The sequence below is a fragment of the Zeugodacus cucurbitae genome, chromosome 3 (assembly GCF_028554725.1).
Source record: "Zeugodacus cucurbitae isolate PBARC_wt_2022May chromosome 3, idZeuCucr1.2, whole genome shotgun sequence".
In the NCBI taxonomy this organism is placed as follows: Eukaryota; Metazoa; Arthropoda; class Insecta; order Diptera; family Tephritidae; genus Zeugodacus; species Zeugodacus cucurbitae.
In genome coordinates, this window is record NC_071668.1 from 15,236,991 (window position 1) to 15,501,843 (window position 264,853).

Here is a 264,853-nt window from a genome sequence, read left to right on the forward strand (position 1 = left end):
CTAGCAGCAGTGTAGAATTTATGCCATGCGTTTTTCTTCCTCCTCTTCTTCTTCTTCGTTCTTTTAAAGGCATTTTGTTGTTGTAATTTTAATTCGAATTTGTGCATAGTTTGTGTCTACGTAGATTCGCACATCTCTTTCAATTATTCTCCTTTCTGAGCTGTCCTTAATTTCATTGCAATCGGATTAATTTTGTTAGAAAAGCACTGTTTGCAGCTAAGACAGATCATAGCACGGAATAATTGGGGACTTAGACAACACATGTATACTGAACAGAAAAAAATACATATATTTTATCAGATCCAGTCTATAAGGTGGATGCATAAGAACTTCTGGAGCTTCTGGTTAGTCACTATCGCTGCAAGAGGTGTATTCAAAAAATAACGGGAGTTTTCTATTTTTTTAAACGATTTATTTTTTTCGTATACACTAATATTGTCGCCTGTTAAAAATACCGTATTGGATATTGGATATAGCGATCTTTCCGATCGTTGAAACACTTATCAAACTCGATTTTTGGGATAGCCTTTGGCGCTTTCAGCAAGTTCCCGTATGTATGCTTGTAAAACGTACGCTGTGTAAGTTGGCGTTAAGCAATACCAAAAGTTACGTCATGATTGGGAAGGACCGCTCCGAGCCGTTCGATACCAAACGAGGTTTCCGACAAGGTGACTCACTATCGATTTACTTCTTTAACTTGATGCTGGAAAAAATTATACGAGCTGCAGAGCTGAATAGAGAAGGTACAATCTTCTATATGAGTGTACAGCTGCTGGCGTCCGCCGATAATGTTGATATCATCGGTAGCAACAACCGCGCCGTTAGTTCTGCTTTTTCCCGCCTGGATAAGGAAGCAAAGCGAATGGGTCTGGAGGTGAATGAGGAAAGACGAAATATCTCCTGTCATCAAACAAACAGTCAGCGCATTCGCGGCTTGGCTCCCACGTCACTGTTGACAGTCATAACTTCGAAGTCGTAGATAAATTCGTATACGTGGGAACCAGCCACGATGTCAAGATCATATTTATGGCCCTCAGAACATTGGCAACGGCGAATACCTCAGACGATGGAAGAGCTGTACGAGTTATACGACGACATTTACATAGGTCATGTAGTTCGAATGGACGAAAGTGCTCTAGCTCTAAAGTGTTCGATGCAGTACATGCCAAAAAATAATTGTTTTCTTCTATAATACCTCATATATAGAATATCTCAATCGGATCTAATGTAATTTGATGTAGGATCTATGGAACGAAAGATCAAGGGCGGACTACCATGAACTACTACAAAAAACTAGGATCCCAAGTCTATTTTCTAAAACTCGCTCACAATTTTTATAATTTCCACTCCATCAAATACCCTCTAATAACTGTTATAATCAGGATTTGTTTTTTTTTTTTTCAACAACAAGATATTAAATGAAAATGTAACCACAAAATCAAGTTCAACGTGAATAATAATAAGTAGCTGAGCAATTGTCCCACGACAATAAAAAAACAAAAACCACAATGAGGTTAGAAATGACGGGGAAAAATAAAGAAAATAACGTAAGAATAAATGAAAATTAAGTAACAATATAAAACAAAGGATACAAGAGGGGGAAAACAGGAAGGATTGTTGCTTTGAAAACAAAAACGCACAGAGCAACACACCAGCAGGAACTCGACGCCGAGACGTCAACCCAAGAAAAGTTGTACATATTTGTGTTGTTTGCACGGAAAAAAGGGTTCAAGGACATTTTTTACACACAATTTCACCAGCTAAATTTGTAAGGAAATATGAAGAGTACAACAACAACCATAGCACAAAGTAGCAGTAAGAGGAAAAAAATTAAAAGAATGAATGAATGAATTGACAAAGCTTATGTAAACAGGATATTCACCACCTTTTCGGCGCTGTAAGAAGAACGCTTAGTAGCACAACAACAACAATGACGAACGTATGCTAATGTTATATTTTGCGTGATTATATTTGTAATTTTTTTCGCTCAAGATTTCCTTGATCCCTTTACGTTTGGTAGCTCCCGCGCTTTTTCGCTTTCCCTCACCATTTATCTTCGCCTTATTCGAGATGCTATTAAGTTAATGCTCTATTACACAATAACTTGTTGTAAAGTGGCTCGCTTTCTTGCTTTCTTATTGCTGTTGTTGTCGACTGTTGTTGTCAAGTTAAGCACATAATTTGTTTGGTATTGTCGTGATTTTTTCACAGATTTTTTTCGCTTCTCATTCATTTTCGTTGCTTCTTGCTTATTAAAAACCCGAAATGTTGTTGTTGTTGTTGCTGTTGTCCTTAAATCGATTATTAACGACCTACTTGAAGAATTTAAAGTGATTTCTTCTTTATTTTGGTTCCTTCAGCTGGTACTTTAAACGCTTCAAGTGTATTAGAAAATATGCAAATTCGGTGAAAATATTAAATGCTAATGATTGCTGATTAGAAGAAAACTTGGTGACAAAATTGTTTTTGTGTTGGATAATTTGAATGATTAGTGGGTGATATTTGAGTTGAGTGCTTGTACGAGTGTTTTGTAAAAAATTAAAATATATCATTGATGAAATCGCTTTTGACTTTAATGTAACACCTAAGGTTACAGGAAATGATTTCCTTATATTATTTTGGTATAACGGGGCAATGATGGGGCTATGGATAAATTAAAATGTAACCATGAGACGGTTGGTATGGGACAAAATCGGACCACTGCCACGTCCACAAAATTGCGAAAACTGAAAACATATGAAGTGAGAGAACTAAGTCAAAAATAAAGCTATAAAATTAAAATTTGACAGAAGAGGACTATAAACAATTTCTCAGGAACTACTTGACCCATTTTAATGAAATTCAGTATATAATATATACTTAACACACTGATGACACGGATGGAAAATGGGTGAAATCGGTCCACAACCGCGCCTACTTTCATTATAACTCAATTTGAATTCCATCTGATTCCTTCATCTTATAGTATATACATTAGGAACCAATGAAGATGGCGGAATAAAACTTTACGCAAATACTGTATTTGAGCTGTGATCACTTGTGGAAAAAATTTTCGAAATCGGCCTATAACTTTTCAAGGCACCGGTTATCGAATATGAAGAATTCAGTGTCTAAGGTTAAATTTTCACCGAAAATATTGGTTAATCTCTCATTTATTTTAATTTAATTCAGAAAGAATCTTTTTCTTTTTTTATAGTAGGGGGAAGCGTCGAAAGACGGAGTGCGGAACTTTAATCCGCTAAACCTAACCTATTCCCAAGTCAAGACTCTCCCACCGAACCACCGGATTAAGTATTACTTCGTGGGAATCTTTTTCTTCTAATAATGTGTCTCTCTACCAAAAATGGTTGAAATCGGGTCATAAATACCCCATAGCTCCTATATATCTAATTATAAGTTTTTCAAAATACCGTGAACTTTATTCCGCCTATAACGGTTAATATGTGAGATATCTTAACAAAATTCAGTGAGCGTTTAGTATTGAGTATAGTGTGCTTTGGTGGTGCAAATGAGTAAAATCGGATCAAGAATTACCTCAGCCCTCATATGCTATATATAATGATTTTCGTTCTTCTATTGGACATTTCTATTGTACCGAATATTTGGGTCAAATTGTTTTATCTTTAAAAAATTACATCGATGAATTGCGAGATTATAAAATGTTTGGTTGCACCCGAACTTAGCCTTTCCTTACTTGTTTTTGAAATATGTTTATTTTTTAAAATCTATCGACAAATATTTAAGTTGTAAGAAAATACAATAATCGTACCTTATTTAAATTTCGCGGAATTTGTAAATAATTCAAAATGGCTGCCGTGACCACCTCAATGCAATAATTGCCGAAAAAAGTATTTATACCCAAAGATACGCCTAGTTGCATAAATGGAGGCATAGCACAACCCATTTCCCTCAATTCAGCCATCACGTGCATGCAACTTAACTTTTCTCCCCAAAAAAATTTGTATGCGTTGACCCAATTTTGATGTGGAAGTGATTGCATCACTTTCACTATTAGGCATACATACCTACATAAATATATGCACTTACTGGTACATACATACATGTGTATGTAAGTATGCACCTTCAAACGAGAGTGAATATTTACATAAAAACACTGAAATTTTCACACCAAAGGCAAAGGGAGCAGCCGCAGACCGTTTAGTAATTTTATGACGACTGCAAACAAATACAATGTTTACACATGCACATTTCTACACGTATATGTACATATGTATATATGTTTGTTAGTGTATGTTTGCCCAAACTTAGGTGTGCTTGTTCAAATGGAATTGCAAAAGGCATACGAAGGCAGGAGATAGCCACCGAGACGTGATGTCGTCATTGCACGAGACCGCCCAAAAATAGATTCGAGGAAAACGGCAGATAGCGACATGCTTACATATGCACATACATCTGTATATGTTTGTAAGCAATTTTTATGCCTAAATAGCCAAAGCGTGTAAAGCGTTGTAAGAATCGTTCGAAAGCTGTGGCAGCTGCTGGCGCATACAACGGATGTGCGCTTTAAATTACATAACTAAAATTATATATACATATGTATATATGTATGTATATGCAGGCGCAAGCTTTTCCAAGTATCTCGCTGAAATGCGTGCATTTTAATTCATTGCAAGCAACGTTTCTCATACCTTACATATGAAGTGAGAGAACTAAGTCAAAAATAAAGCTATAAAATTAAAATTTGACAGAAGAGGACTATAAACAATTTCTCAGGAACTACTTGACCCATTTTAATGAAATTCAGTATATAATATATACTTAACACACTGATGACACGGATGGAAAATGGGTGAAATCGGTCCACAACCGCGCCTACTTTCATTATAACTCAATTTGAATTCCATCTGATTCCTTCATCTTATAGTATATACATTAGGAACCAATGAAGATGGCGGAATAAAACTTTACGCAAATACTGTATTTGAGCTGTGATCACTTGTGGAAAAAATTTTCGAAATCGGCCTATAACTTTTCAAGGCACCGGTTATCGAATATGAAGAATTCAGTGTCTAAGGTTAAATTTTCACCGAAAATATTGGTTAATCTCTCATTTATTTTAATTTAATTCAGAAAGAATCTTTTTCTTTTTTTATAGTAGGGGGAAGCGTCGAAAGACGGAGTGCGGAACTTTAATCCGCTAAACCTAACCTATTCCCAAGTCAAGACTCTCCCACCGAACCACCGGATTAAGTATTACTTCGTGGGAATCTTTTTCTTCTAATAATGTGTCTCTCTACCAAAAATGGTTGAAATCGGGTCATAAATACCCCATAGCTCCTATATATCTAATTATAAGTTTTTCAAAATACCGTGAACTTTATTCCGCCTATAACGGTTAATATGTGAGATATCTTAACAAAATTCAGTGAGCGTTTAGTATTGAGTATAGTGTGCTTTGGTGGTGCAAATGAGTAAAATCGGATCAAGAATTACCTCAGCCCTCATATGCTATATATAATGATTTTCGTTCTTCTATTGGACATTTCTATTGTACCGAATATTTGGGTCAAATTGTTTTATCTTTAAAAAATTACATCGATGAATTGCGAGATTATAAAATGTTTGGTTGCACCCGAACTTAGCCTTTCCTTACTTGTTTTTGAAATATGTTTATTTTTTAAAATCTATCGACAAATATTTAAGTTGTAAGAAAATACAATAATCGTACCTTATTTAAATTTCGCGGAATTTGTAAATAATTCAAAATGGCTGCCGTGACCACCTCAATGCAATAATTGCCGAAAAAAGTATTTATACCCAAAGATACGCCTAGTTGCATAAATGGAGGCATAGCACAACCCATTTCCCTCAATTCAGCCATCACGTGCATGCAACTTAACTTTTCTCCCCAAAAAAATTTGTATGCGTTGACCCAATTTTGATGTGGAAGTGATTGCATCACTTTCACTATTAGGCATACATACCTACATAAATATATGCACTTACTGGTACATACATACATGTGTATGTAAGTATGCACCTTCAAACGAGAGTGAATATTTACATAAAAACACTGAAATTTTCACACCAAAGGCAAAGGGAGCAGCCGCAGACCGTTTAGTAATTTTATGACGACTGCAAACAAATACAATGTTTACACATGCACATTTCTACACGTATATGTACATATGTATATATGTTTGTTAGTGTATGTTTGCCCAAACTTAGGTGTGCTTGTTCAAATGGAATTGCAAAAGGCATACGAAGGCAGGAGATAGCCACCGAGACGTGATGTCGTCATTGCACGAGACCGCCCAAAAATAGATTCGAGGAAAACGGCAGATAGCGACATGCTTACATATGCACATACATCTGTATATGTTTGTAAGCAATTTTTATGCCTAAATAGCCAAAGCGTGTAAAGCGTTGTAAGAATCGTTCGAAAGCTGTGGCAGCTGCTGGCGCATACAACGGATGTGCGCTTTAAATTACATAACTAAAATTATATATACATATGTATATATGTATGTATATGCAGGCGCAAGCTTTTCCAAGTATCTCGCTGAAATGCGTGCATTTTAATTCATTGCAAGCAACGTTTCTCATACCTTCCTTTTAATTAAGCGACCGAGTTGCTTCGGCAACAACAACAACAGCAGCATTAGACATAATCATCCCTTTCGTTGCTAAACTCCTACACGTGCGTCAGATTGCCCTAAAAACGCGCACACATTTTGGGCTAATAGAGTTATCATCACAGTACACTATGTGCATATAAAGGGTGTTTTTTCTATATGTGGTTTACAAGAGAAAGGTAATGTCTATAATATAATGTTATGGTCAAAAATTTAGCTTTATTATAAAGATAATGATTTGGCATTATGTTTTAAAAATGATTTCGGACATCTGAGCCTCAGCTGGCTCGAAAAAATTCCACCCGAGTGTCCCAATTTTTGACAATTTTTTGCCGCAATTGTGGGGCCGTATGTCAGCAGCAAACGTTGTTCCGGAATAAGTTTGTTTATTATAAATTGGCAAACCAACTAATCAAGTGACAGCTGTCAAATAGATCGACTCCGAAAAAATTATCGACTCATTGAAAATCACACGTCTAAAAAAACATCCGTTACATGAGTAAATACATTGCATATTTTACAGATGGAGCTTATTAACATACAGGGTGCCGCGCTGAGGAAATTACGAATATTGTACCTCTTCAGGATCCATGCTATGTATGGATTAAGATCAATCACAAGCAAAAGGGAGTCTTAATTTTTATTTTTTTTTGCGATTTATACATTTTTCTAGACTAAATTGAATCGTTGAAATTTCCTTTTAAAATTCTCGCCCCTCAATCTTATAAGAGATAAATAGATAAAACTATATGTTTTCGTTTACCTTTGAGCTAATTAGACAAATAACTTCCTTGTTTACAGCCTCGACTTTAAGGAAAAAAAAGATTTTTTTCAGATCTCTTTTTAATATACTCTCTCTCCTTAAATTTATGGTCTATAACTTATCTTTGGTCTATGGCTTATAGACTATAAGTCTACATCAAGATGGAACATTTAATATACGACTAAATTAGGAGACTCTTTGGGAAGTCTTTGATTTCACTTGTACATAACTAAATTGTTGCTAACACCGTCGGGTCCACGAAATCAGAATGGGACCCAGATTTTAAACCGGTTAATGAATATCAACTCGACAAACGTGCCCTCTAAATTCAGGAATGTTTTCTGCCGCTACAACAACAAAAACGGCTATTAGATATTTCGACTCAGGTAATCTGCCTTCAATAGCATCGCATTTCTACAGCGATTATTTTTAACTACAACCCGAAATAGCAACGGTGTTCGGTTAAATTAATAACAGGCATGCAAAACCATTATAAATAAGCATTACTCAGTTTACATGCACGTTTTTCCGGCCCGTTAAGCAAAAATCGATACACCTACCACCACCACTCAACAGGGGCTCAACCCTTTTCTCATCTGTACCAACAACAGATTTGCTGCATAGCTGGGTTTTTGACAAAACGCATTTGTTCTGCCTTACATTTTATGCCGAATACAAAATTCAATTGTTGTTGGACAGTGTGTATTCACCATGTTGTTTTTGTTGTTGTCGGTTTTCATGTTAATCGCTGGACGCTGCTGCTTTTGTTGTAGTATGCATTTACATGGCTGTTGTAACACGATTTTTACTGCTGCTGCTGCTACTGCCACCGCGCTTGTTGTTGTTGTTATTGTAATGTGATGACCTAATTTTTTTAACCCCCACTTCGCCTTGCTCCAATTCACATAAAATTTGGTGTGCATGCAAGTATAAACGAGCGTGTGTGTTCTGCGTGGCAAGTCGAACATATTCGATGCCAAATGCATATAATACTATATATAAACATATGCACGCTTGTTGGAATGCTTGCATACGGAAGAGCTTTTTTGTTTTATTGGACGTAAGTTTGTAGATATGTATTGCTTGTTGTTGCATGCAGCATACATTTAGACATGATATACATACATACACATACGTATGTATGTACATACCTATGTATATACGTGAGTGCGTAATTACAAGAAAAAATATGCTAATAAGCCTCATACATATGTACATACACACAGGTGCACGGAAATGTCTACACATATTTCAAGATTATTGACTTGATAATGATGATTACGAACAATGATCTTAAATCATTTGAATACTTCTTATGTAAGTACAGTTTTGGGAAAAATAATAGAAATACGCTAGTTGCAGCGCTGAATTCCCAGCACAGGACAGCATCACCTTCTACAGTGTATTGAAGTGGGTTTCAAAAAGTTATAGCTTAGGGTCATATCCATTTGTATCTTTCCTCAGTAAAAGTAAATGAGATTTATTGAACGAAATTTTCTTGCTGAACTGTTTAGCATGACTTCCTTAAGGGAAATCCATTTTATAACGAAGGATAGATGAATTTAGAACTCATGGGAAGGGAGTAAATTAATTTCCTATACAAATTTTACGAGACATACGAGGAATTACCAAGAGAAATTTCAGTAAATTTTTTCAAAACGCTGACAAATACGGAAATATTCGCAGAATATCAGAATATGTAGTTTTTTTCTAGTTAAACACTCGCAAACAAGTTGAAATCGATAATAACCACGCCCTATGGGAAGGTTATGTTGAAAATTAATTAAAGTGTACAAAACACAATATTTTACAGAAGAAGCTGCACTCAGAATTAAAAAAAAATGGAAAATGGGCATGGCGTCGCCCACTTTTGGGTCAAACTCCGTATCTCAGGAACTACTGGACCGATTTCAATGAAATATATATATATATATATATATATATATATATAATATTTTCTTGAGTCCCTGATAACACATATGAAAAATGGGCATACTTCCCATATAACTCAATTTTGAATTCCATCTAATTCGTTCACTTTATAATATATGTATATCAATGAAGATAGCGGAATAAAATTTTACACAAATACTGTATTTGAGCTGTGGTATCACCTTCGCAAAGATTGTCAAAATCGGACTATAACTTTCCAAGACAGAAAATTTTCACTAATTTTTTTTTCGATATTCTAGTGGGTCACATTGTGTGTTATCTCAATAAAATTATATCAATAAATTTCGGGAGTATAAAATATTCGGTTGCACCCGGACTTAGCCTTTCTTACATGTTTTTAATATTATTACTTATTAATATTGTTAACTCCCATTCAAACTCTTTTTTGAAAAATGAAAAATATATTTTTTTCTTAAAACAACTAATTAAACTTCAAATATTACATAAACTACTAATCTTTGCGGTTACCTTAATTACTAGGCAATTTGCCACGGTGCAAATAGAACAAGCAAGAAAACAAGGTAGGTACATATTTCGCCATAACACCTTGTAATGAGCAAAAGTTCTAAAAATAATAAACAACATAATTGTAGCTGAAACACCAAAAACAAACTTATTACAACAGTAACTGTAAGTAGCATAACGAATCGAACACAAAAACAACAACAACAAGCTAAACTATCGATTATATTTGCTAAAATTCCCACGACACCTAAAGCGGCGAAAATTTTCTAAAATAATGTTGGCAAAAGAATGTAAAACGTTGTAAGTAGAAAGAAGAAAAAAGCTATTAACATTAACTATTTGCTAATGTAAAGTTTGCACAAAAATTCTAACTACCACTCAAAGTGAATTTAGTGTGTAACATGCGCGTGAATATGTACATACTCATACATAGATATTTTCATAAATCCATATTTTCACATATCATCTATCGGTCGCTGTAATCAATCATTTGATAATTTTACATGCCAAAAATTTACAAAACAAATCGCATGAGAGATTAAAAATACTTCTTAGTAAGTGCGGTAGGTGTTACTTGCACGCGTAAGTCTTCTTCTTTAAATTGTTCTAGACTAAAATTTTTCTTTTCTTATTTTTGTGTATCCCTGAACCGTTGGTCAATGTTTAAGATTAGTATTTTCAAGTCAGAAATACACTCGAAGGTTTTAAAAATATTTTTTTTTTTCATTAATTGGAGCCCTTGTCGCAGACTGAACTCGAATCCACTAGCAAAGTGTGGATTCAGATGAAAGGAGGGAAGATTATCTGAAAATACCACAATTAGAAAAAACTCATAACCTTTGTATCGGAGATAGGCGTGGTTATAATCCGATATCCTCCATTTTTAGAAGTGTATAAAGAAGTGCCTAAAAAAACGAGCCTAAAGAGTTTGGTTGATATAGCTTTAGTAGCTTACAAGATATGTACAAAAAACTTGGAAGTGGACGAGGCCACGCCAAACGATCAATTGTACCAAAGTTCACTTTCATAGTTTAATTTATGGCTTAGTTATAGCTCTTTATAGGTTTTCGGTTTTCGCCATTTTGTGGGCGTGGCAGTGGTCCGATTTTGCCCATCTACGAACTTAACTTTCATATGGTGACAAGAAATACATGTACCCAGTTTCATCAAGATATCTCAAGTTTTACTCAAGTTACAGCTTGCACGAACGGACAGACATACGGACATCCGGATTTCAACTATACTCGTCTTGTTCTCATGCACTGTTGTACTATATTACACATATATGTACGTGTGGCTATAGGTATATTAAGAATATATTTAATTTTTCATTGTAGACTTCTAAAAGAATGGATGAAACTGTAAAAAGAAGCCTAATCGTTCAAATAACTCCCAGCAAATATTTGTACCCATTCTTTTAACGCAACTCCCTTGTAATTATGCGTTAATTACATTAGCGTTAAATGCCAAAACTAAATTTCACATAACCTTTTCACATTATTCAAATAATTTTCCCATCGCAATAAATCAATTGTTCTCTTGTGCTAATAGCTAATTTTGCGAGTAAATGTTGTTGTTGGTCATTTTGAAGTAGCAAGAACTCGTGACTTCACGCAAGTTATTGCACTTTTGCCCCCTTCCACCAAGAAAACGAGGTTCTGCTACTTTTTCTTTGTTTTATGTGGTTATTATTGTTTTTGTACTTTTTTCCAGCAATCTCTCTTTTAAGTGCCTCCATTTTGTTAAGCCTTCGGCAGTTTGCATGCGTTTAATTGCTCACACTACATTTTGCAGACACTCTTGTTGCTGCTGTTCTTGTTAGTGTTGCATTCATATGCATGCATATGAGAGCACATGAGAGTGGGGAATTCTAAAGTGCCTGTGCTGATTGGTCAATTGCTTGCGAAATTTTTATTTTCATTTTATTTTACAATAACAACAAATGCTGCTGCAGGTGTTTGTATGGCTCACATGCAAATATGCATGAAGCTCTCGTGTATAAAGTAGCCTATTGGTTGATGGTGCTTTGGCACGAATGCATGAGAATGCAGTATTTTGTTTTGAGAAATGTATGGCTCACATGCAAATATGCATGAAGCTCTCGTGTATAAAGTAGCCTATTGGTTGATGGTGCTTTGGCACGAATGCATGAGAATGCAGTATTTTGTTTTGAGAAATGTTGATAACGAATATTGCACAATAAAATGGTGCTAACAACATTGAAATATTTATTGATTTTCGAAATAGATGAATTATGCAGTTTTAATATACAATTTTTTATAAGAAAAAATGTGCTAAAATTAATAAATTCCATAGAAAAGAAAATGAAATATGAATGATAAATAATGAATTAAAAATGATAACACTAAACAATGTGTGAATTATAATATTATTTTTTTTTAATAATCTATTATATTAGGTTGGCAAATATCTCTTCCGCCTTTTTGTCTTTTGAATTTCGCGGCTATGTATAAAGCGCTACAGAGCTCGTATCTGGCAATAATATACATCCTTAAAAGGTCTTAAGGCCTACAAAACGATGCCGTGATTAGTTTGGATATTGCGTTCAACAGTTATAGACGTGTAAACATGGAGTTCACTAACCCCGAAATTTGCGCGATTTTAAAGTTTTCCTTCGTTAAAAGCAAATACGCTAGAGAAACGTTCCGTGAGATTAATAGTGTTTTGGGGGATGATACTTTAACACTTCGAACTGCGGAGTAATGGTTTCGACGATTCAGAGCGGGTGAAAACGACACCATGAATAAGCCAGCCGGCGGAAGACCTCTGACGACGAATACCGATCAAATCATGGAAAAATCGAACTAGACTGGCATGTGGCATATCGTGACATCGCCCAGAAGATGGGAGTTAGTCACCAAACCATTTTAAACCATCCGCAGAAGCCTGGATACACAAAAAAGCTTGATATGTGGATGCCGCATGATTTGACGCAAAAAACCTTCTGGACCGAATCAACGCCTGCGATATGCTGCTGAAATGGAACGAAGTCGACCCATTTCTGAAGCGGATGGTGACTGGCGATGAAAAATGGATCACATACGACAAGATCAAGCGAAAACGGTCGTGGTCGAAGGCCGGTGAATCGTCCCAAACAGTGGCCAAGCAGGGATTGACGGCCAGCTGTGTGTTTGGTGGGATTGGAAGGGAATCATCCGCTATGAGCTGCTCCCATATGGCCAGACGCTTAATTCTACCATCTACTGAAAATAACTGGACCGCTTGAAACAGGCGATCGACCAGAAGCGATCCAAAATTTGCCAACAGTAAGGGTGTAATGTACCACCAGGACAACACCAGACCACACACTTCGTTCATGGCTCATCAGAAGCTACGGGAGCTCGGATGGGAGGTTTTATCCACCATATAGCCCGGACATAGCGTCAAGTGATTACCACCTGTTCCTGTCCATGGCGACCGCCCTTGGTGGTGTAAAGTTGAACTAAAAAGAGGCTTGTGAAATGTGGCTGTCCGAGTTCTTCGCAGATAAGGTGGGGGCTTCTACGAGGAGGTATTATGAAATTGGCGTCTAGATGAAAACAGATTATCGAACGAAACGGCGCATATTTGAACTAAATCCGATCACTGTAACACTTTTTATTAAACATTGAAGAAAGAGCAAAAAATAGGAAGGGAGATATTTGCCTACCTACAATTAATTAATCGCAATGGAAGCCATTACTTTGGTATAATATATAAAATAAAATATTTGTATAGTTATTGATCACTGTAGGCGTCTTTTAGATTTCTTCACGATGCGTGAATGCGTGCAAGCGAAAAATAATCTCAAAAATTTCTAAATCCAAACGCACAATCTTTTCTATGTCCAAATATTTAACCGCAACATACATATATTAAATATGGTGTATGTACATATGTATATTGGTGTGTATTTTTCAAATCAACAATGATAATGAGCCATCGCAGCTTTATTTTATACAAACACACATACATACATACTCATGTAAAAAACGCAGCACACACACATTGCGCTTGTGTGTTGAAATGTTTGCAGGCCAGCAAAGGGCAAATCATCATTTCGTAGGAGCGCGGTAGGCGGGGTGTTGTCATTGCGTATACGCATTCTTTGTAAGTGTGCAAATACATAGATACCATGTGTATGTATGTACATATGTATATCTGCATGTATAGATTCAAGCGATGATTACCTCATGGCGGAAGCAGCAGCAGCAGCAATAGCAAACGAGTATAACAATAAAGAGCTAGAAAATAAAAAAACTAACACCAACAACAATACGCAACAAGAATGCGAACAACTGCAATAACACGCGGCAATAACAATACAACTACAACGGACAGACAAATAAATTATGCGTAGTTGCCTAGAACGCTTGAAAGCTTCACGTTGTTAGCGCTTTATAAGCATATGCTGTTGGTTAGATTGGTTCTCGTGCCAGAAGCGGCAGCGTTTTGATACTGAGGTTCAATATTTAACATTTAAATATATTTAAACATATAATTATACAAATTTTCGAAAATAGTAAAGAATTGGAGAGTATATAATAAATTTTAAAAAGGTAATGTGATATTGAAGAATTGCTTCGAAGTAAGGAAGGCAATGGTCTCAGGAAGTTAAATTTCTTAAAGATATATTTTTATAATTTTTTTTTTTAATTGTTTTGTATTTAAAATTTTTTTTACTTTGACCACTTCACAGTCCACATCGTCCCACCGTGCGTTACGCTGAATGCGTAAACAGCGCAGTTCTGTCATCAATTGGCAGCAAAAATAAAATTATGCGTTAAAGCTTCTGAAATTCTAATTATACTATATATTGCTATGCTGCTACACTCCATTTTATATTCAGCTATGGCGTATGAAATTGCACTGTGCATGTAGTGGTGCAGCGGCAAACTGGTTGAGCAACATTTTAATTAATAGAATGGACGCTTATGACAATAATGATGTTGTTAATGATAATGCTCATTACTAAGCTACTAATGTCGTTCATTATTTAATTATTATTTTCGCTGCGCTTCCATAAGAAGAAACAACAAAAGTGTGTACATACGTACGCTCACGGATATGTGTTGTAGTTGATTATGTAAGCGATTACTTACAAATAAATATTTGTAATTTTATGATGCCTCATTTGGTTGGCAGCATTTTGGTGCTGCCATCTCTTCTATCTCTGTTTGTGTGTTTTCAATCAAAATTGTTGCTGTTGTTGCTGAGCTTTTCTGCTTTGGTGTTGTTGCTACTCAGAATATTTTTTGTTAAATGTAAAATGCGGTGCCGTAGGTCATATTTGTGGCATTTTGTTGTTGATAATGCGTTGTGTTGGCGATTGCGTAATAAAAAGTAGTTTCTGTTCGAATGAAATTTGAAGATGAAGATTATGGGCTGTTTAGTGCGTTATCGAAATTTTAATAGCTGCAATTCGTTGTGAACATATGTACATATGTATCTGTCTTCCATGTGTATGTAGTATGTAAAAGCATACTTCTTTTAAATTGCTTTTGCTGACAACTAGCAGCTGGAGCTGTATATATTCGTAAAATGTATTACAAAAACATTTATTTTTTGCAGTTATGTATTATTTTATTTTTATTTCGATTACAGCAGGCCTGTTTTAGAGAATCTTTGCTTTAAATGTTTGTAAATATGCAGTTGGCAATCATTTCACCAATCTATCGATTGAATTTTTTGTGTGGTTATGTTTGATGAAATATTCATATAAGGTACTACATATAATAGAAATAAATCCATTATTTGTGCATTAAATTGAAGACTTAGCAACATTGAGATTTGATCAATAACTTATTGTTAGTTTAAGGGTAATTCAAAAATGCCTCTCTCATAGGAACCTTAGTCCCTATTGCCACACCAAGGTGGGTCGATTTCCACAAACTTTTCTTGCGGCGAATTCACCTGCAAAATCATTCGCCATAGACAGGAAGAGGTAATAATTACATGATTCGAGGTCAAAACTATAAGATAAATGCTTGATGACCTCCCAACCAAGTTTCTGGAGATTCTGGTGAGTCACTATCGTTGTTTGTGGCCTGGCACTGTCTGTTGGAATACAATTCCTCTGCTATTGGACAAAACTGGCCGCTTCTGGACAGTTGCTTCCTTTAGACGGTCCAATTCTTGAAGGGACTGATTCGAATTAAAGGCTTTGCCATAGGGGAGCAGCTCTTAGTAAGTGTTTCGCTAAAATATAATCTATCTAGACGGCAACTTCATTATATCCCCCTCGTGAAAGCCACCCTCGTTATTTGCGAAGAACTCGGATATCCACTTTTCACAAGCCTCTTTTGAGTTCAACTTTACACCACCAAGGGCGTTCGCCAGGGACGGGAACAGGTGGTAATTACTTGGCACTGTATCCGGTCTTTATGGTGGATGCGATAAAACCTCCCATCCGAGCTCCCGTAGCTTCTGACGAGTCATTAATGAAGTGTATGGTCTGGCGTGGAACACTACACCCATCCTGTTGGCCAATTCTGGACGCTTCAGGTCGATCGCCTGCTTTAAGCGGTCCAGTTGTTCGCAGTAGATGATAGAATTAAGCGTCTGGCCATATGGGAGCAGCTCATAGTGGATGATGCTCTTCCAATCCCATCAAACACACAGCAAAACCTTCCTGGCCGTCAATCCTGACTTGGCCACTGTTTGGGACTTCACTGGCCTTCGACCACGACCGTTTTCGCTTGATATTGTCGAATGTGATCCATTTTTCGTCGTCAGTCACCATCCGCTTCAAAAAGGGTGACTGACAGATCTTCCGCTGCCTGGCTTATCCAGGTGTATTCCATGGTGTCGTTTTCACCCACTCTGAATGATCGAAACCATTCCTCCACAGTTCGAAGTGAAGCGGATTTGTCTTTAACGAAGGAAAACTTAAAAATTGTGCGAATTTCGCCTTTAGTGAATTCCATGTTTACACGTCTAAAACTGTTGAACGTAATTACCGAACTAATCATGCATAGCGTCGTTTTGTAGGTTATGTGAAGCCTTTTCAAAGATGTATGGTATTGCCAGATACTTTATTCAAAATACAAAAATGCGGAGTTATTTGCCATCCTAATATATAGCAGAATCTTCTGGGCCCTTTTTATCGGCTTGATAACCGTTTGTCCGTGCTCGTTTCGGAGGCACGGCTTGACAGTTTTCGCTTGACTTTATCGTAAGTGACTAACTTTTCATCACCAGCAACAATCCGCTTCAAAAATGGTATTTAAATGGTTTCGATGATTTTATTGTGCAATGTTTACCACCTCTACTAATCGAGATGGGGCCTACATGAGATTGGACTCGAACGATTTCCATATCTTTTTCGATAATTTCGACAGCCTCTGAATTTCCATCCAAATTACAGGAACAGAATCGACGAAATCAAAATTGCACGTGATTGGCTGTTACAGTATCAGGACCATAAATTCACATTTTTAGACACCTGACACCGCCACCATCAGAGAACTTTTGACCCAAATATCTTAGCTTACTTCTATCCCATTCAACTACCGTTAAAGGAATACATAGAAAAACAGTTACCAGTAGCAATTGTTGCATGTTTCCGGGCGCATACATTTCCTGCAAGAACAATAACAACAATTAACACAACGCGTGCACACACCTGCAATTAGAGTGCTAATAATAGGCTATAACATTACCGCAAGCGACAGCGCCTTTGAATATGCAACATATAAGCTATATTAACCCTAAAATTTCGACACATAAAACAAGTCAATTTCACCTCCGAAATAATGGAATACAAAAAAAAATACGAAGAAATTGGAAGCTCAAACGAAAAATAACGCCACAAGAATGAGCGTAAAGCAAAAATGGTTAAATAAAACGCAACTTTGCAATAAAACCAATGAGGAAATTGTAATTCATTACATACATGGAAGAAGGATGAAGGGCGTAAAGGGCAGCAAACAAACATGAAAGCGCAAGAATTCCGAAAAAGAACGTGAAAAGTGTAATAATAGTGCGTGTGCATAAGGGGTCACAGGAAGTGCGTACAGGATATGCGAGGACATGCAAACAAACAAGTGTAGATATGTATATATTATTTATGCGAGGAAATTTTGTATTGAATGAAGTACGATATTCCTAAATAAAAGGTTGGACACGCAATTCCCTTCATGGAGTTGCATTGAGAGAGTTTGTGGGAGTGTATGAAGACTGTGCTGGCTAGTTGGGCTACTATTTTCAAAATGTACATTTTTATTTTATTTTTTTTATATTATTTTTTTCTTACATACATTCCAACCTGCTGTGCTGACCCACCTTAAAAATTGCTCAATTTTTCAAAATACTCATACATCGAAATTACAAAATGTCCTCAGCGCCATCTTTGCCGAAACCGTAAAAATTGTGTAACAGTATGTGTGTGTCACATTAACACCGAAGGTGGTCGGCAATTACCCGTTAGCTGCGTGTCGAAATTTCCATTAAATTGCAATAAAAGCGCCACACACTCATGGAAATATGGCCAAATGAAATTATTCAAAATATTCTACATATGCAGAATATTCTAATGTCATCTATTAAATGCCAAAATGTGAAAGCTCAGTTAATAATAATAACAACAAATTGTATTAACCACAGGTTGCCGTGCAAGTATTGCTATTAAATAGTTATTATATATTCCTGTGTATGTATTGCCACATTTTATGATTTGCCATTTATGCTAATTTTATCACTTCACCAAGTCCAAGTCCACGTATGTGACGAATTAACTCGTAAAGGTGCGTATACGCCCCGTCGTTGGCGCAACAAAAATCTGCAAATTACAAGGTGTGTTTACATTCTTATGCCCGATTTATATTACTATTAGTTTTTAATTATATAATTTTCATGTATTTTTTACTATCCACTGTCCTCTTCTACACAATTCACCTGTTTGTGCTCGCACTGCTTTTTAATGTGATTTATTAATATGGGATTTTCATGATATTACTTTCATTTCATGTTCGTGATTTTATACCCAACGCATGTATTTATGCAAGGGTGACTAATGTCCATGTTTTTTTTTCAACAAAAAATTTTGTAGAGAAAGCATATATAAGATCAAGCTACTTAACGGATTAACGATAAATTTGTAGAAAATGTCTCTTCTTCCTGAGATCTCATTCCGTCCGAATTGCTCATTGCCTCAAAAAAGCTTTGTTGGAAGAAGCTTAAAAAGTCTTGACTGAAATCTCTCCACAGTTTCCAAAGCGAATAAAAGTACTTCTTCAGAACCTTAAAAAGTCTTAAATGAAATCTCTCTTCAGTTTCAAAATCTAATAAATTTACTTCTTCAAAGTATTCATTGGATTGTCGTTTTTTTATAATTTTCTTTCTTGAAATATTGATGTCGGTTTCCTAGTCTGGTGTATCATTTTTAACTTGCAGATCGAGTTTTCGGTGGTTGATTGACACCAAAACTTCATAAAAAGTTCCTTTTAGGACCAAAAAAGCAACTAGGTTTCGGAGCTCGAGACTCGATCTTCTTCTTCATTTGGATTATATTAATCCCTTATGACTTGGAGACTTTTATTGTTGATTTCAAGATAATTTTAGGACAAATGAGACCATAAACTCATGATCGACAACAAATATGTATGTGATGTATGTGATTGACGTTGAAAACGTTTAGCCGAATCGATGATAGCGCGCCACTCCTCTCTTTCCCTCGCAGTTCGGCGTCAGTTGGAGATCCCAAGTGTAACCAGGTCGCTCTCCACCTGGTCCCTCCAACGAAGTGGAGGCCTTCCCCTTCCTCGGGCGGGTACTGTATCGAACACTTTCAGAGCTGGAGCCAGCGTAGCCGCTGTCTTTTTATTCCCTGAACTATGTCAATGGCGTCTTATAATTCATACATCTCATCGTTCCATCGTCTGTGGTATTTGCCGTTGCCAATGATCTGAGGACCATAAATCTTGCGTAAAATTTTCCACTCGAAAACTCCTAGTGCCGTCTCATCTGATGTTGACATCGTCCATGCAGTCCAAAGTAGCACCTGTTGGCAAGAGTGATTCCGCGCTGGATTTCGAGGCTGACATTGTCGGTGTTGTTAACGCTGGTTCCCAGGTATACGAAATTATCTACGACTTCGAAGTTATGACTGTCAACAGTGACGTGGGAGCCAAGCCGCATAGGCGCTGTCGGTTTGACAGGAGATATTTCGTCTTGTCCTAATTCACCTCCAGACCCATTCGCTTCGCTAATAATCTAATCGTTTACATATAGCCAAATGAGATTATCAATTGTCAAATGTGTTGCATTTGTTGTAGTATTACACATATTTCTCTCGCTGTCGGCCATTGTTGTTTACATTTTCATTTGACATTTCTCCTTTTCTTCGCAAAATTATCGATAATCCTAGGAATAACACCGAAAATCTAGTTGTATAAAATGAGATAATTTTATAATCTCGGATTATCCAGAGAGCAATTTTGTAGGGGAAATCACGTTTCTTAATTACAGATTATCGAGTTAAGCTCGTAAATGGAGATAATCTCGTTATATGTAAACATAGTATTACACTCAATTCCGGATGAGAAAAAGAAATATTATTTAAGAAAGTGTAAAAAAACGTATAAAAATCCAATAGACCTCAAAAGGCTTCTAGTACCAGTATTGCGGGGTGACAAATGGTTTTCTATTGGTTTCTCAACTCTTTGCTTTGGTAAATTGCTCATAATTTAATATATGCGTTGGGTATAAAAATGCAAATTTTCATATTCTCCACCCACTATTTTCAAACATTCAAATACATACATGTATGTATATGCATATATGTATGTATACTATCTATATGTGGAAAATGTAAATATATGTACCCACAAAAATATTATTGTATTAAAATTGTAATTACAAAAAAATATATCAAATACACATATGTATATCTGTACATATACGCATTTATTAGTTAGAGCACACCTAGGTATTTCTTTGTTATTAAAATGTGTTTTATGCAAATGACTAAAAATGATGACCGTTTTTGTTCTATAATTTGGGTTGAGCCTGCACAACTATTTGCTAAAACGCAATTTTAACTCAGTTCGTTGGCCATTGGAATGACCATAAATGCAAGGCCCGTCAACACATTAAGTCTTCTACTCAGTTATGTATAAAGCACGCAAGAATGCGTTTAATATAATAAACATTAAATCAGTCTTTTATGTGCATCGGACTGAGCTACAAATTTGTTAATTATTTTGAGTATTGCTAGGAACATAGCTCTTTCAAAAGAAGGTCTATTTCCTTCAGAGGGCTTTTAGAATATGTATCCATGTCTTATGTGAGAATCGTCCCACATACCGCATCTATATCTGAAGATTCTTTAAATTTGCTACGTCGAGGCTTTCCAAACTTACGAAAAACCGTATCCGTAATGATTATCTAGTCTTGGATGGATTTAAGGGTGCTCTAAGCAATATGAATAACGTTACTTCCTCTTTTTCGATATGGACCGAGAGAGGAAAAATTTAATTTCGTTTTCAACCAGCCAGAAACTATCATTACATCCACAGAGGTGAGGACCACATCCGGACTTCTACCAGTTACGTTGAATTCGTCTTGGAACGGGTAGTTTTTAGACTTCTTTGTGTGTTTAAAAGGAAAGGTTTAAGAATCCAAACGCAAACCCAGATCTCACACCATATTTAAAATCTAACTGGCCAGTTACCATTTCAATCTGAAAGCAAAGGCCGAAAAGTAAACAATCTAATAGCATTCGTGAACAATATGAAGCTGAAATGGGGTCAAGATAGAATGGCAGTTGCATACATATATATGTACGTATATATAAGAAATGTGTTGGTTGTTGACTTGAAGGCATCTGCTGTACTCTTACTCTAAAATTAAAACGCTCCCTTGGTTTACTGACACAATTGAAAGCCATAAAAATTTGCTGTCAAACACAAAAGTTCCAATGTCAGTGTAAACAGCAAAAAGAAACGAAGAATAAAAAAAGTAAAAGTAAAAGCACAACATTAAATACTGATAAACACAAACATACATACATACACATATACAACTATTAAAGTGTAGTAAAGTAAACACACAACTTAAAAGAAAAACAAAAGTTTACATTTTAGAAGCAAAATGAAGGAGAAGAAAAGCAAAAAAATCAATTGGCCAAAAAGTATTAGATTGTGAAAAACACAATGCGAAAATATTATCGCAGCGAAACTTGTAAGCAATAATAAAACCATCATAAATCGCATCAGTAGCAAATCACTACATACAACAACAACACCAAAAACATAAAAATTATAAATGGCGAGAAAAAATGTCAAAACATCTTACAAGCGAAATGACAGCAGCAGCAGCGATAACAACAACACACAAAAAAACATTTTTAGTAACTGTTTCAAGAAACTAGCAAAATGCTGTGCTAATCGCAGTGGCAAGCACAAAAGCAAACAACAACAACAAGAGTGAACCAGTAGTTCTTAAAGGACAGCATGCTCACCCCCAAGGAATGTCATTTTATCAATAAAAAATATTACAACTTGATTTTATTTTCTATTTTTCTTTTGACTTAATTTTTTTGTGATTTCATCCCTCACCCCATTCCGCCCCCTTACATGAGTTCACAATGCTGTAGCTGCTGCTGCCTGGCAAACTTTGTGGCATATTACTTTATTGCCACTCATACTAGATTCTTATATTTGTTGTTGTATACATACATACATATCTACAATCAGATGCTTTAGTTCGCTACACCGCAGGATGCCAATGCTCATTTCGTTGCCATTACTTTTGTTGTTGTAGCATCCTATCAGATTTTTGACTATGACTATTTGAAGGGATGACAACACACTTAACTGAATTGGTTTGTTATCGTGGCGATAGCAATGAAGAAACTAGTACAAACACACAAACATACATTTACTACTTGTCAGAGTGATTCAGTGGAAAATAATTATTGAATGGCTTCAAATTCAACTTCGGCATTGTAGTTCCTTAAAAAATCTCTGGGAAGTTATCTTATCCGAAGTAGACAAGGGTTTTTAGTGGGGTAAAGTACCTAAAGAATATTTAAGGAGAGCCTTACACTAATTGTGATTCTATATTCAAGGTCTGAAGGCACCAAACTAGTTTTCCTTAAAACTAAAAATATTACCAAAACTCTTTTGGAAAATGTCGTCGAGTTGATAGTTTTTGGTCGAGTAAAAAATCGGAGTCAGTTTCGGGTACGTAGACCCGATTGTCGTGGGACAGTCATGCCTTACTTTAAACATTTCCAACACATTTAGAAAATACATCTCGGATGAGATCTATACTTTTTTTCTACACTATGATAAGAATTTACCATATTATCGGACTTTATATATAATTATAATTAATGAGGCTAATAATCAAACTGTACGGTGCACGTGATTTTTTAATTTTTTTCAATCCTTTTCCTTTTTGGGAAATTCTCCATGATGAACTAAGATCCTAATTTTATTCGATTTTTCGCACAGGTTATGTTTATATAAATTTACCGCTACGTTTATACCAAGAAGAAAGATGATTTTCAAAAAAATATGAAGGGAAGCATTATAAATTTCATTTTACATTTTGCTTCCATAACAAATTATCACTCTGTGGATGTATTGGCTTCTCCTCTTATACGTATTGTTGGGGGTTTCCGAATCCACACAGTTGGAGTTTAAATTTTGTTGTTTAATACCTCTGACAGACGGCGGCGTCAACTCGGAATAACTGCTTTAATCGGGAGAGTGTTCGAGAGTTATCTCAGTTAACTCCGTTTACTAATCCCATTTAATCCTCAAAAATTTAGAGAGTTAGTGGGAGTTCGTGGTATTTTCGTTGGCAACATTGTTAAACATGACCGCTTTTTATCTATTGTGAATGAAAATATGCAATACTGACAGATGTTTTTCAATTAAATGTAAACAAAAACATACGCATGCTAATTTTTTCTAAAATGGAAGTAATAATAATAACGTATTTATAACTATTTTTTAATAATTAGTGATTTTGTACTATTTGTGCGGCTAACAACCGCAATATTTGCTTTCTATCCAATTTTATTTCCCCAAAATGGAAATATTATTGCCAATCAGCTGTTATGGGAGTTTATAACTCGCTTTGCTGCCGTCTGTCACCCACAAAATTGGAACTGATTAAAAGCGCAGTTAATCGGGAATAACTTTGCCGTCTATCTAGCGTATAAGATATCTATTGAAATGGTGGCCTCCATCGTATCTCAAACCGGTTTGACCAAATGAGTTGAAATTTGTTGGGTACATTCAGCATGGAACGCTCTATAATTATTTAATATTCCAAAAACTTCGATTTTTGTATAGCAAAAAACTCGAAATTCGCAATTTTTTTTCAAATGTCTACCAAAAGTCATCGCTAACCTTTTTCGTTTCCGATAAGCCAATCAATCGGAATCGTGGAGGAAGTGCGATCCCATTTTTTCGTGACGGGGGTGTTCAGAACGTAATATATGTTAAAAAATAATAATAAACCTAAGGTTCTATCTATTATATTTACTGGTCGTAGAAAAAAATATTCTAAAAAATCACTAAAAACAGACGGTCACACGGGATTGACCCCCTTAAAATAGATCATTGATAACTATTAGCCATGTAGATCACTTCTTCTTAAGTGGGTTTGAATACAGCTAAGAATCAAGGCATTGAGCAACGGGTTTGAATGATGACGATGTTAAGGAAGTTAATGTCTTTCTATTATTTACTACTTCTTTCTTTACCATATGAATTCTAAAATCTTCATGAATACCATGACTACCAAGGTGCAAGGAGATTGGCATTTTTGATCGGATATGATTGATTGGAACCTTTTTATTATAATGTTGGTTACATTGGTTGAATACCATACATCTAAATCGGCTTTATGACCACGTTGTATAATAGAACTTTGTTGTTAAGGCTAAGTTTTGTATTTTTATTTATCTTATCTAGTCGCTAAGATATTGTTCATTTGAACTGGCGAGTCAATTCACTTTTGGTCCAACCTTATACAATTATCATATCTTGCAAAACCTTCCGCTCAGATTTGGTGAATATAAACAAAATAACACGAGTATATGATGAAAGCAAGATTTATGGATCGTTATTTATTCATACTAAATGGAAAGGTTTGCCAGAAGAAGAAACAATGTATTAATTTTAAGATTACGGAAAAGGTTAACTAGAAAATAATTTAAAAATATTATTTTCAACCTACTTTTGGATTAATTTTGTTTATTTGTACATCCAAATTTCATAAAATATAACACCTTCACATAATACCTCAATGATGCTGTCAACCAAATTGAGTTTGTGGCGTCAGTTAACGCCTTTCGTAGCATTAACACACACACACACACACAGTACAACACATAACGCATTTTGTATATCTCTTATCAATTTTATGAGCGCATGGCGACGCAGTGGCAATGATGACGTCGAACGCTAGACACACAGGCACGCCGACAATCATAACTAACGGTACACATAACCACCCACAGCCTAAAATGAAGCGAAACACACACCAAACGCCTAGTAAATTGCCTAATAAACTGTACAACTGCAAGTTTTAACTTTGTAGGCCCATTTACCATACAACAGCAACAACAAAATACACATAATATTGTATTTATGTATTTATTGCACTAGCAAACTTAAATTCATGCAGAATTGTTGACGCCAAGCCGAGGAAGGAAAGAAAAAAAAAATTATCGCAAAAATAGTCAAAATAAGCGATGGAAATAAAAAATATTATAAAGCTCAGCAGCGAGGTGCACAGAGTATAGAGTAGCTGCAAAGCGCGCAAGGAAGTGCGTCCATTTTGTGGTTGGGCCGCGCCGGAATAGTGTCGCCTACAAAAAAATAAATACAAACATGCGTAACTGCACACTGAATTCTAGGCAACCGCCAAGCAGTCAGGCATATTTTTTAGTGCTGAGCATTAAAATGATGATACAAAACAATAATAAGAACAACCATGCTAACAACAATTGCCATTCATCCTATAAAGACAAATAACGTAACATTACATAAGAAAAAAACAAAAACAATAATATTAAAATTTCACCAAAACGGAAGCTCAATAAGGAAGTTAGCTGCTTAGTTGCTTCGCTGTTGTGAGCAAAAATCGCATGAAATAAAAATGCGTTGCTTGCGACAGCAAATATTATTATTTGCGTTCACAGCCTCATGCACACTTCCTTACTCACATACTCACATCGACATGCATATGTAATCATATTATGCCAAAGGATGTGAGCCGCTGCTGCTGGTACTAGCTTATAAATATCCGCTTGTATTTGCGCTTTTGAATAAGCAGTTAGCTTATTTCGCTTTTAATGCCTCCCATAAGCTAGTAGGGCTCTCTTGCCTACTGTCTTCTTGAAACGTTTCAAAACATTTTTATTGACTTGAAGATTTGTCTTTGGCGCCATTCGGCCTATTACGCTACAAATAGCATAACATAACGCATGCAATAATAACAACAACAACAAGAGAAAATAGTTGTTTAGTCAACTTCAAAACAATGTCAGCGGCGTTAGTTGAGGGGGTGGTGTTGATGTGTGCGTGGTTACACTAAGGCAATTGATATCCGAGTGGCTGCTGAGGATACTCTGCTGTGCTGTGCCATGCCTAGTTAGTTCCGTTGTTTGTTTTATTGTTGTTGTTTTTGCTTGTGAATAAAACTAGAACTTTCACTTTTATGCACACCTAAAAGTGCAGAAGAAATAGCTTTAATGGATTCGTTAGTTGAGGCAGACCCAATGAAAGATACACTGAGGGAAATTTGTTGACAAACATTGTTTGATTTGTATTCGCAGTTGCTTTAAACTGTATATATTAAGAGGCTTTTATTCATAATATTTTTATGCTTGATGGAAATTAAAAACATGTTTCCTTGAAGGAAGATGCAGACAGTAGTCCTTTGGGTTCTCTTTAGCTCTCAGTAGTAATAATTTTAGGCTGAAAACGATTGTGTCGACCAACAACACTTTAGTCAGAGTCGCTAGGGGTAGTCAGAGATATGAAAAAAAGAGAAATTTTAGTGATTTTTTTGCTATTAAATCATGTTATTTTACAAAAGTAATAATATGGCATTATTACACAATGTTTTGACTTCACGAAAAAATTTATAATTTCCAAAGTTATAGCTGTTTGTGTTGACTCAGTTCCAATAAGAGGTCATTGCGGTGACAATCATAGGTCCTTGGAGATTCCTCTAAAATCAATCGGATAAGAAAAATTAGTTTTATAAATAGATAGTCCTAGGCCTGATCGAAGCTTTTTTGATTTTTTTATTAGCAAAATGGTGGCTTCAAGAATTTTTAAGATTTTCAGGAAAAAATCATTAATTAATTGGTCCTAAAAAATCGAAATTTTTAAAAATAAAAAATATCGATTGGGCCCAGGATTATTACGTATTCTAATAGGTGCGTAAATTTCATTAAAATCTACTGTGCGGTTTTCGAGTCACAATTGTCACCAGTTCAAAAACATAGTTTTCAGAAAAACGCTTTTAAAGTTCCACACCAGTGTTTTGGAGTGTCCGAGCGCTCTTTGTTATTTGTCGAATAACTCGAAAAGTTTTTATGGGATCAACTTCAAATTTCTGGAGAATATATATATTTAATATATTACATAAAATTGATTTTTGGAAAATCCTGACGACTCTTAACCCCTTAGGGTTACAAAAAGGTAAAAAAGGACTATTTTCAATATTATTTTTTCTAGGTAAAAAATTATTTATTTATTACAAACTTTTTTCTGTCTTATTGATACATATTTAAATAATACTTTCTGAAATTTTCAAAAAAATACTCCTCTATTGCGACGTCATTTCCGGTGATCCCTCGGAAGGAAGATGCGTCCGCGTGGTTAGCATAACTCCTGACAGGAACATTCAAAATGAAAAAACAAAAATAAATGTTTTAGTTAAACCATGAACGAAGGAAAGACGAAAAATTAAAAATTGGAATTTTGGCAGACATTTTTCCAAAAAAATAAAAATTTCGGTCAAATTTACTTGACATTTTTTTTTTTTTTAGAATAATTGTAATTGAAAAAAATATCCTTCGTCCAAACTCGAGCAAATTGTATCTCGAAGACCTGTGCAAAATTTCATCAAGATCTGTTGAGTAGTTTTCGAGAACATTTGACAAGCGACTTTGAAAATAAGGTTCCGAGAAAAACGCGTTTAAAACCTGATCTGGAGCGCACCCCTTCCAAATCGATTTTTTGAACCCACGACGCCCTTAAGCTAATACATTAATGTTAGAGCTTGAAAATCCGCGCATAACTTAAGAAATTTCTTCAAAACAGTTCAATAATATAGCTTGGAATGTTTTTTTAAGGATTGAATGGTGTTGGTCCCAAAGAATTTTAGATTTTTTACAGTTTTTTCGTCCATATTTACCATAATTGAAATACGCTCAACTGGTGACATTAAATCCGAATATAAGACGGTAGTGTCAACTTCATTGTTTTACCTCAATTTTTTTCAGTGTACGAGTATACTATTATCAAGTCAGAAAGTCGAGCGCCTAAATTTGGCATTTTCGATTGCTTCACACTGATTTGCAGTAGGATATATGCCCATTATATCTAGCTGCTATAGCAATGTGCAGAAGCACACATACACCCATACGGATTTTGTGCGAAATTTATTTGTTTGTGTTGAAGCTAATTTCATACGCACTCAAGCGATTGCCGAGCATCGTTTGGGGATTTTCGCTGTTTTGACACAATTTTGCAAATGTAATATTTTAATTTACGCACACACACATACATTCATGTAATCACATACTACAATTTATTTACATAGAATGTGTATTTGTGGCGTACTTTTGTTTTCCCTTTGAATATGTAGCATTACATTTTCAATTCATTTTCCTGATGCCAACGCTTTGATTTTCATTTTTGAGGTCAACTGCTTTTGGGAATTGCTCAGCGTCTTTCATGCGTTTCTACTTTATTGACTATTCAAACTAACTGTGAATATATGCCGTGTGTGTTTGTTGTTTATTTAGCTGAGCGAAAAAAAAAATTATGCAATTGTAGCGATAAATTCCGAAAACAAATTTAGTTAAAGAATATAGGGATATGTAAACAGTTATTTGGCACAATCTATGTGTTAGTGTAGCGGAAAAATTAATGTTCATGCAAATACAGTTGTATATAAACATACAAATATGAATATCGTACAAATTTAGAAATTTTCTTCAATGCATATAATTAAAAAAATCTGATGCAGCAAAAATTTGATTGGAATTATGAGGATTATATTTTGTATATTCATAAATTATGTGCCATAAAGTGCTATTCTTGAAAACTATCGAGAAAATTTTGGGCAGAGTTTACATGATCCATATGCTCATATGAAAGGCTCGAAAGCTCAAATCACTTCTAACAATACTTTCCACCAAACGTCTCCAGATGAGAGGCATACCCTTGAATCAAAATGTTTGCGACTACTTAGTTGGATCAGACCATTAAATTTTATTAGACTTGTCTTATTGTACTCTTGGTTTAATTCTGGAGATTTTTTGAAAAGCACTTTTTGAAGACCTTTCAATGTGATAGAGTCTGAAACATGTGCCAATGTGACACAAACAAGGCTTTGAAACTCTTTATCAAAATCTTTCCCTCTATATATCCTTCTGAAAATACTAATTTCTTCTTTCCGGACGAGGGAATCGGAAGAAATAATTTAAACTGTTTATTTTTTAACTATTCAACATAATAGGACCTGGAACATTCAGTAGTATGATCTGAACAAGATTTTCCACTCTTTATCATACTTTTCTCTCTCTATATCCTGCTGAATGTTAGTTCTTATACCGAAACTTGATTTTTGTCGGGTTTTACGAGACGAATGAATTGGTTAAAGAGAGAGAGAGAGAATACAAACTTTCTCTTTATAGTAGAATATTCGATGAAGCGCGAACAAAATGAGACAACAGAATTTATATACAGCTATACGATGTCCAATAAAAGGCGGAATTGAAGTAAGTGCACAGATTACCAAATTTTGTTTGTTCAAGCTAAGCGTTAAGGCAACGGAAGATTCTTGTCTGCTTTAGGCAGTATATTGTTCTGAAGTCTCTAGGTCCATCCATTAATCAATCACTGAGTCTCCATTTTATAGAAATTCTGATACTTCAAAAAAAGAATAATGAGGCTTCTAAAAAAATGAAATTATGGTTCTCTATGTTTCGTATGTACATTATTGCATTATAAACTCTGATATCTGTCGAAACATTATTGCATCTACAAGTTGTGTTAAAAACATAACGGGAATTAAAAATTTGGCGGGTTTGAAGATAGTAATTGACAACATTTTTTATTATGCTATAAAAGCATGACTCTGTGTGATATTTTTCCAAAAATAAAGACATCCTTAGAGGGTCATCGTTTTACAAGCAAACGAGAAATCATTGAAAGAGCCAGATGTTATCCCAAAAATCGAGATTGAGATGTGTTTCGACTACTGGAAGAAGCGCTTGCATAAATTCATAATATCAAATAGGGACTATTTTAAAGGCAAACATTTCTTTCAAAAAAACGAAAATTCCCATTATTTTTTGAACACATCCTGTATTCTCGCATTCATGCTATATCCATAACTTCATATCCATAACATACATATTTATGTCTAGGACTAATATAATAAAGCACAATTGTTCATGTTTCGCGATCAGCGATTTTTTTCCGAAAAAGCGCACAGGAATCTTAATGTTGAACTATTATTAGATATGTATATTCCCATATTTTCAACTTAAATTAAGATATCTAATTAAAATTGTATGTTGTTCACATTTTTCTTAATTATTGTTTATAGTAAAATTTGCTATGGCAGCGTAAAATTTAGTTTCGTAATGGCAAGCCCTTATTTTGAATTTCTATTTTTTTATTGTTGCATAATTTTAGTTATTTCATTAGTTGCGGCTAAAATTTGATAATTTATTACTACGCGTTTGTATGTATGATGTGTGCTTGGTTATATCATGATACTAAATTCTTACACAACATTAGAACACATATATACAAAAACTTCTATTGATAGATGCCGCAATATTTTTCTGTATTGTCCATACTTAACGAAACGCAGCACTTTGAGCAGCCAAAAGCAGCAACAAATAAAAACACCTGTAACATTATTGGGAGTTTGCTTGCCTGTCTATTTTCTGCATGCGTTGTTGTAATTTCAGATAAAAAAAAATTTGTAAACATAGTGAAGAACACAAGTGTTCTCGGTTCTCGGTTTTCTAGATTCTAGATTCTTGATGCGATGCTGTTACTACTTAATAAACAACATTAGCCTTGATTTTTAATGATTTTGTAACTTCAGTCGCCTGTTACCGCATTGAATAGCTATCGAATTTGAATTGAAATTAGTTTTAAGCAGCATATGCGCTTTTGTTGTTGTTATTTTGTATTTTTTTTTCGAAAGACTTTTTTGTACATTTTTTACTATATTATAATTTTACATCGTAAACGCGTGAGTCTAGGCGTGTGTCGCGCTTTCAGTTCTTCTTTTTTTATATGTAAATTAAAACGGGTATTTGAATTTTAATAGAAATAGTATTCGAAACGCAGAATTAGAATGTCTCGCTACTTAATGCAATAAAAATTTAAATTAAATAAAAATTTACATTTCCACATTAATTTTGAAAATGTTGTAAAGAAATCGCTCACAGCGAGCAATTTGTTATTGTTACCAACATATTGGCTGCTAATTTTTTTTTCAATGTTTCTTTTGTAGAATGTAGAGATTTCTAAATTGAAAAAATAATCCGAGCAGATTATGCGAAGAGATTGTCAATTAGAATTTGTGAACTAAAATTTCTAGCGCTAGCGCAGTAAATGTAAACCACTGAAGGTCAAGTAAAACTGTAAAGTACAAATATTCTGGAAAGAGAACTTAAAAAAGTTCAGCCAGCGCCAAATAAAGAACGCTCATTTTGAATATTTTCTTTTTGAAAGAGCGGTGCTTTAACAAGGATACTTGATTAAGAGTTACAGTTTATTGGTCTTAAAAATCGAAATTTTTGAAAAACCAAAAAAGCTTCTTTCAGGCCCATGATTATTATGTATTCTAAAACCTGTATAAATTTCATTAAAATCTACTGAGCGATTTTTATAATCTTCCAACAAAGTTGCTAAAGAGATATAGTTTTGTTCACATAACGGTTGTTTGTGTCACCAAGAAATAAAAGAGTTAGATATTGGGTTATATATACCAAAGTGATCAGGGTGACGAGTAGATTTGAAATCCGGATGTCTGTCCGTCTGTGCAAGCTGTAACTTGAGTAAAAATTACGAAACTTGGCACAAATACTCCTTGGGACCATGAGAGGGAGGCTTTCGAAAATGGCCACGCCCACAAAATGGCGAAAACCAAAAACTTATAAAGTGTCATAACTAAGCCATAAATGAAGTGATAAAAGTAAAATTTGGAATAAAGGATCGCACTAGGAAGGGGCATATTTGGGTGTAATTTTTTTGGGAAAGTGGACGTGGCCCCGCCCACAAATCGGTTATTTGTATATAACTCGCAAACTTTCTGCAGTCGGTTCTCTTACGTACCCCACCACACACCAAGAAAATAGTTGTAATCGGATAATAACCCCGCCCACCTCCCATACAAAGGTCAGTTTGAAAATTACTAAAAGTGGGTTACACTAACAAAAAACACCAGAAACACTAAATTTTACAGAAAAAATAGCAGAAGGTAGCTCAGATTTTTTTTCAAAATGGAAAATGGGCGTGGCATCGGCCACTTATGGGTCAAAAACCATATCTAGGAACTACTCGACAGAATTCAATGAAATTCGGTATATAATATTTTCTTGACACCCTGACGGACAAAATGGGCGAAATCGGTTTACAACCACGACTACTTTCCTTATAACTCAATTTTGAATTCCATCTTATTCCTTCACTTTATAATAAATACATAAGGAACCAATGAAGATAGCGGTGAAAAACAAATAGTGTATATCATCTCCGGCTTCATTTGTGAAAAAAATTGTCGAAAGCGGACTATAACTTTTCAAGGCCTCAGATATCGAACATGTTGCACTCAGCGCCTAAGGGTAAATTTTAACCGAAAATATGGGTAAATCTCTCAGATAATTTAAGGTCATTCAGAGGAAATTGTTTTCTTCTAATAGTGTGTCTCTGTTCTAGCTCCTATATACCTAATTATAGGTTTTTAAAAAATACGGTGGGCTTTATTCCGCATATATGTATTGGTTAATATGTGAGATATCTTAGCAAAATTAAGTGAGCGTATAGTCTTGGATATAGTGCAGCTTGCTGGTGAAAATGAATGAAATCGGTTCAAGAATTACCTCAGCCTTCATATACTATATATGACGATTTTCGTTATTCTATTAAACTTTATGGCGAATTTATGGGTAAATTTGTGCGTTATCTTAATAAAATTTCTTCAATAAATTGCGAGAGTATAAAATGTTCGATTACATCCGAACATAGCCCTTCCTTACTTGTTTGAGTTACAGTTGTCACCAGTTCAAAAAACATAGTTTTGAGAAAAACGCATTTAAGGTTTCATCCGAGCGTTTTGGTGTGTCCAAGGGCTCTTTGTTATTTGTCGAATGACTCTTCAACTTCAAATTTTCAGAGAATTTTTTTAAGATATTACACTTAACGAAAATACAAAAAAAAAACCCTTAAATCCCTAATCTTAGAATTAACTGAAGCTTATTTTAAATCAAACAAATGAGGTTCAGCACCTTCTTTTTTAAATTAAACTATTCAAATGTATTCATTTGTAATCCATTATCCTCCAAAAGAACAACGTTTTTAATTTTTCTCTCACCTTGAGTCTTGCTCACATTAAAAATCGCATGCAATTTGTTTCATAAATGCAAATATGCCAACACATTTTTTGTATATATGTATAAATATTATATATGTAAGTTAAGACGACTTCTTTTAAGTATTGAAAATCAAAATTTCGAAAATGAACAAGTTTAAGATAACTAATTTGTATAATTATTTATAATTAAATAATCTCCTTTTAATATTTCACTCTTGTGACTTGATCACATTATATGACAATAAAAATCGCATGCAATTGTTTTATAAATACAATTATACACACACATCTGCTATATATATGTATATAATTTTCGATGGTTCTGATCAAATACAAAAGTTTCGTTAAATTTTGCATTGGAACGCAGCGGAAACGAAATGATTATCTCTTGCATATGCTCAAGTGGACGCCATTGCTTATTCGGCCAGTTTTGATTGGTTTGCAGCTCGAATGTGGGTCAAAAGCGCACTGCGCCAAAGCGATTGCTGAGATAGTAGAGTACAGTGCGCACATTTGCTAAAAGCAAGAATACGCGAGTGAAATAAGCACTTCTTCCATTGTATACTATTATGATACGTGAGCGCATGACAAATTTCAATTTGATTGTGCATAAGCGCGAGTGTATAGAATTTATGCATTTTGCATAGATGTGGGTGAGTAGTGCAGGCAAGAAAGAGCGCATTTAATTAACGAAGAGATAAGAGTATTAAAAGTGAAAAAAATAATAAAAATAAAAAATGGGAGTATAGTCAAAAATTGAATTGTAAAAGATTTTTTAAATTTCAATTTTTATTTAATTATTATTTTATTAATTTATTTTATTTTATTATTTTTTTTTCTAGTTAATTATTAAAAAAAAAATTATTTAATAAACATAGTATATGATAATCAAACTCTCTTAAGTTATGACTTAATTTCACTAATTTATGCAATTAATTAACCCATAATTAATAATTAAAACGAACGAAATATGCTCGAAAGGCAAGTGAGCAACACATTTTCTCGTTTATTTGCTTATTCAGTATATTTTTGTGCTATTTTTTTTCTATATTCAAATTCATTTCAACTCAATTTCGTCGGCCAAATGCGGAAGTGTGTTTGAACAGCTTTAGAGCGCGTTGTAGCCAAACAGCCTATGGGCCTACTTGACAGCTTAGAAAAGTGCGTTTTGTTAGTAATGAATATAAATATATATTTTTGCTTTATGAATTGCCAGCTAGCTCGCTAGCTTTACTTAATTTATGTATTGTGCGTTTTTTATATTATTTTAAGCGCCTATTCATTTTCGCCACTCGGTCGCCGCCGCCGTCGCCACTCTGCCAAAGGAATTGTAGCCATTTTGCAGCTTCAGGCAGACGTTAGACAAATTCATTACCGGTTATGTTAGACCAAGTCATTGTCAGTTATTTTATGCGCGTACATTGTGCTTCAATATCTGTATGCTCTGCACTCTCCCCTCCTCACCACATTGACCTTACGCATTTTAAATTGCGCCGAAAACGCACGCAGAAAATACAACTCAACTGCGTCGGGCTTGTTGCTGTGCTGCTGATCTCACTTGTGACTTTAAATTTGTGTTTTTTCTTTATTATTTATTTTTGTATTTTTAAGTTTTTTTTGTTTTCTTATTTTTTTTCTGTTTTTGAAATTGCTTTGGCTTATTTGTTCAGCTTCGGCACTTGAAATGCGATCGTGCTTAGTGAAGTTGCTTGGCTGCGCCGACTCAAGCGTTGATTGGGGCGAGCTTGTGTTCAACGTTTGTGCGTATACGCATTGTGCAGTTGATACTGCGCCCGCACCTCGCCTGCGTTTCTTTAAGTCACCTCATTCTTTATTTCTTTTTTTAGCACATTTGTTTGTAGAACGCCTGACTAAAGGCACTAATAGGCGATAGGCGTAGAGTGCAGCATGGAAACTGTTGTGCGTCGCTTAATGAGCGCAATAATGCGTACTTTGTGGTGCGTTTCAAGTTGGGAGGTCAAGAAAATATTGTTCTTGGAGCATAAATAAATTTATTTAATATTATTTTTGTATAATTGAAAGCCTTAGAGACTATATAAATATATACGTCTATTCAGCGATCAGAAGAAACTAACTATATGTTAGACTTCACGGAAGCAGTCAAACTTTAAGAACATAATTAAACAATTTAGGGACATGTTAATCAATTGAAATAATATGGCATTAATTAATAAAATAAAATAAAATAAAATAAATTAAAATAAAATAAAATAAAATAAAATAAAATAAAATAAAATAAAATAAAATAAAATAAATTAAATTAAATTAAATTAAATTAAATTAAATTAAATCAAATCAAATTAAATTAAATTAAATTAAATTAAATTAAATTAAATTAAATTAATTTTATTTACATGAGTGAGAATTTGAATACAAAATAGAAGATTATTAAATTTTACGAAATTAAAACAAACTGTCTACATAAAATATTACGGTTTGAAAATAGAAATGTAAGAAAAGCAAAATATAATATCAGTGAAGCCAGTTTTTATTGACTGCTAAATAAATAAAGCCAACTAATTGTTATTATTGCCTGATTAAATATAAAATAAATTACATCAAGTGAACATGATTTTTTCTATTATTTAATAATGTTTTGGCTTTCACTTGTAAACATTTTCAGCAACAACGCGCTGCCTATATTTGAATTTCGTTTATTTCCCGGCGCATATGATGCCTAAAACATACAGATATATGATTCCATTGTGTGTGTGTGAATTCTATGAACGCATAATAATATATGAATGTACATATGTATGTATTTATAAATATATGTACTAAGATATACTTATATGCACATATTTTATTTATTTATTTCACTTTTGCTTCCTCTATTGCTCGTTTGTTCGTTTTTTCTTCATTTTCGGCGCAACTCTTGCGAGTTGGGTTATATTTAAATGGCAAAGCTGCTTTTTGATGGGTGCTAAAAATGGAACAAAAACGCACTGAACGCATAATATTCAAAGCGGCGCAGCGCTTAATTTCATTTTCAACTGATATATTAGGCACACACACAGACGGAGGCAAGAAAACATGCGTACGCGCTTATATTTGAATATCTGTACATGCATACATGCGTATGAATGTATGTATGTATTTATTCAAATGAACTAACAAAATTTTAAAGTCAACGGCGACTAAATTTCAAGGTTATGTTCAGGGCTCTGCGCACACGCAGCTAACGCATAGCGATAGTTAGCGTAAGCATTAGCCACGAAGCGGCGAGCGATCGCTAAAAGGTGGGGAGTGCTGAAAAGTGCGTTTTTTTGGCGTTCGAGTTGTTGGAAGTGCGTTTGGCAGCGCGCCACCGCTGCGATTAGCAGCTCGGAGTTTGGCGGTGACACTGCGATTTTTTTTTCAACTCTTCTACATAATTATATATATATATACATACATATGTATATTATATATAGTAAACAAATATATATAGTATATATATTTTTTGCTGCTGTTTTACTTTATTTCTTGGCATCGCTTCACACTTTTTCATCATCGCATCGCTGACTAATCACGGCGCCTTTGTTTGACCGCGCATACGCCATTTGTCTATTGTTGTACAACAATTTTAGCTCTTGACTGTTGCAGTAGCAACAGCTGCCCATAAATCAGTCGGTGTTACCAACTCACGCACAATTCAATGCCTTTTTGAATTTTTTTGTTTAACATAATTATTAGTGTCGTTGTTGTTGCACGCACGCAGCTAACAAAATATTAATAATATGTATTTGAGACAGAAAAGTAAATAAGATGTGAAAAAATAATGTGTCGGAATACATACTTAGTGGTAGCGTTGAAAATGCGACACGCATTATTTACTCAACTGATTTGTATTTGCAGCGTAAAAACGCGCAACTTTTGCCTAAATGCTCTCTGAAGCTAATAAGTATGTATGTATGTGCGTACATGCGCGTAGTTTGCAATTTACTGTATTATATTTACATACATATGTATGTATTTACATAAGCGCGCACATGTGTCCTTAGTTTTTGGGTTTTAGGGTTTTTCTACAGAAAATATATGGAATTATACAATTTGGGGACCATTTAAAAGAAAATAGTAAACAAATTTATAGGCGTATATAGGTTATATAAAACAAATATTTCCTAGTTCTAGTTCTTTTCAAAACAGATGGGAAGAACAAAAAATGAGTACAAACTTTCAATGACATTGTTCATGCAACATTTTTTTCGGATACCGTTCATCTGGTCTCAGTGAAGCTTGCTGAAAGCCTAACATAAAAATTATGAAAAAATATTTTTCTGTTCGTGATTTCTTTTTTATATTTTATATTTAAATTATATGAATCTGATTAAATATTCACACGAGCTAGTAGGTTCTGATAAAATCAGCTTTAGGACTATATATTTCGTATATTGGAGGAACACTGGAGATAACAGTTTTTTAAGATTGTATATTTTCAAAAAAGTATTCAAAATTATATTTTCATATTTTCATTATTACACTGCGTATAAGTAACTTTTTTCAGGATATTTTTTTGGAGAGTTTTTTAAGGAATTATAGTTATCAAAAAGAAAGAGCTAAAATAATATATGAACTTACTCCGATATGTGTCGGATCTACGTACCGGAATGGACCCGGATTTTTATCTGACCAAGGACTGGCAACTCGATATTATTTCTCAATTTAATAGTTTCTTATAAAATAAATTTTTTTCGTTTTTTTTTCAAGTTATCCTTTAAAATCTAATTAATCTAAACGAAAATCGATTGTGCGGTTTATTGATAAGAATAATTTAATACTTGTTTTTATTGCATATGTTTTTCTATTGATTTATGTTTTTAATCCAATTTGCTCTACCAGAATTAATTTTAAACAATTTTAATTGTAAAATATAATTTATGGTTAATAAATAAGTTTTTTCTCAATATTTTTAACTTTTTACAAACGACTAATGATTTGTATAGTGCCGAGTAAAAATATGCTTTAAAATATAATAAAAGTTTGATTTATTATATATTAAAGCATAATGAAATAAGAATTAAATTTTTTGTTAATATTAACAATCCTGTAGAGACATATGTATGCAGTTACTTATGTTTATGCACATAAATGGTTTTTCAAAAGAGACGCTACAAAAGTAGACTCACAGAGACAGCAAACGTTGCCATATTCACGCTCTTTTGACATTTCTCTTCGGTAAGGTTTGCCATTTCATCATGGAAAGATATACGATCCAACACCGAGTCGAAATTATTAAAATTTACTACCGAAATTCAGAGTCAATGGCCTCAACTTTAATAGCGCTACGTCCACTTTATACACGCTCAATGACAACCGAATATTTTTGGCCCGAATTGGATGATATGGAATTGGACAATATGTGGTTCCAACAGGACAGCGCCACAAGCCACACAATCACAATCGATTTATTGAAAACCAAGTTTGGTGAACGTGTTATCTCACGAAATGGGCCAGCCAATTGGCCGCCTCGGTCGTGCGATTTGACGCTGTTAGACTATTTCATGTGGGGCTACTTCAAGTCTATGATCTATGCTAACAAGCCAGCGACGATTAGTGAACTTTTTGCGAATATCGAACGTCAAATTGCAGCAGTATCGGTCGATTTATGCTTGAAAACCGTAGAAAATTGGGTTCAGTGTCTGGACTCCTGCAAGCGTGCCGTTGTGGGCATTCAAAAGAAATCGAGTTCCATACATAATGGCATCGAATGTACTTTTACAGGAATAAATAATTTCTTTGATATCTCAAACCGTTTTTGTTTTTTTTTTTATCTTATTGAAACCCCCTTTATATGAAGGTATGTATATATATTATGTATATCCATATGTACAAGTCCCCAGTATTGTAAGTACATTGCAGTAAAATCAATCAAAAGTCAAATTACAGAATTACTAGCAATCACCAAATATAGGAACACTTAAAGCATATACGTATATAAGTATAATATGTACATATGTACATGTGAACCTATAATACATTGACATGCATACCAAGTATGCAGAACACGTGATGACCTTTAATATTTCCTGTTCAACGACTGATTAGGAGCCCTTCAATTTCAACAACAATGTGAAGATGGTGAATAAATTAATTTTGAAGGGAGTGAGGGAGGTACGTGGTGTATGTATGCTGAAAAAGCATTCGTGTGCAGTAGCGTATAATTATTATAATTATTCAAAAGTGTACTTAGATATATAGCTACATATATAAAAATATATATAAATGTATGTAATCAAGTACTTTTTTACTGCACTATATATATTTTTTTTATTTTTATGACTTTTTACATATAAAATGTGCGTGAAATGTTCATTATCAAACAACAGTGCACAGCAACAATTGCAGCACTACAAAAAAACAACAAATACGAGTACACATTAGACGCAACAAAGCGACACAACTGTCAAAATAATTTTGTCGCCACTACAACGACTTGAAAAATTGTTTAAATTGTTGTAACGAATGCTGTGGCTGCTATCAAACACAAATGGTTTTGTTGTGGTTGTTGTTTTATGTTAACCTTGATCGTCGCAATGTAACAGCAACAATTAACATGTTAGCCGAAAAAACGTATATACAACAACAACAATAATATTTTTTTATTAAATAGGCATACATACATATATACATCAACTTTTATATGAATATGCAGCGATAAATATCTACATGCTTGTGTGTATATATAGTAGTAGGTATATATTTAACTCTGTCCAACAACAACACTTTAGGGCCGCTACACAGCTATGGCTGCCCTTCAAAAATGCACGCACACTAATGCGAAGCAGAAAAAAGCACTCATACGCACCGCCGCCGCTGCCGTTATAATTATGTATATATATGCTTGTGTGTGTGTGTGTGTGTTTGTGCAGGTACGCTGGTATCGCTGTAGTTGTCGAACGTGTTGGCGCAGCGCTCAAATGAAGTGTCTACAACTTTTTCAACTGGTCAATTGGTCTAACGAACGATTGAGCGCTTATTATGCGTTCGATCAGCCGACTTACATACAAATATATGTATATTTGTACATATGTATATATGTATTTATGTATAAATTCATACTTATCATTCAGCCCTGCGAATTATTTTCATCGGCTACATTTTATTTATTTATTGCTCATTTTTGAATTACAGTTTTGTAGATATGTATGTTTGTATGTATGTATGTTTTTATTTTTAGGGTCTCGTGCTTCATGCTTTATTTTATATGATATGGTGTATGAATGTACATATATAATTGTATTTTAAAGTGCGTTTATTTTTTCGTATTTCCTACTCGCAGATTTCTATATTTCCTGACGTTGAACAAGTTGTTACGAGCAATACATACATACAAATTGGAATTCAAATAAACCTTAAGTATGTTTGTATGTACTTTTATTCAGAAATACAAAAAATATCATTTTAGCTGGAAATTGCTGATAATATTTTGAATATTATTAATGGGTGTAATACAATTTGAAGCAAATAAGATGCATTATATGCAGTTTTCAGTTGAATATTGTACACTCATTTTTATTATAATTCTATTCTATTTAGAATTCTATTCTATTTTATTTTGAAATATATTTAAATAATATGATATTCATATATGCACATATTTAAATTTTTTTGTTAAAAAAACTTAAATCGCCAATTTTTGCAGGCAAAATTCCATAAAAAATATTATGTTAGTAAAATTAGTCGCATTTAAATACCATCTAATGTTTATTTTTTCACTTGACTTGCATGTTGACTATGCTCCCTGGCATTTGCATTATTATTCACTTACTCTAGGATATTTTTTTCTAAATATTATATTATAAACAACAAATATTGTCTTACCGCATTTCACTTTAAAATGCAATATATTAATTGTATTATCAAAATCTGTCATTAATAGAAATGCTGGTAATGATTCATTGTCCAAAAATCGATCGAAATTAGTTTTTTTCCATTCTGAATATGTACATACGAGTTTATCTCGAATATGAACCGAATCGTATGTTTGCTAAATCCGGTGGTATCATAGTATATAAGTTACATACAAAACATACACTTGCTTAAATGTAAGAATACCAGCTAGATTAAAACTGGCTAAAATTCGGAAGTTGAATGTATATAAATATATTTATGGCTTTACATAAATAAATTAACGAGTTTAACGAGTTCTATCTATACAAAATAAAATCTAATATTTATTTTAGACATATGAAATTCTATATGGCCCTATATACATATATTATATTCTATTTAAATCCATATTTAATATATTAGTTTTTATCCATATTCTCATTTTTCTTGTAAAATTTAAACTGTAATATATTACAGAAATATTACTCTTCTCTTCTTATAATAAGATATCATTACATATTTGCGAGTCGCGCGTGAGTACTTCCATTGCTTCCAAATAGCGCTGAAATATATTACATTTTCTATATGCCATTTCTGAACGGTCATGCTAACTCAATTGCCATCAAGAAAGTCCAAGTAATAAAGTAATAATTTAATTACTTTGATAACATCATTTACCGCCACTACTGCTCTATTCGAACATTACTCATACGCCTAGTGTACCTACCCACGGTATCATCCTGTATAAATTTGCATGTCAGCAAGAAGTCAAATCAAATTTTTTTATTTAGACATATTGCTTAGATAGTATGAGAGTCCGCGTTTGTGAAAATTAAGCGATTATAATTTCTGTGCGTGATATTTTTTGTTGCAGATATTACACATGGTATAAAGTATCATGATATAAATAAATTGGATAATTACCGAGAAATTCTTAAGATAGTAAAAATATATATTTTTCATAATTCATTTGAGAATTCTAAACACCACTGTAGAAGAAAAAGAACGATTTTTGAATAACTAAATATGTATTTGAAATTATTAAATGTTAGAAATTTCGGAAGGCTTGAATATGTAAAAAATATTTTATTAATTAATCGGAATATTTTTTCGGTTTTCATATACGCTTTTGTATCAATCTACTATCTATTCATATTGCTTATATAAAATAATTTTCTGTGTACATTAATCCGATATCATTTTTCTTTTTTTATTGCAGCAAATTCATATAAAGCGGTAAGTGCTTACAATACTTTAAACAAACTTTAAATATTATTTAAAATATTTAATGCTGAATTTTTTATAATTTTATAATTCGACATTTTTATGGAATTTATTAATTTGTATAATATAAACAAAAATAATTTTAACCCTCATTAATTGAGTAGTTTTTGATACTGGACTGTACATGTAAAAAATAGAAAATACCAATACAGAATTGAAGTAAATTGCGAGCGGAAAAAGGATTGAAGTGCCATCTTAAACGACTCAGTTTTAAAATAGAAAGACTTCCTTCGAAAAACTGTTGAAAAAAATTCGTTTGGAAGCTTGATAGATAAGATTTTTAGTGTCAAATGAAACCTTGTTGAGTATATGGAATTTTGGGAAATATATACATATGTATATAAATCAATGAGCATTTTTAACCAAATTTCATATCATACTAAGTGAAATTAACTAAAAGAATATTATTGTTATATCACACATTTTGATTGATATTCGAGAACGAAACTTCTTATAATAAATATATTAGGGCCAACCGAATTATATTCAATTGTAGTACCAAATCATATTACATAGATATGTATGTATATGAATTTACTCTTTTCTGATCAACATTTCTAATGATCATCTTATAATTTGATAATCTTCATTTAGTTCTTAATACTGAATGTTAGTAGTGATAATGATAATCTAATATGAGCATATTTACATTGAGGTTTGAACTCCATTGACCGCTTATGACGCTGACAAAAGTTGTTGTGTCACTAATATATTGGTTTTTATATACTACATAGTATGTAGATATGAAACCAATTTATAACTTAGAACGAGAAAAGACTTTGCGTTTCTATATATACATATGTATATGTAAGTATATGTATTTTTTAGCATGATCACGAAAAGTATTTGAAATCTAAGTACCATATATTGCCATAACGCATATGCCACAGAGCAAATTCCACTTACATGATTATTCGTGTGGGTGTTTTCTCTAGAATACTTCATCTGCCCACATAGCCCTAGCAGTGGAAATACTTTTGTAAACACATACACACTTACTTCTAATATACATATAAGTATATATGTACATATGTATGTTAGTGCAAATGTATAGAAGTCATGATTTTATGAATAGTTATGCCATTCAAATTTTTGGAACAATGTAATTAAATTGTATGTCACCAGCCTTTTTTTTGCATACGTATTTACATACATACATATGTACATGTGTATAAATATGTATATATATGCATGTAAAGCACTGCTATGAGTTGGAATAGGCAAAAAATGTGCGTGAAACCAAAATATGCATGGGTGGGCTTTCATTTTTTCCTCAAAACACTCAAACATACACATGCAATGCATACAACCTGCATTCACGCTGGGTGCGTGCCCTTACGCACCTTTGCAACACACATACTCATAAATCATTACAATTCGGCTTTTGATTACTGTTACCGTTGTTGGTGTTGCTGTTGCTGCCGCTGCTGTCTTTAGCACTTGTTAAGTACACGCTCGCACAGCGGTGGCATTATTGTTGGTATAAATTGTTACTACATTGTTGCCTTTGTTGTTGGGCGTAATGTTAGCTGTGTTTTGTTTTTGTTGTTGTTGTAATATTATGACACTTTTTCATCGTCTGTTGCGTTATCGCACAGCAATTTTTTATATTTTTTCATTATCACTTGTTTTTGGCATTGCTGTTGTTGTTATTATTGTTGTTGTTGTATAAAGTTAGTGACGTTTGTTTGCTTTGCTGCGTGTATGCATGAACTTGGGCATGTCTGTACGCAGTTTTTTTGTTTTTTGTTTTTGTTTATTACAATACATTTCGCCTTTTCGCCAAATCTACTACATACGTGACAAAATGAGTGATTACAAATGCGGCGAACGCATGAAAATAAAATAAAATAATAGCGAAAAAAAAATTATCAAGATATGCACGCATATTTAGCTTATTTATTTACGGGCTTCTGATAATTCATAATCATACATATACATATATATGTGTACAGATGTGCATAGAGTCAAGTCATATGTAGAACTACAGGTATGTAGGTAACTTCACATACATATACTTATGCACATACATATATATAAATATATAAAAAAAATGTATGTAGGTGTATATATACTAGCTTAATATTTATAAAAAATGTTAGTAGACAGGCTTCAGATAACATATTTACAACAAATTTTTGTAAGAGTAATTGTATGAGTCCATGCATATACAATATCGCTGTTTATTTATGGTGAAACCGTATGAACTAGAATATATACATATATAACTGTTAAATTTTGAAATATTATATTGAGATCGCCGACAGATTAAAATATTATTTAATTCCGAGAAGCTAGTAAAACTACACAAAACCCTGAGTAGTCGATTCCTAGTATGATAATATTGAGCGCATAACTGATTTGAATTCGTTTTTCATAAAAATTTATTTTGGATGGTCTAAAAGCTACAGGCACCTCATTAAGAAGCATATTAAAAGTTGAACCATATAATTAGAATAAAAATATTTATCAAAGATAAAACGATTAGGCATTATTGGCCATCAAAATCTGATTCCTCTTGTCTCAGTCATGTGTACATACATATACATATATATATGTACGTATATAATATATAATCTATTTATCAAAAAACCCCTATTTTTTCACTCATATTTCATTGAGGATTAGGTTTGGATACCATAGATGTCGAAATCGTGCTTCCAGTCTTTACCATGAGTCATGACACATAGTTTAACATAACCTCATTTTTATATGACCAAGAACTTTCAACTTACCAGTATTTGACAAATAGATTGGGGACTATTTTAATATTCCACAGAAGATCCACTGAACTACTTGCTATCATATATATTTCCGTAGATCCTAGGTGGAACATACATTTCATACAAAAATGGGCAAATGTCAACCTCACCTTCGCGAGGTACCCCCTGTTCACAACGAACGAGGCTCTGACGGCCGAGTAAAAGTGGTATAACCTTAGCACCTGCGAGGAGGAAACTCCCATGTCACAGCCCACCTAGAGGCGAAACCGGCATCCCCGGAACAAGGCTCGGATGCAGAAGGCTAATCACCTACTCATCTTAAACCCGCTGATTAACGAAATCGAAGTAAACAAAGTTAAGATTTAGAACTTGTTGTTAGCAAGGTTCAACTCGCCGCAATAGTAGGAGGACACTGCCCAATGGGCTTACATGTCGTGAGGCTAAACATCCTTCAGGATGCAAGTTGCGGTTTTTGTTTGGAGGAAATTGAAACATCTAGACACTTCCTCTTTCACTGTCCAGCTTTTACTAGTCCGAGGCTGAAACATCTCGGCAACACTAGTTTTGGCAATTAGATATTTACACCAATTAGAATTTAGATATCAAGCGCCTTAACTGATTTTTAACAGATTCAAAGCGTTTGTCGACGTTTGAAGCTCGGTGGTGTCCATATTTAGGAGTTTGTGTAATCACAAAGGACTGGCAGCTGTGGGTTTGGCTGTCTAGGTGATATCCATTGTACCTTTGTTTCAAATTGGAGCATTGTATATGATTTGGAGACTTTGATTCATATATTTTCGGTTTTTTCGTTCGGCTGGAATCCGTTGAAGGATCTTGTGGGCACAGATAGGCTCTAACGTTGTCTTGTAAATAGTAAATTTCTTTGACCCAACTCTTTGACTACTTATTACGCGGTAGCGGTTTACAAAATGGAGGTTGCACTGAATTCCCATTGTTGTTGTTGCATACCGTAAAATCCTCATCTCAGTCTGCGAGTTTAAAAATGCAAATTTTGGTTTAATCTGAGTATTAAATTAGCTAAATAAAATCATACTGAGCTAAGTTTCTTTTATTTCTTTTTCTATATTAATATTCATTCATTTACAAAAATTGTAATATATGTATTTCCTGCTTATAATTTATGAGGAGCTTGAATAACCTGCGTTATAATTTTTACTAATTTTTTCGGCATTATTTCTTGCACTACACTTTGCAATTGACCTATTTCCATTCGAACACTTGACCCTTAAAAAATTAAATTTGAATTCGAAAAACTTAAAAAAAAGTTGATGCATCATTTGAAATGCATTTTATGAGTGCCCTTAACCTTGAAATTACATGAATAAGTTAAAGAAGAGGAAGAAGAAGTAGAAGAAGACAAAACTTGAAACTTGAAACTTCACGTGCTGCATTTCATAATGAAGCTGGTTTCGATAAAAGAAAAATCAAGAAAATTACAACAACAAAGGAATATTAAAACATAACTGAGCAAAAGCTGAGAAACTGGAAAACTGAAGGGAAAGGTCAGCATTCATCATTAATGCAGCAGCAGCGGAGGCATTTGCAGTTAAGCCGTACACGTGCCGTTGCTCGAGGTCAGCGTTGGAGGCAGGGCCTACAAAGACAGCGAAAAAAAACTTCAAATAAAATAAAATCTGACCAAACTGCATTAGACAATGAAGGCACACAAAGACAAAACACCAATAAAACACACACAAACAATCCAACGCACAGTGTAGACCAACAGCTTATGTTGACCTTGAAGTACAGAAAACTCGCCGTCGATTGAAGAAAACTGAATATTCAGGCCTAAAACGCAGCGCATAAAGTTTATAATTTATGTATGTTTTGGATTGTTTGTTCATATTGAAGTGTGTATATATGTATGTATAGGCTTATATTTGTATGCATATATTTAAAAAACCACACTTGAACGCTATCTATTAAAGCGTTTTTGACGGATTGCATTACACGCCGAAGAACGATGTGTTCGTGCTGACAATTTAGCTGCCGGAACAAGGCCTACTGCGCGTTAACTACCAGTTAGCCCTTGGTGCTATAAATTTGTAATATTGTAATAAAATTAAAAAAATGGAAAAACTGGTTAATTTTGGAATTATGTATACTTTTGTTACCGTTATTTAGAATAATTACAAACTCCTACATATTTATAGAGAAACTTGTAAAATTTGAAGAAGCAGGTTGACTATATTTTTCCGGTCTGGATCTGGCACTAGTGGTCATCAAAAAGTGTTTCTTCTTGTTTTAGCCCTCTATATATTATATAAATAATGTATATATTGAAAATAGATGTCGAAACCTTGATTTAGTCGGGTCCCGGAACTGACCCAGATTTTTATAGGGAAGCTTGTAAAATATGGGAAGTGAAGTACTACTTATGTAGGTATTTTGTCAAAATGGCAACAATTTGCCAATGATTGGTCCAAAGGTCCACTATTCATAGCATCAAAGTCACATTGTGCATCGTTCCCAAGTTGGGGAAGTCTTTTTGACATCAGTTCTGATCACATCTCTATTCGATAAACAGAAGCAAAATTATTTTTTGGAAATACTCAATAAAGTCCCAAGGAACCATAAGATATCTGAAACAATATATTCACAGAACAAAAAAGGGGCCTTTGAAAAGGCTTCTATTCTTCAATTTGACTAATGAAAATATATTAAATACTCTTAATGGGGTTAGACAGTGGTTTCTCAATTCTCGATATTGTTTTCACATAATTCGCTATGGTTGACCGAGCTTTTAAACCACCTTCTAATAGCCGACTAAATTTATTGAAAACCTTGTTAGATCAGCAATACCACCCGAGGTTGGACTACATCTTACAAGAGTTAATCCCCTCGAGAAAGAATATTTTATGAAACTTTAGATGACTCATTGACCTCGTTTTAAATACATGACTCTCCGACAGCATAGAACCCAAATTACTTGATTGAATAATTTATAATTCTTAGAGAAGTCTGTGGGGTCTTGTACTAGTCGGTTTAAGTAAGTATTGACCCAAAGTGTTCCATATCGATAAAGCAAGTGGTTATTAGCAATTAAAAGTACTTCGAAAGACATAAATAAACTCTCTAAATATAGATGACACAAAAAATATTCAGTAGACTTCCGAAGCAATTGGTTTTAGTAAGAATTTCTCAATTGAATTACTATATAAAACTGATTAAGGTTCTAAGGTTTCGAGATCACTATTCTATTAATCTTATCATTGGCATTATTCAATCTCATTTCATCTATCCTTATAAGTTAAAACGAAACTAAACTGATTAAGTTTCGTTTTAACTTATTGAATATCTTTTCAAGGTACAATATATACTCAGTATAAATCGAGTCTGAGTTTTAATATACGTTGTACTAAATTTTATATATTTGTACTCGATTAAATTCCATTTTGTACAACAAGTTATATATATATATATATTAAAGAGTTGATTATATTGGCATACCTCATTATTATCACTTCAATTCTACTTCTAGTAACTTCATGCTACGAGTATAATTGATATAATAAAGTACAAATCAACCTTGTTCTTATTTTGTTTTTGGTTTTGTTTTTATTCTTCGATTGCTTCTCATTGTCATTCGAATTGTTGGTAAATAATTTATTTATACAATACTGAAATGCAGCAGCGACATTTGTTTTAGTTCCCAGCTGCAATGCTCTTGAGAAGCCAAACACAAGTGTAGCTATGTTTATCTATGTTCAGTAATTGTCGCTTGACTTTGAAAAGCCGTTGAAAATTTTCGATAATTTCGATAGAAATATAAGCGTCATTTAATAGCCATAATTGTTGCAGTAATTGTTGTGGTAGGAGTGATAATGATAAATTTCCGTCAACAGAGGTTTAAATTGTAAACGTCAAGAATTTACAGAAATCCATTGATTATTCGCTTTTGACTATTTGATTTATTTATATTTGTTTTAGGAATATTATGATTTTTGAGTACATTTCTTTACAATGCTTCCATGACCTTGCAATGACCTTTTTATTTCATTTCATACGTAATGAAATTCTCAAACTCAAGGCTGTTCAAGTGAGTGATGAAATGTTTTACTATGTATCGTCGTATAGTACCTGTGGTTCTTCCCAGTCCTCATCCACTAAAAGATAATAATCCCAACTCAGTTTCAGTATAATATTCACTCTCTCTAGATTCATATAAGATCTTGTCTAGCAAAACTAATAGAATGCGAAGTTAGGTGAAATAACTGTTAATTTATCATGTATAATAGTTAAAAGCAGACGAGAGAACAGTCTTTGGGCTCCTTATTTTTTTTTCGAAAGCAAATTCTGTGGTTTCTTATTAAGACAACGTTAAGACTTCGATAGGCATTAGAAGATAATGTAATGAAAGTGAATTCACCAGACGTTTTGATCTCAAGGACAACAAAATAATAATTTTGTAATTTCTTTATGGCTGTCCGGTTATGAAGGGTTTTCAATAGGGTCGCTACAAAATAATATAACGCTAGGGGTAGCAAACTACGCCATATTTTTCCCGCTCTTTTAACATATCTCTTCAGTAAGGTTTGCCATTCCATCATGGAAAAGTATACGATCCAACAACGAGTCGAATTTCGGGGCGCTACGTCCAATTTATAATGAGTCTCATTTCTGGCTGAATGGCTTCGTCAATGAGCAGAATATGCGTTATTGGTCAGACACCAATCCACACGTACTCTATGAGTCACCATTACATCCTGAAAAAATACGGTTTGGTGCGGTTTATGGGCTGGCGGTGTCATCGAGTCGCACTTCTTCTGCGATGATCAGGACCAGCACGTTGTTCTGAATGGGAATCTCTACCGCTTCATGATAACCGAATATTTTGGGGCCGAATTGGATGATATGGACTTGAACAATATGTGGTTCCAACAGGACGGCACCACAAGTCACACTGCGATTGTCACAGCCGATTTATTGAAAACCAAGTTTGGTGAACGTGTTATCTCACGAAATGACCCACTCAATTGACTGCCTCGGTCGTGCGATTTGACTCCGTTAGACTATTTCCTGTGGGGCTACGTCAAGTCTATGGTATATGCCAACAAGTCAGCGACGATTGATGAACTTTCGAACGAGAAATTGCAGCAGTATCGGCCAATTTGTGCTTGAAAACGTCGAAAATTTGCTTCAAGGTCTGGACTTCTGCAAGCGTGCCCACGGTGGCCATGCAAATCGAGTTCCACACATAATGGTATCGAATGTACTTTCACAGGAATAAAGCATTTCATGGATATCCCAAACTTAGCGCTCTTATTGAAAACCTCATTAGAAGACTTCAGTAAGCCCCATGTTGCTTTAGAATACTAAATCACAGAGAGTGCCAATTGTTTTGGGGACAATGAAGGATCTTAGAAATACGAAATAATGAGGTAGTTCCATGACAGTCTGTCAAGATTTGAGTTCGGAGTGTCAAAACTCTGTAACCGTTCGAATCAAGAACCTAATCATGTGTTAATAATGTTAATGATATTTCATTTTAAAGCTAGGCAGGATCTCCTCTGCACTGGAACATAAAAACTGAGATTACGAAATCTGGAATCAAGAATAAAACAGTCCACCTGTAAAGCACTTTTGAGGCATACCTCAAACAAAAGAAACTTAACATTTAAAGTGGTTAAGATAGATGTGTACGCACTCGGATAGCCGAGAATAATACAAAAATAATGTGTAAACAGCTAAACACACAAAACGTACGAGACCTGCACTCGCGAGCTTGCAAAAAGCTCCAAGCAGTTTGCCTACGATCACATAAAAAGCGAAAGAGCGCGAGAATAGCTGAGCGCGCTGAGTAGTATGAGTGTGAGATAATAGATACGTGAGTGCGAGCTAACTGAGCATGAACTATAGCGTTAATAGATAAGCGGTGGGGAGCAGCAACATCAATAACACAGCTTGCATTCGCGACCGCCACGCATAAACGAATACAATGGCCGGCCGACGCCTCTCACCCGCGCGCTCTACCCACACACGCATTCGCGCAAAGTTCTAATCGGCAATGTTCGCACGATCAAATCTTGCTTACGATTGTATGGCGTTCGGCGTCGGCGTTTTATGCGTTGTGGAGCTTTTCTAACGCAGCAAAGTACATACAAAATGCGTGTATGTTGGTTGTGCTTGGCGGTTGGGTGGCAGTGTCTTTGGGGGGCACGAAGACACATGCGAATGGTTGTTTGTTGTTGTTGTTGCTGTGTTGATCGCAATGGCGACAGCATTTGAAAACGCAGCTAGTTTTATACTATGTAGAATGTTGCTGTTTCTTTCATCCAAGCGAAGCTTCTTGTCGCACACGCACGTACGATCGCAGTCGCAGTCGCAATCGCACAAACAGCAATAACAATACGCACGATGGCATTTTTACATCTGCACATAAAACTTCAAGGTTAGAGGGTTAGTGACTTTGAAAATAAAATTAGGCATACAAGCACACATGTCTACATATATATTTGTATCTATGTTTATGCATATACTAATGCATGCGTACGTGTGTTCGTGTGTGTTGGTGTGCCAAGAAGTTCGTTGAAATAAAAATTAAAAATTCTAAGCTTTTCGCCTTTACTATTCACTCTTTCTGTATATACTATATACATATGTATGTATGTATATGTATTTTTGGTATTTTTCATGCGTTGCATGCGTGAGTGTATGCGTATACGCTTACTTATCTACATACATATGCGTTGCTAACTAGTATTGCAAGTATTTTTTTAGGAACTATACGTTTTATTCTATTTCTAATGACATTTTTAGTTGTTGATTGTAGTTGTTATTGTTTCGAAAAATATACTATACAGAAAGGTGCGTTAGTGTTTGTTATATTTTTTTTGTACTCTCGTATATAATTTATAAGCGTTTGTGCGTCTGCGAATGACATTGACGTTGACTGCGTTAGCTACTTGTAGCTTGCGCCCTTCGCCTCTACGTCCCGCTTCCCCCACCATACCATCAACCATTTGCATTCCTAATTTATGCTTTCGATAGTTGTTTGTTTGTTTGTTTTTGGCTTTTTTGTTGTAGTAAATTTTATTTGATAAATTTTTGTTGGTGAAGTGATGGTGAAGAACTCACTCACAAGAATTATACAACCATAGTGTGGTACACATATGTATGTAGAAGAACAGGTATTACTTTTGTTGCTTTAACATTTTAATTGCATATAAAAATATACGCTTCGTGTATATAAATTAGCAAACTACAATGTTGTATTCACCATCATTGCCAATTCTATCGCTAGCCAGGCCATTCTGCGCGTATGCCTCTCGAATGTACTAAGCATATACATTTCGCTTTCTACCAGCTTCGTTTCGCATTCACTTTAATTTTATTTTGGTTTTGGCTTTTGCTTTTAATTGTTTCCTATACATATTTTATTGTGTTTTTTACTTTCCTTAACCATCATAATAATAATAATAAAACCGCGAATATGCTTTGCTTTCCGCAATTTTGCACATTTTCATTCATTTTCGTAAACAACTTTGTCATAATTCTCTTTCCCCCTTCGTTTGTTGTTGTCCTTTGTGGCTTTTTTATTTGATATTGTTTTTAAAGTGTTTTGTTTAGGGAAAAATAAATGCTTCGTTTAAAGCTGTTTACCAACGAAGCAGGTAAACATACTGGATGGTAGTTCTAATATAACTAAGTCTTTAAAAAGAATCATCATATTACAGTTGAATAACAGTCTATTAGGTCTATATTAGTATATTTAGTCTACAACTTTGCTTCCGCCGTTTTTTTTCTTGTAAATTGAAGGCTTTTTTTGTATAAAAACGGTTACAAAAATGTTATTCAAAATATTGGCCGTCGCTAACTACTACTTTTGACCATCTTTCTGGCGGCATGCGTATCCGTGCAAATGTCGAGAATTCGGTTCAAAAAGTGACATTTCTTCAGTTGAGAATAAGTTTGGGATGCAAATAGATCTCTACAAATATTTTGTTGAGTTAGTTTTGGCAAAAATGTCCAAGATCGATATAAAAAGATTTAATCGATTTAATAGACCAGTGCTTCACCCTAGAGACATCTATTGGAAAACGGCGGAAGCAAAGTTGTAGATAATATTACAAGACAAAATGAAGTCAAATAAAATTAAATCAAAGAAGTTGGAAGAAAAATTTAGGTTAGATTTTCTGGTTAGCATGGAAAAGAGATGTAAAGAGTTGGCTGAACTGAGTAAAATATACGTAATGATGGTTTAAGAATAATCGCTTTGCGGTTAGACACTCTTCCGACCCTCCCTTTTAACCGACTAACCAACCAAAAGGATATTAAATTGATATTAGAACCTTTCATAACTCCCGGCTGATTTAAATGTACCATAAAGGAGATGGTGGGAGCAAATGTCAGTAATCAGTTTTAAATCAATTATTCTGTAATCTTAGTTTATCATCGGTGTGAAGACTATTTTTTGTTCGTGTTTTGTATAATTACTAAGACTAAATCCTTTCATCTCCACTTTGAAGTCTTCTATATAGCTTTTCCTCGAGTTTTGCTAACAACTCTTGTCTTTTCAGTCCTTCCACATATTGGCGTAACCATATATTATTCCCTATAGTTGGTGTTTTTTGTCATTCTCTCGGGGCGAAAAGTTAACCAGTTAAGCCATAGAGGAATTCTTCTAAGTTTACCTAAATCATATACAGTGTTCTTGAAATATACTCTGGAAAACCGTCAAATCATATTTTGATAAAAAATTATAAGTCTCTTGCCTTTTTTCACACTTTTCGTACTGAAAACTTCAGCGGATGGAATTATTAAGTATTGGGAGCAATAATCATTGAAAGAAAGTCGCGAATATTTAGTAGTTCTTTTATGATAATGTCTTTTGGGTCTTAAATTGGGTACTACGGATAAAAAGGCAGCAGAAGCATAAATAAGTTAGTTAGTAAGTAGAGAAAAGTCAAAAGGGATTGCAAAGGAGTGTTGAAAGACATTTGCAAGGAACAAATTCGGAACAGAGGACGTTAAACTGACAAGTGAACTGTAGCTACAGTGCAGTACATTTGAACGGGAAGAGTAAATTCAATAAATGTGGACTTTAAATGATTATCTTCTATAAGTATCTATACTCAGTACTCTTTTACCATGTACATAGTTGCTGTAGATTTAGATTATATACAATTTATATAAAATCGAAACATGTCTTATATAATTTTATAAATAATTGCAAACATTTAATGGTCTCGAGTTAGCTGCGCAGCTTGATTCATTCGCAATTCCGGTAATTCGAAAAAAAGTTCGTTTTCTTGCGCATGTGAGGTTATTGCACTTCGCAAGTTAAAAATAACAATTAAACATACAAACAGATGTACAAATGTATGCAGGCTTAGCTATAAAAAAATAAAAAAAAAAACTTGTCGAAATATTCCACTAAACACTTCGGCAAACCAACAACAACAAGAACAACGACAAATTAGCAATAGCAACAGCAGTAACCGCATTAGAATAGCAATAACAACAAAGGCAATCGTCGCATTCGCAGCAATCAGCAACGCATGAACAACAACAGAAATAACAACAGCAACACAACGATTAGGCAGCATTAACGTCAGCAAAACGCAGAAAAAACCCAAAAAATTCTCCAAAAAAAACATCAGCTTTCAGTTTAACTTAGAGAAATGGCTAGTAAACAGGCGAGCTGTTGTTGGCCAACAACAACAATAACGGCAATAACAAACGTTGCAATAAACACAAAGCAACTCGTCGTGGCAGCAGCAGCAACAGCAAACAACAATCAAATCACATGGCGTGCAAAAAAGAAAAAAGAAAATGGAGAAGGAATACGCGTAACTGAGAGCAGAATTCACCACACAGTGGGGTGTTTTCAATATTGTTAGTGGGAAATTTGAAATAAGCAGACAAATTTAAATTATAATTAAATAAAAAGTTAAATTTTAATTTTTTTATGGAGGTTATTAATGGTATTTTCAATAGGTGAATTGGCTTGAATGAAGAACATATATCCTTTGGATCCCTTTATGAAACAATTGCTTTTTCAAAGAAATGAAAACTTCAAAGTCTAGTTTTCTCAACTTAGTCTAAAATATAGTCTCGGGAAATATGGTCTTGCCCCCAAGTTTTCTGTTTACAGTGATCTATTGAACATGAGTCAAAAAGGTCTCATTAGATATAATTTTGGAGATAAAGACGTTACATAAAATTGTTTATTTAAAATAAATAAAAAAATATTTAAAAATTAAGGTAAAGCAGACTACTGTGCTTTACAGGCTTCAAAAAATCGATTTTTTTGGTTTTGTTTTAAATCTCTTCAAAAACTATCCAAGAATATGTCTTTAAAATTCCAGAGGCCAATTCGACATATTTTCGAAGCTAGAGCAGTTTTAGTGACCGAGCGTCGAGCAGGTGCGAATGCTCAGACAGACCTTTAAAGCGCGTTTTCTCGAGTTTTCATTTTCACAAGTGTTAGAAAACGGTGCCGGCGATAGCACAAATAATATATGTCCGATCGGAAAAAACCAAAGTGATCTAGCTTCAGTATTAAATTATCTTCTATTTGAACTAAAAAAGTTGGACAAAAATATTATTTAAACTACTTGCTTTGCAACTTACAAGTCAATTTTTTCTTAAAAAAGTGAATTTTTTTTTAAACTTCGAATAAATGTGTAATTTTATAACTTCTTCGGTATTTTTTTTAGTTCATAAAGAAAAGAAACTTATAAAAATTAAAAAAAAAAAAATTGCTTCGACTATTTCAGATGCATTGCACGACCTCCATCACCGGCACGGATTTACAAGTGCAGACTCCAGGCGCTCCAGAAAAATACTTACAACTTAGAAAAAATTTCAATATTTCTTAATACTAAATATTGTTTTTAAGCCTTAAATATAGTATACTATCGTCTTAAAATTCCGTTTCCCGCAATCATTTCCTTCCCTTTAAAAAAAAAATTGCTAAAAAAAAACGCTTTTTTTCGGCTTCTAAAGCAGACTACTGCCTTAAATTAAAATATTATTATAAATTTTTTTTCTTTTCTATTATATTAAAATATAATTTATAATAAATATATTAGAAAAAAATTAAAAAAACAAAAATTAATTTTGTCCCACTGTGCAACTGAAGGCGATAATAATATAGGCAGCTTGACGAACCGAACAAAACGCAACGAACCGCTGCCGAAGCAACGAAAATTCGCATATTCTATGCTACTGCAAAGTTAATGTAGGGACGGAAGCGGACAGGAGGTGCCCACGCGTGTGACTGGTCCAAGCAGTGGGAACACCGGGTGTGCCTAAGCAACAAAACACAACATACAAATGCGTATAGGAAATCGCACGACTACATACATACATATACTACATAAATAGGCGTACATGTATTCCCGCGATGATGCAATACTTGGCAACCAAGTGCGTTCTCACCGAAGTGTTCTTACATAGTATGTTTGTATATGTATGTTGTTTACATTTGCATGAAGGCGTATGTATTTGTGTTCATGCGTTTCCAAGCTTCCCCCACATTCCCTTTTCCTGCTCGCGCCATTGTCATTCAAAACGCCATGGCACCAGAATTCACTTAGCTGTCACACACTTCTTGCTGTCACTCTCTCTCACTCACTCACACTCTCGCTCTGGACTCTTCTGGGCTCTCTCTCGTGCTTTCAAGTTTTTCGCATACAACGACGACAACGAATGTATTTTTTTGCAATAATGCTTCTTGCGTTTATCGGCCATTTGCTTGCAACACTACTTCACTACACTAACGTAGTTGTTTTTGTTTTTTGGTTTTTCTCTTTTTGCGTTTTTATGTGTATCCGCCTTAGAATGTTGGCCATTTCTAATCGCGTTGCCAAGAATAGGCACTCACATAACACAACAATAACAATAACAACAATGCAATGCGTGCAGCACACGCAAAAAGTGGTCAACAACAAGCAAAAAAAAAACAACAAAAAATGGCGATTCATCATCATCGCTTGGTTGGCTGTTTGGTTATTTGGTCAGCCGTTTGATTGCTGCTATCTCATTGTGTTGTTGTGGTGTTATTGTTGTATTCTGTTGTGCTGTCATTCTTCATTATTATTTTTGAATTTATTTTGTTTTAATAATTTTATAATATATAATTTTTATTTTATTATTGCTGCTATTATTGCCCGCTCAGGTCGCAAGTTCCTGCAGCAGAATCGTCGTTTTGGAACTTTTGAACCGATCTATTTAGTTATCTCTCTCTCTACAATTTTGTTGTTCCATGAAGATAATACAAATCATCATTAATTTTGTCTATGGTACTGTAAGGCGCTATTTTGGGAGAGATTTTAACTTACATATTTATGTACATATTGCTTCCTTAAGAGGATCTGGATTATGCTTGTATGTCAAGTCGTAAAAGTTCTCAGTCAGAACTAGGAAGTTCAATTTTAGGTAGCTAAAAAAAAGTATATCGAGTCTATTGACATTATAAACCTATTCAATATTATTTAACCATTATTGCCCAAATGCTTTAAATATAATATAAGTACATGAAAATTATAGGTTTTGTAATGCCTTATTAGTTGTTTCTCCTTATATCTTTCGAGGCAAGTACTTTTTTAAGTCAGTTCAACCATTAGGGTTTTTGAAAACTTATAGATCCAGATAGAGCCCCACTCTCCACCTAGGAGGTCATCGTACCTAATTGAGCTGACGGAGAAGCACGATGGACGATAATAGAAAACGAAAATATTGCACTTCCTGAAAAAGAGATTATAGGAATACAGAACTCTGGAAGAAAATGTGTTTTAGGTCATAGAGGATCATCATATTATATTATATTAGGTTAAGAGTTGAGGAACGCACTGCGCCCTAAGGTCTATTGTGCTCTCTTCTGTTATCAAAGAATACCAAAGTGGCAAAGTCCCTGCAAGTGGAACCAGTAACGGGTCCTACTTCCCAATTCATCTTCTAGTAGTCAATTTCTGAGAACATGCCGACCTACAGAAATGAAGGGCTCCTGCCCTGACCTCAGCACATTTGATAATAGCATAGACCTCAGCTTGAAAGATACTGGGGAATCGTCCTATGAGCACAGACAGCTTTAGACGTGGTCCCGTTAGCCCATATGCTGTCTTAGAGTCGTCCATGTACCATTGCGGGGTACTTCTGCCTTTAACTTCCTTAAGGGAAGCTTTTAAAGCATGCTTTTAAGAGAGACCTCTACTATAGCATCGATTTTCGGAAAGCTTTTACTTAGTCGGAGGTTTTCTATTGACTATCTAGGGTTACTTATTTAATGCTAGGTTATGCGATATAGCACACAACTCAAACTACTACAACATTTCTATTGCAACAAAACGCTTAATATTGCTATTAGACCACATGACCCGATGACTTTATCGTTTGATTACTTTTTTAAGCGCAGATTGGTTATACTACTCCTTTGGTTTCTTGAGGAATCAAAAATATATATGTATGTATATCTAGATAAATCAAATAAAGAGAGGTCGAAGAGTCATTACTATATTTTAGGGAACAAGTATTATTTTATAAAATCGGCAGACTTCTTCGGTTCCAGGCAATGTAAGCAGTTTTTAGGACGGTTATAATAACGGTTCTTATAATTACGATAAAAAGTTCTTAAAAATAAATCGGAGTATGCTTATTATACACTTATGTATGTATATACAGATATCTTGATACTCTATCTCCCTTCTCAAATACGTTGCCCCAATTCTTTTGACTGACAGATTGTCAAAAAGTTTTGCGTGGGCCATGCAGTAAACAGCTGACTTCAAAAATACGCTCACCAAACTGAATGATTGCGCTGGTGCTATCTACATATGTATGCATATACATACATACATATATCGCTGCAAACGTCAGAAGAAAGCAAGCAATTCTTTTCGCTGAAATGTTTGCCACTTTAATGGCAAATTATTATTGCTAATAACATCGCTTTTGTTGTGGTTGTTGTTGCAGGCAGGTCTTGCCGGTACAATTGTGGTACTCCAGCAGTCATTGCACTCGCCGAACACACACACACTGGTACACCTACAGCACAATTGATATGCATATAATTTATGAAGCTTTGACGATTAAAAAGGTGCTGCCGTCGAATAGCTTAACGCCTCACATGTTTGTTGATAAACACACACACACATATACACATACATGCAAGTGTTTCTTGCTGATATAGGTGATATAATACACGCTACTTGACGCGATTTGACGGCAGAAAGCAACAAATTTTTTCCCTATAGAAATTTTATTTTTGTATATTTATGTTTTTTGTTGCGTTTTTTATTTTGGCAAATTACCGCATCGCAGCGCCGAGCGCATAAAGAGTTCATTGACACTGCTGCTGCTGCTTCTGCTGCGCCGGCGAGTTAGACAAAATAGCAGCAAATAGCAGTTGAATGTTTGTTTGTTTGTATGTATGTTTGCATAAGTACATATAGCAACAGCAAATAACGACAAAGACTGCAAAAGCGCCCAAGCAACGCAGTGAATTTCTTTTTATTTGAGTTATTTATACATGAAACTATATTATTTTTTTCATTTCATAGTTGCTTTTTAATTTCTGATATTTTTTGTTATTTGACCTGTTTGCATTTTCGCTCCGTCACTTTTGTTGTTGGTTTTCTTTATTGTCGCTGAAATTAGAATTGTATTCTAAGCAGCGTGCTGCTGCTCCGCGTAGGTTTTTTTTTTGCACGCATTGTGTATATGTGGGTATAACTGTACATATTTTAGAATGTGTAATTTAATCAATTATTGCAATTGCTTTAATTTCTTTAATTTTCATGCTTTTCCATTATATTAGTCACTTCTTTTGTGCAATTATGACATTTAGCAAAGGTCGTTTAACTTCAGGGTATGATTAGGGTTTAAAATAAATCACTGTGATGCTATGAAGAAAGTGAGCTAGAATTGACTAGGCTATCAAAGACATTTTAATGTTACCAACTGATTATAAAACTACTTTCTGGATATGGATATAAATATGTAGGTTTATATGTATGTGTTCTGTAAAATAGTTCCTTACGCAAAGAACAAGAATTGCATTGTGGGTACCAAACGAAAAGTATTCTGAAAATGTTTAATTTCATAGCATTTAACATGGTATAGAGATGCCACTTGTAAAGCAAACCATCGCTAAACGTAAGGTGTTTAAAAAAATACTTGTAAAATATTCTAAAAATACGAAGTATAGTCATATGTATGATATTTATTATCAACAGTGTTGCCACCTATTCAAAAAAATTAATAACAAACAAGTAGGGAAATGTTAAGTTCGGGTGCTCTCGCAATTTATTGATATATTTTTATTAAGATAACACACAATTTGACCTAATTTGAAAATCCTATAATTAGGTATGTATATGAGAGCTAGGGGAAGTTATGACCTGATTTTAACCATTTCTGGTACAGAGACACACAATTACAAGATAAATATTTCCTCTAAATTAAATTAAGATACCTGAGAGATTTACTGAAATTTTCGGTGAAAAATTACCATGGGGCACTGAATTCTTCATATTCGATTTTCGGGACTTTGAAAAGTTATAGCCACAGATCATATACAGTATTTGTGTAAAGTTTTATTCCGCTATCTTATTGGATCTTTATGTATATATTATAAAGTGAAAGAAAAAGATGGAGTTCAAAATTGAGTTACATGGGAAGTTGTCGTGGTTGTGAACCGATTTCATCCATTTTCCAAACGTGTCATCAGGGTGTCAAGAGTTATATACCGAATTTCATTGAAATCGGTCGAGTAGTTCCTGATATATGGTTTTTGACCCATAAGTGGACAATGCCACACCCATTTTTCATTTTGTAAAAAAATCTGAGTGCAGCTTCCTTCTGCTATTTCTTCTGTAAAATTTAGTGTTTCTGACGTTTTTCGTTAGTGAGTTAACCCACTTTTAATAATTTTCAACCTAACCTTTGTATGGGAGGTGGGCGTGGTTATTATCCGATTTCAACTATTTTCATGGTGTACGGTGGGGTACGTAAGGACACCGACTGCAGAAAGTTTGATTTATATAGCTTCATTAGTTTGCGAGATATATACAAATAACCGATTTGGGGGCGGGACCACGCCCACTTCCCCAAAAAAATTACATCCAAATGTGCCCCTTCCTGATGCGATCCTTTGTTCAAAATTTTATGGCTTAGTTATGACACTTTATGTTTTTTCGGTTTTCGTCATTTTGTGGGCGTGGCAGTGGTCAGCCCAAGGAACATGTGTTCCAAGTTTCATTAAGATATCTAAATTTTTACTCAAGTTATCCTGATCATTTTGATATATATAACCCTATATCTATCTCGTTTAGTTTTATGACTTACAAACGACCGTTATGTGAACAAAATTATAATACTCTCTTAGTAACTTTTGTTGCGAGAGTATAAAAATGGGAACCAAAAGGAATAATTGCAAAAAAAAATTATAGATTCAAGTCCTTGTAGATTGTAAATCGGAAGAGTAGTTTTCGAGAAATCTTACAAACCACTTATAAAAACAAGTTTTAAGAAAAAAAAAAACGGGTTTTAAAGTCTTGAGCTACACTGGAGAGCCCAACTTCTTGAGGCTGAATCTCTAAAACTATTACTCGGATCAACTAATAGTATTTTATCGACCAGAAATTTTAGGACAATTAAAATTTTTGAAGTCTTGTAACCCCATAAGGTTTGTGAAGCTTTTTCCGTTTGAGAAATATAGTTAAGAGGTTAGGGATTGTCGGAGACACGAAAAAATGAGAATTTTCATTAATTTTTTTTGCCTTAAATCATGTTATTTTACAAAAGTAATAATATGGCATTCTTCCTTAATGTTTTGACTTGAAGTCACGAAAATTTGAAAAAACTGTATAATATCCAAAGTTATAGCTGTTTGTGTTGACACAGTTCTCAAAAAAAGGCCCTTGGAGATTCATCAAAAATCAATCGGATTAGAAAAATTAGTTTTATAAATGGATAATTCTCCTGATCGAAGCTTTTTTTGTTTTTTTTTTCAAAAATTAACAAAATGGCGGACTGAGGAAGTTTTTTTCTAGATTTTCGGGAAAAAATCAATTGGTCTAAAAAAATTAAAATTTTTGAAATAAATAAAAAGCTTCGATCAGGCCCAGGATTATTATATATTCTAAAAGCTGTATAAATTTCTAAAAAATCTACTGAGCAGTTTTCGAGTTACAGTTGCCACCAGTTCAAAAACATAGTTTTGAGAAAAACGCTTTTAAAGTTTCGTCTGAGCGTTTTGGTGCCCGAGCGCTCTTTGTTATTTGCCGAATAACTCGAAAAGTAATTATCGGATAATATTTTTAAGATATTACACTTCATGAAATTAAAAAAAAACATGATTTTTTGAAAATCGTGACTATCCCTAACCCCTCAAGTTTTTCAGCGGTCCGCCGCTATTACATAACATTTACGAAACAACTTCTAGTCCTACCACGTAATTCTTCGAGGAGGTGATTTCAGAGCACGTTTTTTTGAAAGCATAGGTAATTTTGACAATGTTTAGTGCTTTGTAAACGTTTACTTCCATCCAAATTCATTGATTAAATTAATACATTTAGATTACATTTTCTATGCCGGAATTTTTACATTTCCTTTCCTAATTACTATCAGTCAATCACCAATTATATTGGAATATTAGTTAATCATATATCATGTTTCGAGTAGCGCTTAGAAAGTCTTTAATTAAACCTTCTGATTTATTGTGAAAATCACAAGAACAAATCAACAATAATCTTGCCTTTGCTGTTACCGTACCCCCTCCAGACTTTATAAATTGTCACAGTCCGACTAAATTGATAAAGCATTATTAGTTCCTTGACCATGTTTCTATTGCGAATGCCTAAAATAGAAGTGATTGCAAAAATTTCAATTTAAACAGGCTTATTTGTAAATGTTAAATGTATGTAAGTCATTAGGTTATCAATTTCATAAGCCAATTAATGAAAGTCCCTTTCGTTGAATATAGCAGCTTGATGTGTACAACAAACTAAGTGTAGTGTAGTTAGTCAGCCGCGTTTTAAAATTAACCTAATTGTTTTTGTATTTTTCCTCAATTTCGCTCTAATGAATCTGAAATTCAAAACAAACAAAAAAGTAAAACACTTTCACTGTTTAAATACATATTTATGAGACAAATTCTAAAATTTACCAATAAAACTATTACAAAAGCAACCTTGAAACCTTGAAAACAAAACTGTACTATTGCCACTGTCTGTCTGTCTGCCTGGCACAGTACGAGAATTTCTTGTTTTTATATTGTATGCTTTCATTTTTTTTAATTTCACTCGCATATTTAAGTTTTATATTTATTTTTTGCTTTAATTGGGCATTGGCAATTCCTTTCAACACCTCTCTACGCACATTTCTCCGCTAGTGGGCATAATTATACATATACATATGTATACTACAAACATGCGTTGGTAAATATGTTTGTGTGTAGAATAGTATGTTTGTATGTTGTTGCCCACTATGCGCTTAACATACTAATTCTAAGCAAGCCCAAATTTTTTTAAGAATATTTGAATTATAAATTTCTTAGCCATTTTTACAGGCTTTTGGTTTAATTTTAAACCAATTTCAAGTTGTTTGTTTATTGTAATTTTTTGTTGTTTTTTGAGTCAAAAGTTGCGTTTATATATATATATATATATATATATAAAGCTTGCGAAAATATTCAAATAAGTACATACCTACATTTCTATATACCTTTTTACACTTATTGTGTGTTTGTTTGTTGCCATTTAATTCTTGTGTGTGGCACGCATACACCATTAACACACAGCCAACAAAGTTTATAATGAATAGAATAACAAAAATGTTTTTTTTTTTTATATATAAAAACAAATAGGGAAATGGAGCAATAGCGAAAATAAAAGTCGTTTTGGCCAAACGTAATTAATGAAAATAACAATAACAATAATATGGCTGAAAACTATAAACAAAATTATTACAATCCGCAGGCACTCAGACAGACATATGTAATTATATTCATTCATACGGTCGTAAATAATTTTAATTGTAGTACACTCATGAGTTTAATTTAATTTTTCAAATGAAAGTAAAAACGCCTAACAAAAAATCTATAATTCTCAATGGATCCCAGCAGTTATTTAACTTGTTTTATGTTTTGATCATGGTCTTCATCAAACCCTAAGACAACTAGGCAATTAGTTTATAACTCCGTCTTCACAAAACAACAAGTTTGAAAAATCATTTTTAATAATATTTTTAATAATTCCACTTATTTATACATATGACTTGACTTTTTTCGTTAAATTTTCGCAATAATTACAGTAAAGGCTTGAAAAGTTCCCTTCTTAGAACTTATTCCTTAAAATTCTTTTCATTTGTGGTGCAGATTTAGGGAACCACCATTTGTAGGTTTCCTATGTTTCTGATATGAATTAGTTAACAATCTTAAATTTAAGGTAAATGTTTCTTGCAAGATCGATTACTTGAAATATCGTGCCATCTTTGACGACTCTACCTTATACTATGGAATACTTATAGGATAGCTTGGACCCTAAAATAGATATACATATATCTTAATATCAACCTCAAAACATATTATTCAACAAAATTAAATTGTCCATCGAAGTATAATCAATATTTGTGTTCAATCTTATATTCCACATCTAAGTTAAATGGATATTCAAGCTTGGAATCAAAGCAGGGCCTTCTATTAAGGAGTTAGGGGTAGTCAGATTATAATTTCCAAAGTTATAGATGTTTGTGTTGACCCAGTTCGAAAAAAGGTCCTTGCGGTGACTATCATAAGTTCTTGGAGATTCATCTAAAATCAGTCGGATAGAAAAAAATGGAGATCTCAGGAATTTTTCTTGTAAATTTTCGGGAAAAAATCAACAACAATTTTTGGAGTTCCCGAGCGCTCTTTGTTATTTGTCAAATAACTCGAAAAGTAATTATCGAATCAACATCAAATTTTCAAAAATTAATTTCTAAGATATTAAACTCAACGAAAATGCAAAATAAAAAAGACTTTTTGGAAATCCTGACTATCATGCCTGAACCTCAGAGAAGACAGAGAATCACTAGTTATAGCGATTGGCTTTAGCTTTAGAATATAGCCAAATTGAAAAGTAGTCCAAATTACAATATACTTTTGCTACCTAATAGAATTAAAGATTTAGTTGTTGTTCAGTTCTTGACCGAATAAATGTCGTGAATTTTATTAATATAGTTTTTTATTATGCAAAAAACTATCAAGGGTATTAACTTATCAAAAACTTTCATACAGTTGTCTGCAGACTTGCAGAAAGTCCTTCAGTGTTTCTAGGTAATTAAGTTCCGAATAGGATATTTACATTATCTAACAAATATCGGGGATTTCATGTATGATCCAAACAGTTTTCGGACCAATTTTGATAAGACGGAAGACTAAATAACTTTAAGAAACGATCAGTGTCATATCCCATCTTTTGAGAGAAATTTATAAAATAAAATATTATTAAGAAATGAGTTACAGTAAATGGGGTTACAGTATTGATTAATATGTCTAAAAAGATTAAAAATTTAATTGCAACACATTTTTTACACGTGCGGTTAAATATTGACCCTCAAAGTGAAATAGAAACACAAAACAAAAATAGAATCAAGTACAGATCATACATAATATACAGATATGTTTGTATTTATACTCGTCCTAAGAACCGACAATCTAAATAGATTTGTATAAGCTTACTAGGCCTATGAGATTGAGTGTGAACTACAAACAATAAAAAAACATATTTAAGTATGTATTATATGCTCATACATAGTATATATTAATATGTATTTCTATGTGCGTAAATATGTCTGCATGTGCGTATGGCACACATGTTTTGTTGAATTGACACACTTTTTGCGTGAAATAAATTTATTTTTAATTATTTATGCGCACCCTCTGCCATTTTAATGAAAGTTATATATGTATGGTTGTATATATGTATGTATGGATCTAGAAAAAAATATAGAAAAAAAGGCGCTGTGTGTGACATTTTAAAGTACATAAATTATAGACGTTTGAAAATAGCGAATTTGAAATAATAAGTAGTATTATTTCTTTTTTTTGCAAATCCTATTGAATAGATGCTGGATGACGAATTTCTCAGGCATTTGTCAGATGGGACACACAAGCTTTAATGCAAAAATATTAAGTTTGAAAATTAATTAAGAAAATATTCTAATACATACATACATATGTACATACTTATGGTGGATATTTATGTAAATTCGAAAACTGTGTGTGGGTGGACCAAATGGGGGCATATGTTGTCGCGTGTGACAGTTTACTGAACTGTTAACTCAGCAAAGTTCAATAAACGTTGCTGCGTCTCTATTAGATTTGAAAACTAGGCATTCTATTTAATTTTGTTGCAGAATTTTTTTTGGTTAGGGGGCTTGCTGTTTAGAAACAACAATATTTTTAAACTTAAAGTTCCCTTTGCTTTTAATTTAAGGTCCACATGGCCAATGTAAAACCTCTTATGTGTCAATTCGACTGCTTATAAGAGCTTTGCTGCTATAATCTACATACATATGTCTTCGTTAGTGGGTAGTCTTATAACAATGATAGTAACAGTAAGGTTATGTTTACTTTTACTTTCATTTTAATTGCAATTTAATTTTATTTTCATTGAAGTTCTATGTACTCCACTCAAAGCCTCCTATTGGTCACCTCTACTCCATGTTAGTGCCTTGAAAGCTTTTTATAGACTCCGTTAGAGGAAAACCTCACAACAGTCATGGTAGTAGTGAGGTTATGTTGACTATTTGAGCTTTAAATATGGTTGATGAGATTTCGATATTGTTGGCTATGTCATCGGGCTTAAATTTGCTACTTTCTTCAATGCTTTTGTCCCAGCAGCATTTAATACTACTATAACTTCTTGGCTTCGACGAAGACTCCCACTGAAAACTATTTCTTCGTCTGGGCGTCAAAAACATTGAAAGAGTATATTTTGTAGCTAGCTACTTAAAACTCTATTTTGGGATGCAGTGTGCAGGAAAGTCTATCTTACCTTACCACTGGTTTAAAAATACTTGTTATACAGTAATTTTATAAGAACATTGATACTTTGTTTAGAGGTTTGCATTGATGTTTCTTAGTGTCGAAAAGGTCTTCACTTTCTCCTCCTCCTTCTAATATATTAATAATTTAATAACACACAATCAAAATATAAATTGATATAATCGGTTAATAATCACGCCCATCTCACATACAAAGGTTATGTTGAAAATTACTAAAGGTGTGTTAACTCACTAAACGAAAAACACCAGAAACACTAAATTTTTCAGAAAAAATGGCATCCCACTTGGGCCGATTTTAATGAAATTCGGTACATAATACTTTCTTGACACCTTGATGACGCGGATGGAAAATGGCCGAAAACGGTACAACCACGACTACTTTCCTTATAACTCAATTTTGAATTCCATCTGATTCCTTCTCTTTATAAAGTATAGATAAGGAACCAATGAAGATAGCGAAATAAAACTTTATGCAAAGACTGCATTTTAGCAATGGCATCACTTATGGAAACATTGTTAAAATCGGACTAAAACTTTTCAATACCCCGAATATCGAACACGAAGAACTCAGTGCCTAAGGGTAATTTTTTACCGAAAATATCGGTAAATCTTTCAGATATTGTAATATAATTCAGAGGGAATCTTTTTCTTCTTTTTTATATTCGTTGTGTTGTTAAAAGCATTTTGTTATCTCAAGGAGTATTATTTTACACTTCGTTTATTTTTTTATGTAAACAGCTTTCTAAATAGATTTATTCAGAATCAAATGAGTTGTAAATTTAAAACCTCAACTTGTATAACAAAAGCCAGTATTATCTTAAAAGTCTTGCGGATTAAGAGAACAAGAATAACGTTGTCTTAACTAAAAACCAAAATTAATTGCCAAGCATACTAAAAATAAAGAATTATGCGAATCCTAAAAAAGATGCGTGAGATCGTCGAACAAAAGTGAAACACAACACATACAAAATTTTAACAGCACTTAAAAATAAAAAAAATTCTCGAATAAAAAAGCACCAACATTCTAGATCATTAATAAAAGCAAAGACAGCAACCGCAGGAAAATAAAAAAGAAATAGCGACTAATCTAAAACTAGGTTGAAGGCCAGCATACAAAAAAATATTCTATGGAGAATTGCGCCTACCAAAAGCATGCTTCGAAGCATTTCAGCGTTTCGGCGCTGCACACTGTACCTGATTTGTTATCTGAAAGCAAAATTCAATTGACTTCAACAGAACAACAACAACAACAACGCTTTTTTTTCGTTTATTGTATTATTATTAACGCTTAAATGCGTGCGCAACAACAAACAACAAAAACTATGCACAAACGAGCGCGCGGCATTTGCATAATAGCAAATAGAGAATAAAAAAATGCGTATTGCGAGCAGAGCCGAGCCGAACGGCCGCAAAACGGCAGCGATAGTTAAAAGTATAAATTATATGGTCTAAGCGGATGCGTGCAGAGCCGAACGCATGTACATAGGAACTATATAGCTGGTATGCAAAGGCAGCAAAGTGAAGCAAAAAAAAAAAAGCTATAACCTTGAAAAGTGTACAGGCGATCATTCCACTCGGCATGCAAAATTTGTCACTGCGCGCATAGCGTCAATTAAAAAAGGTAAGAAAAAACACGTAAAAATACACAAAACGCAAACGAACGCACCGAAAAATAAAACACTCAAAAAAGCTAGACAAAAATCGTAGAATGAGCAACAAAAAGTCACAGAAAACGCACAAAAACGCATGCAAACGCACACCAACAACAACACCAATAACACAAAAATACCCACACACACACTCACGCAAAAGTTAATTAACAAAATAGACGCAACATAGTGCACAACAACAATAGCAACAAATACGCAATGGTGCTAACATAAAACCCAATAATAGCAACATCAGTCACAACAATGCTGACCGGCCGCGTCAGAGTCAGAAGCGACTGCGAACGCACCGCGCAAACAGGTCTCGAGCTCCTGACCAAAAACAAAAAAAAAAAAGAATAAATAAATAAAATATAAAGAACCATTAAGAGTGTTGAAAAAGCATAACAAACAAATAGGTGGAAAAACGCAACTAGTGAGGAATAAAATAGAATGCGAATTATGGCACATAGCAGAATTGGCAAACAAGAACTTTTGAATCTGTACAAATATGTATGAATATGTAATTACGAAGGCGGTGTGAAGATTATTTTGTAAAGAATAATGTTTGATTTCGAAATCTTTTCAAGCTCGTTAATGTTGTAAGTTTAATGATAGTCTTCTTCCACAATAAAAACCACATACCATTGAAGTATTTTTCTAGTTTAATCTTCATTCTATTCTTCACCATTTCTAAATCTATGTTGTGTCATAAAAGGGGGCATCCATCCTACGTCAATTGTTAGGAAGCTCTAACGAAGATCCTTGATATGACATATCTCCTAATCAAGGATGAGACTAAAGAAGTAAAATACTTTTGGTCTATTAAGTATTGATTAGTTGTAAAATTCATTAAGAAATGATCCTACAAAGCTGTTGAAAAATAATGATAATTTTCTTTTTTTATATTCTATTATTCGTTTAAAATGTAGACTCTACATTAATCCTGCCGCCATTAAAAAAATCCACATTCGATATAATATATTTTCGCCAGCGTTTCTTCCATTCATCGAAATATTTCTCATAGCCTTTGGCTCTTTCAGCGACGGCCAAACGTATGCTTTTAAAACGACGGCCCTTTAAGATTCTTTTTATACTCTCGCAACCTGTTGCACAGAGTATCATAGTTTTGTTCACATAACGGTTGTTTGTGTCACCAAGAAATATAAGAGTTAGATATGGGGTTATATATACATAAATGATCAGGATGACGAGTAGATTTGAAATCCGGATGTCTGTCCGTCCGTCTGTCCGTCTGTCCGTGCAAGCGATAACTTGAGTAAAAATTAAGATATCTTAATGAAACTTGGAACACATGTTCCTTGGCACCCTGAGGAGGTTGCTTTCGAAAATGGGCAAAATCGGTCCACTGCCACGCCCACAAAATGGAGGAAACCGAAAACCTATACAGTGTCATAACTAAGCCATAAATAAAGTTATGAAAATGAAATTTGGAACATAGGATCCCATTAGGGAAGGGCACATTTGGATGTAATTTTTTTGGAAAAGTGGGCGTGACCCCGCCCTCAAATAAGTTTTTTTGTAAATAACTCGCAAACCAATAAAGCTATATAAGCCAAACTTTCTGCAGTCGTTTCTTTTAGCCATTTCCTTATACAGTCCAAAAATGAAAGAAATCGGATAATAACCTCCCATACAAAAGTTAGGTTGAAAATTACGAAAAGTGGGTTAACTCCCTAACGAAAAACGCCAGAAACACCAAATTTTACATAAGAAATGGCAGAAGAAAGCTGCACTGAGATTTTTTTACAAAATGGAAAATGGGCGTGGCGTCGCCCACTTATGGGTCAAAAACCATATCTCAAGAACTATTCGACCGATTTCAATAAAATTCGGTATATAACACTTTCTTGACACCCTGATGACACGGGTGGAATATGGGCGAAATCGGTTCACAACTACGTCTACTTCCCATATAACCCAATTTTGAATTCCATCTGATTCGTTCACTTTATAATGTATTCATAAGGAACCAATGAAGCTAGCGGAATAAAACTTTACACAAATACTGTATTTGAGCTGTGACATCACTTGTGGAAAAATTGTCAAAATCGGACCATGACTTTTCAAGGTCCCTGATATCAAACATGAAGAACTCAGTGCCCAAGGTTAATTTTTCACCGAAAATATAGGTAAATCCCTCAGATATTTTAATGTAATTTATTCCCTCTGAATTTTTTTCTTATAACAGTTTCTCTCTGTACCTGAAATGGTAAAAATCGGGTCATAACTTCCCCCAGATCCTATATACCTAATTATAAGTAATATTATATTAAGTGATCGTATAGTCTTCGATACATTGTATCTTGGTGGTGAAAACGAGTGAAATCGGTTTAGGAATTACCTCAGTCCCCATATACTATTTATGATGATTTTCGTTATTCTATTGAACTTTATGCCGAATATATGGGTCGAATTGTGTTGTCTTTATAAAATTACATCAATAAATTGCGAGAGTATAAAATGTTCGGTTACACCCGAACTTAGCCCTTCCTTACTTGTTTTATATTCTATTATTCGTTTAAAATGTAGACTCTACATTAATCCTGCCGCCATTAAAAAAATCCACATTCGATATAATATATTTTCGCCAGCGTTTCTTCCATTCATCGAAATATTTCTCATAGCCTTTGGCTCTTTCAGCGACGACGGCCCTTTAAGATTCTTTTTATTTCTGGAAATAGTAAAAAGTCACACGGAGTCATATCTGTCGAATATGGAGGAGATTAGAACCTTGTTACAGAATTGGTTTTGGACAAGAATTTACGAACAAGCAACGAAAATCGTTAAGCTCATAAAAACAGGTCTAACCTCTTAGCGGCTACTACAGCCAAAGTAAGCACACCACGTATATCTAAACTTAACTTAAACTCAAAAAGGTCCACTAGAGAGACTGATGCTCAGAACAATCTCAGACCAACACCAAGACTAGATTGTTGCACTGATTGAACCCTACACTCTGAACCCGACAGTTATGATGACACCATACACCCCAAACAAATAGGTATTGATACCTAGACAGATCTAAGACCGAGATCGTACTATTACTTATAGTAAGAAAAATAACCAAATTGGTTTTAAACCCGATTGATATCGATTCAAACATAGAAACCTAGATCTATGCCTTCTGCCTGCAACTTAAGCCCAAGAAATTGAAAGAAGAATGGAAAGAAATGTTAGATATATGTACATATAGGTCGAGACCAAAACTGCTGACTGACACAAGGAGACCCACAACAGTTGGGTTTATATAACCGGGATGGTCCTGGATTTTTGTCCGCCCAAAGGCTGTTAACTTGACAGCATTTCTCGACATTATTTAAGGAATGTTTTCTGACGCTACAACAAGAGGGAAAAATAAACAAAAATGAAAAGGAGAAAAATAATTTTGGTCATTCTAAAATTACCAATTTTTCTATTGAAGTTCTCAAAATGTGCAGCACCATATATTCAAGTGGCTTTTTGCTATTTCAAGCACTATCCCTAATAATTTCGTAATTTCGTTCTGCTGGCATGTCTTTATTGTTGTTTTCATTATATTTTCGGTGCGTCGAATGCGACCAAAAGGCATTTGGCTACGATCACCTTGAAAAAGTTCATTCACGCTGAATATTCAAACGCATGATCGTGAAAAATGACATAACACAACAACAGCAACAATGACTAGATTACTAAAAATGACAAGAAGACAACAATAATAATAATAATAACGCATTATATACGCATATTGCATACATAGAAAATACTATTTAATATACGAAGATATTAATGTGAGACAATCTGAGTCCAAAGCAACTTGCATGGGAGTCCGAAAACCATATTTTTTCAATTTTTTTTGCAGTCAAAGTAACAAATTCACGAATAGCTATAGCAACAACAACTATGACAAACACTTTAACTAACGCGCAGCGAAGAATGAAGAAAACAAAATTTGTTTAAGAACGCCAAGCAGCGCGTGTGGTGCGTCAACGCAGCGGGGCGTCCAACATATGCGTTTCTGAGTAGTATCTCTACTTATCATATAATATTGTAAATTTACTCGTATGATTGTGTTAGTTGGACTACGAATAGTGTGAAGCTCGTAAAAAATGCAAAACTGAAGAGAACACGCAGTCTGAGACTAGATTCTAGAATTATGCGCGAGCATTAAAATTTGTTTTTGTGTTTCCATCTTTTTTTCTACAATCAGTGTAAAGAAGTCAATTTGCATTAATATTAAATGTATCTACCAGTTCTTTAATGGTTTGCTTATTCGAGAAAATTCGATCCGGCTTTTTAATTGCAGATTAAATAGAAATTAATGCCAAAGCTTTAATTGAAACCTGAGTCAGGCTGCCATTTTATTTTTAACTTGAACATAACCTATTACTAAATACTTCTTTCGTACTAAATTCTAAATTGTTTTGACTAAATGTCGTTTTATAAGTCTAGATCCCTCTAAACATGACTTCTTTATAACTTTGGAAGTCGAAGCCGGGTCGTATTCGAAGTTCTGTCGAAACATTTAATGTATTTAGAAAAATAAAGTACTCAAAAATTTAAAGATCTTATATCTCAGAAATGAAGAATCCGAAACGATCTTAAAATATTTTAGACTTTTTAAATAATCTGCCAGACGCTTTATGGTTAACTTCCCCAAATTATCTAAAAGAATGTTATTTTTTCATGAGTATTATAAGAGTTCAAGTATTTATTCTCAGATTGAAAAAAACCTCGACCTTGTAAGACCCTATAGATCTCTTAGATGCAGGCTAGAATAAATCATGCCTTTATCAACGAGAATGCACTGGCTTTTAGGTCTAAAAGCTCTGTTTGCTTGACATTTTATTTCTCGGTACCTTAAGTAGTTGTTATTTTCCCAATTAGATCGGGCCTAAATCGGTATTATAGTATGAAGTTCATACTATTAACCGAGATAATCCAACTTTAGATAAGACATAACAGTTATAGGAACACACGTTACCCGTCATATCTCCCTTTCAGACTGTAAAAAACTTGAAGAGTTTCAGAAATATGACAATATAGACCGAGCTGTTTGTTGTTGGAACGACATTTGAAAAGTATAGGAGCATTTACTATGATTTGTATTTGAGCTTCCAGACGATATCTAAAATATATACTATACTTTTTCTGACAAGCTAAGCTAATGGGAAGTTACGTAAATAACACAGCCACACAAAATCAGCGACCCCTAAAACCACCGACTGTCGAGATTCAAGCGACTCCGCTGAATTTTTCAAAAAAGCCTCTGCCATATTGGATCCACCATTTTGAATTTTGAAAAAACCGAGAATTCGAATTCGTAATCCGTGACCAAGAAAACCCCCGAGTAGCGAGTTTCAAGTGAATCGGATGAATTTCAAAAATCGCTATCCGCCATATTGGTTTTCTGCGGTTATGTCAAAACCTTGATATGTGGTTAAATGGGCCTCGGATTTGGATTGAGCAACCCCAAAAACATATGGCACTCATAGTAATACCCACAGGTCATATCAAATTTGTTTTGTGTTGCTGTGTAATTATATGACTTGGAAATCCAAATCAGCAACATGATCGCACCAATTTAAACACCCTCTACCGAAAATATAAAATATCTCAATGTATGTGTTCATGTGAATACTCGTATCTAGAAAACTAGTCAAACAAAACAAAATGCGAAAATTCGGTGAAGTTCAAGGTGTAATCACAGAAAAAAAAACAAAACAACAACACATTCAATCACCGACCGCGGCAGAAAATACGACAAATACAAACGTGAGCAACAATTGAATTTGACAGTGAATAAAATAACCGCAAATAAAATTGATGAATGTAAGAGAGGTCTGTGGCAAAGTGTGGTTATGTGTATGTATGCATGTATGTATGTATATAATAAGAGTGACGCAACACATATAAGGGTACTGGTTATATACATATGTAGATCTAATAGATAAATGATGCTGAAGTGATAGGCAACTTATAAAAAAAATAGCTCTGCAGCAATTCATTAGTTCTCAATTGTTATTGTTCTTGGGTTTCTTGGTTTCACGGCGTGACGATGCGTGGGAGCTGCAAATAATTGATAAATGAATAGTACAACAAAAAATCAGCGAGAAGATACTCAGACTAGAGAAGGGGTCTTTAAGAATGAAATATCTTGTAAGCCTATACAACTTTGTTAATGAGCAATAAATGAAGAGGCTGCTATGAAGATAAACGAAGACAACACAACAAAAAGTGTTGAATTACAACGCTTCTTGTAGCCTATAAAAGCAGAAAAAACTTCCTATATATTAGGATGAAACTAGCTTCAAGCTTTAGCAGAGCACAAAACGAAGCTTTAGCACAATACAAAGGCATACGATTGTGCTATATCACAGTGTTTAAGCTTTACAAAAGCTTTGACAATACCTAGCTTTTGTCTGTGGGTTCAAGTCAATCGAGCTTTTTTATGAAGCTTAAGCAACAGCGTGTAATCAACGTGTTCTGTAGGACGGTCTTACTATTAATCAATATATTTGAGCTTTTGTACTTAAGCGGACTTTTGAAAGCCTAAAAATTATTTTATCCCTCCTCAACTTTAACTAAATCTTATATTAAATCTTCGGCTGGGTATTCTTCTAAATTTTACCAGCTCTTTAAGGTCGATAGATTTTTAGGAATATTTTCCTTGCAAAAATTGAGTTCTTTGTCGCTTTTAAGGCAGTCGTCTGCTTTAGAAGCCGAAAAAAGCGTTTTTCTTAGCAATTTTGTTGAAAGGAAAGGAAATGATTGCGGTAAACGGAATTTTAAGACGATAGTGTACTATATTTAAAGCTCAAAAAACAATATTTATTATTAAAAAATATTGACATTTTTTCAAAGTTGTAAGTATTTTTCTGGAGCGCCTGGAGTCTGCATTTGTAAATCGGTGCCGGTGATGGAGGTCGTGCAATGCATCTGAAATAGTCGAAGCAATTTTTTTTTTATTTTTATAAGTTTCTTTTCTTTATGAACTGCAAAAATACCGAAGAAGTTATAAAATTCCAATTTATTTTTGAAGTTTGAAAAAAAATTCACTTTTTAAGAAAAAAAATTTACTTTAAGTTGCAAAACAAGTAGTTTAAATAATACTTTTGTCCAACTGCCACTACTTTTGTCTAGTTCAAATAGAAGATAATTTAATACTGAAGCTAGATCACTTTGGTTTTTTTCGATCGGACATATATTCATTCGCACCTGATCGACGCTCGGCCACTAAAACTGCTCTAGCTTCGAAAATATGTCGAATTGGCCTCTGGAATTTTAAAGACATATTCTTGGATAGTTTTGGAAGAGATTTAAAACAAAACAAAAAAATCGATTTTTTGAAGCCTGTAAAGCAGACTACTTCCTTAAAGCTCATTCATCATTGTAAAACACCTTTTGGAACAACAATAATTTTTTACCTAAGCCACTATCTTAACACATGGCCTTTTTTCTTCTGTGAATACAATTAGCGGTACTTCATTCTTACTCGTGTTCATACAATCTTTCGCAGATGTTTTGGGTTGTTTTGAGAACATTTGGACAAGTGAAGAAGGTGTGTTGCTCTGGAATTGAGAGTTTGGACTAGGTCTTGCAGCTATAAATGTTTGTATAAAAAATTCAGTCGGGTCTATACTAAACTGGGGATAGATCACAGTTGTAATTCTATATGTTCTACTTTAAAATGGGTTGCGAGTCGATATGATCTCCCATGTAATTGGTCGTTTGAGCGGAAGCAATGTTAAGCCTTAATTGAAGCTTTTTAGATAACATTCCAAAGAAGTAGGTATATCTGAGGATAAGTCGTATGAACATTCCTTATTACCCCTTTATTTGTTTCAACATAAGATCTCAAAGAATCTCCGAATACTAAATTGAAATTTGATACTAAGTGAATACTAATAAAAACTCATGGTTGCATTCAAGAACTAGTAATGCCCACCGAATGAATATAAAGACGGAAGGCAGCTTCCAGAGAAAAAACTTATTGTATTGAAGAATCTCTTTCTTCAGACAATTTCAGCCCAGCCTTCGTACCAACCCAAAAAAGTTTGGGATAAACCTTGGGTACTACAAACAATTCTTTAAAATTATTTAATACGAAATAGCTGTACAACTGTAAGATTTCAGCTGAACAAAGCTCACTTTATATTTCACTTCATTCATTGAGAAGACAACCGTTTTATAATTTATTTTGTAAACTTTTCAAACTCACAATATAAAAACATAAAACCGACAAAAATAAACGCAGACTCGTTTCGAGATGAATAGCTTAAAGGTTCGGCAGATCACACGACTTGCGCGCAACTTCGGCACAACCACGAAAGTATGTTGGCATTTAATAACGAAATTTCTCATTTAAACATTTAAATTATCTCTTAGAATAATTTTAAAGTGGCTGTGGTTGGTGCTTCTGGTGGCATAGGGCAACCATTGTCTTTGCTATTGAAGCGTCACGAACTGGTGTCTAAGCTCTCCATATACGATGTTATGCGGACGCCTGGTGTGTTCACAGATCTGTCACATATCGATACAAAGGCGAGTATTGAGGGCTTTCAATGTGCCGAAAACTTACCAGCCGCTTTGGATGGTGAGTTTTACTTGATATACGAGAAATGCGCTTCATATTTAATTCCTTCTCTGCATATTCCTTGAAGAGGCGCAAGTTGTATTGCTTGTCGGCGGTGTGGCACGTCAGCCCGGTATGAAGCGTGACGATCTATTTAATAAGAATGCGAGTGTTGTGGAGGAGGTTACAACGGTTGTGGCGGCAAAATGTCCGAAAGCGCTATTTGCCATAGTAACAAATCCCGTTAATTCTTGCGTACCGCTGGCAGCTGAAATTCTAAAAAAAGTATGCAGCACCCAGCGACCTATAGTTTCTTTATAAAAATTTAAACTTCTCATCTCAATTCACAGAAGAATGTCTTCGACCCCAAACGTTTGTTTGGCGTGACCACACTCGATTTAGTACGTTCACGCACTTTTATTAGTGAAATATTGAAGGTAGCGCCCTCTAAAGTACTTATGCCCGTTATTGGTGGTCATTCTGGCATAACAATTGTGCCAGTACTCTCACAATGCAAGCCGCCGTTGAAACTCGATAAGGAAAAGACAAAAAAATTGGTCGAACGTATACAACATGCCGGCACAGAGGTAGTTAAGGCTAAAGATCTGGATGGTGGCGGTTCCGCGACGCTCTCAATGGCACATTCAGCGGCCGTCTTCACAGATGCTTTGCTGAAAGGTCTGAAGGGCGATTGTCCGCCGGTGAAGTGTTCGTATGTGGCTTCCGATGTTACTGAGTGTGCTTTCTTCTCGACGGCCTTGAAGTTGGGCAAAAATGGTGTGGAAAAGAATCTGGGTTTGCCGAAGTTGAATGAAGATGAGGAGAAATTGTTTTGCGCAGCGGTGGAGCAGTTGAAAAAGGATATCCAAAAGGGTGTAGATTATTTTAAAAAGAAAAACAAAGATGACAAGAAGGGTAAGAAGTGTTAACGGGCGGAGATATCACGGATTTAAATTTAGTTTTCTTTGTATGCTCTCATTTTGCTTTGAACCAAAAATATGAATCTCTTATGTATGTTTGTATATATATATATTTTCAATATATTTCTTGAGTTGCATTCGAAAATCGACATTTTTTTTTTGCATCACTGGATCCACTATCATTGCTTGAGAGAACAGTTATCGTTTACCTTAAGGAGCTTTTTGCCATAATTTCCAAAGAAAGGGCTAAACGGTGTTCAGCTCTTTTCTTTATCTAATGGCATCCGCCATTTTGCATTCACCAAATAAGGAGTTTCGCAGTTTCAAGCGAATCCGATGAATTTCAAAAATCGCTGTCCGCCATATTGGTTTTTAGGGGTTATGTCAAAATTTTGATCTGTTGAAGTTTATATATAGCACACATAGTAAGACCCCGAGGTCATAACAGTTTTTTTTATTGTGTGGCTGTGTAATTAGTGTTGCAATTTAAAAGTTATTTAGGACCTAAGATCTGGGTCAAGGCCTTGGAGATCGACTGTTAAATTCAACAGTCTGCTCTGAAATAATTTTTAAATCAATCTCGAGAGATCAGTATATAGTGGCTAGATCTGATTACGGAGCATTATGCGGTTGTAGAGTTATTGCTTTGAAGTTTTTTTCTTCAAATCTCGATGATATGCCTCTCTCTACTACTTGATCTCGCTGTAACTCGTTCTCTTTAAATTATTTAAATTACTGTATGTAACTCTGCATAATATTATGAAATCGTGATGCGATTGAAAAGCTTCCTCAATATTCTCGTTAGCAATTATGAAATCAGCTTCTCAATATATGCACGCCTGAATTCGCTCCCACAAAAGGGATTTACTTTCACTTGCATCCTTCGTTGTATGTATGTACATGAGTAGTTGCTCTATTTGGGTTAGAAACCTTACTGCTCCATCTAACCGTTCAAAAAAGTTTTTCATATACATATGTAAAGTAAGTGTGGCTTTGTGTACGTTCATGCCGGCTGCCGTAAATAAGCTATTCACGCAAATTTCCACTAAGCAGCAACTACAATGAAGCAACCCTGTAGGGAAAACGATGGTTTAAAGTGGTCCATTGTTATGAAAACAAATATTATTATAAATTTTTTAGAGAAGAACTGAAGATATTTGCCTTCAAAAAAAAATGTTTTTTGCTGAGGGTCCAACTAGACGTGTCTTTTAAATATTTTTCACCTAATACACCAACTTTTTCGCATATACATACATAGAATAGACTTATATAACTTAAGATAACTTAGTATAAAGTCCGTTGAAAGTTGGAAACTATAATATCAGGTAGACGGGAGCTAGGTGAAGTTATGACCCGATTTCACACATTTTCAGACATTTTGGCTTCAAAATATCTGAGAGATATGTACGTACGATGGTATTTTCGGTAACAAAAAATAGAAGCACTGATGTGCTCATGTTCGATATAAGAGTCCTTGAAATCTTATGGTTCGATTTCGTCGATTTTTAGAAGGGCGATGCTACACTGTAAATGAAGTATTTGCGCAAAGTTCTGTTCCGATATCTTCACTAGTGCTTACTTCATATATTGGAAAGTAAACGATTCAGATCGACTTCAAAACTCTGGTATATCTCTGTTGTGAACTGATTTGGCCTATTTTCATAACATATCATTGGGAATATATTATAAACAGAATTTCATTGAAATTGCTTGAGTAGTTTCGGAGATGTGGTTTTTGACCCATAAGTGGGCGGAGCCACACCCATTTAAAATTGTGTATACCACTTTGTGTACAGCCCTGTTGTAGCATCTTTATAATGAAACCTAAGGTTTCTGGCGGTTTTCTTTTCTGAATTGAAGAATTTTTAGTAGTTTTAAACATAACCTTTGTATGGGAGGTAGATCTGGTTATAATCAGATTTCGTCCATTTTTGAACTGTATAAGGTAGTACCTAAAATAAAAGACCCTAGAAAGTTTGGTTAATAAAGCTTTAGTAGTTTGTAAGATATGTACAAAAAACCTATTTGGGGGCCGATGACGCCCACTTTCCCCAAAAAATTGCATCCGAATGGGGCACTTCCAAGTGCGATCCTCGGTACCATAGCTTTATTTATGGCTCTTTGTGGGTTTTCGGTTTTGTAGGCGTGGCAGTTGTCCGATTTCGTCCATGTTTCAAAAACGATATCTTATTTTTTACTCAAGTTACATTTTGCATAGACGGACGGACGGATGGACGGACATCCGGATTTGAACTCCTCTCTTCCCCTGATCATTTTGGTATATATAACTCTATATCGTTCAGTTTTGGGTGTTGCGAGAATATAAAAATTTAATTTCTTTATATAAAATATAATTTTGGAAGTTTTCTACACTTAAGTTTTTAAGCAAAAAAAATGTCGACTTTTTATAATCAGGCTAATTTTTCCTACAGGGCATCACTAAAGCGCGTTATAAAAGTTTGTTCGCATGTAGTGGCAACTATTCGACACAGTTACCATAGCTGTAAAATTCATAAACGCTCAAGTGGGATGAAAGATTTATTGTTTGTTGTTGTTGTTATTTTTGCTTAGCAACTTCAAGGGTACGCTTTCTCTGCATAATAAGCACTAATATTCTCATATAGTACACACACACAGTATGTGTGCCACTCACTTTATAATGCCCAAAATCACTATGAAGCTTACTGGTAGTTGTGCAACAACATATTCATCTTGTTGCCACGTCCACCCATTTCGATATGCCCTTGCAGCTTTCGACGCCATGTACAAACGCTTTGTCTGTGGAGTAGTGATGTCCTAGTTATGTAGTTGTTGTGTCCCATTTTTGGTTTTGCTTTTTTTTTGTGCTTCTGCATTTTGGGTTATTATAGATTCACACTTTTCAGCTTGTTTGTTAACTTCATTTGCTGTTGTTGTTCTTTTTGTCATATTTACTCTTGTTGTTGTTGTTGGTTTTGTGCTCCAGATTTTGCGTGTATGATTTTTAGGTTAGTCTGTTTTATATAATTTGACAGTGTTTGTATGTGTTTGTCATTTTTCAGTTTCCCTTTTTAATGCTTTTCTATATTTTTCATGTGAAAAGTTTTTACCGGTTTAACCGCTTCTCCCTTTCCCGCTCAGCAAATTATTTATTTGCAAATACATTAAAAATAGATTTGTTGTGTAATTCCGGTATTACTGACATACATTAGATTTGTTGGAACTTTCGGTTTTTATCTAATTCATGCATTTTTAAGGTTGAAAGATATATTTTATTGTATTCTTCAGTTTCGAGTGCAGATTGTCAATAAACTCTTCTGAACTTCGATCAACATACAATTTCATTGAATCCTTATTTTCTTTGTAAAACCGTCTAAAATTAGGTTAGGTAGTCGCCTTCTCACAGTCCCGATTTTTCGAATATCAATCAGATATCAGATAACGTAACGTAAAATGACATATCGTATACGTCCGAGTATCGGTACTAGTTGAATGGAACAAAGATATATTTTTTGGTCTTTTCTGAAGTTTAGCATTGCTTTTTGCTCTCTTTTTAGTTTTTTTAACTCTAAATTCCAAAATTCCAGTTTTGGAGACCGTTCCGAAGTCGATTCTCTCTCTCTTTCTCCCTCTATCTATGTACATCTATCTCTACCTCACTCTCACTCCTATCTTTCTCTTTCTCTCTCTCTCTGTGCGTCCTTTTCGACCGTAATTCCGGTTTTGGAGATCGTTCCAAAGTCGATTCTCCCTCTCTCTCCCTCTATCTATGTACATCTATCTCTACCTCACTCTCACTCCTATCTTTCTCTTTCTCTCTCTCTCTCTCTGCGTCCTTCTCGATCTTCAGTTATATAGTATTTCTTACCCTGTTATCTTATTGTTGGGTATCAGCACTCTCCTTGTCATTTGCACGAGCTCAGCAGGTCCTCTAATGATTTCATTCTGGCTCAAGGATTCGTTGTAAATATGTAAATACGGTATGTTTAAAAATCTAGCCTCCATATTGGACTCTAAGTGAGTAGGAATGTGCCGATATTGATGAACCTATATTTTGGTTAGAACTGGCTCTGGTAGGAAGTTTTAGTTACAGAATTTGAAACGGAAGTGTACACAAAAGCCATGTAACACGCCTACTCTCAACTTTCAAGGTGAATTGCAATTAAAAACGGTCCTGGACTTCCGCTATGCGAAAGGTAAATACCTTTCAAATTTGTCGCTTATAAGTATTCGCCATCATGGCATGGCATTCGATTTAATTACAACAACATCAAGTACTTACACAGCAACAACAACAACGCATTTTTAATTAATTTCCTAAAAAGACATCTTAACGAAAAGCTTTTGATGGATTGATTTTCAACGAACGTAATGAATGTTTGTATGTATTGTATGTACGAACAATATTGAGCGCCACGCAGCAGCAAACGCACTTTTTAATTACCGTTATTGTATGTACATGCTTAGCGGCTGTGCCATTCACACAGTTCTGCAGCTTGAAGCTGGAAGCATGAAGCAGAGCAGTAATTTCAATAATGACACCACCATCTCCATTGAGTAGGTGGTACGCAACAAATGCTACAGCACACCCACACGCAGCCACGCAATAACACCAATATTTGTGTGCGTTTGCATGCGTTTCCAAGCGTTTACTTAACTAACCATACCGTGGCCAACGCACAAAGCAACCAAGCATGCATCCAGCCATCCAACCATCCATCTACTTAACCATCCATTTATAAAACAATTCAGCACACCCAACCACCCATCTCCCATTCCTCTCCTCTCGCGACTACTCGCCTATACTTGACTACCAAATATATAGAATGCGTCCCGTTAAAGGATAAAATGAAATTGCGTGCGTTCACGCGGCAGGATGTCATCCTGTCAGGCGCACATCACATCACCGAAAAACGCAGGCAGCAGGCAGCAGCGGCAACAACAAAGAGCAGCAATTATGGCTGTCAATGATGAGAGATGAAATATTTTATATAAAATTCACTGCAGAAGTTGGAGAAGCGAGCGTGGAGCGGGAGAAATATTTCATTGCAATCGCATACTTTTTGTTGTTCTGTTGTTGTTGTCGAAATAAGCGCGCATAATAATAACAATCATAATCATAATAATAAAAATTGTAGGCAAGCAACAGTATTAGAATTGTAGAATAATGACAACAACAAATAACAGCAACAAAAATTAGAATACCCCGTCTGCATGTACCAACTCACAGCGGGGACTTAATGCCAACGCAGGCAGCAGCAACTCTCAGTTGTTCCAAATTTGCGGCTTTGCGTTTATTTTCTTGTTACTTTTTGCTTTGGTTATACAGCTCTTGTCACTGTCGACAACGTCGTTGCTGCTAATTAATGATTAGACGCAACATTTGCCGAAACGACGCGCGCGCCACATGCAACAACACGAGCGCAGCTGCAGAAATTATATATCCCGCACGAGTATGAAAATGAGTTCGTGTGGAGGTGGAACTTGTTTTTGTACCCAGTGGTAGTTCACTCAACTGATGATAGCATCTGCCGACGATGTCAGGTCAGGGCAGAAAAAGTAAATCCTTTGAAGCCCATGGTCTTCCGATAGGTTAGGTTATATGATCGAGCCTTGTGCTCGAGATCCGAAACTATCCAATTTGGATATTTGTGAATGCTGCTCCATTGTGATGCCAAAAACACTTCTAGCAATTTAGTATAGAAAGGCCCTCGCATATCGACAAATCGCTCACAAGTCTTTACACCAATATCTATATGAGGGCATTGCGATGAAGTACATTAGTGAGGTTATAGTCGATATCTTTATTAGTCAAATCATCTTCCATGTAACCATTTCAGTCAACGAGTAATACAATCAATCTGATTATAAAACAGAATATGGGATAACATAGATGTCACAGTACCGCAACGGGCAACTTACTGGAAACTCGGGGTTTCTTGTGGGTTGAAATGGGATGTTGAAAAATCTTCTAGATTTTGCTCCTAGAGGCGAACACCCGAACACAGTGTAGAGTGTGTATTATTTGGCCCTTCCTCCTCTCGGTACTTCGAAAGTAGAATATTCTTTCCTCATTTACAACCATCTTCAGAACATAAAGCTCCGGCATGAAAGTAATCTGGAACATCCCAGGAGACGTCCCAACAGAAGTGTCCATTCACCTAACCAAATATCTTTAGTGAGTATAATACTTAAAAAATACGATCTTCTATTTAAGGGCTGATCTTAACTACCATCGTTCACTGGACTACATACGAACATGCTTGGTCATGTTTTTATTGGAACTATCGAAGTTCCTGTAAATATATGTAGATACAAATTTGTTTATTGCACTATATTCTCCAGTTCAACTTGACTGGATCGAAATGGAACCAAGAGCTATAATTCTTACATCTCTCGAAATGTGGACTATATTATGAAAAACTATACACAAATATGCATTTTCCCATCCGAATCCAACAATCGTTGGGTACAAAACCTGTAGTGTTAATGAAAGACGCCTGAAACGCATGACAACCCCCGCAATTAACGCACTGCACACAAAATTTGATTGTGTACCAACTGGAACAACAAAAATTAGCATTACAACAATAGCAACAGTAAGCTTTCTTTGTTAAAATTGTCCACAAGTATGCAGAAAAAAACGGGAAACGGGAAACGGTCTCTGAAGCAAGAAGGCAAGAGGCTGGATCTCACAATATGCGAAAGCTGCGCGCCACACGCAGCAAGTAGTCAATAACAATAACAACAGCAATGCTGAGACGAAACAAAAAAAAACAACCAACCACTCTTTTCAATTACTTTGCCACATTGAAACTCAACAACAGCCGCACCAACACACTCCGCTCTTGCCACACATCGTACACGCTGAACTGTTCGACTCACACCACTCCACCAACGGCTGCTGACACGCCTGCATACACACCTGCAATTCCACCACTACCAGGGCCAATGCGTTTTCGTTACCCCTCTCTAATCCCCTCACTCTCTCTCGTGCTCACTCTCTCTCTCTAAGTCTACTCACAACATTTTCCGCAATATTTTTGGTGAAAGTTGAAAACAAAAGCATTTCGGCAGCCAACAGCCAGCAGAATTGTTACACTAAGCAGGTGGTGAGCCAAGTAAGGTTAATGGCAGCGGAGGAGGGTGCTGCAAGGGTAAAGCTGTATATAAATGAGCTGCGTTGTTGGCGACACCAAATGCAAGTCCAGAAAATCAATGTACCCAGATGAGTTTTGCACCGAGTAATGGAGTAGTTACATACAACAACAACAACCATTAAAGCGGAAACCCAGCTGCGTGTGCGTGCCCCACAGAAGATTGTTGATGACAGCAACTTAGAGCTGACACTAGCACTGCCCAATCTGACACTGGTAGCGGAGGCCAACTACGGGGCAGCAATGACCGTTGTAATGGTTTCAACATATAAATCAATAAACTGGAAAGACTGTGTACACGTCTTCTTTACGCACATTCATCGTTTTTCCACTTACATTTTCAATTACCTTCCGTGTAAATGTACTGTGTGCAATCAGCAATTTAGTTTACTACATTCTTAGTAAGCGTAGAAAATTTGGATAGACTTGCAGACGGGAATGCTTGAACAATCAATGTGAATGCTTGTAAGAGATCGGATAAAGACATATATATACATATATAATATAGGAAATCTTTCTCTTGAAAAATATGAAGTCCTGTAGTCAAAATGGGCGCTTGAGTAGAGTCTTCCTGATCGATATCACAAAAGTATTGCAGTTATGTAGGTCGAGAAACCTATGTTTGAAACAGGATTTATTGTGGGAAGTATTTATAATCATCCATCCCGGTTAAAGGGTTACAAATCTCTTTACAATCAAAATGTGTATAGTATTCTTCAGCATATCTCCAATCTGTACCAATTTCCCGATGCAGGCAAGTATGAATTGTCCAAATGATTTATATGAGGTCCAATATAGATAAATTTAGTGTACTGCAATTTGATGTACTTGTTGTTGTTGTAGAGGAATATTCCTGACATAATTTTGTGCAATGCTACCGAGTCCTTAGTCCTTGGTACGAAGTGCGGGTCCGCTCCGGTTACGTAGACTCGACTGTCTTTGGAACTGTATAATGTATTATTCATCAACTTTCTGGTCCTCAATATGGGCAAGGCATAAGAAGAAATACATCACCCTTTTCTTTTCATATATCGAATATTATGACATATGAAAGGCTTAATGTCTCGACGTGGTTCCAATAAATCCACTAACTGCTGAAACAGAATATAAATTTACTACAACAGAGACCAGATATTACTTTGAGTATATTATGGCAGGATTATTATAGGCTTTCGAACCGTTCACATTATGAGTTGTTTATTCAAGCTATGTTAAATTCTTAGACTTCCCTTTCATCTCTTACGTGATCTCATTAGTCTATTAGCAGACATAAAAACCATATCCATCATATGTTCGATTTCAATTCAACCCTCCATAATTGTCAAACTGATTCTCCTTTCCATATAAACTAGGTTAGGAGAGATTAGGTATAGTAGTTCTCTGTCGATTCACCTTTAGAATGTCTCCATTGTGAACCACCGAGACTGGAATACCCTTTCACTATTATGTCCTATCTGAACCATCCTGTGATCCCTAACTAAATAATGACTAGATAACTAGATAAGAACGATACATGGATTTTCCTTATATATTGTACGATTTTCTACAAATTATAAGTATTTTTCAGAGCTTTAAATCAACCAAAGCTCGCGGATCTAGGGCCCGTTATATGTACGTTTGCTTCATAGTAATCTGAAGAAAATTTTCAAGACAATTTAGAATAGTAGTCATACCTCCTTCAGCAGAATTTGAGGTTAACAAATGGTTCTCGTTTGATTTTTACCAAAACCTACCACCCTGTGTGTGAACTGATTATAGTTTTTTCTAAAATGGGTGATTTCTGATAGACAATTGTGCTTATATTATATAAACAAACTTTCTATAATTTTATTCCCTAAAATTTTCATAAACAACATTCCAAGTATGTACACTTTAAAACCTTTAAACAACAACATTTCTACTTTCAATTTCGCAAATTGCAAACTCACGTTACTCATACGCACTGCCGCACCGGCGAACACATATCGAAATTAAACCAAAACACAACCATGCTTTACAATAACTTAGCCAAAAAGATATAGCAATGCTAAAAATACACATACAAGTAGTTGTAATAACAACAACATTTCGGTAGTAAAAAATAACAATAACAAATCCGTATCGGTCGCTCAGCATCAATATGTGGGCAATAGCCAAGCCGTCGCTGGCAATGCGATATGACCCACGCAACCGCGAGCAACGAATGATTTATTCACAAATTTCATACACGTCGTTATGGCCATTAAATTAATTGCAATTTATCGATTTTGAAATTGCAACACACCGTTGAAGCGACTGGCGCGTCGCGCATGAGATGAACACGAAATGAATGTGCGCACGATGCGGCCAGTGCCAGCAGGCAATGCATGGTAAATGAGAAATACGGGATTTACAGCCGGCGGCGCTGTCGAATTTTCGGCAAGCAAAGCGCGGTGCAAATGTTAAAAAAACGCTTGTCAATAAAAAAATGAGTGAAAGGAATCGGGGAATGCGGGTAGTTGGTTCAGTGGTAAAAAAATTAGCTGGGATGTGTGTACATGTACATGCATATCGCTTGCGATACAACAGCTGCGTTTCGCCGTCCAATTCGTTGAATTTGATTTTGCATTTGGACTTTTGAACGCAACATTTGCTGTTTCCCACTGCTGATGGCTACAAAAATGTTAAAATTCAAATGTCACAACATGTTGGTACTTGGTTGGTTTCATATATGTAAAAGGACATGATAAAAAAGTCTTGACAATATTTATGGATTTTTCAGCATGCATGCTGTTTTAAATTCAAAACATTCTGTGTCAGTCTCAAATAAGGTTGTTTTTAAAAAAACAAAATTAAAATTAAAGTCATCTATTGCAAAATGGATGGAACCAAAAAATTATGAAAGTTCTCTGTGATCTGTACTAAAAACACGCAAAGTTTGTGGGCAGCTGTCATCTAGAAACAATTTTTAGTAATACACTAAAGATTATTGTAGAAATTATGCATTTCAACAGATCAAAGAAGAGTAGATATTTACAGATTTTTTTACTCTATAGCATTACTCAGATCTGCTTCATATTACCATGTCGAGGACTTTTGCCCTAAAGCTGTAGGATATCCATATTTTCAATGACACATGAGAGACAGTTCTATGAATCTACTTTGAAAATATAATTTTTAACAGCAAAATAATTCAGTTTGAAAATAAATTAATACAGATCAAAGCTAGCTACCAAAAGTCACTGAATTAATGCTCGATATTACACCAGTATCGAAAAAAATTAAGATTTGTAATAAAGGGGTTTTCAATAGGACGCTACAAAAGTAAACTGATAGGGTCAGCAAACGACGTCATTTGACATTTCTCTTTAGTAAGGTTCGCCATTTCACCATGGAAAGATCTACGATCCAACAACAAGTCGAAATTATTAAAATTTACTTCCGAAATTCGGAGTCAGTGGCCTCAACTTTAAGAGCGCTATGTCCAATTTATGGTCATCATAATCGTCCTGTCAGATCAATAATTTAGCGTCTAGAATCCAATATTCCTGCAGCTAGCGCATCAATTGAGGAAGACCCAAATTAGTCTCCCACACGCCGTTCTCAAGTGGTGGACAGCTCTGTGACGTCGTTGTGGCGAATTTTGCGAAATAATCTTGGCATACGTCCTTACAAAATCAAATTGACACAAGTACTGATGCCGCTTGACCGCCAGAATCGTCGTATGTTTGTGAATTTGGCTGAGCAACAACTTGAAAATGATCCGGATTTTCATCGAAAAATCAGCTACAGCGATGAGGCTCATTTCTGGCTGAATGACTTCGTCAATAAGCTAAATATGCGTTATTGGTCAGGCTGAAGTCCCGAAAAATTACGGTTTGGTGCGATTTATGGGCCGGCGACGTAATTGAGCAGTACTTCTTCCGTGATGATCAAGACCGGCACGTTACTGTGAATGGGAATCGTTACCGCTCAATGATAACCGAACATTTTTGGTCCGAATTAGATGATATGGACTTGGACAATATGCGGTTCCAACAGGACAGACGCCACAAGCCACACAGCGAATGTTACAGTAGAATTATTGAAAACCAAGTTTGGTGAATTTTAGGAGCATAGCAAGAGTTTTACCAGTTTAATTTATATTTTCGTCGACAATTTTATGACGTCCTTTAATAGACGCGTCTTGCTTAATTTTTCAGATATTACCGACTATTTACTTGAGAAATACACGAATTTATAGAACCCTCCAATTCTTACTGCTTTTACGAAGTATGTTTGCAGCATTAAAAAACGCATCGTAATCAAAAACAAAAGATTGAAACATTAAAAGCTGAAAGCAAACAACTTCCAAAAGAGTAAAAATCTTCCATTTTTCCTCTCAGCCATGAAATTTAAGTTTTTTCTATATAAATATGCACGATACACCAGGAATGTCTGTATGTAAAGGTGTGCACGCATATCCACCCATGAATGTCATTTTCATTGAACAACAACTACAAATCAAAGTATCATTATGAATGTGCGTGTGCAACTTTTTCATATTTTGCAATCATTCGCATTTTTTACATTTGGCTCATTTCTTATTCGAACATTTTTTGTTTGTCATCACATCTAACCACACGTAAATATGTGTATGTATCTGCGATTGGTCAGTTAGCAATAATGATAAATATATGTGTGCGCCATTAAAATACATCAGATACTCGTAGCGTGGCGGAATGAAAAACGCGTCGCTATATTACAACAACAGCAAACAGTCTATATACCTCTATAGACTTGTCTATAAATATAAATATAAGCACACTTACAAACTTATACCTCTAGCCACTCGTGTGCGTTCAATATTTGAAAGACTTCGCATATGAAATCCTTCAATAGCGCTTAGAGAGTGTGTGTGTTGGGTTAATGTGTGTGGTCACTACCAGCAGCACTGGCAGCACTGGCAGCAGCATCAGCACGTTACCGTTATCTATGCCAACACAGCTCTCTAAAAGGATACTCTAAAATGAGTGCCCCGGTGCACTTGTGTTGTGTGTCTAATGCTTTATGAGCGTCGCTTGGTGGTGGTATACCATGTGGTATGAGTAACTTTTTGGTACAACCACTAAAACTCATATAAAAAATGTATTTTCTCATTCTCGTTAGTGCAAGCAGTGAATTTGAGTTGAAAATTTAATCGTTTTTTAATTACGTGTGCTTTTTATTCGCTCTTTTTATGGTGTATAATAAATATATGTGGTTAGTGGTAGATTAGTAGATTTAATAGGTCTAAAGCATTATTCATGCAGAACAATCAATTAGAAGTCTAATGAATTAGTTATACATCAGTTTCTCATGCCATTCGTTTGAAGATGCTTAAATTAATTATATAGAAAGCTTGTATGTTGCAGTTACTGGGATTATAATACCAGCAATAACGAGGTAAAATACTGATTTAAGAGAGCTTTTCCTACCAGTGTTTAAAGAAGCATATTTTGGTGAAAATTCGCAATCTCAAGATGTTTAAGAACCTTTTATATTACCGAAATTTGAGTCACAAGGCCAAATAGTCTCTTTTACGTTCCTCTTTCTGAGGGTTCAGGGAATCGTTGACGCTAAAGTAGATATCTGCTGCCAAATAAGTCATGAGGAAGAAAAGAAATAAATTTAATTTTGATGAAAGAGTTTGAGTTTCTAGTAGATACGAAGAAGTTTTATAGATTTGGGTATTTAAAAGGAGCAATTTTTGTCAAAAATATAAGGAGAGTGAAAGAAGACATGGAGGACCCCATTTTGTGTATTTTTTTTAATTTTAATTCTCTTTAAAATTGCATTAAGTGAAATACTTTAAAATAAACGCGAACCCGCTGCCAAACATGGACGTGACATGACTAGTTTCGTACGAACCAAAAATCCTTATATCCTTCTCAGCATGAGAGAATGAAAAAGGTAAATACTCATATATGTTAGGGCGCGTATAAACCAGCCCTACTAAGGCTTATTTGCAGTGCGGCGAATGAGTGTGTGCGAATTATAGTCAAAAATCGCATAGCCGTGGGATAGTAGAAAGACAAACAAAATAGAAAAAAAATAGAAAAACAAAAAAAAATAAAGCGTAAAGTAATTTTTAATGGTATTGGTAAGTGCGTGTGCACAAAATGCCAAAAGGGATGTCATGCAAGTATATGGCTATGGCTTAGATAGCCAGCTGGCACCAGCAGCAACAACATTTCGTATAACTACTCACACATACATATATATATATAGCTAAATGTGTGCTTAAGCCACGCAGTAGCGCCTACTTTTTGCAACGACTGCCATTTTGAAGCAATAGTGTTTTTGTTATATCTTTGTTGTTGTAGTGTGCTTGGTCCATACCATACCGTTGACAAGCAGCTGGCAGCTGTTTCCATGGTAAAAACGGAATTGCGTCAGTAAATGTGCTGCCACATTGTCGGCCTAACAAATATCTCACACCAAAGGCCGGCCGGTCGGTCATCAACAACTACAACTACATATTAGAAGCCTAACGCAGTCTCTTTGCGTTTGCTGCGTGCCTGCACTTCGAGGAAACGGCAGAACAACCAACCGTTATTACCACTTCATGCATAGATATGTATATACATCCAAGTAAATGCTCCACCAGTCATATTTAAACACACTCGAATGCCTAAAAATGTCCAACGCATTGCCAACGCAACGCAACGCCATCAGCATTACAGCATCGCAGTTTGCCCATTTTCCTCATTTTCTCTACCTGCATCGAGCATATTGCCACTCTACTGCTGTCTCTGTTTCTTGCTAATTCGCCTTGTAGCACTCTTGCTGATTCTTGTTTTTTTCTTCTTTTTTCCTTACCAGCATCTACCATTGTATTTCGTTTTCGTCCAGCTATTCTGTGCTTTCGGTCACTTTGTTCCTTGGTTTCTAACATCGCCAACGCTCTAGTGACTTCCTTTCTTGCTTGCGCTTCATTTCCGTTTTGTATGGGTGGGTCATCTGTGTTCCCCCCAGCGCATCTATTCTGTTGTTGTCAAGATTTCATGCGTTGGAACACTATGTCCCAGTTAAAGTCTTAGCTCACTCACTACTGCCTTTTGTTGACATTCTTATTTATCGGATTGTCCTTGCATTCTTTCTTGATGCATGCGAACTCCCACTCTCTGATTTCTATCTTTGGATTTTCGTGTGTAATTAAAATTTGTGTTAGTTTTATTTGAGAAACTGTGGCGACTGGCTTTTCTTGGAGTTATAGATTAAAGGTAATTGAGATTAAAGCTTCTTCTGGTGTATTTTTTTTAATTTCTTAGAAAGCAAGTGACAAATTATTTTCACAATCTGAAGAAAGAGATTTATCACATAATGTAAACACTCTCAAAACAGATTCTATTCCATATACATATGAAGTCCACTTCATTTCCTTAAGTACTATTTCTCTCTGCACTCGATTGATTAGAGTTTATGAATTAGAGGCGACACATGTCTATATCTCTTTACATTTAACTCTATTTTTATGTTAGCTTAAGGATTGACATTATTTCAACTCGAAATGTCAACTACTTACAGATGAAATATATTTATAGAATTGATCTGAAATATCAATCTTCTGGACTTGTACACACTTTTCTTTTATGGACAAAATTAGTCCACACATGAGTGATTAAATAAGATTTCTTACAAAATATTGTTACCAAGCATATTTGCTCTTTACCATATGTCCATAAATACATGCATAGCTATATACTTAGGTATATAATATTGTGCCGATAAGCCTTTAAGTTTCAAAGTCTGCACGTACGCTTTTTTACTAGTATTTGCTGAAACGCGAAAAAAGAAAAAAAAAAACGAAGAACATGCGTCGAAACAACAGAGAAGCATGAATGATGCATTACAGATTCAGGCAATTTTTCATGGAAATTTCTAAGCGACGAAAGGGAATGCAAGAAATAGAAGAAGTGGGAAATTGTAAGATGACTAATCGGGAAACCCGTTGTAATTTTGTTCGTGGTATTTTATTGGTAGCCTGCAATTTCTGATTGAAATGTTATTGTAGTCATACCAAATTATATAGATCTGCATATGTACATATGTATTTACAGTTGAACTTCCCTAACTCGAATCACCATAACTCAACAAAAAGCTTCGAGTTAGAGCTACTTCCGAGTTACGGAAGGTAATTTGTATGAAATTTTATTTCTATTGTCAATTCAAGAGTTCGAGTTATAGAAGTTATACAAGTTCAGCTGTATACATATATTCATATATTTAAATATACAGTTAGTAGTAACAATAAAATCATAGTAGCTGTCTTCAATTCGCAAAGCGTTGGAGAGTAGTGGTGCAACCCTACGCTTGCAAGTAGTCTGACATGACCAATCGAAGACAGTTAATATTTATTTCAAATGTTATTTGATTAGTGTTAGATTATGTTATATCGATTTTCGTAACATTCTTTATAAATACTAAAGTTTTAAGTCTAACATAGTGGTATATACTCACCGTAATTTTTGGTATTTTAATCTGACAGTATAGAGACGAATGTGGACAATATTGATAAGGCACCCGAAGACTTACGAATCCTGGTCCCAGTACCGAAACTTGGGAAACATGTCGATGGTGAGAAATAATTTCGCCTGATAGTTCTTATCTTTCCACAACAATGAAGGCATAATTTATTCCCAAAATGCACTAACCACCAACCCACAATCTAGAAATTTTACAAACACTTGCAAACCTAATTTACAGACAGTTTCTTCGACTTACTATGGATACTATTTATTTTTACCGTTACCATAATAATCTCGCCGATGTTAACTTATCTCACATTTTTCCTTACTCAAAAAGAAAAATAGTATTATAGTACTTTGGCCTAGAGCGATTCCAACTTTTAAGTTTGTTCCCTCAAACGAAAGATAAGGGCTTGTTTCAGTGATAGATCCAATAAACGAGTCGCTTATATCAATTTGATATGTCTATCCATCACGATAGTGGTCATAAAACATCTCACACTAGTTGGAAAAAGATTAAAAGAGGACTGGAAACCCTAGCAGCTTACAAATAACTGGTGCAGTGGGAATTTCATACCAAAATAAAATGCACCATCAACATAATATTTCATACTAATTTTATATCAGTTACATAACTATATCTAACACAGTTGCACATCACAACATCACAATCCACCACTGCAACGTATGCATAAAATACATTGTTCATTCCCTTAAATCTGCCCTAACAAAGCGTAGCAAATGCGAATTGCTATTAAATGACGTAGAAACTAACGAAAATGATATTCCACCAGACACTAAAAATGAAACTCTGTTTATCTACTGTTTTGCATTGCTGTGGAATTTTTAATACATTCAAAATCCAATGATGGTCGCCGCAAGTAGACTATGAGCGCCGTACATTACCAACGCAACTTAAAGCTCGAGACACCACCGCTAACACATAGCTTTTTAGCATTTTAACACACTTACCTAGTTCCATGCAGCAATCACCGGCAGTCAAAACTTCACTCCAGTCTCTCTGCTCAATGTTAATTTCTAGCTGACAGCATTCCATCATTTGCATAATTTTACAGCCATAGTTATACATTCTACCCAACCCCTTATCGCATTTGCGCCATGCCATTCAGCGCTAGCCTCCAGTTTTATTAGCTGCCACAATCATAACCGAGCATTTGTTTTGCCCACAAATCTGCTGCAGAACTTCTGAGTTAATGTCTCAAATGAGTTATGCCACTCTCTTCCCTCTTCTCTCTTCCTGCTGCTGCTGCTTCAGCGCTATTCATCCATCATTAAATTCTATTAAGTTAAAAATACTGCTGGACTAATTTGGAAAATTATTGTCGGTTAGTTGCCAATGACATCCTTAACTGGCGGGTATACGAAGTAATGAATATGAATAGAATGAAGAGACTGAGGAGCGTGAAGTGTATAGAAATTTAACCAGTGTATAGAAATTTAGCCGTTAATTGAAATTTTGGGTTGATTTTATTGAGCAGATTTTGAAATTTTTTGGAAAATATAGATATGCTAGATTAGTTGGATATTTGAAAAATTTTATTTTAGAAAACTACAAATCCATCAAGGAAAGAAATCGTGGAATTATTATATACAGTAGAATTCTGATTATCCGAACATCGATTATTCAAAATAACCGATTATCCATTTCGCATTCGTCTCGGCCCTAGTTTGCAATTTAGAAATGTTTTAAAAATGACATGTTTATTCTGATGAAGAAATCATTGAGAATTTGAACAGTAAGGAGAGAGAAGATGGTGAAGAGACTGAAACTGGAAATCTCATGTACCATCTCACGTAGAAGCTTTTGAAGCTCTAGATGTTGTTTTGAGTGTTGTTGAAAGACAAGATGAATCGGATCTCATACAGTTGCAATTGAAGTGTTTGATTTGCTTTGAAATCGATTATCCTGATTTTCGATTATCAGAAATATCTCTGGTTTTATTTGATCCGGATAATCGGGATTCTACTGTATATATTGTTAGTTTGGAGTTTGAGGTGTGGGATCATATCATCATTCGTCGTAGGAGGTAGTCTATTTTTGAAGCCCACAAAATTTGAATTCTATTTCACAGTGTTCCTATACATATATCATTTGTTCATAAAGAATAAAGATCTAAGCAGATCCGATCTCTTGGTACTCGTTCCAATCTTAACTAAAACAATCGAGATGAATTAAACCATCAAGAAAGAGAGAGAAAGAATGATAGATCCGTTCCCATTCACCACTGAAAAAAGGTTGTTGCATACCAGACACGATCAACAAATTTTTAGTATCCAAGTAAGCTGGCGCTAAATCTAAATCCTTAAAGAAAGGTGATCGTAATTATTTTCAATTTTAGGAAACACGGTACATTCTGGATTTATACCTCGAATTCATCGCTTTAACCGAACATTTCACTTTAAGATTTCTTTTCTCATTCTTCTGTAACCCATTGATGTAAAAAAAAATATTTCAGAACAGCAGTGAGAGACAGGTAAAGAATTAAATAGGTGACTGTTGTGATCTCAACTTCCTCTCGACCTGTATATTCTAAATGATTTCTTGGAAGCATGGGATCACCACGATACACTTAGTTCTCTCGAATATTGAGACAGATCTCTCACCGCTTTCTTTGGCATTCCATATTACCATTAAACATTCTTAAATTAGATAGATCTGCAGAACTTTCGATCATTATTAGCTTAACTCACCGCTCAAGACACTTATATCTGTTAGTCATGGCACTTTTCATATTTTTATATGTGTGTAGTGTTCCGTATATACATTTGTATGTATGTAAGTGTAAGCGTATAAAGGAATTTATTTACCCCTCAACTTAGAGAGAACTTTATAATAATAACGGTAAAAATATAAACAGCTAAAGCGCAACGACATTGACAATGGCAATGGCATTGACAACGACGACGGCAACAGCAACAGCAACTACCATTATAAAAGTAACAACAAACATTGACACTACTGACAGCAGTAATTTTCACGGATGCTTAACGGTACGTGTAACCTGTGTAGTCTACATTGTATATAAATACAAGTATGTATGTATTTTCGGTAAATATGTAACTTTGGAAACATGAAATTAATTAGGGCACTGAGACAAAAATCCTCAAATTTCAATAACACGCGCTCTTCACTCACATATACACACTTACGTACAAATATAGATTGGCTAGTACTCGTGTATATGTATTTATGTATGTATATGTATGTAATTCAGCATAGCCAGCGGTGAAAGTTGACAACAACAACAAACACTTTCTAGCTGCAATTGTGTAGCACATTTCGTTGGCAGTTGGCGTTGTTGTTGTTATAAATTGTTATTGTTACTTCGTTTTCATAGTAGTATACGTTGTTGGTGTTGCATAAATATATATTGATAATACCTTATCAAACATCCTTCGCTGCCGCCATCAGCGCGCTACCTACATTATGGGATGCTGGTAATTTCAACAATTTCCTTTTGAAAACTATCAACAGCAATAATAACAACAACAAAATAAAGCTTATGCCGCCATGCTGCCCACGCAATTGTGCTGACTTGTGTGTGTTATAGTTACAAATACATATGTATATATATATGGCCAAGGCTGTGTGCGTCTGTCGGCAAAATGTGTAGTCCTTCGAATTCGGTTCGGTTGATTGCCACAATGCAGTCGCTCACTTTCGTTGCGTCTATGCCAAAGTTTTGTCAACAAACTCTTCAGTGCTTATGTACTAAAAGCTAAACAACTACATAGACATATGAACATACATTGATATATAATATAATATAATACAAACAAACTTATTTCTCTATATACTATATATTTGCAACCGCTGCGTTTGTTTCTCTTACGCCCGTAGCATTAGTGTTTTCAAAATGTGTCGCCACAGCCACCAAGTTCAGTAACAACTATATCGTTGAAGTTGAATTTTATCCTTATCAACACAGTCATTTGTAGCACACTTTTAGGCTGCACAAGCACATTTTATGCTTAAGCGTTGTTGGTATATACTCATTTAGTTGTATGTGTAGCCATTTATATACTGTAGTTGCGCGTTGTTTTTAATCTATGTTGAAAGTTTTTAATTATTTAAGATAGATGAAATCGAAGCTGAATTTGGACCCATTCTAAAGCTTTCAAAAGATTTGAAGTATACATTTGAAGTATACATTTTTTATTGACTTGATGTAGAGATATATAACTGGTTTGGTTATATCAGTAGGTACATAGATATGTTATATAAGGGACTTTTAAACCAAAAAAATTTCGAAACAAGGAATAAAGTGACAAATTGAGTTTTCTGGCTGATAAATCAAGATGCATATATATTTATGGGACTTTCTGACTTTTCTGATGTGGTTAACTATCATGAAATTTATCATAAGAAAAAGGTAGTCAAGTATAGGGATTAATCATATGAAGGAACCTTCAATTAGTACTTAACATATAGTCGATTCCCAATCGATCATATTCAATGGAAACCTAATGATAGTCATTCTGGATAGGCTTGATTCACTTTGAAACATCCTTTTTCGTTTCGAACTCATATACATATTCATTTTTAAAGATAACTCTTAATTTTACCCATATATTCGGTATAAACTCTATTGGAATGAGGAAAATCATTATATATTGTATATGAACACTGGGATAATTCCTATATCGATTTCACTCAGTTTCGCCACCAAGCTACATTATATCCTAATTTAGGTCTACAACTTTGCTTCCGCCGTTTTCCAATAGATGTCTCTAGTGTCAAGCACTTGTCGATTAAATCGTTTTATATCGATCTTAGACATTTGTGTCAACATTAACCCAACATAATATTTGTAGAGATCTGTTTGCATCCCAAACTTATTCTCAACTGAAATTGTCACTATTTGAGCTCAATTCTCGACATTTGCGGGAAATTGATCCGAATGCTTTCGGATACGTACGGTGAGGCTGTCCTAAGTGAAAGAACATGTCGCGAATGCTGAATTGGAAGCATTACTCAACCAAGAAGCGTTTCAAAGATGATTCAGAAACAAGGAAACTGGGTTCCTTACGACTCGAATGCAAGAGATGTCGAACGGCGCTTCTTTGCATGTGAACAGCCGCTTCAAAGGCACAGCCGAAAGGGATTTTTACATCGCATTGTAACTGGCGACGAAAAATGGGTCCACTACGATAATCCTAAGCGAAAAAAATATTTGGAGAAAGATGGTCAAAAGTGTAGCTAGCGACGAATAACATAACATTTTTGTAACCGTTTTTATACAATAAAGCCTTTTATTTACAAAAAAAAAACGGCGAAAGCAAAGTTGTAGTCTTATACGTTCACCGATTTTGCTAAGATATCTCACTAAAGGTCACCGTATGTTTGAAAAAACCCACTATTTGGTATATGGGAGCTAAGAAAAATGTTTATCCGATTTCAACCATTTTCGACACAGATGCATATTATTAAATATTAGGTATATGGGAGCTTAGAACCACTTTTTTGGCACAGATATATATATATTTGGGCTGGGATCTTAATTGTATTCCGATTTCGGCGAGTTTTAGACAGGCGATGTCACACTAAAAATGCAGTAATTTGCAAAGTTTTGTTCCGATATCTTCATTGTTTCTTGATTTATATATTGTAAACAAAAACCAATCAGATCGAATTCCAAATTATGTTACTTATATAGGCAATACGTGTGTTGCAAGAGTATAAAAAATTCAATAAATAAACTTCCAGTACTTCAATATTTAGTTTTATAGCATTTTTTTATTGTAAAAAAATTAATTTTGAAGTTAGCATTGAATATTCAAATTTTTAAGAAATTTTAACACAACTTACTTTTAGCTGAGCACTCACGATGTTTAATTTAAGAATTCGAAAACTTCTATTTATTTTTTATATATGCACTTCCTAGTGAGTTAAGTTCTTCTTCAGCATTGGGTTAAATCTGGGATAATAAATTTGTATTATGCCCGGAAATTAACAATTATGTGTTCATATAATAAATACTCAAACACCTTATTATTATGAACTATAAACATAAAATTATAAAAAGTCAATTTTATTGCAAAAGCTTGTGAGCAACCAGCCTTTAAAGCGTTTCACAAAACTTTAATACACCGCCTCCAACTATACACGCACACGCATTTAATTTTTGCCTTTTTTTCTCTTTTGGTAAGTGCATGCGTGGCATTAACAACTTTCACCAACCACCCAACTCCATCCACAAAGTTCCCACTTAACTAAGCGTTACATTCCTTTCAACTCACGCAACTACTACATTCTATATATGTATATAAATACAGACAACAACTACAAACTAACAGCAGCACCATTCCCTATCCCACATTGCCACAACGCTATATAGTGCACTAAATTTTTGGAAAACCCACAACAAGGCATGTGCCTCCATCTCCAGTGTATATAAATATGTGCTGCAGCGCAAACCCCCTTCCACTGTCATTTGTACGAAGTACGAGCGTACTTCAGATTTTAAATCAAACTAAAAACCTTCTGGTCGCTTATTACTATGCAACACAGCGTAGCGAAACGGACGACAAACACACATACGCACAAGTAAACACAACTACATAGGCGTGTATAAGTAGTAAACTGGTTTTCTGCTGAATGCGCCCGTTGGCAAATGCAACCCACAGCTACACTCAAAGCCTCCAACCACCAAAACTTTGGCAATCAACATCCTTCAACCATATATACTGCTGAGATATACAGACACTTATACATACATATGTATAACACGAACGCATAGCGGCTGCAGATGCGAGTGCATACATATAAAACACGCACACACACACAGTTTCATTTAAGTGAGTGTGTGTGAGCCAACGCAGCACCGCCATCAACCACTTGCGTTCGGTTGTATTGAGTTGAAAAAGCAGCACAGCAGCAGCGCAGTAGCAGCGCAGCTACGCACTTTTGTCAAAACACGAATAGCAACGGCAACCACCATCAACACCACCAACAACAACAACATTTAACCAACTATGGTTGCTTTTCCGACACAGTCTACTTTTCGTGTAGCATACTTTGCGGCGCTCTACATATTTAATTCTTGTATGTGCAGCGAAGTACATAGTTAAACTCACATAATAGCAACAGCAACAACAATAGCAACAGCAATACATTTAAAGTACAACTGCAGGCCTAGTGATTTTCTCGTTGGTATTGCTGTCGCGCACCCGCATCGACGCACTCGGTGTTCAGCCCAACAACGAGGAGGAAAGTACGTACAAAAGAAAAAAACGCAACACAACACAAAAATGTCATTGCCTAAAAGGCGAAATGCTCGCTTCGCAACCTGCTTATAACCTCTCTTCGTTGGTTGGGCCCTCTAGGAAATTGGTTTCATATATAAAATTTAACTAGTTTGAAGTCTCAAGATTACTAAAGAGTTCATGTAATATAATTTGGTTTAATAAAGAGCCATCTGGCCTTATTCAAAATCTGAAACTTATTTTATCTTCTACACCCTATAACACTTAGAGGAATATATTTCTAAATCTATTGGACTGATAAAAAACTGGAGAGGCGAACAAAAATGTACGTGAGAACTCGAAAATATGAAACTTCTATGAAAATAGGGGTCTACTACCCTAGAGATTTCCTGTTTCTCCATTTTAAAAACTCTTATCCACAAAATCTTTGGCGATACTTTTTTCTAGCATGACGAAAGAGTTTATATTACGATAGAAACAGTTACGTCCCTTAAAATTTTAAGGGGTTAGTGGTAGTTAGAGACACGAAAAATGAGAATTTAGGCTATTAGGTCTACAATTTTGCTTCCGACGTTTTTTTTTGTATAAAAACGGTTACAAATGTCGATATGCCTCAGCCGCACTTTTCTTGAAATTAAAAAAGAAAAGCAAAAATTCTTGCAATTGTCGAGAATTCGGCTCAAAAAGTGACATTTTCAGTTGATAATAAGTTTGGGATGCAAACAGATCTCTAGAAATATTTTGTTGGGTTCATGTTGACCCAAACGTCCAAGATCGATATAAAAAAATCGACCAGGACTTGACCCTAGAGACATCTATTGGAAAACGGCGGAAGCAAAGTAGTAGACCTAATATTAAATCATGTTATTTTACAAAAGTAATAATATGGCATTATTACACAATGTTTTGACTCGAAGTCTCGAAAATTTTACAAAAAAAATATATTTTCCAAAGTTATAGATGTTTGTGTTGACCCAGTTCCAAAAAATGTCCTTGCGGTGACAATCATTAATCCTTGGAGATCAATCGGATCATAAAAAAATAAAATCAATCGGATAAAAAAAATAGTTTTATAAATAGATATGTATGTATGTGATTGGCGTTGCAACCGTTTAGCCGGTTATAGCCGAATCGACGATAGTGCGCCACCTCTCTCTCTCCTTCGCAGTTCGGCGCCAGTTGGAGATCCCAAGTGTAACCAGGTCGCTCTCCACCTGGTCCCTACAACGGAGTGGAGGCCTTCCCCTTCCTCGGCTTCCTCCGGCGGGTACTGCATCGAACACTTTCAGGGCTGGAGTGTTTTCGTCCATTCGGACAACATGACCTAGCCAGCGTAGCCGCTGTCTTTTTATTCGCTGAACTATGTCAATGTCGTCGTATAACTCGTACAGCTCATCGTTCCATCGTCTGCGGTATTCGCCCAGACTATAAATAGATAATCCAGATGAAAAATTAACAAATGGCGGACATTTCAGGACATTTTTCTCTAAATTTTCGGGAAAAAATCAACAGTTAATTGGTCTTAAAGAATCGAAATTTTTGAAAAAAAATCCTTCGATCAGGCCTGAGGTTATTATATATTCTAAAAACTGTATGAATTTCATTAAAATCTACTGAGCGGTTTTCCAGATTACAGTTGTCACCAGTTCAAAAAACATAGTTTGGAGAAAAACGCATTTAAGATTTCACACTAGCGTTTTGCAGTTTTCGAGCACTCTTTGGTATTTGTCGAATGACTCGAAAAGTAATTATCGCATCAACTTCAAATATTCAGAGAAAATTTTTAAAATATTACACCTAACGAAAATGCCAAAAAATTTATTTTTTGAAAATCCTGACTACCCTTAACCCCTTAACGGTAAAAACTACTGAAAATACTCCATCTCATCTTTCTGAGTCATTAGTGAGTTAACTTGATTTATAACCACTATTCTATTAGTTATCGACGTTCAACTCTTCTGCAAAAACTAGGATTCGCAGAAAATTGCACCCCCTATTTCCTACTGGGTATTATGTACATATATATATGTATTGTAACCAACAGAGGCCTAAATCCATATGCAAGCATGCACAACGAAGAAGTGCACATAATATTCAATCTACTCGCCGAATTCCACCCCACCAAACCTTCACTATGGCCACTCCACATCCATCAGCCTGTCAAGCCGTCAGCCCTTTTGACATTGCTGTGCCTAACTATCAGCCCGCTCTCAAAGTCTCTGTATATATAGTACATATATTTATAAAGAGTGCGATTCACTTGAAAATGCCTGCAATCTAATGACAACAACAACAAAAACAACAGTGACGCCTGACGATAACGATAACGATAACACACGAAGGCTCCAAAACAGAAATAGCACCAACAACAACAGTAAGAACTATAGTGACCCCCCTACTCTCCCTTGCGATCTGCCTAAAAATGCGAATGTAGCGCACACGCATCGCACGAAAAACGCAACCCGGCCATTATTAATGAAATGCCACGCATCTGCCTACCGCATACCACATGCCACCAAGCCGCAAGCCCGAGCTGCGCGCAGCAACCCTTCCCACCAAAAACACACCATCCAAAACAGAGTTTCTCCTACCATATCCAAAACCTAAACCGACTCACTCCATAGTAACCCCAACTTCCCCTTCCCCCGTCCGGCAGAAGGCAGGCAGGCAGTATGCGCATTATGCAAACCCCCCAAGAGCCAAGCAGCAGACGCCCCCACCGCGCTCTTTTGAAGCGCCAACGATTGTACGAGTGTCGCCGAAAGCGCAGCAGTACACTAACTAACTAACTAACGGCATATAACGCATAACAAGTAGCTGTGGCATGTGGCAAGTACGTGCATGCGGCATAGTGTGTTGCATGAAAAAAGGCGCCAACAAACGCCAGTCACGAATGAGGCAAATGGCAACGTGGCAGCATTTGTAGGGCTGCGCCAGCGTAGCTTCAACATCCTGTGAAGCTAACGAACCGAGCAAACTCTCTCAGTCTACTTAACGACTCATGCCTCTACGTCTTCGGCTTGGTTGCAACGACTACATATTTTTTTACAGAAATGCAAGAACAACAAGAAAATACCATTGAGCGAGCGCGGTGGTCGTCAGGCGTCAGCCTAAAAAGCAACAACAATAAGGTACATTTTATACTTTGAAATATTTAGCGGTCTTTCTCAGCAAAAACTACTCCCACACTGCTTCACTCTTTTCGCATAAAAGCTATGAACGTCCTTGATCCTTACGCAACATGCGTTTGGCCGCACTGCGCTTGCACCCTTAAACAGTTTTGAGAGAACATCAATTCGTGCAAAGTGACACTCACTCTCTCGTAGGCCATAGAGCGAAAGAGTGGGAGAGTGCATATAACTGTTCAATGCGTATGAGCCGAAAAATAAAAGGATAAAATAAAATGCACATATCTCTCAATATTCTCTCTCTCTCTCTATTTTCTTAAGCACACTTAGCTTTCGCTCTCACCACATTCTCGAACTGCATGTGAGCGAAGAGTGCATTGCCATTCTCTCTTGCTCTCAAGTTTAGTCGAGTGCGTTCTTATCAGCAAACGACTTTCACACAAACAACAACAGTAAAAATATTTAACAAAAACAAATGTGATTAGGAAATATATAAACAAAAGTCGTCGTGAGGGAGTAGCAGCGCGGCAAGAGTTGGACGAAATTGAAGGCAAAGGCGAAGGTAAAGCTAAAATGGCATTCGTGTGTGCCGGGTACGTGTACGCGTCGCCAAACCGGAAGCCATATAAAAGACGGAAGTCACTGTGTGTGCACGAAGTGCGTGTGAGAGCGCACAGAACACAGAAAAAAAGTGAGAGTGGCACTATTGCCATTCTGCCAGGCACACATTTCGCTCGCTATCAATTTGATTTACGAGTGTTTGGTATTTGTTGATAGTCGAGTGTAAAAGTTGTTGTGCTTAGTCGGAAATATATAAACGTAGATATATATAGTATAAGTTTGAAACGGCATTAGGCGGGTTACAGTGGGACTGATTGAGTGTAATTTTATATTTTATTTCAGGTTTTGTTTTCTATTATGAATTCATATGATGAGCGTACAAAGTCTCATTCCTTCCAATAATTCACGTCGAATATTTCGAGTGTTCTCATGTAAAACAGTAAAGGACACCCAGACTTAAATAAGATTCAGAGAGAGATTATCAACTTAAAATCGAGGGGTTTCTGTAGGCCGATTAGATTATCATTGTCACAGCCTTGATTTTGTATCTATTCATTCGTTAATAATACTAAGGTCCATAATCTTCTTCAGTCTGAGGTTTTCAAGTACCAAAGAATTTCAGGGTCTTTCTTCCTAACAGTAGCATATAAATCTGCATTCCTCCTAAAGGATTGTTGATTCGACGGACCCGCACAAGACTTGAAGAGTTTTCCAAACCTGCCCATTATGTTCTTTTTGAAAGATGTTTTATGAGATTCGGTCCCATTCATAAAATCATTTACTCTTTTAGGTTATTTCTGCTTCGAATACACAAGGGGTTTATCACCAATTTGTATCTGAAGTACTTGAGTTCTCTGTTTCTTCGGAAACTCTTGATATTTTTTATTCGATTTATCACTGATAACTCAATCAGTCAATATTTTCATCTTCTTGATCCTTTCCTTATCTGAAATATAAATATTTGAGAAAATAAATCTTCAGCAACAAAAGTAGCTTTTTGTAGACCCCTTAGCCTTAGAACCTAGGTTGTAAAATAATGAGGATTAGCTCAAGCTCCCCCGGTATTTTTATAATTCCCTCTTTTATTAACCAATTTTTTTACTCCTTGCTTTACTGTACTCGCCGATGGCGCCGCTAATCACGAACACCAACCATTACTATTTGCGGCACTCATGACATAAGCAACCAACAACAATACCAAAAATACTTCTTGCAATGCCATCGAAAGCGCCATGCAATATATAACAACAACAACTACAACATAAAAACATGCTAAAGATTAATATAAATGATATGAGTGGCAGCAGCACGGCGCCAAAAAGGAAATAAAAGTGAAAGCGGCAAAGGGATAAAGGATAACAACGCAGTGAAAACGAAAGAGAGCAATGACTGCAAGTCACTGAACGACTTCAAGGAAAAATGAAAGTGAAAGTGAATAACAACAACAAGAAAAAAATAAACTTTAGCGCTTGGAGTGAGGAAAGGTAGTACAAATAGAGAGAGTATTTGATAAGTTTAGAGAGAGCTAGAGAGAGGAAACTAAAGAAAGGAAAGAAGGTTAGAGTCAGCAGAATTTCTAAGGCAAAAGTAAAATGCGGAGAGAGTTTTGATACGACAAAAGATAGAGAGGTTGCGAAAACCAAAAGAGAGGAAGTCAATTTAGAGTGAGCAGAATTGCTCGCTGCGCTGAAAAGTGCAGATAACAAACTTGCAACTGCGTTACGTCGCAACTGGCGGGAGTGCGAGTGGTGTGCATATGCTATGCGTCTGCGCAGTGCTGTACGACGCCTAAAAGGCGGCAACTTTAATTGTTTTAATGAAAATAAAAACATTGCATTTTGCGGCTGCCGCTGAGCGGTTGAGTACTGTTATATGGCAGACGATAGCCGCCGCTGCCGACTACCCCAACAACAACGATGACTTGAAGAGGTTCTCAGAGCACATACACGCACTTCCGGCGAGAGAGAGAGTACTGAAGATTTGTTTGAGCAGAAAGATGCAGAAAAATACCGAAATTGAGTCACAGCAATGCAAATCTAACGGAGAAATGTGGGAGAATATCTATATTTCTTTCTCATTCCCACTTTTTCCCTCTTTCTTTCTCTCTCTGCTTCTCTTCTTATGTCCCACAACCATTGTTATGCTTTGCACTCTTCATAGCTGTGCAGCGAAACCGTTAGTGAAGTGAGTACTGCGAGTTGGGGCACCGGCGCATCACAAATGCGAAACGACGAACTGCACACGAGTGCAACCGAATGCGTATGCAGAGCTTTTATGCCCGAATTTAATGGCTACAATGTCCTTGGCAAAGCACTACAACGAAGGATATTTATGTATTATGTTATATGTGTTTGTGTGCGTAACCTTTTTCAATGTAGAAAGCTATAATGGTGGATGAGAGCGAATGCAGTGGCTCTTGAATTTTTCATTTACTTGCAATACGCATACGCATAATGTCGGCGGTATATAACAGCTGCTTACACAATATTTCTTATAATCGTATGTATTTATACAGTTACGTGTATATAATATAATTTCTATATATCTATGTGTGTATTTGTAAGCTTATAAATAAGTGTAGAGAAATATGCAATCGCATTATATGCACAGTTGTTATCATAGCCTGCGTCGCACCCGTGGCGCATTTTTTTGCCCACTATAATGTCTCTGCACACACACACACACCGTTATTTTTTGGTGAAAATAGCAAAACAACAACAACAATGTTGATTTGTGTTACTTTAGAAATTTCACTTTCACTTTGACTTGCTTCTTACACAATTTCTTCCTTGTTCAGGGTTCAAGGATATAGTATTTTCCTATATAGGGTGTGCCGAAAGCATACAGTGGGTAGTTCGTGGTACTCCTTTTTCGTGATTTTCCCACATTTTTTGTAGGCGTTAGGAATATGTGTCATCACATTTACCAACAAATTTGGAATATGCAAGGCAGTAGTAAGGGTTATTCAAAGATATTCGGTTATTCTAATTTCAGGATCGTTGGAAGATTTATGGATTTTTTCCGAATAATGATTTCCGTACAAAATATAACTAGAACATAGAACTTGGAGTTTGTAGAGAGTTGAATCAAGCGAATTCTAGTTATTCCTCTCCGAACTCCTTAAAACTTTTCTAGAACCCTAGGAAACTGTTGACTCGCTCAAATTAGAACTAGAACTTAAAACTTTTGATTTGTAGAGCGTTGAATCAAGAGAAAGCTCCAAAATACTCTGCTGGAACCCCAGGAATACTAGGTCCAGAACTTAAAATTTCAGATTTATAGAGACTAAAATCAAAATAGCTTTCATTATTCTTCAACTAAAACTCTCAAAGCTCCATAAAACTGTACTGGAACCCAAGTTAGTATGGTAACCCATATACTAGAAAAATTATACTCACTTCTCTAATTCTAAAATTTGTAATTATCGTTATCCCTCTCCGAAAACGACCAAAGCTCCTTAAAACTGTGCTGAAACCCAAGTTAGTATGGTAGCCTATATACTAGAAAAATTATACTCACTTCTCTAATTCTAAAATTTGTAATTATCGTTATCCCTCACCGAAAACTCCCAAAGCTCCATAAAACTGTGCTGAAACCCGAACATCTATTCGAGAGTTGTAATCATTTCTCAAATGTCAAATTTTTATTGGGCCCACAATATTTACGATTCTAAAAATCTTTAAATTACCTAATTTTATCTGTTTCAGTGCAGCTATTCGAAAATATTTCGATGTTCGAGTGTAAGCTCTTTGGCATATATATGAAAACCTTGTCTGAATAATGAAGATGAGGTCGACCCCTTAAAATGTGATTTCTTAGAAGTTGAAATCCAGAGTATTTCCCTTTTTTCCTCTCCGAAAACTCTTAAAGCTCCATAAAGGTGTGCTGGAACCAGAGCTAGCATATATTAGGAGTGTTGTACTCACTTCTCAAATGCCAAATTTTTTTATTGGACCCACAAGTTTTAACGATTTCAAAAACTTTAAATGAACTCACTTTAACTTTTTCACTGCAACACTTTTAATGGCGCTGATAATGCGGTGGCTTTTATGCATACATACATACATATACATAAATATTTCTACATATAGCCTCTATAGTATATATTACTCATATTGGTGTTCGTGGCGCCACTGTTGTCCGCATTTTAGCGACTGCATAAACGGAAAGCCACGCACTTATTATTCCTCAACATACATTTCAGTTCTCTAGAGCTTTTGCATATTTTCCAGTTGTTAGTGTTGTTGTTGTTGTTGTTTTTTACCATTTTTGTTTTCTTTATGAGTGAACACAAAAACAGCAAGCGCACATGCCCCACTCATGCTAGTACACCTCCTCCTTCTCCGCCTCCTTCGCCAGCCATGGCACTTTCTGCACCGTTATCACCACAATGTGTGTGTGTGCGTGTATTGGCGGCGTCAGTTAGGCGCATGGAAGGGATGATGGTGATGATGTTGGTTTCCATGCATACGCACACACCCATGCGTATGACAGATAAAATGTCCGCAGCGTGGGTTGGAGATAACGCAACGCACCAACGGTATATATGTATGTCGGTCGGTATGTAGTGTTGGGGAGTTGGGTGGATTGCAGTGAGCTCCACTGCGGCATGGACGAACGGCATTGTGTCTGAATGTCAATGCGTTCACCACACTGAGGCTTAGGCGCGCTTGTGCTGCCGCTGCTGCTGCTGTTGTTGGCTGATGGTTGTGGCAAATGGTAGAATAATGTAATTTCAGTTAGATTTATGTTGGCATGAGTCATGCGTGTCGCTGCTGTCCTTTGAGGAACGACGCACAGCGTTGGAGGCGGCGCATAATGCGCGACGCAGAGCAGAGCGCACGAAAGCCTGGCATATACTTACACTTATATTCACACGAATGTGAAAAACGCAATGCTACAACAACAACAACAATACAAAAATAAAATAAGCGCCTGCTAACAATGTCATGAAGCCTGCCGTCAGTCTTCCGTTCAAAGCATACGCAGCCATTTCCATCGCTCAGCTCCGTCTTGCATTGTTATCCTGCATTTTTTCTTCATTCATTTCCGTTCACTTGTTATCGCCAGCTTTGTTTTGTTTGCATGTTTTATTTTTTTTGCGCTTAGAAAATGAAAATTTTTGTATTCGCCTGTGTGTGGGTGAGTGTGTGCGAACAGCTATTTGGGAATTTGGGACAAACGTTTTCCTCTTTCCTCTTTCGTCTTTGTTATTTTATTTTAATTCGGTTTTTTTTTTGTTTACGTTTTACATTTTCCTTCTTGGCTTTTCGTCTCGTATCGTATCGTATGTATGTCGTTATCCTTTTGCATTTCTTTGGCTTACTTACTTCTTTTCAAATACCAAAAGAGCGTTGTGTTGCGTTGCGTTGCTGGAGGCGGAACGACAAAAAGAAATGCGTTTACGGTACAATGCACGCGTGGCAAGCACACGATTGCGTGTGTGGCCCTATTGAAGGTGAGTGTGTGTGAATATGCTTGAGTAAAAGGTAAACTGTCGAATGTGGCAGTTGTAAGTGAAAATGCAGAAAACGGATAAGTGGGTAGCACACTTTGAAAGGACACACATTTGGCTAATGTATTTTTTAAGCATCTGTGAAATTGCTTTGCTTTAAATTACTTTAAATTTAGCAACTGGTCTTAATGCTTAAATATTAATCTTTACGGAGTTCCAGTTAGTTAGATGCACTTGAAGTTAGTTTGACTTTTTTGAATTATGGTCATTGAGTGAAGCATAGTTTTAGGCGTTTGACCAGTATTTCAGTTATCAGAATATGCAGCACTATATATGTGTTATCAGGTTTTTAGAAATTCCATAAATGTTATCTCCAGTTCCATAAGAATTAAATCAATCGAAAACCACTAGTTTGACAATTATTTTAAAAAAGTTATGCAGCTTTAATTCCAGGTGAATTCCCAGGATAGAGGGAATTTGTGTTGTTGTTATTGCTGCATAACTATTATCGAGTTCAAGAGCCTCAACTAATTCATACTCGTTTCACTATCAAAGAACCAGATTTTTTAATTTCTAAAATTTGGTATAAAGTTTGAAATCGGTTGAATATAGGCCATTGAGTGTCTTAAATCACATAAACTCAGAAATTAGTCTCTTGAGATATTTTCGAAATACTAGGTATATTCCCAGAATAAATAAGCTGCTTCAAAGTTCATCGAAGCATTTGGATCACTTAATTTTGCTAAGATATCTCACATAGTAAATGATATATGGACGAAAACACTTTAACTCTGAAAGTGTTCGATGCAGCACTCGCTGGTGGTAACCAAGGAAGAGGAAGATCTCAACTCCGTTTAGAAAGACGAGACTGCCAAAAGGAATGGTTCCTACGCCAACTAAGAAGAAGAAGTATTCGGCATAAAGTCCACTAGAAGTTTGAAACATTTTATGTTAAGTACTATATGGTATGGAAGCTAGGAGAAGTGATTACCCATTTAATCCAACTTTGAAACCAGGGCACATTATTAGAAGATAAATATAATGTTTGAATTTCTAGAAAATATCTGAGAGATCTGCCGATATTTTCGGTAAAAAAAAACAAAATGAATCAGGAGAACTGAGGCCCACATGTTCGGTATCTATTTTTAGCACAAAGTTTTATTATGGTATCTTCTTTGGTTCTTGATTAATATATTGCAAAGGGAACGAATCAGGTGAGATTTGGAATTATGCTACATGGGAAGTAGGCGTGGTAGTAAACCGATTTTGTCTGTTTCCCATTCGTAATATGAGCACATTCAGAAAAATTTGGTTGAAATTCGTCCAGTAGTTTCTGATCTCATGATGAGCTGTATGTGTTATTCAACAACATAGACATAGTCCAGCGAATAAAAAGACAGCGGCTACGCTGGCTAGGTCATGTTGTTCGAATGGACGAAAGTGCCCCAGCTCTGAAAGTTTTCGATGCAGTACCCGCTGGTGAAAGCCGAGGAAGAGGGAGGCCTCCACTCCGATGGAAGGAGCAGGTGGAGTAGGACCTTTCTTCACTTGGTATTACCATTTGGCGCCAAACAGCCAAAAGGAGAGATGCGTGGCGCGCTGTTGTGGACTCGGCTATAACCGCGTAAGTGGTGTCTACGTCAGTTAAGAGAAGTTTCTGATCTCGTCATCGTGTTTACTTTGGTATATATCACTATACATCTAACTCCTTTAGTTTTGGGTGTTACAAACAACCGTTAGATGAACAAAACTATTATTCTCTGTACAGTATGTTGTTGACTCTTCCACATTCTTATATGCAACTGTACTTGGAATTTTATCCGTAACACCTATAGCAAATCTAGGCTAACCCATTGTCCGCTCTACCACTTTGACTTTGAGTGTAATAAAATCTAACAAAATGACGCTTAACCGCCTAGTTTTACCTTTACTACTAATTTTACTATATTGTCGTTTTCTCATTGATTTCCACTTTCACTTTTCTTTACCTTTCCTTCGACTTTTTTCTGAATTTTCAATTTTATTATATTTTCAGTTCATTTTTGTAGTTGTTGCTACAACCATTTTGCAACTGATGCCTTTATTGCTGGCATTACCACAAAGCGCACACATTAAAATATGCATACATACATACATACATACATACATCCATTGTTGTTATTGGTATTTAAGTGGGTCGCATAAACTACTACATAAAGATGCGAAGTTAAATAGGGATATGAGTAGCGAAGTAATGTTGTTGTTGTTGTTTATGTTGTGCTATAGAAGAAGTGTAAACAAAAAGTAGACAAGCAATCCGTCAGTGGATTTTTGTGGGGTAACTAAGCTGGTGCAGCAGCCGAGGATGAGCGCGCTACTCCCAAATATAGCTAGTGGCTCCACAGTTTGCAACACAGAGGCAAGCAAAAGTGTAGATGTACATACCTATACATATGTATGTATGTATGCATATATATTTAAGTTAGTATGTATGTATGTATGTATTTCGCACTGCTTCGTTTCCTGCCTTTTTCACTCGCACTCTTTTCCATCCATGTAATTGTATGTGTGTGTATTCGTTGTTTTCTGCCGGAGTCGTTTGATTGCGTCGCAGGCGACTGGAAAACAGTTTTAGCCGAAAATAAAGTATGCCAATGGCGCCTAACCGACATAGTTTGAGTTGTTTTCAAAATTCACGCACTTTTATTTAGTTCAGCTGAACACACACATACATGCACACTCATATATATTTGCAAGCGTATACAACATACACACGCACAGCTAACCGCGATCGTGCTTAGCTGCCATATTTATGCATTGTGTGGGCGCCTAGTTGTAGGCTACGCAAAAGTTGTATATGTATGTGATTTTGCTTGTGTGTATGTGTGTTTTCAGCTTTTATTCTAACATGAATTTATTGAACTACCACAGTTTCGGGGTTATGCTTTCATAGAAAGAAAAGAATTAAGCAAAAAAGGTAAAAAGTTGAGGGAGTGTGGGTTTTGCAAATGCTTTTCATTAAGATTCACTAGTCGAGTGTAACTGAAAAGTCATTAGCATTATGTGTTATTAAAATTAAAGCCTCAGATATGGCTTATATATCATTATATAATGAATATAATGTTGCAAGGAAGTATTTTAAGTTGGATTTATTGGCGTTATTCGATAACTCAGCCTAGTAACTTATCGCTAACGAACTTAGGAAACCAATACATCCGTCGGACAGTCGGATATACGTAACTGAAACGGATCCGGATTTTTATCTGGCCAAGGACTCTCAACATACCTCCAAAATTTATTTAGGAAATATTTTCTGCCGCTATAATAACAACAACAACCAAATATTTCGAAATATACTCAGTATGACCGCTTACTCTAAAAAATTTAATAAAATTATTTATTTTCCATCTACATTTTGAATTTTTTTTTTGCTTAAATTTCATCTAACAAATTTAATCAACTATTTAATAAATCACAAATTTTTTCTCCTTATTTTAACTGTATATACAAACCACTTTTATTCTACTTTCACTTTTCGTTTCTAATTTACCACAACAATTTATGAAAAGGCAAATACTGTGACAATTTTTCACTCAAATTTTTAATTTTCTACCCTGCGGGAAGTCCTGCTGGTTTTTGTCAGTATTTTTTAGACATCTGTGTTCTTTAACGCGTGTGTTTGGACATGTGCTTTATGTCTTTATTAAGCTTTATTAACTATTATAATTTAGGTGATTTCAATATTTATTTCTGCGAATAATTAAATACATACTTACAAAGTCGATTCTTAACAATTTTTCGAATTTAAAATTTAATGTTTCTTATTTAGGAATTTTTTTAAGGAATATGAGTTGAAGCTTTTTTGAAGCTTATTTAGATTCATACTAAGAGGATTAGGCGTCGACAGTCCTATTTCTTGCATTATGATTCTGATAACTAATTCCTCCCCCAAGCTTCTTATACGCAGTCTGGGAGCTCTAAGGTAGGCTTTATTGAAATATCTACTGAATTATTATAAGAATCTTACGATCTCAGAAAAGAGTTTACTTGATATTTAATTTATAACATTTACGGTTTGGCCAAACTTTTCTTTGGATACTGTCAGTAATCCATAGGGTTAATATTGTACCAACCATCGGTTATATCATGCCTTAATAACTAGATAGTACTACTAGAGATTTTTTATTAAAGCTTTTACGAGTTTCGTAAGACCGAGTAACCAAAACAACGTGTGTATGTATGTATGTATGAAAAGCTCTTTCAATCCATTGGAGTTCCGTGCAAACGCTCCTTGCTGGGAATGCTACTAATCCTAAATGATGATTTGTAACTAATCCCAAATGGAGATGCGTATTGAGCCGGGTATATTCTTCTTCTTGACTGGCGTAGACACCGCTTACGCGGTTATAGCCGAGTCCAAAACAGCGCGCCACGTATCCCTCCTCCTGGCAGTTTGGCGCCAATTGGTTATTCCAAGCGAAGCCAGGTCCCTCTCCACCTGGTCCTTCCATCGGAGTGGAGGTCTCCCTCTTCCTCTGCTTCCACCAGCGGGTACTGCGTCGAATACTTTCAGAGCTGGAGCACTTTCATCCATTCGAACAACATGTCCTAGCCAGCGTAGCCGCTGTTTTTTTATTCGCTGGACTATGTCTATGTCGTCGAATAACACATACAGCTCATCGTTCCATCGTCTGCGGTATTCGCCGTTGCCAATTCTTAAGGGACCATAAATCTTCCGCAAAACCTTTCTCTCGAAAACTCCTAGTGCCGTCTCATCGGATGTTGACATCGTCCACGCTTCTGCACCGTAAAGTAGGACGGGAATGATGAGAGACTTGTAGAGTTTGGTTTTTGTTCGTCGAGAGAGGACTTTACTTTTCAATTGCCTACTTAGTCCATAGTAGCACCTGTTGGCAAGAGTGATTCTGCGTTGGATTTCCAGGCTGACATTGTTATTGCTGTTAATGCTGGTTCCCAGGTAGACGAAATTATCTACAACTTCAAAGTTATGACTGTCAACAGTGACGTGGGAGCCAAGACGCGAATGCGCTGACTGTTTGTTTGACGACAGGAGATATTTCGTCTTGCCCTCGTTCACCACCAGACCCATACGCTTCGCTTCCTTATCCAGTCTGGAGAAAGCAGAACTCACGGCGCGGGTGTTGTTTCCAATGATATCGATATCATCGGCGTACGCCAGTAGCTGTACACTCTTATAGAAGATTGTACCTTCTCGATTTAGCTCTGCAGCTCGTATTATTTTCTCCAGCATCAGGTTAAAGAAATCACACGAGAGTGAGTCACCTTGTCTGAAACCTCGTCTGGTATCGAATGGCTCGGAGAGGTCCTTCCCGATCCTGACGGAGCTTTTGGTGTTGCTCAACGTCAGCTTACACAGCCGTATTAGTTTTGCGGGGATACCAAATTCAGACATCGCGGCATAAAGGCAGCTCCTTTTCGTGCTGTCGAAAGCAGCTTTAAAGTCGACAAAGAGATGGTGTGTTTCGATCCTATTTTCACGGGTCTTCTCCAAAATTTGGCGCATGGTGAATATCTGGTCTGTTGTTGATTTTCCAGGTCTAAAGCCACACTGATAAGGTCCAATCAGTTTGTTGACGGTGGGCTTTAGTCTTTCACATAATACGCTCGACAGAACCTTATACGCGATGTTGAGGAGGCTTATCCCACGGTAATTGGCGCAAATTGTGAGGTCTCCCTTTTTGTGTATTGGGCAGAGTACACTGAGATTCCAATCGTCAGGCATGCTTTCTTCCGACCATATTCTGCAAAGAAGCTGATGCAAGCACCTTATCAGCTCTTCGCCGCCGTATTTGAATAGCTCGGCCGGTAATCCATCGGCACCCGCCGCCTTATTGTTCTTCAAGCGGGTAATTGCTATTCGAATTTTTTCACGGTCGGGCAATGGAACATCTGCTCCATCTTCGTCGATTGGGGAATCGGGTTCGCCATCTCCTGGTGTTGTACTTTCACTGCCATCCAGCAGGCTGGAGAAGTGTTCCCTCCACAAACTCAGTATACTCTGGTCATCAATAACTAGATCCCCTCTGTGGGTCCTACAGGAGTATATTGGGCATGCAAAAAGGTGGTTATTATTAAAATGCTACAAGGATGTACAAGTAATCTTTCCACTTACCGATTTAGGTTACATTGTCGAAGTAGCAGTCCTCGATCTTATAAAATAGGAGACAATTCGGATACCTGTTAAAGAGATTGAATAATTCATTCTTATTTTGTCTTTTATATCTTTACTTAATTTGATTATAACTCACTATATTTACTATATCTCACGTGTGATGTCACCCAATATAGCGATTTTAACTTTGTTGCAATAAAAGTTATTACAATTTTTTTTCATCGTGTATTATTACAAATTTCTTTATTAAATAAAATCTGGCATCTTTATTAGCTATATTTAGTTAGTTTCCAAACCATTATGAAACACCAGCGCCATCTACGTACTTGTCACTTTTTGACATTTCACTTTTTATTATTCTCTGCTTTTGGTCGATTGTCAGATATCACCAGCAATTTCGGTAGGCAGCGAAGTTTTTCGCAACAAATTTGGCCACCACGATAATTTTAAATACATTTCGAACTTTAAAAACTACGAGTTTTAAATAAAAACTAAAAAAATGATGAACGCTGTATCTCGTGCTTATCTCCGCGCTGGCAGCCAGACGGTCTCCAATGTGCTCAAACCAGCAACAGTGGCATCCGCTCAAGGTAAGAATGGGATCAGTGCAGTGTTTCCTTAAAGTTATTGCACAATCAAGTGATCTAGTGTATTAAAGGAAAGTGTATGCATACAACAAAAATTGAATAACAAGCTTAAATTGCATCACTTGTATGCCAAAGTAATGATTTATGGCTATTTCCTCAGGACTTACATTATGTAATGTTTTTTGAGGTTAGGCATAAACGTCATTCTAAAAACAGTGCTTGAAAACAAACTGGAGACTATCTACCAGCTTTTAGCCAATTTCTATAATATAAATAAGTAAGTGCAAAGTGGATAAATTAAAAACGTAAGCTTGATTTTGCAGTTCAACGGAACGCACACACTGACTTGCAGGTGCCTGACTTCTCTCCTTACCGTCGTGAGTCAGTGAATACACCCAACCGAAAGGATGAATCCGCTGAGAGTCGTAAGGCATTCTCCTACATGCTTATTGGTGCCGGTGCTGTAGGCAGTGCTTACGCTGCTAAAGGACTTGTAACAGCGTTCGTAAGTTCGATGAGCGCTACCGCTGATGTATTGGCCATGGCTAAGATTGAAATCAAACTTGGCGATATTCCAGAAGGCAAATCTGTCACATTCAAATGGCGTGGTAAGCCTTTGTTCATTCGTCACCGCACAGCCAGCGAAATTCAAACCGAACGCGCTGTTGCAGTGTCTACTTTGCGCGATCCCCAAGGCGATGACGTGAGTTGCAACCAAATAGTATTGTAAAAACAATCACTTACATTTTTTTTTATTCCAGCAACGTGTTATCAAACCAGAATGGTTGGTTGTGATCGGTGTCTGCACACATTTGGGTTGTGTACCAATTGCCAATGCTGGTGACTTTGGTGGTTACTACTGCCCTTGCCATGGTTCTCACTATGATGCCTCCGGCCGTATTCGCAAGGGACCAGCCCCATTGAATTTGGAAGTACCCGCTCATGTATTCCCCGATGACGGCACCTTGGTCGTTGGTTAAGCATGTTGCAACTTAGTTAAATAGAAAAAATCGAAGTGGAAAGTGTAAACATAATTTAGAACTCAATAAAAGCAGTGAGGCAAAATGTGATTCGACGATATGTATGATTAATTACATATAATATTATCTTCACTAAAAGCAAATACTATTACATTTATTATTTTAGCATTACTTTAATAGACAGAAAGCCAAGTTTTTTGAAGAAAAGCAAAAACTACAAGTCTGTATTGTATCATTTGATGTTATTCTACAAAATAGTGAGATGAAAGATTTTGCTATGGTTTCACAAAATAAGCTTGGAAGGTTTTCTTTGTGGCACTATGCTGGGATCTAACCCGGGACCTAGAATGTGGTATTATTTGAGTCTAACTGAACAAATAATAATATTGTGGCAGTTCTATCTAACCGAAAAGGACCCGAGTTTTTATCCGACGAAGGACTGTCCAATCGGCAGCATTCCTCAAAATTATATGGGTAATGTTTTAGCCACTACAACAACAGCATCAACCAAAAATCAAGATTTATAAAACGTCTTCATTTTATTTTCAAAATAAAAACAATTTGTACTGTGTGGCAACAGTCATACCTATTGTGAATGATATTACGAAAATGAATTGGAAAAACGGCAAAAACAAAGTCATATGTCATTCGATAAATGACAATTCAGTCTTTGTGAAATTTCAGGATGGATTGGAGCTTTATAAAACCGCTCATAGCGAGCCGTTATGGTTCCTTAACCAAAGCAGATATAGTTAATGTGGTTAAAGCCATAACAAGATGGTAAATAATATAGATAACTGATTTATAAGCTTTTATTTAATCGTAATTAACGATCGTCAATTCGGTGCGTAATAAGAAAATTTGCAATTCACTCGCAAATCAAAGATGGCGGCCGATCGGAAAAATTTTTCATCACCTGTGAAATAGGTTTTCTTACATTTTAAACATATTTATTATCATCTAATTTCAGTGAAAACGATTTTTTCGACGATGAAAGTAATTATGCCCAATTTTATATGGCATTTGCAGCTCTTGCTGCAGACAAATTGAGCCAATGCAAACTGGGTAAGTCTCGACAACGATTTTTCACCGAAAAGGTATACATACACAATTTTTTCAGTTACAGTAAATTCGCTTCAGTTTTGCGTTATGAAATCTCAAAGTTAACTAATTTAAATAAGAAATTAATATTATTTGTATACTTTTTAATGAGAATATTAAAATTAGTAAAAAAATTTCAAGAAATCATAAAATAATTTTTTGATACAGTTAACATTTTTATTGTAGATTACTGAATTGATAGGTATGTCCCGTTGTTATATGTTCGGATTAGCACAGTTTCACTGTGTATTTATGTTAGCGGTAAAAATGCTTGGTATTATTTTTATATATATACAAGTGTGTTTGTACTTTCCAAAGCAGCTGTTTACTATTTTGAATAGTTTCACGCGGGCGGCGGGAGGTGCTTAAAATTGCGATTTCATTAGCATATTTTTCTAATTCTCTTTTCATCTTTCATTCTATACAAAAACAGTTTGCCAAACACAGTTGCCGCAAATACAGGAGGCCTGTGCGGTGCTTATACGTTTCATACTACATAAATTGAGCAAAGTGAGTATATATTGTTAAAATCCGTTATTTTATATTTAATATAAATATGTTATTTTATTTCTAGGAATTTAAGAAAGTATTTTTTTAATGCAGGTAGTTGATAGTGTTTTTCATACATTTTATAATGGTGACTAATAGCTGATTTATAGAAAAAAAAATTCTTATTGGTTATCTTATATGAATATTATTGTCATGAATAATATATATATAATATATATACTATTCCTATTTATATTATAATACAATGTATATTCATTTAATTTTAAATTATAACAATTCCCACCAATAGTTAGTGGATAGTTTTTTAAGTTTGGTTAGTATAGATTATTCAATAATCATTCGTAAATTCAACCTTAACTTTAAGAAAATTTGGCTTTAATACATTTTTACACTTTTATTTATTCCCTAACAAAGATAACCAAGAAACCCAGCTACACACAATCTCTTAGAGATGAGATAAAATGGCTGTTACCCTCTTTGAAAAGCCTTTGCGAAGGTATACCAGCGCAACCCGCACCAAAAAGTTACACAACCACCACTTCTGGTGGCACTGCTTTATTGCTACAATTAGATTTCAATGTCGTAACCGCTGTATTAAAGGGAGCAAAGTATCCTGAACCCAATAAAAGCATAGTAACAAGTGGTGATAAGGAGTCTCCAAAGTCGGAGATTAAACGTTCGCGTTCTGATTTATCAACGGTTATATTTCAACAGTTAACTGCACCACTGGAGGCTGGAAAAATTACATGGTCACCACTAAGTGATGAGATCACAGATTGTGCCGTAAGTCGTTAATTAAAAATCATATTCAGTTTGGTATCTAATTAGCTTTATTTTAGGATATTTTCACCGTGGCGAATGTTGCATATTTGCAATCATTAAATGGTGCCGATGTTATACTAGATGTGTGTATTTCGTTACCCATTTTGGCACGTTACCGTGCAAAGTACCAAGAAACCATTGCGGCAATCAATACAAAACCATTGTATTTGCCATTAACACAATCCGATGCTACACAAATAAAGAATACACTTTCCCACATGGTAACGGACATTTCTATTCTATGGCAAGCTTTGTCATTGCCCGTCATGCAACCGCTTTCACCTAGTCGTATTACAAAACTATCCAATTGCGCTATTTCTGCACTCTACTGTGCTGTATTAACTTCGATTGCGAGTAGCGTGCTCAGCATGTCCAGCTCATCGTCCTCACAAAAGAGCCAGCAATCATCTGGAGGTGGTAGTGGCGCACAATCCAAAGAAGCTGATGAAACCGAAGAGCAATCACGTTTTATTGTTGATAAAGCATTGGAAATTTACACTATTATAGGCAACGTCTTCAAAAGATCTGCTCGTTCACATATATATCAGAACCACTTGTGTTTTGGCGCTTGGTTATTGGTTAGTGGCATACAAGGTGCTCTTGGTGCCTCTGGCAGCGGTAGTGCCAGTAGTAAATCGGCAGCACAGCAACTTGATGATGCCGCGAAATCTAAAACTCCAGTTGGCGCTACACAACGTCCACCAGATACACCATCCACACCAACAGCACGTGTTAATCTCTTCAAAGTACAACAGGGCTTCGGTGTACTAAATGCCGCAATAGCCAATCATTGCATTAAATTGCTGAGTGAACTAGTTGAAGATTTGAAAATTGAATCCACTTGTAACGATATCGGTGTTAATAACACCAATCAGAATTTACCAGAACCAGCAAGTTTCGATATATTGGAAAACTACACATCACTGCAGCGTTTGATACGTGTACTCAACACCGCCACACTGCATCAACTCTTCACTTTTCTCGCTACAGTGGCTTATCGTAAAGCGTGCGCACTTAAACGCGCAAACGCCAAAGATCGCACCGAATGTGAAGCCATCAGCTACTCGGATTCAACAACATACTTCAATGACACACTTTCGTGCTCGGATAATTCTGAGGAAGATGATAGCGAAAGTTATTTGGGTCATTGGTTCAAGGAAACGCTATCACCCGAGGGAAATGATGACTCGGCAAATGCGCAGGCGCAAGAGCGTAGTAATGAAACGCAAAAGTCTAATCTAGTGCCAGCTGTTGATGAGCCACATGAATATTTAGATTTGGCCGGACAAATATTTTGTTTCATGGAACAATTTTTCGCAAACAAACATGCCTATTTGCATCGCTATGTGAAAGCTGGCTTGAGCGACCAACAAATGTTACTATTAGCGAATATACTGAAAGATCTCGATCGTGATACAGCACGTGGTGAGGCTGAGGCATCCACCTGTGCCAAATGGCAAGCTGCCATGATACGTTTTTCAGGTGCGGTTGGACGCTATTTGCACAACTTAATATCAGCTTCATTGCTAAGCGAATCGTTGCAATCAAATTTACTACAACATCTCTCGATTTCGCCATGGTCAACAGATACCAATGCTTGGCCGTTGCAGGTATATCCAAGCACGCTATCAGTCTTGGTGCAAATTCTATTGTTGAAGCCAACACAAGAAAAAGAGGCCGCATGCCTCTCAGTATGGCATCGTTTGATCAATACACTTGTCGAAGGTGTTTGTTGCACTTCGGTTGCAAGTACCGCATCTGATGTTGACTATGAGGACCTTAATATGGAGCATGCGCAACTGCTGCTATTTCTTTTCCATTCATTGAACTTAATGCAAAAGAAAATGATATTGTTGCTAACAGCAGGTGCAGTGACACGTTGCGCTGAAGTTTGTCGCGGCATTTCGCCAGATAAGCCTGTACGCAATAGTCAAATAATATTGCTATCACGTTTGCTACTCTTCCTTGAGTATTTGATGAAACATCTATATAATGCGCCACCCGAACTGCTCGATCAAGTGCGCTGGAATTTATTCAGCATAACAACAATGCATGAGAATCAAAAAGTTTCCGATTTGCTTAATAGCAAAACCAAACTGACATCTTTCTGCCGCAAGGATATTGAAGAGAAATTCCGCAAGTCATCGTCGGACTATCTTTCAAGTAAAACTGTTATTGCTTATAAATATATTACATACTCTTAACTAATAAAACATTTTTATATTCGTTGTAGACATACGTCCCACATTTTATTCACTTACTGTGGTCGATCCAGCTGCTACTACAACACAACAGGAATTCAAACTTGATGGCCTGGCATGGAATTTCATACTATGCACGCCTGACAAATTGAAATATCCACTTTTAGTCGATGCTTTAATTGATATACTTTCCGTGACTGACATGTCACAAAGTAAGGTCACCTCACACACTTTGTGCGCTATGCAATATTGTTTCAGTATTTGTTGGAAATTACTACTTGGCTTGCCACCTTCCACCGTACACGTTGAATCGCTACTCGAGGATAAAGTGCCAAATTTGCACTCGTTGCTTTGGTCTATACGCTGTCCTATGTCTACATCGCATTATTTGATTGTGAACAGTCTAATCAAGCAAGGCATGTACACACAGTTTGCTGAAACGCTTTGGTCAAATGTCAGTGATCGTGTCAGCGATATTAGTTTCAGCTTGAAACAGACATTACTGGGCGTGGAATCATTTAACAATGCCGTCGATAGAGGTGAGTTTACTTAGTTTTACATATATCAAGTAGATTATGCTCATTCTTGTACTCTCTCTCTCTCTCTAGTAAACCCACGCTTATCGCATATCATACTACTCGATGCTGTTGTGGCGCATATGCAAGCTGCTGCTTGGGCCGCTAAAGAAGGCATTAAGCTACAACGCGCTGCTGCCAGTCGCAATAATAGTGGCAGCGCCAGCCCTAGCCTGCCTAGTGCCAACTCACCCATTACAACGGGCGAACAGGATGTATATTCTTCTTCGGAATCGTTGGATCAAAAAAATAAATCTGATTCACCATCTACCTTGCTACAAGAACGTTCGCAAACCAGTCGTGATCTACTATTGCTATTAATTGAAACCTATAAGATCGTTTCTGAAACTGTGCGCAGCAAAATGACATTACAACTTACAGACGCTACGCCCGTTAATGTCTTGAATCTTATCGTGCCGATTGTGAGCTCGAAAAATCCACTTACAACGGAACTGAAAGCAACATTCATAAAATTGTTGCCGAATCAGGATAAAGATATCATCAATGTCGAATGGCCGAAGTGCTTACGCGTCTCGGACGGTACTATATTCACCAAACCCAACTATCCGGTAGAGGAGTACACCTTAGCGGTGATTGAAGCGCATATTGCTGAGCTAACACGCTACAATAACTATTCGTTATTGAACTCACTGAAACACTGTATGAAGTCCATATTGAGTCTAGTTGATTTACTGCTGCCATATTGCAATGTTGATGTTGCGCCCACCACTGGTGGTACAAATGTCGGTTTGGATATAGAAAACGAATTGAAATCCATGCTTATATCGACCATGTTGGATGTGCGTACGGAGTATGTGTATGAGAAAGGTGAAAAATGCATGCACACACTGATGACTGGACATGATAGCAGTAACGAAGCACAACAGCTGCTTGTATACGAGTACACATTGAGACACTGTTACAAGATACTTTTAGAATTTGCGCGTGAATTACGTCAATCACAGGCAAACACGAGTAAGGTGATCTACAGCGAGGTAATGCTTTTCGCCGTACTAAAGACCATAACACAAATGCTTGAGAAACCCACTGGTGTCAAAGCAATGCATAATTTCTTCTATGTGAATAAAGCGGGTAGCATCGTTGAGCTGCTGTTATCCTTCACAGGCACTACAATGTCGGTTTGTTATGCCAAGAAGCTTTTGCAATTCGTCGAGAAACTATTTCAATTGGCCGAACAAGCCGATTGCAACTTTCCAATGGAGGATTTACTCAAATGCTTCAACGAATTGTCGTATTATCATGTCCCATATATAAAAGATTGGTTGAGTCATATTATTTATGGTCCCAGTTGCGCAACTGGCGGTTCCGATACCGTGGACAAAGTGCTTGCTAGCATACAACCCTCAAGCACACCGTCAAGTAATGCACAAACACCAACAAATATGGCTACTGTTTCAGCGATACCCAGCATAACGGATCAATTGGCGCAATCGTCCGGATTGGACGCAGAAGCTATGGAGACGGAAGATGATGGCGCAATAGCTTGCGCACCCACTATACAGGTAATAGTACAATTAGTAATTTCGAAAATATGAGCTCAATAGCTGTTTGTATTTTATTTTGTAGGCTGAGACCTTTAATCTTTGGCAAAATGTCGGCAACAGTTATGTGACAAATCAATCGGATGAAACATCTCAAGATGCAGAAGGCTGCGAACGCAACGGCGCGCTTTTATTAAGCGTTGTGAAATACATTACACACAGTAGCAAATCTCCAGCAGGTGTTGGCAAGATATTCTTCCAATCGCTAATCCAACTGGGACAGTCCTTGATTGCACCACCACAAGAGGCATCTGATTTTGCCGATATGCTACAAGTCATGATTATACTCGCCGATAAAACACAAGATTGTGGACACGCCATACTCTACAAAGCTACCATAGCTTGGCTTGAAGTGATTAAATTCCAAGTGCAAGAACGTGCTATAAATCCCAAGAACATCACATCGTTAGTACCAGCCGTTACGCTTGAGAACATCAATGCACTGCTTAAATACCTTAGCGAATTGTTGCAGAGTCTTGGCTATAAGGGTAGTAAAAGCTTGACACCATCATGGGATGATGATATGCAAACCGATTTGGAGGAGCTTATCGATGATTTGGGCATGGAAGAGGATGACTCATTTGTCGAGGATTCCGATGAAGATAGTCTCAACAACAAGCTCTGTACATTTTCGCAAACACAAAAAGAATTCATGAATCAACACTGGTATCATTGCCACACTTGCAACATGGTGAACACGGTAGGCGTGTGCTCAGTATGCGCACGTGTGTGCCACAAAGGGCATGACGTTAGCTACGCTAAGTATGGTAACTTCTTTTGTGATTGTGGCGCTAAGGAGGATGGCTCTTGTCAAGCGCTCAGTAGACGTGTGTCCTCGAGTGGTGGTGGTGCCGGCACCGGTGCAGACAGTCGTCAACTAATTGACTACAGCCAGAGCGCGTATGCCAGTAATTTGAACGCGTTGAATAGCAAGAAACGCGCACAAACACCACCTACACAAATCGCTACATACGCACAACGCACGGAAGTGCCCAACGAGCGCATTACTTTGCTAATGAAGTGGTTGGGCTCAAATCGTGAAGTTTTCCAAAATAGCGAACAATGGAATGTAATCGTGTATTGCATACTCGACTTCTTGGATGTGTTGCTGCCATCGATACGTGAAAACTGCGCACTATTCTCCATCGTTGGTTGTCACAAGCGCGCAAAGACTGCGTTAGAACGTTTACATGCGCCCGAACAGACTTTCCAAATCACCGATCAATTGATGGTGCCCACACTGGGTTCACAGGAGGGCGCATTCGAAAATGTACGCATGAGCTACTCGGGCGATCAGGGTCAGACTATAAAGCAATTGCTTTCATCTGGTCTAGTGCGACGTGTGGCATTGTGTTGTCTCTCCTCACCGCATGGCAAACGTCAGCATTTGGCGGTGTCTCACGAAAAAGGAAAAGTAACAATTCTACAATTATCGGCATTACTAAAGCAAGCCGATGCTGCTAAACGTAAACTTACACTCACACAACTCTCGTCAGCGCCTATACCGTGCACAGTACTCTCGCTAACAGCCAATCCGGCGAATGAGGACTGTTTAGCCGTTTGTGGTTTGAAGGAATGTCACATACTAACATTCTCTAACAGTGGCGCCACCAATGAACACATTGTCTTGACACCGCAGCTAGAGAATGGCAACTTTATTAAGAAAGCCAATTGGTTGCCCGGTTCGCAGACTATGTTGGCGCTTGTCACTGCAGATTATGTCAAAATCTACGAACTTTCTGAAGATTCTTACAGTCCAAAATACTATTTCCTTGTCGCGATTGGCAAAATACGCGACTGCACATTCGTTTATCAAGATGGCGTATATTACATGCTGATCATAGCCTCCTCTGGCTACATTTACTACCAAAAATTGGACGATCAGAGCTTAGCTAAGCATGGTGATTTCTATGTAACCAATACTTTGGAACTCAATCATCCACACATCAAAGATGTAAGCGGCCAAGTTGGCGGCGGTGGTGTGTCAATTTATTATTCCCACACACTGCAACTGCTGTTCTTCAGTTATTCGGTGGGACGCAGTTTCATGGCGCCGCTTACCGATGTCAATAAGGGTGTCAAGAGCATAACACACCTACAGACGGCACCGGCATCCAAGAACTCGTCTAAAGGACCGCCACAGCCATTGTGCCAATGGACCGAAATAACTGGACATCCCGGTTTAATTTGCTCTATGATGCACACCTCTAACAATCCGGTCATATTCATGTTCACACCAGAACGCATACTAATGCAGGAAATCAAAGCGCAGTCATCGAAATCACGTATTATGGATATGGTGGCCATACGTCATACAGTAGCCGGTGTAGAGAAAACCACACTCATACTCTTGTGTGAAGACGGTAGTTTGCGCATTTTCACCGCTCAGCCGGAGAACACCAGTTTCTGGTTATCACCACAAGTCCAACCATTTGGCAATCAATTGTACTCTTCAACATTATCCGCAAAATGTAATTCTAACAAAAAATCGAAACGCAAAACGACAAATCAACAAAAAACGATCGGTCCTAATGGCGCACCCATATTTCCGATTGATTTCTTCGAACATTGCACGATGCTATCTGACGTGGAGTTCGGCGGCAATGATCTGCTACAAATTTACAATAAGCAAAAACTCAAAACTCGTCTCTTCTCAACTGGCATGTTTGTAGCTTCAACTAAGCCCACTGGCTTTACGCTTGAAGTATACAACAACGATCCGAATACAGTAATTGTTGGTATACGCGTGCTGTTGGGCACACAGGACGCATTACGTGCGCCGCAAACCGTAACGGTGCTGGGACGCACAATACCCACGGTTGTACGTCGTGCACGCTGGTTCGATATACCGTTGACACGTGAAGAGATACTGCAATCCGATAAATGTTTGAAAGTTATCTTCGGCAAATCACAGGATGCCGAGAATGTCAGTATGCTGGATAGCATTGAGGTGTATGGCAAATCAAAAGATTTAGTTGGCTGGCCAGATGACAGCGATGATACAGCTGGTAACGTTGTAGCGGGCACCGCTGGCAGCACCACCGCTAACTTCAATGGACAACTCTCTGCTGCAAACTTTGGTGAGGGCTTCACTTCTATAAATAATTTAGATAAAATGGTCACAAATCTATTGGAAGTGCTGGACTATTCACTGAATTTGCTTGGCGGTAGTAATGTAGCGGCAACTATGAAACAAGAGGCTATCAAAACAGCAACCTCATTGCTGCTATTACCCACACCAAATCAAGTGCAAGCGCAATCGCGTTATGTTTTAGCCACATTATTCGGTAATCGCAACGCTTATCATTCTTACAAAGACAATGAGGTTATTCAGTATGTGAATACCGAATTGCAGGCGTTAAAGCTCAAATTAAATTCACCTGAAACGGTGCGCGATGTGGATCCAGAGGCCTTCTATCGTCTAGTCCTGTTGGTACGCAGTATTGCCATGTCACGCCCGCAATCACTTACCAAGATTTGTCTGGAGAATAAAATCGAACTCGTGCAAGACATACTACAGTTCGTAGAAAAGTTATATCAAATCACACCAAATGTAGACGAGCCGACATCGATCGTGCGACGCGGTCTTAGTCATACCGAAACTATTGTCCACTGCTTAGTAGAAATAATGCATGCATTTGCACTCTCCGATGCCGATCAAGTGGAACGCATGACAAAGTACTTCATAGACCTGCTGAAGAACGAATCCAGCGTTATAAGTCATAGTGCCAAGGAAGCCATTATATTATTGCTAAATCCACGTTTAAAACGTCGCAAAGTGGCGATTGTAACGCCGCCAGTGTGCTCGACACCAACACCCTCTAATACCACTGGCACAATTACTTCAACGAATCTAACATCGCTGGCAGTTACCGGCGCAGCTGAAGTGGCCGCTGAAGAAGTTTTGGAAGCGGCTGCAGCTGCTATTGGTGGTCCATCCGCTGCTGCAGTGGGTCGTAGTAATAGCGCTGAATTTGTGGATGCCAGTGCAATAGATCCACTGGCACATGATGCGGGGCATCAGCTTTTAAATCTGGAAGCCTTTATGGGTGGCGGCTTCCCACAACTTTTAGGTCTACAACAGGATGCCGACGATGAAGCAATTATGGATTTAGCGATTGCACTCAGTTTGCAACAACATGACGGTGAAGGTTTGCAATCATTGCAACAGGGTTTGGCAAATCTACAGGGCATGCGTAATGCCGGCAACTTACATAATTTGCAAGCACTTGAAGGCAATAATATTGGTATGGCAGCGAATGCAGCAAGTGTCTCAGCTGGTGGCTCCGATGATGAAGGCTCCAATGTGGCCACCGATGGTTCCACATTACGTACATCACCGGCTGAACCAGCCGGTAGTGGTGGCTCGGAAAGTGGTGGTAGCGGTGTAGAGAGTATTGGTGGCACATCTGGACGTAGCAGCACTTATGGCGATCAAGCTAACGCTTCGCCACCGCGTTCTGCAAATGCACCATCCAACATAAATATACCAAACAAATCGAACACAAATGCTGGTGCAGTAGGCGGCACAGATGAACCAGTGGCAAGCACTAGCGCAGCGGCAGCCGCCGTTACAAGCGTACCGAACGAAGAGCTGGTATCCGAGGATGAAAATCTAGCCAAGTTGCACGATTTGAGGTGAATTTCTAACATTTCTTCAAGTTTTTCAACCATTTCAATTTCTTATGCATTTCAAATAGAATTTCAATTTTGGAGAATATCATCCTCAATATACAAACTTTCGATAGCTGCAATGGTGTTCAAGCTATACCATTGATACAAGTAATACTGATGCTAACAACCGATCTGAACGGTAATAACGAACGCGACCAAAAGGTGTTGAATGAACTTTTATCAGCGCTTGTGGACTATGTCGAAATGGACTCAATTTCGAATACTTTCAAGGTGGGCAGTTAATTCTCTCGAAAGCGTTTAAAAGTACGATATATCTTAACACTTATTCGCTTATGTGTTTATTTTCTTCCAACAGATGAAGGATCGTAACGCTAAGAACGAAGTACGACTTGTGCTACTCTGTCTCTTCGGCGTCCTAATGGGAAAAACTAAATCCAAGCAAGCAGGTACTACATCTCCACCACATCAATTCAAGGATAATGCATCGTTTGTAGCCAGCACCACTGCTAGTATACTTAGCAATAACGGTGCATTTACATTCTCATTGGTGGTAATGGAATCCCTCCTCGAACACTGGAAACGTGTATCTACCGAACAAAGTGCAAATGGTAACAACGCAGTTGTTGCTGTTGTTGGTACGCCAAATGCTGGCGCCGCAACTACATCAACCAAAACGAATCTACTCAAACCGATACGCCATGGCGCTAAACCAGATATTTCAATGCTAATACCACACAACTACTTAAAAAATTATCCCGATATTTTCGATTCGTATGATGCTTTACTAACCGAGATTTCGGTGCGTTTACCATATCAAATCTTACGGCTTTCGGCCACACATCCCGGTCCCTACGATTGGTATCACAACTACTGTGAGAACATGACCTACACGCTGTGCGAATATATGATGTTGAATTTGAATGCATTGCTGCGGCGACAAGTACGCAAATTGCTGATGTACATTTGTGGCAACAAAGAGAAATTCCGCATGTTCCGCGATGGACACTCACTCGATGTGCACTTCAATTTTGTTAAGGAGATCTGCAGCCTATTTAATACAAAGGTATATATTGTTGTTGTTGTTTATTCGAAAAAAAATATTATACGAACATTTAATTATATTCTTTCAGAATTTAGTGCTTTCAAATCAATCTATACCGATCCTTAGCTACGACTCACTCGTCGACCTCACCGAACATTTGCGCACATGTCAGGAGATCAGCCAGATACGCACAGGCAATTGGCAAAAGTTCTGTCTCATACATGAAGATGTTATACCCGTCTTGATTGAGATCGCTTGCTATCAACTCGACGACGGTGTTTCACCGATACTGCTGCAATTGCTACAAGCGGCGCTTTGCAATAACACACAGGCCGTCAAACAACAGCAGCAGCAACAACAACAACAAACGCCAGGCACATCATCAAAATTGCGTGCTGAACGTGATAAATCCGAAGACATCGAAATTTCATTCGATTCCAAATTTGATCCAGCACATTGCAGCACATTCGTGCATCAGATATTCCGTTTTGTTTCAGATACTCTGTTGAATAAATTCGTGCGCATATTCCTACTGGAGACTAACATCACATCGATACGTTGGCAAGCGCACTCATTGATATTCGCCATTTATGAGAACTCCAATGACCGTCAGAAGGAGAAATTAATAAGTATTTTGTGGAACATGTGGCCCTTGGTACCGGCTTTCGGCAGACGTACCGCACAATTTGTGGACATACTTGGCTATTTGACGCTCAGCACCAAGTCAATCGTTGACAAGCTGCCAGAGTACACCGAGAAAGCGGTTGAGGTATTACGTCAACAGAACGACTTACTTTCGAAACATCCGAATGCACCAATTTACACCACACTTGAGCAAATACTGCAAATGAACGGCTATTATTTAGAATCAGAACCATGTCTTGTATGCAATAACCCAGAAGTAGCGATGGCTAACATCAAATTACCATCAATCAAATCAGATTCGAAATTCACCACGACAACAATGATCGTGAAATTGGTACAAAGTCATACGATTTCCAAAATGGTTGTACGCATAGCTGATTTGAAACGTACCAAAATGGTGCGTACCATCAATATTTACTACAATAACCGTACGGTACAAGCTGTAGTGGAGCTAAAGAATCGTCCGGCAATGTGGCATAAGGCGCGCTCAGTACCACTGCAATCGGGTCAAACTGAGGTGAAAATCGATTTTCCGCTACCCATAACCGCTTGCAATTTGATGATAGAATATGCTGATTTCTACGAGACCGTCACAGGTTCCAGTGAGAATTTGCAATGTCCACGCTGCAGTGCCGCTGTACCCGCCTATCCAGGTGTGTGTGCCAATTGTGGTGAAAATGTATTCCAATGTCACAAGTGTCGTGCCATCAATTACGACGAAAAGGATCCCTTCCTCTGTCATTCATGTGGCTTCTGCAAATATGCCAAATTTGATTTTAGCATATATGGACGTGTCTGCTGCGCCGTTGACCCCATCGAATCGGCAGAGGATCGCGCTAAAACAGTGCAAATCATACATTCTTCATTGGAGCGTGCCGATCGCATTTATCGTCAATTGCAAACCAACAAACAAATGCTCGAATTACTTATACAAAAGGTAGCCGAACATCGCTGCTCCGATCGGCTGGTGGATGACAACCTTGGCACGGTGCATAGCACTTCGCAAGTGAACAAAATCATACAGCTTTTGGCGCAAAAGTACTGCGTGGAATCGCGTAGTTCATTTGAAGAGTTGAGTAAAATAGTGCAGAAGGTGAAAGCATGTCGCAGGTGCGTAAAAATAATTTATTTAAAACCGTTATTTTTTATTAAACAAGTTTTGCATATCTCTACAGTGAATTGGTCGCTTACGATCGCAGTCAGCAAGATCAAACGCACAATTCTCAGAATATGGATATGCGTGAAAATTATGCCATCAACCGTTGTTACGGCTGCGCATTAGCCTCGACCGAGCAATGTCTCACCCTATTACGTGCTATGGCCTCCAACTATGATTGTCGCATAGGTTTGTATTCACAAGGTTTGGTCGAAGAGCTAGCTCAACATAATCTCCGTCGTGGCACACCACAAATACAAGATGAAGTGCGTAATTTACTGGTTCTGCTGACCAAGAATAATCAATTCGCGTGCATGAGTTTGTTGGATTTGATTACTGAACGTGTGAAAACCGCACTATTGGGCGCCATACCTTTAGCCAATTTGGATGCAGCCATACACCATGAGATGGTTTTGCTTGAGGTGCTGATTGCACAGGACGATTTTTGCTGGGAGAATAAATTGAAAGTGGTATTCGAGCTGTTCCTTGTCACATGTCGGTGAGTTTATTTTACCATTTATTATTAATAAGTTTTAATCTTCGATTTTACGTGGTCATTCGTCACTTCTGGAAGCTCGGTGTTATTGTAGCGGCAGAAAACATTTCCCAAACACTTTTGAGGAATGCTGCCGAGTTGATAGTCTTTGATCGCATATAAATCCGGTTACGTAGGTCCGACTGACGTGAAGTCTTTAGTCCCATAAAAATCCGGTACCATTCGGGTTAAGTAGGTCCGCTGACGTGAAGTCTTTAGTCCCATAAAAACCCGTATCATTCCGGTTACGTAGGACGGACTGACGTGGGACCGATAAACTTAGTCTTGGATGCTTCCGAGCTACGATAGTTTTTTACGCACTTTCTTGATCCATCACATCACTTCTCGCCAAAAAATTTTGATTTTTGTGTAAATTTTACGTTTTAAGAAGTTATCGAAAGTAATAAATAAACTATATAATTATAAAACATTGAACTAAATCATTATTCCTTATTATAGCGCGCCACGTGGACCCGCTGTCTCTGTAATTCAACCATGTTTGAGAATAATGCAAGCCCTCATTTGTCCTACAATACCGACAAGTAAAATAAATCGCGATTTAAGCCCATCACAATTATCTACGATCACCAGTATTGACGGCCTTACGGTCAACTTCAACAAGTGGTTAAGTGGTGACCAACAGCACTCATACGAAGCCTGGAAAACACGCATGCCAGCCAACACTGCAGCAAAGACACGCAACAAAGGCTTTACAAGCGCCGGAGGAAATGCTGCAGCTACTGCTGCTGCCACCGCCGCCTCATCCATACTCCCCGAGGACCGTATGTTGGCCGCAATGCTACAATCGGTGGTCGAACAAAATACTGGTACGAATAGCATCAATGTCGCAATGCCCGCAACCGAGCCGACAGATTCAGCAAAGAAGAAACGACAATTAGTGCGAGAATTCTATTTGTCTGAGAAGTATGGACGTCGCTGGCGTAATCGTGTACTAAATAAAGAACGTATCAATGCACCACTAGTGCTGAATGCAAATTGGTTACAGCCCATTCTATTCAATACTAATTCACGTTTCGGTCGTCAATTGGCCTGCTCACTCATCACTTCGTTGAGTCGTACACATGAACGCAAACGTGAGATACTGAACTTGTTGACCGGCTTTCTTAAGTATGTGGGTGAGGCAGGTGAAGCAAGCGCAGAATTTTTGGCGCTGTACCGTGCGCTCGCCTCCGACACACCGTGGCGTCAATATTTAGCATTGAAAGGTGTACTTGTAGAGGTCTCGCAATTGCTAACGGCAGAAATTGTTAAAATACATCGGCTGGAAGAGACCACCCTATCGTCGGACTTATCACAAGGTTATGCGTTACGTCAATTTGTAGAATTACTATCGCTTTTCCTTGAGAGCTCTACCATACGCCAGGCGTACAAGACACGTCTACTGGGACCGGTACTAGAGGGTTACTTATCGCTGCGCAAATTGGTTGTGCAACGTACGCGTCTAATCGACGATGCACAAGAGAAACTGCTGGAAATGTTGGAGGAAATGACTAGCGGTACCGAGGAGGAAACGCGCGCATTTATGGAAATTCTAATCGATACCGTTGAGAAGACGCGTATGAATGATATTAAGACACCGGTATTTATCTTTGAACGACTCTACTCCATCATACATCCGGAAGAGAATGATGAAAGTGAATTCTTTATGACACTCGAGAAGGATCCACAGCAAGAAGATTTCTTACAAGGACGCATGTTGGGCAATCCATATCCCTCAACTGAGGTGGGACTGGGTCCATTAATGCGCGATGTGAAAAATAAAATTTGCACTGATTGTGAGTTGATAGCGCTGCTGGAGGATGATAATGGCATGGAGCTCTTGGTTAATAATAAAATCATCAGTTTGGATCTACCCGTTAAGGATGTCTACAAAAAGGTGTGGTTAGCAGAGGGCGGTGAACGTGACGCTATGCGTATTGTGTATCGCATGCGCGGTCTATTGGGCGATGCCACTGAGGAGTTTGTTGAGACACTGAATAATAAGAGTCAAGAAGAAGTGGATACGGAACAACTCTATCGCATGGCGAATGTATTAGCCGATTGTAATGGGCTCAAGGTGATGCTCGATCGTATTGGCAGTTTACAGAACATATCACGAACGCGTGAGCTGATACAAGTGCTGCTGAAATTGTTCCTTATTTGTGTAAAAGTGCGCCGTTGTCAAGAAGTGTTGTGTCAACCGGAATTGGGTGCGATCAACACGCTGCTTAAGGTATTGCAAATGTGTCTACAATCGGAGAACGATTCTATACAATCGTCAGTGACCGAACAATTGCTGGAAATAATGGAGACCATACTTTCGAAGGCGGCTAATGATACATTAGACTCGTTTTTGCAATTCTCATTAACTTTTGGCGGACCCGAGTATGTATCGGCATTGATTTCATGCACCGACTGCGCGAATGTACGCAACAATCCATCGGTATTGCGTCATCTTATACGTGTGCTAGCGGCGCTAGTTTATGGCAATGAGGTGAAAATGGCATTGCTGTGCGAGAACTTTAAGGTGAGTTCGTGAGAAAAAAAATTCGAAATTTTAAATTTTATTATTATTATTTCATTATATTGATCCATACTTCATTGCAGGAAATTCTCGATTTCAACCACTTTGATAGCGAACGCACACCCGAGGAGGAATTCAAGATGGAACTATTCTGCGTATTGACCAACCAAATAGAGCACAATTGCATTGGTGGCACACTGAAAGACTATATAGTTGGTTTGGGTATTGTCGAACGTGCCATCGCCTACATTACAAATCATGCACCCTGCGTTAAACCAACACTACTGCGCACAGACTCGGATGAATTGAAAGAGTTCATTTCGCGTCCCAGTCTTAAGTACATACTGCGTTTCCTCACTGGTCTCGCTAGCAAGCATGAGGCTACCCAATTGGCTATCAGCAAAGATATTATACCAATCATACATCGTCTCGAGCAAGTATCCAGCGATGAGCATGTCGGTAGTTTGGCTGAAAATCTACTAGAGGCTTTGTGCACTGATGAAGCGACTGCCACACGTGTGCAGGAAGTACGCGATTTCACACGCGCCGAAAAGAAACGCTTGGCAATGGCTACACGTGAAAAACAGCTGGACGCACTTGGCATGCGCACCAATGAGAAAGGTCAAGTGACCGCCAAGGGCTCGATACTACAAAAGATTGAAAAATTACGTGATGAAACTGGTCTCACCTGTTTCATATGCCGTGAGGGTTATGCCTGCCAGCCGGCCAAAGTACTTGGAATCTATACGTTTACGAAACGCTGCAATGTGGAAGAATTTGAATTGAAATCACGCAAGACTATCGGTTACACCACTGTGACACACTTCAATGTGGTGCACGTAGACTGTCACACATCGGCTATACGTTTGGCACGTGGTCGCGATGAATGGGAACGTGCTAGTTTGCAAAATGCCAATACACGCTGCAATGGTTTGTTGCCACTTTGGGGCCCTGACGTGTCCGAGGCCGCTTTCTCGGCATGCATGACGCGTCACAGCAGTTACATGCAGGAGAGCACACAACGTTGTGACATTTCCTTCCCCAGCAGTATACACGATCTCAAAATGTTATTGATGCGCTTCGCATGGGAACGTAGTTTCCACGATGACGCCGGCGGTGGTGGTCCACAATCGAATATGCACTTTGTGCCCTATTTACTCTTCTATGCAGTATACTTATTATTGTCCTCTCGCTCAGCAGCACGTGATTGCAAAACGCTGATTGCATACTTGACCGCCGCGCCAACCGACAAGTGGTTAGAATGTGGTTATGAGGTCGAGGGGCCGCTGTATATGTTGACCATTTCGTTGGCATTACACAGTCATGAAACTTGGAATAAACACAAGTTGGCGCACCTGAAACGTTTGATAGCTGTGGCACAAGCGCGTCACGTCTCACCGTCTGTTTTATGCAAAGCATTGCTTTCGCAGAGTGATCGCCAGACCAAGGATTATAGCGTTTATCGTCCGTTTTTGATGATGTGGGCACTGATCGATTTGATTTATAGCGTTCTCTTCAAAACGGTCAGCACACCGAAAGAGGAGGACTGGTCAATTTCACTATTCGATTATATACGTAAGAATGACGAAGCTATGCTAAAGTCAACCGATACGATTTTGCAAACTTTCACCGATGAATATCTACCGTGCACATCTTTCGGTGAATTCTGCGATGTAGCTGGTAAGTGAAATGAATTACAATTATACGTTGAGCATATGAACAAAGATTGAGAATGGTAATTCTCATTTCCTATACATTCATCTTATTGAGTTAGTCACAATCCTCTCCTTATGGAATAAGTAGTGCTCAACTCCTTCCTTTATTATTTCTCTCTTATATTATATTAAATATATATGTTTAATGTGCTTAAAATATTGATAAATTATATTTCTTTCAGGTCTGCTGCATTTGATTGAAAATCCCGACGGCTTTATTGATGAGGTTTTGGCTTCACTGCCCACAACTTCGACCGCTTGAATTAATGAGAATATACTTACACAATAAATTTATTAACCAATATGCTTCTAATTATCTATTGCAAGGCATAGCATTGTAGCACTGAATTCAATAATTTGCTTAAAATGCGTTCATCATACACAATGTTACTGAATGTTTATTGCAAATTTAATCTCAATAAATCTTAGCGTTCCATACTTAATAAATCTTGTGTTTTATTTATAAATATAATTCAATTATTAGGCTGTTAATCTTTACTTCGCTTTGGGTTCTTCAGATGTTATTTAAAATGTTATATTTATGTTAAGTTAGGTTAGGTTAAGGGGTAGATCTCCGCAGATGCAGAGAATCTCACTTAGACAGATTCGACTGTCCATTGTGACACCCGGAAAACTACTAACGGATCACTAAGACTCTTATGATGCGAAAAAACGCTAGGACTATGTAATAAAGCTCTTAAGTCGGCTAATGTCCAGTCACTTCGCTGGGATCGCCGAAGATATGTTAAGTCTGGTGAATGCTGGACATTGATGGAAGAAGTGCTTGGATGATTCCTCTTCGCCTTCCTCCAAACAGCTTTGGCAACTAGCGTCTGACTTCAAAATGACATATTTACTTATTTAAAATAATAAAATAAAACAAAATTAGAATAAAAAAATAGTAAAAAAATAATAAAATAAAATAATAATAATAAAATAAAATAAAAAATAATAATAAAATAACAGGAAGGATAAAATATAGAAAGAATAATGCAATAGAAAAAAAAATAAAACAAAATAAAAAATTATAATAAAAAAATAAAAATTATAAAATAAAATAAATAATAAAATATAAAAAAAATAGAAATATAAATAAAAATAAAAAAACAATAAAATAATAAAAAATAGTAAAATAAAAAAATTATGAAATATAAAAATAAAAAAGAACAAAATCAAAAATTATAATAAAATAATAATAAAAAATAAAATTAAAAAAACAATAAAATATAAAAAAATAGTAAAATAAAAAAAGGAATAAAATATAAAAGTAATAAAAAAAAACAAATAAAATTATAAAATAAAAAATTATTATTTGTTTGATTTCACATTCTCATAAAGAGGACGTTAACCTCTTTTCCCCGAATTTCTTCGTACCCTCCTGTATGCGCCAATGTTTTATTAGTCATTACTATTGTGAATGTACTTTCGCTAAGAAGAAGACTGTTCTCTATATTTGATCGGTATTCAGTTCAGTTGATTTTACTAAAGTGATTAATACTTGTTAATTTTTTAACAAACAATTTAGTGCGTTGTTATATATTTGAGAATTAATAATTAATTCGTAAAAATATTCAGAAAGAAGGGCTATTTAGCTATCGTAAATATGATACCGAAAAAAACGCTGGTCAAAGATGCACACATTGTGAAAATTGCTGTGGAGTTGGAGAACTATGTGCCGCAACTAATATGTTTGGATCAGCGACAACCTTTAACTGGTAAATATTTATGAAAAAATCTGCAATGTTTGCATAAAACGCTATGGTAAAAACTTTGACGAATCACTGGGTGGGAAAAAAATATATGCCAGACAAATAAAGCGGCCAACGCCCTTCCGCAAACATGGTAGTTTTCATTTCGAATGCAGCACCCACAACAGGAAACAAAGTAATGGCAGCCAGACAATATAGAGACCTTTTATTTATCAGTTACATACCTGCATATTGATATGTGTTTAATAAGTACCAGCACGTTCACTCGTTTTATGTTAATTTCGATATAAACAAACAGATACAATTACAGATATAGATATAAACAAACAAAAGCACATAAAATATAATACAGAAGCAAATGCATTCTTTCATATTATAAATATAAAATATATATATTTTTTATTTTTTTACAGGTAAAATCCAAGAGATTTGCAGCTATTGGGATATAGCTGATCCACAAAATTATGCGCTAGAATTTTGTGATGTGAACAATCAAAAATATGTCACCGAGAAAAATCGCAATGAAATCAAAAACGGTTCAGTATTACATTTGTCCTATTCGCCATCGAAAACCGCGAACGATACACTCGAATCATTAAGCTCGGGGTCTATTGTGGAGAAGACGAAATGTTTGAAACAACTTGCAACACTTAGCAAAGATCATACTTTCGCTATGGAATTCATCAAAGAAAAAGGTCTAGGTATTATCATCAAGATGATAGAAGATACTTCACAAAAAGATGACGACATACTAAAATACAGTTTGCAAAGCTTCGTCGAGCTAATGGAGCATGATACGATTTCTTGGGAAATATTGCAAAGCACATTCATACAACGGAACATTTATATTGTTTGTAACTTTCAACATTTTCCAAAAGAATGTACGCAAAGTGCACTTTCCAATTTGGAGAATATTGTGCAAAATAGCAGTAAATATGCATTAGTCGAAAAGGATGTCACGCTACAAGATCTACTACGTCTATTGCAAGATGCGAATTCGGCAACAACACAACAGAATGCCATAGCGTTAATCAATGCGCTGTTCATGAAGGCGGATGAAGCACGCAAGCGACAGATTGCGCATACAATTAGCGCAAAGCCATACCGTTTGGCATTGATAGGCAATGCATCGGGGCGTCAAATGGAAATGACGCATCAATTGTATGTCTTACAAACACTCACTTTGGGCTTGCTGGAGCAACGAATGCGCATGAAAATGAATGCACAGGATCAGGATGCGCACGATAAAATCAAAGAATTACGACGCATTGCCTTCGACGATTACTCCGGTCAATTGGGAGTAGGAGAAGAGCATTTGCGACGCGGTGGCAGCGGTTCCGGTGGTGGCAATGTAAATTTTTCGCAATTCTATAAGAAATTGGGTTTCAAGTGCGATATCAATCCGGCACAGGATTTTATTGAAACACCACCAGGTAAGTCTTTAGAAAATATATGCATATACACAAGTTTACTAAATTATGCGCTCTCACACACATTTAGGTATTTTGGCATTAGATTGCATGGTGTACTTTGCACGCACTTACACACAACAGTATACAAAAATCGTACACGAAAACTCATGTCGTGCGGACGAACATGAGTGTCCTTTTGGGCGCACCTCCATTGAATTGGTAAAGGTGCTTTGCGATATACTGCGTATTGGTGAACCGCCAGCAGAACAATCGGCAGATTTTCAACCAATGTTCTTTACGCACGATCATCCATTCGAGGAATTCTTTTGCATTTGTATTATAACGTTAAATCGTACGTGGAAAGATATGCGCGCCACCGCGGAAGATTTTCAAAAAGTATTCAGCGTAGTGCGTGAGCAAATAATACGCACACTCAAGGAACGCCCGGAGAATCTGGAAGAGTTTCGTGCCAAAATTGCGCTACTCACCTATCAAACGATCACTAATTTACGTCAACAGGAACGCATCTCAAAAGAGGAATGCGATTCCACAGCCTCGGCTATTGTCAAGTTGAAAGAAAAGATCTCACCACACATACTCGATTTAATTAAACAGCAGCGTCTATCCTATTTGGTAGAAGGTAAGTTGAATTGTTATTTAATTGATATTTATAATATAATAATTAATGAACTGTCATATAGGCACACGATTTTCCAAATACTCACGCGGCACACGTTCCAAAGATAAATTTTGGTATGCTCGTCTCTCACCCAATCATAAGGTTATACATTATGGTGATTGTGACGAGAAGACCGTGCCAACGCTCGAAGAACTCACTAACAAAAAATCCGTTATCGACATAAAACAGCTACTCGAGGGCAAGGATTGTCCACATATGAAAGAAATGCGCACACGCAAAAATGCCGGCAATCTGGCATTCTCCATTACGATCGATTGTGGTGAGAACACTACATTGGATTTTGTAGCGCCAGATGAGACCACATTTCACTATTGGACAGATGGTATAAATGCTTTACTGGGTCTGCAGATGACAAGTAAACAAATGAAAGAAGATTTCGACACTTTATTGTCGATGGAAATCAAATTACGTTTGCTGGATACTGAAGGTGTGGACATTAGCAAAGATCCACCACCAATACCGGAAGATCCAGAAAATTATGATTTCTGTTTCGAGAGTTAGAAAAGGTGTTTTGTGTGCCTTGCATGATTGTATGTGTTGTATGTATTGATGTTGTGTTGATAATAACACAAATACATAAGTAAATCGGAGGATCTTTTTCGAAAAACATGCCAAAGTAAAGTAAGTCTAAATTTAATACAATATTAACAATTTGTATGTATTGTTTTCTATGTTTATATGTATGTCGTTTGTAGGTGTCCCTTTGTAGCGGGACTTGTATAATATTTTATACCAATCTACAAGTAACTACAACCAAAAATACAATAAAAAAGCAAGAAATTTGAGTACTATTTGAGTCAAATGAACAAAAGTATCTAACAAATTATTATATAAATAATAGTTATTTGTATTTTTCCATAATATGCAATATTTTTATTTACGATTATGCCACTAGAGCTTTCGTGTGAACAACAAACTATATATATTTATTTTTACATTCTTTAAGCTAGACATAGTATGCTAGTATGCATTTTCTTTTTTTGAAATACAACATATTATGAATTTAAAACCATTAAAATAGCATTATGCGAAACTTTTTTTTACTGCTATGGGGAGTATTTGGGTGCTAGGCGAGTTCATACAACTACTTTTTTATTGCTTTTTATTAATTTTCTAGCAATTTACATTGTTGGTAACATCAATACTTTCAAGAAAATTTCGTTTTTTTTTTTTCTCAGTATTAGTTATTGATAAGGCTGTTATGATATACTGCGTTTAGGAATGTTAATCTTATTTCTAGCGCTATTCGTAACACCGTACATTAAGTTACACAATATAAAGGCTACAAACAATTTATAATTAATTTGTAACAATTTTTTTTTTTTTTGAAATATGTTCTTTGTAAGACAAATCCGGTTCGTTTCGGTCACATCGATCAGAATCGTTGGAAAGCACTTTGAAACGAAATATTTAAATAATTTTCCAATAAAGTCTTTCGTTTATGGTTGTTTCATACATTTACTTAATGTATTCAATTAGCAATTTTCCTATGTCATATTAGTCTAGACAATTTGATAATGAACCGAGTAAAGATAATAGCTGTAACATCTTGGTGCACTCTTTCAAATTAATAAAATAATTTTGCGCTAAACAAATAAATTTTGTATAGATAAAACAAATGAGACAAATTTGTATAATGTGTTGATTTTCGCTTTAAAATCTCTCGAAAATTGTACTAAGCGATTATTCGTTCCAAAACAGCTGTGTTAATCCATAATATTATTCTTATTTCAAGTAATGCTTGAAATTTGTTTTTGATTGATAACCAGAACAGGGGATTTAGACGATCTCGGTGTTAATTTCAGTACAAAAATTATTATTTCGTACATCTTGCAACGCTGAATTTCCTTTAAATTTGTTTTTCAAGTTTCTTCGGAACAATATACGCCACATAAGTCGTCACAAATTTGCAGTCATTCTCGTTTTGGTTTTTTTTTTGTAATAATGCTTTGTAGACTTAAGCCGTGAAGTGAATTTATATTTAAGCTAAATAGCCATCTTCCGTTCGGTGTGCATTTAGTTGCCTGGAGGGGTTCTTATAAGCCCGCCCCCCAATTTGAATTAAGCTATTTATTATCCATGTGCTGGTATTTTACGGCGCCGCGCATGAGCGCGTACCTAAGTTTTCAATCAAATATTATCCTCCATAAGTAGATCATTTTCATCAATCCGATCGGGTAGGCAGACAAAGAATTCCAATAAATTCAGTATGGGTCCACGTGAGAATGGATTCTGATAACGTCCACGTTTGTCACGTAAATATGGATAACGTTTATAGTTGAACATCTCATTCGTAGTCAAATTCATGCAGGCATGTAAGATCTGTGCCGAAAAATAAAGAATATAAAATAGAAATCTGCATGTCATCTACATATGTGTTACAACATACCGAAGTGCAAGTCAATATCCAACCGAGTCCGCAAAAGACCACCGCCTCTAACAAGCCCAACACATAGAGCAATGTAAAGCCCTCAATCATTACACAGTAACAGGCAAAGTAAATTGTAAACGAGCAATTCACAGCCACTGAAAGCACGAACAAGAAGAACCACATACGATTTCGCAAGCCCACACAATTATAAATGAACGGACAATGATGATCGAAATACGATACACAACGGTTACACACGCGACAATGTTTGGCACGCAACGGTCGCAAGCAACGACAGCTATGACAGAGGCGCGTCAATATAACGTTGCGCTTTTTCAACTTATCAAAATACGGTATCTGTTTGATGGCGCGATAGTAAGCGTCCGAACTGAGCGGTATATAGCCGGGATCACGGCGATTCGCTATGACCCAACTGATCCACATGACAGCATTCCAATAGATGAAACAGTAATGTGAGCGACGCAGTATGTTCCAGGTAATTGGTATAGCCTTGAAAAGGTATACAAAAATATAAATGAAATAAATTTAGATAATTGTCTTTAAAGGTATACAAAAACAACAAAAACAAATGTTGCGGTATATATTAGCGAAATGATGTGAATAATATCTATCATTAAAATCTTACCCTTATCATATACATTGGATATCCCCATAATAACACTGAGAATAGAAATAGTAGCAGCGGGCCCTTTGAATCGCCAGCTCCACCAAATAACCAGCCCCAAATTTCTGAAATCGACGGAATCCAACGTGATTTTTTCTTAACTTCGTTATAAAGCAAACGCACAATGTCCTGATGTTGATGTGCCTGCGCCAACATTATCGGTGTTTTACCATTCTTGTCACGCGGTTCTAAATCCATATTGGATTTCTCACACAACAATCGTACACAGGTCATATTCCCCGAAAGGCAAGCCAAATGTAATGGCGTCGAACCAAAATTATCCGTTTTCTGTAGCTCAACACCAGAGTACATTAGCAAGCGCATGAGATCGGCATGACCCTTATAGGCTGCCCAATGCAAAGCGGTGTCACCATTTATATCCGTTAGATGATTTAATGCACCCATGCCGAGCAAGTAAGCAGCCGTTGCTGTCTTGCCATACATACAGGCGCTCATTAGCGGTGTTAGACCCTTAAAATCCGCCGCATTTACGGCAACACCAGCCTGCAACAACACTTGCACCACAGCCGCATGACCTTTTCGACACGCCCAATGTATGGGTCGTGGACCTTGTGTACCCAAACAAGGTAGATCAACTGGTGCATTGCGTTCGATTAAATAACGCATCATTTCAACATTGCCATTCAACGCCACCCAATGACCCGGCGTATAACCGTGTCTATCACGTGCCGACAAACATTCTATACCGAATTTCTCCACCAAATTTTCCACATCACATACTTCGCCATTCTTGATCACATCGAATATATCATCCAAATGTGCCATAGCACCGTCAATGCCCTCGAACAGCAGTATGTTGCTATCATCATGGTCATCGATGGCGCCATCTCCGGCAGCGGTGTGTCCAACTCTGCCGCCAACATTGTTCACACCTACACCGCTACGTACACCGCGTCGTAATGACGGTGGTGAGTGCGGACGTTCTTCCGTGTTGGCGGCGCTATCCTCTTCAGCGACCATGTTACATGATGTCAGGGGCAACGCCCACACACTGCGGGCGGCCCCCGGACTAGGGTGCACTTTGCTGTGCTGCGTTCTGATGATGTCGCCGCTGGCCACGTTATAAAAATCCGTTCTCTCCACAATCACAGTGCCCGAAGCCGAAGGCGATTGATGGAGCGGATTCTCAAGTAGATGAGAAATCTTGTATGCTTTACGCTTTGCACTTGATTTTATGAAACTTAAAACTCCCAACTATTCAATTTGTATTACGCAAGTGTTCACTTTTATTGTTATTTCAAATGTAAGCTTTTGGGATTAAATTACTGGTTTTGGTTAGAATTAAAAAATAATATTTTTAAAATAGTAAGGGAATTTGCTAGAATGTTTCCACCGTGGAGCCAAGAGGATATAATGTTAGGTTGAGTCAAAAAGAAATCAATATTCAACTGAACAGCTTTTCAGTTGTAATAGTCCTTGACAGTTGGTAGGGGTATTTGAGAGTAACGCAACAACAACAAGTAAAATAAGTAATGAACGTGAATAAATGAAATGTTTTGTGTATGCTCAAAGAGCATGAAAATATTATTACTACCACTCTCTTGAGTTTGCATTGATATACATTTACATTATATGATTACAAAGTGGAAAACTGTGCTGAAGTTTCTTTTTTAACGGTATAAAATTTTCGTATTAACCTAGGATCGGATATAAAGATAAAGGTACCTATGCTCGTACATGTGTATAAAACAAACATATACAACGGCCCGTACGCATTATGCACACTTCTTTGTTAATTTTTTTTGCGCCTAAAAGTATGCAATTTCTTCAAATTCTCTACACCGCTATATAACAAACACAAAACTTTGTAAATATAGTTAAAATACTTATATATAAATCAAACCCTTTTTAAATATCCATAAAAAATTATATATAAGTTGAAATAAACCCTCAATATATATAAACGTATTAAATACTTCAATTTATTAAAGTCTTTGTTTTTAAGCCAACACATCGTTTTACTTGGTATGGCATCACTATTCGTATAGTTCACTTTTGACAGTTTTCGTTGCAACGGGATTTGGTGAAACGTGGTGCAGGAGCTTAATTTTTGGATAATATTATCGAGGCATGTTTAATTATAGTTAATTTGTGATAAACTTCGCTTTTGCAGCTTAGTGAAGTGCTTGAATTATGTATAATATTGTACAAGTGACTGGTGTGCCAAGATCTTATTTTATGATACCCGGCATCAGACACCTACTCGCTCAATGCCACATTGCCGTAGTTACCAAATCGCAACCATACTTCGTTGGTGTTAGTGATAAAATAGAAAATGAGCATGCGAATTCCACAGATTTTGTACGCCAACGACTAGGGTATTTATTAGACGCAAAAAGCAACAAAACTAACATCCTTCAAAGAAGCGGACCACCACAAGAGACCTTCTGTCGGCGCTATGCAACATTGGTCGGTGTCTAAAAATTAGCATAATATACATATATACATGTCCTATATATATCTAGTACATATGCAATGGTGTTGAAACAATTGAAAATCATTCACATATTTTTTGTTGTTTTGCCTGCGCTGAAGTCAAAAGCCAATAACATGTAATATGTCTTCAAGCTAATAGCCGCGTGGTGCATGCGCATGATTCATACTTAAATTTTTAGAAATATTTCATAACAAAAAAGATTGTGTGTCAAAATTTTGCGGCGTAGAGCGTTAAAAAGAGAGAGGAGAATTAAAACTTTATTTTCAGTACAATTGCGTTTGACGTTGTACACCACGAACTCATCTAAACTGGCAGAAGATTGCATCAGTCAATTTATATATATACAAAAAAATATCTAAAAGCCAGGTTGGCAGTGAAAGCAATTAGGTGAAGTGGCAAAGATATCTTTGACAAACAGAAACAATTAATTCAATAATTAACATTCATTGCAAAAGAAGAGACCACGTAATAACTAAAGTATTTCTGGCTACTTGTACGTTGTTTATACAAAAATAATAACAAAAATATGTTACTATAGTTAAAAGCTTGTGCTGTCGGTTTATTGTCTTACTTTTTAAGAAAACCTAACTCATACACCTTCTCAGTTAGATATAGATACATGTTTTTATAAACCAAGTGGAATAAAAAATTTGTTTAACTTTTCTAGGTTACAAAAATGAAGAAAGAGAAACAAAAGAACGCACCTGCTGAAGCCGGCAAAAAAGGTTAGTAATATTTTAAATGAAAATCAATTTATCTGTCTATGTGTATCAAAAATGTGGAATTGATTTTTCTCACTGTCTACTTGCTTTACAAATATATACTTCCTCTTGTATAATAACATTATAATTTCAGAATTAAATCCATGGCCAAGCTATATCGAAGAGCGTAATGTGCTCTGGGAAAAATTGAAGGTCGAGCGTGAAGCTGAGTTGGCTGCCAAAACCCGTACGCCTATTAAGGTAACTTTGCCCGATGGCAAGCAAGTAGATGCAACCTCATGGGAGACCACACCTTACGATGTTGCGAAAGGTATTAGCCAGGGTCTGGCTGATAATACCGTTGTGGCGAAAATTAATGGTGTAGTGTGGGATTTGGATCGTGTACTTGAGGAAGATTGCAATTTGCAGCTTCTGAAATTTGACGATCCTGAGGCTCAAGCTGTTTTTTGGCACAGTTCAGCGCACATCATGGGCGAAGCTATGGAGCGCATATATGGTGGGCATTTATGCTATGGACCACCAATTGATAATGGTTTTTATTATGATATGCATTTGGATGGCGATGGTGTAAGTGAGCTTAAATGATCTGTTTATTAAGCACATAATTATATGTTCATATATCATTATAGATTTCTACCAACGATTATTCTAGTATGGAAGGTCTCGTGAAGCAGATTGTTAAAGAAAAACAACCATTCGAACGTTTGGAATTGAAAAAGGCCGATTTATTGGAAATGTTTAAGTACAATGAGTTCAAAGTACGCATTTTAAACGAGAAAGTCAATACGGAGACTACCACCGTGTACAAGTGTGGTTCACTTATTGATCTTTGTCGTGGTCCTCATGTACGTCATACTGGCAAAGTTAAAGCTTTGAAAGTTACCAAAAACTCATCTACTTATTGGGAAGGCAAAGCTGACGCCGAGACCTTGCAAAGAGTTTATGGCATTTCATTCCCTGACCCCAAACAGTTGAAGGAATGGGAAAAGATACAAGAAGAAGCAGCTAAACGTGATCATCGTAAAATTGGTCGAGAACAGGAATTGTTCTTCTTCCATGAGTTATCACCAGGATCGTGCTTCTTCCAACCACGAGGTGCACACATATATAACACACTGATGACATTCATAAAATCAGAATATCGAAAACGTGGTTTCCAAGAAGTCATTACACCAAATGTCTTTAACTCAAAACTGTGGATGACTTCGGGTCATTGGCAGCACTATGCTGAAAATATGTTCTCATTCGAAGTGGAGAAAGAGAAGTTTGCACTTAAACCGATGAATTGTCCAGGGCATTGGTAAGTGAGATTGATTTCTTAATAATTATTACAATCGATACTCAAAGCACGTCTCTCATTACAGTCTCATTTTCGACAACCGCAACAGATCATGGAGAGAATTACCTCTACGTATGGCTGATTTCGGTGTATTGCATCGAAATGAACTCTCTGGTGCACTTACTGGGCTTACACGTGTACGTCGTTTCCAACAAGATGATGCGCATATTTTCTGCGCACCCGAACAGATAAAGAACGAAATGAAGGGTTGTTTGGATTTCTTACGTCACGTATACACCATATTCGGTTTCTCATTCAATCTCGTTCTATCGACACGTCCAGAAAAGTATCTTGGCGAGTTGGAACAATGGAACGCTGCTGAGAAGGCGCTCGCCGAGTCTTTGGATGAATTCGGAATGGATTGGAAAGAAAATCCCGGTGATGGCGCTTTCTACGGCCCAAAAATTGATATTACCATTATGGATGCACTGAAGCGTGCTCATCAATGTGCTACTATACAATTGGATTTCCAGTTGCCAGAGCGTTTTAATTTGAGTTATATCGCCGATGATGGCGAAAAGAAACGACCGGTCATAATCCATCGTGCTATTCTCGGTTCGGTAGAGCGTATGATTGCTATTCTTACAGAAAATTATGCTGGTAAATGGCCATTCTGGTTGTCGCCACGTCAAGTGATGGTTGTGCCCGTTGGTCCACAATTCGATGAGTACGCACAGTCTGTACGTGACCAGTTGCATTCAGCTGGATTTATGGCCGAAGCTGATACAGATGCTGGCGATACCTTGAATAAGAAAATACGTAATGCTCAACTGGCGCAATTCAATTTCATTCTGGTGGTGGGTGAAAAGGAGCGCTCCTCCGACACGGTGAATGTGCGCACACGCGACAACAAAGTGCATGGCGAAGTCTCAATCAAGGATTTGATAACCAAGCTGAATAAAATACGTGATGAATTCATCACAAACGAAGATAGCTTCTAAGGTCGATGAGACGAAAAAGTATACCAGCACTAAGATGAAGAAGATACTGGGTTCCAATAATTTATTTTCCTGCTATTTGTATTACCTCTGCAAATTATAATTGAATGCTTTGAAAGTGTTTGCAAATTCAAATTAAAACTATTCGCATTAAAATATTTGTGAAATCTACTTTATTCAATAAAATATCTTTTAAAATAAATTTGATTAATTGTTAAAATTTATTCAGCTAGATAAAGTAAGTAAAATCACTCATTTCCCCATTCAATTACTATTGCAGTCGGCTGCTCTGTCGACTGCGGCGTTGTCGCCGTGTTAAATTTCATTTATAAATTGCCGATTTGCACTAGGCGCCCAGAAATGTGCAGTAGATGGATGAGAAAATTACATACAACATGTTGCATGTGTATTACTGCGAACATGTTGTAATCAGTTTGCTTCAAACAATCGGCAAAATTACAATTTTCTATTTTATGAAAATCCCACGTCAACTACCAGGCACCGATAAAAAGCAGCATGGTGCTTGCCTCACATTTTGTCGCCTGCACTTTGTTGCTATCTCCATATGCCCATATGCATTCCGTGACTCCCACAACAACACGTCTCCTTGTAAGAATAATAAAAACAAAAGGAGAACGAAACGTAAAATTGTTTTTGCTAAAAATTCCTAAGGCTCCTAGTATTGTTTTTGCAAAAAATTCCGATGATCTATGTGCATTACTGCCTTACCTCACCTTATGAAAATCCCACGCCAGCTACCAGGCACTTTTTTGCTATTTCCATATGCCCACATGCATTCCGTGACTCCCACAACAACACGTCTCCTTGTAAAAATAATAAAAACAAAAAGAGAATGGAATGTAAAATTGTTTTTGCTAAAAATTCCTCAGGCATGTGGAATTGTTTTTGCTAAAAATTCCGATGATCTATGTGCATTACTGCCTTACCTCACCTTATGAAAATCCCACGCCAGCTACCAGGCACTTTGTTGCTATTTCCATATGCCCACATGCATTCCGTGACTCCCACAACAACACGTCTCCTTGTAAGAATAATAAAAACAAAAGGAGAACGAAACGTAAAATTGTTTTTTCTAAAAATTCCGATGATCTATTTTGTTAGTTGTTATTGTACACCAGGCGACCGCATAATGCACATGATAATCGTTACACACATAAATAAATTAGCAAAATGCCCATAAAGACCAGCATGTTGCTTTCATACATGTTGCATGTGCATTACTGCGATCATGTTGGCTTCAAACAATCAGCAAAATTACCATTTTTACCTTATGAAAACCCACGCCAGCTACCAGGCACCCATAAAAAGCAGCATGGTACTTTCTTCACATTTTGTCGCCTGCACTTTGTTGCTATTTCCATATGCCCATAATCATTCCGTGACTCCCACAACAACACGTCTCCTTGTAAGAATAATAAAAACAAAAGGAGAACGAAACGTAAAATTGTTTTTGCTAAAAATTCCTAAGGCTAATAGTATTGTTTTTGCTAAAAATTCCGCAGCCTTGTGAAATTGTTTTTGCTAAAAATTCCGTTGATCTATGTGCATTACTGTCTTACCTCACCTTATGAAAATCTCACGCCAGCTACCAGGCACCCATAAAAAGCAGCATGGTGCTTACTTCACATTTTGTCAGCAGGACTTTGTTGCTATTTCCATATGCCCATATGCATTCCGTGACTCCCACAACAAGTGACCTTGTAAGAATAATAAAAACAAAAGGAGAACGAAACGTAAAATTGTTTTTGCTAAAAATTCCCAAGGCTCCTAGTATTGTTTTTGCTAAAAATTCCAAAGGCTAGAGGAATTGTTTTTGCTAAAAATTCCGATGATCTATTTAGTTAGTTGTTATTGTACATCAGGCGGCCGCGAAATGCGTTTAGCAAAAACAATGTGCAGCAGGCCACCCTATGATCAGTATGCACATTATGCGGTCGCCTGGTGTACAATAACAACTAACTAAATAGATCATCGGAATTTTTAGCAAAAACAATTTCACTAGTCTTTGGAATTTTTAGCAAAAATAATTTTACGTTTCGTTCTCCTTTTGTTTTTATTATTCTTACAAGGAGACGTGTTGTTGTGGGACTCACGGAATGCATATGGGCATATGGAAATAGCAACAAAGTCCTGCCGACAAAATGTGAAGCAAGCACATTGCTGCTTTTTATGGACGCCAGGTAGTTGACGTGGGATTTTCATAAAATAGAAAATTGTAATTTAGCCGATTGTTTGAAGCAAACTGTTTACAACATGTTCGCAGTAATACACATGCAACATGTTGTATTTAATTTTCTCATCCACCTACTGCACATTTCTGGGCGCCTAGTGCAAATCGGCAATTTATAAATGAAATTTAACGCGGCGACAACGCCGCAGTCGACTGCAATAGTAATTGAATGAGAAAATGAATGATTTTACTTACTTTATCTAGCTGAATAAATTGCAACAATCAATAAAATTTATACATAAATTTCGCCAAGAAACCCCTGTCCATAATTCCCATTTTTTTCATGCGAAGTACTTTTCATCATCAACAATTTGATAGTAATCTCCTAGAAATTCTGTATACAAACAAATATATTTATATCAACTTTAACGAATAAAATCAAATAAATTTGGTAACGTCTTGTTTACAATTATAGTTAATAAAAACTACACAAATATGTTTTCGAACAGCACAACCTGTAAATATTGTTAAATGACACCAAATGCACAAGCACGGAAAATATGTGGGATTCTTACGATTTAAATTCTTTAAAACAAATACAAAAAAAAAAAAAAAATAAATAAAATACGAAATAAAAATGATTCGCTCTCCCTCTTGTTTCTTCTACGACTTCACATTTGTTTACTCTTTTACTTACATGTACACACGTACGCCACAAAATTACAAACTAGATTATTTCAAAAAACTTTATTGCAAATATGTTATTCCTTTAAAAATATTTTCACGTAGCAAGTGCAATTTCCACTGATCATTCAAATGCTTTAACTTAATGTGTAATTTGCTTAAAATGTTTAATTTACTTTTACTTTAAATTTCTTCATACAAACGTCATTTGTGTTAGTTATTTGTTGCTGCTTACTACAATGATCGCAATCTCAAAATTTCATTAATTTTATTTTTAAGCTGCATTAGAAATTTAATTTTGGCGGCCATTAATTCAAAGCTAGTCAAATTGTATAATGTGCTTTTTGCATACCATTGATAATAAGATGGATGACCCAATTTTTTTATTATATTTTTAAATAATTTCGTTTTTTTTGTTGTCCTTTTTGATTTCTTTTTTTTTTTAATTTTTAGTTGTGTTAGTTCTGAATATGCGTATTTAAAAGTAATGTGACTGTCGGTATGTAATGTGTAATTTGTTATTTGTATTTTTAAGCGAGACATTTCTCTAATCCTCATATGCTTGAACACACAATGGTAGCCGGTGAGCAAACCTACATATTGATACATTTTGTTTTCGAATGCATTTTAGTAGTCTAAATATAGTTTGCAGAACTTATATAAAGAACACAGGAAGTAAAAAATATGAATAGCAACAAACAGCAGGTACTGATAAATAAGTGTCTGGTAATTTTTTTACTCTCTCCTGCCATCTCAAAAAAGATAACTTAATAATTACTAAGCAGCCAAAAATATTAAATTTAACTGTTAATTTTTAATTGCGATAGGCCTGTGACGATGAATATAAAAGACAGATACGCATATTAAAATATTTGAGTAATCGAGTACCGAACGCACTGAGCATTTTATGTAAATATTTGCGAAATTGAACTTTTATATATTAAGAGCAGATCGAAGCGGATTCTGTAATTTATGGTTGTGGCAACTTTGAAATTCAATAGATAACATTACATTAGCACATATAAAATTCATCACTTATTTTTTCAAAAGAAATATAAATATGTATGTGTACGCCCAAGAAAATGAACTTAATGGAGTATTAGAAGATATGAATGTTTTGATTTACATCAATACAAATTAAATAATACAAACAATGCACCTGCATGCAAATAAACAGGAATGTTAAATAAGTTCAAAAGTTATGTTTGTAAGTTCATCTATTTAAAATATCTATGTATGTTTGTAAAAAATTTTGCAGGTCATACAAGTTCACATAATATGCATAAATAATACCGTCGATATAAACAAATTAGCTATTTTTTATGCAATAAAGCTCGTGTGCTTCATTTTTTGTTAACACTTTGCAGAACTTGTCAAATTTAGTTGATTCTTAATAGAAAACTAAATATTATTTACGTTCCATTTGTGCACACCATTTCGTTTCATTCTAATTTATCTGTTTCAAATATTATATATATATGTAAATATATTATGAGAATGACTATAAACAAATAAGTACACAGACGTTACATTTGAGAGACTTAACATAATTCAAATTAATCATTGATTGAAAAAAGGAAATTTGAAGTGTACAAATTATGTGCTTGGTCTTTATAAATTAGCATAAAGCGATTCTGTGCATGAATTATATAAGTTAAATAATTTTTAACAAATACAAACTCGGCGAAATTGTGTCTATTGAAGTAGCAAATGCACTTTATGTGGGTGTATTAAAGTGCTACGGCTCTTTAAATTTCTAACAATTTTATAACGTCAGTAAGTAAGTGTCAGGTGCATTTGCATATTATATATATTAAATAATATAAAGTAAGCAGGCATGTTTATGATCATTACACAATATTTTAAGCTATATAAATATGTATGTAAATAATTTTATGATTCACAATTATTTAAATGCTTCTTTTTATATTAATGTTATTTTTTTATTCCTATGCACACAACTGTCAGTTAATCCCACCAACTACCAACCGATCTTTTCTACAACACGCTTAACAATTTCAGCTTTGGGTTTAGCAATTGTTCTTAAGACCGTTTCAGTACTAGTTGTAATATAATGATATCATATTTACTCATATATATTAAATGCTTTTATGCGCCTACTATCTCCATCATAAAGATCAGTTGATTATTCAGTTAATCGATTTTAGTTTTATTTACGTTATAAATAAACTTAAACATAAAATTGTGTTCCTCTTCTTAAGCCTTTTTATACTTTTCTACATCGTCATCATACTGTTAAATTATCATTCAGTGCTCTAGACTGCTATAATTATATAATTGTTTTTATTAATTTATTAAATCGTTCACTATATTCGTTGATTCTTCAGCAGGCACATCCACCCTCGGGGTCCTTTGATTCATTTGGTGAATCCTTCAGCACAACCTCTTGCATATCTTCCGAGGGTTTATTTTCTGTCGAATCCATTCCGGGCAACGCAGCCGCTACACGTCTAAAAAGCTGCTTTACATTATAACCGGCCTTCGCACTCGTCTCGATAAACATCACATTCAGTTCCTTTGCTTTGCGTTCACCCTCTTCGGTGGACACCTGTCGTTTGTCCGATAAGTCTGTCTTATTGCCCACTAACATGATTATGACGTCACTACCTCGTTCCGTACGAACGTCATCAATCCATTTGGATGTTTGGTGGAAAGAATTTGTATTTGTTATATCGTAGACAACAACCGCTACAGTAGAATCACGAATGTATGATGGGATAAGTGAGCGAAATCGTTCTTGACCGGCAGTATCCCATAATTGCAGTCGTACGGTTCGATCTTCAAGGTACATGGTTTTCGAAAGAAAATCAATACCAATTGTCGCCTGATAAGTATTGTCGAAACTATCGTACATGAAGCGTGTGATCAGCGAAGTCTTACCGACACTCTGCTCGCCAAGAAACACAAGCTTAAATTTGCGCAGGGGATTACCAAACTCGCCGGATGACATTATTTAAATATAAGCTGTGTAAATGATTGTATTACTTAATTAGTTTATTTTTCCTTCTGCACTAAATATATCACCTTTATAGCCCCTTCTTAATATGTTGCTTATAGTTCACTCCTTTACGTATTCTTCTTGCACTTGTCTTCGTCGACGTTGGCGTACTTGCTTTCTTTTTTTTTCTCTCACTGCTGACCTCTTTGCTTTGGGTTGGGTTTTTTATTTTTAATGCACTATTAAAAACTTTTTTCACACGACTATTACCGCTGATGATTTGTTTTTCTCCTAAATTATTTTACGCGTATTTTTTGTAATTAATTTGCAATATATAGCTTTATAATTTTCACCTACACTTTTTCGATCGCTTTTTCATTAGTCACCGTCAGCAATCTTTCTATAACGTTTGATTTGCACTACTTTACCGACATGTGTCGTGTTAATAAACTGTCAAATAGGAAAATAATAATTTCACTTCTCTTTCTTTTTCCAAAAAGGGTTACCATTTTCCTAAAATAATTTATGGAAAATACTACTTGATTTGGATTGAAAATATGTATAAAATTTATATTTTTATTAAAACGGCAAGAAGTAAAATTCAATTATTGTATTAATTATCCAGATTTTCAATCTAATTATCCGAATAACTCTTGCCAAGTATAAAATTATGCAGTGCCCATTGGTAATATTGCCTACAATTAAATTCTTCAGCTAATATCTATTATTTGTCGAGTTGCAATATTATACACCGTTAAAATGAATTAATAATAGCATAGTATCTGGACTATTTCTTAAATTTTGGGCAAATATATTAATTAGTTATTTCATATAGATACAAAGCTACGAACTAAAATCAATTTAACAAAATTGTTTTACAGATCTGAAATAATTAAAATAAATGAAATAATAATATTAATTAGTCATTACATGTATGCACTTTTATATACAAAGCTATATTTATATAAAAATAAATGTTTTTTTTTTCATTTTATTGTGGTCGTTCAGATCTTTCCCGCAATCTTCCGATTTCCAATTAATAGCTTGGCAAGGCGGATATTAATAAAGTAATGAATAAATTAAAAATTGGATTCCGCTTTCTTATCTAATGACTTTTAGTACGAATTGGATTGATAAGATAACAGCCTTTTATATTTACACATATATTAATATCGTTAAAAAACTTCACAGATTCCAAGAATTTACAAAGAAACTCCGATGTGAGATTTGTTATTCCTTTGTTACCGTGGTTGTACCTCACAGTTAACATTTGGCGGCATTAGGGTTGAAAGACCCCAAACTGCACAATATTTAAGATGTACCCTATGGAGATCTCGATTAGGTTTAAATGTTAGAATCCACTAATAAGGGAAAACAAGTTTTACAAATTGCTGTGAGTGTATATAATTTATAATTTGTTATTAGATATTATTTTTTAATATAACAACTTAAGACATAGACTATATTATCTTTTTGTTTTAATAAGATTTTTTTATTTGCGAAGACTTTAAAATTAAAGTCATATGACTAACAACAATGAGTATATTCGACATAATAGTACTGGTAGAACATATGGCACATGATTCATACAGCCTGAATAAAGTGTAGCCCAGAGGGCTGAAAATTATTATATTGATGTCATAAATTTGCGACACTAAAGCACATAAGTTTAAAATTATCGTACATTTTTAATTAGATAACTCTAATACTAACTGATATATATGATGAAAAGACCACAATAACAATGCTAATAATTTATTGCAACATTTTGGCAGGCTAAGGGAAGGTATATACCGATTTTAACCCTTTATTGACAGCCAACCAAATTGTGGTCAACAAATCACGTACACTGCACTGAATTTGGATTGTTTAGCTTAATGATTGAAATTAATTTTATAAAAGCTGCTTGGATCAGTTCTTATGAAGCAAGATGAAGTATTAAAAAAAAATTGTTCATTTCGCTAGTAATTATTGGCGATCCATATTTAGCTTTATTTTTTAGCAACGTTGGGGAACTACGCGACACAATTCTAGCGAAGGAACATTTATAGGTTGATGTAACGAATAAGGAATTGGAACTTTAAATTTTGATTTTGAAAAAAACTTTGCCTTCCCACATTTTCTAAGTACGGATAAGTAAGTGGAGAAAACAATTAACGACTGTTGCTGCTATGGAAGAGCGCATGTTGTGAGAGTAACGTAAGAGCAGAAAGTTTGCAGTTCGGGGGTAATAAAAAATTTAAATGTTTTAGTTGAGTTGTATTGAGGCGATTATCGGTAAGTATTTACTCTGCATTTAGTATGATAAGATAGTGGACTTTTCTTGTTATTATACGTATTCGCACAATGCAAAACAAAGAAATACGAAAATATGAATAGATGTATGTACACACATACATTCATTTTGTAGAAAATTTAAAAATTTAAATTAATATATATATATATATATAAATATATCGTAATTGCATATATACTATAAAAGTAGAAATATGGTCAATAAAGCTTTCCGCGATCAGTTGCGTTTATAACTTCAAACTATTTATAATGGCGGTACGCTGTTCTTTGATCTTGGCATTCGTTCTTTTTTGTCAACACGCACTCAGTTTTACTCCAACGGAAAACCTAGTGTGTGGACGCGTTGTAGGAGGCACTGCAGCAGCAGCACAAGCAGCGCCTTATATTGTCTCGTTTCAACAGAAGGGTGTACATTATTGTGCGGGTAGTATTTTGAATACTCGTTGGGTACTGACGGCAGCCCACTGTTTGACCTCAAAAACGCAAGTACTAAGCAGTGAGCTCATCGCTGGCAGCAACAATGTTAATGGCGCAGGAAGTACCACGCAAAAGGTTGCAATAAAATCGTATGTGATGCATGATCTTTATACCGGCGGTATAGCGCCTTATGACATTGGTCTGGTGTATACAGCGACAGCTTTTAGTTGGACGAATGCAGTTAAGGCAATAAGTTTACCATCATCTGGTGTTGTGCCAACTGGAAATGCGGATTTATATGGTTGGGGATCGATTTCGACAACTTCAGTACCATCGTATCCCAGTGTGTTGCAAGTGGCTAAAAATATACCAATAATCAGCGAATCGGCATGCGTTACAGCACTAGGATCTAAAGGTTTGGATGTACATTCTACAAATATATGTACGGGCCCGCTAACAGGAGGAGTTGGAATTTGTACATCTGACTCGGGAGGTCCTTTGGTGCAAAGTCAAAATGGTAAAACTATTCTAATTGGTATTGTTTCATGGGGAAAGCTACCGTGTGGGCAACCCAATTCGCCATCTGTTTACGTTCAGGTGTCAGATTTTATTTCATGGATTTCGTCCCATCAAAAATCGTAATATTTGAAAATTTATAGATTTTTATAACTTTAATAAAATGCAAAAAAAAAAAAAAAAACAAAATAAACAATATTTATTTCTAACAAGGGTTCTTATCTTTTATATTAAAACATCAAACACAATTTTTATGACATACTTGGACCAAATCAATGTTATATTAAAATACCAGAGAATCGGAATTACGGAATCACTATATTAGATATATGAGGCCAGGGAAAGTACCACACCCAATTTATCCATCTTTAGCACATTCTTCTGGAAAATATGTGCATATGTATGTTTCAGGAAGATTTTGAATGAATTGATCGATAGTCAGTCTTGAGCACTAAAATTTTGAAATTTCGTATTCAAGGTCTTGAAAAGATATAACCTACTATTTTTATATGAAAAGTGGACGAAATTTCATTCCGGTATGATATTTGGGGTTTTATTTATCTATTGTAATGTCAATTAATCGAATGGAATTAAATACGGGCCTATGGGTAGTGGGCGTGGTTATAGACCTATATTGCCATTTTCAAAACATTCAGGATGCCAAGGGTATGTAAAAATGGTCTTGAAATTGAACGGGTGTTTGCGGATGTACGAGATTTCACCTGAAAGTGGGCGATGCCGTTGTATGGAGAGGCTGACGTAAGTATTATCCGATTTCACACGTTTTCGCAACGTATCAATAAATAATAGTAATAAATGCGCGCGCGTGTATTTGGATGACAACAATGTTGAATAATTTAATTAAATTTAAATAAATCGAATTTGAAATATAAAAAATAAAATTATTTTAGTTATAAATTATCGGATTTGTATTCGGTATAAACAAGAGGATATCGAATGAATTACTCAATGAAAATTGTAGCCTGGCAACCATATTTAAATAATGAACTGCTTTATCCACACAGTTGAGCCGTCGAATTGACAAATGTTAATTTTGCATTTGCATTCTTTGTGTTTTTGGGTGGTACAATAAAACTAATATTTGGAGTTTCTCCCCACCATAATATTAAATAAAGTAGTTAATTTTGTAAATTTAATATTTTGTTGCTAACAATCTAACACCAAATAGTAAAATATGGCCGATGAACAGAACATTCTTGATGCTCAGAAACAATTCGCTGATGTGGACATAAATAACGGCAGTGCCTCAGGTGCAGAGGATGACGAGGAAGAAGAGGTTCCAGCACCTGGTTCTGTCGACAACGATTTATTTGCCATAACACCAACAAGTGAAATTCATGTAAGAACACTTTTACATTTTAAATGTTCAATAATGTATATATCCTTTAATGTAACCGAACATCATAATATGTCCGAAATTGCTCACTGACTCACAAAAATAGTGGGCGGTGTCTCAAATATAAGACAATTTCCATACGCATTAAATTGTTTATCACATCAATTTCTGATATGAGTTGAAACTTCACACTACTGCAGTTTCATAAATCGTCCATATGTAGACTTGCCATATACAATGCTTGCCGGTATTGAGATCTGCAGTAGTATTCTATAATATAATGTAAGCACTGTTGTTGTTGTTTGTGCAACAGCAATTGTAATTTGTTTGCACTGTGACAGACGTAAATGAAGCAGTCTTATCAACAAATATGTAATGCTTATGAAATTTCATTGGGGGCAATGAATTCGTTATGCTCAATGTGATTAATATATCAACACATATGTAACTTTTAGCAGAAATATTAGTAATTATGTGTTAAAAAGCATAACATCTCAAATGTTATAATGCATATCAATGGAGATTTATGGTAAGATATTTATTTAAAATCAATTATTTTTTATAGCGCCGTATCTCATCAAGTAATCTCGAAGATGTGCTTACCGACAATGGTGACTATTTCATAGAAGTAACGGTGGCAGAGCCACAAAAAGTCGGTGATGGTATAGGTTCATATCTTACTTATAAGTGAGTATCGAGAACTATTTATTATTTTATATTTCATTTATATATGTATGTAATATAATTCATGTTCCATAGGGTAACAACGAAAACAAACATTCCGAAATTCAAACGCTCTGAATTCAGTACAATGAGAAGATTTAGTGACTTTTTAGGAATACACGATGTACTGTCAGGAAAATATACAAGACTTGGTAGAATTATCCCACCAGCACCATCAAAAAATATTATAGGTAAACAATTACAATGATCAAACAAAAACATTACAATAATACCTAAATCACAACTGAAAATTTTAAAACTAAAAATTGTATTTCTATCTTTAATATAACATTTGTAATCAATATATAAACAAGGCGGTAAATATTATTATTAGCAAACAGAAACTTCAGATGCTTAATACTTTTGTTTTAGGTAGCACTAAAGTGAAAATGAGTCCACAACAAACGGAGCCCGGTGCACCGCGAAATGCCGAATGGGTTGAAACGCGAAGAGCTGCTTTGCAACGATATGTAAATCGTACAGCCCAACATCCGATGTTGCGTGTAGATCTCGATTTCATTAATTTCTTGGAAAGTGATCAGGTAAATAAACTTGTCTAATGGTAGTTTAATTAATATTTAACAATGATTTATTCAAAGGAACTCCCTCGTGCTGTTAATACAGCAACTCTCAGCGGCGCCGGTGTCATGCGTCTTTTCAATAAAGTTGGAGAAACTGTTAATAAAATTACTTACAAAATGGATGAAAGCGATCCCGTAAGCATAAATTTACATATTATGTTTTCACCTAAATTAACTAAGATGGTATTCTGTATTCTTTGCTCTTTTATAGTGGTTTGATGAGAAAATTACTGAAGTGGAAAATTTGGATGCGAATCTACAAAAATTGCATTCAGCGTTGAAATCTCTTGTTAACACACGTAAAGAGTTATCTGCTCTGACTGGCCTAGTCGCCAAATCGGCGGCCATGCTAAGTACTTGTGAAGAGCACACCGGCCTGTCGCGTGCACTTTCTAACTTAGCTGATGTAGAAGAAAAAATCGAATTGCTGCGTTCAGAACAGGCCAACTCAGACTTTTTCATAATGGCAGAATTCGTAAAAGACTACATCGATCTATTCAGCGCTGTTAAATCTGTATTTCATGAGCGCGTCAAAGTATTTCAAAACTGGCAACATGCACAACTACAATTGTCGAAGCGACGAGAAAATCGAGGTCGCTATGAACTTGCTAATCGGACTGACAAACTGGAACAAGCGCAACAGGAAGTTGAAGAGGTTTGAAATATAAAATTTATATATGTAATTTATTTTACTGATGTCAACTCTTAATTGCAGTGGCAAACAAAAGTGCAACGCTGCCAACAACAGTTTGATGATATATCGGCAGAAATTAAAAAAGAAATGGAACGTTTCGAGTTGAACAGAATACGTGAATTCAAAGTAAACACGATGAAATATATTGAGGATCAGATGGCGCATCAACAACAGGTGCGCATAAAAATTTATTGAAATATATTAAAAAAATTAAAAAAAATGTTTTTTCTTTGCAGATTATTTCATATTGGGAAACTTTTATACCGTCTGCACGAGAAATTGTTTAAATAAAACTGTGTGTACGTCCTCAGCAAACGCTTAAGTGCAGAATCCTTGTGTGAAACGCCTTTTATATATGTATGAAAAGTAAAAAACTAATTAATTCGCATCAAAGCAGGATATGCTTTTACAAATCTTTTATATATAGCATATAAAAGCAAAGGACAGAAGTTCTGTGTATCTACGTTCCACAAAGTATTTTTGATTAAATATTATTTTTTTTTATAATTTTTGTAAAGTATTCAAAAAAAATTGTTAAAAAAAATTAATACATGTATAGGCTTATTAATTGAGTGTGTGCTCAGTTAGTTAAGAAAAAATATTGAATATTTAAAATATAACATACCAGCATGATAAAAATGTTAGCTCTATTATACATAAATATGTATGTATATCTCAAGAATATTTTGAAAATTTATAAATGAATATATAAAAATTACGCAAATTGAATAAATAAAATTGTAAATAATGCAATTTACACTATGATAAATTATTTATAGGGCTTTTACACACATTTAGGTATGAGTTTGGTGTGAAAATAGAAAGATAAACCAAATATACAATTTCTGATATAATTGACCGGCGCAATACTTTAGAGTTAAACTATGTTATGTTATATTCGACCAATGATAACTCCATTTAAAATTACTCATATACGTTTTCTAAAACTAAAATGGTATTATTGTAAGTTTGCTAAGTAATGTCGTCATCTTATGCTGTTCCACAACTGTTGGGTCTACGTAAAGGTTACTTTTTAGCCGATGGTACCCAGTGTCAGGCTTTGACTTGTGTTAACTCAATGTAAGCAAGTCGTGATATGTCCGATAGAAATGTGGATTGGAAGTTTATACACATAAGTGGAGTACCTACCCCGAAAAGGTACAGCCTTCATTAACGTAATTTTGCAGTCTAAATAAATACAAATTTTATTTATGTAAGAATTAACAAACCTTAGTGAATTAATTCTGTAATTGCTCTTTTTTATCTATCCAATGAAGTCAACAAATTTGCACACATACGCGTTTCCATATACACATCCTTAAGGATCGATTGCCTTTGAATACTTTCCTTGCTTCCTACTAATCCTCTCGAATTTACGCCGTGTGAATCTATTTCACTGACATTAAAAGAACACTACGAAATCCATAGCTTTAATGCACATATTTCACTTAGAATTTTGAGCTTAATTGAAAAATATTCTTAATATTATAAGTGGTATTTTATTTTAAAATTAATATTGAAATATATCCGAATATTAATTTAACACTTTTGATTTGACACAACATTTTCACAGAAAAACCCGCGCAACTTGTCAAAACTCCAATAAGAAAAAACAAAAAGTGAAACTGAGATCAAGACAAAATACATAAAATTATAGGGTACATCTACATATATTTTACAATATTGCAGATAATTTACACTATTGTAAACCTGTTACAAAATTATTGGTACAAAAAATCAAAGTATAAATTACAAATTTAATATTTATTAATTCTAGTGGCAACCATCGTGCTCATGTAAACATATGATTCTGACAGTTCTTTATTTATTAATTGATTTCTATCCATTTCAACAGATTTGCAGTTGGTTAGGAATTAAAAAAGTCATGGCGTGTACAAAACTCTACAGTGGGCTACAACTTTTAAGTCGTAATTCGACTAGCCGTGTTCTGAGCTCATCTATCGTCAATTCAAGCCGCAATTATAGCAACTCACGCAATGATTTAGAAAAATCCACACACACTGGACAGGTGTATATCATCAAACCATCAGCCTATTACGCAAACATTATACATATTTTCTATTTTGTTTTTGCATACACATAATAAACTAATGCACTTTTGTAATTTAGGTTTTTGACAAGGAAGATTATCGCAATGTGCGATTTGTTAATGCCAAACGATATGTGAACGAAAATTGGGGCATCAATTTGATCGATGAAGTACCACCAATTGAAGTTACAGACCGTGTTGTCTATTGTGATGGCGGTGATGCGAACTTGGGTCATCCTAAAATTTACATAAATTTGGTAAGCGGATATAAGTGTATTTAATGCATGTTTATGTTTGTTTATATTGCGAGTTTCGATTAAATGTTTTTTTCATATTTCCTCGTCTAGGATAAACCGGGTCCTCAAATCTGTGGATATTGTGGTCTTAGATTTGTAAAGAAAGAGGGACACCACCATTAAATTTTATTGTTGGAAGAAGTTGAATGTGGAAAAATACAAGTGGGAGAATTATTGATTTGAATTGTCTCTGTGAATAAATATTTTGAAAACGAATCACCATAGATTTTGATTTTAGTCGTGAAAATATTGCTTTTAATATTGATACTTGAGTTTGGCGATATATAAAATGCAAATGTGATGTTTAATTAATTTGCGAGTACTAAGAAGTTTCAATATTGATAAACCGTTTAGTTGGTATATATTATAAAAAAAAATTATTTAAAAGAAAAAGCATTAATAGCACGGTAAGTCTTCCTCAGAATATATTTACGAAATTTTTAACAAGTATACAGGGTAATAAAAGTCGTAAAGACATATCAATTTTAATATTAGATTTTGTTTTTATTGGAATTAAAAAAATGTGGACGACTAAATTTTTAAAAGATGCTCTCAAACATAAGAGATTTGTAAATTTTCATTTGATACGTTTGCGAAGTGATCTAAAGGAAGTATCACACACAGGACAAGTACTACATATTATCCAAATATTTATGTGAAACTATTACACTTATAAGTACACTATCTACGCAGTTATGGGCAGAGGATGACTACCGAAATGTACGTTTTATGAACGCTAAACGTTGGGTAAACAAGAACTGGGGCGCCGTATTCGCACATGAAATAGAAACTATAATAACGCCAGAACGTGTAGTACATTGTGATGGCGATGGTGCACTGGGTCATCCAAGGGTCTATATATGTTTGGTAAATTATAAATAAATAAAAACAAAACAAAAATAAATATACATATATGTATAACTTTACTAGGACAAACCTACCAAGCATTGGTGTCATTATTGTTTGAAATCATTTGTAAAAACAGAATTTGCGGATGCTATACTCGGAGAAGCGCATAAAGTAAAAAGTGAATTTAAGAAATGATTAAGATACAATATTTCGTCAGACATCTCAAAACACTAAATCTATTTGTGCCGACTAATACCTCAGTATATACTAACACTGTGATTTGTATAAACAAATCCACCTCGTTTATATTTGTTATTACTATTAAAACCAGAACTTAATATACACATATATGTAAATGCAATATTCTGCCTCAACGATATCGATGTTATTATTTTTATATTTAGAGAAAATCAACGCCTTAAATAAAAAAGAAAAACATTTAAAACAATTTTAATTGCACATGTAAGTAGATAATATATATTTTTTTAATTGTTTTAAGTAGATACAAATATCTGTACGTTAAATTATATTTGCAACTGTTAAAATATATGTAGAACACTGAAATGTGGTTCATAAATAACCAAATCAAATATGGCATATAAATTTTAAGAAATAATCCTTAACTTAGTTAATTTAATTGGTATGTAGCATTTATGCATGTCGATACATATTAAAGAGTTTAAGATTTCAAAACAAATATGTATCTATTGACAAAGCATAAATGTATATACTATGTACGTTTAAAAAAATAAACAATATGTTAACTTTTTTTGAATTTCGTCAAAAGTTTTAAAACTATATTTTACACAGTTAATATTAAAATTACTACAAAATAATATCAAAGTCTTTATGGTTGCCAATAGGTATTATATGTTCATATGAAAAACAAATATTTATAGCTAAATGATATCAAGCGCCAATGCGCATTTGAGAATGAATATTAACTTAGATGAAGGATTTATAATATATGTATGTGTATATAGCATAAGTAAATATGTATGTATATATGATGTTATGTTTAAACATCTTTCTTTGTTCTTGCACTTTAGATGGATTTCATTGAAACTCAGTACTGCAGTATCCCAATATTCATTTTCTCACAAACTACATTCGTAAAGTATTATATATGACAAAAGTAATTATTGAGATATCATCGCGCTCAAATTCCTTCAATTGAAAGCAACCAACCACACTTAGAAAAATCCATATCACGAATTAATTCGTGCTAACTAAAGAATCAAAGAAAAAATACTTTTGTGTAATATTCATAATCGCTGTCAACCGTTGTCTCCTAACTAACTGTCATTTAACATATTCCGAGTCGATATGTTTCATTCGAATATTTTTTTTTTTTTAAATACCACCGAATTCTAACTACACCGCCCTTCAATGTGACAGCTAGGCAGTTGGGCGACTCATTCGTGTGTGTGTATATATGTTAAACGTAAATCGTTTCAACAAATAAACAACATTCTCATTTCTCAGCTCACCCTGTCGCTGACGCTAGCGTTCATCAAACAATCATAGTGAATTCTTATGATCAATTGTTTGATCCAGAGATATACGTCCCCGAAATAAATCACAAAGTTCTGTTTACGCTCCATGAAGATGCTCGTAATCAAATTAAAATATTAAGATATACGAAATAAATTCCATGAAAACAGTACAGAACCAGTATAGAATTGTACACTTGAGATTATAGACGTATGATTGTGTAGCATCAATAAGTGAACATCCTATGTAAATCGTTTACACAATTCCAATTTACATCAAATGATGGACAAATATTTAAGTCAAATTCACCTGTGTATGTCTACCATACTTGTTCTGTATTTGTTTCGGTTATAGTTGTGGATGCTGCGGTCATCCGTGTTGTTGCTGTCATTATTGCTGCCGCTGCTGCTCATGCAATGCTATCTGCTTTCTGTAGCCTCAATTGAATTTCATCTAAAACACCAAACACTTAAGGATCTAGTTACTAATACATAGTATATCTGAATTTGAATATAGACGGGTAATAAGTTGCCAACAAGGATTCGGCCAATAAGCACCACTGGTCACCAGAGGTTCCTTGGTACGGCGTAACCTTCTTTTGTTACGTAAATATTACGATCCGAATACTCTTCGGATTTGGCGATGCCACCCTCCTTTTGTTTGATGACACCGGCACCACCAGCATTATCATACGTAGTAATTGTCTCGGATTTTCCATCAATGGTACGTGTTATAGTTGTTGTTGTATTACCTTGAGAGTCCTTGGTGACCTTTGTAGTCTCATAACTACCATCCGGTTTACGTATAGTTTTAGACATTACACTCTGGCTGAACATTTTCGGACCCTATAGCAGCATAGAAAGTTATCTTTATGTAGGAGTATACATATGTATATGCATTCGAAAACACAATTTGCATAAATTAAAAGCAATTAAACCCAAAATAATATAAAAAAATATCAAAACAGTTTTTGTGGAAAATGTGTGACAGTCAATCAAACTGTAAAAATGAAAATTCATTCATTTGTATCAAAAGGATTACTTCCTGATTCGAACCAAAAATATTTACACAAACACATGCCATTTTATCATTATAGCTTTCAATATTATGAATTGCGACATACCTGGTAAGTCCCTTCAAAAACTCCTCCACCAAATGGTGCTGGACCACGTGGTATCATCGGTGTCATTGGTGTCATCATGTCAGGACGAGCGCGCGGCATACGTGGCTGCTTCGGTGCGTCTTCATTATCCAGGGTACCATGTATTTTGCCCAAAATTTTCTCCTCGTCGCTCAATTTTTGCTTACGTATAGGATTACGCATAGCTTTGTTGTCATTGCGTGGCAAAATGTTTGGCAATTCCTCATTGGGTGATAAACGTTGCATTAATGAATGCAATTGATCAGCATAAATTCTGCAATATACAATTTACTATAGTATAACTTGCATACTTTGTAAAACAGATTTACTTACTCGCCATCCAAATCAGTATCCATGATTTCGGCCTTCTTTTTTTCAAACTCTTTCAAAATGTCAATATTTTCAAATCCTGGCTTTAGAAAATCTTCCTTTAAATCTTTATCGATTTTAACATCACTATCTATTTATTTGAAAATAAAATTTTTGTTTAAATAAAAAAGTAAATATAAATTAAACTTTTAAACAGTTACTTACCTTCAAATTCACTAACTGCTTCCAAAATTTGTTGCATTTGCCGCTCGAAGTGTTTCTGCAACTCTACAGGATTTGTGAAAATTTGAAAAGCAAACTTACGATTATCATCGAATAGTTCATCATCAGTTTCCGCTTCCTCGAACCACTGTGGTTTGCGAAACTCGTCCTTTGCCGTTGCTCTAGCGAAGAGAAAAAAAATCAAGAAATCATTTTTTTAATGTAAATAGACAACTACTTTAAATGATTTGGTGTACATTTTTTGTATCATTTGATTCTTGACGAATAAAAAAAACGATGGCAACACTCAAAGGATATACTGCAATATGCGCAGCCTCCGAATATTGGCCTGGCCAAAGTATCTACCCAAGAATATAATTTGCACAATATCGATCGAATACTTTTCATGTTAATAATATAGAAAAAATTATGGTAGATTGCAAGAACTCACTCGACAAGTTTTCAAATAATATGCATGCGTATGCTTTCTATGTTAATTTCACTTACTCGTCCTTATGATCGGTTCCGTTCAAGCTTGATGACTCCTTCTCGTTCATTTTGAACATTTTACGCAAGATATCCATTTTTTGCACTTCTCAAGCACCGCTACAACGACCAACAAAGTAGTATTCAATTCGAATAGTCAGTCACACGACCACACAGCCAGAATAAAGTTCAAATAACTATCGCAAAAATGTTTATTACAATATTATGCCACTCAATAGCGTCCACACACCGCTTTTGTTGTACAGTAATAAACCCAATTTTTTTATTTTGCTTGATGTTGCAATTAATCTTCAAAACTCTTGATTACACTGCTAGGAAAAGAATTTGCTCGAAATTTTCTCTATGCTGTCACTTTTTATCTTTTTCAACCTTTGCCTACCGTTCCGTTCTCTGTGCTTACGTTTTGAAGATTTATTCGCCTCCTGCCAGACCAGAGATTGACAGCCGCCGACCTGTTGTTGTGTGTGTGCGTGTACAAACAGGGTAATGTTTTGGGAAATTATACAGCTGATGATTGTTTTGGGAAATTATTATGCGCTCACTGCAACCGCCGCCGTCATGGTAACGTGAAATTAGACACAACTGTAAATTTTGACCGCTTTCCAAAATTGAAATTTCAAACAAACGTATGTAAATATGTATGTATATGCCGATAATGTAGTGCAAATAGAAATAAAAATTGTTTTTGACAGTTGTACAAAAATCTGTAGAGCAACAAAATCGAATTGAGTGTTTTTCAACACAAATTATAAGCTAACTGATAAAAGATTCGCACAATACACCAAAATACAGCTGAACTTACTTATCTCAAATCACCATAATCCACAAAAAACTTAGGAGTTAGAGAGATTCCCGAGTTATGGAAAGTAATTTGTATGAAATTTCTTCTATTTCCAGTTCGAGAGTTCGAGTTATGGAAGATCAACTGTATAACCTTTCGACTGTTTTGGGGACCCCTACTTATGTATGAAATATGAACAACAAAATGCAATAAACAGAAAATCATTTCAGTATGGTTATTCATTTTTGTATAGTTTTGTCACTCTACGCATATTTGAATTTATGTAATCGAAAAGATTATAGCACAGACAGAACTGCATGAATCTACAAAACCTAAAATTTTCAAATATAGACACGCAACTATTTTTTTTTTGTTCATATAAAGTAAAAGTATAATTTATATCATTCTCTCGTCTTGTGTTTTCATTTTGGTTGTATATCCATGAACAACATTTAGGCTAAAATAAGCAATAATACATTTGTAAGTACAAAATTTTTACATCAACTTATTTGATTTTTTCACACAAATAAATATGTACCCACGTATAAATACATACATATATGCATACATTATTTGGAAACACTCGTTATTATGAAACATTTCATAAAATCATTCAATAGCTTACATCTATGTACGTAGTACTTACATATATATAAATTAGCAAGAACAAATATCTGGTAATTCGTTCGATTTCATTGAAACAAACTTCATAGTTTTGTTACTACAATATACTGTACATTTAAAATAAATAAATTTAAGTTTTGATTGTGCGATGTATGTATGTATTTGGTCTCATTTTTCTTTGGTATACACACACATGTACATGTTTACCAACTTTTTACGAGATCTGTGAAATTTGCTTAAAATCTTTTATTTGGCGGTATATAATTAAATACTTTTTTAGTAACTGCAGAAGTATTGACAAGTATTCTAATAACCTAAATAATGTACATCAAGCAACATTTTCTTTGTTTTGCTCTGTAAATGGCTTGAATTTGGCCTGTGCTAATTTCCACATTTTATTTTCATCCGCACACTTGGTGGTGATAGCATTACGAACCTCTTTATCGGATACTCTACAACGTCGAGTAACTGCAAATATAATGTCTTGTATAACCAAAGGGTTTAACATTTTCTTAAGTGGCTTATTATGATCTTTAAAAGCTGGCGAGGGTTTTCCAGTCATTGAGTGTGTGGCTAAGGTTTCACGATCGAAAACTGCCATCATAAGTTTCCTTGTGGCCATTGATGGATTATCCCAGTTAACATTATCGAAAACCTTGATCGGTACGCGTGTATTGTTTGGTCCAATCGATGTGTAAGAATTCTGTTTCAAGTCTGATTTTCGCATAGCTCTTTCTTCCTGTCCATCGTGTTTTATTTCACCTCCATTAGCTGGTACATTGGAGTGGTTATCGTTAGCAGTTATTACCTGCTGTTGTTCTGTTATTTCACAATTTTGTGAATCTGGATATTGTGGTACAGTTGGTGAAGTTTCTGTCACTGCACGAGTATTTGAATAATGTGATACAGTTTGTGTGGATTCTGGACTTTCACATTTGTTTTGATCGGCGTATTGTGAAATATTTTCTGTAGACATTTTAAAACGCTTCGAGCTAGTGCCTGGCGTAATAGTATTTTGTTGTTGTAATTGGGTGGACAATCTCTGTTCCCCATTATGCTCGAACTTAATATCATTATCATTTGCTGTAGTTTGCTGCGCTTCCTCTGCCAAGCAAATTTCTAAACGTTCAGAATCAGCGGAACCATTTAAATTTAATCCATTTTCTTCTTCGGCAATTTCAATCTCTATAGGGCCATCGTGTCCGTTGACATTGCCATCAGCTATTATCGTGTAATTCACCTTACGTGGTCGGACACTTTGTATAGTATTTGTGACAGTATGCACGTCTTGGTGTTGTATAGCAACGTTGACATTTTGTGGCATATATTGTGTTTGCATACTGTTCTGGAAATGATGCGTCGGCTCTGAGCGTTGTTGTGGAGATTGCTGTTCCTCACAATGTACATTTCTTGAACTCACCTCTGTATTATATACTTGAAATTGTGTTGCTGTATATTGATCCTGCTGTTGCCTTTGCATATGATGTGATTGATTTTCATGCATTTGTACTGGTATTGGATTTACAATTATTTCACGTGAGTTTCGTATTTTTTGTGAATATGAGTTTCTGCCACGCCCACTTGAAGATTGTTGAGAAATAATTTCTGACTGAACACGTACTTTAGACTCAAGATCACGTATTCTTTCTAATAATATTTTCTCCCTTTGTTTTTGCTCCTCAATGTACATATTTTGCATGTAATCGTCACTAATTCCAAGATCCGCATTTGAGGTCTGCGTCCAAGTATTCAACATCATAGGACGTTCATAACAATATTGTATTTCACTAGATCTGTCTGCATTTGTATATACTGTAACAGGCTGTTGATGGTTTGTATTATGGGTAACATGCCGATTAACCGTTTGAATATGCTATCAATAAATTAAGTATTTTAATACAAATTTGCTTTATAGCTTTGATGTAAACTTACCATTGAATTGCGATCCATTTTTCGTTGTATGTGGAGTCACTATTTTAAATTAAAACTTGACACCGCAATAGTTTGTTGCTTAGGATATGCACTTTGTGTGAACGTATAGATTGCACAGACGTGAATGATCTTTGCTACGAAGTTGTTTGCTGTTATATGTACTTTAAATGAACCTTTTGGACGCTAAAATAAGGGTAGGTAAAATGAATTCTGCTAATGCAAGCGATCGCATGCCTGCAGACAGTCTTGTGAATACAGATTCGTACAGCGTAAATTTCTTCCTGAACATTAAGAGCTGTAAAAACCCAGAAGTGGCGAAAACAACCCAGATAAATGAGAATACAATTCTGCTTTGAATAGAGTCCTTTCGGGTGTATACATGCATATACATACAGGTAGTTAGAAAAATTACATACCTCTGCTAATCCATTACGATCTGTTCTTGTGCGCACTCAATGCTATTCCGAAATGTTCTTTTTATATGCTTTTAACAAAAATGAATGCAGATGGTTTCTGTTTTGTAACGATTTTGCACGCACGTACCGTATTATAGATATACTATATTGCACTCCTCGTGATTTGCAGTATACATCAATAAAGATTATGCTATTTTACTGAGAAGTTAACCTTCGTTTCATTTATACTTCGACGAAATATATTCTTTTCGGTACACTATTTAGCAGGTAGTTGACATATGTATGTATGTATACGAGTATGAATGTTAGAATCCACTTCGATCTAATCTAAGACGTATTTTTAATAATTATGTTAAATTCAACATCGTTCATCAAAACTAGAGAAAATAACAGCAAATCGCATTACAGTTTTAAAAGCGATATTTCGCGCGCCCGTTTTAAGCAAATATGTATGAATACTTGTAAATATGTCAATAACGTCAGTTTGTTGAATGAAAACGAAAAAAACAAGACCGCAATAAATATAGGAAGCATACAAAAACTAGAATTTGCAAAGAATATTTGTTGTGTTGCCATATTAGCCAAATTATGAATACATATTTTCACTGTGGAACAAATTGTTAAATTTGAAAGATTTTATTAAAAATTTTACATATTCTTGTTATTGCAAATAGAACGAGTCATAAAAAATGTATTTTTCATTAAAGTGTACCTGACCTGTGTATTTAAATGGTCCAATAACAGAAAAACCACCCCTAACAATAATCATCAGCGTCTTTTTCTAGTTGGCGCGCTTTTCTGCATGTTTTGGCTTGGTTGCGTTTACAAAGTACCTACTGGAGGGTGCATTTAAAAAAATTATGTACTCGCATATATGTCTAAAGGACCTACAGGTATGAGACTAACATGTACAGTTGCACGTACAGCCAGATGAATTTTACATAAACCTACATACCCTTCCTAAGGTTAGGTATCTTATTAGAATGAAAAATATTTTAATAATTTTGTTATAATATTTTTTCAAAATAATAGAATTATAACTATACAAGTTAAAAAATATTTAAAACACTTTTATAGCAATTTTATATTTTTTAGACTAATTCATGTTTTAAATGATACTTTCTATATACATACATATGTATGTATGTACCGAAATTTGAAGTGTGAAGAATGTATGTAATAGATTGTAGTTAGCATACATCGTCTTTTATCAATTTATTTTTAACACTTACTTTATCATCACTGTTAATTAAAAGAAAATGTGAGAAAATAATTTCAACACAGTTAGAAATTTGCAATTAAAACAGTAAATTCTATAAAGCCCAGAAGTAGGAAACGAAACCACAAAATTAATACATACATATATAATTAGTAATTAAAATCATATTTAGTGATAAAAACTAGCATACGAAATTCAAACAGTATGTCCGATGAAACAGGTAGAAATATTAAAATTCTTTAGCATAATATAAAAGTCCTTATATTAAATCATTTAATTATAGCTTCGAGTACGGATGTAGTTCGTGAAGTTATAAAAAACAGTTTAAAAGATATTTCAACGATTTTGCGACCCAATAATGATGCCAGCGATGAAGAAAAGGAATTAACCCCCACTTCAAATAAAGATAAAATTTTCGATATACTAATTAAAGAAATGTGCGGTCATGTTAATGACAATTTAAGAAATCTGTGCTACGTCAGTTGCGAGTGCGATGAAAAAGACGTAATGATAAAAGAAGAAAATTGTATTAAACAGATGAAAACAGATACCAGGACTAAGATGAAATTGTATACATACTTGTTGAAAGAGTTGAGGGGACTTAAGAAGGACCCCCATTTGAATGTAAAGCTATATTTGCCATCCGTCGAGCGAAAATCCAAAACAACTATGAGAGAGCGTTTATATTCTCCCATTCATATCCCTGGTGATGAACCAATCGTAGTACTTGGTCAGTACAGTACCTACCTTTGTAAATCTGATTATGAGAAGATTTGCTGGAGCTCTACCCAAAGCGCAGCACGTTCACTATGTGGACTAGTATTTTCGCGGGAAAAAATACTACAAACTGATTTTATAAATACATTGTTAGAACCTTATAAAATAGCTGATATTGAATCTTGCATACTAACTTCAACAATTAGTCGGTCTGAAGATATATTAAGAGCTATTGCTAGAAAATGTTATGATACACACAGGAGATTTAAGAAAAGACGAATGTACGCCAAAACATTCTTAGATGATCTTTTATAATAAATCTAAACTTACAATCCTTGATAAATATTAGCAAACATACATACATAGATTGATTTTAAATTTAATACATACACACACAAACTTGTTTTCTATTTGGTTACATATTTTTTATGTATACGTATGTGGACACAAACTTTTTAAACCTGTCGGTACTTTGATTCCATATTGTTGTAGGAAAACGTAAATATTAAATATTAATTATAATTCTATAAAAAATTAAATTGTAACAAAAAACTTTACCTTACCTTCTTCTGTGTTTATAAGCAGATATTTAGAAATTGTGTTTGAATAGCCCTTATGTAGATCAATTAAAACTTGTGTGAGTACGATTAATAACTCTTTCGTATATGTATTTTTTGTATTGTTGACAATTTTTTTTTATCAATTGATAGTAATTAATTCGGTTCGTTTCTTTTTTAATTCACTATTTATTTATGAAATTATTTGCGAGAAAATAACTCATTTAGATTTTTTCGGATCCCACGCCTGTACTTTTGGTGTTGTGGTTGAATACGGCATATATTGTTCTGCAATAAATAATGCAATTATATCAATTAATATAGTTTGAAAAAAAATACATACAATCTACATATAAAATATAATTAATATGAGATGTTCAAACTTCTTATGAATGAGATATCTTGTAAATTTGAAAATGAGATAAATTTATGTTTTTCGTTTGTAGTTCATATTTAGCAGCGAGATAAAAAAACTGTACACATGCTTTCATTGTTCTTAATTAAAAAATTAAAAAAAAAAAAAAATAGCTATAATAATAATAATATTTTGTACTATTGTATTATACATGTGTGTCAACTAATTATTCTAATATTAAAATAAATAATAATATATTGAGAAGATGTGCACACAATATGTACGTATATGCCTATGTCAGATAATCGAGATATGTATGTGAACAGATAATTTATATGTACCTCCAATATCTATCTACGCTAATATTAAATATTTTTATACAAATATACTTAAATAAATACTATAATTCGCTAATCAAATGTGTATTATTAAAATTAATAACCTTTGGTGCCAGACAAATTTTCACTGTGATCAGCCATCCACTTGTATTTGGGACGGCTACCATCGCGTGTTGGCGGTAAGTCGGTCTGAAAATTTTAACAATAATATTTGTTGTATCTCAAACTTATTACAAAACGAAAAAAAGGATAATACCTTGTAATGCATCCAACCATACCAATCAGCGGGTATTTGTGAACCGTCATATTCCAAATTTAAGTGGTCGGCATATTCCACCCAGCGATTGCGACCGTAAAAGTAATATGGATTTTCGAAGTACCTATTACCATATTTGTCTGTGCCTACAAGTGTGCCAATTTTCAGATCGTCAAACCTGGAAATTCGTAAAAAATATGTATTTATAAAATTATTGAACCATTGACTTGTTCTTATATAAGCGAGACTCATAATAATTCGAAGCAACTGACCTGTACATCTTCATGTAGGCATTCTTTATACCACCCGATTGGCGGATTATTTGAAAAATTTTACCAAGACGGTCTAATCCCAAATACTTAGCCATCTTTTCCTAAAAATATTTGAACGAATTAAAATAATAATAAAATAGACAATCAAAGCACTACAAATACCTCAATGCGAAGCAATGATCAAATGTCAAAACCAGCTGATTTCTTCATGCATAGAGGTTACGACAAAGTAAGGAATCGATAATTATAAATTGTAGAATTAATTTAATAAAATGTTAAAAACTATTTATGTATGTTATTACACTATATACATATATATTATTTATTTTTTATACTATTTAATAACTTAATTAATAGTTTTATTCCATTTTATATATGCAATAAAGACACAAATTTTAAATTTATTGCAATAAAGAAATTGTGACTGAATATACCCCATGCGGCTTTCGTTTTTGTTGACAGCTGTCATATTTGACATTTTTGATAAGCGTTTTCGTTGTTCTATGAGTGAATCATATTTGTGCACCACTTAGATTATAATCCAAAATTTCATAGATTTTTTATATTAAATCATTATTTACCTGCGTCTGAGTAAAACAAAATAATGGCTAAGAATACCTCTAGTTCAGCATTCCGCAAAATCGATGTGGATCAATATAATGAGGATAATTTTAAGGAAGACGAAGCAGACGCCATATCAGCCACTGTTGGTCCAGATGAAAATGAAATAACAACACTACTTACACAGGGTAAATCCGTTGAGGCTTTAGTTAATGTCTTGCAAAATGCGCCATTACGTTGCAAAAATCAGCATGTGAAGGTATGTACCACACAGTCTATGACATACGAAATAAGTAACCTACATTGTTACCACTTTTAATGTAGGACAACGCCTTGAATACAACTCTACGTGTGCTACTCTCGATCAAATCATCACAAATGGATCAAGCTGTGGAAGCGCTCGAACAAAACGATTTACTAGATGTTTTAATGAAATACATTTATCGCGGCTTTGAAATTCCATCAGAGGGCTCTAGCGGGCATCTTTTGCAATGGCACGAAAAGGCATTTGCCAAAGGTGGTGTGGGTTGTATTGTGCGTGTACTCTCTGATACTAATCGTGCATAAAAATGTATTAATCGTTGAAGAACTTAAACTTAAGTGAACGAAGCGAGTACCGAAAAGTAAATAGTTCTGGCTTTTACAATACTTCCATAGCTATACTAAAATGAATCATTAATTAGTTAAACTCAACTACAAACATATGTTGGTTATTAAAAAACAAAAATGTTGCAATACACTGGCGTATTTTGTTGCAATTGTTATTCTACAGGCCGTCTTTCATGGATGATTTTCATATGGGAACTGGTGTGTCGCGAGTCTGTCGTAGTCAATAATGTTGTATCATGTTTTTTTTATACACATGTAACGGTGCATATAAATTAAAAGAAAAAAAAAATTTCGTATTTATTTTTAAATTAAAGTATTAAACCGTTCGTTTTCCAAACTGCATAAATAAATATATGTGTATTCATTTACAAGGGAGAACCTATATGAAATGGAAATTTGTTTGTTTGAAGCGGAATTTAGTTACAATTACATTTTTATAATTTGCCACTGAAAGAAGTAGTGAAGAAGTTTATGCACGCTTTAGAACCATGCTAATCGGCACTTTACCAATTAACATATGAAATGTTAATAGCAATCATGTTCGAAATGGAATGAAATTACTACTCACAACTAGTGTAATTTACTGCTCCGACAGTGCTTCTAACCAAAACATGAGTTATAACTAGTTTAAATTTGAATTACAAACATCTAACATTTTAGTTATTATTATTTTTTAACAGAGTATCATTTTATTTTATATCCAGTATTATGCAGTTATAAATAGTGCATTGTTTTTTTTCAATAAACTGAATGAATTAGTCGTCTTTGTTTATGGGCGAGATTACTTAGTTGTGCTAAATATCAGTTAATTACCCAAACACATATAAAAACAAGGACTACTAACAAATATCTTCATTTATAACAAATAACTTTCACTAAGCACTTAAAAGATTTTATGAATTAACTAATTTCAAACGAAAGGAAACTAGCATATTTATTGATATTTTTGTTTTTGCTTTTGAAGGTTACAGTGAAATGCAATAGGTGTGACGAATTTAATATTTAAAATATTTTATATTATTTCACTTACTAAACAGCGCATTGAGTGACATTTTTTGAAAATTCACAAAAACATAGATATATACTAAATTTATATGTGTCTAAATTTCCACTTTTACCAAGTCTTTTGTTTACAAGTCGAACGAAAGCAATTGATGTTCTAATAAGAAAAAAATGGCATTTAATATTTTATCCAACACACTTCTTTTGGGAAACTAAAAAATAATGCATGCATACTCTTTTTCAAAATTGTGTATGTTTAGTTTTGCAAAAAAGAGTTATTCAAGTAGTGATAAAGGAAAAAAAAGAGAATTTAAGTGAATAAAAAATAAACTTGACAATGCGTATATGTATGTATATATATGAATGCAGCTTTAATGAAGAATACAAATCACCAACTGGTGACGAAGCTCAAACGACGACAATGCTGTATTTTAAATACATTTCTAATGTCATAATAGCCCCATAACACCAAAAACACGACTCTCTACCACATATGCGTTTCGCGTATTTCGCTTATTATGTGGTTTGCCCTGGTGAGCGCCTGATAAAGATAGAGCAAATGGTAATACAACAAATAAATATGGAAATTTTTGTAACGAGCATACCTTTAACATATCGGCCGCCTCTTTTCGTCGCACTGCGATATGATCCGATTCGTTGAGTAAAGTTTCTGCTCTTTCCGACTTGTACAAATGTGTGACTAGCTCGCTTTGTAGATTATCCTTAACGTAATTAACTAAGAAATGCATGATCGCTTTTGGTACAGAATCCTGTATGGATTTGCGCACAATGTAGAAATACGACTTAATTAAGCGTTCTGAAAAATTTCGAAAATGTATGAATATATTTGTAATTAAATTAAAAAAAATTTAAATTCTGTTAACCAAAAGTGTACGCATAATTTGTGTACTCACCAATAACATCACAATCCTTTTGCTCCTTATCGGTTAAACGCCTTGAACCATGTTGAACTGGCATATCCGGCAATAAGTTAACTGGTTTTAAAGGACTCGAAATATTATTATGTAATGGAGTATTACTTGCAGAATTATCGAAGCTATCTGGTCCTCTAACAGCCGGCGAAGTTGACGGTGCCGGTGGTAGAATTGATGATAACCAACTATTACCCACGGCGTTTTCACCAATATGATTCTGAAAAATTAAAAAAATTAAAAAAAAAAAATGTGTGAAAATATCTATATTAACAACTTCATAAAATAACCTACTTGTTCTTGGGCATCATTTTGCTGTTGGTGCATTTGTTGTTGCTGTTGCTGCTGCTGCTGTTGTTGATGCGCTGCCGACACTTGTGGTGACGAATTGGAATTGCGTGGCGTATTGGTGCGTCGTTGCACTTGCGCACTCAAATGGCTGAATGGCTCAATGATATTATCCGCCTTCAGTAGACTGGGCACTAATGCAGCATCCTTGTGAAAATCGGGATGTTTGGTATTAATATACGCCAATTCGATAGCCACCAGATTTTCGACCATTACATTGGTGGCAGGCAAACGGCGACGCAAAAGTTGCGTAACCACATCAACAATTTTCTCATGTAATTTCGGGAAGCTAAATAGTACACGATTAAAATACAAATTTGTTATAGTTACAAATCAAAGTAATGCAAGTCTGTTGTGTGATGCACTCACCGCAGCATTTCTTGTTGCACTTCATTGCCACAATGCTGTACAATGCGTTGCATTTCTTCGTGTATTAACTCTACACAACGTAATGATGGCTCCTCCAGACGTCGTATTTGCCGTTTCACTAACAATTCAAATGAAACCTCGGGCACAAATAGTGCCGGCCGTGGACCGGTCGCATTACGTATAGCTGTTAGAATGTCCATTTTACTTAACCCAGATAATGGATGTATGGAGTCCAGTGTACGACCAAATGTTTCGTGAAAGATATAACAAATACGCGCGCCACCACACAGTTCAGTGGTTTCGATATTTCGTGCCGTACCTTCAATGGTAGAACAGTAGGCACTAGCAAATTTGGTTATGATTTGTAGTAGTGTCTGACTTTTATCTGAAACGTCTTCGCCATACGAGTGTAGTAGCGATTGGAATTGTGAAGACATTACGTTGACACGTGTCTAAAGTTGAGTTAAAAGAAAAATTATAAATATATATATTTTTTCCAAATTTTTGACATAATGAGTTTGCGCAAAGTATTTACTTTCAGATCCGGTAAACAATCGCGTATGTGATGCATAAGTAAACGATTTAATGTTTTAGCTAAGTAAGGTGTACCATTACGTGTAGCTAATGTCGGATATTTCCTTTGTAAGAACGCCGCTTCATCTTTCAGTTGATCGTCAATTTGCTTCTTATCAATTATGTCTTGTTGCGAACGATTCACAACGCCAATAATACCCAGTTTTACTGGTATCACACGACCGCACAATATATCAATAGCGTCAGTACCGGCGTCCATGAGATCGAGTTTTGTAACCACGGCCAAGGTGCGTCGACCATCGGGATCACATTCTTTAGCCAATTTTAATGCCTCACTTGTCGCCATATCCGTGTTCGCTGCGGTCACTGCCAAAATTATCGAATTCGGATTATCGATGAACTTTAACACCAAGTCTTTAATTTGTGCTTCGATGTCTTCTGGTTGATCACCAACCGGCACTTTAGTTATACCAGGTAAATCAACGAGTGTTAAATTCACGACGCGTGTTGAGAATATTTTCAAGTTAATGGGTTCGGGACAAATGCCTTTATTGGAGCCGGCCGCACGGTCAGTCTCTTCCTCAATTTCATTACGAATTTGATTGAAATCCGTGAAAATCTTTTTAGTGTGCAAAAATTTGCCCCACTCTTCTGCATTAATAGTTCCTGCATATACAAATAAATTATTGTATTAATTGTTCACGTAAAAATTATTAAATATTGCCTACCATTTTCAGCTGAGCGATGTTCCCTATCATCGAGAGGACAATGAATCAGTTGTAAAATTAATGGACGACGCGTCACAATACCTGTACCACGAGGTAGAAAAGAGCGTCCCACCAAACTCTCTATAACAGAACTTTTGCCGGAACTCTAAATTATTTTTATAAAAGAAATTGAAAATGAAAGCTTTGCATATTATTCTAAATATTAATTTAAGTACAAATATTGAATATTGCTGGCATATATGGACCTTGAACTATATGCTAATTGCTTCTCCGAATTTCTCAACTCCTTCTCGTTATGCATGATAAATGTTTGTTTTATCAAATTAGAATACACTCTGAATAAATGGAAAATGTATAAGAATTTATTCTGTGGTTTCAAATTGCCCGCTATGATCGACCACCATAAAAATATTTTTTATATAGCTTCCATATATGCGTTGTCGTGATTTTACACCCCACCCGAAGTGTGGTAGTCATACACCCAAACTTACTCAATATCATTGGTGATCGTTAAGAAAATAACAATTAATTGGAACTGACTAATGCACTTTACAAGTCTCGTGTTGCATGTTGTTATATATGAATAAATAAATATAGGTACATATTAGTGGCAGGTGTGTGTACGTGTCGCAGAATGTCATTGCAACAAAATATTTAGTCGCATCACATTCGGTATTGATTTTTTTACACAAATCACTTTGGACTTATAGGTTACATAAACATCTTATTAACATATCGTTTCAAAATATTAATACTAAAGTGATGACATCTTGCGAAGCCGGCTTCTTATGGGCTATTATATAATTAATTCAGAAAAGAAAATAATGTTTCAATTGTTCCACATAAAAAAAAATTGCTGTTTTCATAACCCTGAATTGCATATCGGCAAAAATAATCTCCAATTGGCACATGCTACCCTCAGCTTATGCTACAAGCCACTTAACTGCAGTTTTATCAGCTTATTATGCGAATGCTGATAGCATTTTAAACGGCTGGTCACTTACCTGACTTCCAAGTACTACAATTTGAGGCAATTGTATAGAATCCGAACCAACTGTGTTGAAAACATCTTGCAATTTATTTATAACCGGAATAAGTGCTTCCATTTTGACAATGACACTCACAATCACACTATATTAATAATTTAACTTAAGTTTTAATTATAATTGCTTCCTTACAGTATTTAAACCTTTATTTAAGGACTTTCTACAAAATGTAGTAATAAAATACAGTTTTCGCACAATTCTCCTATTTTTGCTGTCTATTCGGTGGAAAACTGAAAATACTGGCGACTATTTATGTCAAAATTGAAATGTTGCCAACTATTTGCAAAAAAATGAGCATGCAATGTTTCATTATCGCTACGAATGTCATATGATAAACACAGGGTGCAGAGAATGTAAAATATATTTTACATTCTCTGTATGATATATGGGCTATTTGTATCGGACCTAATTTTGAAATATTCAGTCGTACACATCAGAGACACACTAGATTTACCGATATTATCGGTGTAAAATTACCCTTAAGCACTGAGTTCTTCCTGTTCGATATCCGGGGCATTGAAAAGTTATAGTCCGATTTCGACAATTTTTACACAATTGATATCATACCCCAAATACAACATTAAAAAAATATGAGTGCAACTTCCTTCTGCCATTTCTTATGTATATATAGGTAGATTACAGGTCTTCTGTGTTCTCCAGCCATTTTGTGGGCGTGGCAATGTTCTATTTTCAATAGCAATCCACCCACGGTCCCAAAGAAACATGTGTACCAAGTTTCGTCAAGATATCTTAATATTTACTCAAGTTATCCGTTGCACGGACAGACGGACGGTTTGATCATTTGAATAAATCTATATATAACACATGAGCGCCTAGAACGCACCTATGAGCGCTGCCCCCGCCACGATGTAAAAGTCGTGCTTGGCGATTTTAACGCCAGGGTGGGTAAAGAAGGTGTCTTTGGCACAACAGTCGGAAAATTCAGCCTCCATGACGAAACATCGCCAAACGGCCTGAGGCTGATCGACTTCGCTGGGGCCCGAAATATGGTCGTCTGTATTACCAGATTCCAGCATAAGAAAATACATCAAGCTACTTGGCTGTCTCCTGATCGAAACACGCGGAACCAAATCGATCACGTTGTGATAGACGGAAGACATGTCTCCTGTGTTTTAGACGTGCGTACGCGCCGAGGACCAAATATAGACTCGGACCATTATCTGGTCGCAGCGAAGATACGCACCCGCCTCTGTGCAGCAAAGAATGCCCGTCAACAAACACAAGGAAGGTTCGACGTCGAAAAGCTGCAATCGCAACAGACAACCACGAAATACTCTACTCGACTTGCACTCCTGCTCTCTGAGAGCACTCATCAGCATCTCGGTATAAGGGAACTGTGGAACGGCATCTCAAACTCACTGCGTACCGCTGCAGCCGAAACAATTGGTTTTCGGCACCGACAAAAAACAAGCTGGTACGATGAGCAGTGCCGTCTCGCAGCGGAGAGAAAACAGACTGCCTACCTCGCAACATTACAAACGACCACAACACGTGCGGGATGGGATAGATACCGAGAGCTGAAGAGGGAAGCGAAGGGGAAGCCATGAGTACACACATTTATTTACATACATACATACATATATTGAATGCTGACAAATTGACATATAGACACAATTCGAATGGTTCTTTTGATATTTGTTTACATGTGCACATATGTAATTACGAATGCGCGTACGTTTATCATTTTGTGATAATATACATATTTATGATATTATGTGACATTTTAATGACTAAAGTAAATAAATGTAGTATTATTATGTTACATTTAAATAAGAATATAAAGTAATTTAGGTTATTATATATTGTAAAGCATTACATATGTATGTATGTGCGTATGTGCCTGCATATCAATTATCAACAAAATATCTATAAATTATATGCAAAAAAGTCATATGCGCATTGTATATAGGCAAATATGTAAGCGTACATTTCCTAACATAGAAATTAACACAATTTTTCTCATTTAACACTGCAAACGCTCAATTCTGCTATTTTCTAGCCCTCTGATGTTAAACAGTGGTGAAACTTCCTTATAGAATTCTGTGGTGAAACTTCCTTATAGAAACGAGTACCCCTTCGAAAAGCAAATTAGTGTGGCCAACTAGCCCGCCGTGAACCTTCTCTATATTTTACATTCTCTGTATCATATATCGCTCAATATATCTTAATGAAATACACAAGTCCAGCTATAAATCTCTAGTAATTGCTGGTTAAATATACTGATAAATATTAATATATATTGATTGAATTATAAATTCTAAATATGAAAAAAAGGGTTATTAATTATAAAAAAATGCTTTCGTCATGACCGTTGCCAGTTGTTCAGAAGATTTAAGAATTAACCTCAATGATATTTAAATTACTTTTTATAGTTAATTATTAGATATTTAATTGATATACGTAGATACTAGTATAAACTTGTAAATATTCATACTAGTAGAATTCTTAATTGATCATAAATCAGATAATCAGTTTAACAATTGGTTTATTAGCAATATTTATAAATGCATAAGAATTGCAAATATTTAAATGTTACTATTAAGTCTTCTATTTTTCGAGAAATTAATAGCTTTCTAGTATCTTTCCTGTTTCATTTTTTGACTGGACAACTTTTTTGGATACGATATGAAAACTGGTTTCAAAGTGCAGAATATCATAACAAGTCCTTATATATTCACTAATATATGGGGAAGAATTAATTTAATTGGATTTTAATATTTATAAAGAATTATATATATATTATTTATATATTCCTATTATGGCCCTCAGAACATTGGCAACGGCGAATACCGCAGACGATGGAACGATATGGATGAAAACACTCTAGCTCTGAAAGTGTTCGATGCAGTACCCGCTGGAGGAAGCCGAGGAAGGGGTAGGCCTCCATTCCGTTGGAGGGACCAGGTGGAGAGCGACCTGGTTACACTTGGGATCTACAACTGGCGCCGGGAGGGAAAGAGAGAAGTGGCGCGCTATCATCGATTCGGCCCTCTTTATAACCGCCCAACCAATTCCTATTATTAATTATTAATAATTATTTTTTAAATATTATTAAACTGATGTTGGGTTTTAAAGATATTTTTCATATGAAGTATGTGCACTGATTTATCCTTGGTGTAATCAAAAATCCGGTCTCAGAGCGTTATATGTTTTATATCATAATATTGGATGCTCAAATCCAGAAAATTCATTCCGCAATCATAATTACAGGCTCACAGGCTGACGACGCTTGAAAATCTGTGGTATCTACATATATTTAGGAGTTTGCGACATCACAAAGGACTGGCGATTTTAGCTGTAACTATAAGCGACATCGATTGGATCAACTCTTTCACCTAACCTAACCTACATATGCTACCTATTTATTTTACTTCTCTTTTTGTTAAACATGTTTTACGTTTACTTTAATCTTTAATCTATGGTCCGATTGAATCAATTTGTTCTGTTAATATTAAGATTAAGATACAGATCGCAATTGCCACATTTACTCTGCTCCACACTGACTTCAGTCTTATGGTTAGTTTCGTAACACAGCATCTTACTGTCTATTGGAATTGCCTACCAAACGTCACAAGAACTTCACCATCACAAAGGACTATAATTCTTCGCTAGATCTCTCTTGAATTCTTGACCGGAATGAGTTTGAAGTAAAACTAGTATATCTTTAGCCATTCGTAGCTTGTAGTTTTTACAACAGATACATGAGGAAGCCGCGAAGTGATCCTATTATTACTTCTCTGAACTCGGAAATCTGTTTCCCTTGCCTCCCTTCAACTCTCTATTATTCATTACATTACTTTAGATCCCAATATAAGTAAATGAAATGATCTAACAAATCTGTCAATCCAAAAGAGTGAGATTTAAAAGTTCTACAACTAAAATCATAATTTTAAACGATTTTTAACGAGCTTCCAGCGTATTTAGTGCACCATTCATCTATATATACATAAGTACATACAGTATGTATGCACAAAATATGCAAGTAGTTTGACTATTACTTGGCAAATCAAGCTTTATTATGTAATTAAAAGAGCATATTGCGCACGCAAGCAACAGCAGCAGTCAGTCGTATTGACATTGACATTGAAGCTGCTAACAACATTGGAGTGGAATTCGAAAATGCCGCTTCAAAAACTTACAATGTCGTGGAGCTAATAAAACTGCTGGCAGACTAGTCATAACGTTTAAACGTTTAAAATGATTGTATGGGTGACTGAAAAAGCAAAGTCATGTAATGATAAAAAAACAATATATATATATATACATAATATTTGTTTTTATAATTTTGACTTTTCGTTTTCTTTTAAAACTAGTTTTGAGCAACATATACAGAAGTTGTGTTAATGAAGATTGTGGTCTGATGTTCTTAAGCGCGATCGTTTAATTTATTAGTCGACGAAGTAGACGAAAGAATTTGCTTAATTGTTTGTGTTATATAATGACCTTAATTATTATATATATTTATGTATTTATACATAAAATGTTTGTATACGGGGTGTGTTCAAAATATAACGGGAATTTTGGTTTTTCTGAAAAATATTTATTCATTTGTCTAAATTAAAATAGTTGTCGCCTTTAAAATAGTACCCATTCGATATTATGCAGTTATGCCAGCGATTCTGCTAATCGTCGAAACATTTCTCAAAACTCGATTTTGGGTATAGCCTTTAGCTCTTTCAGCAATTTTTCTCGCAAGCTTGTACAGCGACGGGCCTTTAAGTTCTCTTTATATTTAGAAATAGGATAGTCATGTCTGGCGAATAAGGAGGCTGTGGCATCCCTACAGTATTCTTTTTGGCCAAGATTTTATGAACAAGCGACGAAGTGTGAGCTTTTTATCGTACCTCAGGGCATGTATATCAAAAAAATTTGACAATTGTACTCCCGTTATTTTTTGAACACATGTGAAATGAGATTTTTTTAAGTCAAACAATAGCGGGAAAGATATTTTTAAAGAGCCACGTATATACATTATATCCTGTCATAGAAACATCAAGAGCACACTACCTTCTTGATTAAGGCGAATATTCGGAAAGGTTTGAGAATTGTTGCCTACATTTTGGCGCGCAGGCATGCCCTTAGTACTCTTTAAAGGGTTGAAAGCAATAATTTTACGCAATTTTAAAGGTTAGGCGGATTTAAAAAATTTCAATCATTTTTAATATTAATATTTTTTCCAAGAATGTCAATAAATAACGAAAAATATTTCTTAAACCGCAATCATACTCTTTCTTCTGAAAAGCATTAAAAAGCCCGCTTAATCGCCGACTAAAATATATATTTTCTTGCGCATGTGTATATGTATAATTGTATATATTAATTATAATCTTTAAGCCATGTGCAGAAGGCGCGTAGTTAGTCTGGTTTACGATTCTCAAAGCCGGTTGCGGCATACACGCTCGCAAAATCTCTAACTGGGGTTTCCTGAACCCGAAACTCAGCTCTCAGCTGACTGTCGACTGCTCAACATAATATTTGTTCGTAATAAATTTCAACTTTTGCATGTGTTATATACAAATATATACATACATATGTATGGTATATATCGTATTGCTGATATTTATACCAACATAGTTAATTGTTTTGTCGCTTTTGCGCTTCTCATTCTCAACAATCAAGTCACTATAAAATGAACTGTCATATCGCTGGCGGCTGCTGCTGCTCTTACTTTATAATTGATAACATACTGACATACTTATTTATGTAGATATACAGATACACATGTGTGCGAGTGCACTGCATATGTAGACTGGCATTTGCTGTGAGTAGCTTTTTAGCGTACAACTAAAAATATTAGAAGCCAGTCGGCAAATACCATCGAAACAACGCGGAACTAAAAGTAACTGGTTCGAGAGAACTCGGAAGTTTCGTTTAACTAACCTTCTGGGCTTTTGTGTTTTTAGTTCAAGCGTGCTGGCAAATTGCAAGATATTGTGCTTTTGTAAAGACGGAATATAAACAAAAAAAAAAAAAAGAAAAATATTCGTGTATAAAAAAGTTAACCAAGAATTTTTGTGATATAAAGGATTAGTAAAGTGTTCCTTTAAAGGAGTAATAAAGTGTTTTTAAAAAAAGTGAACTGTTTTAAAATTTAAGGAGGCTTTGAAATATCATGCAAGAAATGTTAATATTTTTTGATAGATAAAGCTTTGAATCGGGAGTCCAAGTAATTATATCTTACAAATATACCATTACTATTGTTAATCTAACTTTGTTGTGTTGATAGCCTTAAGGGTGTCTTCCCATATGATGGGCTCAACTTTTTTTTTTAAATCGTAAATTGCTTTCTTAGCATGTCGAGAATACGGTAGTAAAGTGACTTTTAGAAATTCGAAAGCGTTTTAAAGATACAGCAGTTAAAATAAGGGGCGAAGCGTTCAGTTTCAGGCAGCTGGAAACTTTGAACTTTGTGTTTTTCTCAAAACCGTGTTTTTCAAAATTTTCTCCATTGTATGTATATCAAAAACGGCTTGACCGAATGACTTAAAATTTGTGGGGTGCACTCAGCACATGTAAACGCATGGAACGCTCTATTATAAATCAAAAATTCAAAAAAAAAATCGATTTTTTTATAGCAAAAAACTAAAAAAAGCAAAATTCGCAATTTTTTTCAAATGTCTACCAAAAGTCCAAATTTTGATATATTCACTTGATCATAGTGCGTTCCATGCATTTAAGTTTACCGATTAAAACGCCGCTAACTTTTGTTTACTACATGCCAATCATCCGGAATCGTGGAGGAAGTGCGGTGCCATTTTTTTTTAGGCGGAGCTGTTCAGAACGCTGTAACTCTGTTCTACACAATATTTTTAGCTGGAAATTTATATTTATATACTGTTGAAATATATGGTAATAAATGATAATTAATAGAAATAAATAGCGAGAAAATTCTAAAAAAATCACTAAAAAACAGACCGTCACATGGGATGACCCCCTTAAGAGTTGTTCTAAATCTTTTGGTTTGGGTTCATTAAATACATTACGTTATAATGTGTTACTGAACTGCCATGAGATCCGGTTAGTTGTCCTTAAATTAGTTGATTTTTGCGTTGTATCCATTGATCTTTCAAATGTTGTGTGTAAGCAACTATGCAAAATTTAGGTATTTGACCTTAGGAAAGCTCTGAACATAAGGCTATTTAAATAGTCGAGTGCCAAACTAAAGTTTCAGTTGTAAATGCTATTTACGAATGTTTCTGACAACTTTTATTTAAATAAAAAAAGACGTTACTGGGCATTGCAGTGTTAGTTACCAGAAGCATCGAAGGATTTGTTCTTGTAGATTAGTGTGTGTGTGTGGAAGAAAGGAGTTGCTTATAAATCTTTGAAGAACAAGTTTCTTTTCCTGGACTCAGTTTGGTCCTTTTACGATACTATACAAATTCTTCCAGCAGATCAGACGTAACCGGTTACCTGAATTCTATGACTCTCTACGATTTATATTAGTCAACTTCAAGCATATGTATGTCATCTGAGATGATACGTTGTCTTGTAACCAACGTGGTATTAGATTATATTCCCATTCAGAATCCAAATTTCATAAAAATTACCTTACGTAACTCAGAAGTCACTCTAACTCGAAGTTGTTTTTGTGGAATATGGTGATTCGAATTAGGGAAGTTCAACTGTATTAAATTAGGAAAGTTGATGGCACATCTGAAGCGAACATTTTGGGAAATTTGTTAAAATCCTGTTAAGGTCGATTTTTTCACATTGTATGTATGTATGTGATTGGCGTTGAACCGTTTAGCCGGTTATAGCCGAATCGATGAGAGCACGCCACTCGTCTCTTTCCTTTGCAGGTCGGCGCCATTTGGAGATCCCAAGTGTAACCAGGTCCAACGGAGTGGAGGCCTTCCCCTTCCTCGGCTTCCTCCGGCTGATACTGCATCGAACACTTTCAGAGCTGCAGTGAAAACATCTCAAAAACGGCTTGACCGTTTACTTCTTTTTTTTTTTAAATTATGTTATATCATGGGCTCTGCAATTCAAATATTTATTTTTTTAATATGTTTTTTCTTTCACAATTTTATAAAGCATTCATTAATATATTAATTATAATTAAATTGTGTATATACAGACGCTTATAAAATATTTAAAATATTAAATTTTTTTTTTTATCGTCCACTGCCGGTTCAACAAGTTCTCTGCATTAATCACTCCTAACTATTGTATATACTAATATATATTATATATTGTTGTATATACATTTGTCTATTATAACAACAAATATTAATAAATTAGCAAAATATCTTTCGATTTTCATAATTATTTTTTTTTTACAAATTATATGCAAAATAGAAAATAAAATAGAATTAAAACTAATCTTATAAGACACGTCGAAAATTGAATCTTTTGAAAGAATAGAAAGTCTAAATAATGAAAAATAATGGGAAGTAAAATTAAAATAATAAAATTAAAATTAAAACAAAAAAGAAATAAATATAAATAAATAAATAATAGACTAGTGTCTATTATGACAATAAAATATATTGATAATAATCACAATTATAAAAATAATTGGGCAATTAAGATAAATTCAACAATTCAGCGCTTAATTAGTTTTTAATAAATTATATTTTTTTTTTCAAAGAAAGGAATTGGTGTTAGAAAATTACGGTAATATCAAATAAAATTGCTTATAAAATCGACAACTTTTTACATCTCATAAGGTATAATTTAGAGATTTTTTCAATTTCAATTTCAATTTCACTTTTATATTTCTAGTTATTTTTAGCTTAAATATTGACACGTATAAGTCTGTATATGCACATTGATATAATTATAAACACATGTACATATTGTAAATCTGTTAATTTGCTCATAAAAATGCTGATTAATTATCAAAGTCATTATATATATTACGCTAGTTACTCATTACGGGTTCCTAAAATTAATTACAGAATTTATTGTAGATATAATATTTGCATTTACACGTACATATGTGTGCATCAATTATATATTAATTTACCGGCATCATAAAATTTCCAGAAATGTTCCCTTGGAGACTAAAGACATACCACAATTAAATCAGCAAATGTGTTGGGGTGCTCTCTTTCATTTATATATTAATATTTAGTTATGTACATATGTAATAAACAGTGCTGAAAATCTTAAAAACAACAACAACAACATTCAAATTTATTATTTATAAAGACTTTCGTGCGAATACTGTACGCCTGTGAATTCGAGCACTTGTTGCAACAACTACACTTTTTTTGTGTATACAAATTAGGGTGGTCGGCCTTATTAATAGGGAATAGCGAAAGAAGAAGTCGTAGAAAGCAAAGCTAGTGAAAATTTGAAAAAACAAGTAAGGAAGGGCTAAGTTCGGGTGTAACCGAACATTTTATACTCTCGCAATTTATTGATGTAATTTTATAAAGACAACACAATTCGACCCATATATTCGGCATAAAGTTCAATAGAATAACGAAAATCATCATAAATAGTATATGGGGACTGAGGTAATCCCTAAACCGATTTCACTCGTTTTCACCACCAAGATACAATGTATCGAAGACTATACGCTCACTTAATTTAATATTACTTATAATTAGGTATATAGGATCTGGGGGAAGTTATGACCCGATTTTTACCATTTCAGGTACAGAGAGAAACTGTTATAAGAAAAAAATTCAGAGGGAATGAATTACATTAAAATATCTGAGGGATTTACCTATATTTTCGGTGAAAAATTAACCTTAGGCACTGAGTTCTTCATGTTTGATATCTGGGGCCTTGAAAAGTCATGGTCCGATTTTGACAATTTTTCCACAAGTGATGTCACAGCTCAAATACAGTATTTGTGTAAAGTTTTATTCTGCTAGCTTCATTGGTTCCTTATGAATACATTATAAAGTGAACGAATCAGATGGAATTCAAAATTGGGTTATATGGGAAGTAGACGTAGTTGTGAACCGATTTCGCCCATATTCCACCCGTGTCATCAGGGTGTCAAGAAAGTGTTATATACCGAATTTCATTGAAATCGGTCGAATAGTTCTTGAGATATGGTTTTTGACCCATAAGTGGGCGACGCCACGCCCATTTTCCATTTTGTAAAAAAATCTCAGTGAAGCTTTCTTCTGCCATTTCTTATGTAAAATTTGGTGTTTCTGGCGTTTTTCGTTAGAGAGTTAACCCACTTTTCGTAATTTTCAACCTAACTTTTGTATGGGAGGTGGGCGTGGTTATTATCCGATTTCTTTCATTTTTGGACTGTATAAGGAAATGGCTAAAAGAAACGACTGCAGAAAGTTTGGCTTATATAGCTTTATTGGTTTGCGAGTTATATACAAAAAAACTTATTTGAGGGCGGGGTCACGCCCACTTTTCCAAAAAAATTACATCCAAATGTGCCCCTCCCTAATGGGATCCTATGTTCCAAATTTCATTTTCATAACTTTATTTATGGCTTAGTTATGACACTGTATAGGTTTTCGGTTTCCTCCATTTTGTGGGCGTGGCAGTGGACCGATTTTGCCCATTTTCGAAAGCAACCTCCTCAGGGTGCCAAGGAACATGTGTTCCAAGTTTCATTAAGATATCTTAATTTTTACTCAAGTTATCACTTGCACGGACAGTCGGACAGACGGACGGACAGACATCCGGATTTCAAATCTACTCGTCATCCTGATCATTTATGTATATATAACCCCATATCTAACTCTTATATTTCTTGGTGACACAAACAACCGTTATGTGAACAAAACTATGATACTCTGTGCAACAGGTTGCGAGAGTATAATAACAATGAAATTCGATAAAATTGCTCTTAATGTTATCAGAGTTGCATTGTATGCAAGTACTACATCTGAGCTTAGGTCTCGAATGCTTGAATGGCATGCAATCTCTACTTAAAAATATTAAAATTTAGTAGGATATTAAAATTTAATAACGGTAATTAATTTATAATTTATATAATGATACTTAAATTTCAACTGATGTGGAGATTATCTTGACACTACCCAGACAAACCGGACATTCGAATATTATTAAGATAATCTGTAATAATAGATAAATGGTGTGAATTGATGAATATTAATTGGATATAAGTATAAGTATGAGGAGTGAATATTACTTGAATTGATTTCGATGCATTGATCTTCGACATTTTCCTAATCAAAAAGTATTTTTTTAGATCTTTTTGCACTTTGAGTGAAAGCATTTAGATTTAAGCCTCAACTGATAGTAATAGAAAAGTATATGGCCGATACTATATTTGACACAAATTCTTCATGAGATAGAAGGAACTATTCGTATATTATAGATCAGATTAGATCCGCCATTTTGAATTTAAAAACCAACACCGGATTCGTCCGCGGGTCCGAAAACCCCCGTATAACGAGTTTCAAGCGAATCCGATAAATTTTAAAAATCGCTGTCCGCCATATTGTTTTTCTGGGGTTATCTAAAAACCTGATTTGCTGAGGTTATATGGACCTCGGATTCGGATTCAGCGACCCCAAAAACATATCGCACAAATTTGTCAGATTCCCAGGTCATGACACATTTTTTTTTGCGAGGCTGTGTAATTATTTCACGAAAATAAATTTAAATCGATCACCCCAATATTTATATGCTAATATAAGTAAATAAAAGTAAATTATTGTAGACACTGTCATAGTAAATAATGTGTAGTACTACTGCTAATATTATGTCATTCCTTTGATACGCATTTACTATGTGTCTGCTGCCATTTGAGGCGCTACGTCATATGGCATACACAATTAACCCTTAAGATGATCAATGCTATGGGGTCAATGTAATAATATATGTAACAAGCTGTATCACAAATAATCTGCCCGGTTTAGATTGATGCCGGACATACTTGCTAATAGACAATAATCTGTCTAATAAATCTAAATCGTTGCAAAAATGTACGAGAGGAGAGGTGGGAAATTGTAAAAAAAGCGAAAGTATGTAGTCAGACTAAAAAATAATATAAAAGCAAACACAATTGTTTTGTCAAAACGTTTTACATTTTATATTTATATTAAAGAACTACGAACAACATAGTACAACAGCAAAACATAAAATAAATCTATAAGAAATACATATATGTTTTCAGTAAGGGTTAAAGTGCATATTCACTTAAGTTTATGTGCAGGAAAGCATGATAGATGACAATGACCTTGACCTGATATGAAGTTTATAGGTAAAAGAGATTTTTTAAGAAGACAAGAAGTGTACAGAAATTGATCTAAAACATTTCTACATTAACTCTAAGAATGATAAACCCAGTTATATGTATCGCTTAGATGTACGAGGATTATATGCAACAGGTGGACTTATGTAACTTACAATATTTGATACAACATCTTCATCAGACAAACTAAGGACGTGTTTGTTTAGAAAATACTACTCAGCTATGTATATAAAGATATATATATAAAAGCACAGTGTGCAGAAATTTATTCCTCATTTATGATGTCATCAATTGATACATATGCATTGTGCCTATTCATACGCGATACATATTTCAATATTTCCCCATATACATACATATTTATTTATAAAGCCCTGTGGCCTCACTGTGTTGTTTCAACTAAGGATTGGCTCGGTCGAGATAAGCAAATACCCCGGAAATGTCTCGCAAAGTTTATACAATTCCGGGAATTAAAAAAAAAATTGCTCTAACTAAATAAGCAATTCCGATAAACACTTACATGGTGTGTTCAAAAAATAACGGGAAAATATCCAGTTCCATTTCAAAAGGACCAACTGTCAAAAATCGCTAAAAGATCCAAAGACTATCCCAAAAATTGAGTTTGTGAAGTGTTTCGACGTGTTAACGGCATAATAATGAATGGAGACTATTTTAAAGGCGACTATTTTAATGTGGACGAATGAATAATTTTTTTTCCAAAAAATGAAAATTCCCGTTATTTTTTTAACACTCCTCGTATATATGATTTGATCGAATTCTTGCTCTACTGGTCGTTCTCATCAGGTTGATTGAGTTCCCTTTATACTTATTTAACTTACGACACTAATATTTCATCAAAAACGAAACGAAATTCTATCATAAATTTTCGAACATTCAGACTGCATTTTACAAGCTCTTTGCGAAGGTCCTACATAGTATTCCCTCCCGCAATATTCTAATTTTTGAATTATATATCTTTTTATATTCTCGCAACAAAAGTTGCTAAAGAGAGTATTATAGTTTTACTCACATAACGGTTGTTTGTAACATCCAAAACTAAACGAGTTAGATATAGGGTTATATATGTATACCAAAGTGATAAGGGTGAAGAGTGGAGTTCAAATCCGAATGTCTGTCTGTCCGTCCGTCCGTCTGTGCAAGCTGTAACTTGAGTAAAAATTAAGATATCTTGATGAAACTTGGCACACTTATTTCTTGGCACCATAGGAAGGTTGCTTTCGAAAATGAGCAAAATCGGATCACTGCCACGCCCACAAAGTGGCGAAAATTTGGTATGAAGGATCGCACTATGAAGGAGCATATTTGGATGTAATTTTTTTGGGGAAGTGGGCGTTGCCCCGCCCCCTACTAAGTTTTTTGTACATATCTCACAAACCAATAGAGCTATATAAGCCAAACTGCAGTCGTTTTTTTAGCCACACTAATACAGTCCAAAAATGAAAGAAATCGGTTCATAACCACGCCCCCCTCCCATACAGAAGTTAGGTTGAAAATTACTAAAAGTGGGTTAACTCACTAACGAAAAACGTCGGAAACACTAAATTTTTACATAAGAAATGGCAGATGAAAGCTGCACTCAGATTTTTTTACAAAATGGAAAATGGGCGTGGCGTCGCCCACTTATGGGTCAAAAACCATATCTCAGGAACTACTCGACCGATTTCAATGAAACTTGGTTTGTAATACTTTCCTTACATCCCAATGATATGTTGTGAAAATAGGCCAAATCGCTTTACAACCACGCCTACTTCCTATATACCAGAACTTTGAAGACAATCTGAATCGTTTACTTTACAATATATAAAGTAAGCACTAGTGAAGATATCGGTGCAGAACTTTGCATAAATATTATGTTAATAGTGTGGCAGCCCCATTCTAAAAATCGCCGAAATCGGACCATAGGTTTTTAAGGCCCCATGTATCGAACACGAGGACCTCGGTGTTTCTAACCTAATATTATGGTTTCCAACTTTCAATGGACTTTATACAATATATATGACGAATATGTGGGTCAAATTGTGTATTATATAATATTAATTAAGTTAAATAATTAAATTGCGAGAGTATAAAATGTTCAGTTACACCCGAACTTAGCCCTTCCTTACTTGTTATATTAAGCCTTTAGCTCTGAAGATCGGTTTCACATATAAGTTACATAATAAAATGACCGACTTCTGTGAAAGCTTTGTTGATATACATTTGCATTCTGATTCGAATATGAAATTTCAAGAAATATTTTATATGCACCTATTTTTAATTTCATTCAAATATGATTTTATCGTTATGAGAAAAAATTTACCTTCCAGATGCAACAAATTGCGTTATGAAAGCTTTTAATAAAAAAGAAAGAAAATTGAATTTAGCGCATGAATATTTCATAACTTTACGCTAAGTGGTTCTCAGTACAAACGCTACATTGCCAACGCTTATTATTTTCAATTTTTATTGAAGCAACTGGTGTGTTTCACAGGACGATAGCCTTTGATTTGAAATGATGATAGCTCTCTTCCGAGCTAATTGCCACCCCAACTACAATCCAACGGTAATTTCATTACAACAATTCTTTACACTGCACTGGGCTAAATAAAGAACTATTGCTGTTGCTTTTGTTTGCTGATAATAATTGTATGCTCACTTGGCATTCTAATAGAATCATATATCACATATATATACATACATACGTACATATAAACAAATATTAAAAAATGTAAAAATTAAAAAAATTCTATATATTTGCACTATTACATATATGAGTATATATTTATATACATATATATAGATAAATATTTGCTTATATGTATGTGAGTACATATGTATGTATGTATGTATGTATCACTGTGTAAGTACGCATGCACAATGAGCATTCTAATTCTTTGATTGTGCCATTTGTATTGCATAGATGAGAAGCGCATTAGAGTGTGGGCCATACAGTCAGCAGACGCCATTCAATTGACTTCGTGAGTGTAATACAACAATAACAACTACAACAGTTATACGAATTGCAAGAGACCACACCAAGAAATTACGATAGAAAATGCACAGAAAACAAAAACAAAAGGGAAACACGCAAAAAAAAAATATTACACCTACAACAAAAATCGCCAAATGCACACAGTGATAGTATAAAATAGAAACAACAACAACAACTTTATTCGCATTCACCGTATAAATGATATCATTGGGAAAGACAGCGGTCGTCCTCTCAATGCGCTCTATGTGGCAGTCGCCAAATAAAAACGGTCGGGAATGCTATGGTGCGATGTAGAGCGGCTGTAAGTTTCAAGATTGTAGGTTCGATTTCAAAATTGTTGAGTTTCAATAGTGAATATTTAGAAAAATTAAAAATGAAATTAAGGTTTCGAATGTCAAATCTTCGTATGTACGAGGTGTGTTCAAAAAATAAGTGTAATATTCATTTATTGAAAGAAATATTTATCCCTTCGTCTACATTTACGTTGTCGCCTTCAAAATAGTCCTAATTGGATATTATACACTTATGCCAGCGCTTATTCCAATTGTCGAAACAAAATTTTTTCAAACTAGATTTTTGGGATAGCCTTTGGTTCTTGTAGCGGTTTCACATATGCTTGTAAAGCGACGGCCTTTTAAGGCTCTCTTTATTTATTATTTATTATTAAAATAGGAAAAAGTCGCACGGAGACATGTCTGGTGAATATAGACGCTGCAGCATTGTTACAGTATTGTTTTTAGCCAAAAATTCTCGAATTTATTTAGTGTGCATATATGTATCTTCACTTTACTCAGCTCAGACGCAAACCACATGTTGCACACTCAACTCTGGCCCATTACTTTCAACATTTGAAATATTACAAAATTATTATGTGCTTATGTATGCCCTGTCGACACATAGCAAGAAACATACATACATATGTATGTACACACTCATTTATGTGCATCAAAGCTAGCAAAATTTTTTAGTATTTCAGTAGTTTAGTAGTTTCCTTAGGCGACTCGATGTGGCAGCAACAATCAATTGCTACGCGCGTGTCGTAATAATGTTTGTTATTTTTGGTTTTGCAACAGCAGATAACTGTTTAATGTTTTTTCTCGAGCGTGACATTTTAATTGCCTTGAAGTAGCGTCGAAAATAATATGTAAAGTGTAAAGTTTTTAAAAGGGTCTATGAAAAATTGTGAACAAGTTATGGGTCAGTTATGTCCTTACCGACGGAGCGGAAGTGCCATAGAGTTTGAAAGTGATTAAATAAGTGAAAGTCAATAAAAGTTTATGATAAAAGTGTTTTTGAATTTGTGAATTTTATGAACAAATAAATATTAAAGAAAATGAAAAACATACAGAGTTGCCATTAAGGTGCGAGTTTTATAATAATCATCCCAAAAGTGACCATGTAAAAAGAGGTTAGTTTCTCGAAATTGAGTTCTGAATGAAGTTTTGAATTCATAGTGACGACTACTATATATGTTCATGAAGTTTAGATTTCTCACTGCTGTAGAGATTTTCGTAATTTCTTTACCTATTACCTAGATATGTAAAATCTGATTTTTTTACCGATCTTATAAATACCGATAAATAGAAATACGTTTGTGAAACGACAATCATAATTGGGAAATCTGGGTAAATTCCGATAATGTAGAACCGATTGTCGATCTGCACCCCTTGTCTTAATATACAGTGACCGCGATTGTTACTGATTCGCTAACCGGTAGCCTAGGATACAGATAAATATATGGTATGTTGCAGAACAGACACATTGCTTCATCGATTTAAAATCACGCTGCAATAGTTTGGTTCCCAGAGACTAGTAAAATGCAACAAAAAAAGCTACAGATCTGTTGAAATACCGTACTTTTCTCGTGTTGCCTTTTGGATCAAAAAGTAGTGTTCTGGATTCTATAGAAAATTAAACTCCAAACTCCCAAGCTCCCTGAAACTCGCGTTATATGAGGTCGATGGGAACGCTCTATTTTTTTTATCACATTACTTGCTTTCCACAAAATGGTGAATGGTTTCATATGAAACACTTTGAAAAAAAAAGTATTAGAAATCAAGCAGAAATTCTTTTCACTCAACAGGGCGTATGAGTAATATTTTTGGAATATGGTAGGGTTACCAGAAATAGGTATATGATATGTTACAAAATGAAATTTAACCAATTTATTTTAAATATTAAATTTTTAACACACAAGACATTATTCCCAAGTGGACGTATTGCATGGACTAGTTCAATCAAATCTTGAGCTAACTATCGCGTGACGACGTTATCAGAAGCTATGATCGGTACCAGGTCCTGCTAAATAGTAGGAGGTTTACGCTCAGTGTATATTAAGAGGAAAAAAAGTGGAAAGAAAATTCACAGATCTTGAAAATACTAATTATATTTTTAAATGAGCATCTGACCTTGGAATTAAAAATAATGTTCCAGTTTTGTACGAATATTTCGAAAGAATAATAATGAATAGATACTTAATGACAATTTTGAAAATTCTACCAATTGTTTGTGGGACTATCATATCGGCCCTACACAGCAACTCATGCATTTAAATGAAAACCAACACCTGCATTTACAAATATACACATACATATGTATGTATGTCCTTTGAATTTCTCAAATATGTACATAACTTAATTAACTTAAAAAGCCCTGAAATTTTCCGCAAATAAAAACAGCTTCGTCACTACTTTTGTACATACATATGTATGTAATTGATATCAGTGTGCGCCGGCAAGTGGCGTTTTGGAGCCGTCTTGCCCATAATTAGAAGACAAATCGTCTTGCGTATGCCGCTCACGTCGATCACCATCGTGCACTTGCACCTTGTTTGTTCACAAACTGTTACATATATACCTAATAGGTGAGTGTATGTGTGCGTGTGTTTTGTTTGTGTATTTTCGCGGTCATTCAATTACAGCTGCTCAACGTCTCGCTTGCAACATTCATTTTATACCGTCGCAATTCGTCGCGCTTCGGTTCCTACACTTATTGAGTTCGTACTCATTGCTCTGCCGGCTTTTGTTTACATTCGCTATTTGGCTAGCTTCTGCGTCTACCAAAAATTAGTGTTCGTCGTAATTTAGTTTTATTTTCAAATTTTTTGTTTGTAGTTTACTTGTGTATGTTAGTGTGTAGTGGTTGAGCAACAAGTTCAAGGAAATTACAACATTCGACTAGTAGAAACCAAACGAACTGCACCTTCAATTTATGTATGCAAAATTGTTGGCGCTACACCCGCTTTGGTTGGTCTTATCAATATTAAAGAAAACAAGAAAAAATGTGAACTTCGGCTGTACGGAAGCTAATATATCCTTCAAAGGTGCATTTCTTTTAGTAACTATGTGTTTAAGCAAATCTAAAGACGTAAGAAAAAGTAAGTAAAAAAAGGAAAACATTTTACTAATTCTTTTTAGCCGGGTTGTTTGCTAGAAACATTAAGGTTATATAGTTAACCGATCTGAACAATTTCGTCGGAGATTATATTATTACCTTAGGCAGTAATCCATGTCAAATTTCGTGAAGATACCACGTCAAATGCGTAAGTTTTCCATACAAGCCATTGATTCCGATCGTTCGGTTTGTATGGCAACTATATGCTATAGAGAACCGATATGAAAAATTTTTTCGGAGATTAAATTATTTCTATGAACAATAACTCACACCAAATTTCGTGAAGATATGTAGTAAAATGCGGAAGTTTTCCATACAAGCCCTTGATTCCGATCGTTCAGTTTGTATGCAGCTATATGCAATAGTGATATCGGCATTTCCGACAAATGAGCAGCTTCTTGAAGAGCAAATAATTTCAAAACGATATCTTAAAAACTGAAGGACTATATATACAGACAGACAGACGGGCGGACATGGGTAAATCGACTCAGTTCAACATACTGACCATTTAAATATATACGTTAAAGGGCCTCCGACGCTTCCTTCTGGGTGCTACAAACTTCTTGACAAACTTAATTTACCCTGTTTAGGGTATAAATATATTTTTTGTGTCGAATGCCAATACGAAGAATAAAGATAACAACCATTGAATGTTGATCGGGGGTTATCGTTTCGAAAAATAGTATATTTGATTCTGAAAGCACGAAGATTTTAAATCTGACAAGCTTCTTATAGAAATGTATAAAATATTGAAATATTCGACAAGTTACTGAATCAGTTTCGAATGAATTTTGACATAGAAACTCATATAACAGTACTCGAGTCCAAATACGAATAAAAAAGGCAACATTCATTGACCGTTTGCCGGGGATTATGGTTTCGAAAATGGAGGTTTTGATTTTGAAAGTACGAATATGCTAAATTTGGTATGCTTTTTACATAAATTTATAGTATTCGACCAGTTCATTATTTAGGCTCGAATGAATTGTAAATTAGAAACTAGTATATTGTTACTATAATGGAACTGTCGACTTAGTGGCTTAACCAAAACATCTACGTGCAATTACGGGAAAATAACTGAATACTATATCCTCTTATTATTTTTAGGTCTCTAAATCAATCTCAATGAGCTGACAATAAGGTATGAGGTCTGAAGGAGTTTGAAATGCCATGACCGACTTCCGTATGGAGTTTAACTCTTAAACGCATGAGTTCAGCTACAATTTGAATACTTCTGACCACTTTGTCATGTCACTGTCAACTGAGTATAAACTTCTAAACATTTATGATACCTATAGTGAGTAAACCAAACTGCGATACAGATTCATTTAAACGAATTACGAAGCCTTAATTGTCTTAAATCACATGTACCATATGCCGAGCCCAATATTGCATTTTCTCTTGAAGAAATCTCTTTATTTTTCCTAATCTTTAAGTTGCATTTGGTACTAACTCACTTAGGTATTGGTGATAGGTGTAGATCTATACTAATATTGAGTTTTTTACTCAAAAAGACCACATCACCTTCTTCTTCACAAACTCTGCACCCTCCTCTCTGGCCGTTGTATTAATTTTTCGTTAACAGCGTGTGTCAGTTTTGCACTCCAATTGTCAAAAAACCCATTATTAAGTCCATTTTTAAGCGATTATTAAAATTTTTACTCATTTAGTAAAAAAACAACGAACGTGTTTCTAACATCTTAGAACATAGCATCTATATAAGAATAGTTATTGATATTACCTGATATTTATAAACAAGTAGAGATTATGATATATTAAGATAGCTTGCCATAACCGGTTTCGTAACAATTAGAAGTTTCAATTTACGAGTAGTCTCAAGTACCCACTTGAAAAGGTGTAATGCTTTCTGAGAGTACTAGTTAACTTTAATAATACGTTTGCTTCATTTTCGATACAGTTATAGCAAGTGTCTGAGAGTAATAATAAATGTATATAGGAAGCACACAGTACCCAATATGTTTCAGTTTATATTAGGAAGGGTCTTCTTATATAGAAAAGGAAAGTTCTTAAACTTTATTAAGGGGGTCAGGTCAACCCATGTGACGGAATGTGATTTTTTTAGATTTTTTTTCTACGACTAGTAAAGGGATAGAACCTTAAGTTTGTTATCATTTATTACACCCTCGCCTTGAAAAATGTGCTCGCACTTCCTCAATAATTCCGGCTGATTGGCTTGTAGGAAACGAAAAAAGTTAGCGGCATTTTAATTGTAAGCTTAAATGAACGAAAAACGCGTTCAATGTTCCCAGCTACCAACTGAGCGTTTCGGACAGCTCCGTCTTCTAGCTTAAAGCGACTTCGAATTTCTGAAAATCACTTTACTACCGTATTCTAGACATGTTATGTACGCAATTAATTAATTTTTTTTGTGCCCCTCACATGGGATGACCTAAGGGGGTTAGTCATTGATCATCGAATAGAAGTATTGAATTTAAATAGATTTACAAGAAAATACCGATTTGAAGTTAGATCATAATGTTGGAGGTAAAATTAATTTTCTGACTGGACTAGACACTCGAAATCATATTCGTTGGAAGAACACTTTGGAAACCAATGATTTTTTCAAACTAAAATACAGACATGGCTTGTTTTGAGTTGGCATTTCACTAGAATATATGTAATATGTTAATAATATATGTATAACTGGCTCCGTTATTAAGAACCAGTATAAACTGAATATCGAGGGAAGGAAGTGTATATTAACAAGTAAGGAAAGGCTAAGTTCGGGTGTAACCGAACATTTTATACTCTCGCAATTTATTGAAGAAATTTTATTAAGATAACGCACAAATTTACCCATAAATTCGGCATAAAGTTTAATAGAATAACGAAAATCGTCCTATATAGTGTATGAGGGCTGAGGTAATTCCTGAACCGATTTCATTCAATTTCACCAGCAAGGTACACTATATCCAATACTATACGCTCACTTAATTTTGCTATATAGATATATCACATATTAACCAATACATATATGCGTAATAAAGCCCAACGAATTTTTGAAAAACCTTTAATTAGGTATATGGGAGCTAGGGGATGATATTTTTGCAAAACCTATAATTATGTATATGGGAGCTAAGAGATGTTGTGACCCGATTTTAATAATTTTTGGAACAGAGACACACTATTGGAAGAAAACAATTTCCTCTTAATTACATTAAATTAGTTGAGAGATTTACCCATATTTTCGGTTAAAATTTTAACTTAGGCGCTGAGTTCAACATGTTCGATATCTGGGGCCTTGAAAAGTTATAATCCGTTTTCGACAATTTTTTCACAAGTGATGCCACAGATCATATACTGTATTTGTGTAAAGTTTTATTTCGCTATCTGCATTGGTTCTTAATCTATATAAAGTGAAGGAATCAGATGGAATTCAAAAGTGAGTTATAAAGAAAGTAGTCGTGGTTGTGAACCGATTTCATCCATTTTCCACACATGTCATCAGGGTATCAATAAAATATTATATACCGAATTTCATTGAAATCTGTGGAGTAGTTCCTGAGATATGGTTTTTGACCCATAAGTGGGCGATGCCACGCCCATTTCCCATTTTGTAAAAAGATCTGAGTGCAGCTTCCTTCTGCTCTCATTTCTGTGAAATTTTGTGTTTCTGACGTTTCTCGTTAGTGAGTTAACGTACTTTTAGTAATTTTCAACCTAACCTTTGTATGGGAGGTGGGCGTGGTTATTATCCGATTTCTTTCATTTTTGGATTGTATAAGGAAACGGCGAAAAGAAATGACTGCAGAAAGTTTGGTTTATATAGCTTATTGGTTTGCAAGATATATATAAAAAACCCATTTGGGGCGGGGTCACGCCCACTTTTCCAAAAAAATTACATTCAAATATGCCCCTCCCTAATGCGATCCTATGTTCCAAATTTTATTTTCATAACTTTATTTATGGCTTAGTTATATCTCTTTATGTGTTTTTGGTTATCGCCATTTTGTGGGCGTGGCAGCGGTCCGATTCCGCCCATTTTCGAACTTAAACTTCTTATGGTGCCAAGGAACACGTGTTCCAAGTTTCATTAAGATATCTCAATTTTTACTCAAGTTACAGCTTGCACGGACGGACAGACAGACATCCGGATTTGAACTTTACTCGTCACCCTGATCACTTTGGTATATATAACCCTATATCTAACTCGTTTAGTTTCAGGACTTACAAACAACCGTTAGGTGAACAAAACTATAATACTCTCTTTAGCAACTTTTGTTGCGAGAGTATAAAAATCATTTACGAAGTCTTCACTCCGAGTATGACACATTAATAAGCCAATTAAATAATTAAAATTAAGTGAACTTACAAACTTTTCCGATGACTATAAGTGAAGAATAATCAATTCGGAGAATAGAGTTAAGATTTACTAATTAAGCAGAAATTTTCCTAACTTTTAAATAGCTGTATAGAAAGGCATAAAGACAAATACTGTTCGCGTTCTGGAAATCTATACTGGGTCTACGCAAGGTTTATCGCATGCTTTTTTCACATATCAACACCATGAAGAATAATGAAGCGGCTCTTTTTAATGAAGAAGTACTGTAGACAATGTGCTCGCGATCTTAGTCATTGCCATTCATATTACTAGAGTCATAATTAATATAACATGAACGCGATGAACCTTCAGTTGGACACACCTTAACAATGAAAACCCATAAAACTAAATGGCAGGCATGTAGTACATGCTTATATATATGTATTAAAAAAATTCTATAAAGTTATAGATAAACGATAATGGCTATTATGTGCAGGTGGATGAACAAAGGAATATTGAATTTACAGTGTAATACATGGTAAACGTATATGTCAAGAGTTGAGATGGATACAAGATAGAGGGTGGCATAAATAAGAAGCGAAAACCAAAAAATTTTCTGAAAACAAAGTGAAACTCTCAAACATGGCAAACCTAATTTTTCTTTCGAAAAGATGCAAATCTGTTAAATGAAAAGAGCTCTATTCTTCTTCCCCCAGTACCGCAGGAAAAATAAGCAGAATACTTTGAAGAAACTGCTTGAAACTGGATATCGGTCTTCACAAACAGTCTTTTAGCTATAGAAACTATAGCCACAACAATCAAATAAAGAAAACAATGTCACTTACGAAGCAATCCTCGTACAAAAAATATATGCCATCGGTTCAAAGAACTGCTGATAAGTCAGACCTTATTCAGGGTTTGTCATCGCTTTTTTATGAACTGTTGTGTAGCTCCAGTTAAATGCGTTTACTGCAGAGTTGACATGACAGACGCAACAACCATCTTGCTGACATTTCATTCTCCACAACTTTGAAACACCTGAAACTTATTAGCATAGCTGACAACGCACATTTCCGTTGACTTGTCTTGTGCTTGCCTTGAGGCAATGGAAAACTTTTTGTGCGTCTGCAACGCTTTTCGTTTGAAATGAACCAACGAGTCTAGAATATTATCGTGTTAATCTCATATATGTACGTCTACAAACTCTTATTAATATGCATATTTTTTCAAGTTCATAGTCTTCATTAACAACCACATTCCGTTTGGCAGCGGTAGACGGCGCAATATTGATCATTACTGACGTAAACTGAGATTTTCGGATTATTTCTAGAAAGATGTGATATTCTTTTTCATATACCGGCATTTGTTTTCAATTAAAAGTTATGAACGTGTGATAATACGTGGGTTGCTGCGCATGTTTTAAGAAGTTTTCGTTTTGGTTAAAAATTTTATTAATATAGATAATGTTCAATACTGTTGAATTTGAATTCCTTCAGTTATTTCTCGGACTATTAAGGCGTTAATTTGTTCTTTCGTTTGTCCTGGAAGCAGTATGAATACTAGACCCGTGTCGCTATTTCATCAGGCTGGAAAAGAACCGGTCCTCTATCTTACACTTGTATTCTAGCGCTGATTGAACAGCTCTATTGGCAAATATTGGTTAAAAACCTTGTTTGCGATATCCTTTTGGTTCAGAGTGGCAGGATAGGAAGTACTTGTCATTACTGGTCATTGTCATCATTTCGCTCTTACAGCTCTTTGTAAGTTTTACCTGCTAAACTAAAAGCCTCCAAGTTATTATGTCTTTTGCTGTCTCTCTCCAGTTTTCCAGTCGGAGTTTCTTATAATATTCCTTTAATCCGTTCATCCATATTGATCTTCGTCTTCTTCTTGCTTTTTTCGCGTCCATAATCTTCTTTTGGAAGTCCTGGACACTAAGCAATATGCGATATGCGATGAGGCTAGGAAGCCTGTCGGATTCAAATTTCCTCAGCTATATAGAGGAAGGCGAGCTGAGAACATCGAGTCCCTGTGGTTCAACTGTGGTTGAAACGTTACAGTAGTTATTCCTTTGGTGAACCAAGGGAATGGGCTGGCCGCGGAGAGTTTCAAAATGTTTATGCTTCGACATACATATGTATAAGGTCTTTTATGATTTATATATTCAAGTCTAAGTCCTTCACGCCACTTGTCATCAAACTGAACCTCTGAACAATCTAATCTCAAAACTTAAGTAGCAACCCTCGTATTTACAAACTATGTTAACCATTTATATTTCACTTAAAATTTTTCAACTGCTCTTTTAATTTGTTTTCTTAATAATTTTATTTTATTTAATTTTTTTACGTTTAAATATTTTAAAATTCTTTACGTTTATTTATTTTTGAAATACCATAGTTACCTTGTCGCTCGAAGGTTGTTGGCATATTAATAATTGTGCTTTTATGCTGACATATTAGGTGTTGGTGTTGTTCGTGGCCGTTGTTGTTGTTATTCTTGAAGACTCATCAACCAACAATGATATTATGCCGAAATGCGTTTCGGCTTTTCATAACTTTTGTTTCCCAAATATTTCTTTATATTCTGCCATCCATAAACGTGTTTACCTACGATTTTTTTGCTGTTGCTGTTGCTATTGTTGTTGTTGGTGCTACTTTGTTTTTTGACACTGGCACTTTGACTCTGCGACGCTTTTTGCATCAACAAATGATTGCTGAGTGCTGTTGTATTTAGCTTTGGCGTGCGTTACTAGTTTACTTTTATTTATTTTTTGTTGTTGTTGTTATTTTTGTTATTTTTTGGTTACTTGCGCACTGTTTGTAAATTTTATTTCATTTTATTTTTGAGCGTGTGTGCTTCGTGTGAGTTTTTTTTCTATATTTTATCGGACAGTCGAGCTCATCTGGTTTTAAGCAATTCGTTGTTGGATTCGCTTCCGTAGTTTTTGGCGAAACGGTTACCGGGTAAGACGCTCCGTTTCCTATAGCACGCGGCAGTCTGATTTTGCATTGCGCGCTTACTAAACGAGTTCGAATATTTCGCGTATGTTAAGTATGCTTACATATATATTTTTTGGACGCTTCATTTGATTTTGTCAAGTCAAGTTGTTGTAGTTTCTATTTGTTATTGTTGTGGTTAGTGCAGTCTGACAAAAGCATTTGTGTGTGGGATTGTGAAATAGTGTGTTGTATTTAGTGGCCTCAAAGGTGGTTCAAAACAAAACAACAAAAAGTAAATAAATATGTAAATATTTAACAAAAAACCGTTTTATGTGTGGTAGCAAAGTTAATAAATTAACAAGAGTGTGTAGAATTTGACAAAGAAATATAATAAATTTAAATAATTAACATTTAAATGAAGTTGGGATAGTTTGATTGATTATCTCTTATTAATTTACAGTTTTTATAAAAATAATTTATTTAATTAAATGTGCATAATATTATTGTTGGAATTTAATAACTATTAATATCAGCAATTTTAAAAGTCATGCTAAAACTCACGACCGTTCTTGTTGTGTTTCTTCACTATTTAAATCCCCACTACTTCAAGAAAAATATCTAATGAAGAGTGAATCTTTAAAATTATGATGATTTGCTTTCAAATGTATTTCTAATTGAATTTCGTTGGATTGTCAAACAAAAATCCTTCAGTTCGTTGTACTCGTCAAGTGGTGTACATAGTTCAAGTTGATTACAACAGAAAAGTGGGGTTCGAACATTTCTCTACGGAAATATTTGCTTCAAATGCTTTAAATGATTCCAACCACAATTTTAAAGAATAGTTTACGTTATTCAAAAAGAATTTTGACAATATGAGGTGTGTTCAAAAAATATCGGGAATTTTCGTTAAAAAAAAATGTATACATTTGTTCATATTATGATAAGTTAAGTTGGTCTGGTAGGCCTGTAGGCCACGATAGACCAGTTATGGTCCTTAGCGATACCAGATAGAGTGCCTTCATGTATTCCGTGAGTAGTAGTCATCCTTTATGTGCTGACTCCGCTTGATTTGAATTTTAAGAGTTTATGAGGCCTCACTAACGATATCTCCTCCTACTTATCGTATTGTGGGGCCCTTAAATAGCTGAAGAGTTGTCTCGCTTACGCAGGACAAACGCACAAGAGATGTTACAATGTTTCTTCTTCTTCGGTGTCCCGCTCTTGACACTTCCAGATCTGGCTTTGTCTATAGTAATATTATCACCTTTAAAATAGTCCCCATTCGATAATATGCACTTATGTCAGTTCTTCTCGCAATCGTCGAAACACTTCTCAAACTCGAACTTGGGATTGCCTTTGGCTCTTTCAGCGATCTCTCTTATGTTTGTAAAACCTTTAAGGTTCTCCTTTTTTTTGAAAAAATATTTTCAAATCTGGCGAATATGGATGGTGGAGCATCGGTTCCTGTATTGTTTTTGGACGTGTTTTTTTCACGAACAAGTAATGAAGTGTGAGCTTTTAACAAACGAAAATCGTAAAATTTGTAACTCTTTGAATTCCTCAATTTATTCTAATGAATTGAACTCGGTTGTATCCATCGATTCGGAACCGTAAATGATGCCGATGGAGAATTCTTCTCATTCGATTAATTAAATGCCGAATTATGAAATTGTGGGTGTATTTTGTCTTATTGATTTCAAAAAATAATGAAAATGTTATTTAAAAAGGAGGTCCCGCTATTCAAAGGGCAGTTATTTCGAAAACTTTCAATATTCAACAAATTTAAGTCGTTCAGTTAAAGACAATAGTGAATTACGTATTCAGCACTTGTTGAATATAAAATATAATAATTTCCATAAATTAACCGACTTTTTTTTATTGAATTACACGCAATGGCTTTGGCGTGATCTATATTGAATTATACAACCTAACCTAGATATTAAACATATAACCTACTTTATATGCAGTGTATACTTCAATTATCTCATTAAATGAATAATATTTCAATTGGAAAGGCAATAATTAAAGTATTTCTTTATTAATTTATTAATGTATCGATATCTACAATTAGAAATTGCCACAAATAGTTAGGTTAAGTACACACCTTGAACTTTGGCATCGCTTTTGTATTATTACTCGTAACATTTAATTGTAGGATTCTGTAATCCAACACTGCTTGATTATTTTATGGAAAATAAAATCCCATGACCATAAATTAGATAGTTCAAGATAGAAAGTTACAGACAAACGTATTACTTATAATTTAATTAGCTAATATATGGAAGTGTTAGAATAAAAGTGGTTCAATTTATTGTCGTACTGTAAACATAAATGAAAACAAGTAAGGCAAAACTAAGTTCGGGAGGAACCGAACATTTATACTTTCGAAATTTATTATTGTAATTTTATAAAGATAACACATTTTGACTCATATATTCGGCATAAAGTCCAATAAAATAACTAAAATCATCATATGTAGTATATGAGGGCTGAGGTAATTCCTGAACCGATATACCTCATTTTTACTACCAACATACACTATATCCAGACTATATGCTCACTTAATAAGATATCTCACATATGACCATACATCCGCGGCATTGAAAAGTTATAGTCCGATCTTGACAATTTTTCCACAAGTAACACCTCAGATCAAATAGAGTATTTGTGTAAAGTTTTATTCCACTATCTTCATTGGTTCCTAATGTTATATCATATGGAATTCAAAATTGAGTTATATGGGAAGTAGGCGTGGTTGTGAACCGATTTTTTATCCGTATTAATGGCCCGAATTCGCCCAACCCTTCTAGAGTCCAAATGAATATGTGTATCAAGTTTCGTCAAGATATCTTAAATTTGACTCAAGTTATCCGTTACACTGACAGACGGACGAACAGACAGACATGCGGATTTCAACTCGTCTCGTCATCCTGATCATATTGATATATACAACACTATATTTAACTCCTTTAGTTTTTGACTTACAAACAACCGTTATGTGAACAAAACTACATATATAATCCCTTAGCAACAAAAATTATTATATTCAAAAAGTAAGATACTAGTCGAAGATACCAGTCTTGCTTCTTTCGATATTGTTCTTAATAATCTCTCCGATCGTTTTATATTACAGCACTCTATTATGACGTCTATTTTACAATTATATAAAGAACCGTGAAGATAAATATTATACTTTCAATTTATTTTCTAATAGCATTGTGGAAAATTCGCAAATGATTTAAATAGCATGAACTTTGATATGCAATATTACACGTGCTAACTAACCTAACGTAATAGCCATATCATTAGTAACAGCTCAAGGAATTACAATTTTAAATTATCCGTTACTCGACACATCGTTGTCAGTGTTATAAGTGTAGGTCATAAAAATTAATTATTTATTTGCAATGTATAAACAAATATTATATTATTATTGATCTATTAAATAGTGATCAGAAGAGTAATAGTACATTTTTTTTATAATAGTACAGCTCTTTGTAAATATTTATGTACACTTTAGAGCCGTGTGTTATAATCACGAAGTGTTGTAAAATCTAGTGATTGTCAGATGACTAGTAAATGGAAATATATCAGTTTTTATATCTATATGAAATCCCGGTAGGAAATTAATACAAAGAGGAGAATTATAAATTGAAGAATTCTATAACTAACTTCTAACTATATATATCGAAATGATCAGGATGTCGAGACGAGTTGAAATCCGGATGTATGTCCATCCGTCCGTGCAACGGATAACTTGAGTAAAAATTAAGCTATCTTGACGAAATATATCCTTGGAACCGTAGGAGGGTTGGTATTGAAATGGGCAAAATCGGACCACGCCCACAAAATGGTGAAACCCGAAAATCTATAAAGTGTCATAACTACGGCGAAAATTAAGCTTTAAAAATTTTGTATAAAGGATCGCACTAGGAACGGGAAAAGTTAGAAACACTAAATTTTACAGGAAAACTGGCAGAGAACTACTCGACCGATTTTAATGAAATTCGGTACATAATACTTTCTTGGCACCCTTTATATTACAAGAAACCGATGAATAAAACTTTTTACAAATACTGTTTATCATCTGTGGTCATCTTGTCGAAAAAGTGTCAAAATCGGACTATAACTTTTCAAGGGCCCGTATATCGACGATGAAGAACTCAGTGCCTAAGGGTAATTTTTCAAGCCATGTCTGCCGATACGGAGGTTGGGATCTTGTTACAGTATTGTTTTTGGCTAAGGATTTGCGAAGAAGCAACGAATTGTGAGTCTAATTTTACCACCTGCTACAGACAAAGCAATAAATATAGCTGAAAATTTTATCGCATCGCATACATATATTAAAAAAAATACGATCGGACTCTCTAACCTGTGAAATTTGAAATATTAGAATTCCCGTTATTTTTTGAACGTATAACACACTACGTATAACAATTTCAAATGAGAAGTATTGTTTTTTTTTAAACAAGGTTCCCATACACCTGCCTAGATGCATATTCATGTTTGAAAGTGTGCATGTAAAAGCTCTCTGGCTCACAATATCCGTAATTATCAAAACCCATAATATTGTGGAATGTCATATAGTTAATTAAGGCTTTTCAAAAACATTGCGGTTGGAGTTGTTTTATTTTGAATTTGACGAGTGTCACAGTGTCACAGTGTCACTTGACTTCCTTGAGCAACTGCATGTTTGAAACAAATAAACATGCATTTATATTTTAACTGTCTTCTTGACATTTGTACGGAATTTGAGTGATTGCCTTTGTAATGATATACTAAAAGTGTAAAAAGGCAACAACTGATTTTGTTAAATCTTGTAGAAAATAAAATGAGTTTTGAAAAGCGAAATCGCTGAACTGAGGCCTGAACAAGTCGCATCAAAGCCACACATTTACAAATGTAGGTTAATTACGCAAAATAATTGAAACTTTAGTGAAACACGATCACCTTTAGAATCTTTTCGGAAACGTGAAAATAATTTATGCATTTCGCTGCTTGGTTTTGTTGTTTTTGAATGGGGTGTATACTTGTATGTTTATGAATGACTTAAGGTTAATAAAGTTTTACATTTGGACTTACCCTTTTGTTTTTTGTTTTTGTAATTTCATTACAGTTGTAGCAAAGTTGTATGCCAGCATTTTTCGCCGACACCGTCGATTTTTACTGTTACCTAGCTGTCGCTATGCAAAGTCGTATAAAATGTTGCTGACAGTGTCGCCAGAATCTGCAAGTAAAATACAAAAATAAATAAAATAAAAAATAAAATAAAATAAATTAATATTGAAGTGTGTAAATATGTACTTGTATGAAATAATATACATACGCATATACAAAATAAAGGTATATAAAGTGCAGAAAGTGTAAAGTGATTAAGAAATAATCAAGGCAATTAAGTGACAATTGAATTCAATTAGAAGTGCAAAATAATTTCAGTGAAATTCTCAACAACTGTGATCAAACATATACAAAAAAAAAGATATATATATATATATATATATATATACTATATATATAAATAAAAAATATATATAATACAACAAATATACAAAAAGTAATTCAACAAAGTTAAAGTAGTAGTTTCCATTAACACCCGTACACACAGCGAATATTAACACAAAAATGACGCTGGCATTACACGATAAACTGCTGAAAGAGCGCGTCAAACCCATCGATATACAATTCAAGGATCTAAGCTATCAAGTTCAAGTGCAAAAAGGTATGTACGAGTATATTCATATATGTTTGCGTATACACATTAACGACGACGAGCTTTGCTTTGCGTATGGCTACTAGACACCAGCAAAGTCAATGTTCGCCAAATTAAGTTCAAGAATAGACCGCTGGCAATTGACAAACTGCCAAGGTATGCATAAAAAAGTATATATAAAATAAATACATACGTACGAGTATGAAAAAGACCGGCTTGGTTGGGTGTTTAAATTTCGCATTTTACGATAAAAAGATTTACGTTGCATTCAAACTGGTTACTCGAGGTGTTAGCTGCAGTTATTAAGCTGTGTTATCTACATATATAATACTTTGGTATATATGTATGTATGCGTTTGTCAATTGTAAATACGTTTATCGAACCGAAACTGGTAAATGTATTTTTATTAAAAAGGAATAATAATAAAAGCACATACGTAATTATTAGCACTTCTATATTAATTAACATTTATACTTATATACCAATATTTACGTTTTGAATGAAATCAACAATAATATTATTATACTCTCGCAATAAAGTTGCTAAGATACACATAACGGATGTTTGTTAGTCCTAAAACTAAACGAATTAGATATAGGGTTATATATATATATATATATCAAAATGACCAGAATGACGAGACGAGTTGAAATCCTGATGTCTGTGTGTCCGTCTGCAACAGATGACTTGAGTAAAAAATTAAGATATCTTGATGAGATCTTGAGTCAAAAACCATATCTCAAAAACTACTCGACCGACTTCAACGAAATTCGGTATTCAATACTTTCTTGACATCCTGATAATCGAAATCGGTTCACAACCACGACTACTTTCCATATAACTCAATTTTGAAATCCATCTGATCCACTTTATGATATATACATACATCACATGTGAAAAAATTGTCGAAATCGGACTATATCTTTTCAAATCCCCGGATATCGAACATAAAGAAGTGAGTGCCTAAGGATAAATTTTCACCGAAAATATCGGTTAATCTCTCAGACATTTTACTTTAATTCAGAAAGAATCTTTTTCTTCTAATAGTGTGTGTCTGTACCATTGTTGGTGAAAATTAGTGATATCGGTTAAGGAATTACCTTAGCTCTCATATACTATATATGATGATTTTCGTTATTCTATTGAACTTTATGCCGAATATATGAATCAAATTGTGTTATCTTTAAAAAATCAATATCAAATTCAATAAATTGCGAGAGTATAAAATGTGCGGTTGCACCCGAACTTAGCCTTTCCTTACTTGTTTTTTGTCTCCCATTCTGTATATTAATGTGGTGGGTTTTTTCATTGAATGGAAAATTTTAAATTTTCATTTTGAATGGAAAAAATTAATAAAGATTTAATGGAATATTTTTTATATATTTGAAGAATTCGTCATATACATATGTACATATACATATAATTTAAGATAAATTCTAAAGATTCTAAAAATAGGCAATTTACTGAGAATGTATTTTCATAATAATTTTAAACAGAGATATTCACCATCTTGACTATCAAACGCACTCCGATAAAAGTGTTCAAAATAATGACATAAATATCGCATTGAAGTGATATACACCATTTGCTATTTTATCTTCTTTTCTTTATAATGAACCATGTGAGTTATACCAGTTGACGTTCTGTCTCCTTTTTAATACGCAAAAGTATGTAATTTATACCAGTTGTTAGTTCGATTCAATCCCAAAACTACTATAACAAGAGGACTAATATCATCGTGCTAAAATTAATAGAATCCTTACTTTCCACCTAGGAACTTTGGGAAAATATATATATAAAATTAATAATTATAAAAAATTAAAAAGACAATCTGAGTAAAGTATGGTATAAGAGGTGTGTTAAAAATAAATAATAAAAATAAATAGTCCCATTCGATATTATGCACTTATGCCAACACTTCTTCAAATGGTCGAAACAATTTTTTAACTCGATTTTTGGGATAGTTTTGTTTTTAGTTTTTAGTTTTTTTCAGCGATTTCTCTCAAAAGCTTATAAAACGACGGCCCTTTAAGAGAACCTTATATGTATTTTCTGGAAATACAAAAAAGTCACAAGGAGTCATGTCTGGCGAATATGGAGGATAGTTCCAATATTGCTTTTGGACAAGAATTCTCGATCAGGCAACGAAGTGTGAGCATTTAACAAACGAAAATCGCAAAGCTCTCAAAAGTTCTTCCAATATTAGTGGCTGCAACAGACAAAGTAAGCAATGAACACAGTTGATAATTGTATCGTTCAGGGTCATAATAATAAGAATTAAAAAATAAATTGAAAATTGAATTCTCCAAAACCGTGAATTTTTAAATTTTACAATTCTCGTTATTTTTTGAACACACCACGTATGACATTTGTCTAAAATAAAATTCGTTTTTATATAACAAATATATCAATAGATTACTACTTCTGATCATTTTGATTTATAACTGAATGAATCTCGCATATATGTATGTATTTAGTATTCAAAATTTTTACAAATTGTCAAGCATCTTATGAAGTCAACGCTAATTACAGTTGTTTTCTAAATTATATAATTGATGAATTTATAAATATCAACTATGATGGGATGATCGAGCTTAAAACTGCCCTATTTAATTTTTCTTTATCTCACTCTCTGAAAATATGTTTGACATTGAGCTAACTTTAATGAGTGGTGAATCGAACAACAATTGGCATAAATCAAATATACTTTATACTATTTGTTTATATAAATAACAATACTTGACAGTTATAACACTTCTATAATAACAAACAATTAAACAATTAAACAATTAGACATCTATTATTGCTTCCACGTGGATATCTCATAAATATGCAGTTGTTGCCGTCAGAACCGTAACTGTAAATGGGATAATAATAATTACATAAATCATATAATACTGTTACGTATTGTGTAGGAAATATTCTTTAATAGTGGAAAATTAATGAGCAAATGCTCAACGAACAACAGATAAGTATTGCAAATGCCGGCTTTATACTATAAGTTCAACCGCAATTGACCGGCTTTAGCTGAGACTTTCGATTTTCAAACATAAATAAATAATCAATCAATACGAGTATAGCAAGATTAGCAAATTATTAATGCCTGTCCACTCAGACTTGAGATTCTCTAAACAATGAGTAATTAGTAATACAGTAATGCAAAGTATGAATAATTCATTGTTTCAGTGATGTAAACACATATTTAAAAAAAAAACAATACTTTGTATACAAACAATAAAATAATGACATATTAATTATTTTGCACTTATTTAGCACTTTTGTAAATCATATAGAACAACATATCACTCTTAATACTTCAACTTTTCAGAATTTGCGTTTCATTTCAATAATTAGCTTTAAGCTATGTATCTAACTATATAATTATATAATTTAATTTAATCCGCTTTTTCCGCATTGCGTGTAATTAATAGATTGCTTTAATAATACGTCTTATGCAATGCAATATGAACAAATCCGACTTAAAGTGTCGACAAGATTTCATACAGATTACATTTATATTATTCTAGTAAAGGTATTAGGTGTAAAACGTGAGTTATTTTACGATTTATTTACTCGATTTTTTTAATTTCACACGCTCTTTGCATGTCTCGTTTTTTGTTTTAACTTAATCGCATAATCTTACAGCTAAACTTGTATTAACGGATTTTTAATTGTTAGTTAGTAAGAAAGGGCTTGGTTCGTGCGGAGTTGAATGCTAGACACAATGTGGATGCAATATGGCAATTTTTTAAAATGCGTCCACCATATTGGTTCGTCATTATGAATTTTTGAAAAGTAACGTCAAATTCGTAATTAGCGACCCCGAGAGCGCCCGAGTAACGAGTTTTGCGCGATTCTAATAAATATTTCAAAATAGCGTCTGTCATATTGGATCCGCCATTTTGGATTTAAAAAAACCGACACCGGATTCGTAATCAGCCCCTCCGATTATCGAATTTCAAGTGAATCCAGTGAAGTTATAAAAACGTTGTCTATTGAATTTTTGGGGTTATGTCAAAACCCTGATCTGGGGTTAAATGGAGCACGGATTCGGCTTCCAAAACATAAAGCACACATAGTAAAACCATACCAGACTCATTGAGGACTCCAAGTTCGACAAACCTGATGTCTTGTTGATCAGTCGTACAGCTATTTATGATGAAAGGTCCCATTCGGTATTATAATAGTATAAATCAACCGACGACGTCTTCAAATTTGGCTTTCATAGGTTATCTAGTGTCTGCTAATGAGTCCTGATAAAGTATTGTCTTCTTAAATTTTTTTTTTGCGTATTTTCTATCTACCTTTCTCTCTACGATCCCAAAAATATAAGGCACACATAGTAAGACTCCCAGCTCCTGACAAAATTTGTTTGTATGTGGCGGTGTAATCAATTATACTAACTTAAGTGTTTATCAATTCGCTAGATCTTGTAGCTTGTCGAATCGACTAAAACCTGGTATAAATACTGTAGACAGTTCTAATCAAATAGAGCTAGAACAGTAAGCACTTTTTAAAACGATAACCATATAATCTATAATATATACTAAGCTATATATAATTTACCTCTTCAAAAAGCCTCAATTGGTCTCTCACGAGAGAGCAGAACTCAAACGTAGCATCGAAAAAGCCCTTAGTGTTTAAAATATTTTTTTTTTATCGTAAAAAAGATTTCGAATGTGAAAAGTTTCAAAAACTCGATCAAAAACAGATCTCGTCTAAAAACTTGACCTAGTCTTAAATGAACTAACCTAGAAAAAGTACCATTACCTCTAACTTTATTACGCTTTTAGGCGTGTTAAAGTTATTTCATTTTCGTGCAAAACTTTGTTGTTGAAATAACAGAAAAGTCGATTGCATTTAATGACGATATGCCCCAATGATTGCCGTTTAAGGTTAGGAAAATATAAATTACAATTTTCATAAATATGATAATGTGTGTATAATTTAATATGTCTATAATTTCAGCAATTTCCATGGCAAACAATTTTAGATTGTAAACATTACTTCCATTCAAACGAATTAGAAACACGAAATGAGTTATTAAACACTTTGATAAAATGCGGAAAAAATAAAGTACTTATTCAAAATTATTTTTAAATTGAGTAACCGAAATTTATTATACTATTTTCTGTATTAATTATAGTTATTAAGTAATTGTTTTGTTTGTATTGTTTTGCAAACGATTGTAGGTTAACGCTGGTCATTTGCCTTTTGTCAGTTCATTTGTCAACGACGCTATTAAAACAATAACAATAGAGACGAGTTCGTAGATACGTACATACTTGTAGGCACATACTCATTAAAATAGCCATGCAAAATGGGGTTCATTTGAAACCCCAGTCACGTTTAGGAAGTATGCTAAAAACGTGATAAACTCAAGCAGTCATAGAAATACAAACATATGTATGTACATCTATATCTGTGTGACCATTTTCTGATAATTGCTTATAGAGCGCTCATAAATATACAAAAGTGGAAATGGTATACGATCAATTAAAAGTGAATTGAGTTATGGTTCATCAAAATTGATAAAAAATAATTTAAGAATTGTCTAGTATTCGTGAAAAAGACATCATGCAATTGTTTCTTTATTATTTGAATTCAAATACGCTTTTATTTATCATATATAACATTTAACGCTCAGCTTGGGTTTTGTTTAAACGGACATTACCCTTTCAGTTACCTTCTCTATGAAGACATACTCCGGAGGGCGATATAGAAATTCATACACCTACTAAATCATACACCTACTAGAATGTCAACAAATCTATTAATTTCGATACCAAACGGTAAGACAGTGGAACTTCCATAACTCGATTTTCCATAACTCGAAGATCTCTATAAGACGAATTTTTGAATCGGCAATAGCGTTTTCATACAAATTTTCTTCCAAAACGCAAACTTCTTAAACTCGAAGTTCTCCATAACTTGAACTCTTGAATTGGCAATAGAAGTCAAATTTCATAAAAATCGAACTTTACGACCAGGACATAATACAAAATTTAAAATTTTAATATTGCGACAGAATTTTAAAACAGTCCCTCTATATCGTAAAGAGGCGAACAAAAAATATGGTATTAAACTTATGGATTGGATAATTGGATTGGCATGAGATACAGACGCCAAGAGCCAAATAATAGCAAACTGCAACAAACGATATTACAGAAGTCATGTTTCAATGAATCTATATTTTCAAGCTTTTTGAAAATTTTTATGTTTTAAAGAAAATTCTATAGCTCGAAGTCTCTCTAACTCGAACTTTTTGTGGATTATGGTGATTCGAGTTAGAGAACTTCCACTGTATTTTGGATGGCTCAAAGTTTCAGAGCAAAACACTTCACCCTTAATCATAAAAATAACAGAAAGTCAAGTTAAAGGTCGCTAAGAGTAGACTACAGGAGGACATGACAAATTCCAATCACTACTACAAGTTCGATAATAATGTGACATTATTGCTTTTCCTTGAAAGTTTATCCATCTACGAGTTATTTGTGATGAAAGGTCCCATTTTTTCGATAACTTTTCGGAATTAGTGTAAAACAACCGATGCCCTCTTCAAGTTTTCATTGAATTTTGACTTTCAAGGGTTATCTAGTGTCTTCTCTCTTCATCAGTTACGAGTCCTGATAAAGTATTGTCTTCTTAAAATTTGTTTGCATATTTTGTATCTAACTTCAATTAGAGACCGAATAGAGCTTTGATTTCGATTTGAACATCAAGTTTGGTAATGATGAAACCGAGAGGTTAAATTAGAGTAAAGATAACCTTTTTAGAAAGATTTCGATGTCAGCGCCACCTCTTGGTATTTTCATCCAATCCAAATCATCATATTAAACCTGTAAAAGTATTTCCGCAAAAACAACACAACTAATAATTTCAACTTAACTTGTTCCTTTTGTTTTTCTAAATTCCTCAGAATGTTTATAATTTCTTTCTTAGAAGCATCTTGCGTAAATACATGTGTTTTAAATGCCGATAGTTGGTACGTGTCCATCGGCACATAAACTTCGAAACATTTGCGAAAACACTTAAATATGTAGATATGTATGTATGTTAAACTACCTGTACTGGAATTCAAGTTAATTTTAAAAAGTCGTAAAACATAAGGGAAATAATCCTTTTATTTTCCATAGACGAGTATATCTACTACGAGTGCGGTCCGATAAGTACTGAGCACTGGAGCAGAAATGGATTTTAATTTCTCAACATAACCTACATTTAGCACGATCCACTTGACTTAGCGATGCTCCAACTTCTTTAAACCGTTCGAAAAATATGTTTTCACGAGGTCATTCGAAACAAATTTCGGTCTCCGAGTAATCTTTTCAAGTTTGGAAGCAAAAACAAATCGCACGAGTTCAAATCTGGCTAATACACTGGATGAGGCAGCAGTTCGAAGTCAACTTGTTCCTGCTGAAGATGGAGGTGTAAGCCGACACATTGTTACGTCGGAAGAGAACTTTCATTTTCGCAATTGAAGCTTTTTTTCTAACATTCGGCGTTAAATCAGTCCAATAATTCGGCCTAGAACCTGTAAAATAATGGTCATAATCTTTCGCCAGGTGAAAGCTACTGTTTCGGCAGTTCCTTGGTCTCTGGCGTGTAACTAGTGAATGCATGTTTCATCGACGGTTTCAAAAGGAAGCAGGAAATCGTTCGTATTGCAGTCAAACACTTCTTTAAAGTGGTTTATCGGTTGCGCTTGTTGTCATAGACCTCGTTGGAGCTCGATAAAACCCATTTTAGACGGACGACATTTCTCTTGTGATTATGGTGTCATTGTGATATGAGAGAAAGTACTTTGCGGATCGCTCTCGTATATATAACACCTAAAACCGATTAGTCACTGCGATCAGAACATTAACACAGAAAATAGTATTCTACATACATAGTACATACGTATGTACGAATATGTCTTTTTTATAAGAATTCATTTGTAGTCACTAATTAGCATCTGTTGTATGAAAGTACGTATGTATGTATGCAAACATGCAATGCAAAACGGTCCACAGCAAAAAATGAAAAAAAAAATTGTATTTATTAAAATGATAAACACGTATGCACTGATTGGCATATGTGCATACAAACATATTTTCAGCATCGTGACGTTTATAGGCATTTACGGCAGTTTTTTCTTCGCATCTCCTATTTAAGTTAATAACACTCATTAGCATTAGCGTGTGTTGTATTTGAAAATGAAAATAGAAAAACAAGTTTGTATTTGAGACGACCTTAAAAGCAAATATTTGTTTTGCACTTTAGCACGTGCTGATTGTTTTTTTCTGTTTGTTATTATTATTTTTTAATATTTTTCCATTTTTGTTTACTTTTTGCAGTGAAGAAAACAATATTGAAAGGAATTTCTGGTACATTTCGCGCTGGTCAGCTGACGGCAATTATGGGACCCTCGGGGGCAGGCAAATCGAGTTTAATGAATATTTTAACTGGACTAACGTAAGTTTGATGATAGATATAAGTGATATATTTTTAAATTTTTATACATAATTTTTAAATAAAAAATATTAAAAAATGAATTAAAAAAAAACAAGAAAAAACGGCAACTTCGGCTGTACCGAAGCTAATATACCCTTCACAGGTGCATTTATTTTAGTAACTACATATGTGTTTAAGCAAATCTAAAGACGTAAGAAGAAGTAAGTAAAAAACAAGCCCTTGATTCCGATTGTTCAGTTTGTATGGCAATCTATAGTGAACCGATTTTTTCGGAAATTAAATTATTTCTATGAACAATAACTCACACCAAATTTCGTGAAGATATATAGTAAAATGCGGAAGTTTTCCATACAAGCCCTTGATTCCGATCGTTCAGTTTGTATGACAGCTATATGATATAGTGGTCCGATATCAGCAGTTCCGACAAATGAGCAGCTTCTTGAAGAGAAAATAACATCTGCAAAATTTCAAAACGATATCTTAAAAACTGAAGAACTAGTTCGTATATATACAGACAGACAGACGGACGGACATGGGTAAATCGACTCAGTTCAATATATTGATCATTTATATATATACTTTATAGGGCCTCCGACGCTTCCTTCTGGGTGTTACAAACTTCGTGACAAACTTAATATACCCTGTTCAGGGTATAAAAATACTAGAAAATCTTTAGACGTACTAGTAAAAGTTATATTACATAAAAAGCTTGTTAAATTTATCTTTATAAATTTACCCTTCATTTCTATTATTTCTAGTACGAAAGGTGTCAGCGGTAATATACAGTTTGGCGACTCACCAACTAAATCGCGTAAACTGTGCTGTTATATAATGCAAGATGATCATTTTCATGCATATTTTACCGTTGAGGAGACAATGCTGCTGGCGGCTCAATTGAAAATCTCAAACGATTCGATGAATATCAAGGAGAAGAAAATGCTGGTAAGTATTAAAAAAAATTGCAACAAAATAGGTGGACCCGAGCATTACTTCGATGTTTTTTGAAGTTAAACCCAAAGTAATAGGCTATACCTGACGGACCGACACTGAGAGAGTCGTTTAGATAGGCACTTCCACCATTTTATAGTCGAGAACTAACCTAACTTTTAAATTTTTTTTTTAAAGTTCCAAAGATCAAAGAATATCTACATTTTCATTTCCAATTTCCAGATCGAACATTTATTGGACACCTTAAAGTTATCACAAACCAAATTAACACGCACCGGAAATCTATCTGGCGGTCAAAAGAAACGCTTATCCATCGCTTTAGAGTTAATTGATAATCCGGCGGTGCTATTTTTGGATGAGCCAACAACGTAAGTGGCTTTCTAATAGATTTTAAACTGCAGTTCCATAGACTTTTTATGCAACTTATATACTTATCGTACGTATCTATGTATTTACTTTCACTTTCTTCACAGCGGCTTAGATAGCTCGGCATCTTCCGACACCATACAGTTATTACAGACCTTGGCGAATGAAGGTCGCACAATCGTGTGTACAATTCATCAACCTTCGTCACATATTTATAGTCTGTTTAATCAAATTTATGTGCTGAGTCAGGGTTGCTGTACTTATCAGGGAGCGCCGCATAATACAATTGACTTTTTGCGAACGGTCGGTTTGGAATGTCCGACTTATCATAATCCTGCTGATTTTCGTAAGTACGAAGAACGATTTCAAACTGTTATTTTAAGTCTAGCATTTGAACATAGATATAGGAATTGAGGTTCTAGAATCAGACAGACTTCTTCAAGAATGATTCGAAATTTCATAACACCATCAGTCCTTATAGCCTTTTCGCACAGCCAAATTAATTGTTCAATTAAAATTTTAATTGAGAAACCAGTTTTTGCCTTTCGCACTGCCGGCTAATCGATCAGCTGTTATATATATTTACTTTTGCTTTTCCTTAGAAGTTGGTAAGTTTCAACACCTGATTGTTATTTGCTCAATAATCAAGACCATTATTTCCAGCAGCGACATCTACTCTCGAGTAGTATTAATGTGATTTCAGCCAACTGGCAGAGTTGCATTTAATTTTCCATTCGATTAAGAATGGATGTAAAAAATTTAGATTTCTATTTTGTATGGTAAATCGATCTAAATCAGTGCTTTAGTCGAGCAAAGGGCGTTTAATTGATCATTTATCTCGAAAAGTGCGAAAAGGATGTTAGACAAATTACTAAAAAACTGATAATATATTAATATTCTTTCTTCTAATTATCTCTCTAGTGCTGGAGTGCGTGAACGGTGATTATGGCGATCACACCGCTGACTTAGCCGTTGCAGCGCTGCAGCCCCGATGGCGACATGATTACGATATGGAACAGCAGCAACAGCACTTGGACGGTTTAAATGGTGTACAAATCGTCAAAATGATGGAGTCTCAACGGGGTGGGGTAAAAGAACTATCACCCGCGATAACACCGCCGATGTCTGCCACTAAACATGTTTACCCGCCGCCAGAATGGATGCGTCTGTGGCTGTTGATCGGACGTTGTCATGTGCAATTCTTCCGCGATTGGGTGAGTAGAAGAAAGAGGCAAAGTAGGAATGCAAATGCAAAATATCAAAGAGTAGAATATTTACTGATAACTTTTCTATTTACATTCATTCCACAGACGGTGACCTACTTAAAATTGGCTGTGCATATAGTATGCGCTATACTGATTGGCTTTCTATACGGCGACTCCGGTTCAAATGCGACAAAACAGATTGCAAATTTAGGTTCATTCACAATACACAACACATATTTGTGGTATACAACAATGATGCCGGGACTATTAAGATGTGAGTATACGAGTATAGTTTAACAGCGAAAAAGTGGAGAGATTTGTAGAGTAGTATGTTGTTAGAATTGCTTTGAGTTGGTTGTTAATTTTACTAATATTTTTTTTTATATTTTAGTTCCGCAAGAAATCAGCATAGTCAAAAAGGAAACATTTAATAACTGGTATAAATTACGAACGTATTATATGGCGACCCTGATAACATCTACGCCGGTCCATGTAAGTTTAATGTTTTTAGTATTAGAGGGAGTAATAATATTAATAATATCTCTCGTCGACAGATCATCTTCTCTATGACTTATATCACCATCGCCTACCTGATGACCGATCAACCGTTCGAAATTGAACGTTATGCGAAATTCATGTTGACAGCTGTCGTGGTGACGATATGCGCCGATGGATTGGGAGTGTTATTAGGCACTATATTGAATCCAATTGTGAGTATTTAAAATATTACCCATCTATATTTCCAATACTTTCTAAGTATATAGTATGGATGATGTATGTATAACACTTCAAATATCAGTCCAAATACGGAATTAGCTGAAGAAACTATGTTAGTTCAATGATATATTATTTATGGAAATGAGTTCCCATTAATTTTTTAAACATTTTCCTTTAGTAATACTATATTTACTGTTTTTTTTTTTAATTTTTTCTTCGAACTTTTCACTCAAAATCTTTCTTTTACAGAACGGTACATTTGTTGGCGCTGTACTGACTTGCTTTATGCTGATATTCTCCGGGTTTCTTATACTCCTAACACATATGTCGAGTTTAATGCGAATATTATCGTACTTATCACCGATACGCTATGCACTGGAGAGTATGGTGTTGGCGATATATTCTAATAATCGTGGGAATATTACATGTCCAATAGATGTGGTCTATTGTCATTTTAAGTGAGTAGTAATATGGAATTATCTCTATTAATAATGGAAATTCATATATAAATATGGAAATATCTCGGACGGTCCCGAAGAAGATGAGAATGTTTAAAAACCATATTTTCTTGTAATAATTCTTGATCATCGATTTTTTTCAATTTTCTATACAATTTCTTAACAATTCCTAAACTTCAAATTTCGAAATTATAAAAAAAAATTTAATTAATTTAAAAAAATACTCAAATGTTATATATTTAATTAACATGCCCAAACTTCGAATTTCGAAATTAAAAAAAAAAAATGAATTAATTAAGAAAAATACTCAAATGTTAGATATCTATTAAATTCCCATTGCCAAATTTCAAATTTCGAAATTAAAAAAATATATTTCGAAATTTAAAAAAATATGAATCAAATTTTATATAATTAATTCTCATTTCTAAACTTCGAATTCGAAATTTAAAAAAAATATTAATATTAAAATAAAATACTCAAATGTTATTTATTTAATTAATTTCTTTTTTACAGAAATGCCAGCACAGTGCTACGTAGTTTCGGTATGGAAAATGGAAATTTCGGCATGAATATATTAATAATGTTCGTGCAGTTGTCGACCTTTAAAGGATTAGCTTATGTTATGCTCAAGCGAAAAATTCGAACGTAAAATATACTATATTATGATTGTTATAATATATTATATGATCCGTATACTATATGATGATATAGGATGTAAATATGTAGACGTTATAAGTATAAAATACTGTTAGAATAAACTACACTTACAATGTATATATTTTACAAAAATATATTTGTTTTTGAAAGAAGTTATGGTGTATTGTTAGAACTATGCAGTAAAAGTAAATAAGAAAAGAAAAAGAAAAAGTTAATAACGAAATAGTTCAAAATATGTGAGCAAAAAAAATAACCAACTGTCAAAGCAGCCAAAAATTAGCAAATATTAAACAAAGTAAACGATATTCTAAAACAATTTCAGCCTTTGCAGCATAAAACAAAAAATTATAATTGTGAATAAATAAATAAAAAAATGGCTTGCAATAATTATTTATTAAATATTATATATAATGCACAAGCACAATATTTACAAATGCCAACTGAATACTTAAATATTAAATATAACGATCAAACGATGAAATTAAAAAAAAAAAATAAATAAATAAATAACAACAAAAACAAAACCTATGTGTGATAGTATTATAATTTTAAATATACATAAATTAAAGTTAAATAAATATATTTTATACGTGTGTGACTACAAAAATACGCGCATTTGTAAATCTACAAAGTGTAAAATTTAAGTAAGCAAAGTTAAAATATATTTGTATAATCTATTATTATATAATAAATGTAGTTTGTGTGATATGACGTACGTGCCTGCATACTTACTGTATAAATATATGCATTTATATATGTGTATATAAGCAACATTTATAATATTGATGTGCACAAATATATGTATTATACATAGAAAGTAAACAAATGCACTAAAGTTTACAAATGAAGGAATTTTTTGCAGTTGTTGTAAACACAAATAATACTAGTTAAATACTTATGTGAACGTTGTTAGTTTTATATTTTTATTAGCACGCAAATGTTAAATGAATAAATGGATTGATTTGGAAGAAAGCGATTTTCGTTTAGAATGGTATTTTTCAAAAGGTTTGTATACGTAAAATATCTAGAGCAAAATTTTTTTTTTAAATATAATCAATGTTTATAGATAATTGGCACGACGTCTGGAATTAATCTAAGAAAAATTTATGTTTTCGCATAAAGCACCCAATATGAATTAAAATCTAAATATGTATCTCAAATATGCAATTAATGGTAGCAAGTATAAAGCGTAGGTGGATTATTATAAAAGTTGCGTCTAAATTTCTTACCAGTTACAACATTCCATTTTCGCATTTTTCCAATCTCAATTTTCATACATACAACTATGTAGATTCAACATTTTCCTTCTTTTTATTGATTTATTATTTCTGAAATTAAGTAAAGACCTTTAGTGATATATAATTTCACTTAATCAAAACACTTGATACTCACGATTTGACTTTTAAACTGAATTCCGAACCATAACTATGGCTCACAGAATTGTGTGCTCCTCCGTTCAACAAGAATGGGAAATTTCGAAGATTTATGTAGATAAAATACAAACTAGAGCTAAACCGTTCAGTAATTATTACTAAAAACCTAAGTATAAGTTGCAGGAATACTGCTATGTCCGGATAGAAATCCGAGTCTTTCCGGTTGCAGTGACCGCACTGTCGTGTGAACGTAAAAACGTCGTTTTGGTCTTTTAACAAAATATTTTCCAATTAACTAATAGTAATGCACATATTCAATTAAACTACAACGTAACAATTAAGAAAACACAGCCGATATCACGAAAAAATTACTTGATTTCACATTTTAAAGAGCAAGTGAATTTTAGAATTAGCGCATACGACGCCACAATTAATTCGAAAATGTCAAATTATGCGGGAAGCGTACAAAGTTAACTAATCGACGGCTTTGCAGTGCAACTTTATACTTAAAACCAACACAGTTTAACTCAAAGCTAATTTACATCGAATTGTATTATTTCACGTTATTTAAAAAATATGTAACTTTGTTGTTAAATGTTTTTGTCTAAAAATATTTAAATAAATTTGTTAAAATAATTTCATTTACTGTCTTATTCATTTCCGAGATACGGTAACTCTTTTAGCTATACTGCTCTTTTCGTTCTATTACAATTTATCAGCTGTCATTTTTATTTCAGTTATAAACGTCAAATAGACAAAATTAGTGCAAAAAAGTTTTCTCTGATAAAAAATTGGCTTTGTTATTTTATTTAAAAAAGTTTATATTCCGCACAAATAACAATGTTTAAATCAAGTTTTGAGAAAAATCTTGGTAAGCATAATATTAATAAGAAAGTTTTCGGAAGAAATATTCTCCATTTCACAAGCTAATGACTCAGCAGCAATAGTGCAATTTAGCGATAAGCAACACGGGTGGGTCGACGAACCACCTTTGTCGCTAACAGCAGAGCACTCATATTCCAATTTCCGTATAAATATTTAAAATTGCCTCAAATTACAGAAAATGCGACAAGCCATCTGCGTTTGGAGCCCGAATGGCCTTCTATTTTACTCATTTGTGATGAGATCAATCAAAAGGATGTCACGTAAGTGGAAAATATTTATTTGTAGATTGTATCTACAAATGTATAAACTTATATGCGTATGTTTGCATGTTGCATTTTCTTTATTTAAATGCGCATTAGAGATTTATTAATTTATTATTGCTTTATTCTCTTTATTTAGACCCAAAAATGCTTTTTTTGCGATCAAGAAAAAAATGAATTCACCGAATCCACATTCTGCTTGTTATGCGCTACTGGTGTTGGAGAGTGTGGTGAAAAATTGCGGCGCACCAATGCATGATGAAGTCTTCACAAAGGAGAATTGTGAAATGTTTAGTAACTTTCTCGAGCAGACTCCGCATGAAAATGTGCGTCAGAAAATGTTGGAACTGGTGCAGACTTGGGCATATGCATTTCGCTCATCTGAGAAATATCAAGCCATTAAGGTTAGTATATGTGCAGAACAGAAAAACGAAGAGCTGACATGTGGGAAAAGCGTAAAGGCAATGACTGATGATTCTGTGCGCATAAAGAAGATACACGAAAAGTGAATAGTGTCGTGTAGAAATTAATTTAATTAACGCTATTTAAGTGAAGAAGATTTGAAAACTTGTTTTGTGAGATTTTAAATAATTTGTGTGCTTCAAAAATGAGTTCTGAATCGGAGGAGTTAAGCCTAGATGAAGATGTGAACATTTTATGCAACCAATGAATAAGTAAAGTACTAAGTTATACATTTTCTTTGCAGGACACCATGACTATACTAAAGGCGAAGGGACACACTTTTCCAGAGCTAAAAGAGGCAGATGCAATGTTCACCGCCGATACCGCACCAATTTGGGCGGACGGCAAAGTGTGTCATCGTTGTCGTGATGAATTCAATTTCACCAATCGCAAGCATCATTGTCGCAATTGTGGCCAAGTGTTTTGCGGTAAATGCTCCAGCAAACAGTGTCCACTACCGAAATTTGGTATTGAAAAAGATGTAAGCATACGCTGAGCATATATTTATTACAATTGTTTATTAAAATTATACGTATTTGTGCAGGTGCGCGTTTGTGATGGCTGCTATGTAATGTTGCAACGTCCGAATGCCAAGCCAGCAGTTCGTACTGCAGCCGAAAGTGATTTACCAGCTGAATATGTGAATAGTTCGCTGTCGCAGCAAGTGCAGGTGTGTGTGAGTGTGCAATTTTCGTAAATTTATTAATAACAATTCGTATACAAATGGCTCGTTGATAATTAATGTTATTTGTTTATAGACGCCACCACGTAAAAGCGAAGCAGAATTAAAGGAAGAAGAAGAGCTGCAATTAGCCTTAGCGTTGAGTCAATCGGAGGCCGAAGAAAAGAAGAAACAACAACAACAACACGTAAGTTAACACGTTATCTTATCAACGCGATAAACAACGGCAAACTATGAGTAAGCGCACAAAGAATAATGTTTTTCGTATAAATTCATTTCAGTCATTGGCCGCATACCGTCTGCAACAGCGTTCGCCAAGTCCCGAGGCACCGCCAGCACCCAAAGAATATCAGCAAGAAGAAACGAATCCAGATCTAGCAAAATACTTGAATCGCTCTTATTGGGAACAACGCAAAGTAAACGAATCACCCCTGGCTAGTCCCTCAGCACCTAGTCCAATGCCGACGCCACAACCGCAACCACAATTGGAACCCATACAACCAAAGGTGTTTATATTGTCATCATTTGTTGTTGTCTGTTTACTAATTATTGACATTATTGTCCACACATAGTCAGCTGATGAGGTGCAAATCGACGATTTCGCTAAGAATATGCGCGCACAAGTGGATATATTTGTTAATCGTATGAAATCGAATTCCAGTCGCGGACGTAGCATTTCAAATGACTCTTCCGTGCAAACGCTCTTCATGAACTTAACTTCGCTGCATTCACAGCAACTTTCCTACATCAAAGAGATGGATGACAAGCGCATGTGGTACGAACAATTACAGGATAAATTGGCGCAAATCAAAGATTCACGTGCCGCGCTCGATGTACTGCGTCAGGAGCATGTAGAGAAGTTGCGACGCATCGCCGAAGAGCAAGAGCGTCAACGGCAAATACAAATGGCACAGAAATTGGAGATTATGCGTAAGAAGAAGCAAGAATATTTGCAATATCAACGCCAATTGGCGCTGCAACGCATACAAGAGCAAGAACGTGAAATGCAATTGCGGCAGGAGCAACAGAAGGCACAATATCTCATGGGACAGACAGCGTTCCCCTTTATGCCACCCGGTGTGGTTGCAGGTCCACAAGGTTCGCCATCACATCAAATGAATAACGTCTACAATCCATATGCGTTCAATCCGAATTCACCGGGACCAATGAATGGCGCCGCTGGTGGTGGTGCACAATATAATCCAACAGCAGCTGGTATGATTAATCCAGCCGGTGGACCTATGGCACCTGGCCCCATACCACCTGGTATGTATGCACCGAATCAACAACATCCAGGCATGATGTTGCAGCAGGGTATGATGCCGGGTGCACCACAGCTGGGGGATAATATGCCAAATATGCAAGGTAAGTGTATACAATGATGCGTTAAAGAAAAGCAATGCCACTTACAATGTGCTTAATGCATTTGTCTTCCTCACTTTTTAGGCCAACAACCTACTAATCCAGCTTTGGGACCACCACAACAACAACAGCAACAACATCCTCCGCAGTTGACGCATGTGATGTTGCAACAACAAAATGTTTTGCAAAATCATCCACCAATTCAAATGCCACCACACCAAGGACAGCATCTACAAGGACCACCACCACAGCAACAACAACAACAGCAGCAACAAGTTCCACAGCAACAACAATTACCACAACAGCAACCACAGCAGGTTCCACAACAGCAGCAACAACAACAAGTACCCCAACAACAACAGCAGCCACCGCCACAACAACAAGTGCAACAACAGCAAGCACAAATACAAGCTGTAGCTGCCGCACCCCCACCGCCCCAATCTGAACCGGAACCACCAGCAGCCGCTCCCGAAGAACCCGCTACAGCAGAGTTAATAAGTTTTGATTAATCTTACACACCTACTACCCGTTAAACTTTAAAGTAAATATAATATTTCAAACATACATACATAAAATAGTATGCAATATTAATCATTCCTTGTACGAGTATATAAATAAAATATTGAATTTCAAATTAATAAACTTTACTATTATACTTTATGTATGCCAATAATGGATGTCCAAAATACAAATTTAATCAATTGACATCGCTAAATAAATTTGTTAAAAATTATAAAATTTGTTTTTTTATATTTACATATATTTATTATGATGGAATTAAATAAAAAAACAAAACAAGTAAGAAAGAGCTAAGTTCGGGTCTAACTAAACATTTTATGCTCTCGCAATTTAGAATAACGAATATAATCATAAATAGTATATGTATATAGTATATATAGGGCTGAGGTAATTCCTGAACCGTCCAGTCCAAGGTTAATTATCTTACTTAATTATCTCACATATTAACCGATTTATGAGGTATAAAGTCCACCGGAAATTTGATAATCCGAATATAAGGTATATGGTAGCTGGGGGGAGTTATGACCCGATTTTAAAAATTTTTGGTACAGAGACACATTATTAGAAGAAAACGATTTCCTCCGAATTAAATTGAATAAAAATTTGTAAAATATAGTGTTTCAGATGTTTTCCGTTAGTAAGTTAACACACTTTTAGTTATTTTCAACCTAACCTTTGTATGAGGGGTGGACGTGGTTATGATCCGATTTCACCTATTTTTATGGTGGGTAATGAGGTACATAAGGGAAGTGACTGCAGAAAATTTCGTTTATATAGATTTAGTAGTTTACGAGATATGTACAAAAAACTTAGTAGAGCCGGTTCCACGACCCACTTACACAAAAAAAAAACAATTACATCCAATATGCTACTTTCCACTCGTCATCCTTATCATTTATATATAAAACCCCATATCTGACAAATTATTTCTGGGTCACACATACTACCGTTAGGTGAACAAAACTATAATACTATCTAGCAACTTTTGTTGTGAGAGTATAAAAATATATTCTAAACACTTTTAAAATCGTTTAATTAATTGAGTCAATTAAGGTTTTAGAGTCAATTTAAATTTTAATTGATTCAACTGAAGTTTTAATTTACTCCATAAAGATTTTAATTGAGTCACACTCATTCTATTTAGAAACACAATATTGTACTCATCAGAAATCAATATTTGGAGAAAACGCGAAAAATTCGAAACCAAGCTTAACCGACACCTTACATACAAATTACCACAATATACCCAATTTTGCGAGAATTTTTAGAAAATTTTCAATGTGGGAAAGCTTATCGCTTGTAACGGGTGATTTTTTAAGAGCTTGATAACTTTTTTTTAAAAAAAAACGCATAAAATCTCATCGGTTCTTTATTTGAAACGTTAGATTGGTTCATGACATTTACTTTTTGAAGATAATTTCATTTAAATGTTGACCGCGGCTGCGTCTTAGGTGGTCCATTCGGAAAGTCCAATTTTGGGCAACTTTTTCGAGCATTTCGGCCGGAATAGCCCGAATTTCTTCGGAAATGTTGTCTTCCAAAGCTGGAATAGTTGCTGGCTTATTTCTGTAGACTTTAGACTTGACGTAGCCCCACAAAAAATAGTCTAAAGGCGTTAAATCGCATGATCTTGGTGGCCAACTTACGGGTCCATTTCTTGAGATGAATTGTTCTCCGAAGTTTTCCCTCAAAATGGCCATAGAATCGCGAGCTGTGTGGCATGTAGCGCCATCTTGTTGAAACCACATGTCAACCAAGTTCAGTTCTTCCATTTTTGGCAACAAAAAGTTTGTTAGCATCGAACGATAGCGATCGCCATTCACCGTAACGTTGCGTCCAACAGCATCTTTGAAAAAATACGGTCCAATGATTCCACCAGCGTACAAACCACACCAAACAGTGCATTTTTCGGGATGCATGGGCAGTTCTTGAACGGCTTCTGGTTGCTCTTCACCCCAAATGCGGCAATTTTGCTTATTTACGTAGCCATTCAACCAGAAATGAGCCTCATCGCTGAACAAAATTTGTCGATAAACACATTTCGAACCGAACACTGATTTTGGTAATAAAATTCAATGATTTGCAAGCGTTGCTCGTTAGTAAGTCTATTCATGATGAAATGTCAAAGCATACTGAGCATCTTTCTCTTTGACACCATGTCTGAAATCCCACGCGATCTGTCAAATACTAATGCATGAAAATCCTAACCTCAAAAAAATCACCCGTTAGTTTTAAAAACTTTAAATTTAAGTTACAGTCTCTGTTCAAGAAAGTGGCCAAAAATGTAGTAATATGGAAATTAAAGAAATTCAATTCCAACGTTTTATTGCCCGTGACTATGTAAAAATTAGGGCTACCGGTTTTGTAATTTGTGTAAATGATAGCTGAGAGAATCCACTATAGATATAAAATAAGTTTTGATTTTAATAAATTATTGAAAAAAATTTCATAGTTTTACGAAATTTTAGGAACTTCCTAAAATTTTCATTTTTTCATTGTACTTGAGCCAACTTGACCTCTGCCTTGGCCTCACTAGACCTTTTGTAAAACGTAAACAAATTTCACCTGACGTGGTCCCTCACTTGACTTTACAACTACCTTCAAGTCACCATTAAAAAAAAATGACTTTACATGGCCCCCAAAATGTATGCAAACCTGACCTCATATTACCCTTCGGTATGTAATAAAACCACCCTTACGTTATCCGAAGGGTGACCGAATTTTTCGCGTATGTGAACAAACCGACTTTATGTGACCTTTCAAAATTTAAACAAACCTGACCTTGTGTCTCCTTGCTGCAAATTTGATGTCATGTGACATCTCAAAATGTAAACAAACCCACGTCAAAGGTCAATGACCTCACCCCAAAAATGTGAACAACGTCACATGATCCCTCAAAATGAAAACAAACCTGACGTCACGTGATCCCTCAAAATGTAAATAAACCAGACGTCACGTGACTCCCCGAAATGTAAACAAACCTGACGTCACGTAATCCCTCAAAATATAAACAAACCTGACGTCACGTGATCCCTCAAAATATAAACAAACCTGACGTCACGTGATCCCTCAAAATGAAAACAAACCTGACGTCACGTGATCCCTCAAAATTTAAACAAACCTGACGTCACGTGATCCCTTAATATGTAAAGAAACCTTTGGTGAGGTCAGTGGTTTGTTTACCTTTTGGTCGAGGTCATTGACCTTTGGTCGGAGTTTGTTTACCTTTTGGTCGAGGTCATTGACCTTTGGTCGGGGTTTGTTTACCTTTTGGTCGAGGTCATTGACCTTTGGTGGGGGTTTGTTTACCTTTTGGTCGAGGTCATTGACCTTTGGCCGGGGTTTGTTTACCTTTTGGTCTAGGTCATTGACCTTTGGTCGGGGTTTGTTTACCTTTTGGTCGAGGTCATTGACCTTTGGCCGGGATTTGTTTACATTTTGGCTAAGATCATTGACCTTTGACGTGGGTTTGTTTACATTTAGAGATGTCACATGACATCAATTTGTTGAAATTTTAAGGAGACACTTAAGGTCAGGTAAAGTCGGTTTGTTTACATATTAGGGGTCACGTGAGTTCAAGGTTTTTTACAGTTTTAAGGATAACGTAAGGGTGGTTTTGATTAAATACCGAAAGGTAATATGAGGTCAGGTTTGCATACATTTTGAGGGGCCATATGAGGTCATATTTTTTATTATTTTTTAACGGTGACTTGAAGGTTGTGTAAAGTCAAGTGAGGGAACACGTGAGGTAAAATTTGTTAACGTTTTACAAGAGGTCTAGTGAGGCCAAGCCAGAGGTCATGTGAGCTCAACTGCAATGAAAAAAATGAAAATTTTAGGAATTTCGTAAAATTTCATAAAACTATGAAATTTTTTTCAAAAATTTATTAAAATCAAAACTTAGTTTATATCTATAGTGGATCAGCTCAGCTATCATTTGCACAAATTACAAATCCCGTAGCTTTAATTTTTACATAGTTACGGGCAATAAAACGTTGGAATTCAATTTCTTTAATTTCCATATTACAGAATTTTTAGCCACTTTCTTGAACGGAGACAGTAGCTTAAATTTAATGTTTTAAAAATTATAAGCGATAAGCTTTCCAACACTGAAAGTTTTATACAAGTTTTCGAAAAATTAAGTATATTGTTGTAATTTGTATGTAAAGTGTCGGTTAAGTTTGATTTCGAATTTTTCGCGTTTTCTTAAAATATTGATTTCTGATGAGTTCAAGTTTAAGTTTTTGCATTTTTTAGGAGAATATGAGATCGCGATGGGGCTTACGTGGGTTGAAGTATGGTACATATGAGGCAGAGGTTATTGTTAATCTTTTAGGAGGTCAAGTGAGGTTAAAAATGTAGTGGTCAAGGGTATTTCTTGTAAAGGCTGTCATATGTTATGAATTAATTTTCCTAAAACAGTTCGTACCTTTTGATATTGTGATAAAATTATCCAGTTTTCTGCTAAAATTGTCGGAATACGCGTCATAAACTCTTCACAACGGTATCTTATTGAATCTCCTAAAATGGATACTCCCAACAAAAAGTCTTCAATTCGCTTTCATACCTTAAACAAAGAAAAGATTTTGCTATACCGGAGTATATGAAGCAGAAAGTCTTTAAATACCTTGCCACAAAATAACGGGAGCCAACTCTACTTACATAACCTCAAAAAATAAGGAGTAACAAAAATGTAAATTTTCGAGAAACAAAAGGGAAAGTCTCGGTTGCTCTATGAGTTGATGGATGCAAAAGCAAAAAGAGAAATAATGTAACGGTATCTGCTAGCGTTGCAACATAAAAGCGATATGCAAATGAGACATATGTGCATAGAAAAATGAAAAGCAAAAACTCCACAAAAAAGAAATATTCACATGCCATACTTCGTCTCGCACTGCCGGCTTTCGGCTTGGGTCTCGGAGCTACACTCCCTTCAAGATTTTATTTTATTCTGTGGCACATATTGTGGGCTCTGTTTCTTTTATTTGGCTGTTGTCTCACAATTGTTGCTTTCTCCTGTTGCTGTTGCTCGCCAGTGTTGTTCTGCCAAATGCCAATGCAACGCTGCGGGTCTAACGTATTGTCCGCCTTCCAAGTCCGTTGTTGGCATGCGTGTGGCGGCATATGGCTTGCAGCAGCATTGTGTGTTTTGTTTGCTTTCTGCTTCTTTTTTCCATCCATAACTTCAGGCATACCAATAACAACAACAATTGTAATAAAAATTCTGCGTCTGCGTTGCTCTAATGCAATTTAACTTTTCTACTTTTCCTTCCATTGAGTCAGCTACACTTCCGTTATGGTTTCCTCTTGTTGCATGCCCGGGGTGGCATTTTTACTACTGCCACAAGCAGCTTTTGTTTCTCGCCACAGCTTCAATAGAAGTTAGGAAGTCGATTGAATGGGTGTAGGTAGCGCTTCCAAAGGGCATGAGATGCTTTGAAGAAATTCCTACTTCCTTTATTCTTCTTTTCTATTGCATTCAAATGTGTGGGCGCTTGTGTGTTGAACACTTTGACCTGTATGTGCTATGGAAATCTCGTCTATTCGAAGTAACCCAATGTAATCAAGAGGACTGGAAGCACAGTTAGTCAGGCAGATAGATACAATATAATGACCTGAAGATCTACAGGTTATACAAACGTCTTTAAAGGAGCTTAATGGTCTAACGCTGTTGGTAGGGTCTGAGCTTCTGGACTGAGCTTGACTTAGCTTCTTCCTATATATACGTCATACAAGTGTTATGTAGTCTTTGTGAGATTGAAGATATTTCCCTAACGGAATCTGACTTGGTAATTTAAGTACATTGTCTTCATAAACCTTTCTGCTACTAAGGAGTATTATTTATGTTTATCAGAAAATAGCACCAAACCTAAATTCTCTGTAGTTCTTATAAGTACCTTTCACCTTCATGTAATACCATTTGTTCATCCATTTCCCTTCCTCAACTCAAATGAAGACACGACTGGCTTTGAGAATGTTAACTTGTATTTGGAAACATTGCCTAGTATAAACCATTTTCCCGAAAGTAGAGATCAGCGTTCTATTTTTATACCAATCGACACAGAAGCCTGAGCTTGTAGCAATCTGGTCTCGTTTATTTATGTGTAAGGCATGTTCGGAGATTGGGCTCGATTCAGATGCTCAGAAATCGAACGCCGAAAGGATTACCCATGTTATTATTTTACGATTCCAACTAATTCAGAATGTAGAATTCACTTTGATTGGTAATTCTAAAAGAATGATCGATTCGAAACACAGTATATTCTAGGTAGATTGTTCGTATCTTTTTTATGAGAGTTCGTTAGATTGCTTGGCCATATTTGGTATTTTGAGTGGTTTAGTGAAAAAAAAAAAAAAATTGTTGATGAAATAAGTGGCTTCAGAAGAATTATTCCGGCTCTGGAACAGGCGGTGCAGTCATAAGTGGTTAGCTAAATACTGTATAGGTTACATAAGCACAGAATACGGTGGGCGAAGTAGAAAAAGACATACATACGTCGGACGCAGACAGCTTCAGAATATACCTTAAATGCCATTCACTGTGGGGACACCTTTCTTGACTCCCTCCTAGTGAATGTCCTTAAATGAAGGCGACCTCGGAGTCAAAATTATTATAGATGACGAGTTCGAGTGGCTTCGTGAAACAAGGGTGACCCTTGGGCAATTTCGTTCTGGGTATTGTAGCATGTTAAATTCCTACTTATCCGGAATAGATCCCTACATACGGAGTATATGTCTTTCATGACACTAACTACATCTTTGCATGCCCAACGAATCCCACTCATTTAGCACTCCTCTCCTTATGATTCGACCTTGCGAAGACAGCTCTTTTTCCGGACTTTTATCGGATCGATGAAGAACTGTCCACTGAATAGCATTCCTACAAACTATTTGGGGAATATTTTTTGCCAGAACAACAATAATATACCATTATTGGCAAGAAGAACCGTTTGAAGACCAACATCGCGAAAATCGGTCTCTTTTGAGGAAGAGAAACATAGAGAAATATACTGTGCTGCGATTTCTAGATTAATGTAAAGGAGTTAGAAAAAGTGTTGAATACATATATATATATATTGAAATATATAATACATATTGAAAGACAATATCGGTTGGAAATTTTCATAGAGCAATAACAAATGTTAGAAGTTTGGATGACCATTTGAGTAAAGATAAGTCTCTAGAAGTTGCTTTAAATCACTTAAACATTGAAAGTAAAAATATTTTGCAACAGCTAGTTATGAAGGATGTTAAAAATATGAAGATGGAGGCAGAGATTTTGTGCCAAAAGCTACTTTCAAAGTTCAAGTTCTTCTCTGGAAATATGAGTGGAAACCCTATCATCAAAATTTATTTACAAACAAGTAAGGAAAGGCTCAGTTCGGTTGCAACCAAACATTTTATACTCTCGCAATCTATTGCCATATTTTTATCAAGATAACACACAATTTTACACATATATTCGCATAAAGTCCAATAGAAAAACGAAAATTCCTCATAATATATAGTATATAGGCTGAGGTAATTCCTGAACCGATTTCACTCATTTTCATCAACAACATACATTATATCTAATATTTAATTTGGCTAAGATATTTCACATATTAATAGGTTATAATTAAGCTCATCGTATTTTTGAAAATCCTATAATTAGGTATATTAACCATTTCTGGTACAGTGACAAATTTAAATTAAGATATCTGAGGGATTTACCGATATTTTCGGTGAAAAATTACCCTTAGGCACTGAGTTCTTCACATTCGATATCCGGGGCATTGAAAAGTTATAGTCCGATTTCGAAAATTGTTTCACAAGTGATGCCACAGATCATATACAGTATTTGTGTAAAGTTTTATTTCGCTATCTTTATTGGGTCCTTATGTATACATTATTTAGTGAAGGAATAAGATGGAGTCCAAACTTGAGTTATATGAGAAATTGTCGTGGTTGTGAACCGATTTCATCCATTTTCCACACGTGTCATCATGGTGTCAAGAAAATATTATATACCGAATTTGATTGAAATCGGTCGAGTAGTTCCTGAGATATGGTTTTTGACCCATAAGTGGGCGATGCCACGCCCATTTTCCATTTTGTAAATTCTGAGTGCAGCTTCTTTTTACTATTTCTACTGTAAAATTAGTGTTTCTGACGTTTTTCGTTAGTGAGTTAACGCACTTTTAGTAATTTTCAACATAACCTTTGTATGGGAGGTGGGCGTGGTTATTATCAGATTTCAGCTATTTTCATGGTGTGTGGTGGGGTAGGTAAGGGAACTGACTGCAGACTGGTTTATATAGCTTTATTGGTTGGCGAGATATATACAAAAAACCCACTTCCCCCAAAAAGTTACATCCAAATATGCCCTTCCTAGAACGATCCTTTGTACCAAATTTCACTTTCATAGCTGAATTTATAACTTAGTTATGACACTTTATGTGTTTTCGGTTTTCGCCATTTTGTGGGCGTGGCAGTGGTCCGATTCGAAAGCAAACCTCACACGGTCCCAAGGAACATGTCTGCCAAGTTTCGTCAAGATAAAATAAAAAAATGAGAAAACTGAAATTGAAACTGCAACTATAAATACATAATTTCATTCGCATGTCGATATTAAAAAAGGTATGTAATTGCATTTCTTTCAATTATTATTTAATGAAAACCTTTACACCATTGGTAAATGAATCGCGCTGTCACAATAATCCTCCTATGCCTTGAGGCATACGGAAATCTCAGTCAATAACAGAAGTTCACACTGTATCCAATTAAATACATACATATGTATATATATAGCTACACCCCCAAGCCTAGTCGGTGGTCCTAGAAAAACCCACGTATGTGTTTGGCGCTGGCGCAGTTGCGTGTAATGCAAGGAAAATAGCTAAGAGGTTACTTTAAAATTTATTTTTACTTTTGGAATAAGTGTTTAAGTTTTTGTTGGCCTGCATTCGACAAATTTCCACGTTAATCATACTTTTCGCTGAGTGTTGCTAAACTGAGAGCACTTAATTGAATCAGCGTCAAAGCAATGCGCGGAGTAAGTACTTAGAATTTTTACAAAATTCAGCTAATTAATCGACTCTCCCGCTGGAACTGATTTGCCACAGTGGCAAAGAAGTAAAGAGTTTGCAACTCAAGCATAGTTAAGGCATGACCACTACACTATATGCACAGACAGACATACACACACTAATAAAAAAAAAAAATAATTTACTTGGGCGCTAAAAATATATGAAAGTATATAATATACTTAATAACCGTTATTGCGCATGGAAATTTAATAATATTTTTCAATTTTCTTTTTATTGTTGTTGTAATTTTTTTCACTCACAACAATTTTAAGTCACACATTACTGTTGCAATAAAATATCAGCAAAAGCCTCAACGTTTCAGCCATGAAACAACAACAACAACAACAGCAACAACAAACTGCCCGCAGGCAAGTCATCAACTTTCGTTGCATAGCTTAAGGCGCGATAGTAAATGCCAAGCGCTGCTGTCTGGCGCTGACATCGCCACTTAATGTGTTTGTAGTGTTGCATATTAAAAAAATAAGGCCATCAACCAAATATGGCGGAGTATGAGCAAATAAAAGGGAGTAAATTCAGTTGCAGAAGTTTAAGAGGAAAATGAAAATGAATTTCATGTACGTGGCGGCGTGTTGGTAAAGCGACATAAAATGGTTTCCACGTAGTGGTGACTTACACGCACATAGCGTATTTCTGTAGGGGACGTCAAAGAAATTTGAAAAAGGTTTTCAGGCTATATTTTTTCATTTTTAGGTTAGGTGTATTGCAAATATATGATCGGTTGATTGCAATATGCTGCATAGGAGTTTGTTTCGGATCACTTAACAAAGTCAGTTAGCTGTGGGGCTTTCAAAGTTAAGGAGTGGGGTTCAAAATATCAAAATTTGAAATTTTGTAATTTTTCTAAGAGATAGACCTTTTGGACGTTCCGCTTATCAGGCCACGTCTGTTGAAAGCTTTAAACGTTTATCTCAAAACTTAATTTTTCAAGCCGGCGGACACGATTTCTCGAAATGTTATGAAGCGATTTTGTTCAAAGTTGACACACATCTTTGGAATAACATTATGTAGTTATTGAACGAAGTTTTTTTTATTTGATTTGATTTTTCTATGTAAGAACGGTGGATAATACGTTTTCAGAGTTGTAGTCGCTACTGTAATTTAGGAAATACGAATAAGACCTGGTTATTTAAATATGACTTTCGATCTGATGGATTGTAGGTTGATCTATTTGAAAAAAAGAAAACAAGAAAAAACGTTAACTTCGGCTGTACCGAAGCTAATATACCCTTCACAGGTGCATTTCTTTTAGTAACTATGTGTTTAAGCAAATCTAAAGACGTAAGAAAAAGTAAGTAAAAAAAACGAAAACTTTTTACTAATTCTTTTTAGCCGGGTTGTTTGCTCTGAACAATTTCTTCGGAGATTATATTACTACCTTAAGCAGTAATCCATGTCAAATTTCGTGAAGATACCACGTCAAATGCGAAATTTTTCCATACAAGCCATTGATTCCGATCGTTCGGTTTATATGGCAGCTATATGCTATAGTGAACCGATCTGAACAATTTTTTCGGAGATTAAATTATTTCTATGAACAATAACTCACACCAAATTTCGTGAAAATATGTAGTAAAATGCGGAAGTTTTTCATACAAGCCGTTGATTCAGATAGTTCAGTTTGTATGGCTGCTAATGATATAGTGGTCCGATATCGGCAGTTCCGACAAATGCAGCTTCTTGTAGAGAAAATAACATCTGCAAATTTTCAAAACGATATCTTAAAAACTGAAGGACTAGTTCGTATATATACAAACAGACAGACAGACAGACGGACATGGCTAAATCGACTCAGTTCAACATACTGATCATTTATATATATATATACTTTATAGGGCCTCCGACGCTTCCTTCTGGGTGTTACAAACTTCGTGACAAACTTAATATATACTATTAACATGAAAAAATGCTCCATAACTGTTCTCACATCCGTCATTCAAAGGTGGAGTCTTCAGCGCCAAAAAAAGCTTCTCATAAAACTGCTGTCACAAAACATTAACCCTTTATTTCAATCGGATTTCATTTTTCTTAAATTATAGATTAATACATAGCTCAAGTTGTATGAAAACCAAATTGCGTATACGCAGTGGGTGTTCCAGATCGCTGTTATTTTAATTTTATTTTAATATTATAATATAATAATTTTTATTTTAATCTTACATACAGTTGCGAACATAGAAATAATGTCAGTTAATATAACGCATTGAATAATCAAATGAATATTTATATTTATTTCATATGACAAATTCGCAAGATAGTATATAAGATTTTTAAGCGAATTTAAATTAAAAATAATTAAGTTATGTATGAATTTATAACTATAGTTTTTTGATATTTTTTTTAGAATCTTTTCTTGAAAAATAGTTATTTTACTGTTAATATCATCTATTAACCTCAAATTTCACAATATGACCATTTCAATGACCATTACTGTATAATTTTATTTAATTACTTAGAATTACACAAATAAGGGCATATTGCGTTTTTAAATGGTTGTTAAGTGAGTAAACGCCTGCATGGTACTTGACAAAATGAGTAAGTAATATAATTAATTGCATTATTAATATATATTATATTTTTTTTTTAATATAATTTCATTATGCATCACATGGTGGGAATACATATATTTGTATATGAGAGTAAATGTATAGCGAAAATATTGATTAAATAATTTCTGTTTGTGAACCGAAAGTTCTTTTGAATGGCGCTAAAGTATAAACCAAAATGGCATAAATAATTAAAAAAATAATAAATATGTACGAGGTGTGTTCAGAAAATAAGTTGACTTTTAATAAACACTGAAAAAATCCAATGATATATCAAAAGGTGCTTACTATATAACACAAGTGATTTATATTTATTTATATTACCTTGAAGTGGAAAACATTAATGATGTTATTCAGATACCTTACATTTTGAACACACCTCGTAATTTATTTAAGTATGTAGTAGCAACTTATTTATTAAAACATTTCATTGTTGCGTGGAAGTGATTATACTAATTAAAATTTAGTTCGATTTATGGAAGATATTGCATTGCTATCCACATATGAAAATCAGTTTGTGACAGCTAGGTGAAAAGGGTTTTATTTGTATCTGATTGGTACTCTCGCAAAGGGAAAGAATAAAAATATGTAAACTCTACCAGATGTGAGCAGAATTCTATAAATAAAATTTGCTAATAAAGTAAACATTAGTTATTAGATGAAATTGTGAATATTATTTCAAAATAAAACATTCACTTGTAGGTGATTGGAGTTGAACCGTTTAGCCGGTTATAGTCGAATCGATGAGAGCGCGCCACTCCTCTCTTTCTTTTGTTGTTCGGCGCCAGTTGGAGATTCCAAGTGTAACCAGGTCGCTCTCCACATGGTCCCTCCAACGGAGTGAAGGCCTTACCCTTCCTCGGCTTCCTCCGGCGGGTACTGCATCGAACACTTTCAGAGCTGGAGTGTTTTCGTCCATTCGGACAACATGACCTAGCCAGCGTAGCCGCTGTCTTTTTATTCGCTGAACTATGTCAATGTCGTCGTATAACTCGTACAGCTCATTGTTCCATAGTCTGCGGTGAAGCATATCATAAAGCAGGACGGGTATGATAAGCGACTTGTAGAGTTTGATTTTGGTTCGTCGAGAGAGGACTTTACTTTGCAATTGCCTACTCAGTCCAAAGTAGCACCTGTTGGCAAGAGTGATTCTGATTTCTCACATACTGGTCGCAATTTTGGTAAAATCTTAGTTCAAGAACTGCGTTGTAATTTACATTCGGAATTAAGCAAACATATGATCTTATCTATTCAATTCTATGTATTAAGACAGCCGAAATATTCAGCAAACAAAGTTAACAGAATAACGGAATTATTATATTTTAGTATATGGACCGGGTGTAATTCATAGCTGTATTTCCCCTAAATCATAATTTGGTCTGACGAAACCACTAAATACCCTTGACACCAGTGTTGAACTTTTTTGACTTCCAAGAACCACTCTGCAAATTTGTATTTTTGGTTGACTTTGATATTGATTGGTTTATCTTGAGGTGTTACATTCTTATTGCATTACACATAATGTTAATAGCATGTTTACGAAGTTAAATGAACTAAAATTCATAAACACATCAGCATTTTTTGAACAAATATGATGTTGTATGTATGAACATTAAATCTTTAAGACTCTTGCCTACTTATCGGCGATTTGAAACGTATAAACAAAATCATGTTCCTTATCGAAAATGTACAGATAATAGTTGTAGATTGGGGCATTTTATTAGCACACGGGTAAATTACGTATGAAAGCGAAAGTAAATAGCGATCGAATGATAACAGAAATTGCCAAATATTACGAAATAGTGATATAGGGAGTCCCCCATCAGAATGAACTGTTCGGTTAAACTTAGCATTTATGTAGATCGAGAAATTCAATTTCAGAAGATTTTCGAAAATGATTATATATTGAAAATCTTTCTTTATGTATCTTCCCATGGGTTTCGTGGGTTCTAAAAATCGATTTTTTGTTTTTTGGCTTATTAATTTCTACAACATCTCAAGAATATTATCAAGTCGATCAGAATAATAGTTTCGGAGATACAGCTTTAGGAAGTTGTGCGCTTCAAGTCAGGTATTATTGTTACTCAAAACTTTAAACTCGTTTTTCTCGAAACCGTGTTTTCAAAATTTCTATTTCTCGAAAACTACTCAACCGATCTTGATGAAATTTTGCACAGGAGTTGGAGATACAATTTTCTAGTGCTGAACGAAGGATTTTTTCTTTTTCCAATTACAACTAATAAAAAAAAAAACAAAATGTCAAACAAATTTGACCAAATATTTTGGTTTTTTGGAAAAATGTCTGCCAAAATTAAATTTTTTACTTTTTTTTTGTCTTTCCTTCGTTCAAGCACGAGTTTATGGTCTTACCTAAAACACTCATTTTTGTTTTTTTTTTTTCATTTTGGATGATCCTGTCAGGAGTTATGCTGACAACGCGGACGCTCCTTTTTTCCGAGGGGTCACAATGTAGGAGTTTTAATTTTTTTTTTTGAAAATTTCAGAAATTATTCTTTAAATATTTTCTATAAGACAGAAAAAAGTTTGAATTTAATAAATAATTTTTTACAAAGAAAAAAATATTGAAAATAGGCCATTTTTTACCCGACAAAACTCATGTAACCCCTTAAAAGGAGTATATGGATGGAATTTTATAGTCAACTTTATTTATTTTTAAGCAAAGAATATTAAGGTCTGCACGGTTGTAAGTTCTAGAACTGCTTATATGCGATATTGGGAGAGCTGGTCATAGCCATAGCTTTAAGAAAATTTGCTTTAAGTAACTTGATAACCAAAAAAATAAATAGATACTCTCTGATAGATATTGAAATCCCCAATTTCCCTTCATGGCAACCCTCACTCGGAAATGTTAACTAAGGTTAATTTTAATACTTTAAAATACATATATCGCGCATCTAAAGCTATATATTTATATAGTATATTAAGCTCTTCATTACTATTGTGGTATTGTAAGCGATAAGGCATATCAGGAGGCTTGCCTTCCTTCTAAAATTTTGGAACAATGTTATCTGTGCCGAAATTAATTGCTTGAGATAAAATGCTAACAAATAATTCTTTGCAAATGAGCATATAAAAACTTGTGTTAATCGAAGCAACACATTAGTTATTCATTAAATTTTGTTCACTGTCGACATAATGAAGCGGTTCTATTCGGTCAATTTACCAATTTTTTTGGTCATTTTCGTAGCTTTTATACTTTTTGAAGGAACACAAAGTGCTGTGATTGAACTAGAAAATACATCGAATAAAATAGAAACAGTAAATTTAGGCAAGTATAAATATAGCTATAATATAAAGAGGAAAATAAACATCTTTTCGGACCTTTGATCATTAGTTTTGGAGAAAGAACTTCTTACACCTCAAAAAAGACAGACAAAGACCGTAACCTTTATATTGGGTTTGGAAAAGTTTTTGAATATTGAACTACCCACCTCTCGGTCAAAAATCATTCTAGCTATATTTGGACTTGTTAAGAATAAAGCCCCTAATTCTTATATAGAATTTCATTGTGCGGAATGAATTTCTCGAGACATTTTTTTATTCCCTTTTCTATCTTCTTTAGACTAGGAAACTTGAAACTCGACATCGACAAAAGTTTCGCTTTCAGACTCTCAAAACTCTTCCCACTCAATATTCATACTAAATTAACCTTCATCTATGTCACTTCCAGATTCCAAAGCCGTAAGTTATGTAGAAGATGTCTCAGATCAACATTTTTATGTGAGCAAGGATGAAGTAAGTATCAAAGATATTAAACTAAAGTTACACAACACTATATAATGACTTCATTATTTTCCAGTTAAGCTGGTTCTCTGCCAATTACTTTTGCAAATCGAAAGGCTGGCGGTTGGTTTCAATCAGAAATCTAGAAGAAGCAGTCGAGTTGTTTGGATTTCTACAATTTAACAGTAAATTAAATATTAAATTACAACAACAACAATAAATTAATATTTTTTTTTTAATTTTACAGGATTAACCGTTTCACGTTACTGGACATCTGGTAATAGATTGGCAGATCAAAAGTCATGGTATTGGAATCTTCATGACGAGGCTATGGGTTATACAAATTGGGCACAATATTACCCAGAAAGCGGGAAGACACAATTTTGTATGCAGATTACTGGTATGCTGTGGTACAGTTATGATTGTGAAAAAATATCAAGATATATTTGTGCAAAGAATTGAGAAGTGAGTCAAGTTTGGCTAGTGGTAATAAATATTCGAAAATTTACAGCCTTGGCTTGAACGATTTATATGTTCCGCTAATTAGTCTTACCTTCGTAAAAAGTATTCGAAAAAATTCCAATTTGTCGAAGGAATTTATGTCTATTGAATACAATAATATTACCAATTTTTCTGTTTAGATATTAAATTTTTATATAGATTACCAGGAGGGAACAGCCTAGGAGCAAGAATTACAAATTTAGTCTTTCGAACAACAATTCGAAATTATAGAGAAAATACTATTCAACATCTAGGGGTCTCAGTGCTTGGGTACCTTACTCATTCGTTCGTAGACACCTCAAAACTAATAAGACCCTATCTTTTTCTTCTGCACCGAGAACACTAAAATTCGCCATTTCTCCCTAACCATTGCAAAGGCACTACAGTTATTCATTCCAAGTGCAGACAGGTCCCATTGACTTGGTCCTTCCATTGGATGCGTGGAGGTCCTCGCTTCAGTTGTCCACCAATAAGTCTCGAATCGAAGGAACTTGCATCGAAAGAAATCTCAGTTGAACCTACAGCAAGTGTGTAACGGTTAAATTAGTAATATTATAAACTTCATATACTGTCATGGACCCATGGGAACGCATAACCCACCGTAATTTTACACAAAAAAGAATATGAAGCTTTAGAATACAATTTCAATTGGATGAAAAAAAGATAGGAATAGTGAAATGGAACAAAAAGGGGTACTGAGCATCAGTCACCTAAAACGATTGCACTCAATAAATCCATCCATTGTACTCGTATTGACGAATGGCTAAGCTGAATGGGAAAATAAATAAAATAAAATCTGCCAAACGCTTTTAAAAACCATATCAATGCAGATATTCGCATTCACATTGCCAATTGTTGCCATAAAAATCTGGATGTCAGTGCTTCCTATGAGACCCCGCGAATGTATCTCGCTATACGCGGCGCATTGTGTTTGGCAAACGAACATTGAGTTTTTCGCGACGCTTCGCTTAGCCGCCAATAAAAATGTAACCTTAAGGTATATAAACAGCAATAGAACATCCAAACGCAACAAAGCGAAAAGGTAAAGGCAACAAAGGACCGGAACAACGGAGCAACAATAGTACATCGCAAGCTTCAACACACACAGAAACACTATGAGTACAAGCGCGAGTAGGAGACTGGGACTGGTATGTAAATGCGAAAGCCCTCTGACCGCGCGACTGCAATCAGCCACTGGTCCCTTTGCTAGTCTCGGCTGCTGCGGTTGCCAAAGGCAGTTAAAGAAAAAATGCGGAAGAGGCAAAGTGTGCACCCTGCAAAACGGCCAAAACAATACACTGACTAGGCAGCAATACTGGACAATCATTACTGGCTTCCAAATCGATGTTGCGGTATTTCCTGGCATGTGTTTCACCGTTTAACAAAAGGGAGGTATGCGCAGTGATAAGCGGTTATTGCCTATTCTACTACTACTGACAATCTCTTGAGTAAAGGTGTATAAACTCTATTTTACGACGGAGCATAAGACGAGTTTAAAGGATGTTTGAAATAGATGGAAACAAAACCGATGAAATAATGATGTACGATCTTGATTAAATGATCAAAGCTAGACTGCGGTTGGTTGAGATGGCTGTTATATTATATGAGATTAGCTGAAACTCTTTTTACGCAAATATATTTATTGAAGCTAACTCAAAGCTTTCGATAGGTAAACTAGTTAGGGAGTGTTTAACATCTTTATCAATAGCTACGAAGTTGTGTCTGTACCCAGTTATCGCGCAATCGCTGGCAACTGCAAAACGGACCAGCATGTAGGAGGGAATACCCTAGTAATATTGATATCGGAGTGGAAGTGGGTGGTTAGCCGTGGTCCACTTACGATCGAGCGCTGAGCACACAGACTTCGCGAGAGGTTTTTCTGTTCCGCCGTAGACCGGAAACTCTCCTTCCTTCCTTCCCTCAGGAAGGTTCATCGAGCCGCAAACAAAGGTTTGCATGCGGTGAAAGTAGGAATAATGTCAGATGCAAGTTGGCAATACCAATTGGAGGAAGGCGAAGAGGAATCATCCAAGTTCTTCCTCCATCAATGTTCAGCATTCGCCAGACTAAGGTAGGCCATTATAATACCATTATTCGGATTTCGCGAAATGACTATATAATTGAGACCAAGTGCTTTTTCGAATCGTGAGGGTCTTTTGATCCATTCGGAGTATTTGGGTCCCACAAAGAACAGTTGAATCTGTCCAAGTAGGATTCTCTGTAGTCATGCAGATCTAGTATTTGGCCGAACCTAACAAGTAAAAAAAAAATTTATCGAAAGTTTCAACCCAAAGTTCTTCAGTATTGAGGTTAGACCTTTTAATTTCGAAAACTTCAGAGGTACTCTAACTAAGGACTTACGAGGTGGACTGAACCAATCGTGACAGCTGGTGTCATGCAATTCAGAGAACTTCGAACCTAGGTAAATAGTAAAATAGTAAGTCTAAACGAAGGCCAAACACGGATACGATAAGACTGTTCTTATGAAAAAGCTAAGCTAAGCTAAATATCTAGATGAATAACAAATCAAAGACGAATCTTTGCACTTCGTCGCTGTCGTCGCTGATACATTAGTTGAGGTTACATTGGAGCTTTTAAGAAACAGTGAATTTTTTCTATGAAGAATAGGGCGAAGGAGCGATATCAGCCTTCAAACTACTAACGGGAGATGAACTGAGCTTTACTATGGATTTCAACTAAGGAGTAGCTTAGAGAAAATTTTACCGCGTTGAATTAAGGTTATAGCAATAAAGGAAGGAACAGATCTCTTTCACTCAAGAAGGTTCCAATCATAATACACCAAGCTACATAACACTTTGTCAATCAATCTATACCAACAACAACAATTTGTTTAGAAGCTGTTCACACGATTACGCGTTGATTGAAAACAATATTTTTGCTTGTCACTTTTCGGCACTTAGCAACATCTCAACGCGATTCGTATCGCCTAACGGGTGGCGGTAGCATCCATCCATTAACAGAGCGGACGTCAGTGGGTGATGATAGTCTCTGAGGATAAATATCGCATATATGACCCACATACCACGCACACACACACTTATACAAAGCTGCTTACTGTGCACCTTAAAACGCGACTACCGTTACCGTTATGCTAGTTCGTACGTTCGCGCACATTTGGTGCTGATAAGCTTTTTATGCTACAAATAAATCACTAAAATATTTATTGGCGACCCAAAGCGCGACGGCTTTTGCGCGTGTTATTCATGAAATTGCGCGCAAAAGCATATAAAATCCTTCACAACTACTACAACAACAACATCAATACACTTTGGATGGTTATAGAAAATTCAGAATACAAAGTGCATTTGAGTGTGTGTGTGTGTGCGGATGCATGCATGTTGTAGTTATTACCCTATTCACCTTTTATAGCGAACATATTACAAGTATCTACACCGGCAACAGACGATTGGTAAATATACATACATAAATGTGCAAATATTCCCATAAATATGTTTGTATGTTTGTAGCTGTTTAACTGAATGTGTGTTCGAATAAATCTATATAGTTTCATTTTTTATTGCTATTGAGCTATAAATTTTTATCTCGATAAATTTGTCAATCGCACTGTCAGTGCTATACCAAGAGCATAATCCATAGCAATCATCCGTACATACAAATATATGAAATTATACTAGGGTCTTCCTTATTCCCCGAAATATTCTTATTTTGGTTATTATACTCTCGCAACAAAAGTTGCTAAGAGAGTATTAAAGTTTTGTTCGCATAACGGTTATTTGTAAGTCATAAAACTAAACGAGTTAGAAATAGGGTTATACATATCAAAATGATTAGGATGACGAGACGATTTGAAATCCGGATGTCTGTCTGTCCGTCCGTCCGTGCAACGGATAACTTGAGTAAAAATTGGGATATCTTAACGAACACGTATTCCTTGGCACCCTGAGGAGGTTGCTTTCGAAAATGGGCAAAATCGGACCATTGCCACGCCCACAAAATGACGAAAACCAAAAACTTTTAAAGTGTCATAACTAAGCCATAAATAAAGTTATAACAGTAAAATTTGGAATAAAGGATCGCACTAGGAAGGGGCATATTTGGTTGTAATTTTTTTGGGGAAGTGGGCGTGGCCCCGCGCCCAAATAGGGACCATATGCCGAAATCAGACCATATGCTTTTAAGGCCCCATATATCGAACACGAGGACCTCGGTGCTTCTAACTTAATATTAGGGTTTCCAACTTTCAATGGACTTTCTGCAATATATATGACGACTATGTGGGTGAAATTGTGTATTATATAATATTAATTCTTCTTCTTCTTCTTCTTGACTGGCGTAGACACCGCTTACGCGGTTATAGCCGAGTCCAAAACAGCGCGCCACGCATCTCTCCTTCTGGCAGTTTGGCGCCAATTGGTTATTCCAAGCGAAGCCAGGTCCCTCTCCACCTGGTCCTTCCATCGGAGTGGAGGTCTCCCTCTTCCTCTGCTTCCACCAGCGGGTACTGCATCGTATACTTTCAGAGCTGGAGCACCTTCATCCATTCGAACAACATGTCCTAGCCAGCGTAGCCGCTGTTTTTTTATTCGCTGGACTATGTCTATGTCGTCGAATAACACATACATCTCATCGTTCCATCGTCTGCGGTATTCGCCGTTGCCAATTCTTAAGGGACCATAAATCTTCCGCAAAACCTTTCTCTCGAAAACTCCTAGTGCCGTCTCATCGGATGTTGACATCGTCCACGCTTCTGCACCGTAAAGTAGGACGGGAACGATGAGAGACTTGTAGAGTTTGGTTTTTGTTCGTCGAGAGAGGACTTTACTTTTCAATTGCCTACTTAGTCCATAGTAGCACCTGTTGGCAAGAGTGATTCTGCGTTGGATTTCCAGGCTGACATTGTTATTGCTGTTAATGCTGGTTCCCAGGTAGACGAAATTATCTACAACTTCAAAGTTATGACTGTCAACAGTGACGTGGGAGCCAAAACGCGAATGCGCTGACTGTTTGTTTGACGACAGGAGATATTTCGTCTTGTCCTCGTTCACCACCAGACCCATACGTTTCGCTTCCTTATCCAGTCTGGAGAAAGCAGAACTAACGGCGCGGGTGTTGTTTCCAATGATATCGATATCATCGGCGTACGCCAGTAGCTGTACACTCTTATAGAAGATTGTACCTTCTCTGTTTAGCTCTGCAGCTCGTATTATTTTCTCCAGCATCAGTTTAAAGAAATCACACGAGAGTGAGTCACCTTGTCTGGTATCGAACGGCTCGGAGAGGTCCTTCTCGATCCTGACGGAGCTTTTGGTGTTGCTCAACGTCAGCTTACACAGCCGTATTAGTTTTGCGGGGATACCAAATTCAGACATCGCGGCATAAAGGCAGCTCCTTTTCGTGCTGTCGAAAGCAGCTTTAAAGTCGACAAAGAGATGGTGTGTGTCGATCCTATTTTCACGGGTCTTCTCCAAAATTTGGCGCATGGTGAATATCTGGTCCGTTGTTGATTTTCCAGGTCTAAAGCCACACTGATAAGGTCCAATCAGTTTGTTGACGGTGGGCTTTAGTCTTTCACACAATACGCTCGACAGAACCTTATACGCGATGTTGAGGAGGCTTATCCCACGGTAATATTAATTAAGTTAAATAAATAAATTGCGAGAGTATAAAAGGTTCGGTTACACCCGAACTTAGCCCTTCCTTACTTGTTTTTGTATCGTTTTTTTTTTGTACTAAAACATCCCAAACATTGTTGAATTCGAATCTAAACCCATATCTGAGATTCATCACACTTCTCTTGTCAATAGATGTCAGTAGATGTGCTGATACTTCGGGATCCTAATCTTATTTCACTCTACACAGGTCAATTCATAAAATTTTTACGCACGTCCTAAAGAATTCATACTAGAAGGCATGGTCATACCGATAATGAAGAGACATTCAATTATATTGATACTACAGCCTAAAAAAATCGGAGCAGTTAGTTTTTCCAACAACAGCCGACTCTTCAGCTTGGCACGGGACCGGCTTTATACATTAGTAACGACTGTCACCGATATATCGATAGATCAGAAGAGTAAAAGCTTTCGTTGAATTCTTCTTAGAATTAAAAAAAATATTGACCCAATATTGAATGTCAAGATCAGTTGTTAGAGACAAGAACTGCAGTGGTCTGAGAAGTGGTACATGTGTATATATCCAATTTCAGTATCACTCTGGAATAAATCGACATATAATGTTTAAAAATAAAAAAGTTGGTGACGATTCTTTAATATACTTAAGAGGCTTAAAAATCTATAAAAGAAACTTGTGGTATCACATTAAGGCTTTGAAGCCAAAGACCCAGGCGATTAATTCATGGATTATTGGAAAAGAATATAGATGAATGTGACTTCTAAAGATAAGTATGTATAAAGTGACCAGAGATTGAACCCATATTAAAATCCGTTCGAGAATGGAATAGCAGGTTAAAGGAGCTGTCGATAGTCACCTCCCATTAGTTTCAATACATCGCATATATACAGAACAAGTTTAATTTACTTATCAGCGACGCAGTCTTGGACAACGTTCTTCGAAGAATACTGAAATCGTTTAAATCATGCTGACGAGGCCGGTATTAACAGTTTTGACTCTGATATTCAAAATAATGTCAAATCATGAGCTCATAGGGGGCTATATATGATGTCCTGATTGCCATGACATCTTTCACATAAAGGTAACCAGGGAAGAACACCATATTCAATTTGTGTTATGTAAGAGGGCGAATATCCTATATGTTGAAGTTCAACGAAGACAATTTTTATTCAAGTGAGTATATGGAGTATGGAATTCTTCGAAACCAGCTCACTATATATCACTTCCATAGTAATTTGCTAAGATCCTACTCTTCTACCCATAGATATTCTTACGGTCAATTGGGTCCACTGTTAATATGACACATTTTTGTTTCAAAATACCCTAATGTATTTGTACTACATATGAAAGTATCCAATTACGCTCATATCTACATTCCTAAAATGCGAATGCAGTGGCAAAGTAAGATTTCAATGGCTTTCGCTACCAACGAAGTGCACAAGGATATACGTGAGTAAGTACAAGGATGCGCTACAAATATACACGAAATAATTGTCAGTAGTTTGTAGAATATATCGCCGGAAATCATTCACAAATTTGTCAACCATTGACCAACTGTGTGTAAAGCAATTACCAAGTGTTTCATTAATAAATTCTACTATTTCCGATTGGTCGATTATCAAGTAATCAAAGCGATGCTTGGAAATTATTTGAAATTGCCAATAGTCACATAATTTGAGATTGATACCATGTGGTATTGTTGGCGTAAATTTGCATAGATTTGCATCAAACTGCTGAATCACGGAGTTTTTTTGGCTTAGAAGGTCCCAGCAAAATTCTTTGATATTATAGACCATGGATCTAATATATTTGAAGATTTTGTTTTCATTACTTTTCCCAAAAACCTCGAAAAATATAATAACTGCGAAGGTAATATTCCGGGAACCATAGAACCATCTGAAAGTCCATCCGCCTGTTTTCATTAATGGAAAATTAAGTCACTGAAGATCCGAAGAAAGCTCTTAAAGTCAGTGTACGTTTCTTCCGCTTCCCAGGACTATGACGTGTAAAGATGAACGTGTTTTTGAGAAAATTTTCGAATCAATGTCAGCCATCGAAAGGATACCTCCAACTGGTAACTGGAACTACATCATGATATCAAAGAAAAAAGTGGCACTACTTATCTCCCAAAGGCATGTACTTTACATATTTTTTTTGATTCATTAAAAATATAACATTTCGCCTCTATTTCACGGCAGCCACTTCGAAACATGTTAATTAGTCAAAAATTACTTTCTTACACATTTCACATTTCATATTCATTTTATTCCGGCTCTGCGCTCCTTCTAATCTACTAAGTACGCGGCGCTATTTGTAAATGTTTTCATATTCTTATTTTACACAGCCACTTGTGTTTTGAAGAACAGAATACAAGACTAGCAAAAAAATATTATAGCTTTACCTCCATTTTGAAGAGAGGCAATTGTGGCTGAACGTGGCTCGCAGATGTGGTAACATGAATTGGTCTAAAGAAGTTGTTGAATGTTACTTTTTGTTGCTTTTGTTTTTGCTGTGAATATTTGCGTTCGCAGCTCAAGTTCGCTTAACTGGGTCGCAAAGCAAGCGGGCAAGTGCACACTTAACCTCATTCAACGACGTAAGTCGTGCATTCAAATCGTCAAACCAGTCAACAGTTACACCAGCCTTCCGTTCGTCTGTCCGTTCATCACTCGTTTAGTCCTTTCGACAGTCAATGCCAGCTGTTTGCCTTACCTTTGCGGCGGTCGCCGCAGCCGCTGTGACGACGGCAGTTTAGTAAAGGTGATGAAGAGTGAAAACACGCTGTGTGGGCAGATTTGTTTGTGTGCAGGGAAATGCGAAAGAATGAAACTATAAGCTTGTTAACGAGTTTAGGCGCACCGTGGCGGCTTTGTTTTCAGCATTTAAATATTCGAAAATTTTGTATAGAAACATTTAGTGGGCACTATTGACAGTTTTGTTTACAAATTATCGAGAAATGTGATTCAAGCTGGCTCAGCTTTCTTTGGAATGGGCAATGAAAGTGAACTTCATAGAAAATACCACAAAGAAGAAGTGAGAAAGTGATTAGAAACAATTAACTATACAATTAATATTCAGCATAATTCCATGGTGCTAGAAATTTAGTTTAATTACTCCGAGAATATGGCATAATGATGTCTATATCTGATAAGGTTGACAAGTTCTGGCATTGTTGATATGGTTACATAGTCAGATAGAACCAAATTGAATAGCTTCCGAGTCGATTAGTACAATAAATCGGTTTAAAAAAATTGTATAAAATCGGCAGACACTATCAAGGCGGATTGTTTCATTTTAAGCATGAAGCATGATATGGAGGTCGTGAATTATTATTTATATACAGATTAAAAGGATGTTCAAATTCGTACCAATCGCTTCCTCTTCCTCGAAATAAAGATGAATCTACTCTATATGATTTCCTTCAACAGCTTCCGCTCAACCCCTTTCGAACCTTACTGAAGACTGTTTTATTTTCCCAATTAGTAGGTTATTATAGAAACAGCTATCATACTTTTGACCATTGATTGAGACGGATAACGTTTAGGAAAATTCCTAAATACCGTCCAAGGATACTTACATAAATGATGGCCATGTATAAATGTTAAGGTAAACTGCTAGGCGCACAGAAATGGGTTCGCCATTAACCCTAGTAAATCGGAACTCGTATTATTAACAAGGAGGTATAAAATCCTTAACGTCACTCTCACTTCACTGAGAGGCTTCAGTCTGCAACTCGTGGACAATGTGAAATACCTGGGGCTTATCTTAGATATGAAGCTCTCGTGGAAGCCAAACATTGATGAGAGAGTGAGTTGGGTTTCGGTAGCACCAAAAAGCTATTGAGGAGCTGTTGGGAATTGGTGGGGTCTCTCATCAAAAGTGAATTTATGGGTCTATGAGACCATAATTAAGCTTGGTTTGGTCGTCTGGTGGAGGTCGCTCAGATAAGTCACACTCTCCAAGCGATGGGGCGTGTCCCCAGAGCCGATTGAGAAGTGGCGTAGTAAGCTTTTTCACGGAAGGATGGAAACTCAGTGGGAAGGTGAGAGGGAGAGTCTTCTGTGGGAAGCTCTCAATCAACACCACCTTTAAACTACCATACTACAGGTCTTTCAGTCAGTTGTGGATGCGATTAAGGTAGCAGTAGACACACGCTCCGAAGTGTAGTGAATTTAGAGTGGTATGTATTCACACCGACAGTGTAGTTTCTAGCTATTTTGCTATCCGGCTTGCGGGGTCACTACGGAATCGGCTAGAATTGAGATTAGCCGACACATAAACATTGAAATAGATTCCAAGCGCTTTGTCGAATCGTGAGGGTCTTTCTGATCCATTAGAGGGTTTTTGGTATTACAAATGACAGCGCTTATAACGGTTTAATAACCTAACCTAAACTTTAAATGCTTTCTTTACGTTTACGAATTATTACGTATAAAATGGTTCTATAAGCCCAACGTCCAGCTATCGACACCTCTGCCCAGATAAATTTAATCAGTGTTTAATTAAAGTTTTATCTACTATACGCTTTCCGTGAGGAGTTGCCATATACACTTTAATTAGAGTAATAATATCACACAAAAACAACAATCGTTAATATAACGTATTGCCTGTGCAGCTCATATGGTTTACAACGTGGCGACAGAAAAATCACAGCAGGGTCTTTTTGATATTTGAAACCTAAGCTAATTAGTAAAATGTATTGACAAAGATGTGAAAAAAGATATTTCAATTAACTGTTTTGCAGGCAGTGTGGCTTGAGTGCCTCTTTAATATGACTCTACACATAACATGTAGAACACACACAATTTACCTAACAATGCACAGTGGTTCAGCTTGTATGAAGGCGCGGTCATAAATACTTCCCGTTGAGATATCGCAATGAAATTTTCACCAAAAATCTAGAAAAATATTTTAAATATATATTAAAAAAATTGGCCCCATCGGACTACTAGGTCCTATAGCTCCCATAGAACAGTAATTGCTATTATATGGCAATGATGTGCAAAAATATTTCTCATGGCCATGGTTGGAGCGTGAAAACTTTAAGTAAGGCTTTGGAAAAAAAGTTAAGAAAGCGAGAAAAAAGCTGAACATGATTTGTCGTTATAGTTTCCCTCATCCAACCCCCATATTCTACCTATAAGAATAATATCATATAAAAATTAATGTAGGGAAAAAGCAAATTATCAACCAATTTAGTACAGTTCATTTTTTCACTACCATTCAACAGCCATTATAATTAGAACAAAAACTTATGATGTATCCTCTAGTAAACCGTACACAGATTGAAATAAAGACGATTTATCCTTCTTTCCAAGCTTCCTTAGCACAATTATGATGAGTTTGAACTTAAAAATAGTTAATTCAAAGGCCATTATCATTTTGACGATTGCAAATACATCCGCAACTTTCCGCACCCAACTTTAGCACTTTTATTACCTTAAGACTCTGCTAAATACTATATAAAATACAATTAAAGGGGGATCGCGGGGAAACACAATTAAAACTTTATGTAAACACATTGAAGACGCAGAAAAAAGATCCAAAAAAATATAGGTGATATAAAACACTAATTTCACAAAAATACAAATATCGTTAGTCTTAATTAATTTCACAAGTTAAAGTAAATATCTTTAGCTTCAAAATCCATTAAAAATAATCTTGATTCGTTAACCTGAACAATTATCAGAGCAAATGGAAGTCCTTTGTTTCTGATGTGATGTGCTTTAAAAAAAAAAATCCGGTTGTCCATGCATTTAACTCTATTTTTAGAAAGTACCGTTAGATTTTTAGGAAAACCCGGTTTGCAAATAGGAAGTGTGGACAATTTAGAGGCCATCGGTATACATTTTGTCGAAAAATCGTGAGATGGATTTTTTAGATTTTTGGCCTAAGGCGGAACCACTGTGCAATGTGACATTTGAAGAATTCAAAATATTTCAACTATAATTTATGCGATGTTATTTTAATAGATAGTCTCTTTGCAACACACAGCTTGATTGTAATTTACAATTGCAATACATATATGAATTTTAATATTTATCTTAATTAAATATGTATGTATGTACTCATATTTATGTGCAAATACTTATGTACATAAATCAAGCGTAAAATATTTATAGTTAAATATTGACACTTGCGTATTGACAATATCCTTAATGCCTTTAAGTATGGCAAATATGTGTGGATCATGCTTAAGCAAATGTAAATATTTTCAGACATTTCATTACACACATAATACATATGGCATATACATACATATATAATATTTTACTTAATGGGTTTGATCTCTTTAAGTTTGCATTTAAATGCAATTAAATTTGCTTAATGCCATGAAATAGTGAAGCGAATTAATCTCTTCGCATTCTCTCCGGTTTGCATAACTTCAATTATAGTACTGCGTGTAAAAGCCACTGCATTTGAGTAGCAATAATATTTAAATTAACACTTTAATAATAATTTAATCGTGTACAAAGGCAGAAATAAAATAAAATAAAATAAAATAAAAAATAAAAGGAAAAAAGTCATTGTGCATTGTATTATTATTACTATTTATTTTAACAATATGCTCTTTACTATAAAGCAATCAGTTACACATGAAAAAGCAAATAAATTGTGTAACTGCGTCAATACACCCACAAACACACACACACACATATACTTACAAATAAGTTAGTCAATATTGACCGTTTCTTAAAATAAAAAGGGATTTTTAACTGGTGAACTATTGTATTGTAAGTTCATGTGAAATAATATTATAAAATGATGTTTTTTATGTTGAACTGGTGGGCTGAACACTACAACATCTATGCGAATTAATTTTTCTTTGGCTTATTAATGAAAAAAAATAATTTATAAAATATAAAACTATAATATTTAAGTATGTAATAAAACAAATAATCAAACATATACAGGATACATCAATAAATGGCCCTGCCCTCAAATAGGCTTTTTGTATATATCTTCCAAGCTGTTGGTCTACAACTTTGGTTCCGCCGTTTTCCAATGGTCGATTAAATCGATTTTTTTTTTATATTGATCTTGGACATTTGTGTCAACATTAACCCAACAAAATATTTGTAGAGATCTGTTTGCATCCCAAACTTATTCTCAACTGAAAATGTCACTTTTTGAGCCGAATTCTCGACATTTGCGGGACATTTTTCTTTTCTTTTTTAATTCCAAGAAAAGTGCAGCTGAGTCTCATCGAATGCTTTCAGATACGATTAAATTTACAAAAAAATCAAGTAAGGAAAGGCTAAGTTCGGATGCAACCGAACATTTTATAGTCTCGCAATTTATTGAAGAAATTTAACCAATATATATATGCGGAATAAAGCTCACCGTATTTTTGAAAAACCTACAATGAGGTATATGGAAATGTTATGACCCGATTTTAAAATTTTTTGGAACAGAGACACACTATTAGAAAAAAAACAATTTCCTCTGAATTAAATTGAGATATCTGAAAGATTTACCCATATTTTCGGTTAAAATTTATCCTTAGGCGCTGAGTTCAACATGTTCGATATCTGGGGCCTTGAAAAGTTATGGTACGATTTCGACAATTTTTTCACAATTGAAGCCAGAGATGATATGTACTAATTATGTAAAGTTTTATTACGTTATCTTCATTGGTTCCTTATGTTTACATTATAAAGTGAAGGAATAAGATGGATTTCAAAATTTAGTTATAAGGAAAGTAGTATTTTTTGTCCGCGTTATCAGGGTGTCAAGAAAATATTATATACCGAATTTCATTCGAATCGGTCGAGAAGTTCCTGAGATATGGATTTTGACCCATAAGTGGGCGATGCCACGCCCATTTTCCATTTTGTAAAAAAATCTGAGTACAGCGCCCTTCTGCTATTTCTTCTGTAAAATTTAGTGTTTCTGACGTTATTCGTTAGTTAGTTAACCCACTTTTAGTAATTTTCAACCTAACCTTTGTATGGGAGGTGGGCGTGGTTATTATCCGATTTCAACTATTTTCATGGTGTGTGGTGGGGTATGTAAGAGAACCGACTGCAAAAAGTTTGGTTTATATAGCTTTATTGGTTTGCGAGTTAAATACAAATAACCGATTTGTAGGTGGGGCCACGCCCACTTCCCCAAAAAAATTACATCCAAATATGCCCCCTCCTAGTGTGATCCTTTATTCCAAATTTTACTTTTATATCTTCATTTATGGCTTAGTTATGACACTTTATGTGTTTATGGTTTTCGCCATTTTGTGGCCGTGGCAATGGTCCGATTCCGCCCATTTTCGAACTTGATCTTCTTATGGTGCCAAGGAATGTTTGTGCCAAGTTTCGTCAAGATATCTTAATTTTTACTCAAGTTACAGCTTGCACAGACGGACGGACGGACAGACATCCGGATTTCAAATCTACTCGTCACCCTGATCACTTTGGTATATATGACTCTATATCTAACTCTTTTAGTTTTAGGTGTTACAAACAACCGTTATGTGAACAAAACTATAATACTCTCTTAGCAACTTTTGTTGCGAGAGTATAAAAACGGTGGAAGCAAAGTTGTAGACCAATACGTAAGCTATATAAACCAAATGTACTGGAGTAATTTCTCTTTATCATCCGAGTGCACACTATGAAAATGGGTGAAATCGGATTATAACCACGCCCCCATGCATCGATGATGTTACCGTTAGAAAATGGTCGATCGGTTAACCAACAATTTTGAGTCGTTCACTTTACAATATGTAGTACATCAAGAACCTATGAGCATATTGCAATAAAATTTTATACCAAAACTAAATTGGAAGTGTGTCTTAGATATCGAATATGAAGACCTCCGTGCCAAATAACTTTTTCTTTACAGAAAAAATCGATATATCACGCAGATATTTTACAGTAATTCAGAGAGAATCTCTTTCTTCCAAAAATTTGCCTCGGTGCTAACGAAGGGTTAAAATCGGGTCATAACTTCCACTAGCTTCCAGTTACCAAATATTAAGTTTTTCAAACATTCACTTGGGTTTTATGCCATATATATCGATTAGTATGTGAGATATCTCATACGCATTACATGAGCGTATAATTTTGGATCAGTTCTCATATACTATATATAAAGAATTTTATTATTCTAGTGGACTTTATACTGAATATAAATTACGAGAGTATAAAATTTTCGGTTAAAATCGATCAAGTATCCCAGTTTTTGATCAATGGTGAAAAAGACACTTTCTGCTGTTTTTTCTATAACTTCTTATGGTATCTCGGGCGAGCCTCAATTTTGCCCAAATATGGCGAGTTTGCTTATTATTCCATCCGACAGTTAGATAGTGTTAAGATTTACGTTTAAACGATAAATATGTTGGCTTGGTACAACTCGATGTGAAACGATTTATATATAGAATCTTGAGAGATTGTAGTCTTTAAAATATAACTAACCAACTTATTCGATTACTAATTGAAAAGGTCATACAAGATTTAAAAATAGGAAAGATGTCACACTCTTTAATATTTGCAAAATATTTTTAAAATATATTATTTGATGAAAGACTTTAAAAAATCGACCTATTACTTCGTCAAAACAAAACAAAAAATTATAAACCCCTTTTAAAAATTCACTAATAAATATGTTAAGTAAATTTGAAAAGCTTTCACTTAAACAAACATGCATATAATTTAAAAAAAAATTGAGTTTCCATTTTTTGTGGCGCTACTGTAACCATTAAAACCAAAAAAAAAACAAGAAAATAAAAAAAATGAATTCAATTAATTCCTCTTTAAATACAAGCTCACATTCATAATTACATAATATGTTTATAATCAAAGGAAATAAATATTATTCTTGTGATCAACGGTGCGTATGAGTAACTTTTTCTCTTGCTTTTAATGAATTTAACTTTTTTATTTTGTTTTTAATGAATTTCTATTAATTACAGTTATTAATTCATTATTTAAATGTGTGTTAGCAGCTTTTGCAACTGGAAATAAAAAATGTGCTACTGATTGACGTGTTCACTCAGCGCTTAACATAAAAAAACCACTTCAACAAGTGTTAAGTACTCCAATAAGTCAGACATAACCTCAATCCGTACAATATATTTAAATGAAACACAATTTGATTATTGATGACGGTTGGAAGTTTGAGGCATGAGTTTGATTGAATGTAGAAAAGTTAAAGCGAACAAAAAAATATTCATGAGAGAAATCTACAAAATTGTGCTTCTTTTATGGTTCGGATCATATGAATCTACGGATCCACTAAGAGCAGAACAGGAATATCCAAAATAGAACACACCAATTGAGTTTTCATTTAGCTTATACTACAGAAGAAAAAATTATTGCAAATAATGCATTTTATCAAAGTTGAAGAAGCGTACTCGTGGTAAAAAAATTCGGACCAATAACTAAGTAAACAATTTCTAGATTTCGAAGATAATTTAGTAATAAGAGAGAGAAACTTACCATTTTTGTACTAGCTGATCAAGGATTTTTATTTATAATTTGCTCTTTTCTTTTTATTTTTATATGAAAACGCCAAAATGTAGGCAATATTTGTTAAAATTTTTGTGAATTCTTCGTCAGATAGATATAAGTACTGTTATTTTCAGGTTCAAATTATTATTGTAGATTTTGAAGTGATAATAAAAAAGTATAATTAAATAAATAAGGTATATAATATACTTATGTATATCTATAATATGTGCTTGGCGATTTCAACGCTAGGGTGGGTAAAGAAGGTGTCTTTGGCACAACAGTCGGAAAATTCAGCCTCCATGACGAAACATCACCAAACGGTCTGAGGCTGATCGACTTCGCCGGGGCCCGAAATATGGTCGTCTGTAGTACTAGATTCCAGCATAAGAAAATCCATCAAGCTACTTGGCTGTCCCCGGATCGAATCACTCGCAACCAGATCGATCATGTTGTGATAGATGGACGACATGTCTCCAGTGTTTTTGATGTGCGTACGCTTCGTGGTCCCAACATCGACTCGGACCACTATCTTGTAGCAGCTAAGATACGCACCCGCCTGTGTGTAGAAAAGCGCACACGTCAACAAACACAA

The 264,853-nt window shown here is 35.1% G+C and overlaps 20 protein-coding genes and 3 long non-coding RNA genes across 38 annotated transcripts; 15 read left to right on the plus strand and 8 right to left on the minus strand.

The window, feature by feature from the left end:
• Positions 1-77,238: 77,238 nt before the first annotated feature.
• Positions 77,239-78,700, plus strand: LOC105218340 (malate dehydrogenase, mitochondrial). Its single transcript, XM_011193878.3, has 4 exons — positions 77,239-77,429; positions 77,486-77,693; positions 77,761-77,957; positions 78,023-78,700. The coding sequence occupies exons 1-4, from the start codon at positions 77,367-77,369 to the stop codon at positions 78,599-78,601; spliced, it is 1,047 nt and encodes a 348-aa protein (XP_011192180.2). The 5' UTR covers positions 77,239-77,366; the 3' UTR covers positions 78,602-78,700.
• A 38,331-nt stretch (positions 78,701-117,031) lies between these two features.
• On the plus strand, positions 117,032-118,389 carry LOC105218341 (cytochrome b-c1 complex subunit Rieske, mitochondrial). Its single transcript, XM_011193880.3, has 3 exons — positions 117,032-117,269; positions 117,590-117,969; positions 118,028-118,389. The coding sequence occupies exons 1-3, from the start codon at positions 117,179-117,181 to the stop codon at positions 118,244-118,246; spliced, it is 690 nt and encodes a 229-aa protein (XP_011192182.1). The 5' UTR covers positions 117,032-117,178; the 3' UTR covers positions 118,247-118,389.
• Positions 118,390-118,870: 481 nt separating this feature from the next.
• Positions 118,871-137,716, plus strand: LOC105218342 (protein purity of essence). The gene is made up of 15 exons (XM_011193881.3): positions 118,871-119,026; positions 119,217-119,311; positions 119,781-119,857; positions 120,272-120,640; positions 120,697-122,842; positions 122,913-123,419; positions 123,489-124,978; positions 125,043-129,655; positions 129,718-129,922; positions 130,008-130,715; positions 130,783-132,449; positions 132,515-132,994; positions 133,490-135,557; positions 135,638-137,234; positions 137,452-137,716. Exons 1-15 carry the CDS (start codon positions 118,932-118,934, stop codon positions 137,529-137,531), a joined length of 16,197 nt encoding a protein of 5,398 aa, XP_011192183.2. The 5' UTR covers positions 118,871-118,931; the 3' UTR covers positions 137,532-137,716.
• LOC128920180 (uncharacterized) lies at positions 137,458-138,736 on the minus strand. Its single transcript, XR_008470294.1, has 2 exons — positions 138,596-138,736; positions 137,458-138,125 (listed from the first exon to the last, which is right to left on the minus strand). It is a non-coding gene; the product is annotated as an uncharacterized LOC128920180 (long non-coding RNA).
• A 117-nt stretch (positions 138,737-138,853) lies between these two features.
• On the plus strand, positions 138,854-143,237 carry LOC105218350 (engulfment and cell motility protein 1). Of its 2 annotated transcripts, XR_852059.3 has the most exons (5): positions 138,854-138,984; positions 139,392-140,411; positions 140,479-141,030; positions 141,092-141,711; positions 141,786-143,237. XR_852059.3 is itself a non-coding variant. In XM_011193891.3 (4 exons), exons 1-4 carry the CDS (start codon positions 138,873-138,875, stop codon positions 141,589-141,591), a joined length of 2,184 nt encoding a protein of 727 aa, XP_011192193.1. In that variant the 5' UTR covers positions 138,854-138,872; the 3' UTR covers positions 141,592-143,237. The 2 variants fall into 2 exon arrangements, 1 of the variants encoding a protein (XP_011192193.1); XM_011193891.3 differs by having other exon boundaries at positions 141,092-143,237.
• LOC105218349 (uncharacterized) lies at positions 141,723-145,775 on the minus strand. The gene is made up of 3 exons (XM_011193889.3): positions 144,108-145,775; positions 143,480-143,971; positions 141,723-143,412 (listed from the first exon to the last, which is right to left on the minus strand). Exons 1-3 carry the CDS (start codon positions 145,125-145,127, stop codon positions 143,221-143,223), a joined length of 1,704 nt encoding a protein of 567 aa, XP_011192191.1. The 5' UTR covers positions 145,128-145,775; the 3' UTR covers positions 141,723-143,220.
• Positions 145,776-146,118: 343 nt separating this feature from the next.
• On the plus strand, positions 146,119-149,805 carry Tars_3 (threonine--tRNA ligase 1, cytoplasmic). Of its 4 annotated transcripts, none has more exons than XM_011193886.3 (5): positions 146,119-146,235; positions 147,272-147,329; positions 147,460-147,893; positions 147,956-148,626; positions 148,691-149,805. In XM_011193886.3, exons 2-5 carry the CDS (start codon positions 147,281-147,283, stop codon positions 149,604-149,606), a joined length of 2,070 nt encoding a protein of 689 aa, XP_011192188.1. In that variant the 5' UTR covers positions 146,119-146,235; positions 147,272-147,280; the 3' UTR covers positions 149,607-149,805. The 4 variants fall into 4 exon arrangements, with proteins under 4 accessions (XP_011192188.1, XP_011192187.3, XP_011192189.1 ...); XM_011193885.3 differs by lacking the exon at positions 146,119-146,235 and adding an exon at positions 146,242-146,576; XM_011193887.3 differs by lacking the exon at positions 146,119-146,235 and adding an exon at positions 146,748-147,097.
• LOC105218346 (uncharacterized) lies at positions 149,553-152,020 on the minus strand. The gene is made up of 3 exons (XR_008470295.1): positions 151,184-152,020; positions 150,556-150,645; positions 149,553-150,209 (listed from the first exon to the last, which is right to left on the minus strand). It is a non-coding gene; the product is annotated as an uncharacterized LOC105218346 (long non-coding RNA).
• An 887-nt stretch (positions 152,021-152,907) lies between these two features.
• On the minus strand, positions 152,908-155,889 carry LOC105218345 (ras-related protein Rab6). The gene is made up of 2 exons (XM_011193884.3): positions 155,524-155,889; positions 152,908-155,463 (listed from the first exon to the last, which is right to left on the minus strand). Exon 2 carries the CDS (start codon positions 155,447-155,449, stop codon positions 154,823-154,825), a length of 627 nt encoding a protein of 208 aa, XP_011192186.1. The 5' UTR covers positions 155,450-155,463; positions 155,524-155,889; the 3' UTR covers positions 152,908-154,822.
• A 2,036-nt stretch (positions 155,890-157,925) lies between these two features.
• On the plus strand, positions 157,926-158,829 carry LOC105218344 (trypsin delta). The gene has a single exon (XM_011193883.3). The coding sequence runs from the start codon at positions 157,982-157,984 to the stop codon at positions 158,789-158,791; it is 810 nt and encodes a 269-aa protein (XP_011192185.1). The 5' UTR covers positions 157,926-157,981; the 3' UTR covers positions 158,792-158,829.
• Positions 158,830-159,681: 852 nt separating this feature from the next.
• On the plus strand, positions 159,682-162,738 carry LOC105218343 (sorting nexin-2). Its single transcript, XM_011193882.3, has 8 exons — positions 159,682-160,025; positions 160,588-160,709; positions 160,782-160,936; positions 161,118-161,287; positions 161,345-161,461; positions 161,538-161,981; positions 162,042-162,194; positions 162,257-162,738. Exons 1-8 carry the CDS (start codon positions 159,861-159,863, stop codon positions 162,305-162,307), a joined length of 1,377 nt encoding a protein of 458 aa, XP_011192184.2. The 5' UTR covers positions 159,682-159,860; the 3' UTR covers positions 162,308-162,738.
• A 1,128-nt stretch (positions 162,739-163,866) lies between these two features.
• On the minus strand, positions 163,867-169,032 carry LOC105218353 (uncharacterized). Its single transcript, XM_029044228.2, has 5 exons — positions 168,889-169,032; positions 168,385-168,563; positions 168,184-168,310; positions 167,833-168,124; positions 163,867-167,554 (listed from the first exon to the last, which is right to left on the minus strand). The coding sequence occupies exons 1-5, from the start codon at positions 168,963-168,965 to the stop codon at positions 167,273-167,275; spliced, it is 957 nt and encodes a 318-aa protein (XP_028900061.1). The 5' UTR covers positions 168,966-169,032; the 3' UTR covers positions 163,867-167,272.
• Positions 163,870-164,582, plus strand: LOC105218351 (NADH dehydrogenase [ubiquinone] iron-sulfur protein 6, mitochondrial). Its single transcript, XM_011193892.3, has 3 exons — positions 163,870-164,049; positions 164,151-164,327; positions 164,418-164,582. Exons 1-3 carry the CDS (start codon positions 163,906-163,908, stop codon positions 164,487-164,489), a joined length of 393 nt encoding a protein of 130 aa, XP_011192194.2. The 5' UTR covers positions 163,870-163,905; the 3' UTR covers positions 164,490-164,582.
• LOC105218352 (NADH dehydrogenase [ubiquinone] iron-sulfur protein 6, mitochondrial-like) lies at positions 164,859-165,592 on the plus strand. Its single transcript, XM_011193893.3, has 3 exons — positions 164,859-164,995; positions 165,060-165,233; positions 165,297-165,592. Exons 1-3 carry the CDS (start codon positions 164,888-164,890, stop codon positions 165,408-165,410), a joined length of 396 nt encoding a protein of 131 aa, XP_011192195.1. The 5' UTR covers positions 164,859-164,887; the 3' UTR covers positions 165,411-165,592.
• A 344-nt stretch (positions 169,033-169,376) lies between the features above and the next one.
• Positions 169,377-170,585, plus strand: LOC128920181 (uncharacterized). Of its 2 annotated transcripts, none has more exons than XR_008470296.1 (2): positions 169,377-169,514; positions 169,786-170,585. It is a non-coding gene; the product is annotated as an uncharacterized LOC128920181 (long non-coding RNA). The 2 variants fall into 2 exon arrangements; XR_008470297.1 differs by having other exon boundaries at positions 169,395-169,526.
• Positions 170,538-173,139, minus strand: LOC114804714 (uncharacterized). 2 transcript variants are annotated; one of them, XM_054226830.1, is made up of 3 exons: positions 172,642-173,139; positions 172,226-172,408; positions 170,538-172,166 (listed from the first exon to the last, which is right to left on the minus strand). In XM_054226830.1, the coding sequence occupies exons 2-3, from the start codon at positions 172,241-172,243 to the stop codon at positions 170,622-170,624; spliced, it is 1,563 nt and encodes a 520-aa protein (XP_054082805.1). In that variant the 5' UTR covers positions 172,244-172,408; positions 172,642-173,139; the 3' UTR covers positions 170,538-170,621. The 2 variants fall into 2 exon arrangements, with proteins under 2 accessions (XP_054082805.1, XP_028900059.1); XM_029044226.2 differs by having other exon boundaries at positions 172,226-172,520.
• A 731-nt stretch (positions 173,140-173,870) lies between these two features.
• Positions 173,871-174,938, plus strand: LOC105218354 (uncharacterized). Its single transcript, XM_011193895.3, has 2 exons — positions 173,871-174,080; positions 174,144-174,938. The coding sequence occupies exons 1-2, from the start codon at positions 174,065-174,067 to the stop codon at positions 174,890-174,892; spliced, it is 765 nt and encodes a 254-aa protein (XP_011192197.1). The 5' UTR covers positions 173,871-174,064; the 3' UTR covers positions 174,893-174,938.
• A 281-nt stretch (positions 174,939-175,219) lies between these two features.
• Positions 175,220-176,567, minus strand: LOC105218355 (probable NADH dehydrogenase [ubiquinone] 1 alpha subcomplex subunit 12). Its single transcript, XM_011193896.3, has 5 exons — positions 176,518-176,567; positions 176,356-176,456; positions 176,084-176,261; positions 175,932-176,016; positions 175,220-175,422 (listed from the first exon to the last, which is right to left on the minus strand). Exons 2-5 carry the CDS (start codon positions 176,448-176,450, stop codon positions 175,355-175,357), a joined length of 426 nt encoding a protein of 141 aa, XP_011192198.1. The 5' UTR covers positions 176,451-176,456; positions 176,518-176,567; the 3' UTR covers positions 175,220-175,354.
• Positions 176,568-176,833: 266 nt separating this feature from the next.
• LOC105218356 (actin-related protein 2/3 complex subunit 5-C) lies at positions 176,834-179,345 on the plus strand. Of its 2 annotated transcripts, XR_008470293.1 has the most exons (3): positions 176,834-177,175; positions 177,241-177,539; positions 177,600-179,345. XR_008470293.1 is itself a non-coding variant. In XM_011193897.3 (2 exons), the coding sequence occupies exons 1-2, from the start codon at positions 176,960-176,962 to the stop codon at positions 177,481-177,483; spliced, it is 459 nt and encodes a 152-aa protein (XP_011192199.1). In that variant the 5' UTR covers positions 176,834-176,959; the 3' UTR covers positions 177,484-179,345. The 2 variants fall into 2 exon arrangements, 1 of the variants encoding a protein (XP_011192199.1); XM_011193897.3 differs by having other exon boundaries at positions 177,241-179,345.
• LOC105218358 (dynamin-1-like protein) lies at positions 178,870-182,734 on the minus strand. 2 transcript variants are annotated; one of them, XM_029044230.2, is made up of 9 exons: positions 182,443-182,734; positions 181,439-181,583; positions 180,712-181,376; positions 180,177-180,628; positions 179,754-180,096; positions 179,568-179,679; positions 179,442-179,498; positions 179,133-179,344; positions 178,870-179,068 (listed from the first exon to the last, which is right to left on the minus strand). In XM_029044230.2, the coding sequence occupies exons 1-9, from the start codon at positions 182,542-182,544 to the stop codon at positions 179,012-179,014; spliced, it is 2,145 nt and encodes a 714-aa protein (XP_028900063.2). In that variant the 5' UTR covers positions 182,545-182,734; the 3' UTR covers positions 178,870-179,011. The 2 variants fall into 2 exon arrangements, with proteins under 2 accessions (XP_028900063.2, XP_011192200.2); XM_011193898.3 differs by having other exon boundaries at positions 179,442-179,679.
• A 5,559-nt stretch (positions 182,735-188,293) lies between these two features.
• Abcg1_5 (ATP-binding cassette sub-family G member 1) lies at positions 188,294-227,003 on the plus strand. Of its 5 annotated transcripts, none has more exons than XM_011193899.3 (12): positions 188,294-188,671; positions 213,379-213,981; positions 222,312-222,429; positions 223,188-223,371; positions 223,600-223,745; positions 223,851-224,089; positions 224,665-224,957; positions 225,054-225,222; positions 225,340-225,440; positions 225,503-225,658; positions 225,915-226,123; positions 226,637-227,003. In XM_011193899.3, the coding sequence occupies exons 2-12, from the start codon at positions 213,885-213,887 to the stop codon at positions 226,770-226,772; spliced, it is 1,848 nt and encodes a 615-aa protein (XP_011192201.1). In that variant the 5' UTR covers positions 188,294-188,671; positions 213,379-213,884; the 3' UTR covers positions 226,773-227,003. The 5 variants fall into 5 exon arrangements, with proteins under 5 accessions (XP_011192201.1, XP_054082807.1, XP_028900065.1 ...); XM_054226832.1 differs by lacking the exon at positions 188,294-188,671 and adding an exon at positions 198,995-199,009; XM_029044232.2 differs by lacking the exon at positions 188,294-188,671 and adding an exon at positions 199,041-199,056.
• Positions 227,004-228,868: 1,865 nt separating this feature from the next.
• LOC105218360 (hepatocyte growth factor-regulated tyrosine kinase substrate) lies at positions 228,869-232,542 on the plus strand. 4 transcript variants are annotated; one of them, XM_029044234.2, is made up of 9 exons: positions 228,869-229,024; positions 229,214-229,298; positions 229,438-229,702; positions 230,005-230,241; positions 230,305-230,436; positions 230,519-230,629; positions 230,724-230,948; positions 231,015-231,807; positions 231,889-232,542. In XM_029044234.2, the coding sequence occupies exons 1-9, from the start codon at positions 228,994-228,996 to the stop codon at positions 232,311-232,313; spliced, it is 2,304 nt and encodes a 767-aa protein (XP_028900067.1). In that variant the 5' UTR covers positions 228,869-228,993; the 3' UTR covers positions 232,314-232,542. The 4 variants fall into 4 exon arrangements, with proteins under 4 accessions (XP_028900067.1, XP_028900068.1, XP_054083103.1 ...); XM_029044235.2 differs by having other exon boundaries at positions 230,305-230,430; XM_054227128.1 differs by lacking the exons at positions 228,869-229,024; positions 229,214-229,298; positions 229,438-229,702 and adding an exon at positions 229,805-229,944 and having other exon boundaries at positions 230,305-230,430.
• Positions 232,543-247,108: 14,566 nt separating this feature from the next.
• Positions 247,109-248,229, plus strand: LOC105218361 (lithostathine-2). Its single transcript, XM_011193902.3, has 4 exons — positions 247,109-247,244; positions 247,647-247,711; positions 247,776-247,884; positions 247,947-248,229. The coding sequence occupies exons 1-4, from the start codon at positions 247,112-247,114 to the stop codon at positions 248,159-248,161; spliced, it is 522 nt and encodes a 173-aa protein (XP_011192204.1). The 5' UTR covers positions 247,109-247,111; the 3' UTR covers positions 248,162-248,229.
• The last annotated feature ends 16,624 nt before the right edge of the window (positions 248,230-264,853 follow it).

What these genes read in the sequence shown, in the direction of transcription:
- LOC105218352 (XM_011193893.3), top strand. Translation starts at nt 164,888, where the DNA reads ATGTGGACGACTAAATTTTTAAAAGATGCTCTCAAACATAAGAGATTT. An exon ending in AAGTATCACACACAGGACAA is followed by an intron (nt 164,996 to 165,059) that starts GTACTACATATT and finishes CTATCTACGCAG; the next exon opens with TTATGGGCAGAGGATGACTA. An exon ending in CAAGGGTCTATATATGTTTG is followed by an intron (nt 165,234 to 165,296) that starts GTAAATTATAAA and finishes TAACTTTACTAG; the next exon opens with GACAAACCTACCAAGCATTG.
- LOC105218351 (XM_011193892.3), top strand. Translation starts at nt 163,906, where the DNA reads ATGGCGTGTACAAAACTCTACAGTGGGCTACAACTTTTAAGTCGTAAT. An exon ending in AATCCACACACACTGGACAG is followed by an intron (nt 164,050 to 164,150) that starts GTGTATATCATC and finishes TTTGTAATTTAG; the next exon opens with GTTTTTGACAAGGAAGATTA. An exon ending in CTAAAATTTACATAAATTTG is followed by an intron (nt 164,328 to 164,417) that starts GTAAGCGGATAT and finishes TTCCTCGTCTAG; the next exon opens with GATAAACCGGGTCCTCAAAT.
- LOC105218343 (XM_011193882.3), top strand. Translation starts at nt 159,861, where the DNA reads ATGGCCGATGAACAGAACATTCTTGATGCTCAGAAACAATTCGCTGAT. An exon ending in CACCAACAAGTGAAATTCAT is followed by an intron (nt 160,026 to 160,587) that starts GTAAGAACACTT and finishes TATTTTTTATAG; the next exon opens with CGCCGTATCTCATCAAGTAA. An exon ending in AAATGGATGAAAGCGATCCC is followed by an intron (nt 161,462 to 161,537) that starts GTAAGCATAAAT and finishes GCTCTTTTATAG; the next exon opens with TGGTTTGATGAGAAAATTAC.
- LOC105218349 (XM_011193889.3), bottom strand. Translation starts at nt 145,127, where the DNA reads ATGGTCGCTGAAGAGGATAGCGCCGCCAACACGGAAGAACGTCCGCAC. An exon ending in ATCCAATGTATATGATAAGG is followed by an intron (nt 143,972 to 144,107) that starts GTAAGATTTTAA and finishes TACCTTTTCAAG; the next exon opens with GCTATACCAATTACCTGGAA. An exon ending in GGATATTGACTTGCACTTCG is followed by an intron (nt 143,413 to 143,479) that starts GTATGTTGTAAC and finishes TTTTCGGCACAG; the next exon opens with ATCTTACATGCCTGCATGAA.
- LOC105218340 (XM_011193878.3), top strand. Translation starts at nt 77,367, where the DNA reads ATGAATAGCTTAAAGGTTCGGCAGATCACACGACTTGCGCGCAACTTC. An exon ending in ACTTCGGCACAACCACGAAA is followed by an intron (nt 77,430 to 77,485) that starts GTATGTTGGCAT and finishes ATTATCTCTTAG; the next exon opens with AATAATTTTAAAGTGGCTGT. An exon ending in CTTACCAGCCGCTTTGGATG is followed by an intron (nt 77,694 to 77,760) that starts GTGAGTTTTACT and finishes TATTCCTTGAAG; the next exon opens with AGGCGCAAGTTGTATTGCTT.
- LOC105218344 (XM_011193883.3), top strand. Translation starts at nt 157,982, where the DNA reads ATGGCGGTACGCTGTTCTTTGATCTTGGCATTCGTTCTTTTTTGTCAA.
- LOC105218355 (XM_011193896.3), bottom strand. Translation starts at nt 176,450, where the DNA reads ATGGCTAAGTATTTGGGATTAGACCGTCTTGGTAAAATTTTTCAAATA. An exon ending in ATGGTTGGATGCATTACAAG is followed by an intron (nt 176,017 to 176,083) that starts GTATTATCCTTT and finishes TAAAATTTTCAG; the next exon opens with ACCGACTTACCGCCAACACG. An exon ending in AAATTTGTCTGGCACCAAAG is followed by an intron (nt 175,423 to 175,931) that starts GTTATTAATTTT and finishes TATTTATTGCAG; the next exon opens with AACAATATATGCCGTATTCA.
- Tars_3 (XM_011193885.3), top strand. Translation starts at nt 146,301, where the DNA reads ATGTATAATATTGTACAAGTGACTGGTGTGCCAAGATCTTATTTTATG. An exon ending in GTCGGCGCTATGCAACATTG is followed by an intron (nt 146,577 to 147,271) that starts GTCGGTGTCTAA and finishes TAACTTTTCTAG; the next exon opens with GTTACAAAAATGAAGAAAGA. An exon ending in ATGAATTGTCCAGGGCATTG is followed by an intron (nt 148,627 to 148,690) that starts GTAAGTGAGATT and finishes CTCTCATTACAG; the next exon opens with TCTCATTTTCGACAACCGCA.
- LOC105218358 (XM_011193898.3), bottom strand. Translation starts at nt 182,544, where the DNA reads ATGGAAGCACTTATTCCGGTTATAAATAAATTGCAAGATGTTTTCAAC. An exon ending in TTGTAGTACTTGGAAGTCAG is followed by an intron (nt 181,584 to 182,442) that starts GTAAGTGACCAG and finishes AAAATAATTTAG; the next exon opens with AGTTCCGGCAAAAGTTCTGT. An exon ending in AGGCGGCCGATATGTTAAAG is followed by an intron (nt 179,069 to 179,132) that starts GTATGCTCGTTA and finishes TATCTTTATCAG; the next exon opens with GCGCTCACCAGGGCAAACCA.
- LOC105218353 (XM_029044228.2), bottom strand. Translation starts at nt 168,965, where the DNA reads ATGGATATCTTGCGTAAAATGTTCAAAATGAACGAGAAGGAGTCATCA. An exon ending in GGAACCGATCATAAGGACGA is followed by an intron (nt 168,564 to 168,888) that starts GTAAGTGAAATT and finishes TCTCTTCGCTAG; the next exon opens with AGCAACGGCAAAGGACGAGT. An exon ending in AGCAGTTAGTGAATTTGAAG is followed by an intron (nt 168,311 to 168,384) that starts GTAAGTAACTGT and finishes TCAAATAAATAG; the next exon opens with ATAGTGATGTTAAAATCGAT.
- LOC105218360 (XM_029044234.2), top strand. Translation starts at nt 228,994, where the DNA reads ATGTTTAAATCAAGTTTTGAGAAAAATCTTG. An exon ending in AGAAACAACAACAACAACAC is followed by an intron (nt 230,630 to 230,723) that starts GTAAGTTAACAC and finishes AATTCATTTCAG; the next exon opens with TCATTGGCCGCATACCGTCT. An exon ending in TAATATGCCAAATATGCAAG is followed by an intron (nt 231,808 to 231,888) that starts GTAAGTGTATAC and finishes CTCACTTTTTAG; the next exon opens with GCCAACAACCTACTAATCCA.
- Abcg1_5 (XM_011193899.3), top strand. Translation starts at nt 213,885, where the DNA reads ATGACGCTGGCATTACACGATAAACTGCTGAAAGAGCGCGTCAAACCC. An exon ending in TTTTTGGATGAGCCAACAAC is followed by an intron (nt 223,746 to 223,850) that starts GTAAGTGGCTTT and finishes CTTTCTTCACAG; the next exon opens with CGGCTTAGATAGCTCGGCAT. An exon ending in TAACATCTACGCCGGTCCAT is followed by an intron (nt 225,441 to 225,502) that starts GTAAGTTTAATG and finishes TCTCGTCGACAG; the next exon opens with ATCATCTTCTCTATGACTTA.
- LOC105218350 (XM_011193891.3), top strand. Translation starts at nt 138,873, where the DNA reads ATGATACCGAAAAAAACGCTGGTCAAAGATGCACACATTGTGAAAATT. An exon ending in TTTTATTGAAACACCACCAG is followed by an intron (nt 140,412 to 140,478) that starts GTAAGTCTTTAG and finishes ACACACATTTAG; the next exon opens with GTATTTTGGCATTAGATTGC. An exon ending in TCTATCCTATTTGGTAGAAG is followed by an intron (nt 141,031 to 141,091) that starts GTAAGTTGAATT and finishes ACTGTCATATAG; the next exon opens with GCACACGATTTTCCAAATAC.
- LOC105218345 (XM_011193884.3), bottom strand. Translation starts at nt 155,449, where the DNA reads ATGTCATCCGGCGAGTTTGGTAATCCCCTGCGCAAATTTAAGCTTGTG.
- LOC105218356 (XM_011193897.3), top strand. Translation starts at nt 176,960, where the DNA reads ATGGCTAAGAATACCTCTAGTTCAGCATTCCGCAAAATCGATGTGGAT. An exon ending in GCAAAAATCAGCATGTGAAG is followed by an intron (nt 177,176 to 177,240) that starts GTATGTACCACA and finishes CTTTTAATGTAG; the next exon opens with GACAACGCCTTGAATACAAC.
- LOC105218341 (XM_011193880.3), top strand. Translation starts at nt 117,179, where the DNA reads ATGATGAACGCTGTATCTCGTGCTTATCTCCGCGCTGGCAGCCAGACG. An exon ending in AACAGTGGCATCCGCTCAAG is followed by an intron (nt 117,270 to 117,589) that starts GTAAGAATGGGA and finishes TTGATTTTGCAG; the next exon opens with TTCAACGGAACGCACACACT. An exon ending in GCGATCCCCAAGGCGATGAC is followed by an intron (nt 117,970 to 118,027) that starts GTGAGTTGCAAC and finishes TTTTTATTCCAG; the next exon opens with CAACGTGTTATCAAACCAGA.
- LOC105218342 (XM_011193881.3), top strand. Translation starts at nt 118,932, where the DNA reads ATGGATTGGAGCTTTATAAAACCGCTCATAGCGAGCCGTTATGGTTCC. An exon ending in ATGAGATCACAGATTGTGCC is followed by an intron (nt 120,641 to 120,696) that starts GTAAGTCGTTAA and finishes GCTTTATTTTAG; the next exon opens with GATATTTTCACCGTGGCGAA. An exon ending in CTGTTCCTTGTCACATGTCG is followed by an intron (nt 132,995 to 133,489) that starts GTGAGTTTATTT and finishes TCCTTATTATAG; the next exon opens with CGCGCCACGTGGACCCGCTG.
- LOC105218361 (XM_011193902.3), top strand. Translation starts at nt 247,112, where the DNA reads ATGAAGCGGTTCTATTCGGTCAATTTACCAATTTTTTTGGTCATTTTC. An exon ending in AATAGAAACAGTAAATTTAG is followed by an intron (nt 247,245 to 247,646) that starts GCAAGTATAAAT and finishes TGTCACTTCCAG; the next exon opens with ATTCCAAAGCCGTAAGTTAT. An exon ending in TTTATGTGAGCAAGGATGAA is followed by an intron (nt 247,712 to 247,775) that starts GTAAGTATCAAA and finishes ATTATTTTCCAG; the next exon opens with TTAAGCTGGTTCTCTGCCAA.